The sequence below is a fragment of the Bufo gargarizans genome, chromosome 1 (genome assembly GCF_014858855.1).
Source record: "Bufo gargarizans isolate SCDJY-AF-19 chromosome 1, ASM1485885v1, whole genome shotgun sequence".
Classification (NCBI taxonomy): domain Eukaryota; kingdom Metazoa; phylum Chordata; class Amphibia; order Anura; family Bufonidae; genus Bufo; species Bufo gargarizans.
The window spans coordinates 26,495,577-26,783,934 of NC_058080.1; positions in this window are offsets into that span (position 1 = coordinate 26,495,577).

The window sequence follows — 288,358 nt, forward strand, 5'->3', positions numbered from 1 at the left end:
GCAAGTTGAGCAAGATAAGGAAAGTATCAACCTCTCTATTAGTTGAGTTGGTACCTGCAGTTTACCACTGTCCCACCGTGCCTGTTGTCTGGAGTTGCAGCTTACCTCCATCTTATGTAACTGTTTAATATGCAGCAACTTGCAGAATTCCCTCAAGACCTTGGACATAAAAGGGGTCCCCTGGTCAGTCAGGACCTCTTTAGGTAGCCCCACTCGGGAGAACACCTCCATTAGCTCTTTAGCTATAAGTTTTGCCGATGTATGTCGCGGTGGCACTGCCTCTGGGTACCGATTAGTGTAATCAAGGACAACCAAAATGTGTTGGTGTCCCCTAGTGGACTTTGGTACAGGACCTACCAGGTCCATTCATTCAAATGGTACCTCGATTATCGGGAGGGGGACCAAGGGACTGCAAAAAAAGGTGCTGGGGGCTAGTTGCCTGGCAGGTTGGGCAAGACTTACAGAACTCATCTACCTCTTTAAACACACTGGGCCAGTAAAACCGTTGTAGTATCCAGTCCTGTGTTTTCTGCATTCGCAGATGACCCCTGAGAACATGTTGGTGGGCAAACTCTAACACAAGTGCCTTGGGCACCACCAACTGTTCAACGGATTCACCTCGAATCTGATTTTCCCTGATACAACATATCTGTCACTACTAGAGCTTTGAGACGTTCCCACAGCTCTGTTTCCACACCCCTGTGATGATGTCACTACTAGAGCTTGGAGGAGTTCTCTTCCCTGTTTCTCCGCCTCTGTGATGAGGTCTTTACTTTCGGTTTCCTTCCTCCCAGCTGTCCCTCCTGTGTTTGATTTCGCTGCCTTTAAATCACCCCTCCTCCTTTGTAGAGGTGCGGATTATACTCTTAATTTTGAGCTGTATCTCTCGCTTGAGTGTCTTCACCTGTGTGACTTCTCTTCACTGGATCTGTGTTCTGCTGATGCAAGTACTTCGGATATCGTCTGCTGACTTTGGATATGTTTTTACTGCGGCTGCAACACCTCAGTTAAGTGTTCAGACATTGTGTGTTTCTGTGTCACTTGCTGACTGGATCCGAGGCGACCCCGGTTCCGTCCATATACTGAGCAGGGCACCGGTGGCCGTGCCCCTTCCACTATTGTATGGGTTTCAGCGGTCTTCAGCCTCAGGTACATGGGCATGTCTCGATCCACCATTTGGATCCGGACATGGGCATAGCAGCTTAGGGAGCGCTTTTAGGGTCTGGCAGGGGTCACCCTTTATCCTCCCTAGTTTGGGTCCGGTCAGTTGCTATTCTCTGTGTACGCTCTTGTTGCTCACTTACAGCCGTGACAATATCTTGATGGACCACAAAACGGGTGAACACCGACTCAGCCCCTGGTTGTTGTGGTTCACCATCTATTATTAGTACATTTTCCCAGGCTCGGGACATAGTTGGATCCCGGTGTCGCGCGGTACCAAAATTATCCCCAGAGACATTAAGGTCTGCCAGCTCAGGCCCCGGCGGCAAGTCCTCCATGTCTCCCACCATTACACTCAGCGTGGATGTCTCCTCCTCTTCCACCAAAGCGGTGGTCACCCCTACCGCTGGACCTTCGGACTCAGGTTTCCAGGGTTCTGGTCTCCCCCTGGGCAACTCTGCTAGGGTTACATCTGTCTCACACGTATCAGTCACTCTCGGAACAGGCCACAGTGCCGTCAAACCCTGCAAGTCTCTCTCTACTATAAGTTCATAGTGGAGGTGGGTTGCAACAGCCACCTTGTGGGTCCACCTGCGGAAACCGTAGACAGAGACACCATAGCAGTAGGGTAGTCTTTTAAGTCCCCATGGATACACATGACTCCGACCTTACGGCCGGTGTACTCAGTGGAGCGTACCAGGCACAGAGCCTCCGCTGGAGTGTCTCCCACCTCAACCTGGCACAGGTGGTTCAGGGTCTCCGGAGCACCTACTGCACACAGTTTCCTGGCATATAACGAATGACGAAAGCTATAGTTCGTGTCCATGGGTTCCTCCTGACGTGGACAGTCAGCTCGAACATGGCCTGGCTCCTGACACCGCCAGCAGATTTTTGGAACGAGGTCCACAGGGGTTACATCCCGGGCGGGTTTTGTGGGCACAGGTTGCTGGGTCCTGTGTGGAGAGTTACAGGATCTGACTGCCCCCTCCCAACATAACCCCCCTGTAAGTTCCGGGTAGCCTCATAGCGCTCCACCAGGTCGACCATCTCCAGCGCATTACCTGGGGAGACCTGGCCAATCAATTGCTGGAGAGGGGATGGCAGAGTCCTCCAGAACCTGTCTGCTAACAACTGATCCAACATAGCAGTGGGGCTCAACACGTCAGTTTGTAGCCACTTTTGCAACAGGTTAAGCAGGTCATAATTCTGGAGTCTCACGGGCTCCACCGGGTTGAATCCCAACTGATGCACACGCTGGGCCCGGACCAGAACATTCACACCCAGTCTTGCCAAAATCTCCCCCTTTACCTTTGGGTAGTCGGCCGGATAATCGTCTGGCAAGTCGGAAAACACCTGCTGGGACTCTAACGTCAGAAAAGGAGCAATGACCTCAGCCCACTGGTCTTGGGGCAGCTTTTCCTGGAGGCCACAATTTCATACATCGCCAGGTAGGTCTCGACGTCGTCTGCGGGGGTCAATTTAGGGATCGCTGCACGTACTGCTTTCCAGGAATTGTGTATGCTTGGGGTTGCTCCTGCTGTCTGCAAAGCCATTACATGTTGTAGCAGCAACTGGTTGGTCTCCTACTTCTGCTTATTAGCCTCATGTTACTGCAGGTTAGCCTCCACAAGGGCCTTCACAACAGCCTCCATTTCGTCACGTGACACCAATTTGAATCTAGCCGGTTTGATAAATGACATACAACCGTTAGGGCTGTTTCACACAAGCGGATGCCGTGCATGGCATACGCTCCGTGAAAGAGTGCCAAGACCCGATGCAGACTGCAGAGGCACGGAGCAGTAACATGACTGTTAATGCTCCGTGCCTCTCTGTGATCTCTTTACTACTAAATCACAGTTGTCACTGTGATTTCGTAGTAAAGAGATCACAGAGAGGCACGGAGCACTAACAGTCATGTTACTGCTCCGTGCCTCTGCAGTCTGCATCGGGTCTTGGCACTCTTTCACGGAGCGGATGCCACGCACGGCATCCGCTCGTGTGAAACAGCCCTTAGAGTTGAGAGGACCCCTGGATGTTTGGGTTTGACGCGTTCGGCCGAACTTCACAAAAAAGTTTGAGTTCGGGACCCGAACTTGACCCGAATCCGACCCTGAATCTGAACCCCATTGAAGTCAATGGGGACCCGAACTTTTGAGCACTAAAATGGCTGTAAAAATGTCATGGAAAGGGCTAGAGGGCTGCAAAAGGCAAAAAATGTGGTTAAGAGCATGGCAAGTGCTCTGCAAACAAATGTGGATAGGGAAATTACTTTAACCCCTTAAGGGCTCAGCCCTATTTCACCTTAAGGACTTGGCCATTTTTTGGAACTCTGACCAGTGTCACTTTAAGTGCTGATAACTTTAAAACGCTTTGACTAATCCAGGCCATTCTGATATTGCTTTTTTCATCACATATTGTACGTCATGACACTGGTAAAATGAAGTAAAAAAAACATTTTTATTTATAAAAATATACCAAATTTACCAAAAATGTGTAAAAAATTGCAAATTTCCAGGTTTCAATTTCTCTACTTTTATAATACATAGTAATACCCCCAAAAATAGTTATTACTTTACATTCCCCATATGTCTACTTCATGTTTGGATAATTTTGGGAATGATATTTTATTTTTTGGGGATGTTACAAGGCTTTGAAGTTTAGAAGCAAATCTTGAATTTTTAGGGACCAGTTCAGGTCTGAAGTCACTTTGCAAGGCTTACATAATAGAAACCACCCAAAAATTACCCCATTCTATAAACTACACCCCTCAAGGTATTCAAAACTGATTTTACAAACTTTTTTAACCTTTTAGGTGTTCCACAAGAATTAATGGAAAATAGAGATACAATTTCCAAATTTTACTTTTTTGGCAAATTTTCCATTTTAATATTTTTTTTTACCAGTTACAAAGCAAGGGTTAACAGCCAAACCAAACTCAATATTTATGGCCCTGATTCTGTAGTTTACAGAAACACCTCATATGTGGTCGTAAACTGCTGTACAAGCACACGGCAGGGCGCAGAAGTAAAGGAATGCCATACGGTTTTTGAAAGGCAGGATTTGCTCGACCGTTTTTTTTTTACACCATGTCCCATTTGAACCCCCCCCCTGATGCAACCCTAGAGTAGAAACTCCATAAAAGTGACCCAATCTAAGAAACTACACCCCTCAAGGTATTCAAAACAGATTTTACAAACGTCGTTAACCCTTTAGGTGTTTTACAAGAGTTATTGGCATATGGAAATGAAATTTCAGAATTTACATTTTTGGGCAAATTTTCCATTTTAATCCATTTTTCCCAGTAATAAACTGTGTGTATTACTCATACAGCTTCCAGGGCCTGTGAGATCCAGGGGGCTGGATCTCACAGGCTCTTCACAGGAAGGCAGCGCGATTCCTTCCTTAGACATTGCGCTGCCTTCCATGCCATCGGGTTCCCCCCACAGCCGCATGGGGACCCGATGGCACCGCCGACCACCGCCGCAACCACAGGTAAAAGCCGCAAACCTCAGGTCTGAATTGACCTGCGGTTTGTGGCGATCGCTGATACAGGGGGGTCACAAAGGCCCTTCCCTGGCGTTGTAACAGGATGCCCGCTGAATGATTTCAGCGGGCATCCTGTCACAATTAACTCCTGCTGCGCCGCAATCACGGTTTAAACCCATGACGTACTGGTACGTCATGGGTCCTTAAGGACTCGGGAAACATGCCGTATCAGTACGTCATGCGTCCCTAAGTGGTTAGATAACATAAAATACGTAAAAATAAAAAAAATAATAATCTTGATCTAGGAGGACGAGGTCCATATGGAGTAGGAGGTTGAGGAGGCGGTAGATGTGGCAGTGTAGGTGAGAGCGGCGGTGGAGGAGGAGGTGGTAGCCTACACTGCTTTTTGTTTTTAAACTAATTTAAATTTTTTTAAATTAGATTACACCCCAAAACATTGGGAAATATAACCTGTGATAACCCCTCCAGTCGTGCTAAACACACGTTCAGACAATGCACTGGCTGCAGGGTAGGCCAGCACCTCCAAGGCCATGTGCCCAATTCGGAGACCCAGAAGTTGCAGGGGCTGACCCCTGTCAGACAGTTCGTGTAGGCGTGTGCAAACTTACTGCCCCACCATGTCGCACATCCCCGTGATGTTCACAATCCAATTTGATATCTGCTCTTTCAACTTTGTTTCATGTTCTTTTATGCGCCTACCATGGTGATCACGGGTGGCGGGGAATCAGGGTCCCATGCCGGAGAGGGAGCGTGAGAAGGAAAGACCACATCCAAGGGAGGATGAATTATTTAAAATTTAAAATTATAGAGTGGAATTATGGGACAAATTATTAAAGCGTAAAAGTGGTGCAAAATTAAAAAAATGTCACCTGACAATGTAATTTACGATTTTTTTTAAATTTATGTTCCTGTCACTTATATAGAGGTGCCCCAGTGACATCCACCATCCATTTGTAAATCTTCTCTATCAACTTTTGATGTTCTTTTCTGAGCCTACCATGTTGATAACGGTTATCGGCGAATCAGGGTTCCACGCCGGAGAGGGAGCGTGAGAAAAAGAGACCAAATTTAGGGGAGAAATTTATTTTAAAAAATTGGGATCGAGCAGGAATATGGGAAAAGTTATTGAGGCGCAAATGTGTGACAAATTACAGAAGCCCAAATGTGGGCCAAAAGAGTAAAGCGGAAATATGGGAAAAGTTATTGAGGCACAAATGTGGGACAAATTACAGAAGCCCAGATATGGGCCAAATGAGAAAAGCAGAAATGTGGGACAAATTATTGAAGCGCAAATGTGGTACAACTTGTTAAAGTTTAAGCATTGAATCAAAGGAGGTGGCGCGCACAAATTAAAGAAGAATTTCAGAAATTTTATTCCCTGTCACCTACGCAGAGCAGGGGTTTATTCACGTCTAAAATTGTATGATGTCAACCCAAGAAGTAGTGAAATGAATTAACCTGTCTACTTGGTAGAGCAGGGGTCTATGACAGAAAACAATTGTTTATTGTCACCCGAAAATGTAAAAGAAAAATTATTGAAATTTATTAAGCTGTCAACTAGGAAGAGGAGGGGTATATTACACCCAAAAATTGGTGAATTTCACCCGAAAATGTAACTAAATTTTATTAAATTTTTTACCTGTATACTAGGTATAGCAGTGGTACATCACACACAAAAATTTGTGAATTTCACCAGAAAATTTAACTGACAAAGTAGTGAAATGACATCAAATAAAATACGTACAAATAAAAAAATAAAAATTAGATTTATGAGGTGGAGTTCCATATGGAGTAGGAGTTTGGGGAGGCGGTGGACCTCGCGGTGTAGGCCAAAGCGGAGGTGGAGGAGGACGAGGTAGCCAACACTGGTTTTTGGTTTTTCATTTTTTGTAATTATGGTACACTCCAAAAGAGTGTGAAATATCCAAAATACAAGAATGCAGTATAACAATGGCTGGTTAGTGCCGGTATACATGTCTATTCTGCACAAGGTACAGGCAAGTCCTGTGGGATACATACCTGGTTCATTTTAATGAACGTGAGCTTGTCCCCATTGGCTGTGGATAGTCGCCTGCGCTTGTCTGTGATGAACCCCCCCTGCCGTGCTAAACACACATTTTGATAATGCACTGGCCGCAGGGCAGGCCTGCACCTCCAAGGCGTAAAGGGCAAGCTCAGGCCATGTGCCCAATTTGGAGACCCAGAAGTTGAAGGGGGTAGACCCGTCATTCATTATGTGTAGGCGTGTGCACACATACTGCTCCACCATGTTGGTGAAATGCTGCCTCCTAAGACGTTCCTTATCAGCTGCTGGTGCTGGTTGTTGTGGCGTGCTGACAAAGCCTTTCCACATTTCGGTCATGCTATCCCTGCCTTCTGAGGGGCTGGCGGTGCCCCAGCTGCGTTAGCGACCTCTTCCTCCTCCTCTGCCTTCGCCTTCTGCTTCCACTGTGCCCCCGCTGTCAGGTGGGAATGCCACCAGCAGCGCGTCTACCAGCATGCGCTCGTAGTCGCTCATCTTACGATCACGCTCCAGTGACGGAATTAAGGACGGTACGGTGTCCTTGTAATGGGGATCCAGCAACGGTAGCCACCCAGTAATCAGCACAAGTTAGAATGTGGGCAACTCGGCGGTCGTTGCGGAGACACTGCAGCATGTAATCGCTCATGTGTGCCAGGCTGCCCTGAGGCAACAAAAAGCTGTCCTTTGTGGGAGGTGTATCGTCTGTGTCCTCTGTATCCCCCCAGCCACGCACCAGTGATGGCCATAAGCTGGTCTGGGTGCCACCCTGCTGTGAATATGGTTCCTCATCCTCCACCTCGTCATCCTCCAGAACTGTGCCCTGGCTGGACAATTGTGTACCTGGCGTTTGTGGGTGCAGGAACCCACCCTCGGAGCCACTTGTACCTGGCCGGAAACCCTACGAAATGATCCCTCTTCCTCCTCCTCCCCCTGTGCCAGCGCAACAAGGAACACAGGTCTCGCATGGAGGCCCAGTCATTGGTGGTGAAGTGGTGCTGTTCCGCCGAGCGACTCACCCGTGCGTGCTGCAGCTGAAACTCCACTATCAGCCTGCTGCTGCTCGCACAGTCTGGCCAGCATGTGCAAGGTGGAGTTCCACCTTTTGGTCACGTCGCATATGAGGCGGTGAGCGGGAAGGCCGAAGTTACGTTGAAGCGCTGACAGGCGAGCTGCAGCAGGGTGAGAACGCCGAAAGCACGTACAGACGGCCCGCACTTTATGCAGCAGCTCTGACATATTGGGGTAATTTTTAAGTAACCTCTGCACCACCAAATTCAGCACATGCACCAGGCAAGGAATGTGCGTCAAACTGGCTAGTCCCAGAGCTGCTATGAGATTTTGCCCATTATCGCACACCACCAGGCCGGGCTTGAGGCTGACTGGCACAAACCACTCATCGGTCTGTTGTTCAAGGCCCGTCCACAGTTCCTGCGCGGTGTGGGGGTTTGTCCCCCAAACAGATACGTTTTAAAACTGCCTGCTGTTATTTACCCCTGGCTGTGCTAAAGTTGGTGGTGAAGGTGTTACGCTGACCTGATGAGGAGCTGGTAGATGATGAGTAAGAAATGTAGGAGGAGGAAGAAACAGGAGGCAAACTGAAGTGCCCTGCAATCCTCAGTGGTGGAAGGACATGCGCCAAACTGCTATCCGCCTCAGGCTCAGCCGCCACTGCATTTACCCAGTGTGCTGTTATGGAGATATAATGGCCCTGACCGTGCTTACTGGTCCATGTATCCGAAGTGAGGTGCACCTTGCCACAGATGGCGATGTGCAGTGCACACCTGATTTTGTCCCCTACTTGGTTGTGCAGGGAAGGGATGGCTCACCTGGAAAAGTAGTGGCGGCTGGGCACGACGTACTGTGGGACAGCCACCAACATAAGGCCTTTCAAACTATCCGTCTCCACCAGACGGAATTACAGCATTTCAAAGACTAGTAATTTAGAAAAGCTGGCATTCAGGGCTAGGGATCGCGGGTGGGTAGGGTAGTACTTCCTCTTCCTCTCCATTGTTTGGGAGATGGAGAGCTGAACGCTTCCGTGGGACTTTGTGAAGATGCTTGGTGACCCAGTTAGTGGTGTTGCTGGAAAATCCTCTGTTTGTGGGGTGGCAGGTGGCACTGTCACTCCAGAGGTGGATGAAGAGGCCAAGACTGCAGCAGAAGAGGAAGCAGGAGGAGCCAGAGACCTTTCTTGCTTTTTGAGGCATCAAATTAGGACTTAAATGCCTGGTCATGCAGGTTGTGCTCGGGTTGAGAACGTTTATGCCTCACTTCAGACTCTGATTGCACAGCGTGCAAACCACTCTTGTCTTGTCGTCAGCACATTGTCTGAAGAACGGCCACGCCAGGGAACTCCTTGGAGCTGGCTTTGGTGTGCTTGGTCCCTTGCTGCAGTGGGCAGTTGCAGGCACTCTGCTCCCTCTTCTGGTGTGCCAGTGGTTCTGTGCGACCACCGTCTCTTCCTCCGAACTACATAGGTCACTCGCATGACCTTGATTCCATGTGGGGTCGAGGACCCAGTCTTCACCTCTGCCCTCCTTGTTAATCTGCACACTTTCAAAAGCCCCAGCAGTTGGCGCCTGTGTCTCGTCATTATCCGAGACGTGTTGAGATGGTCCTCCCATGTACTCATCTTGAAAGATAAGTGGTTGGGCATCGGTGCACTCAATCTCTTCCACTTCTGGGGAAGGGCTAGGTGGGTGGCCCTGGGAAACGCTGCTAACAGAGTCATCAAAAAGCAGAAGAGACTTCTGCATGACTTGGGGCTCAGACTGCTTGGCTTATTTGCAAGGGGGTGAGGTGAAAGACTGATGGACATTGGCTGCAGGTGGCAACTGTGGTCTTTCAGCATGAGACTGGGTGGGAGACAATGTGAGGAAACTGGATCCACTGTCAGGCCCGACCAAATACCGCTGCAGGTTCTGTCACCTACTCGCACCTGAGGAAGGGGTTTCACTTGTGCGTGTAGCTGGCACAGATTGACCACATCCTCTCCCTGCAACGGGAGCTTTACCATCAGCACCACGACCTGGGCCACGTTCCTTATTTGACGCTCTCCTCATATTTCTCGAATATAGGATCTTGCCCTAAATGGGAATTGAATTAATAGTAGAAAAGAACGACATTATGTACAAGGTGTATCTCACACGCCCTGAACCAGACTAGGCCTCAATTAAATTGGTTTGCACAAAATGGCTGTATTTCAAATACCTGAATAGAATCCCTGTATTTAAAGGGTGTATCTCACACGCCCTGACCAACACTAGGCCGTAATTAAAGATTTGTGCCCAAAATGGCTGTATTTCAAATAACTGAATATAACCCAAATATATAAAGGGTGTATCTCACAATGACATCTGCTGCAAAGGCTGCCAAATATATTTTTTTTGCCCAAACGGGTGTTTGTTTAATAACTGAATATGACAGTAGTATATAACCCTTAAATTTCAAACGTCTTGATGCTGCAAGGGCGCAACAATTGTGTATTCTGCCCAAAAAAGGCTGTTTTATTAATAAAACAATATAACCCCAGTATATAAAGGGTGTATATCACACGCCCTGACCCACACTAGGCCACTATTAAAGATTTGTGCCCAAAATGGCTGTATTTCAAATAGCTGAATAGAAAACCTGTATATAAAGGGTGTATCTCACATGACCTGACCCACACTAGGCCGCAATTAAAGATTTCTGCTCAAAATGGCTTTATTTCAAATAAGTGAATAGAACCACTCTATGTAAAGGCTGTATCTCACAATGACATGTGCAGCAAAGGCTACAAAATCAATATTTAAATTTTTTCCCCAAACAGGTGTTTGTTTAACCACTTCAACCCCCCTAGCTGAAACACCCTTAATGACCAGGCCACTTTTTACACTTCTGCACTACACTACTTTCACCGTTTATTGCTCGGTCATGCAACTTACCACCCAAATGAATTTTACCTCCTTTTCTTCTCACTAATAGAGCTTTCATTTGGTGGTATTTCATTGCTGCTGACATTTTTACTTTTTTTGTTATTAATCAAAATTTAACGATTTTTTTGCAAAAAAATGACATTTTTCACTTTCAGTTGTAAAATTTTAGAACAAAAACGACATCCATATATACATTTTTCTCTAAATTTATTGTTCTACATGTCTTTGATAAAAAAAAAATGTTTGGGTAAAAAAAAAAAAATAATGGTTTGGGTAAAAGTTATAGCGTTTACAAACTATGGTACAAAAATGTGAATTTCCGCTTTTTGAAGCAGCTATGACTTTCTGAGCACCTGTCATGTTTCCTGAGGTTCTACAATGGCCAGATAGTACAAACACCCCACAAATGACCCCATTTCGGAAAGTAGACACCCTAAGATATTCACTGATGGGCATAGTGAGTTCATAGAACTTTTTATTTTTTGTCACAAGTTAGCGGAAAATGATGATTTTTTTTTTCTTACAAAGTCTCATATTCCACTAACTTGTGACAAAAAATAAAAACTTCCATGAACTCACTATGCCCATCACAAAATACCTTGGGGTGTCTTCTTTCCAAAAAAGGGTCACTTGTGGGGTAGTTATACTGCCCTGGCATTTTAGGGGCCCAGATGCGTGAGAAGTAGTTTGAAATCAAAATCTGTAAAAAATGACCGGTGAAATCCAAAAGGTGCTCTTTGGAATGTGTGCCCCTTTGCCCACCTAGGCTGCAAAAAAGTGTCACACATGTGGTATCGCCGTACTCAGGAGAAGTTGGGGAATGTGTTTTGGGGTGTCATTTTACATATACCCATGCTGGGTGAGAGAAATATCTTGGCAAAAGACAACATTTCCCATTTTTTTATACAAAGTTGGCATTTGACCAAGATATTTATCTCACCCAGCATGGGTATATGTAAAATGACACCCCAAAACACATTCCCCAACTTCTCCTGAGTACGGCGATACCACATGTGTGACACTTTTTTGCAGCCAAGATGGGCAAAGGGGCCCACATTCCAAAAAGCACCTTTCGGATTTCACAGGCCATTTTTTACACATTTTGATTGCAAACTACTTCTCACGCATATGGGCCCCTAAAATGCCAGGGCAGTATAACTACCCCACAAGTGACCCCATTTTGGAAAGAAGACACCCCAAGGTATTCCGTGAGGGGCATGGCGAGTTCCTAGAATTTTTAATTTTTTGTCACAAGTTAGTGGAATATGAGACTTTGTAAGAAAAAAAAATCTAAAAAATATCATCAATTTCCGCTAACTTGTGACAAAATAAAAAATTCTAGGAACTCGCCATGCCCCTCACGGAATACCTTGGGGTGTCTTCTTTCCAAAATGGGGTCACTTGTGGGGTAGTTATACTGCCCTGGCATTCTAGGGGCCCTAATGTGTGGTAAGTAGTTTGAAATCAAAATGTGTAAAAAATGACCGGTGAAATCCTAAAGGTGCTCTTTGGAATGTGTGCCCCTTTGCCCACCTAGGCTGCAAAAAAGTGTCACACATCTGGTATCGCCGTGCTCAGGAGAAGTTGGGGAATGTGTTTTGGGGTGTCATTTTACATATACCCATGTTGGGTGAGAGAAATATCTTGGCAAAAGACAACTTTTTCCTTTTTTTTATACAAAGTTGGCATTTGACCAAGATATTTATCTCACCCAGCATGGGTATATGTAAGATGACACCCCAAAACACATTGCCCAACTTCTCCTGAGTACGGCGATACCAGATGTGTGACACTTTTTTTGCAGCCTAGATGCGCAAAGCGGCCCAAATTCCTTTTAGGAGGGCATTTTTAGACATTTGGATCACAGACTTCTTCTCACGCTTTCGGGCCCCTAAAATTTAAGGGCAGTATAAATACCCCACATGTGACCCCATTTTGGAAAGAAGACACCCCAAGGTATTCAATGAGGGGCATGGCGAGTTTATAGATTTTCTTAATTTTTTTGGCACAAATTAGTGAAAAATTTTTTTTTTTTTGTATTTTCTCACAAAGTCTCCCTTTTCGCTAACTTGGGACAAAAATTGCAATCTTTCATGGACTCAATATGCCCCTCACGGAATACCTTGGGGTGTCTTCTTTCCGAAATGGGGTCACATGTGGGGTATTTATACTGCCCTGGCATTTTAGGGGCCCTAAAGCGTGAGAAGAAGTCTGGAATATAAATGTCTAAAAAATTTTATGCATTTGGATTCCGTGAGGGGTATGGTGAGTTCATGTGAGATTTTATTTTTTGACACAAGTTAGTGGAATATGAGACTTTGTAAGAAAAATAAAATAAAAATAAAATATCTATTTCCGCTAACTTGTGCCAAAAAAAATGTCTAAATGGAGCCTTACAGGGGGTGATCAATGACAGGGGGGTGATCAGGGAGTCTATATGGGTGATCACCCCCCTGTCATTGATCACCCTCCTGTAAGGCTCCATTCAGACGTCCGTATGTGTTTTGCGGATCCGATCCATGTATCCGTGGATCCGTAAAAATCATACGGACGTCTGAATGGAGCCTTACAGGGGGGTGATCAATGACATGGGGGTAATCAATGACAGGGGGGTGATCAGGGAGTCTATATGGGGTGATCATGGGTGATCAGGGGTTCATAAGGGGTTAATAAGTGACAGGGGGGGTGTAGTGTAGTGTAGTGGTGTTTTGTGGTACTTTACTGAGCTACCTGTGTCCTCTGGTGGTCGATCCAAACAAAAGGGACCACCAGAGGACCAGGTAGCAGGTATATTAGACGCTGTTATCAAAACAGCGTCTAATATACCTGTTAGGGGTTCAAAAAATCGCATCTCCAGCCTGCCAGAGAACGATCGCCGCTGGCAGGCTGGAGATCCTGTCTCTTACCTTCCCTTTCTGTGAACGCGTGCGACTGTGTGCGCGCGTTCACAGGAAATCACGGCTCTCGCGAGATGACGCGTATGTGCGTCACTCTGCGCAGAGCTGCCGCCTCCGGACCGCGGATCTGCGTTAGGCGGTCCGGAGGCGGTTAATGACTGAATATGGCAGCAGTATATAACCCTAGAATTTCAAACATCTTGATGCTGCAAGGCCTGAAAAATTGTGTATTTTGCACAAAAAAAGATGTTTTATTAATAAAAGAATAAAACCCCTGTTTATAAAGGGTGTATCTCACACGCCCTGACCCACACTAGGCCGCAATTTAAGATTTGTGCCCAAAATGGCTGTATTTCAAATAGCTGAATATAACCGAAATATATAAACGGTGTGTCTCACAATGACATCTGCAGCAAAGGCTGCCAAATATATATTTTTTTTCCCCCAAACGGGTGCTTGTTTAATAACTGAATATGACAGCAGTATATAACCCTGGAATTTCAAACGTCTTGATGCTGCAAGGGGCGCAACAATTGTGTAGTTTACCTAAAAAATTGTGTTTTATTAATAAAATAATAAAACCCCTGTATATAAAGGGTGTGTTACGGTTACTCCCAGGCTAGCTGGAAGCTGGACCGCTTGGATAGTCTGGATCTCTGTTTAGGGAGAGAGAGAGGAGCCGCTTCGTCTCGATATCCAGAAGGATCCTGTAAATGTAGAACAATCCCACTAGCTATCTTACAGCTAGGATAATCTTTCCCCCACAAAACGAGGCGAGGCTGCGATTTGAAGGTCAAACTAGGTCTGAAGTGCTGGCACACCCAGCCTGGTTTTTATTACAGTTTGTTGCAGATACAACACATCCCCACAATGCATCATGGTTTCCTCCCCTCTGTCCCAGAGACGACCGAAGACAATCCAATTATCTCTCAGGACAAAGGGGAAATCGCCAATACACATGTGGAGACAACAAGACAGACATCACCATTTAAACACACAATGGTACAATAGAAACACACCCACACAAAATCCTCCCCTCTGCCGATGATGACCATTGAACACAATGACGAATATAATTATCAAAGGCAGAGAAATACAGTTTTATAAAACATATCACAGAAACCCCAAAACATGCAATAACCCTTAACAAGTATATCCTCAGAACCGGGGGATCTGGGTGAACCACATATCCGAAATTCACCCACATCCGTTCAGTAGTTTGGAAGATACAGTTTTATGCCAGTTACACCGAAAATATACAAGTTATACAGAAAATAGTTACTAATAAACGTGTCCCTTGTTTGGTAGTTTCAAACTACTGAATGATGTCTTTGGGCACCAAATACCGGCGAGATGGCACCGTGTAGAAAAGTCTGAACAGTGTCTGTGAGTTAAAATGGCCGCCATCCATTGTTCTCACCATGTGCTTCATCCATTCAGACTAACAGGGTGAATAACAGTTTTGTAACAGGGTGTATCTCACACGCCCTGACCCACACTAGGCCGCTATTAAAGATTTGTTCCCAAAATGGCTGCATTTCAAATAACTGAATAGAAAACCTGTATATAAAGGGTGTATATCACACTAGGCCGCTATTAAACAATTGTGCCCAAAATGGCTTTATTTCAAATAAGTGAATAGAACCACACTATATAAAGGCTGTATCTCACAATGACATTTGCAGCAATGGCTGCAAAATAAATGTTTTTTTTCCCCAAACTCGTGTTTGTTTAACCCCTTCCCGACCTATGACGTGTATACTCGTCATGGAGTACTGCTACTTAGTGCTCCATGACGAGTATAAACGTCATGGCATTAAACTGTCACTGTGTCTGCAGAAATGGTGACAGCGCTGAGTGCCGGCTGTTACACACAGCCAGGCACCCAGGGTCAATGCCGAGGGGGGTCCAGTGACCCCCCCGTATCGGCGATCGCTTCAAACCACAGGTCAATTCAGACCTGCGGTTTGCAGCGCTTTATGTAGTTTCTGATCCCTACGGTCCCTGACCGCAGGAATCAGAAACTTTAAAATTACCAAAATAAAGTTTTTTTACCCCCCCCTGGACCCCTGAATGATATTATGTGGGCGGGTGGTGCAGGGGGAGGGTTGCGGGCGGTGCGGGAGGCGGGCGGTGCGGCAGGCGGGATCGCGATCCCCCGCCCGCCTCCCCTTGAATAATCGTTGGCATCTAGTGGGTATACCAGGGTGCCAGCACATTGCTGGCACCCTGGTATAAATGGCTGACATCGTTGATGCGATGTCAGTCGTTTAACCCTTTCCATACAGCGGTCCATACGGACCGCTGTATGGAAAAGGTTAACAGCGCAGGGAGCTCCCTCCCTCTCCGATCGGGGGGCTGCTGTGCCTTTGCAGCCCCCCGATGGGAGAGGGAGAGAGCCCCCAGACAGCCCCCCGACACCCTAGTCCTCACCCTTCCCCGTCTGCGCAGTTGTGACAGACGGGGAAGGTTCCCATGGCAACAGGATGCCTTCTTAGGCATCCTGCTGTCCATGGTGCTGAACAGATCTATGCTGAAGGCATAGATCTGTTCAGACAAACTAAGTAAAATACAGTACAGTACTGTATAGTATATTGTACTGTACTGTATTATACAGACATCAGACCCACTGGATCTTCAAGAACCAAGTGGGTCTGGGTCAAAAAAATGTTAAAAAAAAAGTGAAAAAAGTAAAAGATAAAAAAAAAACATTTATCACAGAATAAAAATTAAAAAAATAAAATACACGACACATATTAGGTATCGCCGCGTCCGTAACGACCTGATCTATAAAACAATCATGGTACTTTCCCCGCACGGTGAACGCCATAAAAATAAAAAAATAAAAACTATGAGGAAATAGAAATTTTGCCCACCTTACTTCCCAAAAAAAGATAATAAAAGTGATCAAAAAAGTTGCATGTACGCCAAAATAGTGCCAATCAAACCGTCACCTCATCCTGCAAAAAATGAGCCCCTACATGAGACAATCGCCTAAAAACTGAAAAAACTATGGCTCTCAGACTATGGAGACACTAAAACATGATTTTTTTTGTTTCAAAAATGATATTATTGTGTAAAACCTAGATAAATTAAAAAAAGGTAGACATATTAGGTAATGCCACGTCCGTAAGAACCTGCTCTTTAAAAATACCACATGACCTAACCCCTCAGGTGAACACTGTAAAAAAAATTAAATAAAAACGGTGTCAAAAAAGCAATTTTTTTGTTACCTTACATCACAAAAAGTGTAATAGCAAGCGATCAAAAAGTCATATGCACCCCAAAATAGTACCAATCTAACAGTCATCTCATCCCGCAAAAATGATACCCAACCTGAGACAATCGCCTAAAAACTGAAAAAACTATGGCTCTCAGACTATGTAGACACTAAAACATGATTTTTTTTTGTTTCAAAAATATTATTGTGTAAAACCTAGATAAATTAAAAAAAGTAGACATATTAGGTATTGCCACATCCGTAGGAACCTGCTCTATAACAATAGCACATGATCGTACCTGTCAGATGAACGTTGCAAATAATAAAAAATAAAAACAGTGCCAAAACAGCTATTTTTTGGGGAAATTTTCAATTTTAATCCATTTTTTCCCGTAACAAAGCAAGGGTTAACAGCCAAATAAAACTCAATATTTATTGGCCTGATTCTGTAGTTTATATAAATTCCCCATATTTGGTCGTAAACTGCTGTATGGCCACACGGCAGGGCGCAGAAGGAAAGGAATGCCATATGGTTTTTGGAAGGCAGTTTTTGCTGGACTGGTATTTTTGACACCATGTCCCATTTGAAGCCCCCCTGATGCACCCCTAGAGTAGAAACTCCAAAAAGTGACCCCATTTTGGAAACTACACCCCTCAAGGTATTCAAAACTGATTTTACAAACTTTGTTAACCCTTTAAGTGTTCCACAAGAGTTAGTGGCAAATGGAGATGAAATTTCTGAATTTCAATTTTTTGTTACTTTGCCTCACAAAAAGTGTAATATAGAGCAACCAAAAATCATATATACCCTAAAATAGTACCAACAAAACTGCCACCTTATCCCATAGTTTCCAAAATGGGGTCACTCTTTTGGAGTTTCTAACCTAGGGGTGCATCAGGGGGGCTTCAAATGGGACATAGTGCCCAAAAAAACTGTCTAGCAAAATCTGCCTTCCAAAAACCGTATGGCATCCCTTTCCTTCTGCGCCCTGCCGTGTGCCCGTACAGCAGTTTGCGACCACATATGGGGTGTTTCTGTAAACTACAGAATCAGGGCCATAAATAATGAGTTTTGTTTGGCTGTTAACCTTTGCTTTGTAACTGGAAAAAAAAATTGTAAAATGAAAAATTTGCCCAAAAATTGAAATTCTGAAATTTAATCTCTATTTGCCAATAACTCTTGTGGAACACCTAAAGGGTTAACAACGTTTGTAAAATCAGTTTTGAATACCTTGAGGGGTGTAGTTTCTTAGATGGGGTCACTTTTATGGAGTTTCTACTCTAGGGGTGCATCAGGGGGCTTCAAAAGGGACAAGGTGTCTAAAAACCAGTCCAGCAAAATCTGCCTTCCAGAAACCATATGGCGCACCTTTTTTTTCTGCGCCCTGCCGTGTGCTCGTACAGCAGTTTACAACCACATATGGGGTGTTTCTGTAAACTACAGAATCAGGGCCATAAATAATGAGTTTTGTTTGGCTGTTAACCCTTGGTTTGTTACTTGAAAAAAAATATTAAAATGGAAAATCTGCCAAAAAAGTTAAATTTTGAAATTGTATCTCTATTTTTCATTAAATCTTGTGCAACACCTAAAGGGTTAACAAAGTTTGTAAAAATCAGTTTTAAATACCTTGAGGGGTGTAGTTTCTTAGATGGGGTCACTTTTATGGAGTTTCTACTCTAGGGGTGCATAAGGGGGCTTCAAATGGGACATGGTGTCAAAAAAACTGTCCAGCAAATTCTGGCTTCCAAAAACCATACGGCGCACCTTTCACTCTACGCCCCGCTGTGTGGCCGTACAGTAGTTTACGGCCACATATGGGGTGTTTCTGTAAACGGCAGAGTCAGGGCAATAAAGATACAGTCTTGTTTGGCTGTTAACCCTTGCTTTGTTAGTGGAAAAAATGGGTTAAAATGGAAAATTAGGCAAAAAAATGAAATTCTCAAATTTCATCCACATTTGCCAATAACTCTTGTGCAACACCTAAAGGGTTAACGAAGTTTGTAAAATCAGTTTTGAATAACTTGAGGGGTGTAGTTTATATAATGGGGTCATTTTTGGGTGGTTTCAATTATGTAAGCCTCACAAAGTGACTTCAGACCTGAACTGGTCCTTAAAAAATGGGTTTTGGAAATTTTACGAAAAATGCTTCTAAGCTTCTAAGCCTTGTAACGTCCCCAAAAAAGAAAATGTAATTCCCAAAATGATCCAAACATGAAGTAGACATATGGAGAATGTAAAGTCATCACAATTTTTGGGGGTATTACTATGTATTACAGGAGTAGAGAAACTGAAACTTTGAAATTTGCTAATTTTTCCAAATTTTGGGTAAATTTGGTATTTTTTTGTGCAAAAAAAATTATTTTTTTGACTTCATTTTACCAGTGTCATGAAGTACAATATGGGACGAAAAAACTATCTCAGAACGGCCTGGATAAGTAAAAGCGTTTTAAAGTTATTCACACATAAACTGACACTGGTCAGATTTGCAAAAAATAGCCTGGTCCTTAAGGTGAAAAATGGCTTGGTCCTGAAAGGGTTAATAACTAAATATGACAGCAGTATATAACCCTTGAATTTCACACGTGCTGATGCTGCAAGGCCCAAAAAATTGTGTATTTTGGCAAAAAAATGTGTTTTTTAAAACCCAGAGAATTATGGCTGTATTTCTAGCTTAAATTGCGAACTGACTAATCCAGATGTTGTATATAGATTTTTTTTACAAAGATTATTTGTGCTGTTTTTAATGCTGTTTTCAATGTCACAAAAGCTCAGATGCAGTGCTGGTGCACTGAGCTTGCATAAAATGGCCCTCACCGCCACCCACCTAACTGACTTATAAAAGTTATTTTTTTTCGGTCACTGGGCTCAGGGCAAGATAAAAAAACTTGTGCCCTGCGTCCACACAACACAATGTATGTAGATCACTGAGTTAAATTGGCGTTCTTATCACAGATTCTGTCCTATTTTCTCCCTGAAAGCACCAGCAGCATCCTCTCCCTACACTTGGAACAGCAGAGTGACACGCAGCGCTACGTGACTCCAGCTTATATAGAGCCTGGGTCACATGCTACACTGGCCAATCACAGCCATACCATTAGTAGGCATGGCTGTGATGGCTTCTAAGGTCACACAGTTAAATGTTTGATGATTGGCTGCTCTGCAGCCTTTCAAAAAGCGGCAAGAAAGCGCCGAACACCGAACCCGAACTTTTACTGAAATGTTCGGGTTCGGGTACGGGGTCCAAAAATCCTAAAGTTTGGTACGAACCCGAACTTTACAGTTCGGGTTCGCTCAACCCTAACAACCGTGTGCAAACAGAAAGTATTTCGGCGTTCACGCCAGCCTCCCTGCGCTTGCCCGCTCCAAGCCACCAATTGTAGGGATTTGCTCTTGTAGGCGGGGTAAGCCGATGCAATACAAAGGCAAAACCACGGTTGATAAACAAAAGTCAGTGTTTATTCACACACAAAAAAGGCTGGAAAAAACACAATTCTAGGCAGGGCCCTGGTGTTAATTCGCACTGCAGGAATCCTTGTGTTAATACACACAGCAAAAGTCCACAGAACTCAAAGAAACACGTCAACTGGCAGTCCACAGCAGGCTTTACGGCACCTGGCTGCCAGCTGGAAGCTCTCATGCAGCTCTCAGCCTTGTAGTATGGTAGAACTCCTCAGCTCCCAAAACACAGAGCTCCACTATCACCTGGAGGTTCATTCCACACCCAGCTGAGCTGCTGACTGGGGTTTTTTTTTTTTTTTTTTTTTTTGGTACAAATTTTTTATTGAAGTCCCAAAAAAGTAGACATTACACATAAAGGCCTAAGCCTCTCAATACCCGAATGAGACATTAGAAACTCAAAGTGGTCACAGTGGTAACAATGGAAACAATAGTAACAATAACGTCACTGGTCATTACTAAGCGGCGCATACCGTAACATATTCAGCTACATATATCATGTTAGATTGAAGTTCGAGACATATAAAGATAGGTTGGTATGGGTGCCAAGGTGGAAAGGTGCAATTAGTGATGATGAAAAGGGTCTCAGACAAAGTTGGAGGATCCTCGTTGGAAGAATCAGGAGCCCAGCCTATTGGATTTATAGGTCCTGATCTGAAGTATGGGTTTGGGGTTGGTCTTTGTATGATCTATACGTTTCCCAATTTTTCCACACCTTCTTAAAATTTTGGAAGTTTCTCAATTCCCAAGAAGAGATTTCTTCGAATCTGTGAATTTGGTCAACCTTCACTAACCATTGGCTAACCGATGGGGCTTCTGTAGAAAGCCACAACTTCGGGATTAGGAATCTCGCAGCAGCAAGTAGGTGTTTTAGTAGTACTCTGTTAGAAATCTTTTGATCAGGAGGAAGTAGGTTCAGGAGTGCAATTTCTGGAGAAGGAACCAGATCTGTTCCGCAAATGTGGTTGGTTAATTGAAATATTCTCTCCCACCAAGCGTAGAGAGTAGGACAAGACCACCAAATATGCAAAAAGGAGCCTCTATCTAATAGGCATCTCCAACATTTATCGCATCCAGAGCTTGAGTATCTAGAAACGATATCCGGCGTCTTGTACCATCTAGACATAATCTTGTAACTGTTCTCTTGAATACCAACGCATCTAGAAGATTTGTGGGGGGCTTGTAGAATGATGTCAATCTCCTTGATATTAAAAGTACGTTTTAGGTCCTTCTCCCATTGGCCTAAGTAGGACAGCTGACCATTTGATGTGTTAGATCTAAATCTGCAGTAAAATTTCGATATAAGTTTTTGGGGGTTTTGTGGATTATCTAACAAACTTTCAAACCATGTCAGTGGTCTCATCATATCCCCAAGAGAAATGTAGAGGGAGAGATACGTTTTAATGTAATATATTGGATTATTGAGCGTATGTAAAGGGGAGATTGCCAGCAGCGTTCTCAATGTATCTAGCGACGGAGGAGTATCCTCTTTGAACAACTCCCTGAGTCTAATATCCGAATTCCTTAAATGTGAAGGGAGGCTATCCTGTAGAGATTTAGTAGCAGTATGTAAAATGTCACCCACTCGGAGAAGTGGCGATGGGAAAGGAGTATGAAGAGTGGTAGATTGGAACCACTTCCAGGCATTGAAAGTAGCCCTGATCAGAGGAGTTATATCCGATGGGAAGGGGAGGGAGCTTTTGCGTCCTAGCATGAGTGCTCTGAAAGATGAGTGTACTAGTGTTTGTTCCATCCGTACCCACGATTTATGAGGAGGGTTTCTCAACCAATCCACTGCTCTAGCTAATAATACCGCTTTTCCGTATAATTCGGGATCCGGAAGGGCTATACCCCCCAAAGCCTTGGGTCTGTTTAGGGTCTTATATGATAATCGGGCTTTTTTCCCATTCCAAATAAAGGAACTGAATAGAGATCTAAGCGATACGTAGTACGAGGGAGGAATAGGGATAGGGAGAACTTGAAGCAAATATGTCAGCTTAGGTAGAACCAGGGACATAAGCAAGTTTTTTCTTCCAAACCATGAAAGGATTGGTAGGTCAAGATTTTTAAGGGAGGTAGAAATATGGTTCAGTAGGGGCAGGTAGTTTAAAGCGTACAATTGGGAAGGATCTTTGCTAATTTTAACACCCAGGTAAGTTAAATGGGGGGCTGACCAGTTGAAGGGGGAATTATGCTCCAGACGTTTAACTAAGGGGACCGAGAGGCCAGAATGTATTATCAGGGATTTACTGTGATTGACTTTAAAGTTGGAATATTTGCCAAATATGTCTAAGTGGTGATAGATTTTGGGTAGGGCTACTGACGGATTGCTTATCATCATCAGGAGGTCATCGGCAAAGGCTGCCGTCTTATGCTCCTGATCTCCAAGAAATATTCCCTTAATATCTCTGTCAGACCGGATGGATTGCAGAAGGGGTTCCATAGAAAGGACGAAAAGAAGAGGGGATAAGGGACAACCCTGTCTAGTACCATTGGAAATTAAAAACGGGGGGGAGATAACGTCGTTGACTGAGATAGAAGCGGAAGCTCTCGAATACATGGCATCTATAGCTGATAGAAATGAAGTTGGGAATTTTTGTAAAGTAAGGACCTCTCTCATAAAGGACCATTCTCAGCATCTGTGCTGAGAAGGACTAGGGGCAGTGATTTCTTCTTTGAATGATAGAGGATGTTAAGAACTCTTGCGGTATTGTCCTTACCTTCTCTCCCCCTAACAAAGCCAGTCTGGTCTCTATGGATCAAGGTAGGTAGGATAGACGCTAAGCGGTTCGCAAGCATTTTGGCTAGCAATTTAAGGTCGATATTAAGGAGAGAGATAGGCCTATAGCTGGGGCATAGTGAAGGGTCTTTGCCCTCCTTAGGGATTAAGACAATATGAGCCCTGGTCATGTCGCTGGAAAGAGGGGTGTTTGATAGGGTTTGATTATAAAGCGGAAGTAGGTGCTGGGTGAGGATGTCCTGAAATGTGGAATAATATGAAATAGGTAGGCCATCTGGGCCAGGGCTTTTCCCTTTGGGGGAGTTACGTATGACTTCAGAGAGTTCCGTTGCAGTAAACGGAGCAGACAGTCTAAGTCTATTCTCTACCGTTAGTGTTGGAAGATTTAACTTATCCAGATAAGACGAGAGGGGAGCTAGAGGCGTAGAATAGTCCAATGAGGGCGTAGGAGAGTCCAGATTATATAGTGCTTCGTAAAAGCTCCTAAATTGTGAAGCTATTAAGTTTGAATCAAAGATGTGTGAGCCCGATGCATTAGTAAGTTTGTGAACAAAGTTATTTGATTTCCTCATCCTGACCCTATTCATCACAAACTTTGATGCTTTGTTCCCGTGAGCAAAGATCTTATGCTGTGAATTAAGATAATATTTTGCCGAGAGGGTGTTAAGGATATCTTTAAGGGATCGTCTATACCCGTTTAATTCGTCTAAGTGGGATTTAAGCATTGAGAGTTTGTGTGTTTGTTCAAGTCTTGTAATATTCTCATGTAGTTCGTCAATTTGTTTGCTCCCCTTTTTTTTAAGGTATGTCCCTATACTGATGCATTGACCTCTGACAACTGCCTTGTGGGCGTCCCAAACGGTTTGGGAGGATATCTCCGGGGAAACATTGAGCCTAAAGTACTCTTCTAGGACTTTTTTAATTTTTGATCTGGACTCAGCATTACCTAACAGATACTCATTTAACCTCCAAGATTTGTGGGATTTGTTTGCCTTAGGTGAAGTAAGGGTCATGTAAATAGGGGAATGGTCGGATAGAAGGATATTACCTATGCTGGAATCTTTACAGTATTGTAAATGATTTTTGGATATGAAGAGGTAATCAAGACGCTGGTAAGAGTCGTGTACAGTCGAGTGAAAGGAATAATCCTTAGTGTCTGGGTGGAATGTACGCCATACGTCAATAAGCCGTGCACGCCACAACTTCGAGGTCAAAGAGCGCACAGCTGACTGGGAATGGACTGATTTACTTGATGATGAATCCAACAAGGGGTTCAATACCAGATTAAAATCTCCTCCCATCACCAAGGTGCCTTCTCTAAAGCTGTTCACCTTATCCAAAATGTTTTTCAACCAGGAAATTTGTTGCTTGTTAGGGGCGTACACATTAACAAATGTGTAGGTTTGATGAAGGATTTTCCCTTTCAGCATTATGAACCTGCCTTCCGGATCCAGATCTTGGCCTATAAACTGAAATTGCACTCCCTTCTGTAGTCCTATGCTAACTCCTTTAGAATTTGAGGTATTAGAGCCACTATGAAACCATTGGGAGAAGTATGAGTATGAAAGGTTAGGGAAATGACCTAGCTTCAGGTGTGTTTCCTGCAGGAAGACCACCTTGACTCCCTCTCTCCTCAGCATCCCAAATATCTGACCCCTTTTAGATGGTGAATTGAATCCCCTAACATTATAGGATACAATCTTAAGGTCATCCATCTGGAATACAAGGGGAGGTGGAGTCCGTACTGAAAGTGATATAATGGAAAGCTTTCACCTTTACATGAAAGAGAGTAGCACCTGGTGTTAAGGAAAAGTCCAACCTTTGATGTGCAGCCCATACCAACGGTATCATTTCGGAGTCTTCAGGTGACGTTGTAACAATAGTAACACGCAAACTGAAATAACAAAAGAAAAAGAAAAACAATAGACATAAGTCATAAGTCTGTATAGACATTACTTAGTGAGAGGGGAATTGTGGGAGTACCCCCGTAAAAGCATGGCTTCATCTTAGATATCTCGCTTTAACTACGGAGACGAGGAGCGAACCGAGGTGCGCCCCCCTCTCCGGCGTAACCAACCTCATAGAAAGGGGCTTCCTGAGACTGTGGGGTCGCGAATGGGAAAGATAAGTCATTTCAGCTCAGTGTGGAAGTCCTGGGTCGCCAGTTTTGGCAACTCTTTAGAGCTGGGTCCAAGTAATAGGGAGAGGTAATTGGTGGGGGGGGGGAGGAAGGAGGGGAAACAGGGGTGGGGGAGGTGGTAAACGAACTTTTAAAGTTGGCATACAATAAAAGCATATATATAGACATATAGGGAACAGTGTCCCAGAAGAATAAACTGGGTTAGTAGGTGACAAACATAACACACCCATGGTAATCCGAGAGAGATTGTAGGATAGCTCCTTGGAAAGGGGGGAGTAGCTTCCTCAGCCATTGGGCTATCACAATATATCTGGGGAAAGGAGCTTTTTATCCCCCTCCTACTACTCAGGATACTCAAAACTTCTTGCAAAGTCCAGTACCGTCTCATACCATATAGCAGGGGGGAGGAGGAAAGCTAGGGAAGGGGGAGAAGAAGAGAGGGAAGAATAAGGGAAGTAGAGAAAGAAAGGAAAGTAGAGGAAAAGAAAGGGAGGGGGGGAAGAAGGGGGGGGGGGAGAGGGGAGAAGAGGGGACAGGTTATGCCAAGAGAACAGTGGTTGAAGACACTGTAATTAGGTTAAATCAACAGTGAACTAGGGAGAAAGAGAGTTCAAACCCTTCTGCAATCTTTTCCCTGTAGAGTGGATCAGGCGTAGCAGTCCGATGGAGCTGCGGACTCCAAAAAGATCAAAATGATTCTGTAGAGAGTCGTCTAGGAGTAATTGAGGTAGCTTTCTTCCTCTGGCGTTGGGACTTAGGGGTCCTCCTGGGTTCAAAAAGCTGTGGCCTGGGAACCTCTGGTAGGGACGCAACATCTTGTATTAAGTCCCAGTTCTCTATCTCCATGTTAGGGATCTCCAGAAGCTGAAACATTTGATCCAGGTCAGCATGGGACCTGATTGTGATCCTGCTCCCGTTATACAGGAACGAAATGCCAAAGGGGAAAGTCCATCTGTATGCGATCTTCCTCTGGATAAGCCATTCTGTCAGAGGTTTAAGGGCCTTGCGTTTTTTCAGAGTGATCGGCGCTAAGTCTTGATACACATGGATGCGATAATCTCTGAATAAGATTTCGGCTTTCTTTCTGGCGCACTCCAGCATAGATTCCTTGTCTTGAAAATTCAAGAACCTGCATATTATGTCCCTAGGCGGTTCTGTTGGTTTCGGTTTCGGTTTTAGGGCTCTGTGAGCTCTTTCAATGACTGGACTGGGGTGATCAGGTCCCAATAGCTGCTCACATAATGCCTTCACTGCCTCTGGTATTTCTGAGGGGAGGATTGATTCAGGTAGACCTCGGAACCTTAAGTTGTTCCTTCTGCCTCGGTTCTCTTGATCTTCTAAAGCTGCATAGACATAATTAAGATGGGTTTGAACCGTCTGCAGGCTGTTGGAGGTTGCCGCCTGAAAATCTAGCACCGCATGGTGTGCCGTCTCCAGGTCTTCCACCCTTCCCCCAATATGTTGTAAATCGTGTCTCATGGAAGAGACTTCACTAACCAGAGGCTCCAGGGCTTTAGTGAGGACCGATTTCAGGTATTTCCTGGAGATGGGAAGGCTCTGACGTCCGCTTGCCTCTTCCGAATCGCTGTCCTTTCCCTCTGAGTTTAAGCACTCGTCCTCAGTAGCAGCCGCGGGCGCCATCTTGGTTTCTTTTGAGACGTGGAGTATCGCCGCTTTTTTAACAAATTTGTCCATGTCTCCTGAGGTGATGGACGACTTCTGGTGTGGCAGGGAGTCCCCCTGTCTCTGATTGCCGATTTTGACCATGATCAGGTCGGTATAGCTAACGTATGCTGCGATGAAGCACTGCAAGTCAGACGGAGCTCAGACACACACCACCATCTTCCTCCTGCTGACTGGGTTTTTAAACCCAGCCCAAAACCTGGCCTGGACATGGGGAACAGCAACCCACCCTGCTCTTTGACTGCTTCAAATAAGAACCGGCCCGGATCGGCTTTTCAGTCACACTAAGTAAAATCTGTGTCAGTGAGCACTAGCTGCGGCTGACGCACAAAATAACTGTTTCCTAACTCACCGAGGCCAGGAACCTCGGTGACACGTACCTTCCGTCAATGACGGACCCTTGCGCCTTCCTACATCTGCTATTAGAAAAACGCCCATTTTGGGCAAAAATCTTAAATTGCGGCCTAGTCTGCATCTGTACCTGTGATATACACCATTTAGGCTCCATTCACACGTCCGCGGTGTGTTGCGGACCCGCAAATTGAGATACAGAAGACCTATTGTGTCCCTTGCTGAGACTCACTTTAACATAATCTTCCATGGCCTCGCGTTCAGGTCTGGAAAGATTATAGATACATCCCTTGGGATATCTGGTCCCCTCTACCAACTCAATGGTTCAAGGAGGAGAACACATCCATATATTCCTTTAAGAGTAAAGGCAATGTATTGGAATCTGCTGAGACCCCCGTTTGCACTACAGACAGGCACAAGTCACATTCAAACCCCAATTTCACCAATCCCCCCTTGGTCCAGTCAATAATGCGGTTATGTAACTGGAGCCAAGGCCTTCCCAGTACCACCTCTACTGGTAAGTTTTCTAGAACCAACAAAGAACACATTTCAGAGTGACACCCCCCCACAGTCAAGGATATCTCCGGGGTAGAATACTTCACAGTACCACCCACCAGGGGGGTGGAATCGATAGCCATGATGTGGATGGGAGTGGTTAATGCAAATCTCATATCAATAAAGTTGGCATCAAAACCAGTCAATGAACGCATTACCAGAACATTTGTTAATACCCAAGGAAACAGTAATAGGTACTAATAACTTGTTCTTGACCACATTAGGAAAAACCTGGTTCTTAAGCTCCCCCGTCTTGGTAGATTTACCGGAATAAGGTTTCTTGAAGCATTGGTTTATCCAATGGTCTGACTCGCCACAATAGAAACAAGCCCCTTGTCGTCGACGCAGATCTCTACGAGTCATCCCGAGCTGCATGGGTTCTTCAGAAGAGAAATTGGCTCTGCTCACAGGACAGACCTCTGACTGGAGCACCTCCTGGGAAAAAAACAAACGTTCCTGCTTTCTCTCCCTAACACGTCTGTCAAGTCGAACAGCGAGTGTCATGGTCTCCTCTAATGTCTCAGGAAGCTGGTAGTTCACTAACAGGTCTTTGAGATTTTCAGACAACCCTGACCTGAACTCGCTTTTTAGGGCTAGTTCATTCCAGCCAGAAGGAACACACCATCTCCTGAACTGGGTACTATACTGTTCGGCAGGTTGGTCTCCCTGTACCAAAGCCTTAAGTGCGGTCTCAGCTACCATGGCCCTGTCAGGTTCATCATACAAGGTACCTAGGGCCTGGAAGAACCCCTCGACAGAGCTGAGACAACTATCATCAGCAGGCAAGGAAAAAGCCCAATCCTGGGGATCTCCCTGGAGACGGGAGATTACAATGCCCACGCGCTGGCTCTCAGGATGACAAGGGGCGTAATCTGAAATAAAGTTTACAATTCTCTTTAAAAAAATTAAACTCTCTACGGTCACCTGAGAACGGTTCAGGAAGCTTAATCTGAAGTTCCATATGATGACTAATGTAAGAAGGAACAAGGAGCCGTCATTGACGGAAGATACGTGTCACCGAGGTGAGGTAAGAACCAGATTTATTCCTGAAGTGTCAGTTCTGTAGTGCAGCCTGACACTTCAGCTGTCAGAATGACTGTAAAGCCAATCCAGGCCGGTTCTTATTGGGAGCAGCCAAAGAGCAGGGTGGGTGGCTGTTCCCCACGGTTCCAGGCCGGGTTTTGGCTGGGATATAAAAACCCAGCCAGCATGTTCAGCTGTGTGGATTATCCTCCATGACAGAGGAGCTGAGGAGTCTGTGGTTTGAAGCACTGAGGCATCTATTTGTGAGAGCCATAGGCTGGGGAAACAGGCCACTAAAGCCTGCTGCGGACTGTGGGTGAAAATCATCTGCTGACCAGGTGAAGTCTTTTTGCACTGTGAACTTTGTGTGGTGTGAACAGGCACCAAAACTGAACACTTACTTTTGGCTTGTTTTCTTGCTATGTGTGAATAAACACTGAACTTTGATTTACAACCTTGTTTTTGCCTCTGTACTGCGTCCACTTACCCTGCCTACCAGAGTGAATCCCCAACACTAGATACATGCGGACACCCGCCAAATTTAAATACTGGGTCGGTAAAGACACATAATGCTGAGATAAGCCTACACAAATCAAAACTCCACAAAAAATTGGACTACGGTTCCTACATATAGAAACAGAAAATTCTTTATTAAATATACATTAGACGGTAATTGTAACATATAAAATCAGCAGTAAGAAGGCATACTTCAGTGAGGAATAAAACCCTAGAGGGGACTGAGGGGTCGGCACACAGGAGTACCCAGGATACCAAGAAGGAGCCACACGGAGAGCCAACTAAGAACATATAAACCCTGGAAATAAAGGTCCAATGGAAAAGTTGGTAAGCTAAGTGTGGAAATCAAAAAGCAATAATAGATACCCCAAAGGTGCGCCTCGATCCCTCAGCCGCCTCCTCCCAACGTCGTTTCGCCAGTGAACTGGCTTTTTCCGGGGATAAGAAACTAATGAAAACACTCAGCTTTTGTAGCGTCCTCCCAGGTGCAAATTAACAATATAATCACTGCTAGGTGTGTCATGGAGACAAACTCTCCAATAAGGCATCACATAGTAGGTCAGATGGTCACAAAGAGGGCCGGTCCAACACAAAGGTGTGGAACTAAACGCGTGACCGATACGTCAATGCAGCATCACGCCGTCCACACCTACCAACATGTATAACAGAAAAACACATTCATACGGGATGCAAGGTATATACGAAATACCGGAGTAAAAATAATAAAAATGTTGATTAAAAAAATCCCCCTAAGAAAACATATACGGCCACCCCCGACGGGAGGGGGCCGATCGAGAGCAAAATTACCGATTAGGTCACATGACTGATGACACGCCGGACACGTGAGACACGTGACCAGAATGTCAACATTACGTTTAACAAATGACCTCTGGTAAATACAACAAAGCATACACCATAAGACTATGTGATATATGAATTTGGGCCCAAAAAAACTAGAATAAGAGAAGAAAAAGTGAAAAAGGGTGATAAGTGTGAATCGGTGATGAAGAGTGAAGGAAATACAGAAAGGTGAGTGAAGCCAAAAGGAAAAGACACAAAAATCAAAATCAAAAATATATTTGAATATATACAAGTGAATAATCATGAAAATCATCGTAAACATATGTAAATATATACAAGTAACTAAATCATGAAGCAAATCATCTGCAAATATGATACCATATAAATATATAAAAATGTAATAAGAGGTGACAATATATAAATAATGTGACCAATTTCATATAAACATCTGTATACATAAAATACGTGACAATTCATATAATAGTACAATATTAGCATAAAGATTAACCTCTTAAGGACCGGTACGTCATGTATGGTTCCGATCGGCGGGCGGTGATCGGAACCCGGTGCCTGCTCAAATCATTGAGCAGGCACCTAGGCTAAATGCGCCGGGGGGTCCTGTGACCCCCCATGTCGGCGATCGCAGAAAACCGCAGGTCAATTCAGACTGCGGTTTTCTGCGTTTCTGGGTTATTCGGGTCTCTGAAGACCCGATATCCCGGAACAGGATGGTGATGGTGGTGTGATTTCACCCCACCAATCACCATCCAGCGATCCTGAGAGGTGATGGTGACATCACTTCTCAGGATCGCCTCTGATTGGTCTGTGGGCGGGACGGCGCGAGATTCAATTCAAATATTTTTTTCTCATTTTTTGCCCTTTTTTTAGTTAGTGTTTTTTATTTTTTTTCTGTTAGTTTTAGGGTGAGTTTGTGAACACCCGTGCCCCCCACACCCGCACACCAAATAAAGATTTACACACACGCACATACACACGCAGACACACACTCCCCTATGGCCCGCCGGACGTTCTCGGCCGAGGAGGCATACGCCCAGCTTGCCTCCGACTCCGAGAGTCCCAGATGATGACCCCACATTCCTGTTGTCATCCGCGTCCTCCTCATCATCTAGCGATTATGATGAGCCCCCAAGGCAGCGGAGACGCCGCCAGGCAGAGCAAGGGGACCACCATGTTAGGGACCCTGTGGTCCAGCCTAGTATGAGCAGCTCAGGGGCTCGTACTGGTTTCCCGGCCCACCAGTTAAATCCACCGGAGCACCCTGCCGGTGAACTAGTCTGGTGTAGCCCAGAGCGATACGAGCCCGTGATTCCTGATTTTGTAGGCCAATCAGGAATCCAGATTTCCACAGTGGGCTACACTGAATATTACTTTTTTGGTCATTTTTTCAGTGACCCACTGGTAAATCTGATGGTGGAGCAGACAAACCTGTACGCCCAACAATTTGTTGCTCAACACCCGGGCTGCTTTTTGGCCAGGCCAATGGCTGGACGCCGGTCAGTGCAGCCAAAATGAGGACATTTTGGGGCCTTGTGCTGCATATGGGCCTGGTCAAGAAACCCAGTGTCAGGCTGTACTGGAGTGGGGACGTCCTATACCAGACCCCACTTTACAGTACGGCCATGACACACTCCCGGTTTGAGGCCATCCGGAAATGTCTGCATTATTCAGATAATGCAGCATGTCCCCCCCGAGGTGATCCTGCCCATGATCTGTATAAGATACGGCCGGTCATTGATCACTTTGTGGCCAAATTCATGGAGGCCTATGCCCCTAGAAGGGAGGTCGCGGTTGTTGAGTCTCTAATTGCGTTCAAGGGGAGACTCATTTTCCGCCAGTATGTGCCCTCCAAGCGGGCGAGGTATGGCGTGAAGCTATACAAAATTTGTGAGAGTACCTCACGGTACACTTACAAATTTCGTGTATACGAGGAGTGAGATTCCCGGATTCAACCCCCAGAATGACCCCCACTCTGGGTGTTACCAGAAAACTTGTGTGGGACCTTATGCACCCACTGCTGGATAAGGGTTACCACCTGTACATGGATAACTTTTATACCAGTATCCCCTTGTTCCAGTCTCTTGCCGCCAGATCCACGTCCGCTTGTGGGACCGTGCGGAAAAATCTACGCGGCCTTCCTGCCCTTCCCCTCCAGGTACCTATCCCCAGGGGTGAGACCCGTGCCCTTACCACTGGAAACCTGTTGCTGGTCAGGTATAAGGACAAGAGGGATATCCTTATGCTGTCCACAACTCATGGTAACGGCATCACCCCTGTCCCTCTGTGAGGTACCGCGGCAACGGTCCTCAAGCCCGATTGTATCGTCGACTACAATCGGTATATGGGAGGAGTTGATCTCTCTGATCAAGTCCTCAAGCCATATAATGCCATGCGCAAAACCCGGGCATGGTACAAAAAAGTTGCGGTCTACTTGGTACAGGTTGCCATGTACAACTCTTTTGTGCTGTCCCGGAGGCCTGGCAACACAGGGACATTCCTCCAGTTCTATGAGTCAGTCCTCAAGGCCCTGATCTTTTCGGACCGGGAAAGAGCAGGCCGGAGTACCTCGGGAACTGTAGGCGCTCGGATCGTCCCTGGCCAACACTTTCCAGGTGTGGTCCCCCATACTGGAAAGAAGGGACGAACCCAAAAAAGGGTGCAGAGTGTGTCACAGGAGGGGGATACGGAAGGACACCACAACTCAATGTGACACGTGCCCCGATCATCCGGGCCTCTGCATTATTGGTTGCTTCAGGGAGTATCACACTTCCATGGAGTACTAAATTTATATCCCAATTTAGTACTGACATCGGATAAAAAAACTAGTTCTCAGACTTGACACCCAAAAAAACTAAAATCATTTATTAAAAGTAGAAAAATTAATTATTGCCGCGTCCATAAGAATCTCCTCTATAAAAATATCACATGACCCAACCCCCCAGATTAAAACGGTAAAAAAAAAAAAAAGTGCAAAAAAAGATTTTTGGGGTCACCTTACATAACAAAAGGTTTAATAGCAAGCGATCAAAAAGTCATATAGCCCCCAAAATAGTGCCAATAAAACCGTCCTCTCATCCCGCAAAAAATGAGCCCCTACATAAGATAATCGTATTAAAAAAAAATATGACTCTTAGACTTTAGAGATACAAAAAAATTTTTTGGGATCATAAAGGATAATATAGTCAAAAAACTAAATAATTGTAAAGAAAAAGTAGACTTATTAGGTATCGCCACGTCCGTAAGAATCTCCTCTATAAAAATATCCCATGACCTCACCCCCCAGCTTAACACGGTAAAGAAAAAAAACGGTAAAGAAAAACACTATTTTTTGCACTTTTCCATTTCAATCCGTTTTTTCCGGAAACAAAACAAGGGTTAACAACCAAACAAAAGTTAATATTTATTACCCTAATACTGCAGTTTACAGAAATGCCACATTTGTGGTTGTAAACTGCTGTATCAGTAAAAAAGAGGCCGCAAAAGGAAAGGACCAACATGGTTTCTGGAAGGCTGATTTTGATGGCCTTTTTTATTGACACCATGTCCCTTTTGAAGCCCCCCGATGCCCCCCTGGAGTAAAAACTCCCTAAAAGTGACCCCATTTAAGAAACTGCACCCCTCAAGGTATTCAAAAATGTTTATACAAACTTTATTAACCCTTTAGGTGTTCCTCAACAGTTAATGGCAAATGGAGATGAAATTTCTGAATTTCAATTTTTGGTAACCTTGCCTCACAAAAATGTAATATAGAGCAACCAAAAATCATATGTACCCTAAAAATAGTCCCCAAAAAAATGCCACCTTATCCCGTAGTTTCCAAAATAGGGTCACTTTTAGGGAGTTTCTACTCCAGGGGTGCATCAGGGGGGTTGAAACAGGACACGGTGTAAATAAACCGGTCCATAAAAATCAGCCCTCCAAAAACCAAACGGCGCACCTTTCCCTCTACGCCCCGCTGTGTGGCCACTACTGTACGGCCACATATTGGGTGTTTCTGTAAACGACAGAGTCAGGGCAATAAAAATACACAGTCTTGTTTAGCTGTTATCCCTTGCTTTGTTAGTGGAAAAAAATGGGTTAAAATGGAAAATTAGGCAAAAAAATGATTTTTTTTAAATTTCATCCCCATTTGCCAATAACTCTTGTGCAACACTTAAAGGGTTAACGACGTATGTAAAATCAGTTTTGAATACCTTGAGGGTGTAGTTTCTTAGATGGGGTCACTTTTATGGAGTTTCTACTCTAGGGGTGCATCAGGGGGGCTTCAAATGTGACATGGTGTAAATAAACCAGTCCAGCAAAATCTGCCTTCCAAAAACCAAACCGCGCACCTTTCATTCTACGCCCCGCTGTGTGGCCGTACAGTAGTTTACGGCCACATATTGGGTGTTTCTGTAAACGGCAGTGTCAGGGCAATAAAGATACAGTCTTGTTTGGCTGTTAACCCTTGCTTTGTTAGTGGAAAAAAATGGGTTAAAATGGAAAATTAGACAAAAAAATGAAATTCTCAAATTTCATCCCCATTTGCCAATAACTCTTGTGCAACACCTAAAGTGTTAACAATGTATGTAAAATCAGTTTTGAGTACCTTGAGGGGTGTAGGTTCTTAGATGGGGTCATTTTTGGGTGGTTTATATTATGTAAGCCTCGCAAAGTGACTTCAGACCTGTAGTGGTCCCTAAAAATTGGGTTTTTGTAAATTTCTGAAAAATTTCAAGATTTGCTTCTAAACTTCTAAGCCTTGTAACATCCCCCAAAAAAAATATATATATCATTCCCAAAATGATTCAAACATGAAGTAGACATATGGGGAATGTAAAGTCATCACAATTTTTGGGGGTATTACTATGTATTACAGAAGTAGAGAAACTGAAACTTAGGTATTTTATTATGCAAAAAATAATAATTTTTTTTACTTCATTTTACCAGTGTCATGAAGTACAATATGTGATGAAAAAATCTCAGAATGGCCTGGATAAGTCAAAGCGTTTTAAAGTTATCAGCACTTAAAGTGACACTGGTCAGATTTGCAAAAAATAGCCTGGTCCTTAAGGTGAAATAAGGCTATGTCCCTAAGGGGTTAAAAAGGTAAACAAAGGTAATCTTCATTTAATCCCCTAGGTGCCATACAATCCAATTCATGAATCCATCTTACCTCCTTCTGTGCCAAAATTTTCTTCTAGTTGCCACCACGTGCTGTAACATAAACACGGTCAATACCTCTAACCTGGAAACTGGTACTGTCACAATCGTGAAATTGCTTGAAGTGCCTAGGGATAGGTTTGGTTACATCCGCCTCATCCATGGCTGCTTCTATGCCAAGAACATGTTCCTGTGTGCTTCTCTTTAACTCCCTTGAGGTCATGCCAATGTACACACGTTGGCATGGACAAGTTGACAAATAGATCACCCCCAAGGTGTTACACATGATATTGTGAGTAATCCTGTATTGTCTATTACTTTTTATAGGATTACAGAAATGTGAAGCCCTGTCGATGTTAGGACAGGCCACACATATCCCACACGGGAAACACCCCCACTTGGGGCCCTTAGAACAAAAACTTCTCTGCGGGTTATGGCCAGGATGGTAACTTTTGACCAAAAGGTCTTTCAAGTTTTTGGTCCGCCTGTAAGTATTAGAAGGACAGGAGGGAAGAATCTTAGTCAAAATAGGGTCTAAATGTAATACCTCCCAATATTTAGTCAAGGCATCTTTCATCAGGCACCACTGAGGATTGTATGATGTGATAAAACGTACCTTATCATCTAGGTTTTGATTTTGTCGTCTCTGGCGGTACACTAATAGTTGGTCTCTTTTCGCTATTTTGGCCTTATTGTTTCCTTGTAAGATCTTCGCTCTAGGATATCCACGACCTGAAAACCTATTCCAAAGATCCTGAGACTGTATCTCAAACGCTTTTTCCGTCGAGCAGATCCTTTTGGCTCTCAAAAATTGGCAGTATGGTATATTTTGAATGAGGTTCGATGGGTGACATGAATTTGCATGCAAGACTGAGTTTGTGGAGGTTTCTTTACGGAAAATATCAGTAGATATTTTTCCTGTCTCATCAACCAGGATTTAAACATCCAGAAAATCCAGACATGTTTTATTGATCCTGTAAGTCAATTCGATATTCTGATTATTTTGGTTCAAAGCCCCCACTAATTCGGTGAATCCAGACCGTGGGCCATGCCACACGATGAAAATGTCATCAATGTAGCGGGCACACATCTGGACCCCACCGATCATACCACATGCCTCGGTGAGGAAAACCACCCTCTACCACAGCACCAGGAACAGGTTGGTGAGGGAAGAGTGCAAGCCGCCTCCATCGCTGTCCCCTGGAGCTGCAGGTAGAAGGCATCCCCAAACAGAAAGAAATTGTGGGTGAGCACAAATTCCAGAAATTCTAGGATGAATTCACCCATTTCATCATCTATATCCGCCATTATCAAAAAGAATCGAGCTGCTTCCAAGCCGTCCCCATGACGAATACTTGTATAGAGCGATTCTACATCACAGGATGCTATCCACATGTCTGGTTCTAGATGTAAATCATTCAATCGGCTTAAAAGATCTGTGGTGTCCGTCACAAACGATGGTAGTTGTTCCACAAGTGGCTGGAATATAATGTCAATAAATTTGCACGCAGGTTCACATAAATTCCCCATCCCTGAAACTATCCGGCGTCCGAGACGGCAGGTAGCATTCTTGTGGACCTTAGGGAGCATATACAGACAGGCTACTTTCGGGTGCTCAGGAATAAGGATGTCAGCCTGTTTCTTTGTAATTATACCCCTTTCTTGAGCTCGTAGAACTAAAGTTGTTAGCTCCCTTTTATATTGATCACTGGGGTTATAAGTTAATTGCTTGTAGCATGTAGAATCTCTAAACTGCCTGTAAGCTTCCATTTCATACTGCTTTTTGGGCCAAACCACCATGTTTCCGCCTTTGTCCGCAGATTTAAACACTAAATCCTTTATATTTTGCAATTCCCGAACAGCCTTCCTCTGTATATACGTTAGATTGTGCTTATTTCCATAGTTGTCATTCACAATCTTATGAAATTCCTTTGTGACTAATTGCACAAAGGCATTGATGTTAGGATATAAATTTAAAGCAGGAAATCGTTTTGGTAATAGTGATTGCAGGAACTTACCACAACCTGCCACCACATTTGGTTCCTGTTTCTCCATTAATTCCTACAGAATTGCCACTGCTTCTTTTTCCTGTGTGGTTGTCATAGCCCCCTCCAAGACATCCTTATTGAAATACATCTTCCTAAAAACCAGTTTTCTGGTGAATAGATTTAAATCTTTTAATGCTTTAAAGCAATCAAAGTTATTAGAAGGGACAAATGAAAAAACATAACTCAGCACCTCTAATTGCGCCTTGGAGAATTCTCTCTCCGATAAATTAATTACCTTTAGATTAGAGTTCTCCCCTCGGTCCTCCATACTGCGTTTCGAATTGCTGTTTTTCTGGTGCATAAGTGGTTCCTTTCTTTTTGTCTTTCAGGAAGGATATCATGCAGGCAGTCCAAAAGATCGATTAGAATCACCACCTACGGATACTCAGGAGGATATGGAGCTGGATCTTGACCTTACGCCAACAGATGTGTTACGCCATTTGTATACACGGTTGTTCTCGAAGTCCAGTTTATCCCTCTGAAACGTCTTACTTTTGATGGTTTTAATCTATTTCTCCGATACATCATATAGATCCTGTATCTCCTCCCAGCGCTCAATTTATTTGTGGACAAAAGTGAGGTCAATTGTTCCATAGTGATTTTAATTGTTTCCTCTAGTTTGCATAGTGTCTTTTAATTCAATTCAAGGATTGACTAAATCAATGATCTAGTACATGTATTGCACATATCCTCCCATTTACTTATAAAATCCATGTATAATGAATAAATCATCTGACTGCGTTTGCCACAGTGCAGTCCGAGCCCAGAATTCCATCTCAAAAAAGTCTTGAGGAAAAAAGTCTCTGTAGAAACAAAGAACATACAACACCCACCAAATTTAAACACCGGGTCATGAAATACACATAATGCTGAGGTAAGCCAACAGAATCAAAACTCCACAAAAAATTGGACTACGGCTCCTCCATATAGAAACATAGAAAATGATTTATTAAATATACATTAGACGGTAATTGTAATCAGACGTAAGAAGGCATACTTCAGTGAGGAATAAAACTCTAGAGGGGGCTGAGGGGTCAGCACACAGGAGTACCCAGGATACCAAGAAGGAGCCACACAGAGAGCCAACTAAGAACATATAAACCCCAGACATAAAAAATCCAATGGAAAAGTTGGTAAGTAGAGTTGAGCGGACACCTGGATGTTCGGGTCCGACGAGTTCGGCAGAACTTGAAAAAAAAGTTCGGGTTCGGGACCCGAACTTGACCCCAAACCCCATTAAGTCAATAGGGACCCGAACTTTTGGGCACTAAAATGGCTCTAAAATAGTCCTGGAAAGAGCTAGAGGGCAGCAAAAGGAATCAAAATGTGCTTAAGAGCATGGCAACTGTTCTGCAAACAAATGTGGATAGGGAAATGACTAGGGATGAGCGAACTCGAACTGTATAGTTCGGGTTCGTACCGAATTTTGGGGTGTCCGTGACACGGACCCGAACCCGGACATTTTCGTAAAAGTCCGGGTTCGGGTTCGGTGTTCGTCGCTTTCTTGGCGCTTTTGTGACGCTTTCTTGGCGCTTTTTGAAAGGCTGCAAAGCAGCCAATCAACAAGCGTCATACTACTTGCCCCAAGAGGCCATCACAGCCATGCCTACTATTGGCATGGCTGTGATTGGCCAGAGCACCATGTGACCCAGCCTCTATTTAAGCTGGAGTCACATAGCGCCGCCCGTCACTCTGCTCTGATTAGCGTAGGGAGAGGTTGCGGCTGCGACAGTAGGGCGAGATTAGGCAGATTAACTCCTCCAAAGGACTTGATTAACTGATCGATCTGCAGCTGTGGATCATTGAGCTGCTGATCCTCAATTGCTCACTGTTTTTAGGCTGCACAGACCGTTTGTCAGTCTCATTTTTCTGGGGTGATCGGCGGCCATTTTGTGTCTTGTGGTGCGCCAGCACAAGCTGCGACCAAGTGCATTTAACCCTCAATGGTGTGGTTGTTTTTTGGCTAAAGCCTACATCAGGGTGAAGCTGTCACACCAAGTGCATTTAACCAGCAATAGTCTGTTCATTTTTTGGCCATATACAAAATCAGGGGCAAGCTGCGCCTGTCACCAAGTGCATTTAACCCTCAATGGTGTGGTTGTTTTTTGGCTAAAGCCTACATCAGGGTGAAGCTGTCACACCAAGTGCATTTAACCAGCAATAGTCTGTTTATTTTTTGGCCATATCCCAGTCTAATTCTGTCACTAAATCCATACCGGTCACCCAGCGCCTAAATACTAGGCCTCAAATTTATATCCAGCTAAATCTGTCCCTAGTGCTGTAGCTGGGCGAGTTATTTAGTGTCCGTTCAAGCACATTTCTTGTTCTGGGTTGAAATACAATTCCCAATTTAGCAATTTCATAATTTAGTGGTTCCTGCTATATCAGAGCTATTTGAAATCTATCCCAAAAAGGGTATATAATATTGAAGGTGCACATTGGGTCATTCAGAATAACTTCACACACACCCGCTACTGTGTATTTCCAAGTCTAATTCTGTCACTAAACCCATACCTGTCACCCAGCGCCTAAATACTAGGCCTCAAATTTAAATCCCTCTAAATCTCTCGTTACCGCTGTACTGTTGTTGCTGGGCAAGATATTTAGTGTCCGTCAAAGCACATTTTTTGTTCTGGGTTGAAGTACAATTCCCAATTTAGCAATTTCATAATTTAGTGGTTTCTGCTATATCAGAGCTATTTGAAATCTATCCCTAAAAGGGTATATAATATTGAAGGTGCACATTGGGTCATTCAGAATAACTTCACACACACGCTTCTGTGCATTTCCAAGTCTAATTCTGTCACTAAATCCATACCGGTGACCCAGCGCCTAAATACTAGGCCTCAAATTTAAATCCCTCTAAATCTCTCGTTACCCACCGCTGTACTGTTGTTGCTGGGCAAGATATTTAGTGTCCGTCAAAGCACATTTTTTGTTCTGGGTTGAAGTACAATTCCCAATTTAGCAATTTCATAATTTAGTGGTTTCTGCTATATCAGAGCTATTTGAAATCTATCCCTAAAAGGGTATATAATATTGAAGGTGCACATAGGGTCATTCAGAATAACTTCACACACACGCTTCTGTGCATTTCCAAGTCTAATTCTGTCACTAAACCCATACCTGTCACCCAGCGCCTAAATACTAGGCCTCAAATTCATATCCAGCTAAATCTGTCGTTAGTGCTGTAGCTGGGCGAGTTATTTAGTGTCGGTTCAAGCACATTTCTTGTTCTGGGTTGAAATACAATTCCCAATTTAGCAATTTCATAATTTAGTGGTTTCTGCTATATCAGAGCTATTTGAAATCTATCCCTAAAAGGGTATATAATATTCAAGGTGCACATAGGGTCATTCAGAATAACTTCACACACACCCGCTACTGTGCATTTCCAAGTCTAATTCTGTCACTAAATCCATACCGGTCACCCAGCGCCTAAATACTAGGCCTCAAACGCAGCCGCCTGTCTACAGCCAATGTGGACAAGCTGACGTTCATAAAAATGAACCAGGCATGGATCCCACAGGATCTGTCCGTCCCTTGTCCAGATTAGACATTAACTACCTCCCCTTAACCATATATTATTGGACTCCAGGGCACTTCCTCATTCAATCCTATTTTTATTTTCATTTTACCATTATATTGCGAGGCTACCCAAAGTTGAATGAACCTCTCCTCTGTCTGGGTGCCGGGGCCTAAATATATGCCAATGGACTGTTCCAATGTTGGGTGACGTGAAGCCTGATTCTCTGCTATGATATGAAGACTGATTCTCTGCTGACATGAAGCCAGATTGTCTGTTACGGGACCTCTCTCCTCTGCCTGGGTGCTGGGCCTAAATATATGCCAATGGACTGTTGCAGTGGTGGCTGACGTGAAGCCTCATTCTCTGCTATGACATGCAGACTGATTCTCTGCTGACATGAAGCCAGATTGTCTGTTACGGGACCTCTCTCCTCTGCCTGGGTGCTGGGCCTAAATATATGCCAATGGACTGTTGCAGTGGTGGCTGACGTGAAGCCTCATTCTCTGCTATGACATGCAGACTAATTCTCTGCTGACATGAAGACAGATTCTCTGTTACGGGACCTCTCTCCTCTGCCTGGGTGCCGGGGCCTAAATATCTGAGAATGGACTGTTCCAGTGGTGGGTGACGGGAAGCCAGATTCTCTGCTATGGAACCTCTCTCCAATTGATTTTGGTTAATTTTTATTTATTTAATTTTTATTTTAATTCATTTCCCTATCCACATTTGTTTGCAGGGGATTTACCTACATGTTGCTGCCTTTTGCAGCCCTCTAGCTCTTTCCTGGGCTGTTTTACAGCCTTTTTAGTGCCGAAAAGTTCGGGTCCCCATTGACTTCAATGGGGTTCGGGTTCGGGACGAAGTTCGGATCGGGTTCGGATCCCGAACCCGAACATTTCCGGGATGTTCGGCCGAACTTCTCGAACCCGAACATCCAGGTGTTCGCTCAACTCTAGAAATGACTTAAAATAACATAAAATATAGAAAAATTAAAAATAACAATCTGGATCTAGGAGTAGGAGGTTGAGGAGGCGGTGGATGGGTGGATGTGGCAGTGTAGGTTGACGTGGCGGTGTAGGTGGATGCGGCGGTGAAGGAGGAATAGGTAGCCAACACTGATTTGTGTTATTTTTAATTTTTAGATTGGGGTATCCCCCAAAATATTGGGACATATAACAAAATAAAACAAAGAATAAGTGCACTTGAGTACAAGAATGGATGGTTGAGACTGGTATAAATGCCTATTCTGCACAAGGTACGGACAAGTCCTGTGGGATCCATGACTGGTTCATTTTAATAAACGTAAGCTTGTCCACATTGGCTGTGGCCTGTGATAATGCTCTCTGCTGTGCTAAACACACGTTCACACTATACACTGGCTGCAGGGCAGGTGTCACGACCCTTGGTCATGGTCGTGACTCCTTGGGAGCCGCATGCTGTTGCCCGCGGTTTTGGAGTTCGTCAACCGCAGCTGGGGGCACTTAGTTGTGTGCCTCAGGTGCGGTTGCCGCGGACAACAAGTGTGCGTGCGGTTGCCCTTGGCAACGGGTTTTGTGTGAATGCCCGTTTGTATGTCTGTGTGCACTTTGTGTTGTTTGTTGTGCACGAGGTGATGTTTAATATGCACCTGGACTCCTCCCTTCACCCGCGGTTGTCTGCGGCAACGTCTGGCGATGTTTGCATGCTGTGGAAGTGTCTCGGCCTGTTGGCTGTTCTGGAGGACACGGTTGCCACGCATGCCGTTGCCGTCGGAGACAGGTGAGTGAGGTTCTGTGCTTTCCCCTTTATGTGAGTTTCCCTTCTGTGTTGCTGGAAAGGGTTAACTCCCTTCCCAGTGTGTGTGACTTCACTGGGTGTGTGCTGATCGTTGGGTGGGGCCTCTTGGCCTATAAAGCCTCAGTCCCTGGCTGGGCTCAGTAGGTTGCTCTCAGCCATGCTGGCTGGAGCAGCCTCCTGTCTCCTCCATCTGCCTGGTGGGGACCATCCTTCTGGTCATAAACCATTGTCAGTTAATACTACGTTTCACGGTGTTATCTAGGTGTGTGTGGGGTTATCTTGTTAGTGCAGCTTATGGTTTCCTGGTTTCCCTTGTATGTCTGGTGTGTGCTGTGTCCTTTATGTTGCTGTGGACATCAGCACTTGTTCATGGGTTCCAGGTTTGTGTGTCTGTGGCAGGTAAGTGCAGGACTAGTCTCACTTACCTGTCATTTCCATATGTCTGTTGATGTTCCCCCTGTGTTGCTTGGCCGTTGAGACCCCGGCTCCTCCGTGCCTAGGAGGAGTATGGCGTCTGACTCTGTCCCCTAGTACAGGGCCGACTTGAGGGCTCGTAGGGACTGTAAGGTTCCGGCGTATGAGTCCTCCTACCATCAAGGTTGGCTCATACTGATAGGAGACAGGGTCAGCGTTAGGGACGCAATAGGAGGTGACCTGCTCCCTAACTCTGTGGTCCCGGCCAAGGGGTAACCCTATCATCTCCTGGCACCGCACGGCTGGGGGTTTCCCCCACCGCCAGCCGTGACAGCAGGTCAGCACCTCCAAGCTGACAAAGCTTTTCCACATTTGGGCCATGCTAACCCTGCCTTCTCAGGTGCTGGCGGTGCCCTAGCTGCATTCGCGACCTCTTCCTTCTCCTCTGCCTTCACCTTGTGCTTCCACTGTGCCCCCGCTGTCAGGTGGGAATGCCATCATCAGCGTGTGCTTGTAGTCACCCAGGCACAGCAGGGGTTTGTATACGCCAAAAATTGTAAAATGTCATCCAGCAATAGAACAGAGGATTTTGAGAGATTTAGGCCCCTGTCACCCAGGCACAGCAAGGGTTCATTCATGGCAAAAGGGAGATCTTGTCACCCAGCAATAGAACAGAGGATTTTGAGAGATTTAGGCCCCTGTCACCCAGGCACAGCAGGGGTTCATTCACGGCAAAAGGGGGTTCATTTCACCCAGCAATAGAACAGAGGATTTTGAGAGATTTTTAGGCCCCTGTCACCCACGCACAGCAGGGGTTCATTCACGGCAAAAGTATAGTAGGTCAGAAGGTCACAAAGAGGGCCGGTCCAACACAAAGGTGTGGAACTAAGGGTGTGGCCAGCATGACGCACCGGTCACGTGGGACACACGTGACAGCTACGTCAATGCAGCATCACGCCGTCCACACCTACCAACATGCATAACAGAAAAACGCTGTCATTCGGGATGCAAGGTATTATATTCGAAATACCGAAGTCAAAAAAATAATAATAATGTTGATAAGAAAAACTCCCCTAAGAAAACATATATGGCCACACCTGACGGGAGGGGGGCGATCCACAGCAAATTTACCAATTAGGTCACGTGACTGATGACGCACCGGACACGTAAGACACGTTACCGGAACGTCAACATTACGTCACATGAATGACCTCCGGTAAATACAACAAAGCATACACCATAAGACTTTTTGGTCCCAAATTCATATATCATATAGTCTTATGGTGTATGCTTTGTTGTATTTGCCGGATTCGTGTGACGTAATGTTGACGTTCCGGTCACGTGTCTCACCTAATCGGTAATTTTGCTCTGAATCGGCCCCCTCCCGTCGGGGGTGGCCGTAAATGTTTTCTTAGGGGGATTTTTCTTATCAACATTATTATTATTTTTACTCCAGTATTTTGAATATGATACCTTGCATCCCGTATGACTGTGTTTTTCTGTTATGCATGTTGGTAGGTGTGGAAGGCGTGACACTGCATTGACGTATTGGTCACGTGTGTCCCACGTGACCGGTGCATCATGCTGGCCGCACGCTTAGTTCCACACCTTTGTGTTGGACCGGCCCTCTTTGTGACCATCTGACCTACTATGCGATGCCTTATTGGAGTCTCCATGACACACCTAGCAGTGATTTTTTTTGTTAATTTGCCCCTGGGAGGACGCTAAAGAAAGCGGAGTGTTTTTCATTTGTTTCTTATCCCCGGAAGAAGCCAGTTCACTGGCGAAACAACATTGGGAGGAGGCGGCTGAGGGATTGACGCGCACCTTTGGGGTATCTATTATTGCTTTTTGATTTCCACTTAACTTACCAACTTTTTCATTGGTCCTTTATGTCCGGAGTTTATATGTTTTTAGTTGCCTCTGTGTGGCTCCTTCTTGGTATCCTTGGTACTTGGTATCGACCCCTCAGCCCCCTCTAGGGTTTTATTCCTCACTGAAGTATGCCTTCTTACAGCTGATTTTATATGTTACAATTATTGTCTAATGTATATTTAATAAAGAATTTTCTGTTTCTTTATGGAGGAGCTGTAGTCCAATTTTTTGTAGATACATGTGGAGTGGAGGCACTCTGTCCGGACTCATGTAAATGGAGTTTCTCCCCTAATTCCTGAACCATCAGATTAGAAACATGCTCTGTCAGAGTAACCAAAGGATTCATGATAACAGTGGTAATGATGGCCTGTTATTCTGTTACACACACAGGGGGTGGGGTAGTGACCACTGAACTTCACCCTCACCCCTGTCCCTGCCTACTTGCCTCGCAAGTCCTAGCGACAAGGGACAACTGGTCGACAGACCCTTAGCTAGGATAGTGCAGGGAAGACAAACACAAAAACAGAAAGGTCAAACAAGCCGCATCAAAACAAAGAGAACAGAAAAGGTACCGGAGGAGCAAACAGAGAATCGTCAGGACAAGCCAAAGTCAAACGAGGAGAGCACGACAAGACCAGAGGATGAGATGGACGGGAAATCGCTAGCCAAGCAGGAACAAACAATCCAAGTGAGTGTCATGCAGGAAGGACCTCAATAACAGGCAATCTGTGGCCATCAGATTGCATGTTTAAATAGAGCGCTGGTGGAGTCATGTGACGTGACCAGCGTAACATGACTCCTGAGTTCTGATGCAGCCGAGCGCCGAGTGATCAGCTCGGCACTCAGCCCTATTGCGGTTGTCATGGGAACGGGAAATGCCGGGCGTGCTGATGACACAAGCGCGCCCCGGCTGTCACCACTTCCCAGAACACCGCATTGTGACAATCAGACTATAACCAAACATCACATAATATTGCAGTGATACATAAAGTCAATATCCATTTGAAAGTTATTAAAACATGATGTCGGACTAAATGACAATCCCCTTTCTAGAGTCTGTAATTGGACTGGGCTCAAGATCTTGGAAGATAAATTAATGACTAGGGAAGGAGTCACACTTGTGAGCGAGTCTGAATATTCTGCAAAACTCCGGTCGCGGCATGACCGCCGATGTTTGCGGCTCGCCCTCCGTTTCCTCCTGGAGGACGTCTGCCACCTCCCCTCCAAAAAAAAAAGGAAGCGGTTCTTGTGATCCTGTCGATTCACTGCCAGAGCTAGTTGAATAATGATTCTTCCTCGGTGGTCTCCTACTGTTGGATCCCAGACGTGATGTAAATTCCTGCCACTTATACACTCTGTTAAGCAGGTAATCCTTGTTGTCCCGCAAGAACTTGGATATTTTTTTCTCTTCAACTTCTTTTTTGTAGCTGGAGATATAGTTGTCAACCGTCTCCTTCAGCTTGACGAATTCATAAGAGTTTAGAGAGTCCTGTAATTGGAGTTCTGTTGGAGTTCTGCTAAAAGATTTGTATTGCTTGTATTGTAAAGATGTATTGAAGATGTAGAATGCTTCGCTATCTTCGTTGATGTAGAATACTTCACTATCTTCGTTGATGTAGAATAAAGAATACTTATATATCTTGATTCTTTTATTAAGACATAGAATATAGCGCTATATTCGTGTTAAATATAGATCTCCAAGATTAAAGAATAGGAAAGTTGCCTTATTATTAAGTTATAAGGCAATTAGAAGTTATAATTTATAACTTCTAATTCTAAGCTTAAAAATCGCAATATGCGAATGATTAAATCGCATATTAATCGCGATAAATACAATAATGACGAATATTCGATTTTGACGAATATAAGACGAATATTCAAGCGAATATTTGCAAAATATCGCAAAGTCGAATATGGCACCTCCCGCTCAACACTAGCCATTAAATTTATCTTCCATGATCTTGAGCCCAGTCCAATTAGGGACTTTAGAAAGGGGATTGTTATTTAGTCTGACAGCTTTTAAATGGATATTGACTTACAACAATTCTTTAGAAGATTAAAAGCCCATTTTCCCTGTCCAGAGATGATATAGAGAGAGATCAGTATATAGCCATGAACAAACTTAAACTGACTGATCTTGGACTCAGACTTAAAAGCAGATATATGCCTCCAAAAAATCAGTGGAAACATATGTGCACCTGGTTACCAGGGATGCACAAATTTTGATGGACTCCATCGAAAAAGGGGAAATTTACGTGACACATAATACCTCTGTACAGGAGAAACAGGCTATCTGGTCCATAATGGAGGATAAGAGCTGTATTATTAAGCCGGCAGATGAGGTGGATCGCTGGTTATTATGGAAAAATGGAACGATGTTAAAGAAGTGATGCGCCAATTGTCAGATAATGATACATATATGGTTTTGGACAATTATCCAGTGGTTAAAATTAAACACAAAATTGCTACGGTTGTCCAACATTATGCATAGTGATGGACGAACATCGGCCGCGACGGTTCGCAAACGCGATCCCGCAAACGCGATCAAATGTTCTCGAACCACAAGTTTGCGGCGGGCCTTTTTCACTTTAATGGCAGGCGAACCTGAAAAACCTTCAGGTTATATTTGCAGTCAGCAAACACTTACTAGAAGTACACAAATAGTCCCACAACATGGACAGTGACATACCAGAAGGGGATCGATGGCAAAAATTCCCACAAAAAATATGTATTTTAATCAGGAGCCATTTTTATGCATCTTAAAGGGAAACTCTCAAAAATGTGCCCTGCTGGAGCCTAGAATTTTTTTTATTTCCTATCGGTTTGATGTATACAAATGGGCAGCACTCCACGTTTTTGTATCCTGCAGAGTCCAGTAAAAAAATGCATACGTTAAAGGGATTTTTTCACCTCTTTTTACCCAATAGAGATACGGACATGCACGGCTAGATCGCTGCTAGCATGTCCGCAAAATATACCTGTCCCAAAGCTCTGTGTAGTTTTATTGAGTCCAAAATGTAAAATAGTAGCGGGCAGGCACTCTATTTATGGGTTCATGAAAAGGCAGTTTTTATTATTTTAAATACCAATATAATAGCAATAAATAACAATAAAAAATATAAGAATTAATAATCTCAATATAGCAGCAGATAAAAAATGGCAATTAATGAATAGCAGCAAGGTTGGCAAAGGATCTTGCTGAGAAGTCCATATATCAATTACCCTGTGTAAACCACTATTTAGTGGAGATCAGGTGTATAACAGTGTTTGCAACAATGTTCTTAGTAGTTACATTACACCATATTCATTCAATAGCTTCTTATCCTCCTTTTATATGTCTTCATATATCACTTGAACAATAGCAGTTAGTGAATGGCAGCAATATTCGCAATAATTATAAAAAAAATGTTATAGCAGGAAGTCTTTACACTTGATTTGGTCACAAGGTTGCAACAATGTTGTTAACAGCTGTGAAATTGACAGCATTTGATCATTATATATCTTCTTGTGCTCCTTTCATTAGGTTTCCTTTTTATCTAGAAAGTCTCTTATTGAATGCATTCAATACTTTAAATATTTCTTTTACTCACGGTTAGGCTGTTTCTCTAGTGCGGCGTCCCGCTCCTATTCTGACAAACAGACTGACCTTTGCAGCTTGTTCAGAAGTCGGCGTGCCACATGCTATGGCGGCGTCTCTCTTAGTCACTGATTCCGCCCCTTTAGTATTCAGGTCGCCTCTTGACTTCTTGATTTCAGCTGCTAGTGTTCCGCTTTTCCAGGTAACAGGTCAGTTATTCGTGAGTACTTTAAGTTCAAATCCTATTAGAGCGCTCCAGCGATGTGAATTCATTCAAAGTATGCTTTTTCAGTCAAACATGTTTCGGAGCTCAACTTGCTCCTTCGTCAGTGATCAAGCATACTTCACATCCTGTCTTCCTTTTATTCAGTGCCGGTCTATCAGAAAAGCAGGAATCTGATCCGGAATTGTCTCTTTGTATATTCCATTATATACCTTCCATTTCTCTATTATAGAGATATTTGAATCATGTCTTATTAGACACCGCTGCTTATGAATATTTTGAATATTATTTCAAAAGCATTTTTAATAAATAATTAAACGAAATGTATATATATAAAAAAATACATAAAATTTAGAGAGGCATATATAAATAATTAAAATACCGTATTATAAAATAAATGATATAGAGACATCTAAAAAGTATATTATATAAAGACATCTGAAGAATATGTAGTTTTTTGGGGGACCTCTCGTTAAGGGAAGACAGGGGTGCTGAATTCAAACAGAAACCACCGTCGTCCATCAACCAGGGGCACCCCATTTTACAGGAAGCCAAAAATCTCGAGCTCCGCATTCAAACCATTCGGTTTAATGGAATCAAACTCAAAGATTCTTCTTGATTCCTGTCGAGACATCCTGGATATATGATCACCTCCCCTCCTGTCGAGACATCCTGGATATATGATCACCTCCCCTCCAGTGTCTATCTATTTTTTCAAATGCTATAAACATTAGACCTGAGGGGTTCTGGCTGTGATATTGTTTAAAATGTCTCGACAGGACGTGTTTTTCATATCCTTTCTTTATGTTTCCAATGTGTTCGGCTATCCTGGTTTTCAGGAGTCTTTTAGTACGACCTATATACTGTTTCCCGCAAGGGCATTGGATCAAATACAATACATTATCAGAATTACATGTAAGGAGATCATTTATTTCAATTTTAAAATTATTTTGTATACATTGTACTTCTAGTGTTTTTCTTGAAAAAGTGGTTTGTTTGCAATTTGAGCATCTCCCACACCTATAAAACCCTTTTAAGTGGTTCCACTGTTGTAATATTCCTTTCTTTTTTGTTATGGTTTGTTTTGTCGTTGGCGCTATTTTGCATCCTAAATTTTGTGCTTTTGTGTACCCAAATTGTGGATTTTTGATAATAGTGTACCTATAATTTTGTCTTCCAGAATGTGATGCCAATAGCGTCTAATAATTTGTTCGACTTTTTTATATTCAGGGTTGAAGGGCAAGATAATTCTTGGCGTTTCATCTTTCAGGTTCCCACTCCCATTTTCTTTCTCATTTTCATCCCTAACTTTATTTTCATTTTCAATGTTACCCTTTTTGGGTTCAAAAAAAGTATTTCTATCTTTTTCTCTTATTTTGGAAAGTGATTTCTCTACTATATTTATTGGGTAATCTTTGTTCAAAAAACAAATTTTCATGTTCTCAGCTTCTTTCTCAAACTGTTCCACTTTTGTACAATTATGTTTCAATCTACCAAATTGTCCTGTTGGTATGTTCAGCAGCCATCTAGGGAGATGGCAGCTGCTGAATAAAATATAGCTATTTCTCCATGTCGGCTTCTGGAAAGTACTGCATATGTATCTTCCCTCTTCATTCTTAATTAATAAGTCCAGAAATTCAGTCTCTATATTATTCACATTACTGGTGAATTTTAGGTTAAACATATTTACATTAATATCTTCTAAAAATACTAAAAGTTCCTCTCTCCCGCCTTTCCATATAAAAATAACATCATCTATAAAACGTTGCCAGAGCACCAGGTCTGTCCCCAGTCTTGGACCAATATAATCATCCTCCCAATTTGCCATAAATAAATTCGCATAACTGGGGGCAAACCTGGTGCCCATGGCAGTCCCCCTTGTTTGGAGATAAAAATCTGATCCAAAATAAAAATAATTATGTGACAGAATAAAATTTACCCCCTCCTCCAGAAAGCTTATCTGTTCAGTATGAAATCCACTGTTTTTCTCTAATTGGTTTTTCATTGCTGCAACTCCCTGTTCGTGACTTATAATTGTATATAGGGAGTTCACATCTAGCGTCCCCATAATCCAATCTGGATTACATTCTAATTTTTCCAAGATTTCAATAATCTGGGTAGTATCTTTTATATATGAGGCGCTCTTTTTTACTGATGGCTGTAGCATTCTGTCTATATATTGTGATAAGTTTGAGGTCAAGGATCCGATTCCTGAAATTATAGGACGACCAGGGGGATTTTTTGGATCTTTATGGATTTTGGGGAGACAATAAAATACTGGCAATCTTCATTGCGTCTTAACAATAAAATCATGTTCCCGTTGTAATAAAATATTGCTCTCCAGTCCCTTTTTACAGTATTGCAAAAGTTCCTGATAAAATTGCTCTCCCGGATCTCCTTTTAATTTCGTATAAGTGTTCAGATCTGTCAATTGTCTTAGACATTCATTGTTGGATTTTTCTGCATCCATTATTACTATAGCTCCTCCTTTGTCAGCTGGTCGTATTATCAAATTTTCTTGTTTTTGGAGCTGTTTGATTGCCTGTCTTTCTTGGTTCGTTATATTATTTTTAGTGTTTCGTCCATTTTTTTATTTCCTTATATCAGAACTAACACATTGTCTAAAAGCTGCAATTTCCTAACCTATTTCTTGTCTAGGGAATTTTTTGAGGTTTCTTTTAATTCTGTATGTATATATTTATAATTTTTCTCCACCTGTGCTGAAATCAGGTTTTTAAAAAAATATTTTTTCAAACAAATTTTCCTTATAAATTTTTCTACCCCAATATAGGCCTCAAATTTACTAACCCTTGGTGTCGGTGCAAATTTCAACCCTTTATTTAACACCCTAATTTGTGCATCAGACAATTTTGTGTCACTCAAATTTACAATAGCATCCATTTCTTTTATGTCCTGTGATGGTGTTTTCTTTCGTCCTCTCCGTGTTTTCTTCTGTTTTTGTTTTGTGTCTTTTCTTTGTGATAATATGTTTCCCCATTGTCCCGTGTTGGTGTCATCCATTGTGTGTCCTGTGAGTATTGTGTTCTGTTCGGTTGATAGTTTTTGTAGTTCTGATATCTGTGACGTAAATTGTATTGATGTCTCAACGGTGGGGGTGAGTGGTGTCTCCTCATTGGCGGTGAATGTTGACGTCCTTGTGACTCTTGTGATCTGTGTCGTGTTCTTGTTCTGTGGTGAGGGGGGGTCCCATCTAGAGATGAGCGAACTCGAACTGTATAGTTCGGGTTCGTACCGAATTTTGGGGTGTCCGTGACACGGACCCGAACCCGGACATTTTCGTAAAAGTCTGGGTTCGGGTTCGGTGTTCGTCGCTTTCTTGGCGCTTTTGTGACGCTTTCTTGGCGCTTTTTGAAAGGCTGCAAAGCAGCCAATCAACAAGTGTCATACTACTTGCCCCAAGAGGCCGTCACAGCCATGCCTACTATTGGCATGGCTGTGATTGGCCAGAGCACCATGTGACCCAGCCTCTATTTAAGCTGGAGTCACATAGCGCCGCCCGTCACTCTGCTCTGATTAGCGTAGGGAGAGGTTGCGGCTGCGACAGTAGGGCGAGATTAGGCAGATTAACTCCTCCAAAGCACTTGATTAATCGATCGATCTGCAGCTGTGCATCATTGAGCTGCTGAAATTCAATTGCTCACTGTTTTAGGCTGCCCAGACCGTTTGTCAGTCACTTTTTTCTGGGATGATCGGCGGCCATTTTGTGTCTTGTGCGGTGCTGCGACCAAGTGCATCCAAGCTGCGACCAAGTGCATTTAACCCTCAATGGTGTGGTTGTTTTTTGGCTAAAGCCTACATCAGGGTGAAGCTGTCACACCAAGTGCATTTAACCAGCAATAGTCTGTTTATTTTTTGGCCATATACTACATCAGGGGCAAGCTGCGCTTGTAACCAAGTGCATTTAACCCTCAATGGTGTGGTTGTTTTTTGGCTAAAGCCTACATCAGGGTGAAGCTGTCACACCAAGTGCATTTAACCAGCAATAGTCTGTTCATTTTTTGGCCATATACTAAATCAGGGGCAAGCTGCGCCCGTCACCAAGTGCATTTAACCAGCAATAGTCTGTTCATTTTTTGGCCATATACTAAATCAGGGGCAAGCTGCGCCCGTCACCAAGTGCATTTAACCCTCAGTAGTGTGGTTGGTCAAGCTGTCACACCAAGTGCATTTAACCAGCAATAATCTGTTCATTTTTTGGCCATATACTACATCAGGGGCAAGCTGCGCCCGTCACCAAGTGCATTTAACCCTCAGTAGTGTGGTTGGTCAAGCTGTCACACCAAGTGCATTTAACCAGCAATAGTCTGTTCATTTTTTGGCCATATACTACATCAGGGGCAAGCTGCGCCCGTCACCAAGTGCATTTAACCCTCAGTAGTGTGGTGTGTCAAGCTGTCACACCAAGTGCATTTAACCAGCAATAGTGTGGTTATTTTTTGGCCATATCCCAGTCTAATTCTGTCAGTAAATCCATACCGGTCACCCAGCGCCTAAATACTAGGCCTCAAATTTATATCCCGCTAAATCTGTCGTTACCGCTGTCCTGTTGTGGATGGGCAAGTTATTTAGTGTCCGTCAAAGCACATTTTTTGTTCTGGGTTGAAATACAATTCCCAATTTAGCAATTTCATAATTTAGTGGTTTCTGCTATATCAGAGCTATTTGAAATCTATCCCTAAAAGGGTATATAATATTCAAGGTGCACATAGGGTCATTCAGAATAACTTCACACACACGCTACTGTGCATTTCCAAGTCTAATTCTGTTAGTAAATCCATACCGGTCACCCAGCGCCTAAATACTAGGCCTCAAATTTATATCCCGCTGAATTTGAATACAATACATTGGGCCAAATAATATTTTTGTTGTTGTGGTGAACCATAACAATGAGGAAAACATCTAGTAAGGGACGCGGACGTGGACATGGTCGTGGTGGTGTTAGTGGACCCTCTGGTGCTGGGAGAGGACGTGGCCGTTCTGCCACATCCACACGTCCTAGTGTACCAACTACCTCAGGTCCCAGTAGCCGCCAGAATTTACAGAGATATATGGTGGGGCCCAATGCCGTTCTAAGGATGGTAAGGCCTGAGCAGGTACAGGCATTAGTCAATTGGGTGGCCGACAGTGGATCCAGCACGTTCACATTATCTCCCACCCAGTCTTCTGCAGAAAGCGCACAGATGGCGCCTGAAAACCAACCCCATCAGTCTGTCACATCACCCCCATGCATATCAGGGAAACTGTCTGAGCCTCAAGTTATGCAGCAGTCTCTTATGCTGATTGAAGACTCTGCTGGCAGGGTTTCCAAGGGCATCCACCTAGCCCTTCCCCAGCGGTGGAAGACATAGACTGCACTGACGCACAACCACTTATGTTTCCTGATGATGAGGACATGGGAATACCACCTCAGCATGTCTCTGATGATGACGAAACACAGGTGCCAACTGCTGCGTCTTTCTGCAGTGTGCAGACTGAACAGGAGGTCAGGGATCAAGACTGGGTGGAAGACGATACAGGGGACGATGAGGTCCTAGACCCCACATGGAATAAAGGTCGTGCCACTGACTTTCACAGTTCGGAGGAAGAGGCAGTGGTGAGACCGAGCCAACAGCGTAGCAAAAGAGGGAGCAGTGGGCAAAAGCAGAACACCCGCCGCCAAGAGACTCCGCCTGCTACTGACCGCCGCCATCTGGGACCGAGCACCCCAAAGGCAGCTTCAAGGAGTTCCCTGGCATGGCACTTCTTCAAACAATGTGCTGACGACAAGACCCGAGTGGTTTGCACGCTGTGCCATCAGAGCCTGAAGCGAGGCATTAACGTTCTGAACCTGAGCACAATCCTGCATGACCAGGCACCTGCATGCAAAGCATGAACTGCAGTGGAGTAAACACCTTAAAACCAAGGAAGTCACTCAGGCTCCCCCTGCTACCTCTTCTGCTGCTGCCGCCTCGGCCTCTTCTGCTGCTGCCGCCTCGGCCTCTTCCTCCGCCTCTGGAGGAACGTTGGCACCTGCCGCCCAGCAAATAGGGGATGTACCACCAACACCACCACCACCTCCGTCACCAAGCGTCTCAACCATGTCACACGGCAGCGTTCAGCTCTCCATCTCACAAACATTTGAGAGAAAGCGTAAATTCCCACCTATCCACCCTCGATCCCTGGCACTGAATGCCAGCATTTCTAAACTACTGGCCTATGAAATGCTGTCATTTAGGCTGGTGGACACAGACAGCTTCAAACAGCTCATGTCGCTTGCTGTCCCACAGTATGTTGTTCCCAGCCGCCACTACTTCTCCAAGAGAGCCGTGCCTTCCCTGCACAACCAAGTATCCGATAAAATCAAGTGTGCACTGCGCAACGCCATCTGTGGCAAGGTCCACCTAACCACAGATATGTGGACCAGTAAGCACGGCCAGGGACGCTATATCTCCCTAACTGCACACTGGGTAAATGTAGTGGCAGCTGGGCCCCAGGCGGAGAGCTGTTTGGCGCACGTCCTTCCGCCGCCAAGGATCGCAGGGCAACATTCTTTGCCTCCTGTTGCCACCTCCTCCTTCTCGGCTTCCTCCTCCTCTTCTTCCACCTGCTCATCCAGTCAGCCACACACCTTCACCACCAACTTCAGCACAGCCCGGGGTAAACGTCAGCAGGCCATTCTGAAACTCATATGTTTGGGGGACAGGCCCCACACCGCACAGGAGTTGTGGCGGGGTATAGAACAACAGACAGACGAGTGGTTGCTGCCGGTGAGCCTCAAGCCCGGCCTGGTGGTGTGTGATAATGGGCGAAATCTCGTTGCAGCTCTGGGACTAGCCAATTTGACGCACATCCCTTGCTTGGCGCATGTGCTGAATTTGGTGGTGCAGAAGTTCATTCACAACTACCCCGACATGTCAGAGCTGCTGCATAAAGTGCGGGCCGTCTGTTCGCGCTTCCGGCGTTCACATCCTGCTGCTGCTCGCCTGTCTGCGCTACAGCGTAACTTCGGCCTTCCCGCTCACCGCCTCATATGTGACGTGCCCACCAGGTGGAACTCCACCTTGCACATGCTGGACAGACTGTGCGAGCAGCAGCAGGCCATAGTGTAGTTTCAGCTGCAGCACGAACGGGTCAGTCGCACTACAGAACAGCACCACTTCACCACCAATGACTGGGCCTCCATGCGAGACCTGTGTGCCCTGTTGCGCTGTTTCGAGTACTCCACCAACATGGCCAGTGGCGATGACGCCGTTATCAGCGTTACAATACCACTTCTATGTCTCCTTGAGAAAACACTTAGGGCGATGATGGAAGAGGAGGTGGCCCAGGAGGAGGAGGAGGAGGAAGAGGGGTCATTTTTAGCACTTTCAGGCCAGTCTCTTCGAAGTGACTCAGAGGGAGGTTTTTGGCAACAGCAGAGGCCAGGTACAAATGTGGCCAGCCAGGGCCCACTACTGGAGGATGAGGAGGACGAGGATGAGGAGGAGGTGGAGGAGGATGAGGATGAAGCATGGTCACAGCGGGGTGGCACCCAACGCAGCTCGGGTCCATCACTGGTGCGTAGCTGGGGGGAAAGGCAGGACGATGACGATACGCCTCCCACAGAGGACAGCTTGTCCTTACCCCTGGGCAGCCTGGCACACATGAGCGACTACATGCTGCAGTGCCTGCGCAACGACAGCAGAGTTGCCCACATTTTAACCTGTGCGGACTACTGGGTTGCCACCCTGCTGGATCCACGCTACAAAGACAATGTGCCCACCTTACTTCCTGCACTGGAGCGTGATAGGAAGATGCGCGAGTACAAGCGCACGTTGGTAGACGCGCTACTGAGAGCATTCCCAAATGCCAAGGCAGCTGTGTCACGGCCAGCTCCTCTGACGGCAGGGTTAGCATGGCAGAGATGTGGAAAACTTTTGTCAACACGCCACAGCTAACTGCACCACCACCTGATACGCAACGTGTTAGCAGGAGGCAACATTTCACTAACATGGTGGAACAGAACATGTGCACACCACTCCACGTACTGACTGATGGTTCGGCCCCATTCAACTTCTGGGTCTCTAAATTGTCCACGTGGCCAGAGCTAGCCTTTTATGCCTTGGAGGTGCTGGCCTGCCCGGCGGCCAGCGTTTTGTCTGAACGTGTATTCAGCACGGCAGGGGGCGTCATTACAGACAAACGCAGCCGCCTGTCTACAGCCAATGTGGACAAGCTGACGTTCATAAAAATGAACCAGGCATGGATCCCACAGGACCTGTCCGTCCCTTGTCCAGATTAGACATTAACTACCTCCCCTTAACCATATATTATTGGACTCCAGGGCACTTCCTCATTCAATCCTATTTTTATTTTCATTTTACCATTATATTGCGAGGCTACCCAAAGTTGAATGAACCTCTCCTCTGTCTGGGTGCCAGGGCCTAAATATATGCCAATGGACTGTTCCAATGTTGGGTGACGTGAAGCCTGATTCTCTGCTATGACATGCAGACTAATTCTCTGCTGACATGAAGCCAGATCCTCTGTTACGGGACCTCTCTCCTCTGCCTGGGTGCTGGGCCTAAATATCTGACAATGGACTGTTGCATTGGTGGCTGACGTGAAGCCTGATTCTCTGCTATGACATGCAGACTAATTCTCTGCTGACATGAAGCCAGATTGTCTGTTACGGGACCTCTCTCCTCTGCCTGAGTGCTGGGCCTAAATTTATGAAAATTGACTCTTACAGTGGTGGGTGACGTGAAGCCTGATTCTCTGCTATGACATGCAGACTAATTCTCTGCTGACATGAAGCCAGATTGTCTGTTACGGGACCTCTCTCCTCTGCCTGGGTGCTGGGCCTAAATTTATGACAATGGACTGTTGTTGTGGTGGCTGACGTGAAGCCTGATTCTCTGCTATGACATGCAGACTGATTCTCTGCTGACATGAAGCCAGATCCTCTGTTACGGGACCTCTCTCCTCTGCCTAGGTGCTGGGCCTAAAATTATGAAAATGGACTGTTGCAGTTGTGAGTGACGTGAAGCCTGATTCTCTGCTATGATATGAAGACTGATTCTCTGCTGACATGAAGCCAGATCCTCTGTTACGGAACCTCTCTCCTCTGCCTGGGTGCTGGGCCTAAATATCTGACAATGGACTGTTGCATTGGTGGCTGACGTGAAGCCTGATTCTTTGCTATGACATGCAGACTAATTCTCTGCTGACATGAAGCCAGATTGTCTGTTACGGGACCTCTCTCCTCTGCCTGGGTGCTGGGCCTAAATTTATGAAAATGGACTCTCTGAATCTCTGAATCTCGTCTGTAATTTCCTGGCCTCAGTGTGAAATGCCTTACCCTCGGAGCAATTTCTCCGGGTCCTCAAATACTGGCCCCTTGGTATACCGCGTTTAAGCGGTAGTGGGTGATGGCTCTCCCAATGCAACAACGAGTTGGTCGCGGTATCCTTTCTAAATAAGTTGGCAGTGAGTTTTTCTCCCTCCCTGGTTATCCGTACATCAAGGAAAGGGATAGAGTGATGGTCAAACTCAAATGTAAATCGCAGACCAACATCGTTGTTGTTAAGGGACCCCACAAACTCCTGGAGTTCCTCCGACCCACCCTTCCAAATCACGAAGATGTCGTCTATATATCTTGTCCAGAAGGTGATTTTCTCGGACCACCAAGTCTCACTGTCTGGAAACACGACAGTGTCCTCCCACCAGCCCAGGAAGAGATTGGCATAGGTGGGGGCACAAGGGCTCCCCATTGCCGTCCCCCTGAGCTGGTGGTAGAACCGTGAATTGAAAAGGAAAAAATTGTGGGTCAGAGTGAACTCCAGGAGCTTGAGCACAAAGATGTTATGCGCTCTGCAGTGGATGTCCCTAGTCTTCAGATAGTATCCAGTAGCAGAGATCCCTTTGGTGTGTGGGATAGAGCTATAAAGGGACTCGACATCTATACTTGCCAGTATGCAGTCCTTGTCCACATTGATCGCGTCGATCTTGCTGAGGAAGTCCATCGTGTCCCTCGTATATGAGGGTAAAGACACGACGAACTCCCTCAGCACGCGATCAACGTAGATCCCACAATTCTGGGTCAGGGAGTTAACCCCGGAGACAATGGGGCGTCCCTTGAGGGGTATGACCCCCTTATGGATTTTAGGTAATCCATAAAAGGTAGCAATGGTGGGGTGAGCCGGAAGGAGGAAGTCGTACTCAGCCGCCGAAATCAATCTGTCTACTAGAGCGTCAGTCAAGATGATCTTCAAGTCCTCGTAGAAAGGGGTCAGGGGGTTCGTATCCAACACCCTATAGCCTTCCCTATCTTTCAGGAGGTTCAAACACATAGTCTGATAAGCTACATGGTCAAGGATGACCAAATTGCCACCCTTATCAGATGGTTTGATGATTATAGATTTATCTTTCTCAAGGGCAGTCAAGGCTGACATCTCCATTCGAGACAGATTGAAGTGGCGGGGAGACATTCCCTCCAATCTCTCCAGCTCACTCGTCACCATTTGCATGAATATGTCCACACACTCGTATTTAATGGGTGGGGGCATCTTCGTACTTGTTGGTTTAAGATTGGTATATGGTCCCTGACCTGGGCACCGGCTACCTTCCTCTCCCAGTTCACAGAGAGTCTGCAACGAGGCAAGATCACATTCGCTCAAACCAAGTCTGGCACATGTTTGTCTATCATTGTCCCTAAAGAATTTGTGCCACTTAAGGTGTCTAGCAAAAAGACTCAGGTCCTTAATCCAAGTGAATAGACAGAAATTGGTGGTTGGAACAAAAGAAAGACCCTTGCTCAATACCCCAAGTTCAAGTGCACTTAGGGTCCGTGATGCTAGATTTACAACTTGTAAGCCCATCCTTCAGGTTCTGTCGGTTTTGTTCCCCCCCCCGAAGGTTGTAAGGGATCTGACTTTTCTCTAAAAAAGACGCCGAAGCGCATGCAGGGGAATGAGACGACGGAAAGTTGTTGGAGGCGGCACCAGCTACTTGAGATGATGAACCAGAGGGATAAGATGCTGGCCCAGTGGAGTAATTTACCCCTCCCGGACGACCCCTCCCGCTCGTTCCTCCCTTCTGCCATCGTCGTCTACCTCTTCTCCCAGTCTGTGTCGTGCCTCTACCCCTATAGTTCCCACCCGATAGTTCAGTGTCGGAGGAGTCCACCTCAGATGTGGACACCTCAGACACCAAAGGTGCGGAGCCAGTGGGTTGTTGTTGATAGGCCCTGTTCTCTCTAAATTCCGAGAGGTCACGCAGGAACTGTCTATGCTTTCTCTCTTTTATGACGGTTTGAAATCTTTCAACGGACACTTGGAGAGAAGCTTCCCGTCTAGAGAAATCTGGGTCGTCTTTATAGGTGAGGGCAATGTCGATTTGTTCCTGAAGGCTGGCAGATGTCTTTTCAAACATCAGTTTCTCCTCGTCGAGGAGGATTTGCATAAGGTTCAGTGAGCTGAGTGTCAGTTGTTCCTCCCACCTGGTTAGGAGGGATGGTGATGCGATACGTTCTGCCGGTTTAACCTGGAGACGAAGCCCTTTCGGGACTATCTTGTGTTCCAAGTAACTCTCGAAGCAGCGTATCTCCCACCAGGATTTAATGTTGTCTTTATACTTGTTATAAAGGTCCCAAAAGACCTGTTTACAGGAGGCTGATGTACTGAGTCCCGGAATCTCTCTGTCAGAGAAGATATCCTGCGCTTCTTTCAATAAAGCATCGGTAAATAGTGTGCCAGATAAAAAATTTGCCATCATGTATCTAAATATAAATGTCCAGCTTATTCAATATAAATCAATGAAAAAGGACCTGAAATTCACAGTGTAATGTCCAGCAGTATTGATCCCTTTAAAACATAACTTTTACTAATCAGATAATAAAAAAATACCACCGTGGTGGTTCACCAGTGCATAAGTGAAAAAGACATACAACAATAATAATAGATGCAGGAATATGTCTGGGAGCTAGTCGTCAATGCACTAAACTATATTAAGAGAGGGATGAGTGAACACAGGGCAGCAAAGGGGAGCAATGGGTATATCTATACTCTCCCTGAGCTCACCCTGGCTATAACCTCAGCCCAGGGACGTCCCCTAGTGGTGGAGACTCCCTGTCCTCGTTCCTGGGCTGACTGCCCTGCGTTTACCCTCCTCTTAAAAATAACAAAGGTTGCTCCCCAGAACATTGATGGGTATAGTCATGTGTCCCTGGTGAACAAATTCTAGCAGGGCCACTGGAATGGATAAAGACCGATAAAGACCAATACAATGAAAGGTGAGTTAGATGGATATCACCTTTAACCTATAGAGCCAAACCTGGGTGCAACAATCAGTGCGTTCCCAGGTTGGTTCCAAAATAAAGCCCCTACGCGTTTCCCCTATCACTAGGTTCATCAGGGGGCATGTATGGTCAAAGATACAACCATCACAGAAAATGGTATATGGTCAGAAATACAACCATCACAGAAAATAAGTCAAAGATACTTAAGATATGGTGAGGAGACAGGACCAGAGACGCAGATGATGTTTAAGCATAGGACCAAGGGACCCATTTGATCTGTCCCACCTATAAGAGATAGAAATGCTCTCAATATATGTTCTAAACACAATACAAAATATATGTGTATCCCCTATATCTCCTTCAAGTCAGCACTTACTCAATGTCCTGTGCAGTCAGGAGGAGAGAGAGCCCACATGATACGGGCTAATACTTCACTTAGGGATCTGTGAGCAAAGAGTCAAATATAGTATGAAACACACTACATGCTAAAGTAATGTGAATTTTCAATAGATGGTCCAAACTTACATTTGAGCTGCGTCCTGGTACCGTCCTGTTCCTCCTCTCATTCGCACTCACTTCCATTCCCCTAAATAGCCACCCACCAGCTGTATCTAATTCATGCTGATTAACATGTGTTCGGCTCATGCCGAGGATAAGGCATCATAGCCGGCGTCACTTCCGGCCTGAGAGTCATAGGTGCAGGTCGCGATTCGTCCCTCCTATGATTAAGGGTACATACCCGAGCACTCGGAGCCGGCCGGATCAAGTGGAACGCACTCGGACCCAACATCCGGTTGCGTGGAACGCATACTTGCGTCACTTCCGGTCCGTACGGCGCCTCACCCAGGTGGAACGCATGGGGCAGCCATATCCTGTTCTGTGGAACGCAGACTCGCTCCCCCCCGATCCATCGGGCGAATCGCTCACACTAGACACAGATCTCATCACAATAAAGGCAGGGCGACGCTCACTACATGAAACAAGCCAGTTTCTTCTGGCATAGTAATTTTTATTCTGGTGTTCTATTTAAGGAAAGGAGGGTGGAGTCTGGGAGCTATTGATGATGCAGTAATGTACTTTTCACTTAAGATGTATTACTGTCATAAATAAAACACCTAAGGCACATTGGATAAGCAATGTGCAACCTGGATACTTTTAAGTAGTATCCTACTTCTTTTATCATGGCTATTGGTAAAGAAATACCGAAGTGGCGCAATTATTTGACAGAGGGATAGAGGAAAACGTACGGCCCCATAAATAAACGTCCCTGGGCTGAGGTTATAGCCAGGGTGAGCTCAGGGAGAGTATAGATATACCCCATGCTCCCCTTTGCTGCCCTGTGTTCACTCATCCCTCTCTTAATATAGTTTAGTGCATTGACGACTAGCTCCCAGACATATTCCTGCATCTATTATTATTGTTGTATGTCTTTTTCACTTATGCACTGGTGAACCACCACGGTGGTATTTTTTTATTATCTGATTGATTCTCTGCTGACATGAAGCCAGATTGTCTGTTACGGGACCTCTCTCCTCTGCCTGGGTGCTGGGCCTAAATTTATGAAAATGGACTCTTACAGTGGTGGGTGACGTGAAGCCTGATTCTCTGCTATGACATGAAGACTGATTCTCTGCTGACATGAAGCCAGATTGTCTGTTACGGGACCTCTCTCCTCTGCCTGGGTGCTGGGCCTAAATATATGCCCATGGACTGTTGCAGTGGTGGCTGACGTGAAGCCTGATTCTCTGCTATGACATGCAGACTGATTCTCTGCTGACATGAAGCCAGATTGTCTGTTACGGGACCTCTCTCCTCTGCCTGGGTGCTGGGCCTAAATTTATGAAAATGGACTCTTACAGTGGTGGGTGACGTGAAGCCTGATTCTCTGCTATGACATGAAGACTGATTCTCTGCTGACATGAAGCCAGATTGTCTGTTACGGGACCTCTCTCCTCTGCCTGGGTGCTGGGCCTAAATTTATGAAAATGGACTCTTACAGTGGTGGGTGAAGTGAAGCCTGATTCTCTGCTATGACATGAAGACTGATTCTCTGCTGACATGAAGCCAGATTGTCTGTTACGGGACCTCTCTCCTCTGCCTGGGTGCTGGGCCTAAATTTATGAAAATGGACTCTTACAGTGGTGGGTGACGTGAAGCCTGATTCTCTGCTATGACATGAAGACTGATTCTCTGCTGACATGAAGCCAGATTGTCTGTTACGGGACCTCTCTCCTCTGCCTGGGTGCTGGGCCTAAATATATGCCAATGGACTGTTGCAGTGGTGGCTGACGTGAAGCCTCATTCTCTGCTATGACATGCAGACTAATTCTCTGCTGACATGAAGCCAGATTCTCTGTTAGGGGACCTCTCTCCTCTGCCTGGGTGCCGGGGCCTAAATATCTGAGAATGGACTGTTCCAGTGGTGGGTGACGGGAAGCCAGATTCTCTGCTATGGGACCTCTCTCCAATTGATTTTGGTTAATTTTTATTTATTTAATTTTTATTTTAATTCATTTCCCTATCCACATTTGTTTGCAGGGGATTTTGCTGCCTTTTGCATCCCTCTAGCCCTTTCCTGGGCTGTTTTACAGCCGTTTTAGTGCCGAAAAGTTCGGGTCCCCATTGACTTCAATGGGGTTCGGGTTCGGGACGAAGTTCGGATCGGGTTCGGATCCCGAACCCGAACATTTTCGGGAAGTTCGGCCGAACTTCTCGAACCCGAACATCCAGGTGTTCGCTCAACTCTAGTCCCATCTAAAAAATGTTGTTCATTAGACAGGGTTTCATATTTGTTTGTGACTGGTATAGTATACCTAGTCTGTTGTATTTTTGGGGGATTTTCTTGGGATCTTTCATTTTCTTCTCTTCTCTGAGTATTACCCCTATGTTCCAAATTTCCTTGTTCTTCTCTGACAGGTTCTATCCTAGTGTTATAATTATATTTCTTTAGTTTTTTCTATTTTATCAAGGCTTTTACAAAGCCTTTCTTGCCATTTATTGTATTCTTCATTTTTAGGGAATTTATCTATTTTTATTTTTATTTGATTTATTTTTTCATTTATATACTCCAATATTTGTCCTCTTCTTTTTACTATTAATTTTATTAAGGATATTGATTGTGTCAGTAGCAGGGTGTCCCATTCTTCATTAAATTCTGTACTACAAAGATCTTGGGCTGGAGTTTTTGTTAATAATAAACCTTTAGGGACTTTACCTATATGTATATATTGATTCAAGGTTTTTATCTCCCACCTTTGACGTAGTTGTTTATGTAGAAGGTACTCTACTTCCTTAAATGTCTCTGACATATTCTTCTCAATCGGTGATTCAGAGTTTAAATCAACAGATTGGTTAAATGTAAATTCCTCTATTTTTTGTCTTTTTGTCTCTACATGATCCCATATAGCCATATTCCCTGTGGGAGCTCTCCCTTAAGGGTGAAAAGGTCTGGGGGGTACTTCAGCCATGGCTAGCTGGAGCAGCCTCCTGTGTTATTACATCTGCCAGTGAGGGCCACCCTTGTGGTCATAAGTTCACATATGGTGTTTTGAAGATTGTTTGGTCTCCTTGTTATTGCAGCATATGGTTTCCTGGGTTCCCGTGTGATGTCTGGTGTGTGCTGTGTCCTTTGTGTTGTTGTGGACAGCAGCACTTGTACATGGGTTCCAGGTTGTGTGTCTGTGGCAGGTAGGTGTGGTACTAGTCTCACTTACCTGTCATTGCCATATGTCTGTTTATGTTCCCCTTTCTATGTAGCTTGGCCAGTGAGACTCCTGTTCCTCCGTGTCTAGGAGGAACAGGTCATCTTACCCTGCTCCTAGTCCAGGGCCACCCTGGGGGCTAGCAGGAATATCAGGTTCCGGAGTATGAGCCCTCCTACCATCAGGGTCGGCTCATACAGGCTAGGAGACAGGGTCAGAATTAGGGATTGTTAGGAGGTGACCTGCTCCTTGATTCCTGTCCTGGCCATGCTCTGACCATCCATCTTCTGATACCGCACGGCTGAGGGTTTTCCCTATCCTCAGCCGTGACACCTTCACAGTTCTGGAACAACATCCTATGGACAGATGAGACCAAGATCAACTTGTATCAGAGTGATGGGAAGAGAAGAGTATGGAGAAGGTAGGAACTGCTCATGATCCTAAGTATACCACCTCATCAGTGAAGCATGGTGGTGGTAGTGTCATGGCGTGGGCATGTATGGCTGACAATGGAACTGGTTCTCTTGTATTTATTGATGATGTGACTGCTGACAAAAGCAGCAGGATGAATTCTGAAGTGTTTCGGGCAATATTATCTGCTCATATTCAGCCAAATGCTTCAGAACTCATTGGACGGTGCTTCACAGTGCAGATGGACAATGACCCAAAGCATACTGCAAAAGCAACCAAAGAGTTTTTTAAGGGAAAGAAGTAAAATGTTATGCAATGGCCCAGTCAATCACCTGACCTGAATCCGATTGAGCATGCATTTCCCTTGCTGAAGACAAAACTGAAAGTAAAATGCCCCAAGAACAAGCAGGAACTGAAGACAGTTGCAGTAGAGGCCTGGCAGAGCATCACCAGGGATGAAACCCAGCATCTGGTGATGTCTATGCGTTCCAGACTTCACGCTGTAATTGACTGCAAAAGATTTGCAACCAAGTATTAAAAAGTGAAAGTTTAATTTATGATTACTATTATGTCCCATTAATTTTGGTCCCTTAACATGTAGGAGGCACATATGCAAACTGTTGTAATTCCTGCACCGTTCACCTGATTTGGATGTAAATACCCTCAAATTAAAGCTGACAGTCTACAGTTAAAGCACAACTAGTTCATTCCATTTCAAGTCCATTGTGGTGGTGTATAGAGCCAAAAAAATTTGAATTGTGTTGATGTCCAAATATTTATGGACCTTACTGTATATCACACCCCTGCCTCAATCAGTTTTTTGGGGGGGCAACTGGAAAATCACACCAGTAGAAATTATTTCTTCAGATAGTGTATTTCACTCTGTGTAGATGCAGTAACGCAGCCAAACCTCAGACAAATGCTGCACTACCTGAATGCACTTCATAGAAAGTATATAATTGGTATATAGCACCCTGCTTCAATCAGTTTTTTAGGGGTCAACTGGTAAATCACACCAGTAGAAATTATTTGTTCCAATAGTGTTTGGCACTCTGTGTGGCTGCAGTATCTCAGCAGAACCGCACACAACTGCTGCACAATACAAATGCACAATAATATACTTTCTATGTTAGAAAGTATATTAAAGGTATATCACACCCCTCAGTAAGTCACACCTATCGATAGCACACCTATACCAGTCTTTAAAAGGACTTTTGTGGCCCTATTAGCTAGCGTTTGGTGTCCCTAACAGTCTGGCCCTGCTCCACACAGCAACCTCTCCCTACACTGGCAAAAGACTGAATGTAAAATGGCGGCCATATCAGGTTTATTTATAAAGTAGGGGGTATGTCCATGTGCTGAAATGTCTCAATTGGCTGTCCTGTCCCACCTGATGGATGTGTCATGGGTCAAAGTTCTTCACAATGTAAAAGAATATGACGGGCGCGAATATCGCCATATGTTCGCCCGTTCGACAAACAGCGAACGAGCAAAGGCCGTGTCACCGATCCACAGACACAGGAAGTGAGAATAGGGGAGATGATGGAGAGATTTAGATCTAGAGGCTGTCCGTCTAAAGTTCTTGAGGAAGCAAAACACTCCATCTCTCAATTGAGATTCCAGGCTATTTTACAGCACCAAAATTCTGGTCCCCGATGACTTCTATGGGGTTCGGGTACCCGAACTAACTTTTGAACAAAACCCATCAACGGGTTTGCTCATCCGCAGTATTGACCACCTATATGCTGATTTAATTAAATTGAACAAGTCCTAATAAAATATATTATTCCAACAATGTGGAAACTGAATATACGGAAATGGAAACGCACACAGTTTTTACCCTAGTGTGTATTGGTGTACTGATCACCTATATGCTCTTTTAATTTAATTCAATAACGCCACAAAAAATAAATAAAAAAAATTGGAATTGGACTGTGTGTATGTGAGTGTAGAGATATTAAATTGATTTAACCATAATATTTGGCTTTCAATCGCTTATGTATATGGTTTTTCAAACTAAAACAAAAAAATATATATAAATTAAATACGAGAGATGACCTGATACAGAGTTCTTGCTAGTGTTCTAAATGCTATGCTAGATTAATGGTACATGTTGGAACAGTTTTCACTTATTCTAACCCCCCCCCCCCCCACACACACACACACACACATACACATACAAAAATACAAAAAGGGATCTGTGAAAATGAAAAAAATAAAGTATTTCCTTGCCGGTACTGTAGCTGCTTTTGAGTTTTACAACAGCTGCAGTTCTGCTAGCAGGCATTCCCTGCTTGTCCTTGTTCTACACACACAATTCTTCTTTTTCTTCCCTGACTCCCTAAGATCATTTTTCCCTGACCTAATTAGTGTTAATTGGTCTTCCAGCTCTTCGTTATGCTCAAATATACTTTTTCCAGCCTCTTATTGCTACTTGTCCCAACTTTTTTGGGATTTGTTGACACCGTGAAAATTTGAATCAACGTATATTATCTTACATTTACTCGGATTAAACGTTTGATCTGTCATCTACGTTCTATTACAAATAAAATATTGACATTTGCCATCTCCACATCATTGCATTCAGTTTCTATTCACAATTTGTTTAGTGTCCCAACATTTTTGGAATCCGGTTTGTAAGTTTTACACAGTGATTTCATTTTTAAAAAAAAAAAAAATGTTTTAGAGTTTCCATAGTCTGAGAGCCATAGTTTTTTTCAGTTTTTGGGCAATTATCTTGGGTAGGGTAGGATTTTTACGGGATGAGATGACGGTTTGATTAGCACTATTTTGGGGTGCATATGACTTTTTGTTCGCTTGCTATTACACTTTTTGTGATGTAAGGTGACAAAAAATTGTTTATTTAGCACAGTTTTTATTTTTATATTTTTTACAGTGTTCACTTGAGGGGTTAGGTCATGTGATATTTTCATAGAACTGGTCAATACGGATGTGGCGATAGCTAATATGTATACATTTTATTTATTTATGTAAGTTTTACACTAACATCTTTTTTTAAACTAAAAAAAATTATGCTTTAGTGTCTCCATATTCTGAGCCATATTATTATTTTTTTTTTTTCAAATTGGTACCATTTTGGTTGGAAAACGCCTGTTTTATCACTTGCTGTTGTACTTTTTGTGATGCAAGGTGACAAAAAAATTGTTTATTTAGCACAGTTTTTATTTTTTTATTTTTTACGGTGTTCATCTGAGGGGTTAGATCATGTGGTAGGTTTATAGAGGCGGTCGATATGGACGCGGCAATTCCTAATATGTCTATTCCCCTATTCAAAAAAATTATAATTAACTTTATTTGGGGAAAATGACATTTTTGTTTATTTTTACTTGAAACTTTAATTTTTGGGGGGCAAACTTTATTTTTTCAACTTTTTTTCACTCTATTTTTTGTCTAACTTTGGGACTTCAACTTTTGGGGGTCTAATCCTTTACAATGCATTCCAATACTTCTGTATTGGAATGCATTGGCTGTATGAGTAATACAGTGTGTATTACTCATACAGCTTCCGGCCTGTGAGATCCAGGGGGCTGGATCTCACAGGCTCGTCACAGGAAGGCAGCACGGATGCTTAAGGAAGGCATTGCGCCGCCTTCCATGCCATCGGGTCCCCCCTACAGCCACATGGGGACCCGATGGCGCCACCGCACCAGGTAAAAGCCGCAAACCGTAGGTCTGAATTGACCTGCGGTTTGCGACGATCGCCGACACGGGGGGGGGGGGGTCAAGGGACCCCCCCGCACATTTAGCCAAGGGGCCTGCTCAATGTTTGAGCAGGCACCGGGTTCCGATCACCGCCAGCCGCACGGCGGTGATCGGAAATACACAGTATGTACCGGTACGCCCTGTGTCCTTAAGTACCGGGACATCAGGGCGTACCGTTACGCCCTGTGTTTGGAACAGGTTAAAGGGGTTACCCCATAATTAATGTAAAAAATGAAAATCAGGCATCATACAGCTCATAATCTCTTTCTAAACAAAGCTAGCACCAGCCCTGTACCTCACATAGATCCAGAGATCTCCCCATTCATTGCTCTGCTAGATTTATATTAAGCTCAAGGGTGTGTCAAATCTGCTGCAGCTCAGGGGGCGTGTCCATGCTCTCCCCATCACAGCTCAGGAGGCAGTTGAAGGATGAAACTGACCATGTGCGGCCTTCTCAGTGAGCAGGACAAACAAAAACAAAAACAGCAGGTGTCGCTATACAGATACAATTTAGTGAATAACTCAGTGGCTATGCAAAAAATTTTATTACATGCAATTACGAAAATATTCACATCCAGGTGCTGGTTTGTAAACTGTAGAATATTTTTCGTGGGACAATCGTATAGATATATAAGATGCCAACTGTATGGATATATTATAGACAGAAATTGGCAATTGAGGGCCAGGACTGACCCTTAATAACACATATTCACTCATAGGTAAATTATTGCCCTATCCTGTATATGGTGTACTGTTCACCTTTATGCTGGTTTAATTCAATTGAACAACCCCCAAAATACAATAATTCCAACCGTGTGGTGATACAATAAACTAAAATGGATCATTGAGGACCAGTCTTGACCCTTAGTATCACATTATCACATTATCACTCACGAGCAAAATGTTGCCATACCCTGTGTATTGGTGTATGCTGATTTACTTAAATTCAATAGCCCCCTCCCCCCTGACAAAAACTTGGAACCTTGTGTGTGTGGAGATAATACACGGATTTAGCCCTAATAATTTGTTCTTAATCACAGATTTATACCGTTTTTCAAACTAAAGTAAAAAAATAAATAAATATGAGATTACTTGACACAGAGTTCTCACTTGCATTCAATATGCTATGTTAGATTGATGGCAGAACAGGTGTTGTACCACCCCCCCCCCACCACCACACCACACACACAAAAAGTATTTCTGTGGAAATAGCAAAAAAAATAAAAATAAATGAAAGGATATTGTTGCAGGTAACTGCTTTTCAGACTTGTAGCAGCTGCAGTTCTGCTTGAAGGTACAACCAGCCTTAGCTCCTCACTTCCCACTCCCTGCATGTCCCTATTCTACACACACATTTCATCTCATTTGTAATTCTAACCTTTCCCTTCACTGTCCCTGGCAGTAGAATACAAGCTTGATTGATCCCGACTGTCCCGGACTCCCTAACTTGTTTTTTTTTTCTGGAAGATACTGTAAGACCTACCCTCATCCACAACCCTGCACAGAATGAGGTTCTGCTCATTCTGCTAGGGTACCTCTTCCCTGCCTGCTGCAGCACTGATGGGCTCATCCAGGCTGTCGGTTGACCTGGAAGCCAATCGGTGCAAACCCCCCACACTTCCTTGTGAGAACCCTTCTTCTTCTGTAGTGTTTTTTTCTTGCTGATATGGGCATTAAAGGTTTGGGTTCATCTACCATCCCGAATATAGCAAATGTCAGATCTCACCCGGTTCTGTATGAACTGGTTCACTCATCTTTAGCTATTACATCAAGCAGCAAACAACCTGCTGGCTGTCATCCAGCCAACTCCAACTGGGCAAGGTGGTCAGCGACACCATGCTAAACCTGGGGGAAATAACACATGCTTCCTGCATTGTGCACGTGATTAACCTGCAATGCTTTTTTGTTTAAAAAGCAAACAATGTTTTTGGCAATGTGGCAGCAATGTCCAGGAGCCTGTTCTTGCATTTCATCCATTCTTGTTGCAAGGTGTGTTCTCCTGGACTTGCAGAGACAGAACATTTCAACGCTTAATCTGCAATGTTATAACACGCTGGATTTCAACATTCACATGCTAGAGAATCTGTACGAGCAATGGTTTGGTGCTTTACATTTTGTAAAGCACCAAACCACCTCTGCAAGGAGCAAGTGTTGTTTTGAGGTGACGCAGTGATAGTGCATCCAAGACGTCAGGTGCTAAATAGTGGTGAGCATGAATATTCAAATTACGAATATTTATCGCAAATATCACAACTTTGAGAATTTGAAAATATTTTGAATATAGTGCTATATATTCGTTTTTCAAATATTCGTCTTTTTTATTTAAAAAATTGGCAATGTAATGATCACGTAATATGCGAATATTTTGCGATCAATACAGGTGTGGGTCAAAAATGTTATATAGTGCTTAAGCAGGGAGGAATATCTAACGAATATTCGACAGAACATTTGTGAAATATTGCAAATTCGAATATGACCCCTGCCGCTCATCCCTAGTGCTAAAGCCATTCAAAAGAGGCTGCAGCTCCTCGCGGGTAATACCCTATTGCCACCACTACTTCTACGACGACTACTACTACTTCTACCCATAGACTCCAATCTACTGTCTTGTACTGTATGTTTCATGCTATGCTGCTTCTGTTACTATTATGGCCATGTGCCTCTAATATCCTACCCTTTCCACATCCACACTGCACTGCTAATAATTTGTGCCGTCTTGGTCTCAAAAAGCCAGTCTTTCTTCTTACAAGTAGCACTTATGATTGTTGTATGGGCAGGCAGCCTGACCTCATCAAAGCATCATTTTTGGACTTTTGGTCCCACAACAATCCAGTTTTTTATATCCCATAAACATCATCTCCCCAGAAAAGGGACAATTTTTGGGAGCTTTTGAATGTATAAAAATCATAACGCATGCCATGGTGCGGTGTGTTTTTAAACACTCTCTTTCAGAGGGGCGGGAACATGCGTGCGGACGCTTGCAGGTGACGTGCGCACCTGCCTTCTGGCCGCCAAGCTTTCAGCCCGATGTGAGATGAAGTAGACGCCGCTCTGCCGTCTCATCCGCCGCGCTGTCGCCTTGCTGACCTGCCGCTTGGCCACCCTTCCTCCCTGCATGTGAGACGCCGCCTAGTTGTCCTCTGAATCCTCTGGAGAGTGGAAGCACAGACAGGAAGATCAGAAGTGAGGGATGAAGACTGCCGCAACGGCATGGGAGCCTGTTCTTCCTCCCTATCCCCCCCTCTCAATGAAAACCGGAACCGAGGTGAGATGTGCATATCCCGATGCCTAACTGGAGCCCTGGCTTGAAAATAACCCAATACAACATAGAGGTGAGACAAGAGGGGCTAAGTTGGGGTGGTAGCTGAGGAGCATCGAGGCTACCATAAAACCGTCCCTAAGACAAATGATCTGACCCAAGAGAGAGAGTCAAAAGAGCCACCCCATAAATGCACATCCGACCATAAAGGGATACAAAAATATATATAAAGTTTATTTAGACACAACAACACACACGCATTAAAAAATTGTATACAATATGGAACAAAGTGCGGTATGCAATAAAATATATGTAACCGACACATACAGGTCCACTGAGTTATCACATATGAATGTATGCGTTATCAACCAGCATATAAAGCAATACAATAAATCACATATAGCAAATGTAAGGTAAGGTAAGACCACTAGAATTGAAAATGCAGACACACCGACATAGGGTCAAATATCAAGAGTCAAACCTACATAGCCAGCTGGTGCAGTGGACCTGGAAACATAACAAGCGCCCAACGCGTATCGCCGGAGCAATCCGGCTTCCTCAGGATTGGGTCAGATCATTTGTCATATGTAGTTATACCACCCTTTGCACTCCTTTTAGTATTTGGTGTGCCCCCTGTCTCTTTAAACTTATAAAACCGTCCCTAAAGCATATGTATGGGAACCGGGTGGTGCCCCCCCCCCGATAGCTGCCACCTAGAAAACAGGACCGGACAGTCGGTAGTGGGGAGGGGAGGGCTACTGCTTGCTGGTGGAAAGAGCGCATGGCAGTACAAACTCCTCAAGGTCTGTGAGAGGGAAGAATTAATCCTGATGTTGTGCCTGGTGGGAAGAGGGGGAAATGACAGGGGGTAAGCTGGAAAGCATGCTTTTGGAGGGTGCAGTCACCCAAGTTGCCCTCAGCTGCCCCCCTCTATCCTCCCCTGCCTAAATAGTGGACCAAGGCTTTGAAGTTGCAAGGCATGGCTGCCGGTGTATAAATAAAAGAACTGGCTTCTTTCTCTATGGCGCATAACCCCAAGGTTAAAACACAGTTAATATATTCAACAGAGTGGACTTTGTATGACATGCGGGGAATGTAGTAATCCAACTAGCGCTGTGTTTGAAAAAGGGGAAGGAAAAAGGAAAAAAAACAAAAAAAACAGCATAGATGTGATGTGACGCGCTATATGATTGGCGGACATACTACAAATTACCTAACGTAACTAATCATAACAACTGGATTGGAGCATAGCGATGCATATTAACATTAACTGACCGACTTAGGCTACTTTCACACTAGCGTTCGGAGCGGGTCCGTCTGATGTTTCATCAGACGGATCCGCTCCTATAATGCAGACGTTTGCATCCGTTCAGAACGGATCCGTCTGCATTATAACTTAGAAAACTTTCTAAGTGTGAAAGTAGCCTGAGCGGATCCGTTCAGACTTTACATTGAAAGTCAATGGGGGACGGATCCGCTTGAAGATTGAGCCATATGGTGTCATCTTCAAGCGGATCCGTCCCCATTGACTTCCATTATAAGTCGGAACGGATCCTCTCGCCTCCGCACGGCCAGGCAGACACCCGAACGCTGCTTGCAGCGTTCAGGTGTCCGCTCACTGAGCGGAGCGGAGGCTGAGCGCTGGCAGGCGGATGCATTCTCCACTGAGAATGCATTAGGGCCAGACGGCTGCGTTCAGGGCCGCTTGTGAGCCCCTTCAAACGGAGCTCACGAGCGGACACCTGAACGCAGGTGTGAAAGTAGCCTTAACCGCATTAATTATACCACCGTATTGAATGAATAGGCCGCTCACTATATAGGCAAAAAAAAGCTGCTGTGTCCTATTGCTTCTGGACTCTGGACCTTCTGATGATATTTTTCCCTGCAGGTCAAATAAGCTAACCATATCAATGGGCTAGCGATATTAGAATACCGCTATATGAATGGGAATCTGAATCTACTTGAGTTAAATATATTAACTATACTAACAGCGCGGTATGAACTAACTCATGGACTAACAGGCATAGAGCTGTGATGAAGAGGCCACTAACGGATGTGCTTGAATTTAGAATTTAGTCAACTGACTTAATATACCAACCTGAGACTTATTGATAACTGGCCTATTTGTTGAAGTGCATTGTATGTGTTGAACCGACTGTTAGTAGGTTCATTGTGTACATATAAATGTAGCCTCCTCCTCTCGCGTACACGGGTAGCACAATAGATGAAGAGAGAGTGGCCTGCTTTTAAAGACCAATACATCTTCTAAAACTTAACTGCATCAAAGGTGTGAAAGACGGGTAGAGTGAGGGGCATCTGTATGTGGGTAGGAGGACGCGAACACCAAAACTATGGAACTAATGTAAAAAGCTGAATACTTTTACTGTAAGCTAGGCCAGTGGGATACTAATTGGTGGGACACTAAGAGGAATTTAATGCCTGGCCGTCTCATGGTTGGATAGCTTTTGAGCCGAGCAGCTACGTTAGGATAAGATGGCCAGACAGGGAGCTGGGAAAAAGGGGCGGGGGCAACTGGAATTAAACACTTCAATTTCCCCAGGGCTTAAAAAAACAGAAAGGACTAAGCAACAACTCTTCACCAATATGAGAATTCAGAGTCGTCGTCGTCGTCCCCCCCCCCCCCAAGAAAAAAAAAAAGAGGACATATCCCATGATCTAGAGGTGGAGGGGGAATGCTTCGGGTTGATGGAAAACATCGACCTGAAGATCTTGAATGAGGATTCCCAGACTGGAGAGAGAGGTATTAATCAGACAAAGGAGGTGGCTGAATGTAATACTAATAAAGGGGAGCAAGCGCCTAGTCTGCAAGACATATTCCAAGAAATCAAGAATTGTAGTCTGGCAATAAAAGACCTCTCTCTGCAGACTGGGAATATTGAGGAGGTGGTTGAGCTTTTAAAGGGAGTCTGTCACCTCCATATGGCCATATACAGTGCTTACATGGCTCTGCAGAACACCTATACAGGATTGTAACGGAACCTTTGATCTTTTCCTCAGACTTGCACCAGCAGGAAAAACGAAGTTAAATTCATATGCAAATGAGCACTCGCAAGTGCCCAGGGGCGGTGTTCAGTGTGTAGGTGCCCAGGCTGCTCTGCCTTTCTTTCACTTTACTCCTTCCCAGTCTCTTCCTTTGCCCACCCTCCAAGTCCGGACCTATCGATGAGGCAAGAGACTTGGAGGGCGGCCAAAGGCAGAGACTGGGGAGGAGTAAAGTGAAAGAAAGGCAGAGCAGCCTGGGCACCTACACACTGAAGGCCGCCCCTGGGCACTTGTGAGTGCTAATTTGCATATGAATTAAATTTCGTTTTTCCTGCTGGTGCAAGTCTAAAGACAAAGGTATCATTACAATCCTGTATAGGTGTGCTACAGAGCCATGTAAGCACTGTTTATGGCCATATGGAGGTGACAGACTCCCTTTAAGAACTGACTTACAAAAATATAAAGATAGACTGACAGAGGCACAGAAAATAATATCGGATTCAGAGGATCTCTTACAAATTACAGCCAAGGAGAAAAACATCTTAAAGGCAGAGAATAAATTACTAGACTTAGAAAACAGGTCCAGAAGGGCTAACTTGAGATGTCTAGGGATCCCGGAGGGGGTAGAAGGACGAGACCTTCGCAATTATATACAAACTTGGCTGAGGGCACAACTGGGCCAAGATATCTCAGATCACAAAAATTATGTGGAAAGGGCTTATAGATTGCCAGCGAAACTACACCTTCCTGGAACAAGACCGAGATCAATAATTATTAATTTACTATCAGTAAGGAATAAGGAGGAGATTGCACGTAGGTCTAGGAAAAAAGGGAGTCTCGAGTGTGAGGGTGCAACAGTTATGCTATTTCCTGACTACGCTAGGGAGACTGTAAGAGAAAGGAGTCAGTTCATTGATATTAAAAAAAATTGTGCTTACATAACGTAAAGTATTCAATGATGTTTCCAGCTAAGCTACGGGTCGAATGGGAAGATAAAACTTGTTTTGTTGATACTGCAGAGGCGGCAGGTGAATGGATCAGAGGAAAAATAAAAAGCTGAGGCAAAAAATGGTCTGGGGATGGGCTGGGAGGGAGTAATGCTAAGTAAGAGATCCAGGACTAGATGCCATTCTGGGTCATTCGGCAAGGGTGGGATAGGGGTCAGGTTGTTATCTGACTGTGGTATTTTTTTATATTTTTTTTTCTCTCTTCTCTCTCTCTCTCTCTCTCTCTCCCCCCTTCCTCCCGGTTACCTTCTCCCTGCCCCCTCTCTTATCGGATTAGACAAATCGGATAAACGATAGTTAGTATTAACTAGCCGTTATGAGAATAGTCTCATGGAACATTAGGGGCTTGAGTAGGGGCGTAAAGAGAGTCGCTGTGTTTGATGCAATCCAGAGGGCATTACATGACATTTTTCGCCCCATAAGATGCACTTTTCCCCCAAAAAAAATCGGGGGGAAATGCCCCTGCGTCTTATTGGGCGAATGCTGACAATTTAACATCGCTGGATGCGATGTAGAGTGAGCGGGGGCCGCGGGAGGGACTGGGAGGAGGAGCTGGGGGCCGGAAATAGCGGCGGGGCGGTGCAATCAATGTACTATAGCCCCGCCCCGCCGCTCCGGTTAATAATATTAAATGTCTTATTCAATTAAAATATATTAGATATGCCCCCTTACTCCTATATTGCTAATCGTATCTTAAATCCTATTCCTAGGTGCTGTAATGCAGGCCGGGCGGGCGGCAGCGTAACTCCTTGATGTCACGTGCCTGCGCCGCCTACTTTATGAATGAAGCAGGTGGCGCAGGCAAGTGACGTCAGCGAGTGACGCGCCGGCCGCCCGGCCTGCATTACAGCACCTAGGAATAGGATTTAAGGTACGATTAGCAATATAGGAGTAAGGGGGCATATCTAATATATTTTAATTGAATAAGACATTTAATATTAGTATACTGGGGGCGGCAGAGGCGGGGGCGGCGGCGGCGGGTGGTTTGATCGAGCTGATCCGTGGATGGCACAGTTAAGGGGGGGGGTCTGTGGATGCCACTGTTATGGGCTGGGGGGCTGTGGATGGCACTGTTATGGGGTGGGGGGGTATGTGGATGGCACATATATAACAGTGCCACCCACAGATCCCCCCTGTAACAGTGCCACCCACAGATCCCCCCTGTAACAGTGCCATCCACAGACCCCCCCCCTGTAACAGTGCCATCCACAGATCCCCCCATAATAGTGTCCGTCATCCACAGATCCCCCCCATAACAGTGTCCGTCATCCACAGATCCCCCCCATAACAGTGTCCGTCATCCACAGATCCCCCCCCCATAACAGTGTCCGTCATGCACAGATCCCCCCCATAACAGTGTCCGTCATCCACAGATCCCCCCATAACAGTGTCCGTCATCCACAGATCCCCCCCATAACAGTGTCCGTCATCCACAGATCCCCCCCCATAACAGTGTCCGTCATCCACAGATCCCCCCATAACAGTGTCCGTCATCCACAGATCCCCCCATAACAGTGTCCGTCATCCACAGATCCCCCCATAACAGTGTCCTTCACAGATCCCCAGTAATAGTGCCACCCACAGACCACCATTAGTTCCAAACCCACCAAAAGCACACCTTTTGGTTAAAAATCATTTTTTTCCTATTTTCCTCCCCAAAAACCTAGGTGCGTCTTATGGGCCGGTGCGTCCTATAGGGCGAAAAATACGGTACCTGCCATAATTTGTTTACAAGAAACACATCCGACAGATGAGACAAAAGGCGGGGTAGATAGACCATGGATCCAGTACGCCTTCCATTCAGTTTACTCATCATATGCGAGAGGGGTGAGCATATTAATACATCGCAACATAGATATCAAGGTGATTAAAACTGTGATAGATACACAAGGTTGTTACGTTTTTATGGACTGTATACTGGAAGGAAAAGCATGGTTGATAGCAAATGTCTATATACCTCCACTCTTTAAAACAGATGTTTTGCTAAAAATACACGATCTTGCGATTTAACGTGGGGGATAAATCACTTTTGGTAATGGGAGACTTTAATAATGTAATGGATGGTATTATAGACAGATGTAGAATAGGTAACACACAGGGAAGGGGTACGGACACCAAGTTAAAAATGATCACAGAAGAGTTGGGAATCGATTGATATTTGGAGGATAATGCACCCAAAGTTAAAGACATTTTCATGTTTTTCAAAAACACACCGGAGCCTATCACGGATTGATTTGACTTTCACTAATAATAAAGGTACACTGGATATTGAACGAGTTAGGTATGGTCAAGGCGGGATTTTGGATCACAACCCCATAAATACAAATATAAAAAGGGAGGTGGGAAAAAAAAAAGGGGCATGAATATAAACGTAGGGTGGATAAATATAATGGGTATACATGATAAGGTTTTGGAAGAGATTAGGAAATATTTCGATATAAATGAGGGTTCAGCGGCAAATAATATGGTCTGGGAGGCTGCAAAGGCCTTCATTAGGGGGATTACCACAGAATACACAATATTACATAAGAAAAGCCTAAGGAAGAAACTACTAGCATTAGAACAGGAGGCGGAAAGGTATGAAAAAAATATGTTGAAAATCACATAGAAGTAAATTACAAAGAATGGATGGATAGAGTAACTAAAATGGAAGATGAAATGTTTCTGCAGGCTGAACAACAAAAGTAATATTATGTGAGGGATAACTACATCTACGCACATATACCGGGTAAAAAGTTAGCGGCCTTGGTTGCAGCACACACAAAAATAATAATTATATCCACTGTTTAGTAGATAAATTAGGACATTAAATCACTGAACAAATAAAATTATTTAAGGAATATTTTGGGGATATATATAGTAGTAAAATAAAGAAAAACGTGTCACAAATACAACTTTTTTGGGATAAAATGACTATCACTACTATAACTCCAGAAACAAAGGGGAAGTCTGGAAACCCCAATAGACCCAGAAGAATCGGATAAAATGCTATCAAAGATCACCAAAAAAAAAGACGCCAGGTATAGACGGTATCCCGTTTGAAGTGTATGCCCAATATAGAGAAATAATGATCCCGAAACTACTAAAGATGTGGACAGCATCGAGAGAGTCAGGTAAATTGCCCGACTCATTGAGGGAAGCCTTAATCAAACTCCTCTTAAAGCCCGGGAAAGATCCAATGCTACCAGATTCATATCGCCCTACCTCACTGATTAATACAGATAATAAAATATTGGCAAAGACTTGGGCAGCTAGGCTTGGGGGGAAGGGGTAATGCTAGGGCTTGTGCATGAGGACCAGGTGGGATTTATGTTGGGCAAAACCACAACTGAAAATATTATGAGGTATTTTGTGAATATCCAAATGGAGCCCACAAATAGCGGTGAGAGAATGATCCTAACTCTAGACGCCTCAAAAGCCTTCGATACCATAGAATGGCCCTTTTTAATGGCAACTCTGAAGAAAATGGGATTTGGTGAAATATTTATCTCCTGGGTTAAGCTACTATATACTGATATACCTTCGAGGGTGATTCTGAATGGAGAACACTCTGAAGGCATACCTATTCGCAGGAGGGTTAGACAGGGTTGCCCCCTCTCCCCCCTGCTATTTGCAATAGCTATGGAACCCTTGGCAGACTTGATTAGGCAAGATAAAGATATTGAAGGATTTAGGTATGGATCTCATGAAGAAAAAATGTATGTAGACGATATTATACTGTTTGTGGGCTCCCATGGATCGCTTACTAGGATCTTTAAGATTTTTGAAGAGTACAGCGAATATACAGGACTCAATTTAAATTGGTCTAAATCGTCATGCATCCCGATTGATCACTTGAATGGGTTAATACCGGGTCAACTGGAAATCAAGAGAATAGATGAACCCGTAAAATATCTAGGGATTCAAATAACGCCTAATCCTAAAGACTATGTCCAGTTAAATGTAATACCTAAAATACAAGAAATTAGGAAGAAAGTAGAAGTATGGACAAAACTATATGTTTCAATGGCAGGCCGAATTTCACTAGTGAAAATGTGTATTCTACCCTCCATGAATTATATATCTTATGGAAAGTGCCGGTAATAATTCCTAAAAAGGTTTTTAAAAAAATAACTTCCTTACTGGCGGACTTAATATGGCGTGGAAAAAAAATGCGAATAAGACCACAAATATTGCAGATTCGGGAGAAAGAGGGTGGATAATCGACCCCGGATATGGAACTATATTTCCTTTCTGGCCACATTAGAAATATGATAATATGGAGTAATTCACAAAGAAATAAGAACATGGTGACAGGTATTAATAAAAAACTGGATAAATGTAGTATTTTTCAAGTGGTGGAAGCCGACATTTTGTCACAGCAGCAAATTAGTAAAATACAGCTATTTGGGCTATGGACTAAAATCTATAAAGAAGCAAGAGAACTGTGGCCCCAGACTAGATTACACACAGACACCTTACTGTGGGATAACATACTTCTCACAGAATTGAAGTCAATTGAACAGAAAATTTGGTGGAAATACAGACTCTTCAGACTGGAACAGGTATGGAAGGAGGGAGACATAGTCACATACTCAGATCTTAAAAATGAAGGCGGGTTTGAGAATAGCGACTTGAGTCTCTTTTACTTACAACTGAAACAAGCTCTACGAGTGTAGTTAGGTAGGGGAACACAAATAGATGCGCCCCCCAGCCAACAGGAAAGAAATTGGTGTCCAAGATATTTGAAAGTCTGTTATACCAAAAATAAAAAATAAAGTGCAGTTAACTGCCCAATGTATAAATGGCAGGATGTTCTGGAGCCTCAATAGGAGGAATTCTGGGAGAAGGTGATAAGGGCCAAAAATGGTGTCTCACATAATTTCTCCCATAGGATTACTCAATTTAATATAATATATCGGCTATATTACTCCCCTAAAAAGCTGATGAAATATTATAAAACCAAGGAATTTAGCTGCAAAAAAAGTGGGCAATTAGGAGTGGACGACGTGCATATACTTTGGACATGCACTAAGATCAGAGAATTTTGGCAGAAGGTACACAAAAGAATACAAGAATATCATGGGTTTAGAGTTCCTTGGGAATTCGAAACTTGTATATTGGGGAGGATGGACGAGATAGATTTTGCTAAGTATAGAGAGATAGCATCCTAAACTTTTATTCCAAGCCAGGAGATGTATCATAGCACATTGGGGAGATAGCGCGGTCCAGACGGTCAGAGAGCGGGAGAATCAGGTTAGAGTCTCTCTTGCCAGAGAGAAATTTAATTTGGTATCTAGGGGGAAAAAAAGCAAGATTTGATGGGCTCTGGCAGAAATTGCTAAAAATGACTTGAGACAGGAGGTTGGGGGGGGGGGTGAGGGTGAGGAGGAGAGAGTGAATTAATTTATTTATTTTTTTAAATCTTTTTTGAACAAGCAGTGGGGCGGGGCGGGAATATTATATCTATGTATATTGTGGATATGCTGTTGCTCATTGTAAAGCAAATTAGACTGTCTATTGTATTAAATTTGTAAAAAACAATAAAGATTAAGTATAAAAAAATAAAAATAAAACACTCTCTTTGTTAACACTGCCAAACATGCATATCATGGGTTATTATTGCTGTCATTGTGTTTAAGAGTTTAGGGAAGGGGGGAGTAGTAATATATTTTCTTAAAAATTCGTAGGAGACTAAAGGGTGCTTTGGTTTGGGTACAATCATTTGGGTCTGAAGTGAACTTTTTCTACAATTTTGTGAATCGGACCCGAACCGAATCTCAAAAAGTTTGTTCACTTCTAATAGGCACCAGTATGTCTGGCATCAGCACCAAGAAATGTTGTGACCGGGAATTCTGTGAAGAATGGGGTGATTTCAAATTGACAATAATTTGAGTAGTACAGCTTTATACAACATTGGCTAACGCCATAGTAGCCACAGACTCCCTGATGCAGCATGACCGTGTGTGATTGCGAATTATGTGATAAAGATTTGGGTCTTGGGGCGATTCATTTGAGCACCCTATCTTTACATGTTAAAATTCTCAATAAAATAGTTGTCAGACTGCTGAAGTCAGAGTAAGTTACACCATGACACACTGACTCCTGTTCTGTCCTATGGCCTCATTCACATGATCGTATTTTCTCTCCTTGTCTGTGTTTTTTTTTTTTTTTTTTGTAAACCAGATGTGGAACCACTAACTTCAATGGGTCCGCAAAAAACAAAAACAAAATAAAAAAACGGAAGTTACTCCGTGTGCATTCTATTTCCATATGTCCGTTCCGCAAAAAAAAAAAACATGCCCTATTACTACAGACAAGCATAGGACTGTTCTATTAGGGGCCAGCTGTTCTGCATAATATGGAAAGCACACAGATGTCATCAGTATTTTTTGCAGATCCATGATTTGCAGACTGTAAAATACTTACGGCCGAGAGCATGAGGCCTAAAACCTATCTGACTAGCTATTGTCTTCTGTCTTTGAAAGAACCTCTCTGACCCTAAACCATTCGTATCCTGCGTTTTATGATCTCTTTCCTCTGTCTAAGGGCTCACTTCAATGGGTCTGCAATCTGGGAGATGCGGACCGGAGGCATGGATCAGAAGCCCACTGAAGCACTACGCAGTCCTTCCGTGGGTTTACTGTATGTGCCTCTGCACCGCAAAAAAGTAGTGCATGCACTACTTTTTTGCGCTGCGGATCGTAGGATGCAGATCGCAAACCCTGTTCAAATGAATGGGTCTGCGATCCGCATGCGGCTGCCCCACGGCCAGTGCCCATGCATTGCAGATCGCAATTTGTGGTCCACAGCATGGGCACGGAGCTCTTAAGTCTAGAAAAACATGACAGATCCTGTCTGGGATTTATAGACAGTAGTGCCTGTGCCCACTAACACCATAGCTATAGGCCCTCGTGATGTGCTGAGGCTGTCTGCAAGGCATTATGGGCAAGTCTGCTGGGATAGGATTGATTTGTGCTGGCTGAATGCCACTGTCTTTGGGTTAGCAGGAAACAAGTATTTTTTGGAAAATGCAATGACTTTATTTTAGAGCTGATTTGCTGACGCTAGAATCTCCATATCCTTCTACTTCTGAAGGCATCTTTATGGGCTGTCAATTTCGTCTCTATACCTGATAATATCTGGAAATGCAATGCAATAACTGTAAATGCTGTAATACTGTACTTACCTGTACCTACACAACAGTGACCAGTGTGAATTATTATTTTATTTCTACCTTTTTTTTTCATTTCTGAACCTTTACAAGGATTTCTGTCACAATAAGTTAACAGGGTTGTTCGGGTTCAGAGCTGAACCTGAACATAACCCCTTCTCCGCCCAGGAAGCCCATCTGAGTCGACCATTGGAGCATTTCATGCTCTCCCTAGCCCAGAGCTGAATTGAGCAGGGCAAAGGCTTTTTTAGCAGATCGGGTGACGTACTGGATCTCACTATGGTAATGCTTCTGCCTAGCAGTAAGCCCGGTAACATCACTGGCACAAATGGGCGAGCTTTAGCACTGCCCTAGTCTGTAGAACAGGCATCCTCAAACTGCAGCCCTCCGGCTGTTGTAAAACTACAACTCCCACAATGCCCTGCTGTAGGCTGATACCTGTAGGCTGTTCGGGCATGCTTGGAGTTGTAGTTTTGCAACAGCTGGAGGGCCCGAGTTGGAGGATGCCTGCTGTAGAACATGCTAAAGCAGCACTAGAACCCACTCATTAATGATGGTGACGTCACCTGGAACACCGCTAGGTGGAGGTCTCCGTCTAGCAGTTTAAAAATATAAACAAAACACCCCTTGACCTGAACAATGCAGTGCAAGGCAAGGGAGAGCATTGGAGCTCCGCTCAGAGGGGCTGCCTGGGTGAAGAAGGGGATATGTTCAGGTTCAGCTCTGAACTCAGACAACCAGTTTAATAATTATAATATATCCCTGTACAGTCTGAATACAATAAGAGGTGATCACCTCACTGATCCCTGTAATTTTCCTGCACATTTTCTGTGTGAATTCCAGCTCTGCAGAACTAACATTTGTACTTACCCTGAACACATCCGGTTGTAGTCACTGCTCCCTATCCATTGCCATTGTGTCACCCAGGAATGTACAGTGAAGATCCCTCCGATAATGATGTCTCCTTCCTGAAAATATTCATACTCAAAGGTGTAATCCTTCATTACAAGATCGCATTGAGCTGCAGGGTCCTGTATCTCAGAATCACAGAAGGTCACACACAAAACCAGCAATAGGAAGATTTCCTGAAAATATAAAATTATGGAAATTATCTTCTGCACTTTCATTGCTTCCATTGTATCTCTGGCACACTGGTGTCTGCACAGGCCTGCATCACTGGGAATTATTCAGCAGTAGATCAAGGGATGAGACAGGGAGAGGTTTATATCTTATCACCGGTCAGGTCTGCACCGAGAAATAAGTTCAATGTCCTCCTGTGTATTATCTAGAAAAAGACAGAAAATGGGAAAAAAAAGTCACAACCACCAGGGACCACTCAGAACTGCAACAAGTAGATGAGAGCTTCATTTATATTATCTCTTTACTGTAAAAAAAATGAAAACTTTTCATGTGCCATAGTGACAGATCAAAGGTATTGATCTATTGGGGTCCGAGAGCTGAGACCACCACCGGTGGCTAGAATGAGTGAAAGAAAGAAGCGATCACACATTGCCCTGTCTCTGTTTCAGGGCTGCCAAATGTCGAGAAATTCCTGGATAGTCCATACAAATTGGAAATTTTTCTAAAAATTAGATGTGTCCATGATTTTTTTAAGCTGATGGCACCTAGATCATTTTGCATCATATTACAGCTCACAGTGAATGCTGGTGATGAGCTCACTGTATTAGTGCTTTAAAGGTCCTGTCATCTCAAACATCAGTGGCATATCACTAGGATAGGCCACCAATGTCACATAGGTGCAGGTCTCAACTCTGGGACTGACTCCTATCTCCAGAACAGGCCCCAAAAAGTGAATGAGAGTACACTACGCATGGGTGCATTCTATCAATTCACTTCTATGGAACTTCTGAAAATACAGCAAGCACGCTCAGATATTTTCAAAATATCACTGAAGTAAATGGAGAGCACAACGCACATGCACGGCCACCTCTCCATTCCTCTTTATGGAACTGCCCCAAATAGTCGAGCCAATGCTCAGCATTTTTCAGAACTCCTAAATGGTTGCCATGCTCCCAAAGTCAGGGTAAGAGCAGTACAGTTGCCCTGCAAAAAATTTGCATAGGGAAATGACTTAAAATAACATAAAATACATAAAAAAAAAAAATAACAATCTTGAACCAGGAGGCAGAGCTCCAAGTGGAGTAGGAAGTTGAGGAGGCTGTGGACGTGACGGTGTAGGTGGAAGAGGCGGAGGAGGTAGAGGAAGAAGCCAACACTGTTTCTGTTTTGTTTTTTTCAATGTATCCATCAATTCTGTGTCAGACCTTTAGCCATTTTTTAGGGTGCGGCAGGTATACTTCTCTAATCTGCCAATCTAATTCATAATAATCTTTAGCCAGGTGGTGGATGTCCGAGTGGACGAGGAGGTGCATGTGGTGCTGCAGGCAGAAGAGGTATAGGATTATTTTTGTTTTGTTTACTGTAGGCCCCAAAACATTGGGAAATAGAAAGAGAATTCACAAAGTGCACTGGAGTATAACAATGGCTGGGTGCAGTCGGTATTCTTCTCTAGTCTAGCCAAGGGACTGACAAGTCCTGTGGGATCCATGCCTGGTTCATTTTAATAAATGTGAGATTGTCCATGTTGGCTGTGGACAGGCAGATTTGCTTGTTTGTGATCACCCCCCGCTGTGCTAAACACACGTTCGGACAATAAACTTTTCGCAGGGCAGGCCAGCACCTCCAAGGGCAAGCTCAGACCATGTGCTCAATTTGGAGACCCAGAAGTTGAATGGGGCAGTATGTGCAGACGTGTGCACAAGTACTGTTCCATCATGTTGCTAAAATGCTGCCTCCTGCTAAAACGGTTCTTTTCAGATGGTGGTGCTGGATGTTGTGGTGTGCTGACAAAGCTTTTCCACATTTTGGCTATGCTAATCCTCTCTTCTGAGGTGCTGGCGGTGACCCAGCTGCATTGGCAACTTTTTCCTTCTCCTCCTCTGCCTTTGTCTTGTGCTTTCACTGAGTTCCCGCTGGCAGGTGGGAATGCCATCAGCATTGTGTCTACCAACGCACATCTTCCGATTATGCTCCACTGACAGAAATAAGAACGGCGCGTTGTCCTTGTAGCGGGGATCCAGCAGTGTGGCCTCCCAGTAATCAGAACTGGTAAGAATGAGGGCAACTCAGAGGCGGAGACACTGCATAATGTAGTCGCTCATGTGTGCCACGCTGCCCAGAGGCAAACTGTCCTCAGTGGGAGGTGTATCGTCTGTGTCCTCTGTATCCCCCCAGCAATGCTCCAATGATGCCTGTGATCTGATTTGGGTGCTACCCTGCTGTGAACACAGATCCTCTTATTCCTCATCATAATCCTCCTCATCTTTCAAAACTGTGCCCTGACTGCACAGTTGTGTACCTGGCTTATGTTGGTGCGGGAACCAAACCTCTGAGCCACCTGTGAATGACTAGCCTGATAACCGTGGGAATAACCGTCCTCTTCCTCCTGTGCCACATCCTCATCCATCATCCCCCAAAGCATTTTTTTTAAGTAGACATAGAAGTGGGATAGTAACGCTGTCATCGATGCTGGCAATGTTGGTGGAATACTCAAAACAGTGCATTATGTCACACACGTCCTGCATGGAGTTTGTAGGGATTCGCTCTGGTAGGCAGGGTGAGCGGACGAGGCACAAAAACAGTTCAGCGAACCATCACTGACTTTCATCCTATTAAGAGCCCTCTCAATGGAGCTGCTAAAGTAGTAAAGTGGGGAACAAACCTCATGTAATACCCCCACCATTCCCATTATTTTATTTGCTTGGTGGTGAAATGCCGTGGCCAACTCTGTATTTTTTTTATCTTATTCTTCTGGAGTTTGATGACTCAGCGTCTAATGACATAACCTAAGTATCGTGCTGCCTCCAACCATATGGCACATTTTCTGAGTTAGCAGTTAGCCCAGTATGTTGGAGAGAGTGCAATACTGCTTGTACTTTTGGTAGGTGGCTCTCCCAGTTAGTACTATAATTGACAATATTGTCAAGGTATGCCGAGGCATACCTACAATGGGGACGAAGCACAATGTCCATTAATCGCTGGAACGTAGCTGAGGCACCATGCAGACCAAAGGGTAACAATTTATACTGATATAGCCCCTCAGGCATGATAAAGGTCTTCCAGGGAGGTCCGAGAACACAACCTTGTTCCGACTAACGAACTCCCTGGCATCCTGAGCCTGCTTAGAGGAAAGGCTCTCACCTATACATCCTGCGGCAGCAGCTTTGCCTGCAATAGACAGAGGTGCCTGAATCCCTCCCCACAGACTGTGGGTTGTACTCAGCACAGGACTCTCTATCCTTCCAAGGCTACAGTATGTTGACATGGTAGACCTGCTCTGGCTTCCGCCAAGCTGGCTGGTGTACCTTATAATTTACTTTGCCTACTTTCTCCAGTATCTTGTAGGACCCCTGACACCTAGTGAGGAACTTATTGTCCACAGTTGGTACAAGAACCAAGACCCGATCTCCTGGGTTAAAGTTCCAGACCTGAGCGTCTCTATTATAAACCCGACTGTGGGCTCACTGAGCTGTCTCCATATGCTCCCTAACAAGTGGCAGCACTGCCTCTATCCTATTTTGCATTTTGGTGACATATTCAATGACACTCTTATGCAACGTGGGTAGTTGTTCACATGCCTCCTTGGCCATGTCAAGCAGCCCCCGGGAATGTCTGCCACATAGCAGTTTGAAGGGTGAGAACTTGGTAGAGGCCTGGGGCACCTCTCGCACTGCAAACATTAGATAGGGCAGAAGGAGGTCCCAGGCACTCCCATCTTTGGACACCACTTTTTAGCATATTTTTAACATTTGATTAAATCTCTCCACCATACCATCCATTTGCGGATGGTAAATAGACGTCCGTAATTGTTTTATGCCCAGCAATTTACAAAGTTCCCTCATGTCCTTCGACATGAAGGGTATCCCCTGGTCTATCAGAATCTCTTTAGGTATTCCTACTCAGGAAAACATATCCATTAACTCCTTAGCTATGAGTTTGGCAGATGTATGATGCCATGGCACTACCTCCGGCTACCGAGTGGCATAGTCAAAAACAACTAAGATGTGTTGGTGACCCCTACCTCGATAAATGGGAGGGGGTACTAGGTGACTGTGTTGCTGGGGACTAGTTATATGGCAGGTTGGGCAAGACTTACAAAACTTTTCCACCTCTATAGGCACTGGCTTAGTAGAACTGCTGCAGTACACAGTCCTGGGTTTTCTGTGGCCCCAGGTGTCCACCTAAAAGATGTTAGTGGGCCAGATCTAGCACCAGCTTATGATATGCCAGTGGCATCAGCAACTGTTCAGCATTCTTACCCTGTAGTTGGGTGACCTGATTCAACAAATGACGGTGAACCACAAAGTGAGGAAAAACCGATTCGGCTTTGGGTTGTTGTGGTTCCACATCAACTACTAACACATTCTCCCAGGCTCAGTACAGAGTTTGATCCCTGTGTTGTGCCATGCTGAAATTATCACCTGAGACATTCAGGTCTACTAATTCAGGGCCCAGCAGCAAGTCCTTCACCTCAACTAACATCATATTCAGTGGGGTTGTCTCACCCTCATCCACCGGAGTGGCGGTCACCTTTACCACTGGCCTTTCTGCCTAAGGTTCCCAGGGTTCTAGCACCCCGTCTGAGCAAGGCTACTATGTTTTCCCTGTCTCTTGGGGATCGCAAGGTTTAACTGATGGCCACAGGGCAGGGAACAATGGGAAGCCTCTTCCAAGTATCAACTCATAGCACAGGCTCATGTCTACTGCCACCTCATGGATCCGCCTGCCGGCAACCATGTTTACAGACACCAGAGTGGTGGGGTAGTCTTTTAAATCTTCATGTATGCATAACACACAGACTTTCTGACTAGTATGCTCAGTGGGTCACCAGACTCCCCAAGTCCAGCAGAACCTCCGCGGGAGTGTCTCCTACTTCCACCTGACACAAATGCCTGTTAACAAGAGTCTCTGGGATGCCTGACACACAGACCCTTCTGGCAAACAGAGACTGTTGGTATCCAAAGTTTGTGTCCATGGGCTCATCAAGGTGCAGACAGTCGGCCTTTATATAGCCTGGCACATGACACGACCAGCAGATTATCGGGGCCAGATTCCCAAAGGGTATGTCCCAAGAGGTCTTCCTCAGCTCTAGCCACCGGGTCTGGGGCGGGGATTTTCTGGGTTTTATTGCTCCTCTCACTAGAGACCCTCCTAAATTCCTTGGTTACCCTTACCACTCTATCAGGTCCACCATCTCAAGGGCACTAGTAGGGGACACCTGGCTGACCCAATGCTGGAGGGAGTGTGGTAATGCCCTCCAGAAGTTAGCCACAATACAGTCCAGCATGGCAGTAGGACTCAGCACATTGGGCTATAGTCATTTTTGCAACAGGTGCACAGAGTCATAATATTTTGATATTGCTGGCTTGGCCAGCTTAAACTCTCATTGATGCACCTGCTATGCCCAGACGAACACATTCACCCCAGTCGATCTAAAATCTCACCCTTGATCTGGCTGTAGTCCGTCACTTGGCCGGCTGGTAAATCAAAGTAGATCTGTTGCCAGGAACGGATTGATGACCTCAGCCAATTGGTCTCGGGGTAGACCCTCCCTCTCAGCCACCTTTTTGAACACTGCTAGGTAGGTCTTGACATCATCCATTGGAACCATTTTGGGGATTACCATGCAAACTGCTTTCGGGGCATTGTAGACCCCTTGTGACCCTCCTGCCACCTGTAACACCATCAGATGTTGCAGCAGCAGCTGGTTAATTTCTTGCTATCGCTGATTAGCCTCCAAGAGGGTCCTGCAGCCCCATCTGGTCAAGTGGTACTGGTTGGAAACTTGCTGGCTTAATCCAGGACATAAAACAGCTCCCAGTAAAAATGTAAAACAAAAAACTTTCTGGTTTTGCATCAGTCTCGCTGCTCTTACCCGCATCCTTCACCAATTGTGGGGATTCACACTGGTAGGCAGGGTGAGCGGACACAATACAGAGGCACAAACCAGAACTTTTATTCGCACTTGGTGGGTTTAACAAAACAGAAACATCTTCACCTTAGTTTTAAGTCCTGGTGTTCAGTTCACACCTTGTTGCAGGTACTGCGTGCAGAGGTCAAATCCTGCTGTGTGTTCACACCTTGTAACAGATCTGCTTCAAGAGTTCAAGTTCCTGAATATTTAACACGTGAGAGTGAATCTAGATCGCACATCATAAACGCTATGCTTTTGATATGACAACTGTTTTCAGCATAATAAAACATGGCTTCTCAGCACAATTTATAATAAATATGACCCTATGCTATGCACTAAAAGGAGGCATGGGTATACAGTTTGATCAAAGAGCACAGGCCCACTTACCACAACAAGGTTGCCTCTTCAAAGTGGGGAACTACTCTAACTTTGGCGCTGCACTGTGCAGCGACCACTGGCACCCCTGCATTGCACCAGCAGGTGACGGGACCCAGTAGCCACACATCGCCCTCACTGTGCGGCAAAGCCACCTTGGCCCTGGGACCCATGACTCCACCAGCACAAAAGCAGCAATGGCCACTGCTCAGCACCGCATAATGGGAACAGGTGCAAAAAGCTCACCTGTTCACAGACTCTCAGGAACTCCGACTGAGAGGGAGTGATGGCCAGTTCGCATTGTTCTCCACCTGTGCCTGTGCCGCGAGCCGGTCTGAAATCAAATGCGGTGCCTTCATCGGGCTGTTCTCGGAACTGCCTGCTCCCGCTGACCGCATTTGTTTCAGACCGGCTTGCGGCACAGGCACAGGTAAGTAGAGATGTCGCAAACATAAAATTTTCCGTTCGCGGGCGGCGAACGCGAATTTCTGCAAATGTTTGCGAACGGGCGAACCGGGCAAACCGCCATTGACTTCAATAGGCAGGCGAATTTTAAAACCCACAGGGACTCTTTCTAGCCACAGTAGTGATGGAAAAGTTGTTTCAAGGGGACTAAACACCTAGACTGTGGCATGCCGGAGGGGGATCCATGGCAAAACTCCCATGGAAAATTACATAGTTGACGCAGAGTTGGATTTTAATCCATAAAGGGCATAAATCACCTAACAATCCAATTTTTTTTTGAACAACGTGGTTTAAAACATCCAGTGTGTGTATACGATCAGGTATGATGTTGTATCGATCAGGTAGTGTAAGGGTTACGCCCGCTTCACAGACATTAACAGACCAAACTCCCCTTTTAATGCACCGCAAACAGTCCATTTGCCCAACAGCAAACTTCCCATTTGCACAAGGTTGGATACCAAGCTAGCCATGTCCCGTTGATGTCATTGAAGGTTTCTTCCTCCACCCAGCCACGTACAACACCAAGGGTCCCCGAAAGGTGAATTGAATAGATTTTTCGAATGGGGAGATGGTTAAAAAATCGCTGGCTCCCTCCCCTTTGTTTGAATCCACGCCACGGTCACTGCGTCTGTGCCGTGCAATTTACTGTCACATCCGATATGAGTGGTATTTTCTGTAGTACTATTCTCATCAGTTTAATCCCTGTTACGTGACATCCCCAATCTGGGGTCCATTTATTAAATTGATTTTTCGAATGGGGAGATGATTAAAAAAACGCTGGCTCCCTCCCCTTTGTTTGAATCCACGCCACGGTCACTGCGTCTGCGCCGTGCAATTTACTGTGACACCTGATATGAGTGGTATTTTCTGTAGTACTATTCTCATCAGTTTAATCCCTGTTACGTCCCCTATCCGGGGACGTGTGTCGAATTGATTAATCATTGTCGAATTAACGACATCCTGAAATAATTTTCTTCTGAGCTCTGTACTTGCTTTGTATTGGAATTGATGGGGATTTTTTAAATTGTCTGCATTATTTCTAATAAAAAAATCATAATAAAGTCTCTTAGTTTATTTTATGTATTAAAAATCCATACAACTTAAAAAAAAGAAATAAAATTAATGTTTTTTCTATGAAAAATTATCCAGCCGATCGCTTTTAGTCTGATCATAATGAAGCAACGGCCTTATCTGAGGTGTGGCAACATTGCCAACACACTCATAGAGGTGATGATTGCTTCATTATGATATGCAAGCCCCTTCACCACAACAAGGTAATGATCACGAAGGGGAATTGACACATGTATGTGTCTTTCTTTTGTTTTGTTTTTGCAGCCACAGTGCAGCACTAGAGGCCAGAAAAATTAGGCATGTACACATGCCTGAAAAATTAGGTATTGTTGCAGCTGCTGATGTAGCAGCGGCTGGAAAAATGTATGTTTTCCAGGCAGAAAGGTGACTAAAACATTGCGGCTTGAACCCTAGTTGGTGGCGGAGAATTCACAAAAGTCATCCGGTATGCAGAAATTAAATACAGCAGCGTGGGGACCATTTTGAGCTAAGGCATGTCATCAGGCCTTTTGTTAGTCAAATGTATCCCCCACTGTCAGTCCCTTCGGGATCCATGCCTCATTCATCTTAATGAAGGTGAGGTAATCAACACTTTTTTGACCGAGGCGACTTCTTTTGTCAGTGACAATGCCTCCTGCTGCACTGAAGGTCCTTTCTGACAGGACACTTGAAGTGGGGCAGGCCAGAAGGTCTATCGCAAACTGAAATAGTTCAGGCCACAGGTCAAGCCTGCACACCCAGTAGTCAAGGGGTTTATCGCTCCTCAGAGTGTCGATATCTGCAGTTAAGGCGAGGTAGTCTGCTACCTGTCAGTCAAGTCAAGGCTGGATCCCGAAGGGCTGTGGCGATATGTAGGACTGAAAAAGCTCTGCATGTCCTCCATCAACAACACATCTGTAAAGCGTCCTGTCCTTGCCGCCGTGGTCGTGGTAGGAGGAGGATTACTTTCCCCTCTTCCCCTGTTAGATTCCTGTTGTGCTGTGACATCCCCCTTATAAGCTGTGTAAAGCATATTTTTTTTGTTTGGTTTTGAACTGCTGCATCCTTTCTGACTTCCAGTAATTTGGTAACATTTCCGCCACTTTCTGCTTATACCGGGGGTCTAGTAGCGTGGCCACCCAGTACAGGTCGTTCTCCTTCATCCTTTTTATACGAGGGTACCTCAACAGACATGACAGCATGAAAGACCCCATTTGCACAAGGTTGGATGCTGAGCTACTCATTTCCCGTTCCTCCTCCTCACTGATGTCATTGACGGTCTGTTCTTCCCCCCAGCCACGTCAACACCATGGGTCCCAGATAGGTGACAACGAGCACCCTGGGATGCCTGCTGTGGTTGGTCTTCCTCCTCCTCAAAGCCACATTCCTCCTCTGACTCCTCTTCCTCATACTCCTCTTCCAGCGTTGCCGCAGGTCCGGCAAGCGATGATGACAAGGCTGTTTCTGGTGGTGATGGTGACCACAACTCTTCGTCTTCCACTTCACGCTCATCTACAGCCTGATCTACAGCACTCTTCGCAGGGCACGCTCCAGGAAGAAAACAAATGGGATGAGGTTGCTGATGCTGCCTTTGGTGCGACTGACTAGGTTTGTCACCTCCTCAAAAATACGCATAAGCCTACAGGCATTGCGCATGAGCGTCCAGTAACGTGGCAAAAAAATTCCCAGCTCCGCAGAGGCTGTCCTAGCACCCCAGTCATACAAATACTCGTTGACGGCTTTTTCTTGTTGGAGCAGGCGGTCGAACATTAGGAGTGTTGAATTCCAACGTGTCGGGCTGTCGCAAATCAAGCGCCTCACTGGCATGTTGTTTCGGCGCTGAATGTCTGAAAAGTGTGCCATGGCCGTGTAGGAACGCCTCAAATGGCCACACACCTTCCTGGCCTGCTTGAGGACATCCTCTAAGCCTGGGTACTTAGACACAAAGCGTTGTACGATGAGATTCAACACATGTGCCATGCGCGGCACATGTGACAACTTGCCCAAATTCAATGCCGCCAACAAATTGCTTCCATTGTCACACACCACTTTGACAATCTCCAGTTGGTGCTAGGTCAGCCACTGATCCACCTGTGCGTTCAGGGCGGACAGGAGTGCTGGTCCGGTGTGGTTCTCTGCTTTCAGGCAAGTCAACCCCAAGACAGCGTGACACTATCGTATCCGAGATGTGGAATAGCCCCTAGGGAGCTGGGGGGATTCAGTTGATGTGCAGCCAGACGCCGCAGCAGAAGAGGACTCAGCCGAGGAGGTTATGGAAGAGGATGGAGTAGGAGGAGTGGAGGAGGTGGCAGTAGGCCTGCCTGCAAATCGTGGCGGTGTCACCAACTCCGCTGCAAAGCCACGCATTCCATGCTTGGCAGCCGTCAGCAGGTTGACCCAATGCACAGTGTAGGTGATATACCTGCCCTGACCGTGCTTTGCAGACCAGGTTTCAGTGGTCAGATGTACCCTTGCCCCAACACTGTATGCCAGAGATGCCATGACTTCCTTTTCAATCACTGAGTAGAGGTTTGGGATTGCCTTATTTGAAAAAAAAATTCGACCGGGTACCTTCCACTGTGGTGTCCCAATAGCGACAAATTTTTTGAAGGCCTCAGACTCCACCAGCTGGTATGGTTAAAGCTGGCAGGCTAAGAGTTCCGTCAAGCCAGCTGTCAGACGCCGGGCAAGGGGGTGACTCTGTGACATTGGCTTCTTACGCTCAAACATTTCCTTTACAGACACCTGACTGTGGGCAGATGAGATGGAACTGCTGAAGGTAAGAGGCGGAGTGGCGGGTGGTTGAGAGGGGGCAAGGAGGACAGCAGTGGTTGACGTGGCTGAAGATGCTGGACCAGGAGGAGGATGGTGGCTTTGAGCTTGTGTGCTGCTTCTACCTGTCATCATTAGTTGATCCCATAGACGTTTGTGATGTGCGATCATGTGCCTTCGCAAAGCAGTTGTACCTAGGTGGGTGTTGGATTTCCCATGACTCGGTTTCTTTTGGCACAGGTTGCAAATGGCATCGCTGTTGTCAGAGGCAGACACACAAAAAAAATGCCACACTGCTGAGCTTTGCAATGACAGCATTCTGGTGGTGGCAACAGCATGCGTTGATTGGCGTGCTGTTTGGCTGACTCTGGTTGCCGATACATGCTGTCTGACTGTGCCACTAGCTCCTTGCGACGATCTCCCCCTGCTTCCAACTCGTCTCCTCCTTCTCTCTGTCTCCCCTTCTGAACTTTCCCCCTCTTCTTCTTCTCTTGGAGCAGGCACCGACGTGGCATACACGGACACTTCGTCATCATCAACCACTTCACTTGTATCTGACACCTCAGCAAAGGAAGCAGCAGCGGGTACAACATCATCATCACACTGTACGTCCATGTGTGTAATGCTGCCTGACTGAGACATATCCCTGTTATCTACATCCCCTGGCAATAATGGTTGCGCATCACTAATTTCATCCAACTGATGTGTAAATAACTCCTCTGAGGGATCAAGTGAAGCGGCTGTGGTGGCTGTGGTGGTAGTGGTGGTGGTGGCGGCGGGCGGGAGAGTGGTGACCAAAGCTGAGCTGGAGGAGGATGGTGCATCAAGGTTCTTAGTGGAAGCTGTTGAAGATTAAATGTCCTGTGTAAGCCAGTCAACTATTTTCTCTGATTTTTTTGGGTTCAGGGTACGTGGCCTCTGAACACTGGGCATTATTCCAGGGCCAGTGGAAATCACAGCACCACAACCACGATGGCCCCTGCAGGGTGGCCTGCCTCTGCCTGTCATTTCTTTTTGATAAGTGGTTTATGCGTGCAAGGTACTGTGCCACCCTATATAAGTTGTGGGCAGTGGGCACAGTACAGTCTGTGTGGGCCTGACACACACGGGCTTGCAATTTGCAAAAGTGATAATATCACAGAAATATTTTTAATAGAATTTTTTTTTTATCTGCAAGGTATTTGAGTGAATGACACCCTGTAACGGTATGAGTGGAGGCCTAGCCACTCGCCAGTGGCCACAATACAGTCTGTGTGGGCCTGACACACACGGGCTTGCAATTTGCAAATGTGATTATATCACAGAATTTTTTTTTATTGCATTTTTTTTATTTGCAAGGTATTTGAGTGAATGACACCCTGTAACGGTATGAGTGCAGGCCTAGCCACTAGCCAGTATACAGTATGTGTGGGCCTGACACACACGGGTTTGCAAATGTGATTATATCACAGAAAACATTTAAATATATTTTTTTTATCTGCAAGGTATTTGAGTGAATGACACCCTGTAACGGTATGAGTGCAGGCCTAGCCACTAGCCAGTGGCCACAATACAGTCTGTGTGGGCCTGACACACACGGATTTGCAAATGTGAATATGTCACAGAAAAATATTAAATAGAATTTTTTTTTATCTGCAAGGTATTTTCTGTCTATGAATGGTGTGCACTGTGCACGTGCTGTCTGTGACTGAGCCTGCAGCCTCTCACACATGGGCAGCCAGGCAACTGCAATATATATATATATATATATATGAAAAAAAATAAAAGCAGACTGATGTACCAGCCCTGAAAAGGGCTTTTTGGGGTGCTGTCAGGACGCTGTCCTTACAGCAGATGAGTCTGTGGACACAGAACAATGCCCTAGCTAACGCTTTTCCTATTGAATCAGCAGCACTGTCCCTCCTCTCACTGTGAACGCAGCTTCCGAATTAATCTAAAATAGATGCTGTCCAGGAGGTGGGAGGGTCTGGAAGGGAGGGTCTGCTGCTGATTGGCTGGAATGTGTCTGCTGACTGTGAGGTACAGGGTCAAAGTTTACTCAATGATGATGTATAGGGGGCGGACCGAACATCGCATATGTTCGCCTGCAGCGGCGAACACGAACAAGCAATGTTCGCCGGGAACTATTCGCCGGCGAACTATTCGGGACATCACTACAGGTAGGGGCTTACCTGTGCCTTGCCGGACTTATGAGAAAAGATGGCAGCCCGCATGTGTTCGCAGGTGAACAATGCAAACTGGCCATCACTGCTGAGAGGTGGTAGGAATTTATAGACCCTTTGCAGACTCCTGCCGATTAAAAACACCTGGGCTGAATAGGGAGGAGTGCTGATCCAGAAGGAGGGGGAAACAGAGAAAAGAAAAAAGTATTTAACATGTGACAGTGAATCTAGATCGCACATCCTCAATGCTATGCTTTTCATATGTCAACTGTTTTTCAGCAAAATAAAACATGGCTTCTCAGCACAATTATTAATAAATATAACCCTATGCTATGCACTAAAATATCAGTTGTCATATAAAAAGCATAGCATTGAGGATGTGCGACCCAGATTCCCTCTCACATGTTATATAACAAGTCCTGAATATCTTCGACCTGTCCTCCCAGACAGGTCACAAGCATGCATCCAGGCACAAGCACATTAGCACAAACAGACCTACTGCACTCCAGCTGCCTTTTAAGACAGTTAGGTGTCCATAAAGCCCAAACTGGCATTTGAGATCAGGTCCGGTGCTTGACCTCACCTGGCTGTCAATCAGTCTCAGCAGAACATGCTAAGAGGTATCTCCCATATACCAACCAACCCCTCATTGTGACACAAGGCCCACTCGGTAGTGAAGTGGTGCTGTTCCGCAGACTCACCCATGCATGCTGCAGCTGAAACTCCACTATCACCTGCTGCTGCTCGCACAGTCTCTCATTGTAGATACCTCGCAATGAGGGGAGGATGATAGAAAAGTGAGGAAACTAAGATGTCTGTGTGTTAAACTCTGCAGAAATAAGACACAGCTGGAAGAAATTGTCATGGCGGTCTGATCTCCAAAAGGAGAAGATGAGGAAAGATAATATCTACATCACTGAGGGGCTCTGTAGGCCCACACCGCCACAGCCTGGCCCCAGGTCAAACTGCCTGTTCTGAATTCTAGGGCCTGTCATCACGACAATGCAGACAATTTTCACTGTGTGCATTGCTGGGGTGGGCAGGCCCAGAACTCATAACAGGCATAAGCCATAGTGTGCACAATGCCCTTGTCTTAACATCCTGAGTCTAGCCAGCATCAATATCTGTACTCACAGCATTATCACTGTATTATCTGCGATGTTACATAGGATTGCAGGTTGGTAAAAAGGGGATGTGTCCACTGGTTGGGGGGCACAATACTTGGCTTTCCCCGGGAGCTGGAAACCCCTGCTATGCCACTGATGTCGAGTTCTCTTAGGGGTAACTATTCCCCTTGCCACGCTCAACAGAGACTGAAGTTCATGGATATGGATCTGCTTCTGCTGCCAACCCCCAGTCATGGCAGTGGAGCGTAAGTGCAAATGTTCCCCCCCGGTCAGACCGTCCTGAGTATGGGCGATGGCGCTCATAGGCAGCAACTAACTGACTACAAGGCATGTCTCTATAGTAGTCCATTTTTGCATCCCTCTCAAAAGGTCAGAAAAGTGCACCCATTATTGACAGGTAGCAAGGGTCAACAATGTGGAAAGCCAGTAGTCATCCCTCTGCTGAATCCTGACCATGCGGCTATCACTACACAAACATTTTAGCATGCATCTGCATCCATTTGTGCAAGGGACTTGAAGGGACTCCCTGCCTCGATCTCCACTACACACTACCACGGTCTGTCGGGCTGATCTACATTGTCTTCGTTGTCGCCCTCCAGATCATCCTGGCCCTCTCCTGTCATTAAGGCAGATAAACCACCTAGTTTTGTAAAAAAAAAATCCTGGGCGTTTATGTCCTCATCCTCCTCCTCTGCCAGTTTATCCACCTCTGGGCTCAGGCTGCAGTGAAATGTAGGTCCCATGTCTTCTGTCTTCTCCAATCAGATTTGTCAGCATGCCCTCCAGGATGTGAAGGAGTGGAATGACATCATTCATCCTGTAGTTCTGCTAACTGAAAAGTAAATTGACCTCCTCAAGCCACTGGCTAACGTGGAAGTTACACCAGGCAGTAGACCTGTTCATTTGCTGCATTAAGAAATTGTTGACCTCCTACCTCTGCTCGTACAAATAGTTTAACATATGGAGCATAGAGTTCAAACGGGTGGAAACATCACATATCGGGTGATGTTGGGAAAGTGCATTTTCCCTTTGCAGCTCAAGGAGGGCATGTTTCGCACGGTAAGGGTGGTTGAAGTGCATGCACAATAACCATGGCTCCCATCTAAATTTTTCGAGGAGATAGCCAATGTTTGATTTCTTTATTGATGATGCAGAGCAGTTCCTCCCCAGTGTGGCTCCATTCACCAAAGCCGAACAAGTGCAGAACTGCGTGACAATCTCTAGATTTGCATAGGTGATATGCTGGAGAAATACTGTGAACTATGCCTAGAGGGGAGGGTGAGGACAAGGAGGAGGATGAGGAGGCAGAGGAGTACATTGGCACATAAATTCCAGCATTACAATGCAGAGGCAGCAATGCCATCACCTGACCAAGTTACTGGTGTGCCTGGTCCATAATCACATTTACCCAGTGGGCTGTGAATGGCATTTATTGTTCTTGACTATAGTTAGAACTCCTTACATCAGCACTAGCAGGAACTCTTTCAGACATCAAGAAGCCCAAGGACTAGCCCACCATTTGCTCAACGTACGTATGCAGGGCTGGTACAGATTTTTGGGAAAAGTAATGTCGGCTTGGGACTCTCCACCGTGGCTGAGTACAAGCCATCAGTTCTCTAAAATGTGCTGAGTCAACTACATGGAAAGGGAGGAACTGTAGTACCAGCAACTTGGTCAGGTGCACATTCAGCTTCTGTACACACATACTGTTTCCTTTTTGCAATCACCTTAGCAGGGCCAGCTTTACCGCAGGGCAAAAGGGGCAGCTGCCCCGGGCCCAGTTGCTCCTGGGGGGCCCAGCAACACTCGGTGACCAACAAGACTTTTTAGCCTTTTAGCTGCCAAATATAGCGGCGGGGCATGGGAGCTGTGCACTGTGCACAGGGCCGGCCTTTGGGGTGTGCGGGCGGGCTGTGCTTACTACTATATTTTGTTGCCGCCGCCACCCGCCAGCCATCTAAAACAGGGCCGTCTTTACCGCAGGGCAAAAGGGGCAGCTGCCCCGGGCCCAGTTGCTCCTGGGGGGCCCAGCAACACTCGGTGACCAACAAGACTTTTTAGCCTTTTAGCTGCCAAATATAGCGGCGGGGCATGGGAGCTGTGCACTGTGCACAGGGCCGGCCTTTGGGGTGTGCGGGCGGGCTGTGCTTACTACTATATTTTGTTGCCGCCGCCACCCGCCAGCCATCTAAAACAGGGCCGTCTTTACCGCAGGGCAAAAGGGGCAGCTGCCCCGGGCCCAGTTGCTCCTGGGGGGCCCAGCAACACTCGGTGACCAACAAGACTTTTTAGCCTTTTAGCTGCCAAATATAGCGGCGGGGCCTTTGGGGTGTGCGGACGGGCTGTGCTTACTACTATTTTTTGTTGCCGCCACCACCCGCCAGCCATCTAACAGCACGGATACAAGATAATGAACAGCCGGCAATGTGCAACAGTGGCGTGGTGCATGCGTCCTGAGATAACGATCTCACACGAATGATAAGAAAGAACCGGCACTCACTGTAGTCTTCAAAGAAAAATGGTGCCTGCAATTGAAGAAAGAATCCCAGCCGCAACAATCGCCATAATAATTGTAATAACAATTTGTTACTAGATATATCTATATGATGATAGCAATATTTAAAGGATGATGCAGATTGTAGTGATGCCGCTGGGATGTCTTCAAGTTTTCTGCAAAAAGACAAAGAAAAAGGTAAAAAAAAATTTTTGCCATTTTATACAGATGATACCTATATAAAATAATAAATGGAGAGAGCAATAATAACAAGTATACAATATATTTTGTTTTTTGAACCTGGAGATTTACAAGAAACTATGAAGATCGTACTCTCGGTTCAAGCCTTTGGGCTCCAATGTTTGTAAAGTGTGAATCCAATAGGATTCACGCTTCTTCAACATCTTAACCCTATTCCCACCTCTGCGAGGTTGCGGCACATGTTCGATTATCTGAAAGCGCAATTGCGATATGTTATGATTAAGTCGATCAAAGTGGTGCGGGATAGGTAAAAGCAAGTACTTTGTGCGTATTGTCGATTTATGTTTGGAGAAGCGATCCTTCATCCGCATAGAAGTCTCGCCTATATATAGTAAACCACACGGACACTTCAATAAGTATACAACGAAATTGCTGTTGCATGTGAAAAATCCCTTGATGAGGAATTGCTTGCCTGTATGCGGATGTGAAAAATGTTCACCTTTGATTACACTTGAGCAGTGTATACATCCCAGACAAGGGAAGGTGCCCTTTTTTGGTGTGGATAAGGTGCTTTGTCGTGTCTCTGTATGAGAACTACCTATGTCAGCCCGCACCACCATGTCGCGTAAATTCTTGTTGCGCTTATAACAGATAAACGGACGATTTTGGAATTCCTCAACAGAAGGATATGGTTGAAAGAGCAACCAGTGTCATTGAAAAGCCCCTCTGTGTCCACGACTATAATTCGCTCATGGGAGGGGTGGACTTCAATGACCAGATGTTGGCTCCCTATTTACTTTCCCGCAGAACCAGACGCTGGTATAAGAAGGTGTCTGTATATTTGATTCAATTGGCTGTATATAATAGTTTTGTTCTCTACAGTAAGGCTGGGAGAACAGGATCCTTCCTCAAATTTCAGGAAGAGATCATCGAGAACCTCCTGTATCCAGGAGGTTCCGTGGCCCCAACCACTAGTGTAGTTAGCCGTCTACACGAGCGACATTTCCCCAGTGTCGTTGCTGGTACCTCAAACCAACCGTCACCCCGAATAAAATGTCGTGTCTGTAGCAGGAGTGGAATAAGGCGTGACACCCGCTATTTCTGTCCTGACTGCCCTGACCATCCTGCCCTATGCTTAGGGGAGTGTTTCCGGAAGTACCACACACAGGTACACTTAGCATAGGGATCACATCTCACAGGACAGGCACACAGGGCTATTAGGGCCCATTCACACAGAGCTGCTGCAAACCTCTCCTTTCACCTGGGACAAAGTGCATAATGTACTCTGCCACATCTCTGGGCGATTTGCGCTTTGCACATTGTCCCATGGGGAAGGAGAGGTTTGTCCTATAAAGGTGAAAAAAAAAAAAAATCACCGGTAAGCAAAAAAGTTAATGTTCTGTTTCCAAAGTTTATAAAAGTTAATGTTCTGTTCAAATGTTATTATAAAGTTCATGTTAATAAATTTATTGCGTTGCGGCCTGTTTTTTTTTTTTTTTTTTACCTTCTAGGTGGAACAACCGATCGACCAGCTGCAGCACTGATGTGCATTCTGACAGAAGCATTGCATTGCTGTCAGATTACACAAAAGTCGGTGTATGCAGTGCTGCAAGATGAGATTTCTCCTCTGCAGTAAAAAAGCTATGTTTGCCGATGCTTATGAGCTGAGGGGGCGGTGGTGTTCATATGCTTTGGCAAACACTTTGTATATAAAAAAAAAGGCAATGATTTATTCATCCAATCGATTGATGTGAATGGAGAAATCGGGTTTGCCAGGGCATACGAGCTAAGTGGGTATGGATGTTGGGCGGAGCTCCTATGTTCTGGCAGACGCCTTTCCCCTCCTTTTTTTTTTGGCAGAGATTTTTTCATCCACATTGATTGATGCAAATGAAGAAATCTGTGCCGTTCAGTTTTTCTTTCAGCCCAGAGGCTGAACGGAAAAAAAAAAAATCTAATTACCTGTATGCTCAATATAAGGAGAATAGCAGAAACTCCTAATGCTGGCCATACATGTAATGATTGCGGAGACCCTCAAATGCCAGGGCAGTACAAACACCCCACAAATGACCCCATTTTGGAAAGAAGACACCCTTAGGTCTTTGCTGATGGGCATAGTGAGTTCATAGAAGTTATTATTTTTTGTCACAAGTTAGCGGAAAATGCTGTCTCATATTCCACTAACTTGTGACAAAAAATAAAAACTTCCATGAACTCACTATGCCCATTATGAAATACCTTGGGTGTCTTCTTTCAAAAATGGGGTCACATGTAGGGTAATTATACTGCCCTGGCATTTTAGGGGCCCTAAAGCGTGAGAAGAAGTCTGGAATCCAAATGTTTAAAAATGCCCTCCGAAAATGAATTTGTGCCCCTTTGCGCCCCTAGGCTGCAAAAAAGAGTCACACATGTGGTATCTCCGTACTCAGGAGAAGTTGGGCAATGTGTTTTGGGGTCATTTTACATATACCCATGCTGGGTGAGAGAAATAACTGTCAAATGACAACTTTGTATAAAAAAAATGGAAAAGTTGACTTTTAGAGAGATATTTCTCTCACCCAGCATGGGTATATGTAAAAAGACACCCCAAAACACATTCCCAAACTTCTCCTGAGTATGGCAATACCACATGTGTGACACTTTTTTGCAGCCTAGGTGGGCAAAGGGGCACAAATTCTAAAGAGCACTTTTAGGATTTCACAGGACATTTTTTACACATTTGAATTTCAAACTACTTCTCAATCATTAGGGCCCCTAAAATGCCAAGGCAGTATAACTACCCCACAAGTGACCCCATTTTGGAAAGAAGACACCCCAAGGTATTTTATGATGGGCATAGTGAGTTCATGGAAGTTTTCATTTTTTGTCACAAGTTAGTGGAATATGAGACTTTGTAAGAAAAAAATAATATATATCATTTTCCACTAACTTGTGACAAAAAATAAAAAGTTCTATGAACTCACTATGCCCATCAGTGAATACCTTAGGGTGTCTACTTTCCGAAATGGGGTCATTTGTGGGGTTTTTCTACTGTCTGGGCATTGTAGAACCTCAGAAAACATGACAGGTGCTCAGAAAGTCAGAGCTGCTTCAAAATGTGGAAATTTACATTTTTGTACCATAGTTTGTAAACGTAATACATTTTTTTTTATCAAAGACATGTAGAACAATAAATTTAGAGAAAAATTTATATAGAAATGTATTTTTTTGTGAAAAATTTGACAACTGAAAGTGAAAAATTTAATTTTTTTGCAAAAAAAATCGGTAAATTTCGATTAATAACAAAAAAAGTAAAAATGTCAGCACAATGAAATACCACCAAATGAAAGCTCTATTAGTGAGAAAAAAAGGAGGTAAAATTCATTTGGGTGGTAAGTTGTATGACCGAGCAATAAACTGTGAAAGTAGTGTAGTGCAGAATTGTAAAAAGTGGTCTGGTCATTAAGGGTGTTTAAGCTAGGGGAGCTGAGGTGGATAAGGACCAGGGGCAGACATACCGCCTGTGCAGCCGGTTCAGCTGCACAGGGGCCTAGCATGGGAGGGGGACCTCCACAGGACGCACAGACAGCTGATTCTAATGGTGAAGCAGAGAGCTCCCAGCTTCAACATTCATAACTCCATCCAGCATGTAGAAGGGGCTCCCATGGCAATCTGCAGCTCACTGTCTTGAGTCTGAGGACGTGCTGTGTCGTCCACAGCTCTGAGCAGCAGGGCCTGGGCAGCCCGTCCTGAGCTATATCTGTGATCGCCCTGCCTCCTGTGGCAGGCCTGTGCTGAGCCACTTCAAGTTCACGGTGTTGGTAGCTCTGCCCCTTCTAGTGATGATGGTAGCTCCTCCCCGTCTAGTGATGATAGTAGCTCCGCCCCTGTCTAGTGAAGGCGGTAGCTCCGCCCCGTCTAGTGATGGCAGTAGCTCCGCCCCCGTCTAGTGATGGTGGTAGCGCCCATCGGTAGCTTCGCCCACATCTGGTCCTCTCCTAGCTGTTCAGCACCTCAGAGTTGGTGCTTAATGTGTGAGGCCTGCAGCAAACCAGCAACTCAGGAGAAAGTGAGTGAGGACTGGAGGTGGCCCCTGTGCCCACTGTCCCTGCCAGACGCTGAACTTGACACTTGGTATGCTATTTCTTTTACTCCACCCATCACCCCTGGCCTTCCTGTGACTGGCCCACACTCATGTATATTGCGGTCCGTGGATCGGCAAGCTATGTATGTGGTCCATGTGTAATCCGCATATTTTTGCAGACCCATTGACTTAAATGGGTCTGCAGTCCGCATTTTGTAGAGAAGTATAGGACGCGTCACATTTTCTGTTTTGTGCAGAACGGACATACGGATATGGAAAGCATATAGAAGTAGTTTGCTTTCTGCATCCGTATGTCTGTTCCCCAAAGGACAGAAAATGTGACATGTCCTATACTGGTCCCCAACATGCAGGCTAGTTAATGGTTCTGCAAAAAAAAAGGTAGATGGCACATGGACGTCATCCGTAATTTGCAGATCACAAAATGCATATGGTTCGTGTTGTGTAAATTGGTTAAAAGTGTTGCTCAGACACTCAGGGGGTCATTTATTAAGACCAGCATTTTAGACCCCGATCTCAATAACCCCTATATCTGGCGGTGCTTCTGCCGAAGTTATGGAGAGGCGCCGGCCTCTCCATAACCCTTGGTGGATCCTCCGCCAGTTCTACATGTTCCAGTTCTAGATGTAGATAATTTTCTACCCCTAAACCAGGCGTAGAAAATGGTGAATGAGACGGTCGGCCCCTCCCCTTCCCCGTCTACTTATTTAGACATGGCGAGAGCGGGGCAAAGTTGCAGATTGCGGCGACTGCACCGGAAATATAGGCGTATTTTGGGATAATAAATGACCCCCTCAGGTTCTTCTGATCAGACACGGAGAAAGAGCAAACACATTTCCGACACCCAACACTTATCAAATCAGAAGGGTCCATGTACGATACCTGCTGAGCGTGGCATGGTTGCTTTGTCTGGTGTCGGCAAATGGCATGCAGCGGTGTCCTCCACGTGTCATGTCAGATTAAATCCTCTTTCAATAGTGAATTTTCCTACTGGTTGCAATGTGTGCAGCAAATGCATATGCAGCACGCCAGACCTGCAGGGTATAGCAATAGTGAGGTCACGGTTATGGGCAATCGAGGGTTACTCACTTTTTAAAGGGGAACCCTGGGCAGTCATGCGACAGTGAAGGAGAAGCAGACACTAGGTCCTCTGGGGCACACTCTGGATGTAGGGACCAGGCCTGATGGTGTGTGAGGTGCCCTGGATGTTGCAGGTCTTTTGAGTGCCTTAGGTAAGGTCCCTTTAAGAATCGTGACGCCAGTGCCTGTAACGGTGGCACACCGGTTTGCAGGAGGATTAATAGCGTACACAGTTGGTAAACCAAACGTTGCTTTACTTTAGGAAACAGTCCAACTTTATACAAGTAATTGCAGCAGTAAATAATGCAGTCCTTTACAGTACAAATGCACAGCAGGTTTCAATCTTGCAAGATACTTGAAGGGTATACAGTTAATGCTTTGCAGTACAATGCTGCTCTATCCCCACAGCTATTCTAGCTGGCTGGATCCCAAGGCCCGGATGCCTAATTGCTGGCTTGAATCCTTGGTATGTAAAATCCTTCCTCCAGTATTGGCACTTGCTTTAGGTTACAGTACCTCTGCTTCTTAGCTGGATTCTCTGCTGGATTGGAAAGGTGGCTGCAGGTTTCTCCCAGGAGGTACTCTCCTACTACTGGGGTGTCTCAACTGAGCTAAGCTTAGCCTCAGGAGCTTCAGGCTGACTAGGTGTCACTTCTAGTCCCCTGGAATACACTTCCTCTCCCCTGTCTGGGCCTTCATATATATATATATATATATATATATATATATAGCAGAAAAGGAGATTTGGCGGCACCAGTCTGTTGGCTCAGGTGCTATGTCCAAAGGAATGAGCTTTTCACCTTCTAATATATGCAGAGAATCGGACAGCACTCCAAGACTTGAAAAAAGTAAATCTTTATTCACCCATGTGAAAAATAATTGCAACGTTTCAGCTCACAACTGAGCCTTTCTCAAGCAATGTTTGAGAAAGGTTGAGAAAGGCTCGATTGTGAGCTGAAACGTTGCAATTATTTTTCACATGGGTGAATAAAGATTTACTTTTTTCAAGTCTTGGAGTGCTGTCCGATTCTCTGCATATATATATATATATATATATATATATATATATATACAGGGAGTGCAGAATTAGTAGGCAAATTAGTATTTTGACCACATCATCCTCTTTATGCATGTTGTCTTACTCCAAGCTGTATAGGCTCAAAAGCCTACTACCAATTAAGCATATTAGGTGATGTGCATCTCTGTAATGAGAAGGGGTGTGGCCTAATGACATCAACACCCTATATCAGGTGTGCATAATTATTAGGCAACTTCCTTTCCTTTGGCAAAATGGGTCAAAAGAAGGACTTGACAGGCTCAGAAAAGTCAAAAATAGTGAGATATCTTGCAGAGGGATGCAGCACTCTTAAAATTGCAAAGCTTCTGAAGCGTGATCATCGAACAATCAAGCGTTTCATTCAAAATAGTCAACAGGGTCGCAAGAAGCGTGTGGAAAAACCAAGGCGCAAAATAACTGCCCATGAACTGAGAAAAGTCAAGCGTGCAGCTGCCAAGATGCCACTTGCCACCAGTTTGGCCATATTTCAGAGCTGCAACATCACTGGAGTGCCCAAAAGCACAAGGTGTGCAATACTCAGAGACATGGCCAAGGTAAGAAAGGCTGAAAGACGACCACCACTGAACAAGACACACAAGCTGAAACGTCAAGACTGGGCCAAGAAATATCTCAAGACTGATTTTTCTAAGGTTTTATGGACTGATGAAATGAGAGTGAGTCTTGATGGGCCAGATGGCTGGATTGGTAAAGGGCAGAGAGCTCCAGTCCGACTCAGACGCCAGCAAGGTGGAGGTGGAGTACTGGTTTGGGCTGGTATCATCAAAGATGAGCTTGTGGGGCCTTTTCGGGTTGAGGATGGAGTCAAGCTCAACTCCCAGTCCTACTGCCAGTTTCTGGAAGACACCTTCTTCAAGCAGTGGTACAGGAAGAAGTCTGCATCCTTCAAGAAAAACATGATTTTCATGCAGGACAATGCTCCATCACACGCGTCCAAGTACTCCACAGCGTGGCTGGCAAGAAAGGGTATAAAAGAAGAAAATCTAATGACATGGCCTCCTTGTTCACCTGATCTGAACCCCATTGAGAACCTGTGGTCCATCATCAAATGTGAGATTTACAAGGAGGGAAAACAGTACACCTCTCTGAACAGTGTCTAGGAGGCTGTGGTTGCTGCTGCACGCAATGTTGATGGTGAACAGATCAAAACACTGACAGAATCCATGGATGGCAGGCTTTTGAGTGTCCTTGCAAAGAAAGGTGGCTATATTGGTCACTGATTTGTTTTTGTTTTGTTTTTGAATGTCAGAAATGGGCACATATCTGGCATAGCTACTGTGAAGGGGCACATATCTGGATATAGCTACTGTGAGGGCACATATCTGGGCATAGCTACTGTGAAGGGGCACATATCTTGTACTTTTTTAGAATTAGTGACTTTTAAAAATACCAATATTAGTGATCATGTGGGTATAGGTATGCATATACCAACAGAGTGTGCTACAATTTCATCGAGCCTGATTGTATACAGGCGAAACGCGTCGTGGTGTGTGTAATAAGATGTGTATATTTTAAAACGTGCGTATTGTACTGATGAGTGGAATGGTGATCTCCGCAGTATCTGGACCCCCTTTCACTCTTATACTGTTTGTGTAACATCTTTATTTTTGATTTTCGGAAAGGGCAGGTGGTGACCCCATCTATTTTGAACCACCTTCCATTCCTGATTCATCGTCATTACTGTTATTGTTTATCTTATATCTTTCCCTGGCTAGGGTCAACCTAGGGATTCGATTAGTCTTAGGTTCGGGGACAGGGAACCCCCACCATCAGGGGGTCACCCTGGGCTGAGCAGTTTTTGAGGGCCTTTTAGGGTAAGCATTGTGTCTGCCCTGCCCTTTCCTCAGACCCTGTCTCATTATTATATTTTTTTATTTTTCTATGTGTTTTTTTTTTTACTTAATCCTCGAACTGTCTAAGGCCTCTTTCACACTTGCGTTGTCCGGATCCGGCGTGTACTCCACTTGCCGGATTTACACGCCGGATCCGGAATAACGCAAGTGTACTGAAAGCATTTGAAGACGGATCCGTCTTCAAAATGCTTTCAGTGTTACTATGGCACCCAGGACGCTATTAAAGTCCTGGTTGCCATAGTAGGAGCAAGGAGCGGGGGAGCGGCATACTTACAGTCCGTGCGGCTCCCGGGGCGCTCCAGAATGACGTCAGAGCGCCCCATGCGCATGGATCATGTGATCCATGCGATCACGTGATCCATGCGCTTGGGGCGCCCTGACGTCACTCTGAAGCGCCCCGGGAGCCGCACGGACGGTAAGTATGCTGCTTCCCGCTCCCCACTACACTTTACCATGGCTGCCAGGACTTTAGCGTCCTGGCAGCCATGGTAACCATTGAGAAAAAGCTAAACGTCGCATCCGGCAATGCGCCGAAACGACGTTTAGCTTAAGGCCGGATCCGGATGAATGCCTTTCAATGGGCATTCATTCCGGATCCGGCCTTGCGGCAAGTGTTTCGGATTTTTGGCCGGAGCAAAAAGCGCAGCATGCTGTGCTATTTGCTGCGGCCAAAAAACGTTCCGTACCGGAACGGAAGACATCCTGATGCATCCTGAAGGACGGACTGTCCATTCAGAATGCATTAGGATAATCCTGATCAGTATTCTTCCGGCATAGAGCCCCGACGACGGAACTCTATGCCGGAAGACAAGAACGCAAGTGTGAAAGGGCCCTAAGCCTACTGACTTATTGTATCACTAGTAAATGTACTGTGTAGGGGTTACTACTCCCCGGTCATAAGAAATATTTATATATAAATTATTTTGAAATTGTAGCACACTCTGTTGGTATATACATACCTATACCCACATGATCACTAATAAAGGTATTTTTAAAAGTCACTAATTCTAAAAAAGTAAATTATATAAACCCCATGTGATAATAAAATCTAACAAAAATCTAATTACTAGGCAACTGGCACATATCTTGTCATAACTACTGTGAGGGGCACATATCTGGATATAAGTACTGAGGGGCACATATCTGGGCGTAGCTACTGTGAAGGGGCACATATCTTGTATATTTGTGAATGTTGAGATGTTATATTGGTTTCACTGGTAAAAATAAATAATTGAAATGGGTATATATTTGTTTTTTGTTAAGTTGCCTGATAATTATGCACAGTAATAGTCACCTGCACACACAGATATCCCCCTAAAATAGCTAAAACTAAAAACAAACTAAAAACTACTTCCAAAAATATTCAGCTTTGATATTAATGAGTTTTTTGGGTTCATTGAGAACATGGTTGTTGTTCAATAATAAAATTAATCCTCAAAAATACAACTTGCCTAATAATTCTGCAGTCCCTGTATATATATATATATATATATATATATATATATATATATGTATATATATAGATAGGGCTCTCTAGCTCCCTCTAACGTCTGGGAGGCTAAACTGCACCCTGACAGGCCTGACACCGAGATAATACAGGGAAATGCACATTACACATCACATTAAATGCAATAAACACATTAACCCTTGTGCAGTGCCCACCTTTACCTAGTGGGACACTACACATATCATCCAGACTGAATCCTGACCCATTCATTTCAATGGGTCTGTGTGAGGGGGCACATATCAGGGCATAGTACTGTGAGGGGCACATATCTGGCATAACTACTGTGACAGGGCACAATGTGGATATTATTACTGTGTGCTGGCACAAAGGGGCTATAATTACTGTGTGAGGGCATTAAGGGGGCATTAATATGGACCACAGGATCTGAACGGTCTCCACCATCTTTGATGCCCTTTATCACCCCTTCCTCCCCCTGAAGGATCGGGAGGAGCTGACAATCTGGTGTGCCTTCTGCTGTCACACATCACTATGTATTAATATTTGCCTATGGCCTATGTTTATTTCTGTATGTCTGTGTGGTTGTGGGGGGCTAGGGGAAGGGGGGGGGCAGGCCCTCTGCTTTCTGTTTCCACCCCTGGGGGGCACATATCTAGATATACTGTGAAGGGGGCACATATCTGGTCATATCTACTGTGAAGGGCCACATATCTGGGCATAACTACTGTGAGGGGGCACATATCTGGATATAAGTACTGAGGGGCACATATCTGGGCATAGCTACTGTGAAGGGGCATATATCTTGTCATAACTACTGTGAGGGGCACATATCTGGATATAAGTACTGAGAGGCACATATCTGAGCATAGCTACTGTGAAGGGGCATATATCTTGTCATAACTACTGTGAGGGGCACATATCTGGATATAGATACTGTGAGGGGCACATATCTGGCATAGCTACTGTGAGGGGCACATATCTGGATATAGCTACTGTGAGGGGCACATATCTGGATATAGCTACTGTGAGGGGACATATCTGGGCATAGCTACTGTGAAGGGGCACATATCTTGTCATAACAACTGTGAGGGGCACATATCTGGATATAAGTACTGAGGGGCACATATCTGGGCATAGCTACTGTGAGGGGCACATATCTGGATATAAGTACTGAGGGGCACATATCTGGGCATAGCTACTGTGGAGGGGCATATATCTTGTCATAACTACTGTGAGGGGCACATATCTGGATATAAGTACTGAGGGGCACATATCTGGGCATAGCTACTGTGAAGGGGCATATATCTTGTCATAACTACTGTGAGGGGGCACATATCTGGATATTACTGAGGGGCACATATCTGGGCATAGCTACTGTGAAGGGGCACATATCTGGGCATAAGTGCTGTGAAGGGGGCATAGTGTGGGCGTTACTACTATGTGCTGGCCTTGGGAGGAGTTAAAGGGCGTGGCCTAGTATGAAAAAAATATATAAACATATTGACCCATATTATCAAGATTTTTTTTATTTTGCACTTATATATTTATATCCGTATGGGTGTTTTCTTTTTTGGGGGGTTGGAGGGGGGGCCCAGGTACATACTTTGCACAGGGGTCCTCTGCTGTCTGTGTCCACCCCTGATAAGGACACAGGGCGTACCTGTACGCCCGGTGTATTTCCAATCACCGCCGCGCAGCGGCACCTCGGCTAAATGCCCGGGGAGGTCCCGTGACCCCCCCATGTCGGCGATCAATTCAGACCCGCTGTTTGCGGCTTTTACCTATTGCGGCGGCGAGCGGTGCCATCGGGTCCCAATGGGGCTGTGGGGGGGACCCGATGGCATGGAAGGCAGCGCAATGCCTTCCTGAGGCATCTGCGCTGCCTTCCGGTGAAGAGCCTGTGAGATCCAACTCCCTGGATCTCATAGGTCCCGGAAGCTATATGAGTAATACACAGTTTTACTCATACAGAAGTATTGGAATGCATTGCAAAGGATTAGATCCCCAAAAGTTCAAGTCCCAGAGTGGGACAAAAAAATTAAGTGAAAAAAAGTTGAAAAAATTAAGTCCCCCCCCAAAAAAAATTAAGTTTCAAGTAAAAATAAACAAAAATTTATTTTTACCCAAAATAAAGTTAAAAATAATTGGTAAGAAATAGGGGAAAAAAAAGTATACATATTAGGTATCGCTGTGTTCGTATTGACCGGCTCTATAAACATATCACATGACCTAACCCCTCATATGAATACCGTAATAAATAAAAAATAAAAACTGTACTAAATAAACCATTTTTTGTCACCTTACATCACAAAAAGTGTAATAGCGAGCGATTAAAAAGGCATTTGCCCACCAAAATAGTATCAATCTAACCGTCACCTCATCCCGCAAAAAATGAGCCTCTACCTGAGACAATCGCCCAAAAAATAAAAAAAACTATGGCTCAGAATATGGAGACACTAAAACATCATTTTTTTTGTTTCAAAAATGATATTATTGTGTAAAACTTACATAAATAAAAAAAGTATACATATTAGGTATTGCCGCGTCTGTATCGAATGGCTTTATAAAAATATCACATGACCTAACCCCTCAGATGAACATCGTAAAAAATTTAAAATAAAAACTATGCTAAATAAACTATTTATTGTCACCTTACATCACAAAAAGTGTAATAGCAAGCAATCAAAAAGTCACATGCACCCCAAAATAGTGCCAATAAAACCGTCATCTCATCCCGCAAAAATCATACCCTACCCAAGATAATCGCCCAAAAACTGAAAAAAAATATGTCTCTCAGACTATGGAAACAATAAAACATAATTTTTTTAAATCATTGTGTAAGGCCTCCTGCACACGACCGTTGTGTGCACCCGTGGCCGTTGGCCCGTGTAACGTTTTTTTCTGCGGTCCCATTGACTTTCAATGGGTCCGTTGAAAACTCGGCTACTGCGGGGGGCGGAGCTAGCCGCGAGCCGGGATGGAAGCTTGATCTCAGAGCTCCACACAGACGCTGCTGCAGCTTCGGTTTAACGGGTGACAGAAGATGGTGAAAACTAACAAAGAAAGGAGCGATACAGTACAGGGCACTCAAAAATCGTGCCAGACGCAATCTGAAATGGATCGCTTTCTCAAAAAATGAAGTTTCTCGCCAGCCCACAGATCCAAGATGGCGCCGGAGGGAGCCAGAGCCGCCGCGCCACCAGAGGACTCCGATGGGGAAAGTTCCTGCGCCATGTCAGAAGGTACAGAGCCTGCAGATCTACCCCTGTCCAGAGCCTTCTTTAAGAAGACGCTTTATAAGGCGCTACAGCCCCTGCACAGAGACATCTCTGATATCAAGACGGACGTTAAGCAGATTGGGGGACGTGTTGTATCCCTAGAGGAGACGCAGGCGGCCATAATTCAGCACGGAGAAGCTGTCAAAAAGGCCATGCAGGGCCATAATGCGTTACTTACCTCAACGATCCTGCACCTGGAAGACCAGGAAAATAGAAGTAGGCGGAAAAATATCCGCATAAGAGGAGTACCGGAGGATGTCCCTCCTGGAGAAATTACAGCAGCGGTCACCGCCATATTTGCCTCACTTGTTGGGGAAGACAGGGCTGCGCAGATAATAATCGAGAGGGCCCACAGAGCCCTAAGGCCTAAGCCACAGGAGAACGGCCCACCCGATATTATATGCGGATTACTAAATTTTCTGGACACTGCCTCCTTATTGAAAGCTGCAAGAGAAGCCAAGAATATTTCGTACAATGGAGCGCGCATCCAATTTTTTCAGGACTTAGCATCTAGTACCTTGGCTAAACGCAGAGCGCTGAAGCCAGTTACAGAAGCTCTTAGAGCCCACAAGTTGCCAGTGAGATGGCTATTTCCATTTGGCCTCGCGACCTTTAAAGAGGGCCGACAGATCATCATCAGAACACCGCAAGACTTAACCGATGCTTGGGATAAGCTAGGTATAGCTCCTGTGGAAGTCCAACCATGGATGCCAGTTCCAGAAGATCTGAGCTTGCCTGACCTGCCAGAGATTCCTACATGGCAGGTGGTAAAAAAGCCGAAATCACCAAAGACCAGGAAGACAACATGAAATTTCATAGGAACTGTTTATCTTCATTTTTGCTCCTTTCTTTATAGCAGTTCTTTGTAGGAGCACTCTAACACCATCATAGAACGTGTTTGTAAGTTTGATGTGGTTAGATGATACGTATTATCATCACCAGAGGGCATGAGTTTATGTTGTATTACTGATAGGTTGTTACCTCTACACAGCAGAGAAATACTTAGTGCCTCCTCTGAGTGAAAGATTATAGTGCAGTTATTAAGGCCTTTTCACCACCTTGGGATAATATAATGTCGTGCTTTGTTGCTTAGACAACGTTATAGGTTTTTCACCCGTTACACAATAAGGTGTTAATCATTTTGTTTATGATAGGGCAGTTAGTCTTGATGTCAAAGGCTTTCCTACCTCCCAGGCAGAGTTGGGGTGTTGCGCCGGGCCTGGCCTGCCCTTCCTACCCATTTGGTGGGGGTGGCGGGTTGGGGCCGGGTGGAACGCCGTCAACTCCTTTACTGCTTATATCAAAGTCAGCTGACAATTGTCTGTTCACAATTATGATTCACTGTACAATGTGTTTTTCCCCAGTTCTTTACCTGTTTAAGGCTCTCGATAGCTCAATGCTCACGCTTCCGATAAGGTATGGCTAACTTAAATATATTGTCACACAATGTGAACGGAATTAACATCCCTCAAAAAAGACGTCAGATATTTAACCTGCTCTTAAACAAAAAAGCTGACATTGTCCTTTGGCAAGAAACCCACTTTCGTCATGATCATATTCCCACACTGCCCACGACAAAGTACTCGCAGTGGTTCCATGCAACACACTCATCTGCTTCTAGAGGGGTATCCATTGCCATAAGTTCTTCTATTCCATTTAAACTGGTTAAATCCTTTATTGATCCAGGGGGGCGCATGCTTATTATTCAAGGTACCATCTTTAATTTTAAAATTACAATAGCCAACATGTACTCTCCTAATGCAGGTCAAATTCCCTGGTTGACTAAGGCCCTTAAGAAACTTAAGGAATTTTCAGAAGGTATGTTAGTAGTGGGGGGGACTTTAATGTTTCACTGGACATCAGTACTCCGAAATCTCACAACATCACTAAGAAACAAATGGGGAAACTAATGATGTCATTAGCAGAACTATGTCTGTTGGACGTTTGGAGGACCATTCATCCATCAGAAAAAGATTTCACATATTTTTCCCATGTTCATAATTCATACAGTAGGATAGATTATTTTTTCTTACCTGATACATATTTAACGTGTGTGAAAAATGTGGAAATAGGGAATATAGTGATTTCAGACCATGCACCCGTAGCAATGTCGCTTTCTCTCCAATGTCTCCCACATAGAGCTTGGTCATGGAGGTTGAACACCACACTTTTAGAGTCAAAATCTCATGTGGACACTTTGGCAGATAAATTAGACAACTACTTTAAAACTAATGCCACTCCGGAGATCTCTCCCCCAATGTTATGGGAGGCTCATAAGGCGTATATAAGGGGGGAATTGATAGGACTAGGTTCATATATTAAGAAGAAATCTACAAAGGAATTGATGTCCTTACTTTCCCAGATTCAAACACAGGAGAAATTACATAAACTAACACACTCTGAATCACATAAAGAGGCCTTGGTTACACTAATACGTAAAGTCAAAGATCTTCTTAATATTAAGAGTGCCAAATCACTGATGAATCTGAAAAGTAGAATATATGAACATGGAGACAAGGGAAATAAGATGATGTCTTACTTAATCAAAAAAAGAAGGGAAAAGACCTTTGTCTCATCAATAAAGTCTAGTCCAACACTAAGAACGACCTCGACCCCTCTCATAGCTAAAGCCTTTCAGACATTTTACTCTAAACTTTACGACCTGCCAACACCAGAGATACCTTCAGGGGCGGGTGACAAAACAAGGGCCTCTCTGATTGAGGAATTTCTTGCCTCGATTAGGGCACCCTCGTTATCAGAAGAGGAAAATGAAAGCCTCCTCAGACCCTTCTCCACAATGGAAGTAGAGAAAGTCCTCAATTCTATCCCCATAGGGAAGAGCCCTGGTCCTGACGGGCTCCCTATCATTTACTTTAAAAAATTTAAAAGATTTTGCTCCCTCATTTTACGGATCTTTGCAACTCGTTGTTGGGAGGGATGTCTCTGGCTCCCCAGGCCTTGAGGGCGCATATCACCATCCTACATAAAGAAGGGAAGGACCCGGAGGACTGTGGGAGCTACAGACCTATATCCCTTCTCAACTGCGACTTGAAATGGTGGTCCAAGTTGTTAGCGTCTAGAATTTCCCCCATGCTAAGTAGACTCGTAGATCCTGAACAAGTAGGGTTTGTACCTGGGAGGGAGGGAAAACACAATATCTGGAGAGTGATTCACTTGATCCATAACGCCCATGTTAAGAAAACACCTTTGCTGCTGCTGGGAACTGATGCGGAGAAGGCATTCGACAGGGTTAGCTGGGATTTCATGAGAGCCTCTTTATTGAAATTTGGTTTTCCGCCTACATTTATCTCAGCTATTTTTTCATTATATTCCTGTCCTATGGCACAGGTTTTGGTTAATGGTGCCCTGTCGGATGCCTTCCCCATCAGGAATGGTACTAGGCAAGGTTGCCCCCTCTCGCCCACCCTTTTTATTTTATGTTTGGAGATGTTTCTCCTTAAGATCCGACAGTCTGACAAAATTCAGGGTGTTTCTCTGGGTCAATACCAGCATAGAACTGCAGCCTTTGCAGATGACCTGTTAATTGTCATTTCCAACCCTGAAGAGGCCCTTCCCACAGTCATGTCCTTATTTGACCAATATAGTTTAGTCTCTAATTTTAAAATTAACTTTTCCAAATCGGAAGCCCTACAAGTTAATATCCCAAACAATATTCTGGATACTCTTCAACGCACATCTTTGTTCAAATGGCCAACAACAGCAATCAAATTTCTGGGGGTTAATATCCCGACAGATTTGGGTCTGCTATTCAAATTAAATTATACCCCGCTACTTACAAAAGCCAAATCCTTCATCTCTTCATTAAAGGTGCCATACATGTCTTGGTTTGGTAGGAAGAACTTGCTGGCCACGTTTGTCCTACCCCAATTTTTGTATGTGTTCCAAGCCCTTCCGTTACATATACCTACCTCCTTTCTAACACATATTAGAAGAACATTTACTTCATTTTTGTGGAATTCGAGACGGCCTAGATTGGCTTAGGCTACTTTCACACTAGCGTTCGGGCGGATCCGTTCTGAACGGATCCGCTCATAATAATGCAGACGGAGGCTCCGTTCAGAACGGATCCGTCTGCATTATATTAGCAAAAAAAAGCTAAGTGTGAAAATAGCCTGGGACGGATCCGTCCAGACTTTCAATGTAAAGTCAATGGGGGACGGATCCGCTTGAAGATTGAGCCACATTGTGGCATCTTCAAACGGATCCGTCCCCATTGACTTACATTGAAAGTCTGGACGGATCCGCACGGATCCGCACGCCTCCGAACGGCCAGGCGGACACCCGAACGCTGCAAGCAGCGTTCAGCTGTCCGCCTGTCCGTGCGGAGGCGAGCGGAGGCTGAACGCCGCCAGACTGATGCAGTCTGAGCGGATCCGCCTCCATTCAGACTGCATCAGGGCTGGACGGCTGCGTTCGGGTCCGCTCGTGAGCTCCTTCAAACGGAGCTCACGAACGGAAACCCGAACGCTAGTGTGAAAGTAGCCTTACTCGCTTCTCTCACAGAAGAAGCACAAAGGTGGCATATTGTTACCAGATATGTCTCTTTATAATAAAGCCATCCAATTAGCTAGATGGGCACTTTTAGCGAATGAAAAACTACAAACTCCCTTTCTAGACATTGAGAGGACTCTTTTAGGTACCCATAAACAAGCCCTAATGTGGCTTCCAGAGACCCCTCTTTCTCTCTGTCGAGAAATGTGCACGCTGACAAAGAGTATGCTGATATGTTATCGTAATTCTAAGATGGCTTTGGTAAGGGGAAAGTTGATCTCCAAAATAGCTCCACTGGATGTCCTTCATTATCTGGTAGATAAAATGGGAGGAGATGACAAGAGCTGGTGGCATTCATGGGGAGATGTGAGGATAGGAGAAGTTATAGACAACAATCGCTTTTTGTCATTGGAAGAAGCATATCACAAATTGGACAGAGGGCCTCCGGCCCTAATACATAGCTGGGATTTCAAAAATATATGCAAAAAATATATGAAAGGATCGGGTCACACATTTTTGGAGCCCACATGGCTCGAAAATTTCACGGCTCTACCCACTATCTTAAAAAAGTCACTTTCGGTAACATATAATAACCTTTTATCTGATCTTAGCACTCCCAAACCATATTATTTGCACCAATGGGAGAGAGACCTGGGCAAGATCCTCTCAGATGCGGATTCCAATTATATATTATCCCATGCACAAGGTTTTTCATCGTGTGTTCGTTATCAAGAGAACTCATATAAAACCATTACCAGGTGGTACAGAACCCCTGAATATCTACACTCTATAGGCCTCTCACCCACAGATCAGTGTTGGAGATGTCAATCCGGGGTATGATCTATGATACATATTTGGTGGTCATGTCCCAGAGTCAAACAATTTTGGAAGGACGTCGAGCAGAGCATAAATTCTATATGTGCAACAGATATAACGTTAACCCCTGAGCTGGTGCTTTTGTGGATCCCTATCCCCAACTTTAAGCCATCAAAAGCGGATTTAATTACGCATATGATTGCCACAGCTAAGTTACTTATCCCAACGAAGTGGAGAGACTCCTCCCCGCCAGATTTGAAGATGTGGTTCAACAAAATGCATCAACTACATAGAATGGAGGAGATAGTAGGATGGATTAAGGGTAATAGGTCTAGATATTTAAAGACTTGGCTTCCCTGGAAACAGTCTCAGGAAGCTAGGGATGCGGAAGCTCTTGACGGGCTGGGGGTGATATCCTCGTAGGAATATCTGTATCATGAGTGATTTTAAGTTCTCATTGTGTGGATTTTGTCGAGCTCTTTCATGAGCCAGCCTAACTCATTATATAGTGGCAATATAGTGAGTGTTTAGCAACTCCATACGTTATCTGTGACTTAACAGATAACAGAGTATTAGCTAATTGTAAACAGAGAGCCTTTCTGTTCGTTTACCTTTATATTATTTTGTTCCCTATTTTCGACTTTATGTTTTTTCCTTATTCCCCTACCTTTCTTCCCGTAATTGTTACTCATGCGCATTGAAAATGTACCTGAACATGGATATATTCTGTAGTGCATACTGTATTACAATGTGGAAATGTACTTTTATGTTCTTAAAAATCTGAAATAATAAAAAGAGATTTACAAAAAAAAAAGAAAACTCGGCTACTGCACCGTTTTGTCACCCGCGTCCGTGACCCGTGTTTCTTGCCCGTCAAAAAATATAACCTGTCCTATTTTTTTCACGGCTAACGGGTCGTGGCCCCATTCAAGTGAATGGGGCCGTGAAAAACGCGGTTGCACACCCGTTTGTCATCCGCGTCCGCGCCCGTTTTATTTCTTCTTATGGCATGGGCAAATTGTCTGGCCAAACTTGTGGCAATAAATTGAAAAAAAAAAAGACAGGAAGTTTTAGGTGACAGGATATGCAAATTTCTAGACATCTGTGGTAAACAGCTTGTGTGAGGAGAAGCAGCCATTGCAGGAGGTTTATTAATATCATCCACCATGCCTCGCTGGGATGTCGAAAAACTCATTTCACTCGTCCAGGAGAGGCCCGAGCTGTGGGATACCCGGCAAAATGCCTATAGCGACAGAATTAAAAAGGATGCTTCGGGGGAGAAAGTGGCACGGAGCATGCAGCGAAGTAAATGGGCCAAGGCTGATAGCCGAGGCCGGGCCGAATTAGGTAAGTGTTATCAATGTAGTTGTGCTGTCCTTGCCCTCTGTGTGGCCCTAAGATATAGTTTGAATTTCCCAGAGGTGACAATAGTGTTTTCAGGGTGGTCCAGCCTCCTTTTGCCTAAAGGCTTGTACATGGTTTATTAATGAGGCGTCTATTTTTCCCCTTTCTTAATTTTTTACCTCACAATTGTCTTCTATGTCATTTTTAAACAGTGAAACAAACGAAAACCCGCTGGGCGAGTTGCCGGGACCAGTTCCGGAGGGAGCTGACCAGCAAAGGCCGGAGTGGGGAGGGATCATCAAGCAAACGTGCCTATATATATACGGCCCAGTTACAGTTTCTGCGGCCAGTAATGGAATTGAGGCCGTAAGTATTTTTTACGTTATTTTCAAAATGTTATATTTTCACACTTACGTTTTTTTAAGGCAAGCTAAAGTGTTCCAGAAATTAATGGATACAGTTGTGTTGTTCTATTGAAGACCTATACTTTCTGTAGGGCAGCCATGTCATAACTGACTACATCCAGCTCTTTAACAACTGAAACTCCCAGCATGATAGAATAGCTGAAAGCTACTCGGTCCTGCTTGGAGTTGTAGTTGGGCATCAGCTGGAGGGCAACAGTTTGTCCATGCCTGGTGTTGGTTGCCTACATCAGTTTAGTGGTGGAGTCAAACCAGGGCCCACCGCTTATGAGATGAATGATGAGACGACACGTGAAGTGTGCAGATGGCGGCTCCCTTCTCAGTTTTGTTTGTGTTGAAGCAATTTTTGGTCCCTCCTGGAACATAGATGATTCCACTTGGAACCAGAAAAGCAAATAGAGATGACACTTGCGCACTGCACGCATTATTTCCTCATACAGTAGATCATCGTGTATGTCGGCTCCTAGTCACACACCAGTGGTTAAAAAAGCATTCCAAAACCCTCCCGTTTTAATGGGAGCCCAGACTAGGGTTTTTTTGCAAAATATTTTAGGGCGACATGAGATTTGTCCCATAGCGACATATTATCAAAATTTTGATTGTTTGGGAAATGGGTACCCTTTACGTACTGGCATAGTAATTTATATTGCTGAAATGGTTTTGCACCAAACCCCACATGGTTTCCTTACATTGCTCCTATGAAATGTCAATAACCACATTCTAGGCTAAAGTGTAAAGCTGAGGTTGCAACTACGCTTGAGCAGCAGGATTACAACTAGTACTCTCACCATGGTCAAGTGTGGCCTGGTACATGTTGTTTCTCTGTAAATAAGGTTCTACTAGGTTCAAATTGCAATTTGTATCTTGACATGTTGGTAGCGGGGCACATACAGATGAGTTGGCCTCAATTGCAGCACTGGTTTTGGTCCTTGAATGTGGACTCCTCTTCAGAGGCTGGACAGCTCCAAGCAGCAAACAATGTTTGCCCATTTCCGAAACAATAGGCCTTTACAAGACTTATCCCATCAATAGATCCAAATGCAATTCCAAACGGATTTCCACATTTCACATTGAAGCAGTTATTCGCTGTGTAAATTCTAATCTCTGATGTATGCTGCCACTCCGTATATATATTGTATTTGCACGGTTGCTTTGCACATAATGAAATCTATGTGCTTTTGTAATGTGGAAATCAAATGATCTAATGTGTTTTGATTTTTTGTTTTATTTTAATACAGTACTGTGGACAGTCTGGATCCCTCACAAGATTCAGACACGTCGGCCAGTGAACCCCTTGCAGGATTTTCTCCCCAGGCAACTCCTTCGCCAACGCCAGCTGAGGACCCGGAGGACTCCACGCTGGCCGAGGCCCCCCTACCACCTTGCAGTCCACCACGGATTGTCCAGCCCCAGCCCAGACGGCGCCGCCAACTCCCTCCCTCTACCTCTGGGCCAGAGAGTCGGGAGGCTATTGATGCCCGCCTCATAGAATTTCTGGCCCAGAGGAGGAGTGAAGGAGTGGAGGAGAAAACATTACGGGGCTTAGGACAGCTATTGAGGCATGTCACTCCTTTAGAGCATCATGAGTGCCTTGCGTCCTTAGCGGTCGTAATATAAATGTTTAGTCTACCTAACCATGGGGACATTCTGGGCAAGCTAAATGCCATGAAAGTGGACATTGAGAATGCCGGACAGCAGCAAAGTGCCGGACCATTTGAAGTTGCGCCACAAACATCACAAGGTCCAGCATACCACCAACAACCCCACTATGGACTCCCCCAGGGCCCAATGCATCAAGTGGGTCAGCCCCTTTACCCGGGCAGTTTCACATCTGGGGGACCTCAACAGGCCAATGTCAGGCCACGGTCCACGTTTACTCCTGGATCATTTACTCAGGACCTTCTGAATTTATAAGCATGTTTAATCTTTTTGTTACAAGCACTTTATATGTTTTTTCTTAAAATGTTGGGCCCATTGGCTTCCAGTTTATTATGTTTAGCTCAATCTTCTACATAAATGTTGTTTGGGCCAAAAAGTAGTCGACTGTTTTTTTTTTGGCACGCTACAGAAAACATTTCCTTTTACCAATTTCTATTGAAAAAAGAAACACCACACACTTTTCCTCACTAAGCAACACTTTATTTGGGTGAGCAACATTTTTATTTGGGGATATGGTCATGATGAGGTATTAGAATTTTTTTTGGACTAGAATAAAAAAAAAAAAAAAAAAAAAAAAAGATGTTAAAGTCTATTTAGATTTAGACCAAAACATCAATTCTATCACGTTAGATGCATATTTAAATGTGTGAGGTCCAAAAAATCTCAGCCCGCAAGCCCACGTCAAGGGTCCTCATTATCTTGCGAGTCCCTACACTCAACTACAACACTAAATTTCAGGAATCTATCTAGAAGAAAATAAATAAATAAAGAGCCCAGAAGATTTCAAAAACTGCCACGAATAGCATCCCTCTGCCACGGCACGGACCCCTCTGGACTTGAAAAGTAGTCTGCATAGAGTTCCCGAACTGCAATGCCTGCAGTCCCAGGTCGTCTATGCAGGGTCCTTTCCAAATCCAAATCTGAAGACGTAGGAAGATCTTCCATGTCAACAGAAGAGGAAGCCTCGTGAATCCTGGTGAAGTTGTGGAGAACAACACAAGCTTGAATCACCAGGGTAGCATTCTCCGGAGCCATCTGTATGGATGACAAAAACACCCTCCACTTGCTAAAGAGTATTCCGAAAGCGCACTCCACATACCGACGGGCACGAGTCAACCGGTAGTTGAAGATACGCCTCCTGACATCCAAACCACGCTTTGGAAAGGGCCGCATAACATGTGGAGTCAATGCAAACCCTTCATCCGCCACGATGACAAATGGCGCCGGCGGACCTGCATATCCGGGCAGTCTTCTGGACTCGGGCAGGGCAAGCTGGTTGGCACGAAGCCGCTCACCCATTCTAGAAGCACTAAAGATGCGAGCATCTGCAGTGCTTCCATAGGCCCCGATATCTACCATTATAAACCGGTAGTTACTGTCAGCAACAGCCATCAGCACTACCGAGAAAAACTGTTTATAATTGAAGAAACGGCTCCCTGAGTGTGGCGGCTTCTTCACACGGATGTGCTTGCCATCCATTGCCCCGATGCAGTTAGGAAACTGCGCGGAATCTTGGAAACCCTCTGCGATCCGAACCCAATCCTCCACCTTGGGCTGCGGCATTACCGTCTCTCGGAGTTGCTGCCACATGACATGGCAAGTGTGTCGTACAATACTCGAGATTGTCGAGGTTCCTAACAGAAACTCAAAATGCAGTGATGCAAATGAGTTCCCAGTTGCAAGGAATCTGTGGAGAAAAAAAAAAAAACAGTAAACTGCGAATATAAGTGAAAACAGATACAAGATTCAAGCATAATGTTGTATACACACCATGATTGTAAACACCCTATGTCTAGTGGTGGGGAAACTATGGGACGGGTGCCAGAGGCGGTACTCAAGGCCCACTGTGTGGGCACCCACACCCATTGTAAAGACTATATGGTTTACAAATATACCCCCTTGATTTTACAAAGCATTCATCAGAACAGGGCTTACTACCGGCAGCACTGATTGGAAGCCTGAAATTAAAGAAAAATGCAAAACTGCGCGGAAATTAACCTATATTTTTGAACATTATTCCTGCAAATTTGCTGATTAGAAAAATTTAAAACAAAGCGACAGATCTGGCTATAACATTGCCAACTCAGTCTGAAAATGCCTCGCCATCACTGCCCTATGTCCTTGGTTGATTAAACCGAAAATAAAAAGGAGTATCTGAGCGAAACACTAAGGCCTCGTTCACACTTCAGTGTTTGGTCAGTGATTTCTATCAGTGATTTGTGAGCCAAAACCAGAAGAGAAGCCTCAACAGACATAACGTATAAGGGAAAGATCTGCTCCTGTTCTGTGTTTAGAGCCGGACCTGGTTTTGGGTCACGAATCACTGATGGAAATCACTGACCGAACACTGACGTGTGAATGAGGCATAACAGCTATTGGTCTGTGGCCAGTACTACCAGAACTAAGTAACATAAACTGTGTTTTGCCCCTTTCTAATTGCAGAGAGTGTAGTGGCGGGTCCAAATATTGGGAACATTAGGCATGATGAAAAGGTTAGCTGGACATCTCAGGGGTTCACAGCAGCACAATCCTACGAAATAAGGGAACAGATCGGTATATAGACTTTGCTCCGGGTGGGGCACGCAGATAGAGATCCTGACTGAGGGACCTAATTCTTTAAGTTGAAAAAGCCAAACAAAAAAATGCCCGTAATTCAAGATAAAGTTGATAATAATCACTCAGACAGGCAGGTCACAGCTTGCTGTAACATGGCTGACTGACTGAATCAAACGACATTTAAAACAAACTACTGGCGAGTGCAGAGGATTCATGGATTGTCTGGAGGCCGATAGCTAAACACACGTTTGAAACGTGCACAAACGCTAACCAACGGCAAAAATATTGGCATGTTAGGTGCCAGGGATTAACGGGATAACAAAACAGCCACAAACAAATGAAAGGAAAAAAAAAAAAAAGGAGAAAGAAACATAGGTTTGGCAAACATTAGCACATGTCTAACAGCAGCCATTTTGGAGCACATGGTCCTCCAGACACAAGCAGTGCACATTACTGTTGAAACTTTACAAGTACTATACTGCTTACCTCAACGTGACGATGAGCCTTTCCTCCGGAGTAATGCTGCGCCTCATATTGGTGTCCATAAAGGTAAGGACAGTACGTAGAGACGACAGCAAGCGATCAAATGTACCCACTGACATCCGACAGAAGGAATAGAACTTCGCAGGATGCAGGCGCAGATCTTCATAGAGGGTATGGAAGTGTCCTTTCCGGGACCGTTGGGAAACTATCGGATGGACCCAAAATCGTCGCCTTCTACTCGGTTCCTCAGTCAACAAAGGAGGGCGCGGACCACATTGCCGAGCAACGAGCCAATCCACTACGAACTCTTCCTCTGTATCAGACATGGTGAAACAGCAAAGAGAAGCAGCCAAAATAACCTCTGTACTCTGGAAAGACTACAGAAAATGGCCACAAATGCATACTCAGGTGCCCTTGATTTATACCAGTATCCTGGGTGGAGTTATTAAAAATCCTTTTTTTTCAAAATGCAAAGTTTTCAGACGGTCCGCAAAAAAAACGGCCACACGGACACACGGAAGCACAACGGAAGAAAAAACGGGCACAGATCACGGAACAACGGAACCACTTTTTGCGGCCCGTTAAAAAATACTGTCGTGTGCAGGAGGCCTTAGGTATTGCCGCGTCCGTGGCAACCTGGTCTATAAAAATACCACATGATCTAACCTGTCAGATGAATGTTGTAAATAACAAAAAATTAAAACGATGCCAAAACAGCTATTTCTTGTTATCTTGCCTCACAAAAAGTGTAATATAAAGCAACCAAAAATCATATGTACCCTAAACTAGTACCAAAAAAACTTCCACCCTATCCCATAATTTCTAAAATGGGGTCACTTTTTTGAGTTTCTACTCTAGGGATGCATCAGGGGGGCTTCAAATGGTGTAAAAAAAAACAGTCCAGCAAAATCTACCTTCCAAAAACCGTATGGCATTCCTTTCCTTCTGCGCCCTGCCTTGTGCATGTAAAGCAGTTTACAACCACATATGGGGTGTTTCTGTAAACTAGTAAACTACAGAATCAGGGCCATAAATATTGAGTTTTGTTTGGCTGTTAATCCTTGCTTTGTTACTGGAAAAAAATGGATTAAAATTGAAAATTTGCCCAAAAATTGAAATTCTGAAATTTCGTCTCCATTTGCCAATAACTCTTATGGAACACCTAAAGGGTTAACAACGTTTGTAAAATCAGTTTTGAATACCTTGAGGGGTGTAGTTTCTTAGATGGGGTCACTTTCATAGAGTTTCTACTCTAGGTGTGCATCAGGGGGGCTTCAAATGGGACATGGTGTAAAAAAAAACAGTCCAGCAAAATCTGCCTTCCAAAAACATTATGGCATTACTTTCCTTCTGCGCCCTGCCGTGTGCCCGTTCAGTAGTTTACGACCACATATGAGGTGTTTCTGTAAACTACAGAATCTGGCAATAAATATTGAGTTTTGTTTGGCTGTTAACCCTTGCTTTTTTACTGGAAAAAAATTATTAAAATGGAAAATTTGCCCAAAAAATAAATTTTGAAGTTTTATTTCCGTTTGCCAATAACTCTTGTGGAACACCTAAAGGGTTAACGACGTTTGTAAAATCAGTTTTGAATACCTTGAGAGGTGTAGTTTCTTAGATGGGTATATTTATGGAGTTTCTACTCTAGGGTTGCATCAGGGGGGCTTCAAATGGGACATGGTGTGAAAAAAAACAGTCCAGCAAAATCTGCCTTCCAAAAACCGTATGGCATTCCTTTCCTTCTGCCCCCTGCCGTGTGCCCGTACAGTAGTTTACAACCACATATGGGGTGTTTATGTAAACTACAGAATCAGGGCAATAAATATTGAGTTTAGTTTGGCTGTCAACCCTTGCTTTGTAACTGAAAAAAAAATATTAAAATGGAAAATCTGCCAAAAAAGTGAAATTTTGAAATTGTATCTCTATTTTCCATTAATTCTTGTGGAACACCTAAAGGGTTAACAAAGTTTGTAAAATCAGTTTTGAATACCTTGAGGGGTGTAGTCTCTAGAATAGGGTCATTTTTGGGTGGTTTCTATTATGTAAACCTTGCAAAGTGACTTCAGACCTGAACTGGTCCCTAAAAGGTAGGTATTAGGTAGGTAGGTATTACTATGTATTATAGAAGTAGAGAAATTGAAACTTGGAAATTTGTAATTTTTTAAAAAATTTGGGTAAATTTGGTATTTTTTTTATAAATAAATTTTTTTTTTTTTTTTACTTCATTTTACCAGTGTCATGAAGTACAATATGTGACAAAAAACAATCTCAGAATGGCCTGGATAAGTCAAAGCATTTTAAAGTTAACACCACTCTTTTCAATTTTCTTTTTATTAGTTTTTATATAATATATGAAAAAATCCAATAAATGTACATTGTATACATAATGAGGAAGAAGTTCAGTGATTCATTAGACACCATAACAATGTACAGCATAAAGACAGGTAGTACAACAACTCAGTTTGCGTGTTTTAAGTCTGATAGAGTAACCATAAAACAAAGTGAGTGACGGAAGGAGATGTAAGTGAGTTGGTCCAAGGTCGGAGACAACCATATTCCGTCATGTAGGAGAGGGCGGGAAAACGTCAGGGAGAGGAGGCAAGAGGGGGGGGGGGGAAAGAAGTGGGAGGACCTCAGTTATATGATGGTGTTTATAATCACCCTAGGTGTAATTTAAGTTGAGTCAGTTAAAAGTTGTATGGCAGGAGTGGAGGAGCGGTATTTAATCCAACCGTCCCAAATTTTAGTAAACCTATCGCGTGTCCTCAGTTCCCAAGCCGAAAGTTCCTCCATGTAAAAGATATGGTTAGCCTTATGTAGCCACTGTGAGAGGGTGGGAGAGCTTGGTTGATTCCAATGTTGAGGAATCAGTAATTTAGCTGCAGCAATGAGGTGTTGGAAGAGTATTCTTTTCTCTACTGGAACGCTATCTAAACGGATATTAAGGAAAATAGAGGCCAGAGATGGATCATGCGTTAAGGTACATATCTCTTTGATTAAACTGAGTACCTGGGCCCAGAATGGGTTGATTACCGGGCAGTCCCACCACATGTGGATATATGTGCCTCTTGAGCATTTACATTTCCAGCATATGTCAGAGTTTAGACAGGTCATCTGCCTTAGTCTAACGGGTGTACGATACCACCTAGTGACTATTTTGTATGAGTTTTCTTGTAGCCGGATACATCTGGAGATACCGTGAGATTTGAGATATATTTGTTTGATTTCTGCATTGGACCATGTGGTGTCCAGATCTTTTTCCCATTCCCCCAGAAAACCTCTAATGCTTGGATATTTAATTTGTTGTAAGGTATTATAAATCTGCGACAGCAAATGTTTAGGAGGAGCGGAGGAGGCCGCAAATTTTTCAAATTGCGTCATTTCCCTGGGACTTGTGGCTTGGGCGAGATATGGCTTTATTAACGAGTGAACATGGGCCTTATGTAGCGCGTGCATTGAAACGTGACTCAGAGGATCTTCTATTTGTTCTTGATCAAGAAAGGAGTGTATTGTAATGGAACTAACATCATTAAACTTTAGACCTGTGTCCTTGTATTTCCCCTGGTGTAGTTCTGCAATGTCTGTTATCATCATTAAGGGGGACAATATGGGACTTAGGGAGTCCGAATATTGGTACCATAACGACAGGGTGGACTGTGTAATAACGTTTGGTGTAAGTTGGGAGATAGGTTTGTCTTTTTTCCTCCATAGTAATGCCCTGAGAGGAGATATTGCTAGTAGGTTTTCCAATGGGAGCCATATTTTATTTTCATCTGACCTTAACCAATGTACTATCCTGGAAATATGGGTAGCTTCGTAATATAATCTCCAGTCAGGGATCGACATGCCTCCTCTTGATTTGTGCTGGGTTAGCAGATTCCAATTTAATCTAGGTTTTTTGCCGTCCCAGAGGTAGTTACTAACAATCCTGCGTATATTATTGAAAAAGGATACTGGGAGTGGTATCGGGAGAGTTTGGAACAGGTATGTCAGTTTAGGGAGTAGTATTGCTTTTATTAGGTTTGTACGACCCATCCAGGACAAAAAGGGTAAAGACCACGAAGATAATATTTGTCTAAAGGTGTTTGGAATCTGAGCGTAGTTGAGTGAGTATAAATCGCTCCAGTTTGAACTTATTTTTATACCTAGATAAGTGATGTATGATTTTGGCCAGTGGAAGGGGTGTTGGGAGCGCAGAGATTCAATCTCCTCCTTACTAATATTAAAACCCAGTGCTTCTGACTTGGAGGCGTTTATTTTGAAGTTTGATATCATGCCATATTCCTTCAGGATTCCCTGCAGCGCAGGCAAGGCGTAGAATGGGTTCGACAATGTGAGCAAAATATCATCCGCATACGCAGCTGTTGTATGTACGTATCTGCCATCATTGAATCCCTTTATGTCAGGATGGAGTCTGATAGAAGCTAATAATGGTTCGAGCGAGAGGACAAAGAGGATTGGTGATAGTGGACACCCTTGCCTTGTTCCATTATAAATATAAAAAGGTGCCGATAGGTTTTGGTTGATACGTAATCTCGCTGAAGGGGCTTCGTACATCAGGAATATGGCATCCACAAACTCTTGTGGTAGTCCAAAGTGTAGGAGAACCTGTTTCATGTAGGTCCAGTCCACCCTGTCGAAAGCCTTCTCCGCATCTGTCCCTAGCAGGACCAGGGGAGTTTTCTTCTGGCTAGCTATTTGCATAATGGAGAGAATTCTCAGGGTATTATCCTTCCCCTCCCTTCCGGACACAAACCCTACCTGCTCTGGAGAAATCAAAGACGGTATTAAGGGTTTGAGTCTATTGGCCAGCAAGCTTGCGTATAATTTCAGGTCTGTGTTTAACAAAGAGATTGGCCTATAGCTTCCACACTGAGTGGCATCCTTCCCCTCTTTATGTATTAATGTGATATATGCCTCCAGGGCCTGTTTTGGAATGCTGGATCCTGAGAGGTAAGCATTGAATGTGTCCGTCAGGTGAGGGAGAAGGACATCCGAAAAAGAATTGTAATAGGAGCAGGGAAGGCCGTCTGGGCCTGGTGCTTTCTGTTTAGGACACTTTCGCAGGATGGACCGGACCTCTGTCTGTGAGAAGGGTTTCATCAGATTTGTAAGTACGCTAGGGTCTAGTTTGGGGAGGGAAGCACGGGTTAGAAATTGAGATATTGCTGCAATAGTATCCTGTGCGTTCATCTGTCTCTCTGGGGTGCGCAATTGGTATAATGAGGAGTAGAAGTTAATAAACTCTTTTTCAATCTTTCCTGGGTCATTAGTGATGATTCCCCTACTGTCCTTAATTTCCCTTATAAAAGTGTGGGACTTTCTTCTTTTGATAAGGGACATCATTAATTTAGAAGCCCTATCTCCATGGGCATAGAAAGAATGTTTGACGGAGTTTGGCTGAGTTTTTGTTCAATAAATCTCTAAGCTGTAGTCGAGATTCTGTAAGCTTCTGTAGGATTGGCGCTATGAGTGATTGTTTATGAAGTTTTTCCAGGTGTGAAATTTCTGACTGCAAGGATCTAATTTTTTGTTCTCTTTGTTTTTTACAATATGTGCCAATGGAGATGAATTCGCCTCTGATGGTTGCCTTGTGTGCTTCCCACACTACCGGCGTGGAGACCTCTGAATTGTCATTCAACTCAAAGTACATTTTGAGACGTTCTGAGATTCTATTATGGACCTCAGTGGTGGTAAGGAGAGTTTCATTAAGTCTCCAAGGCGGCCGTGTACATGGGCGGTCTGATAATATTATGTGAATTTCTAACGGGGAGTGATCCGAGTGTATTCCTGAACCTATTGCAGATGATTGTGCCTTGGTGAGGGAAGACTGCTGAAGAAAAAAGTAATCGATTCTGTGGTAAGAGTTGTGTGGTGCCGAGTACAGAGTATAGTCTTTCACCGAGGGGTGGAGAAAGCGCCACACGTCGGTCAAGGATAATATCTGCAATGATTTCTTGATATGTCTTAATGCTTTGTAAGAAAGGGTGGACCGTCCGGAGGATGTGTCAAGAAGTGGATCAAGGGCTACGTTGAGATCCCCACCTACTACTAGAACTCCTTTTGACAAGCTATGTATCAATGTCGTGGTGTCTCTTATCCATTGGGGTTGTTGTGTGTTGGGGGCATATAGATTCGCCAAAGTGACCTGCTTACCATTTAGTAGCCCAATGAGTACAAGTAGTCTGCCTTCTTCGTCTTTGTATGAGCTCTCGAGTTCAAATGTGATGTGTTTGGAGAAGGCAATGGCTACCCCTCTAGAGTTCTTTGTAGGGGTGTGTGAGTGGTACCAGTGGTTATAAAAATGTTTCTGGAATGAGGGGGTCTTTTCCGTGAGGAAATTGGTTTCTTGTAAAAATAGAATATCGGCTCGTGATTTTTTTAGAGCTTGGAGCAGTTGGCTGCGCTTAATCGGAGAGTTTAGGCCTCTAACATTATAAGTGGTTAAGTGTACCGTGGTCATGGGAAGTGTTGAAAGTGTGGTGTTCGAGTGTCGGAGTTACACCTGGGTGTTGTAGGGTAGTGGAGTGGGAGGTCCAAGGGTTGTGACTCAAAAGGAGGCAGGAGAAGGGTGGAGGTCAAACAGGAGGTATTTGTCTGTAACAACCATAAATGTAGCATCCCTAAAGGGATAAACATATGCAAATGCAGTAAAGAACAAAACATATCTAGCATATGCAACAACATTGATAAGCTACAGCCATGAGGGCGTTATCACTTTTAACATTGCTTTGATTGCAGAGAGGGGACTTAAATCAGGGAACTATGTCAAGTCGGGAAGGGGTGTCCGATACTAGTATCTAGGTATGAGAAGCAGTGGTGAGGGATGGGGGAGAGGCCCACCACCAGCTCCCAGTGGGTGTGGGGGAATCAAGCGAACAAAATTATGCTTTTATCAAGTATATGTTGTCACGACCCACTTCCCCATCCCGCACCAATAACAGGGCCATAGAGGCAAAGGTGAAACCAGTAAATGAGGTGCTTGCAACAAATCGTAACTACGATCAAATTAAACTACTGAGTGGGAACCCCCCGAGGGGGGTAGCATAAGCTAGCATCACCTAGGAAAAATCAGTTCTCAGGTGGGGTCGATGTCTAGACGTCTTGGAGTCAGCTTCCCCTGTCGTTTCCGGCTGCGACTCTTCCTCTCTGCACCAACAGATTCCCATGGTGTGGGTGGAGGGACCGTTGGTAGGCTGGTGAGGTCCAATATTGGAGACCAATCTGGGATGTCCACATCTGTGATCTGAATTGATGATAGGATTTCTGCCAGTTCGGAGTGATCCCTCAAGATGTATCTTTTTCCTTCAGCTGAAAAGGAGAGGCCGAACGGGAATAGCCATCTATAAGGGATATTCCTGTGTCGTAGGACTTCTGTGAGAGGACGGAGCATATTCCTTTTGGATAAGGTGACCCTGGCTAGGTCTTGATATATCGACACTTCAGACCCTTCTAATTTGACCATGGGTTTGGCTCGAGCGAATTTTAAGATGTCATCTCTCACTCTGGAGTTGAAGAGGCGGCAAACTACATCTCTCGGTGGGTCTGACCCTTGTGGTTTGGCTCTTAGCGCCCTGTGCGCTCTTTCAATAGAGATTTCTAGTAGATAGTTGTCACCCAGTATAGCTGAGAATATTTGTTTAACTGTATCCGGTAGGGCCTCTGTAGAGATGGATTCCGGGATTCCTTTGAGTCTCAGGTTATTGCGTCTGGCCCTATTCTCCTGGTCTTCCATCCAGTTGACGATTTTGTTCATGTGTGTCTGGCACGATGAAAAGTTTGCGGAAGTCGCTTCTGTGTATGAGATTATTTGAGCTTGCGTAGATTCCAATTGCTCAACTCTTCCGCCCATGGATTTCATTTCTTGTTTAATATCCTGCAGCTCCTTTACTACTGGTTCGAGTGCTTTTGAAAGGGCCTGCCCCAGAAATGCTCTTGAAATGGGTAAGCTAGTGTCTTCTTCTTGGTCACTTTCCATCTCTGAGGGACTGTTGGGTGTAGTGTTTTTGTTTAAAGAACCCGATTGCGTGGATCTTTGTGTATGTGGGCTCTTCACAGGTGGTGCAGGGAGACGTTTCTGCATGTAGGAGTCCAAAGAGCCTGAAAGACACTTATTGGAGTCGGGCCTGGGTTTGCCTGGGCCGATTTTAACCATCACTATTTAGCTAGTTAACTGAGCCAATCAATCCCACTGGAGTGAGAGCATTAACGAATAGCAAAACAGTGCGAGTAGTATGGTGAGTCCCCTTTAACCTCTTTTCCTATGGCCCTCAATGGCCGTGGCTGTTATTTATATGTAGAATTGCATTGTGGTGCCTCTATTAATCTTCTAAGTAGAGGCTAGAAAAAATTGGGCCAAAGACCCTAAAGTCTGTTAGATCTCAGTTGAGGGGTGGTAGATATGTCTCTGAAAATTCTGTGTCAGAAGCGTAAATGATGAGGCACTCCTGTTTGCCAATCAGCTCCAATGACTGAAGCACAGAGTGGCTGTTTTACTGATAGGAATATTCTATGCGAATTTTTATGCGAATTTTTAAATCGATCCGAATTTCCTAGACATCCGAATTTTCTTTTCAGCAAATAATCGCAATGCTCAGTCCTATGATAAGATTATTTCTATGCGATCCGATTTTTATGAACATCCGATTTTATCTGCGGCGAATATTCGCAATAGCCTGGGGCTAGGTCTGTGAAGTAGCAGATGACTCACCCAGCTCAGAGGTTCCTGTTGTCGGATGCGATCCTCCGTTTCAGTCCGCTCTCTGCGGGCCTCTCTGAGTTGCCGTGACTGCCAGCATCTGGGGAGACGGACCCTGAATTCGGGTTGATGATGCGATTGCCGTGCACGCCGGGGATTACAGCTCTCTGTCAGCGGTGCCCGTACGTCAGGGTGGGCTGGTAGCTGGATCGCTACTCTGGCACTTCTGTAAGTTGTATCGTCCGGCTCTTTGGGTGATCACTGGACGCTTGTCGGGGTCCGCAGCTGTGCGTGGAAGGCGGCTGCGTCTCCTACTTTAGGCCGCGGTCTGGGTGCCGCGCCAGGCCGCAGTCTTATCTTCCTCCTGGAAAGCTGGATTTTCCGGGGATATGGCTGATGATGCAGGCGGAGGGCTCACCAGTTCCTCCAGTCTCGATTTTCTTTACTTTGGAGGTCTTAAACCCCGGGTAGCCGGCTGGCAAGTCCGCGGCACCTCTGCTCTAGTAGGCCGCAGCTCTGTGGACTCTTTAGATTCTTGTTACAAGTCCAATAAAGTAGTTATTCTGCTCTGTCAAAGCTTGTCTGTTGATTGATATCGTTTTTAAATGCTTTTGGAGTCCTTTGAAGGCTGGGTGAGCTCTGATTTATTTAATAGAGTAGGAGCTGTGGATCTGTGCGTCTTCTTTCATCAACGGTCAGCTCCGTCCCCCAAGTTAACACCACTTAAACTGACACTGCTCAGATTTTCAAAAAATGGCCTGGTCCTCATTGTGATGTGCACTGTGTAAAAAAAAAAAAAAAAAAAAGGAATATTTGTCATTAGGAATATACAGCACTACATTCAATTAATATAGTGCTATATATTCGTAATGATGAAAAATCCTTTTTTTTTTTTTACACAAGCGGTCCCTGATCCCTCCCTTCTTTTAGCTTTTAGCTTGTGGGCGAATATGTAGAATATACTATATTCATTATAGTATATTCTACATATTCGCCCACAAGCTAAAAGAAGGGAGGGATCAGTGTACAGCCCTATATTACTATATATTTGTTTTTTAGAATATTTGTAATATTTAGTGATGATTGAGCACTGTATTCGAGTGTTCGGGCCGAACACATTGCTATATTTGTGTGCTTGGCTGAGCACCTGCGTATAATGGAAGTCATTGGGATACAACCAGGCACCTCCTGCTCTGAAGAGGGGAACAGCATGGGGATGATGTCTGGATGCATCTTAGACTCCCAGGTCGCTGCTGGGAGCGATATTGTCCGAGTAGTACGCCACTTTTACAGACTGACAATAATACGCACCAAACCAAAGATAAAATCGATTGTAGAGTAAATATTGTTAGGAAACATTCTTTCCTGTATATTTACTTGTATATAAAGTGCAAGTTCAGCCAAAAATGTTGTTGATTTTTGTAACTGGGGCCATTATTAAGAGGGACGGCCGGTGGCATCCGTATTGTACCGCTATAGGTGAAATTCTGGGACTGGTGCAAGACGAACCACAGTCAAAGCATTTGTTGCTACGAATGTTTTGTTGGAGGTTCAAAGACGATCCCACAGGCGATCCGGCAGCGCTATTCCCATTACCCGCTAAAGCATTTTCTGGGAAAACAAACTCTTTGGGTTCCGGGGGGTGTATAGTTGCAAATCTGAAACTTAAACTAATTGATGGAAGGGCACCACCAGGAGTGGAGCCTGCGGCTTAATTTGACTATGCACGGGAAACCTCACCTGGCCCGGACACTGAAAGGATAGACAGATTGATACCTTTTTCTCGATTCTGTGGGTGGTGGTGCATGGCCGTTGTGAGCGTGTGGATCGAGACGATTTGTGTGGTTTATTCCGATAACCAACGATACTCCTCAGTGCTAAGTAGTTTACGTGACCCTCAGCGGTGAGGATTGTGTTGACCAGACTCTTGGATAGTGAGACTGGACTTGTAGGTGAGGGCCTGCTGGTGAGCTAATTCTCTAAAAGATTGTATTTTTTATATCAGCACACTTTACACAGCAGATGTGGCGTGGATAATTTAACTGTCCGCCGCGGACACTGTCTACGGAAAAAGTATGATTGATGGCCTGCTGGTGACTCTCAAAAACATTAGGGGTGAGGGTCTGTTGCTGAGCTGACCATCTAAAACATTATGGGTGAGGGCATGCTGGTGAGCTGACTCTCTAAAAGATTTTTGCAGAGGGCCTGCGGATTAGTTGAACCTGTAAAAAATTATATGAGAGGGCCTGCTGGTGAGCTGAAGTGCTAAAGCATTATATGCGAGGACCTGCTACTGAGCTGACCCTATAAAACATTAAGGGCGAGCGCCTGCTGCTGAACTGACCCTCTAAAACATTAGGGGGTGAGGGCCTGCTGCTGAGCTGACCCTCTAAAACATTAGGGGGTGAGGGCCTGCTGCTGAGCTGACCCTCTAAAACATTAGGGGCGAGGGCCTGCTGCGGAGCTTACCCTCTAAAACATTAGGGGCGAGGGCCTGCTGCTGAACTGACACTCTAAAACATTAGTGGTGAGGACCTGCTGCTGAGCTGACCCTCTAAAACATTAGGGGCGAGGGCCTGCTGCTAAAGTTAATGGTAGGCCCCTATCTTTGGCCCAGTTCGTCTCCAATATCCGCACCCTGGCGGCAGGACTGGGGTATAACCCCAGCACGATATCCGGACACTCTTTTCGCATAGGGCCCGCGTCCGCAGCGTCCAGTCATCAGGTTCCAGCACACATCATCCGCAGGATGGGTCGATGGCGGTTATCCTGCTACGGAAGGTATATTCCCAACCCGCGAGTTGAGATCTCCAGAGCCTTTCGTTCACTGGCTTTATAGGCATCACGATGTTCCAATAAATACTTGTACCCTACACCCAGTCAGTTCTCTTTTTGCCCACTTCTCTAGGCCTTACCTCGTCACTGGCGCCGGGCACACTCCAGCCAGTCAGGTCAGGGCAGCACATAGGCATGCCTATTCTGTTCCTCGGTTAGCTCCTACCACAAATATTTAAGGCTACTTGCAGCCTGTAATTGTGGGCGGAGCGCCCTCCTGCATTTAAACCCCCGGCTACAAGCAGGAGGGCGCCCGTTCGTTGCCCCTCCCTCCCATCCCCTTTCTCAGTCATTTCCTCCTGGGTGGCCCACTTCTCTAGGCCTTACCTCGTCACTGGCGCCGGGCACACTCCAGCCAGTCAGGTCAGGGCAGCACATAGGCATGCCTATTCTGTTCCTCGGTTAGCTCCTACCACAAATACCAATATAGCGAATAAAAAAAAAAAATGAATATATAGCAATATAGGGAATATAGTGCTATATTAGTTTTTAAAAATAGTCGTATTTTTTTTTTCCATCTGAACATGAACACATGATTCCTCCCTGCTTCTTGCTGGTGGGTACAGTTGAGCGAACACCTGGATGTTCGGGTTCGACGGGTTCGGCTGAACTTCGGAAAAAAGTTCGAGTTGTTGACCCAAACTTGACCCCGAACCCCATTGAAGTCAATAGGGACCTGAACTTTTAAGCACTAAAATGGCTGTAAATATGTTATGGAAAGGGCTAGAGGTCTGCAAATAGCCTCAAAATGTGGTTAAGAGCATGGCAAGTGGATAGGGAAATGACTTTAAATAACATAAAATACGTAAAAAAAAAAATAATAATAATCTTGATCTAGGAGGACCAGGTCCATATGGAGTAGGAGGTTAAGGAGGCGGTGGATGTGGCGGTGTAGGTGGAAGCGGTGGTGAAGGAGGAGGTAGCCTACACTGGTTTATGGTTTTAAATTTTATTTTTAAAATTAGGGTACACCCTAAAACATTGGGAAATATAACCTGAGATAACCCCCTCCAGTCATGCTAAACACACGTTCAAACAATACTCTGGCTGCAGGTCAGGCCAGCACCTCGAAGGGGTAAAGGGCAAGCTCAGGCCATGTGCCCAATTTGGAGACCCAGAAGTAGCAGGGGCTGACCCCTGTCAGTCAGTTCGTGTAGGCGTGTGCACACTTACTCCCCCACCATGTCGCACGTCCACGTGATGTTCACGATCCAATTTGATATCTGCTCTATCAACTTTCGATGTTATTCTATGCGCCTACCATGGTGATCACGGGTGGCGGGGAATCAGGGTTCCAAACCGGAGAAGAAGCGTGAGAAAAAGAGACCAAATTTAAGGGAGTATCCATTTTTCAAAGTTAAGTTAAAATATGGGAGAAATTAGTAAAGCATAAAAGTGTGACAACTTTTCAAAATTTAAAGGGACACTGACAGGGCCAATAAGCATATTGAGGTCTATATATGTCACTACAGGTCTTATAATGGGTATTACAATCATATAAGTATCCCCCCTGTCCACATTATACATACAGTAAACTTTAAGTTTTATAACCTGCTCCAACGGTCTGCAATCTGCCCAAGGGGCGGCGTTTCACTTCTCTTGTGCCCAGCCAGCCTCCCCAACTGCCGATTTGAAGCGCCGCCCAGCTCATGAATATTCAGTTTGCTGGGCGGCTTCTGCGGTCCCCGCTCTGAAGCGCTTCGCTTAACAGTGCCCGGCGCATGCGCCCGGATCTTGTGAAGTCCGGTACAGTAAGCGCCGCCCAGCTCATCAATATTCACTTCGCTGGGCGGCGCTTACTGTCCCCGACTTCACAAGATCCGGCGCATGCGCAGGGCACTGTTCAGCGCAGCGCTTCAGAGCGGGGACCGCAGAAGCCGCCCAGCAAACTGAATATTCATGAGCTGGGCGGCGCTTCAAATCGGCAGTTGGGGAGGCTGGCTGGGCGCAAGAGAAGTGAAACGCCGCCCCTTGGGCAGATTGCAGACCGTTGGAGCAGGTTATAAAACTTAAAGTTTACTGTATGTATAATGTGGACAGGGGGATACTTATATGATTGTAATACCCATTAAAAGACCTGTAGTGCCATATATATACCTCAATATGCTTATTGGCCCTGTCAGTGTCCCTTTAAGCATTAAATGAAAGGATGTGGTGCGCATTAATTACTGAATAATATATTACATTTTATTCCCTGTCACCTATGCATAGCAGGTGTTTATTCACGTCTAAAATTGTATAATGTCAACCCAAGTATTGTATTATTGAAATTTATTAAGCTGTCAACTAGGTAGAGGAGGGTATATTACACCAAAAAATTTGTGAATTTCACCCAAAAATGTAACTGACAATTATTTTATTTTTTTCGGTCTACTAGGTATAGGAGTGGTACATCACACCCAAAAATTGGTGAATTTCACCAGAATATATAACTGACACATATATATTTTTTTAACCTGTCTACTAGGTAAAGCAGTGGTACTATACACCCAAAATTTTGTTTATTTCGCCAGAAAATGTAACTGACATTTTTTTTTTCTTTACCGTTCCACTAGGTATAGCAGTGGTACTATACACACCAGAATTGGTGAAATTCACCCGAAAAAGAAAACAGCAAAGTAGTGAAATGATATAAAATAAAACGTACACGTACAAAAAAAAAAAAATGGATTTATGAGGTGGAGTTCCATATGGAGTAGGAGTTTGAGGAGGCGGTGGACGTAGCGGAGTAGGTGGAAGCGGCGGTGGAGGAGGACGAGATAGCCAACACAGGTTTTTGTTTTTAATTTAATTTAGTAAAATTAGGGTACACTCCAAAAGAGTGTGAAACATCCAAAATACAAACATGAGCAATTGCGCTGCAGTATAACAATGGCTGGTTAAGGCCGGCATACATGTCTATTCTGCACAAGGTACGGACAAGTCTTGAGAGATCCATGCCTGGTTCATTTTAATGTACGTGAGCTTGTCCACATTAGCTGTGGACAGGCGGCTGCACTCGTCTGTGATGACGCCCCCTGCCATGCTAAACACACATTCATAAAATACACTGTCTGCAGGGCAGGCCGGCACCTCCAAGGCGTAAAGGGCAAGCTCAGGCCATGTGCACAATTTGGAGACTTAGCAGTTGAAGGGAGCAGACCCGTCATTCAGTACGTGTAGGCGTGTGCACACATACTGCTCCACCATGTTGGTGAAATGCTGCCTCCTGCTAAGACGTTCCATATCAGCTGGTGGTGCTGGTTGTTGTGGCATGCTGACAAAGATTTTCCACATTTCAGCCATGCTAACCCTGCCTTCTGAGGTGTTGGCGGTGCCCCAGCTGCGTTGGCGACCCCCAGCTGCGTTGGCGACCTCTTCCTCGTCCTCTGCCTTCGCCTTGTGCTTCCACTGTGCGCCCGGTGTCAGGTGCACATCTTGAAAAATCAGTGGTTGGGCATCGGTTCACTCAATCTCTTCCATTTCTGGGGCAGGGCTATGTAGATGGCTCGGGAAACCCTGCTAACAGATTCATCAAAAAGCAGAAGAGACTGCTGCATGACTTGGGGCTCAGACTGCTTGGCTGATTTGCAAGGGGGTGAGGTGAAAGACTGATGGACATCGGCTGCAGGTGCCAACTGTGGTCTTTCAGCAGGAGACTGGGTGGGAGACAATGTGAAGGAACTGGATCCACTGTCAGCAACACAATCTAGGCCCGAACAAATACCGCTGCAGGTTTTGTCGCCTACTCGCACCTGAGGAAGGGGTTTCACGACCTGGGCCACGTCCCTTATTTGAAGCTATCCTCGTATTTTTCTAATTTAGGATCTTTCCCTAAATGGGTGTTAAATTAATAGTAGAATAGAACGACAGCATGTAGAGGGTGTATCTCACACGGCCTGAACCAGACTAGGCCTGAACTAAATATTTATTTGCCCAAAATGGCTGTATTTCAAGTGGCTGTATTTCAAGTGGCTGTATTTTTCAAATCCCTGATTCAAACCCCTGTATTTAGAGGGGGTATCTCACACGGCCTGAACCAGTGTAGGCCTGAAGAAAATATTGGTGAACCAAATGTTGGTAATTTAAATCTCTGAATGTAACCCAAATGTATTAAGGATGTATCTCACAATGACATCTGCATAAAAGGCTGCCAACTACATTTTATTTTTAACAACTGAATTTGACAGCAGTATATAAGCCTGTAATTTCACACGTGCTGATGCTGCAAGGCCTGAAAATAGTGTTTTTTGTCAAAAAAAGTGTGTTTTTCAAACCCCAGAAAATAATGGGTGTATTTCTAGCCAAAATTGCACACTGACTAATACAGATGTTGTAGTTTGCCCCCCAAAAATTGTGATTTGCAATGTCCCAATAGCTCAGATTCAGTGCTGGTGCACTGAGCTTGCATAAAATGGCCGCTGCTGCCGCCACCCACCTAACTAACAGAATTATAAAAGTTTTTTGTTTTTTCTTCAATGGCCTCAAGGCAGGGTAAAACGATTGTGCCCTGCACCCACACAACTATTTGTCTGTAGATCGCTGAGTTAGATTCTCTCCTATTCTCTCCTGAAATCACAAGTCTAGCAGCATCCTCTCCTACACTTGTAACAGCAGAGGGACGTGCAGCGCTACATGACTCCAGCTTATATAGAGGCTGGGTCACATGCTGCTCTGGCCAATCACAGCCATGCCATTAGTAGGCATGGCTGTGATGGCTTCTTAGGTCAGACAGGTAACTGGTTGTTGATTGACTTTTACAGAAATGTTCGGGTCCGGGGTTCAAAAATCCTAAAGTTCGGTACCCTACTGGTGGGCCAATGAGTCATTAGCCCACAGGCAAGAAGCAGGGAGGAATCATGTTCAGATTGAAAAAAAAGACAAATATTCATCATTATGACTATACAGCACTATATTCTAAATATTCGCAAATACTCAAAGTGCCTATATTTGAGATTATAATTAGCAATTCAAATATTCACGCTCAACACTTATTTCCACCTTTTCACCTCGCTACTATCTCCTTTGGGCTAAAATAATGTCATTCTATGTATTTATTTCCAGGTCCTGTACAATGTGCATTCATAAACTTGTTATGTAACTGTTCACGTGTAATATGCCTGGTTCACCAGCAGGTGTCAGCATAAATGGCAGAGCTATCTTACATAGAATGGAGCTTTCTATTCCATTCTAACACCCCAACCCCCTCCCCCATGGTGTAGTGGGTGTGCCCCACTTGCTGCAGGGAGGGTGGAGTTAGTTAGGAGTCAGTTTCGAGTAGAGGAAGGGAGCAGGAGCATGTCTAGGCCAGCTGGAGCACCTTCATCTCTGCTGGACATGGAGGCCACAGTCGTAAGCCTCAGAAACCAGGAGTAAAGTGTTCCCTGAACAAAGCTAGAGACAGACCAGATTACAAAGTTAAGTACAGCCTAAAGAAGAAGCTGAGTTCTATAGCCAGCCTGTCAGCACAGCAGAGATAGAGCAACAGACGTAGCAGAGAGGAGTTGCCTGCTACAGTTAATGCCAAAGCCTGCTGGGAACCAAGACAAAGCCTGTAAATCGTTTGGAGGAACGTTTATTGAAAATAAAGCTGTTATGAACTTCATCACAAGGTCTGGACTTATATCTTCAATCCCTCAATTATTCCCCCTATTTTTCTGCTTTCGGAGGGTTCCAGCGTATCCATGTAGGAGCACCGTGACACGGGCACAAAACAATAAGGGACATTATAGGCTACCCTACACCACCCTGGCATTCCTACATCTGGGTACCAACTACCATATCACTAAAAGGGGCCCTGTGCCCTTGTTGCTTCACTGCAACTGGCGTCACAACAAACATGTACTTTAAGGGACCCCAAGTAGTGCACCCAACGACTGCAGATCAACACCATATTGCTAAAGTACAGGCATAATTTAAGAAATAAACCTTTCATCTCCTTTTTACAGTTCCCGGTGATCCCTGGTGGATGTGACTTTTTTCAATTTTCAGTCTTTTTCTAGATAATACACAGGAGGACATTGTGCTTATTTCTCGGTTCAGACCTGACCGGTGATAAGATATAAACCTCTCCCTGTCACATCCCTTGATCTACTGCTGAATAATTCCCAGTGATGCAGGCCTGTGCAGACACCAGTGTGCAAGAGATACAATAGAAGCAATGAAAGTGCAGAAGATAATTTCCATCATTTTATGTTATCGTTTTCTGGAAATCTTCCTATTTCTGGTTTTGTGTGTGACCTTCTGTGATTCTGAGATACAGGACCCTGCAGCTCAATGTCATCTTGTAATGAAGGATTACACCTTTGAGTATGAATATTCTCAGGAAGGAGACATCATTATCGGAGGGATCTTCACTGTACATTCTTGGGTGACACAATGGCGCTGGAATAGGAGCAACGACTACAACCGGATGTGTTCAGGGTAAGTACAAATGTTAGTTCTGCAGAGCTGGAATTCACACAGAAAGTTACAGGGATCAGTGAGGCAATAAACTCTTATTGTTTTCAGTCTATACAGGGATCTATTTATTAACTATGATTAGTGATGAGCGAACCGGTGGATGTTTGGGTTCGACAAGTTCGGCCAAACTTTGTTTCAAAGTTTGGTTTGGGACCCTAACTTGACCCGAACTTGATCCCAAACACCGGCCTCCATAGAAGTCAATTAGGACCCAAACTTTAGGGCTGAAAAATGGCTTTAAAAGAGTCATAGAAAGGGCTAGAGGGCTTCAAAAGGATCCAAAAAAGGGGTAAGAGAAACAGTAGTGTTGAGCGAGCATGCTCTGCCCAACAGCTGTTCGGCTCGAGCATCGCTATGCTCAGCACATGGCGGTACTCGGGTCTCCTCCTATGCAGCCAATAAACGTGCAGGTAAGTACTGCCATCACTGTAATGCCGTAGCCTTGTTGGTTACTGGCATTACAGTGATTGGCTGGCCGAGATACACGTGATAGAGGTGCCATATAGCACCCGATGGAGCATATTTGGCTCATTATTAGTCAGGGAGAGCTGCACTTAGGAAGGGACAGATAGTGTAGGGAGTGTGATCGCAATCTATTTAGTTGAAAAAAGTTTCAAAGACCCAAAAGTACTATTAAGGACTATTGTGTGTGGTGGCAGCAATATAATCTAGCCATCAATTCCCCCCCCCCCCATACTTTCTATAGAAGGTGTCTGCAGTGACTTGTGACATCTGTGCAATACCTTCTGTGTGTAAGGGGCAGAGATAGAAAAAAAATATAAGTGAAAACTAGTATATTTTTTCTAAACTTTTACATACTTTTCCTATAGAAGGGTGTCTGCAATGACTTCTGATATCTGTGCAATACTTTCTGTGTGTCAGGGCCAGAGATAGAAAAAAATATAAGTGAAAACTAGTATATTTTTTCCATACTTTTTCATACTTTTTCCATGTACTGTGCTTGCTGTGAACTGTGACATCCGTGTCACATCTTGTGTGTCAGGGCAATAGATAGAAAAAATATAAGTGAAATCTAGTATATTTTATCCATACTTTTCCATACTTTTCCTATAGAAGGGTGTCTGCAGTGACTTCTGACATCTGTGCAATACCTTGTGTGTGTCAGGGCCAGAGATAGAAATAGAGATAGAAAAAATATAAGTGAATCTAGTATATTTTTTACATACTTTTACGTACTTTTCCTATAGAATGGTGTCTGCAATGATTTGTGACATCTGTGCAATACCTTCTGTGTCTCAAGGCCAGAGATAGAAAACATATGAGTGAAATATAGTATATTTTTTCCATACTTTTCTTATAGAAGTTTGTCTGCAGTGACTTCTGACATCTGTGCAATACCTTGTGTGTGTCAGGGCCAGAGATGAAAAAATATAAGTGAAATATAGTATATATTTTCCATATTTTTACGTACTTTTCCTATAGAAGGGTGTCTGCAGTGACTTCTGACATCTGTGCAATACCTTGTGTGTGTCAGGACCAGAGATAGAAAAAAAATATAATTGAATCTAGTATATTTTTTCCATACTTTTACGTACTTTTCCTATAGAGGGTGTCTGCAGTGACTTGTGACATCTGTGCAATACCTTCTGTGTGTCAGGGCCAGAGATAGAAAAAATATAAGTGAAATCTAGTATATTTTTTACATACTTTTTCCATATACTGTGCTTGTTGTGAACTGTGACATCCGTGCCACATCTTGTGTGTCAAGCGTGCATATAACATTAAAAATGAAGAAGTCGAGCATTAAGGTGCAGGGTAGTTGCCGTGATGCTGATGGTTCACGCAGAGACCGTGGCCCTGGGCTTGTTGAAACTGTGCCTGCTGCCAAAGCACAAGAAAAAGAATCATCCACGATACCTAGATTCATGTCCCAGTTTGCAGGGTGTCGCAGGACAACACTCTTGAAGTCAGACCAGTGCGACCAGGTGGTCGGTTGTATTGCAGCAGATAATGCTTCCAGTCGGTTAAGCACCACCCTGTCTTCCACCAAGTCCAGTCTCAGTAGCCAAGAGTCTGGTCAACAGAATCCTATCCTTCCTCCCACCATGGAGAGTCTGGCCAAACAAGTGATCCCACACTCTAATATTCAGAGGTGCTCTTTTCATCGCTATTACTTGATTTGGCCCTTTCGCCAAGCATGCTTGGGTCAACAAATCAGGAGGATGATCAAAGTGAGGAAGTGGAAGAGGTCTTGGTGGGCGATGAGGTCACTGACCCAACCTGGGAAGTTGGAAAGCCGAGTGAAGACAGCAGTACAGAGGGGGAGCGATCTGCAGCACCGCAATAGGCTGGAAGAGGCAGTGGGGTGGCAAAAGGAAGAAGGCGGGCCACACCAAACAGGCCCGCAACTGTTCCACAGAGCACCCCATTGCGTAAATCTCCCTTTTGTTTCACAGTATGACACTTTTTTAAGGATAGTGCGGACGACAAAAGAATAGTAGTTTGCAACCTGTGCCACAACAAACTGAGCCAGGGTGTGAACACTAGCAACCTCACCACCACCAGCATGATCCGCCACATGGCATCCAAGCACCGTAATAATTGGGACGAATGCCTAGGTCCATAATCTGTGTCTGCGGGCACACCACTGCTTCCTCTTCTCCTATGGTACATGCTGGTAAATGCTTGTGGACATTTAGGCTTGTGGACACTGAGGCCTTCCACAGCCTGAATTCGGCAGCCGTCCCTCGTTACGCAGTCCCCAGCAGCCACTATTTTTCATAGTGTGCCCCACCCCGCCTTACACCAGAATGTGTCCTGTAATATCAACTTTGCCCTGACAAAAGCAGTTACTGGGAAAGTCCACTTAACCACTGACACATGGACAAGTGCATTCAGGCAGGGACACTATATTTCCCTGATGGCAGACTAGGTGAACGTTTTGGAGGCCGGGAGAGAATTGTACCCTGGGATGGCACAGGTGCTACCGACACCGAGGATTGTGGGCCCTACGTCGATCAGGGTTTCCGCCAGCACATACATTAGTGGCTCCAACCCCCACTTGTCCTCCTCCTCCACTTCCACCTCTGAATTATCCTCTTGCAGCACTAGTCAGACATTAGCCGGTAGCTGGAAGCATTGTAGCACTGCAGTGGGAAAGCGTCAACAGGCTGTGCTGAATCTGATATTCTTAGGGGACGAGCTGTGGCTCTCACCACTTAACCTCCAACCAGGCAAGCATTGTTTGATAATGGCCGTAACTTGGTGGCGGCTTTGAGCTCGGCAAGCTCACACACATCCCATGCCTATCCCACATCTTAAACTTAGTGGTTCAGCAGTTTCTCAAAACCTACCCCAATTTGCCTGAGCTACTGATGAAGGTGTGCAGCGTGTGTGCACATTTCCGCAAGTCATAGACAGCTTCAGCCAGTCTGTCAACAATGCAGCAGCGCTTGAAATTGTCAGCTCACCGGCTGTTGTGCGACGTGAGCACCCGCTGGAACTCCACGTTCCACATGTTGGCCAGGCTTTGTGGGCAGCAGAGGGCAGTAGTAGAATACCAGCTTCTACATGGTCGTCGCATTTCCAGTTAGCTTCCGCTAATCAGAAGCGAGGAGTGGGAATGGATGTCTGACCTCTGTGAGGTTTTAAGAAACTTTGAGGAATCGACACAGATGGTGAGTGGCGATAACACTATTATCAGCATAACCATCCCACTTCTGTGTCTACTCAAACGCTCGCTGCTCACAATTGAGGCCGACGCTTTGCATGTGGAAGAGGTGGAAATTGGTAAAGAAGACATTACACAGGGTGATAGCCAGACCATCCTCCGTCAGTCTTCTCAGTGCGAATTTGACGATGAAAAGGAGAAGGAGGAGGAGCAGGAGATGGTTGCCTCCGTTACAGAAAGTAGTACCCATGGAAGTTTAATTCCATCTGTTCAGCGTGGATGGGCAGAAGAGGAGGAAGTTGATGAGGAGATGGACAGTCATCCTCCTGATGACGACAGCAAAGTCTTGCCTGTTGGTACTCTGGCACACATGGCTGACTTCATGTTAGGCTGCCTTTCACGCGACCTGCTCGTTATACGCATTTTAGACAACACCGATTACTGGGTGTTCACCCTTCTCGACCCCCGCTACAAGGAGAACTTCTCATCTCTCATTCCTCAGGTGGAGAGGACGAGCAAAATGGTGCAATACCAGAAGGTCCTTGTTGAAAAATTGCTCCAAAAATTTCCATCTGACAATGTTGGCGGCAGAGTCCGTACTTCCTTGGGCAACCGAGGAGGGGAGACAAGGGAAAAACACAGCAGTTCCAACAGAGGCAAAGCAACACTCTGCAAGGCCTGGGACAGTTTCATGACACCCCGTCAGCACCCTCACCCTGATGCACGGCCTAGTGTCACAAGGAAGGAAAAGTTTTGGAAGATGGTGAAGAAATGCGTAGCAGGCTGTGTCAGCATCCTCAGTGATCTGTCAGTGCCTTACAACTACTGGGTGTCCAAGCTGGACATGTGATACGAACTTTCGCTCTACGTCTTGGAGGTGCTGGCCTGCACTGCCGCCAGCGTTTTGTCTGAGCAGGTAACTGAAAATGCTGACAGGTTGACTCTTATAGAAATGAACAAGGCCTGGCTTGCCCCTGACTTCTCGACTCCACCAGAGGAAATTGGATGAACATAAAAGCACTTTAAATGTGTTATTTATAATGTAATGAATATTCTGTATTCCCACGCACCCCTTCCACCACATAAAATGGTATATGGTTGAATCTTCCTTTTCTCCTCCTCCTCCTCTTCCATCATATCAACATTCTTATTCGTCACATATAATGCCCTCGTGTATATATGCCCTCGCATATCATTTTTTACAGGGTCAGCTCACCCGCAGGCCTTCTCATATAATTTTTTACAGGGTCAGTTCACCCACAGGCCCTCTCATTTAATTTTTTACAGGTTCAGCTTACCCACAGGCCCTCAGCGAAAATCTTTTAGAGGGTCAGCTCACCAGCATGCCCTTACCCATAATGTTTTAGATGGTTAGCTCAGCAGCAGACCTTCCTCCCTAATGTTTTTGAGGGTCAGCTCACCTGCCAGCCCTCAGCGGAAATCTTTTCGAAGGTCAGCTCATCAGCAGGCCCTCACTTGAAATCTTTTAGAGGGTCAGCTCACCTGCAGGCCCTCGTATATCTACCTTTGCAGGCAGTAGACGCTGCGAACAATGTCATTACCTGTGGTACCTCTCCTGTATAATGTTTCCTCATCCTAAATACCTATGACATTTCCTGTAATTTTTTTGTACTAATTCCAATGACAGGACCTCTTAAAAATCCTTTATTATAATTTATCTTCACTACCTCCCTGAGTTGGAAGTAATTGGCGCACCCCCACCTGCCTTACTTGGAAGTGGTAGCCATAGCGGTTACTTAGGCTCCCTCTCCGGAAGCAAATCCTGATTAACCTTTACCCGTGGTCCCCATGGTAGGAGCATAAAAGAACATTGAAAGTTGATAGGGCAGACATCCAAATGGATCGTCGACATCACGGGGACGTGCGATCACCCAGAAGTTATCTAGTCAACAAAGCAGCAGCAGGCCTTTGCACATGAGCGTTAGCTCACCAGCAGGCCCTCACCTACAATCTTTTACAGGGTCAGCTCACCAGCAGGCCGTCACGTACAAGTCTAGTTTCAATATCCAAGAGTCTGGTCAAAAAAATCCTCACCAACGGGGGTTATGCAACTACTTATCACGGAGGAGTATAGTTGGTTATCGGAATGAACCACACAATTCGTCTTGATCCACCCGCTCACAACGGCCATTCACCACCACTCACAGAATCGAGAAAGAGGTAGCAATCTGTCAATCCTTTCCGTGTCCGGGCCGGGTGAGGTTTCCCGTGCGTAGTCAAATTAAGCCGCAGGCTCCACTCCTGGATGGTGCCCTTCCGCCAATTAGTTTAAGTTTCAGCTTTGCAACCATACTCCCCCCGAAACCCAAAGAGTTTGTTTTACCAGAAAATGCTCAGCGGGTGTAAAGGGGGAATATTAATCACCAATATTATGCGAATATCGGTAATTAATATTCCTAAATAGGAGGAGCCGTCTAGTGATGACTCCGCCTATTTATGCCTTTATATAATAAATACACAATATCTTCGCTATGCCTTACACGGATCACTATACTAGCTGCGTGCGCCTTACTCACTACCGCTAACAAGTATACACTACACAAAGGGTACAAGTAACACAGTATTTATTAACACCTGAAGCTACGCACACAATACAGTAACAATACACAGCACTACACATATACTATACTCAAACTACGCTACAAGTTCCCAATTCCACCCATAAACTAACTATACAATACACACATACAAGTATAACAACCCACCCCACCTGACTACTTCTATCCCTGGGTATACGACGAGAATCTACGGTGGCCTTACTGGGGTAAAGCAGACCACATTCACTAAGGGTTAACAATAGGAATCAGGGGCACAGGATTTACAGGGTAAACCAGGAGGATGGGGGGTTCACCAGGGGGATGTCTAGAAGGGGTGTTCCAGCAAGGGGCTGGAGTAAGGGGTAAAACAGGGATACTGGGTGGTAGGATCAGGGAAGGGGATCAAGGGTATCAGGACAGGGACTAGCAGGGGTAGTGGGAATCAAGGGTATAATAGTATTACAAGGGGTTAACGTTGGTGGGATAGCGGTGGGTAGATGCAAGGGGTTAATGATACTTATGATATGCTCGTTCATCTAGGGGTGGTCGGCTCCTTCACATCCAGGGGCAGCACGGCTCTTCTCCCTAGTGCTGGGACCGCCGGCTATTTAAGTCCGGCGGCCCGCACTGCCGCACCGCCCACAAGGTGGCGCGCACGCGCCACCGTTGGAGACACGAGGGCCGGCGCAGTGAGATGACGTCACTCGCGCCGGCCCGAGCGTCTCCAGAACGAGCGCATCGGGGCCAACAGGCGGGAGAAGCCTTAGATCTCCCACCTGTGGCGCTCTGCATTCCGGCCAGCGAGATGCTAATTTCGCTGCCGGAATGCGCATAATAGAAGGAGGGGAGGTTTCTCCACTTCTCCTATCATGTGTAATTATCTCCAGCCGTGCTGGGGATAATTACAACAAAGGGCTCAGATTCTATTGAACCTGAGTCCTTTGTAGTCATCAGGATGACCGGACATTTCGGTCATCCTGATGTAAATAACCAGATTGCATCTGTGTGAATGCTCGGGGCACATTCACACCGATGCATCTGGTTTCAGGTGTGGAGAGGGGAGGGGAGACATACATTCTTAAGGGGGATTATGTGGACGTGGGGCCATATATGTATATAGATATATACACACACCATATATATATATATATACATATATATTAATATATACATGCACAACATACTAAGGGGGCACATATTTCCCCCAGGGACCACAATGAGCCCCTGGGGGTCACCATGGGCAGATGTGAGCAGATGCTGGGCACATCTGCACACATCTTCCCCTGACGTGGTGGTACAAGTATGCATGTATACCGTACATGCCCGCACGTGTTTGCGGGCATGCATGGACATACACGCATACGTCTCAACCCTTCCTCAACAATCCCCCTCTTGTCGGAAATACGACAATAACTAGGGAAAAAGGGTTGAGACCCGTTTGCCCCTCCTCAACCCCATCCTTGGTGACAGTTCAGGAAGGGCTGTAGTATCCGAATTCTTAGGTACCTAGACATCACCCCTCTCGCCTCCGACCTGCCGTTCACCGTAACCTACTCCTCCATCCACCGGACACCCCATCTTCTTCTTTAGAACTTTCTTGACATCTTTTGCCTTGTTTCGGTGTCAGTCTCTCCTACTGACGTCTTTCTTGACTTTAACTGGCTTGACTCTTGCGTGTTTTGACTGGTCTTCCTTACAGATAACCATCTTCCGGTGTTAGTCACCCCTGCTGTTGGGATAGACACACACACACATTCTCTTGGCATGCTGCCGTTCTTCAGGTCTGGCCCGCCCCCACGGAATCTGGAGCGGGTTCACCTTCACCGACCTAGTCTCTTACTGTGACAACTTTCAAGTACGACTTTGGTCCAATATCTTTAGTTCCATCTGGGTGGGTGCAGTTCTCTCAGGGACAGATTAGTAGGTCTTTACAAGGCAGGCCAGAGCTTTAAGCGGTGATGTCACAGTACCCAAATTCTAACTGTGGAGAACACCTCCACCACACTACACATCCAGCCCTTCCCTTTAAGAGCTTCACCGTTCCAGGGTTCAAGGTGGCAAAGGTCAAACAACGGACGTCTGTCCCTAGCATGTCCTGATCTTATCCCCATTCACACAAAACACTTTACACAGTTCCCCTTTCTCTCCCACCCCCCTAAACCCAAAAGACATTTATATAAAACACTATGAGGCCTCAGGATAATTTTCCACCCTGAACCTCTCCCCACACAATTGTCCTCCTATTCCTAGGACCCTTCTTGGCTTCAGGAATTGGTGAATTAAGTCCTGAGCCTCCGGCGATTGTGTTCGTGAAGTGCTGTCTGGTTTAGTTGGTCCGTTAGTCTCTTGACCCTCCGGTACATCCACCACAGTCCTATGTACATGAATCCGACCAGAACCAGAAGCACGATCACTGGGTGTATCAGTAAGTTGAAAAACTAGGTCGCCTTAGGACTGTATCCAAAAAGACTCTCCCACCACGAGATCTTTGAGTCTTTGTCTAATGCAGAGGCAACCGCAATAATTTTCGTCCGGTCATGGGTAAGTTGGATGGTGGCCTGTTCCTCTGCTTCCCGAAGATGTTGTAAGATTTCTTCCTCTTGGCTAAAGTCCAAAAGGAGCCGTTTAAGTTCTGTGCCGAAGCCAAGGGGGATCTTCTGAAGTCTCACGGGAACATCGGGGCGAATGTCGAGTCTTCTCTCCGGGGTAATTGGGGTTCTTCCTTGCTGCTCTGCGACATCCAGACCTAGAACGGGGCTAAGGGTACAGTACGTTCCGGGGAGGAGTATTCCTCGTTCGGTACAATTAAATCCATAAATTGTATACGACCCATTGCTCCCTTGGTACCAACACCAATATCCCTGTCCCAAGTATTTTAAAGAGGATGAGGGTATGGAGTTGACCTTCATCTCGCAGGTCCCCTCGGTGTTCCAACACTGGTGTCGAAGTACCCGATCCCAATCACCCTGACATAGGATGGCATCCTCTCTCAACCAACATCCCTCTATGTCAAACAAAAAGGGATGGCCTTCTTCATAAGTTAGAACGCTCGAGGGGAGCTGGGGATGAAGTATCGTTCGGTTGTTAATCATTGTACCTAGATTGATGACACTGTATCCCTGTCTGAGGTGACCGGACACAGGTGCCAAGGACGAAGCAGTACAGGTTAAATTTTGACATCCATGCCATTGAACCACCCACCAGTTAGTATGGTTGATGGCAAAAGGAGAGATTAGTGGGCTTATTCGCTGGCGGAGGTTGAATGGGAAGTGGCTGTTGTGTAACGCTGAGACAATATGTTTAAGGTTGTCCGAGAGTTCGCTTTGGACCTGCGTACATGCTAGAGCAAGCTGAGCCCGATCCTGCTCCTCCAAGAGACCCACAACTAACCTCCTAAACTTCTCACGTATAGCAGAAGATAGAGAGGTAGTGGCATCAATGTGCGAATGCTGTAAACCCTCCAAGACGTGGTTTACATCAAGCTGGGTCTTGAATCCTTCCCCGGCATGTCGCGCAACCTCTCCAAGCTTACTTCTCAGGACTTCCATATCCATAGTGTTCAGCGCGCCTACTCCCAAAGCACCTCCGCCAAGTCCCATAGCCACCAGATCTCTCCTCCCCCTGTTCTTCCTACGTCGGGAGTCGTCTTTTCTTACCTCTTGCCCCGCCTCTACCCAACCTCTTACCATGTCAATTTGGTTCCTAACAAACTCCTCACACCTGTGATCCCAATGGTCCACTCGAAAGTCATCTACGGAGATTCTCCAGGTAAACAGAATGAATTTGGCATCCGTGATGATCTTCCAGGGGGATGACAGTTGAGGAGCTACAGGATCTGCCAATTGATGGATATGGGCGGTGCAAGAGTTTGAATGTGGTTTTACCGGTTGGAGACCTTCTGTATCGTAGGGGACCCTCACTATTGTTGCACAGATCTGTCCCCTTCCTTTGAACGGGTACCACTGATCGTTTTCTCCAGCCTGCAGCACTAGCTTCCCTACAGGTTTGGTTTGAGACAGATAGGCCCACTGAGTAAAGGTCCAGCACCCTTCGTCTACTGCCTCACAAAAAGGCCACTTGAACGAACCATCTATATTGATGTCAAAGTTAATGTCTCTGCCCCTGGGGTCTTTCCAATCGGAAGACACATACCTACCTCGGTATTCTTCATTCATAGGGGTACCATCCATCCATACATCCACCGTGGGGGTATCTACCCCGTTGCACACCAAGTCCCATCTCCAGGGATTGGTGTCCAACATCACCATCTGGGTTTCTTGTTCCCAGTGGGCATAGGTGGCAAAATAGTATCCTGTCACCTCAGGAACACAGTTGTCTCTCATGATCGTAATCATGAAAGACCGTATGGATGGAGATCCCTTTAACTGAACATACCTAGGGTCCTTGGCATCAGTCCGTACTTTTAAAACTGTGGCTCGATATAAACCTTCCAGTTTTACTGGACCACTCTGGTCATTCCAGATGGCCTGACCAGAGTCACTGCAGTTTAATTTTAACATCATTATATTGGTTCGTAAATGATCAGTGGACACATGTCCCTGGACATAACTGGATTCCCTGGTGATAATCATCTGGGAATCCCTCAACATGCAATACGCCTTCAGGGTGCCTTTTACTGGAATGGGTCTATCAAAATATGTCCTAACCCTTAACCTGTCCCGGCTATCCTTCCCCAAGAAGGTAGCCTTCAGGATGTGCCAACCGCTGTATTCTGCCCCAGTGACATCTTCAGGACTCAGGATACCCTCTTTGGTGCACAACACTGTGGTAGTGTTGGCTCCCACCTGCTGATATGGGTGCAAGTGTGGGTCCCTAGACACCCATCTTAAGGATTTGATAGGTGTAGGGTCTGAGTCCCGAAAATGTGCAAATTCCTTGAGACAGAGGGCGTGTAAGTCATGTTGAATGGCAGACACATTCTCCACCGGGGTATAATGCTGAATTACACCGTTGGCAAAACCCTCTCTCTGGAAACCATACAGATACCACTGACCTGATGTAAAGGTAAAGTTCCCGTATGGTTTCCGGATTTTGCCCTCCAAACATTCCACCATTAAAAGGCCGGGTCCACTGAGTGATATGTTGGCCATATCAATGTTAGTCCCCAGGCCCTCCCCTGAAGAGGCCGATCCTGCCGTCAACATGCTTACCACCAGTGTCACAAGCTGGAGACGTATCCCGTTCAGAGGACGCCTAGCTCTTCCCTGGCCAAGTGGTCTCATGGCGTGTCTCCCTCTTGTGTTCTGTAATAGATGGAGTGTGATAAGTGGAGTGGATTCGCCATCGACTCACCAAGCCTTATTACCCCCCCCTTCACCCAACTCAGGCATTATTGAGTTGGGGAAGCCCGGGTGGCTTTGGCTTGGTCGATGTGGATCCACAAGAGTTCCTGCCGTCTACGGGATTTCTTTTTGTTGGTGATTGGCCTTTGTACCCTCAGCATGGTGTCTCCCATTACTTCAAGGACCTTGTATGGTCCTTCCCAGTTTGCGTCCCATGGGCCAGCCCGACGGAAGACTTTCACCATCACCATTCCTCCTACAGCGGGCATTGGCGTTTCCCCCTGTAGGTACGGTTTGTGTAACCGTATTGCTGCGTGAGGCAGTAGCTCCTTCAGGTTCTGTTGAACCTGTTGAAGAAACATGTCTCTGGCGATGGCGTCCTTCATGGGCTCCGATACTTGGGGTTCGTTGGGTAGACATAGGGGCATTTTGCGTCCTGTCATCAGTTCGTACGGGGAGATACCGGTACTGGAGGCTTCGGTAGCTCGAATACCCATAAGCACGGCTGGAAGATAGGTTACCCAAGAGGAACCCTTCTCCAGCAGCGCTTTGGAAAGCCGGGTTTTGATGGTCCGGTTCATCCGCTCCACGATGCCCGCAGACTGAGGGTGGTAAGGCACATGAAACCTTTGTTTTATGTCTAAGAGACCACAAAGCGCTTTCATTACCTTACCCGTGAAATGGGTCCCTCTGTCTGATTCTATCACCCTGGGTATGCCCCATCGTGACAGAACTTGTTCCCAGAGGACGCGGGCGGTGGTGGTAGCCGTATCATTGACCGTGGGGATGGCTTCTACCCATTTTGAGAAGACATCCACTATTACCAGTGCGTAACGGTAGTTACGACTTCCGGTCGGTAAGGGTCCAATAAAATCAATTTGTATTGCGGACCATGGACCATCAGCAGGTGGAACTCGCTGTAACACCGGTTTCAGGGCGGAAGCCCTTGGGTTTACTTGAGCACACACCAGGCACTGTTGAGTAACCTCCTCTACTGAATTGGACATCCCTGGCCAGTACAATTTGTCCCTCAGGAGAGGCAAAAGTTTATTCCGGCCGAGGTGTCCAAATAGTTGGTGGTTCAATCGCGTCAGTTCTGTTTGCAGATGCTGCGGGACCACCGGAAGAGGGAGTTGCTGAGTACCGGTATCGTAACACAAGATCCCTTGTTGTACCGACCATGGATGTTGTGGTGCTTTGATATGTGTCATTAGAAAAGGATCCTTGGTTTGTTCCTCTTCAAATGACACCGGGTCATCACTCAGATGGATACGTGTTGCAATCCGGTGAGTTGGTAGTGGCCCCATGCCTGGATCTCGGAGGGTACCAGACACTGCCGCTAGTTTAGCCAGTTCGTCTGCCTTATTGTTGCCCATTATCAAAGGTTCATCGCCTTTTTGATGCGCCGGGATTTTGATAATGGCTGCTTCCGTCATGTGTGCCATGCCCCACTCCCACAGTTCTTTCAGGACCGACACATGAGCCAGAGGTTTGTTTTGACTGTCCACAAATCCTCTTCTCTTCCATATGTCAAGATGCAGGGTGAGGGAGCGAACTACATATGAGCTGTCGCTATATATAGTTTGTTTCCCTGGAGGTTGAAGCAGCAGAGCTTCTTTCACCGCCTCTAGCTCTGCCCGCTGTGCTGACATGTGACCCGGTAACCTGACAAGACTCTGGGTACCAGTGGTCTCATCCAGCACCGCAAACCCTGTGACATATTCCCCCTCCATATAGAATCGAGAGCCATCAACAAAGATGATTCTGTCATCTGGACGCCTGTCGGTTCTGAACATCTGTGGAGAGTCGTCCTGTTCTGGTTGACCACAGTCATGTTCGGTTCCAGTTAGATTTAGTAACTGAGACAGAACATACTTGGCCTTGGGGTCCACCTGCAGATTCCGGCCACTGAGATCCATGATCCATCTCCCGAATCTCTGTTGGGAGACTCCAGGTAGAGTATCACGGAGCAAGAGGGCTAAAGGAGAATGTGGAGTCTGCAAGGTGAGGGGTCGGAAGCCTACAATATGCTCGGTGGTCTTGACGGCATAGTGTATGGCTGCCAGTTGTTTGGCACATTCATCGAACCCTCGTTCGACGGGTGAAAGCAGCCTGGAGAAATATCCCAGCGGTCTGGTCTCGTATCCTGCTTTCTGAAGCAGGACCGCTGTGATAGACTCCATCCCTGCATGTGCCTGTATGGCCATTTCCCCATCTGGAAGTGGGGTGGCCAACACAGGTGCCGAGGAGAGATCCTTTTTCAAAGTTGAAAAGGCTTCTTCCTGCGCATCAGACCAACCTTTGATCGAGGGTTCTTCCCCGCGAAGGAGTTCATAGAGAGGTTTTGCTTTGGCAGCGAAATCCTCTATGAATTCCCTCATGAAGTTGGCCACTCCCAGGAATTTTCTCAAATCCTGAAGAGCGCCGGGTCTGGGTAACTTCACCATGGCTTCCACGCGGGCTGTCATGATACCTTTGGTTCCAAATGAAATTTGGACTCCAAGGAAGGTTACCTCTGCTTGGGCCAAATTTGCCTTATGTGGACTCAGCTTGAGTCCTGACTTTGCCAGGAGTCCCAGCAGCTCTCTCAACAGAACCAAATGTTCCTCCATGGTTTCTGTATGCAAGAGCAGGTCATCCACGTATTGTAGAAGGCATTCTGGCCGTGAGAACACACTCAGTACGGCCGCCAATGCTTGATGGAAATACGTGGGGCTGCTATGAAACCCCTGGGGCAGTACAGCAGACATGTACTGTTTGTCCCCCACCGTAAAGGCAACTTTGTACCGGCATGACTCAGTGAGTTCGATGGAGAAGAACCCGTTGGCCACATCCAGGGTCGAGAATACGCGGCTTTTGCCGCTTATTCTGGCCATGATGTCGGGAGTCTGGGCCACCACTGGCGCTGACGTTGGGGTGTATTTATTGAGGATCCGGAGGTCTATGGTGAGCCTCCATGCACTGGTGTCCTTTTTCTTGACTGGCCAGAGGGCATTATTGCATTTTGAGTTGCCCTCAATAACTACACCCCTGGTCTTCAATTCCTGGATGGTGTCCATAATTGAATGGGTGGCCTCTGGTGGAAATCGGTATTGGCGTTGTGGTGGAGGGTCCGGACCCTGAATGTCCACCTGAACACCAATCAGTCTGCCACAATCGTTTTTTCCCTGGGCCCACAGTTCGGGATGTTCATACACAATAAGCTCCAGGTCTATATTGTGTGAGACCTCCGGCCATTTGTGTTTGAGCATGTCAGTAGACTCTTCTACTGTCTGCAAAGGTGGTCCCAGGCAATGCCGTCGAATGACAAACACTTTAGCTCGCCTGGGACCTTTCCAGACTATGCAATTTGCCAGATCCAGGATCCACCCATTTTGTGTCATTACATCGGTTCCGATAATGTTGTCAGAACCGGGGTAATACCACATGGGTATCCTGAGGGTGGTGCACCCGGTAATCTGGACGATTACATCTTCAATTCTGTGGGCCGTTACCCCCCCTTGTTGGTGATCAAATCCGATCACCACACATTGGGGGCTGTTAGGGTGCAAATCGTGCTTGACATTAGTGATGGAAATTTCCGCACCTGTGTCGAGCATGATTTTAGTTTCCCGTTCTTTTATTTTGGCTTTTATGTGGGGTCTCCCTGAAGAATCCAATATGATGGGACATACTGGTGCCAATTCTTGAGGGACCCCTAACCTTCAATCGATGTCCACCAGATTCCCAGTAGGTACCTGTGCGGTACATACTGCCACTTGTGTCCTTTCACCCTGAGTATTTGGTGTGGAATCCTTTGATTCCACACCCCCTTGGACATTCACGGCAGCCACGCGTTTTGGTGATTGGCCTGGTGAATGTCCCAGATTTTTATCAACACGTTCTCCCACTGACTTGGCAATATTAGGTTTCATTCTAAAACCATTGTTATTGCCAGTCTTTTCTGGGTTGGACCAGTTATTTTGTGGACAATTCCTTTGAATGTGCCCGTAACGTAAACACAGAAAACACCGAATGTTTCCTGGTTTTTCCCATGGCGGGCCGTGGGGCGAATGGTTGATGCAGACCTTGTGCGCTGTATCCGTTCATCTTGTGATCTAACGTATACAGGCGCACGTTCCCTCACTTTAACGGACTTCTTATTGTACAGTATATCCTGTCTACACTGTTCAATAGTCATAGCCGCATCCGTGAGGGATGGCTCCCTAGCTGCACTCAGCCGGATTGCAGTATCCAGGTATGGGAACTTTTCCACAAACATGCGCACCATGCCTTGTGGAATCCCAATACCCTGATCCTTAGTAACCCTCCTGTACATCGCTTCAAACCTACTACATAATGACAAAGGTTCATCATGGATGGTAGGTTTGAATTTTGACAGGACCTCTGGAGTGACATCCCAATGACCCGTGGCCAGTCTCGTGAGTATGGAGAGGCGTTCCTCCTTATCATGAAACTGGCCATTCGTGGGTTGTGTCCTCCCCGTTACCTCATACCTTTGGTTAAGGTGTGTCGGTAACCACAATTTTAACAACTCCATACGATATTCTGGAGCCACTGAATATTTATTACAGTGACCCTCAAAAATATCGCATGAAGTGAACGGATCTACATTGGGATCGTATTTTGGGATCTCTTTGCAAATCCGTAACAGGAAGTTTATCCTTTCCATCCTGGAATGGTTAAGATAAACTCCTTCCTGTTTCTCCGGACGTGTTGGAGGATTGGAAGAGGAGTTTGGCCATCTACTTTCCTCTTCCCAACTGTTGTCCTGTTCGTGGGCACGGCCGCTACTACTAGTCTCCCCGGGCGTCGAGGTGAATCGTAGCGACCGGTCCACCATTGCGGATGTGTTATCCGCTGAAGACTTTGGCGCTGTTGCCGCCGTCTCCCCCTGTGCCGTTCCCGAAACGCAAACCTGTTTCGTGGGTACCATGCTGTTAGTACCAGGCCTAGACCAATTGGAGATTGCCCTCTGCAAATGCTCAATACTTTGCGCCTTTGCAGCCAGGTCCTCCCTCATTTGAACAATTAGGGCATCCGTAGATGCCGTACTGTTCCTGTACTGATTATTCTCAGTGTACAGCCGGAGCAGCTCTCTGTCCATGTCAGAGTAGAGACCCTCCTCATCCGAGAGTCTGGACTCTAGCACGCAGATCTCTCTGCCCCGTTCGACTGTACACTGGGTTTCTTCTTGTAACCGAGCCTCTAGTGTGTATATTCTTCTAGCGTTGTCAACACAACAATTGCAGTGGAAGTTTGCCTTATCAGCAACCTCCCCTGCCTTTCCTGTGCTGGCGAGTGTGTTAGTGTGTTCTGCCTTCCAAATGGTATCCTCAAAGGTGTGAACCAATTTGGCTAACATTTGGAAGCGTTTGTTTGTTTTATTGAAGATACTCCTATTGATACAAATCCGGTCATGAGCGTAAGCTTGGTCCAGTAAGGCGGACCATAGCAGCTCAGCGGATTTGTATGTAGTGGGTATAATGGGATTAAAAGTGCTGTGTTTACTTAAGTGTTGCAGTGTGGAGAAGTCCATACTCACTTTTTGATGAGCGTCCATCTTCTCCTTGGGGCCGTACCTATTTGTCCTCAGTAGCTGTTTGGAAGAAGTCCTTTTTCTCTCAGAACGCTTCTTCCCGACCAGCTGGACTTATATGCTGCTCCAATGAAGATGGATCTTCTCCAGTAACGTATCCTCTTCTGTCTCACAATCACTCGAGCGATGTAGTGATCGTGTAAAGTAAATAGCAAAATATTAATTCACAGAACAATTATAGATTCTCTGCTAAAGATTTTTGATCTGCGCCTGGTGTTGTGAGGAAGAGTCGCGTTATCTGTCCGAATTATCAGGTCCTAGACGCTCAGACTGCTGACCACGTCTCTCCTAGACGCTCAGACTGCTGACCATGTCTCTCTTGCCTGATAATTCACAGAATAACTGACCTCTAGCCCCAAAACCAAACACAGATTCAAAAATCTAAGCAGTGGGCCTGACTCGCCAATGTAAGGGGGGAATATTAATCACCAATATTATGCGAATATCGGTAATTAATATTCCTAAATAGGAGGAGCCGTCTAGTGATGACTCCGCCTATTTATGCCTTTATATAATAAATACACAATATCTTCGCTATGCCTTACACGGATCACTATACTAGCTGCGTGCGCCTTACTCACTACCGCTAACAAGTATACACTACACAAAGGGTACAAGTAACACAGTATTTATTAACACCTGAAGCTACGCACACAATACAGTAACAATACACAGCACTACACATATACTATACTCAAACTACGCTACAAGTTCCCAATTCCACCCATAAACTAACTATACAATACACACATACAAGTATAACAACCCACCCCACCTGACTACTTCTATCCCTGGGTATACGACGAGAATCTACGGTGGCCTTACTGGGGTAAAGCAGACCACATTCACTAAGGGTTAACAATAGGAATCAGGGGCACAGGATTTACAGGGTAAACCAGGAGGATGGGGGGTTCACCAGGGGGATGTCTAGAAGGGGTGTTCCAGCAGGGGGCTGGAGTAAGGGGTAAAACAGGGATACTGGGTGGTAGGATCAGGGAAGGGGATCAAGGGTATCAGGACAGGGACTAGCAGTCGTAGTGGGAATCAAGGGTATAATAGTATTACAAGGGGTTAACGTTGGTGGGATAGCGGTGGGTAGATGCAAGGGGTTAATGATACTTATGATATGCTCGTTCGTCTAGGTGTGGTCGGCTCCTTCACATCCAGGGGCGGCACGGCTCTTCTCCCTAGTGCTGGGACCGCCGGCTATTTAAGTCCGGCGGCCCGCACTGCCGCACCGCCCACAAGGTGGCGCGCGCGCGCCACCGTTGGAGACACGAGGGCCGGCGCAGTGAGATGACGTCACTCGCGCCGGCCCGAGCGTCTCCAGAACGAGCGCATCGGGGCCGCGCGCGCGCCAACAGGCGGGAGAAGCCTTAGATCTCCCACCTGTGGCGCTCTGCATTCCGGCCAGCGAGATGCTAATTTCGCTGCCGGAATGCGCATAATAGAAGGAGGGGAGGTTTCTCCACTTCTCCTATCATGTGTAATTATCTCCAGCCGTGCTGGGGATAATTACAACAAAGGGCTCAGATTCTATTGAACCTGAGTCCTTTGTAGTCATCAGGATGACCGGACATTTCGGTCATCCTGATGTAAATAACCAGATTGCATCTGTGTGAATGCTCGGGGCACATTCACACCGATGCATCTGGTTTTAAGGTGTGGAGAGGGGAGGGGAGACATACATTCTTAAGGGGGATTATGTGGACGTGGGGCCATATATGTATATAGATATATACACACACCATATATATATATATATACATATATATTAATATATACATGCACAACATACTAAGGGGGCACATATTTCCCCCAGGGACCACAATGAGCCCCTGGGGGTCACCATGGGCAGATGTGAGCAGATGCTGGGCACATCTGCACACATCTTCCCCTGACGTGGTGGTACAAGTATGCATGTATACCATACATGCCCGCACGTGTTTGCGGGCATGCATGGACATACACGCATACGTCTCAACCCTTCCTCAACAGCGGGTAATGGGAATAACGCCGCCAAATTGCATGTAGGATTGTCTTCGAACCTCCGACTTTCTTTGTTGATTAATGAAAACATTCGTTGCAACAAATGCTTTGGCTGTGGTTCGTCTTGCGCTGGTCCAAGAATTTCACCTATAGCGGTACAATACGAATGCCACCAGCCATCCCTCTTAATCGAGTCCCCAGTTCTGAAAATCAACATATTTTTTGGCTCAACTTGCACTTTATATACAAGTAAATATACAGGAAATCATGTTTCCTAACAATTTTTACTCTACATTCGATTTTATCTTTGGTTTTGTGTGTATTATTGTCAGTCTCTAAAAGTGGCTTACTACTCGGACAGCATCGCTACCAGCAGAGACATGGAAGTCCAAGATGCATCCAGACATCCTCCCCATGCTGTTCCAGAACCATTTCCGTGTTTTTTTTACATGAATTTCTGAACTTTTCATATGAACCAGGCACCCTCCCCTCTTCAGAGCAGGGGGTGCCTGGTTTAATGCTCGGGTCCTCCCATTGACTTCCATTATACTCGGGTAGATGTGTTCGGCCAGAGCACCTGAGCACTAAGGCGCTCGATCATCACTAAGCAGCACAATTGGCTACAAACAAATGTGGATAGGGAAATTACTTAATCTAACATATAATACATTAAAAATAATAATAATAATCTTGAACCAGGAGACGGAAGTGGAGTAGGAAGTTGGAGAGTCTGTGGCGGTGTAGGTGGAAGAGGCGGAGGAGGAAGCCAACACTGTTTATGATTTTTTTTTATTCTTATTTGTCTGTTAATTCTGTGTCACTACTCTGCCAATATAACACATAATAATCTTGAGCCAGGAGGTAGAGGTCTGACGTTTTTTGGTTTGTGGAAGCCCCAAAACATTGGGAAATGGCAAAGAGAACGTACAAACTGCACTGGAGTATAACAATGGCAGGGTACGACCTGTATAATTCATTACTCAGCCAATATAAGACATAATAATCTTGAGCCAAGAGGCGGAGGTCTGAGCGGAGGAGGAGGCATATGTGATGGTGTAGGCGAAAGAGGCGGAGGAGGCAGATGAGGTAGTCAACATTTTTCTATTTTAATTGAGTTTTTTTATTACTTTTTAGTTTTTTGTTTTGTGGAGGCCACTTGGGAAATGGCAAAGAGAATGCACAAACTGCACTGGAGTATGGCTGGGTGTGGGCGGTATACCTCTCTACTCTGCCCACAATTAACAGACTGATTACCAATTGAATTTCCATGTCAGGGATGCAGATGAAGTGTATCTCCCTGCCAAAAAAGGCTTTATGCCACCGTGTCATAATATCTGATTAACTCTCTTATAAAAGTAAGGCCTCTTTCACACGGGCGAGAATTCCGCGTCGGTGCAATGCGTGAGGTGAACTCATTGCACCTGCACTGAATCCATACCCATTCATTTCTATGGTGCTGTGCACATGAGCGGTGATTTTCACGCATCACTTGTGCGTTGCATGAAAATCGCAGCATGCTCTATTTTGTGCGTTTTTCATGCAACGCAGGCCCTATAGAAGTGAATGGGGCTGCGTGAAAATCGCAAGCATCCGCAAGCAAGGGCGGATGCGGTGCGATTTTCACGCACGGTTGCTAGGAGACGATCGGGATGCGGACCCGATCATTATTATTTTCCCTTATAACATGGTTATAAGGGAAAGTAATTGCCTTCTTAACACAGAATGCTTAGTAAAATAGGGCTGGAGGGGTTAAAAAAATTATAATAATAATTTAACTCACCTTAATCCACTTGTTCGCGCAGCCGGCATCTCTTCTTTCTTCTTCTTTTAGGAAAAGGACCTGTGGTGACGTCACTGCGCTCATCATATGGTCCGTCACATGATCCATGATGGATCATGTGATAGACCATGTGATGAGTGCAGTGATGTCATGAAAGGTCCTTTACCCAGGTCCTGAAGAAAGAAGAAAGAAGAGAAGCCGGGCTGCGCGAACAAATGGATTAAGGTGAGTTACATTTTTTATTTTTTATTTTTAACCCCTCCAGCCCTATTGTACTAAGCATTCTGTATTAAGAATGCTATTATTTTCCCTTATAACCATGTTATAAGGGAAAATAATTACATCTACACAACACCTAACCCAAATCCGAACTTCAGTGAAGAAGTTCGGGTCTGGGTACCACATTCAGTTTTTTATCACGCTCGTGCAAAACGCATTGCACCCGCAAGATAAAAACTGAACGACGGAACGCAATCGCAGTCAAAACTGACTGAAATGGTGTACCTACTCGAGCAGGTTTGCCGCAATGCACCCTGAGCCAAAACGTGACGTCTGTGTGAAAGAGGCCTAAGACAGATGACAATGTTGTGTTCTGAACCTCCAAAATGGCTTTATGTTACTGACACAATTAACAGACTGATTGACTCCTCTGCAAAGGAGTAGTATTGCACTGACCAAAAATGCCTACATGTCACCCACAGACTAAAGAGCCCAATTAAGTATTGTATTTCTGTGTCACTGGTGCAAAGGTGTTGTAGGGCACCCACTTAAATGCCTATAGTTCACCAACAGAGTTATTAAAAACAATAAAAGCATGAGTATGAAAGTTTTGTTGCCTCTTCTTTGGATAAAAAAGGCACTTAGTAGAAGGGGCAGTAAAGGCAGAGATGATGGAACTGAAAAACCTCTCTGGAGCTAAAAAAAAACAAAAAAAAAAAAAATGCTGTAAAGTCGTTGCAGTGGACGGGTTTTTGCAGCTACGTTGAGTGCCCTGGTCACCATTGAGGTGTCACCACCAGGGGCGAATTGGCCATATACCCTACAGGGAAATTTGCAGGTGGGCCAATCACCAGGGGGCCGCCTTGGCCGTTCTCATGGTCAGCCACGTGAAATTTTTGGGGATGTATTTTGTGCTGCTGGCAGCAGTAATTTGTGGTGGACTGTGGTATGTGGCTGTGTTGGGGTGGTATAATGTGCCACAATATTGTATTGCTGGTCCTGCCTTCCATAAATTTGGACCCGACTGCAAAACTTTAAGTTCCCATTCCACCCCTGGTCACCATGTGTTGCTACTCTCCGGAAGGGATGGTAAGGCGTGGTGCACCTAAATGGGAAATAAGTTCAGAGAGTAAGGCCTCTTTCACACGGGCGTAATGTTTTTTGCCCGGATAAGAGGCGGGTGCGTTGCGGGAAAATGCGCAATTTTCCCGCGCAAGTGCAAAACATTGTCATGCGTTTTGCACTCGCGTGAGAAAAATCGCGCATGTTTGGTACCCAAACCCGAACTTCTTCACAGAAGTTCGGGCTTGGGATTGATGTTCTGAAGATTGTATTATTTTCCCTTATAACATGGTTATAAGGGAAAATAATAGCATTCTGACTACAGAATACATAGTATAATAGTGCTGGAAGGGTTAAAAAAATAAAAAAGTTAACTCACCTTATCCTCTTGTTCGCGTAGTTCGTTCCCGGTCTGTTCTTTGCTAGCTGTGGGCTTGGGCTGAATGACCTGTGGTGATGTCAGATCACATGCTCCATCACCATGGTCCATCACCATGGTCCATCACCATGGTGATGGAGCATGTGATCTGACGTCATCAAAGGTCCTTTAGCCCAAGCCCACAGCTAGCAAAGAACAGACCGGGAACGAACTAAGCGAACAAGAGGATAAGGTGAGTTAACTTTTTTATTTTTTTAACCCTTCCAGCACTATTATACTATGCATTCTGTAGTCAGAATGCTATTATTTTCCCTTATAACCATGTTATAAGGGAAAATAATACAGTGAATAGACTGTCACCTAGAACCCATGCGTGAATATCGCACCGCATCCGCACTTGGGGCCTGCGTTCTATGGGGCCTGCGTTGCGTGGATTATCGCACCGCAACACACAAAGAGGAGCATGCTGCGATTTTCACGCAACGCATAAGTGATGCGTAAAAATCACCGCTCATGTGAACAGCCCCATAGAAATGAATGGGTCAGGATTCAGTGCGGGTGCAATGCGTTCAACTCACGCATCGCACCCACGCGGAATACTCGCTTGTGTGAAAGGGGCCTTAGGCCCCTTTCACACGAGCGAGTTTTCAGCACGGGTGCAATGCGTGATGTGAACGCACAGCACCCGCACTGAATCCTGACCCATTCATTTCTATGGGGCTGTGTAGATGAGCGTTGTTTTTCAAGCATCAGTTCTGCGTCGCGTGAAAATCGTGGCATGTTCTATATTCTGCGTTTTTCACGCAGCCCTGGCTCCATGGAAGTTAATGGGACTGCGTGAAAAACGCATTGCATCCGCAAGCAAGTGCGGGTGCGATGCGTTTTTCACTGATGGTTGCTACGAGATGTTGTTTGTAAACCTTCAGGTTTTTATCACGCGCGTGAAAAACGCATCAAAATGCATTGCACCCGCGCGGAAAAAACTGAACAACTGAACGCAATCGCAGACAAAACTGACTGAACTTGCTTGCAAAATAGTGCGAGTTTCACTGAACGCACCCTGAACGCATCCGGAGCCAATCCGCAACACCCGTGTGAAAGAGGCCTAAGGCTGAGTTCACACGGGCGTGACGGATTAGGTCCGGATGCGTTCAGTGAAACTCGCACTATTTTGCAAGCAAGTTCAGTCAGTTTTGTCTGCGATTGCGTTCAGTTGTTCAGTTTTTTCCGCGCGGGTGCAATGCATTTTGATGCGTTTTTTGTCAGATCACATGCTCCATCACCATGGTCCATCACCATGGTCCATCACCATGGTGATGGAGCATGTGATCTGACGTCATCAAAGGTCCTTTAGCCCAAGCCCACAGCTAGCAAAGAACAGACCGGGAACGAACTAAGCGAACAAGAGGATAAGGTGAGTTAACTTTTTTATTTTTTTAACCCTTCCAGCACTATTATACTATGCATTCTGTAGTCAGAATGCTATTATTTTCCCTTATAACCATGTTATAAGGGAAAATAATACAGTGAATAGACTGTCACCTAGAACCCATGCGTGAATATCGCACCGCATCCGCACTTGGGGCCTGCGTTCTATGGGGCCTGCGTTGCGTGGATTATCGCACCGCAACACACAAAGAGGAGCATGCTGCGATTTTCACGCAACGCATAAGTGATGCGTAAAAATCACCGCTCATGTGAACAGCCCCATAGAAATGAATGGGTCAGGATTCAGTGCGGGTGCAATGCGTTCAACTCACGCATCGCACCCACGCGGAATACTCGCTTGTGTGAAAGGGGCCTTAGGCCCCTTTCACACGAGCGAGTTTTCAGCACGGGTGCAATGCGTGATGTGAACGCACAGCACCCGCACTGAATCCTGACCCATTCATTTCTATGGGGCTGTGTAGATGAGCGTTGTTTTTCAAGCATCAGTTCTGCGTCGCGTGAAAATCGTGGCATGTTCTATATTCTGCGTTTTTCACGCAGCCCTGGCTCCATGGAAGTTAATGGGACTGCGTGAAAAACGCATTGCATCCGCAAGCAAGTGCGGGTGCGATGCGTTTTTCACTGATGGTTGCTACGAGATGTTGTTTGTAAACCTTCAGGTTTTTATCACGCGCGTGAAAAACGCATCAAAATGCATTGCACCCGCGCGGAAAAAACTGAACAACTGAACGCAATCGCAGACAAAACTGACTGAACTTGCTTGCAAAATAGTGCGAGTTTCACTGAACGCACCCTGAACGCATCCGGAGCCAATCCGCAACACCCGTGTGAAAGAGGCCTAAGGCTGAGTTCACACGGGCGTGACGGATTAGGTCCGGATGCGTTCAGTGAAACTCGCACTATTTTGCAAGCAAGTTCAGTCAGTTTTGTCTGCGATTGCGTTCAGTTGTTCAGTTTTTTCCGCGCGGGTGCAATGCATTTTGATGCGTTTTTCACGCGCGTGATAAAAACCTAAGGCCCCTTTCACACGGGCGAGTTTTCCGTGCGGGTGCGATGCGTGCGGTGAACGTATTGCACCCGCACTGAATCCTGACCCATTCATTTCTATGGGGCTGTGCACATGAGCAGTGATTTTCACACATCACTTGTGCGTTGAGTGAAAATCGCAGCATGCTCTATATTGTCCGATTTTCACGCGACGCAGGCCCCATAGAAGTGAATGGGGTGTGTGAAAATCGGATGGCATCCGCAAGCAAGTACGGATGCGGTGCGATTTTCACGCACGGTTGCTAGGAGACGATCGGGATGGAGACCCGATCATTATTATTTTCCCTTATAACATGGTTATAAGGGAAAATAATAGCATTCTGAATACAGAATGCATAGTAAAACAGCGCTAGAGGGGTTAAAAAAATATTAAATTTTTTTTAACTCACTTTAGTCCACTTGATCGCGAAGCCGGCATCTCCTTGTGTCTCCTCTGCTGAACAGGACCTGGGGTGAGCTGCTGCATTAAATACCGGTTAAGGACCTTTGATGACGTCACTCCGGTCATCACATGGTACGTCACATGATCTTTTACCATGGTGATTGACCATGGTAAAAGACCATGTGATGACCGGAGTGACGTCATCGAAGGTCCTTAACCGATATTTAATGGAGCAGCTCACCCCAGGTCCTGTTCATCAGCAGAGGAGACACAAGGAGATGCCGGCTTCGCGATCAAGTGGACTAAAGTGAGTTAAAAAAAAATTAATATTTTTTTAACCCCTCTAGCGCTGTTTTACTATGTATTCTGTATTCAGAATGCTATTATTTTCCCTTATAACCATGTTATAAGGGAAAATAATACAATCTTCAGAACATCAATCCCAAGCCCGAACTTCTGTGAAGAAGTTCGGGTTTGGGTACCAAACATGCGCGATTTTTCTCACGTGAATGCAACGCATGACAATGTTTTGCACTCGCGCGGAAAAATCGCGCATTTTCCCGCAACGCACCCGGCTCTTATCCGAGCAAAAAAACTGACGCCCGTGTGAAAGAGGCCTAAAGGTTTACAAACAACATCTCTTAGCAACCATCAGTGAAAAATGCATCGCACCCGCACTTGCTTGCGGATGCAATGCGTTTTTCACGCAGCCCCATTCACTTCTATGGGGCCAGGGCTGCGTGAAAAACGCAGAATATAGGACATGCTGCGATTTTCACGCAACGCAGAACTGATGCGTGAAAAACAACGCTCATGTACACAGACCCATAGAAATGAATGGGTCAGGATTCAGTGTGGGTGCTATGCGTTCACATCACGAATTGCACCCACGCGGAAATCTCGCCCCCGTGTGAACTCAGCCTAAGGCCCCTTTCACACGGGCGAGTTTTCCGTGCAGGTGCGATGCGTGCGGTGAACGTATTGCACCAGCACTAAATCCTGACTTATTCATTTCTATGGGGCTGTGCACATGAGCGTTGATTTTCACGCATCACTTGTGCGTTGAGTGAAAATCGCAGCATGCTCTATATTGTGCGAATTTCACGCGACGCATGCCCCATAGAAGTGAATGGGTGCGTGAAAATCGCATAGCATCCGCAAGCAAGTGCGGATGCGATGCGATTTTCACGCATGGTTGCTAGGTGACAGTCTATTCACTGTATTATTTTCCCTTATAACATGGTTATAAGGGAAGATAATAGCATTCTGAATACTGAATGCACAGTATAATAGGGCTGGAGGGGTTAAAAAAAATAAAAAAAAAGTTAACTCACCTTCTCCTCTTGATCGCGTAGTTCCCGGTCTCTTTACTTCTTGAATGAGCTGTGGGCTAAAGGACCTGTGGTGACGTCAGATCACATGCTCCATCACCACGGTGATGGACCATGTGATTGGAGCATGTGATCTGACATCACCACAGGTCATTTAGCCCACAGCTCATTCAAGAAGTAAAGAGACTGGGAACTACGCGATCAAGAGGAGAAGGTGAGTTAACTTTTTTTCTTTTTTTTTAACCCTTCCAGCACTATTATACTCTGCATTCTGTATTCAGAATGCTATTATTTTCCCTTATAACCATGTTATAAGGGAAAATAATACAATCTTCAGAACATCAATCCCAAGCCCGAACTTCTGTGAAGAAGTTCGGGTTTGGGTACCAAACATGCGCAATTTTTCTCACGCGAGTGCAAAACGCATGACAATGTTTTGCACTCGCGCAGAAAAATTGTGCATTTTCCCACAACGCACACGCGTTGAAAGTGGCCTTATGGTCTGCAGTAAATCAGTGTGCTTCTTTACTGGAGGAATTCAGGTGCATAACAATTCAGAAGAGACATAGGGCTGGCTTCTCTAGTCTCCTTCCTGGCAGAAGAAGAGTTTGATGCTGAGGGAAGGCCTGATCTCGCTGTCCCTCTCTCTTTCAGAAGGCTGGTACTCTGGCCAAAGGCTGGTGATCCAGGGTCTGAGGCAGAGAAGCCCCATCTCAGCATCTTCTTCTTGTCACTCAAGTAGTCTGCTAGAGTCTCCTCTTCTAAGCACTGTTCCCTAACTGCAGAACACTAGGGGCTCCGACTGCTTTCCTTGTATACAGTTTCTGGCTAACCTAGAACCTTCTAGTGGGAGGGGTGGAGTGGAGAAACTGAGCAAAAATACAATGTTACAACTCCTGTGTCTCATAGACTTGCATTAGAACTTTAATGATACTCAGTGGCAATGACACAGCAGTTTTTCTAAAGACAGGTTTCCAGACATAACAACATAGCTAAACCAGACATTGAAAAGGTCAGTCTGTCTGCTTTTGGTGGTAAGCAAGTCTGCCTTTTCCCCTCCAAAACATGCTCTTCTTTAAACCTAGTAGCTGTGGAAAATGACTAGCTTCTCATTATTAGTTAGAAAGTCCAAAAAGTAACCCTGTCCACAGTGCTGTCCACAGTGCAAATGAACATGATATATACAGTCCTGATCAAAAGTTTAAGACCACTTGAAAAATGGCAATAAATCCTATTTAGCATGGCTGGATCTTAACAAGGTTCCAAGTAGAGCTTCACCATGCAACAAGAAGAAATGGGAGTGAGACAAAACATTTTTTGAGCATTCAATTTAATGAAAACAACTAATAAACTGAAACAGGCTGTTTTTCAGCTGATCAAAAGTTTAGGACTACACCTCCCAAAAAAAACTAAACCCCCCCAAAAGAGAAATCCAACTTCCAAATATGAACTCAGTAATGAGTAGCTCCGCCGTTATTGTTTATCACTTCAAAAATTAGTTTCGGCATGCTTGATGCAAGCGTTTCCATGAGGTGAGTGGGAACATTTCTCAAAGTGGTGAAGACGGCCGCATGAAGGCCATCTACTGTCTGGAACTGTTGTCCATTTTTGTAAACTTCCCTCGCCATCCATCCCCAAAGGTTCTCAATTGGATTTAGATCAGGGGAACATGCAGGATGGGCCAAAAGAGTGATGTTATTTTCCTGGAAGAAGTCCCTTGCCCTGTGGGCATTGTGTACTGTAGGGTTGTCCTGTGAAAAACTCCATCATTACCACACTGACAAGGGCCCTCAGTCATGAGGAATGCTCTCTGCAACATCTGGACATAGCCAGCGGCCGTTTGATGCCCCTGCACTTCCTGAAGCTCCATTTTTCCACTGAAGGAAAAAGCACCCCAGACCATTATGGCGCCCCCTCCACTGTGGCGCGTAGAAAACATCTCAGGTGGGATCTGCTTGTCATGCCAGTAACGTTGGAAACCATTAGGACCATCAATGTTACATTTTTTCTCATCAGAGAATAAAACTTTCTTCCACCTTTGAATGTCCCATGTTTGGTGCTCTCTTGCAAAATCCAAACTAGCAGTTTTGTGGCGTTCAAGGAGACGAGGTCTTTGAAGACGTTTTTTGTTTTTGAAGCCCTTCAGTCTCAGATGCCGTCTGATGGTTATGGGGCTGCAGTCAGCACCAGTAAGGGCCTTAATTTGGGTCGAGGATCATCCAGTGTCTTGATGACAGCCAATTGGATCCTCTGGCTCAGTGCTGATTAAATATTTTTGGGTCTTCCACTTGACATTTGTGTTCCATAACCCTCAGGATCATTTAAGAATTTAAGAAATTCCAAATGACTGTCTTACTGCGTCCCACCTCAGCAGCGATGGCGCGCTGTGAGAGACCCTGCTCATGCAGTTCAACAACCCGACCACGTTCAAAAAGGGAGAGTTTTTTTTTGCCTTTGCCATCACAACGTGTGACTACCTGACAGAAAATGACAATGAATCCACATCTTTGCACAACTTTGGCCGTTTAAAGGCATGTGGTCCTAAACTTTTGATCAGCTGAAAAACAGCCTGTTTCAGTTTATTTGTTGTTTTCATTAAATTGAATGCTCAAAAAATGTTTTGTCTCACTCCCATTTCTTCTTGTTGCATGTTGAAGCTCTACTTGGAACCTTGTTAAGATCCCGCCATGCTAAATATGATTTTTTGCAATTTTTCAAGTGGTCTTAAACTTTTGATCAGGACTGTATCACCACATACACATAAACTGCAGTTACACCATATTGAGCAGTATAAGTCAATGAAAGTTAACCCTAAATTAAGCATTTGATGACTTTGCATAGGGGAAGTAATGACAAATGTCTAGGCTTCAAAGTAACCCTGCTTCAGGCCACTAAACATGGCCACTAGTGGTCTCGCTTCCACCTAAGCTGCCCATTCTCATGCAAGATCCATCCCTGATAACATAGGCTTAGGCTTCGTTCACATCACCATTCAGCTTTTCCGTTCTCCTGCTCCGTTTAGGAGCAGGAGAACGGATAGGATGGATTCGGCAGAGAACTGAGCCCAACAGAACCTAAGGACCCCATAGACTATAATGGGGGTCTGTCGCGGATGATCCGCGAGAATATTGAACAATATTCACAATATTAACAATATTAATATCCCTTAGTGATCAATTGGTCTATTAAAGAGTACTTATTTCCATAGGGCCACTGAAGCTGCAGGGCCCCAGAGCTTACAATCTGATTGCTGAGAGCGTCTCCATCTGTATTGACTGAACTTATGGATTCGGTGTGTACAGTACACAGAGAACAAAAGGAGTCCTTTTGTTCAAGTCATTCAATAGAGGCCAGCATATGGTTCAGGCTACCTGCAAAGTGTCTGTAACAGCTAAGCTGGAAATGGACACTTCTGGACCGAATGCTAACTAATTACGGTGCCCTCGTCAATTAGCTGTTCAGACTTTGGCTATTCATCTGAGTCCCCTGGTTAATAGGAGGTTAATAGGAAGGTTACGTGGTTAGGGCTCCCTTTTGTCAGACCCACGTAGAAGTGTGAAGTCAATTTACTGAGAAGGAAGCTGTCCTGATAAACTGCAGACAGCCAGGCACCGAAGTATGAGATATGATTTTACCCTTTTTAAGAGAGACCATGCTTCTTACGGACATGAAACTCATCTTGTCACTCAGAATTTACTGGACATTTCCATATTACACACATGGCTCTAGGAGAAGCCAAGGTAAAGTTATGGCGTTTCCCCATCATAGAACAGGTTCTAATATTCATATTTGATATCCCTGAACTCTATATTTTGTGGGGAATGTGAATCTGTGCTCGTTACTTGTGTACAGCGGAGACATCCTGAGATAGGGCCCATACCATATTTCAGAACTGACATTCACCTCAGGAATATAGCCGGCCCCAGCAGGCTGACTCTCAATTCCCTGCCTTGATCCTGGGACCCTTATAACAAAGACCTAGAATCTGCTAAGGGAGTTCTCCACTTTTAACAACACCTGAAGAGGGCCTCAGCCAGAGAACCCGTGGGCTGTAGGCATATTTTGATTATTACATTCTGGACAAAGGTTTCTTGGACTTTATCCCTGCAAAGGACGATTTCACCAACGGACATCTTTTCTGCAGAAAATAAGTATTTTCTTTCTTTGCCCCCTTTTTGTTTATTGGACTATACTTTCCTTAATCATTGCACATATTGAGAAGTTGTATTGTATATATATAATAAATGACCTCCAAGTCATTTCTCTAGCCATATGCCTGCTTTTAAACACTGCAAAAACTTACCCTAGCCTCTCCGAAGAGAAAGCTACTCTGTTCTGTTATCCAGATAGTGGGTTCCTTGCTCCCATAAATTGCAAGGTGGTGGCAGCTAAACTACCCTGTGTGGTTCCGGTCCGGTCGCTCACACGCTTACTTGTGGTCAATCTGCGGTCCAATCCCCGCGCTTTCAGCCTATCAACTGTACAGTTAGACTGTCGGTGTGCTGAAAGTGGCTGGGAGGCCTGTTTGCGGATTGACCACTAGGGGCGCTGTGACGGTTTTGTGACGTATTGTGGCTGCGGCGGTCGCAGTTTGTCACAGGGTCCATTAGGTTTCCGCTCAGAAGAAGATTTTTTTTTTTTTTTTGTATATTCTTTATTTATGAAGAATTTTTCATATATAGACAAAAGAACATGGCATACTTTCAAGGCGGGATTATTTAAGGCATAAGATTAAATCTCAAGCTACCTGGGTGGACAATCCCCACACAAGTAGGCCCGGAGGGACAGCTAATCAGAGGCGTGAGACATTGCAATCAATGTAAACATGCAATCAGAGCTGAGCTTCATGTCAGTTTAGAGAATAGTGCACGATAACCAAAATTCTGGTCGTTAGGACGATGTTACATAAGTGCACGCCTGCCTAGTTCCTGGAATTGAATATGTCCGTCAACACATTAACAAATAACAAGAACAAGGAACAAATAGCCGGATGGATCCAAAAGGGTATTTGATTATCTGGTAGCGAAATTGTAATGTAGACACCAAAGTGAATGAGGTGTGTATGTAGCCTAATACAAGTCTAGGGTAACATTGAGAAAATCCTATACGATCTAGTAAATGGGTTTAGTCTTATGATATGTGAGAGAGGGAGGGAGAAGTACTAGCTAGGTGAGGTATAAGAATGACCGGACAGGAGACTACCTGGGTAGTAAAAGTTAGATAAACTCTACAAGCTGGGTATAATGAACTTAAGTACTCAGGTATTCATTGTGGAAGTTCAACCAGGGTTGCCATATTTTTAGAAATGCATATCTATTGCCCTTTTCCCAACTCACCATTTCCTCCATGAGGCACATCTGGTGGGTTTTCTCCACCCAATCCTTCAAGGAGGGAGGTTCCAAGCTTCTCCACCTGGAGGGGATAATATATTTAGCCGCAGCTATCATGTGTGTGGCTAGACTGTTATAGGAGGATCGAAATCCACCCTGGGGTAGCCATAACAGAACAAGAGCTGGGGTTAGTGAAATCTTGGAACCGCATACTCTACTAATAATTTGTCCTATTTCAGACCAAAAGTCTGAGATTTTTCTACAAGACCACCAAATGTGGGATATGGAACCTCCTTCCTTTTGGCATCTCCAGCACTTGTCTGAAGGGGAGAGGTGCGCTCTATGGAGGAAATCAGGAGTCTTGTACCACCTCGATAAAATTTTGAAGGAGTTCTCTTGAATGCGAACACATCTCGAAAAACCATGTGAGTTTACCAAAATCACCCTAGCATCTTCATCTGAGAGGGAAATCTGGAGTTCTCTTTCCCATGCCCTTAAATAAAAAGGCCTCCCTAATGAAGAATCTAGGATCAGTTGAGAGTATATCTTTGAAAGAGTTTTAGGGGGGAAAGTTGGTAACAGAGTGTAGTTTTCAAGCCAAGTGGGGTCGTTAAGCGACTGTTCACACAATTTCTTGTATTTTTTGCAGCATAATTCGAGATCTAATTCTACTAGTCTAGACCATAAATTCTTGGGCACTAGGGTCTGGGCCTTGGTTAGAAATTCCGGGAGAGCTTTGGTCCTAGTCAGATCAGAGATCTTGAGTTCATCTAAATGTAACCAAGCTCTATGGAAATCCCCCATACCCTTATTGAGGAAGAACGGAAGGGCGGAAAGGGGAGCTATAGGTGAAAGTTTATTAGTAGACATTGATAGGGCCTCGGTTTTACCACATACCTTGAGCATACAACGAGTTAGGGCACTAAGGAAGGTTTTGTCTTTTTTAGCCGGAGCATGAACCCAAAGTTGGTGCAAGGCCATGTCTCCCAAAAGAGCTTTCTCAAGGTCAACATGTAGGGCTTTGTTATGTGGCCTAGCCAACTCGTGTTTTCTAATGAGGAGAGAGTAGGCCAACCGAGGTTTTTTGTTGGACCATAGGAACTTACTAAATAAGGCCCGGAATTCAGAGATGAATTTATTTGACAGCGGTATAGGTAGACACCTCAAGGTATAAAGAATCTGTGGTAGGGCATATGTGGACAACAGATTTTTCTTACCCAACCATGAAAGGAAGGGGAGTTTAATGGATGCCAGGTAGGATTTAATTTTGCTAAATAAAGGGACGTAGTTGAGTCTAAACAAATGGGAGGGGTTTGCTGGAATCATGATCCCCAGATGTGTAATAGCCTCTTTTGGCCATTGGAAGGGGGTACTTGTTTTGATCTCTGAGATGTGTTTTTGCGGGGCTGTAATGTTTAGTATTTCAGATTTATCGTAGTTGACCTTAAAATTGGAAATTTCTCCAAAGTTTGAGAATATCTTAATCACCTCAGGGATTGCAACCTTAGGATTTGTTATAAAGAGAAGCAGGTCATCCGCAAAGGCCCCTAATGAGTGAGTTCTACCTCCCACCTGCAACCCTTTTTTGGACTCTGAAGTCCTTAATTTGCATAGTAGCAGTTCCAAGGACAAGATAAATAATGCTGGAGAGAGAGGGCAGTCCTGCCTCGTCCCATTGGAGATTTGAAAAGGGGGGGAAAGAGAGCCATTGACAAGGACTCTTGCTGAGGGGTGTGAGTATAACGAGAAAATGGCTGATATAAACGAGGGCGGAAAATCAAAGTGACGTAGCGCCTTTTCAATGAAAGCCCAATTGACCCTGTCAAATGCTTTTTCAGCATCCGTTCCTAAAAGTGTCAATGGGATTTTGTGATATTTTGCGTAATATATGGCATGTAGGACTCTACTCACGTTATGTTTGCCTTCACGGCCTTTAACAAAACCTACTTGCTCCTCGCCTATGAGCTTAGGTAGTAGCTTAGCTATTCTGTGACTTAAAAGCTTGGCCCATATTTTAACGTCAACGTTGAGAAGAGATATTGGTCTATAGCTGCTGCACTTGGCGGGGTCCTTTCCCTCTTTGAGAATAACTGTTATGTGAGCGATTAATGATTGTGGCGGAAGGGACTTTCCATTTAGGAGGGAATTGCAAAAGTTTACTAGTTGTGGGGCAAGGGTACTTTTGAATTTTTTTATAATAAACCATGGGTAGCCCGTCAGGTCCTGGGCATTTCCCGGAAGGGATACTCGCTAGGATATCTAATATTTCTTTTACTGTTACTGGGGAAAGCAACATATCTTTCTCTTCAGTTCTAGGGTCGGGACATTTATTGTTTCTAGGAAAGTGTCAATTTTCGACAACATATGGATAGGGTCGTCGGACTTTAGGTTGTAGAGGTCTGAATAAAATCTAGCAAGGAGTGTTAGCTGAAGACCATTGTCAGATTTAATATTAGCAATGAAGGCTTTCTCTCTTTGACCCTTGACCATTTGTGTAAGCAGTTTAGATCCTCTATCGCCGTGGACATAAAGCTTGTATTTAGCTGATCTAAGAGCTTTAGCTGATTTAATGTTTAACAAGTCCTCCAGTTGGCATCTTAGCTTAATAATGTCATTATAATGGGTTTCTGAGGGGTCACTTTTGTTGATACCTTCTAGGGCGGAAATTTGTGCTAAAATTGAATCTATCTTGAGTGCTCTTTGCTTACGCACCCAGGATCCCAGGGAAATAAGTTCACCTCTAATATACGCCTTGTGGTCTTCCCATATCATGGCCATATGTATGGAGGGAGTATTGTTAAGTTCAAAAAAGGTCTTAAGTTTCTCTTCCAGCTTATGCCTATCTTTTTCATTTTCTAACAGGGTTTGGTTTAGTCTCCAAGACCAATCTTTAGGGGCAGCCCTTTCAACTGTATCACCAGAGAGACAGGGGCATGGTCTGAAACAGTGATCCGTCCAATGGTGGAGGACACAATCTTATCCAGTACATGGTTAGAAATAAAAAGATAGTCCAACCGCTGGTAGGATCTGTGGACCGCTGAGAAGAACGTATAGTCCCTGTCTCTAGGGTGAGACAGCCTCCAGGTGTCCGTAATTTGGTGTGCAGCTAATGCTTTGCGAAGCGTACGGAGTTGTGCATTGGAATATTTAGGTACCTTAGAGGTAGAGTCCAAAGGATGGTCAAGGACCAGATTCAGATCTCCCCCCAGGATCAACAACCTTTCTCTAAAGTCACGTAGCAAGCTTAATATCTTAATTAGCCAAGGTATTTGGCTAGAGTTAGGGGCATATACATTAGCTAGGGTCACCTTACTACCGTACAAAGTGCCTTTCAGGAACAAGTATCTACTCTCAGGATCAATATATTGTGCGTGAAGTTGAAAGGGGGTGTTAGCTCTGAATCCAATGGAATCTCCTCTAGAGGCTGAAGAATGGGTGCTGTGGAACCATTTTGTGTAGTGTTTAGTGAAAAGGAGCGGGATATGGTTGTTCCTGAAGTGCGTCTCCTGAAGGAACAGTAGGTCCGCCCTCTCTCTCCTTAGCATGTAGAAGACCTGACTTCTCTTTTGAGGGACATTAAGCCCATTTACATTCAGTGACGTTACCTTTAAAGGATCCATGAGTTATGGGCGGTTGCTAGGCAAAGGGAAAAAGTTGCATCCTAGTAAGGAATATACATGTGGACACAGGACCCATCCGAACAAACTATGGTGTAGAAAAAACAAGTTGAGCATGTTAATGCTCATAAGAAAGTAACTTAAGTAAGAGCCTCCTACAAGGGAGGATACAAAGAAAAAAGGACAGGGTGACAAGAACAGGACAAGACGGCAGGAGGGGGGGGGGGAGGAAGGAAGAAGAGAATAAGGTAAAATGAGAGTGTAGTAGAGAGGGAGGAGGAAAAACTGTGAAGTACAGAAAGCCTGTACGAGCTCCCACAGCACAGCTTAAAGAGATAGACCAGGAGGAGGGAGGGAGTAGATAAAAGGAAAAAAGAGACATGCTTATATCTCAGGAAATCGCTCCCCCCCTCCTCCCCTCCTCCCAGCATCATACACACTGTGGGTTCCCACCTAAATGACAATAGAGGCATCCCATTACCCTCATGGGACTCACCTCAAGGGCTGAAAAGTGGGTAATAAGAGGGTCAGTTATTAAAATCAATACAACCAGATATACATCGGCCCATGTCTTGACTTCTATACTGAGGCAGAATAATAGGAGGCTGCACCTCGCCACTGCCACCTTGTTCGGGACAAAAGCCCCCACGATTGATTTTGAGCCAAATGGGTTAACCATGTGGTGACAGTGGCAAGGTTAACAGGCTAAGACAGGATATACAATCAGGGCCCTCATTATAAACTAAGCTTGAAAAATGAACAATTTAACAGGCATTGCGGTACCGGTGTGATACCGGATTTGTTCCGCAAATGGGTAGAAAATCAATCCGAACAGAATTGCAGACAGGCTCAAGTGTCCTGAAGTTCTGCCTGATGCTTCTTCGCCTGGGGTGACTTGAACTTCTTAGCGACTCGCCAATCTTCGATAGCAGGTAAGGTAGGCATCTTCATTTCACCGGACATCGGCAGCCACGAGGGAATGTCCAGGGGTTCCACTTGTAGGGCTTCCCACATTTTGCTGAGGTCATCAGGGTGACGAATGGTGATTTGCTTCCCATTAACGGTGGCGAATAGGCCGAATGGAAAAAGCCAGCGCAAGGGGTGACGTCTCTCCCTCAGGATATCGGTGAGTGGCTTAAGTTGTCTCCTCTTAGCTAGGGTACTTGCAGCTAGGTCTTGGAATAGCTGGATTTTACAGTCCTCAAGCGAAATGTCCCCTTTGTGCCGAGCGGCAGTCAAAATGGCGGCCGTGTCTACATAACTAAGTAAACCGCAAATAATGTCTCGTGGTGGGGCTTTTGGCGGCGGTTTGGGCCTGAGGGCCCTGTGGGCTCTCTCTATAACTATCATCTTTGCCCGATCTTGCCCAAGAAGTGCAGAAAATATTTGACTAACCGTATCAAGTATGTCATCCCTCTGCACACTTTCAGGGACTCCTCTTATTCGGATGTTCTTCCTTCGGCTCCTGTTTTCCTGGTCTTCCAGGTGCAGGAAGGCTGTGTTCAATTGCTCACGGATCTCTTCTACTTTAGACTGCATCGCACGGCTGTGCTTAGTCAGGGTCAATTGAGAATCCTCTAGAGCCGCCACTCTATGTCCCGTTTGCTTAATCTCTGATTTAATGGCAGAGAGTTCTTTCATGACGGGCTCAAATGCGAGGGCCAGGGACTCCTTGAGAAAGGCTCTGGAGATAGGAATCGAGCCTAGTTCGCTGTGTGTCTCCGACACGACAAGGGAATCTTCATCATCAGAGTCCTCTGTGTAAGTCATAGCGGCGGCAGCTTCCTGCGCCATCTTGGATCTTGCGGCCGGCGAGGACAGCTTCTTTTTTTAAGTATTTGTCTAGATCCGATTGCCCTCTGGCATGTCTAGGAGTCGTCTGGGACTCCTTAACTTTGTCTTTGTTAAGTTTCCCCATAGTAAGTTAGGGTGGGAACCCGTAAAATAGCTAATTGCTGGTGCTGCTGTGAGGAGCTCACGGGTCAAGCAGCCATTTTCCTGACGCGGCTAGCTCCGCCCCCTCAGAAGAAGATTTTTGAAGTGGAGACAAAAGTCCTGCATGCACAACTTTTGTCTCCGCTCCAAAATTATCTTCTGAGCGGAAACCTAATATACCCCATTATAGTCTATTGGGTACTTAAATAGAACAGGAGAACGGAAAGGCTGAACAGTGATGTGAACAAAGCCTTAGAAGATGGCTGAAAGGAAGTGGGGGCATGTCAGAGCTAGGTGACCTCCAGAGCCTGATAAAATAACTGCTTCTACAGATGTAGTAGAGTTAGTACACATGCTTAACTAGATGAGGTAAGAGTTTTAATGTGAACTCTGCTATATCTGTACACAGCTTTGGAGCCTCTTGTGTGTCTGTAAGTGTGATATATCCTCCGGAGCTAAAAACAACCATAATGTGAAGTAAGGGAAAGGATGTCACAGCAGTACAGTGTTGTCAGACTTTCACAGAAAGATTACAGCCCCTGCTTCTGAGTGAAATACATCTAGCTATGCAGCTTAAACAGGGAGTAATATGGCTGAAAAAACATTAGGAAAACCTAAACATAACTGTACATAACTTCACAGTTATGATTGTACAAAAAAGCACAGCCATTATAGAAACATTTTTATTTTTTTAAGTCATGTACACTTTATTTATTTATGTATATATTTTAATGCTGTGCTACTCTGTAAGACATTGAGAATAATGCTATTTTTTTCCCTAAACATTATCATCCTGTACTCATCTTGGAATATACTGAGTCTGGATAAAAAGGCAAGGAAGGAAACATGTCTATATAAACTCACACTAAATCTTTACATTTTTGATACAGGATTCATCCAAGAGAATATGGACATCTGTTGGCTTTTATTTTTGCTATTGAGGCAACTAACAAGCGTTCAGATATTCTGCCCAATGTGACTCTGGGATATCATATATATGACTCTTGTGGATATGTGAATAAAGTTATAAAAGATGTTCTGCAGATACTGTCCGGACACACGGTGACAGCTCCAAACTACTCATGTATGGAGAAGGATGCATTGGTCGGTTTTATTGGAGATTTACGTTCTGAGACGACTCTCCCCATGGCCCGGCTGTTAAGTGTATATGGCTATACACAGGTAAGTGCAAGTGAATGCAAACCAAACAGGACTTCTCAGTAGGTTTAATCCTGCCTTTAAATAGTAGACACTTGGGACTGATGCATGTTATAGACAATAACATCTATCGCATACATTTAACCCCTCAGATGTCATGATCAAATGTGACCACAGCATCTGGGAGCGCAAAAACCCAGAAGCGCGTACTTCAATGTGTTCACCAGCTCCCCTAGCAAGGATCGGGGGAGCTAGATGGTGTGTGCAGCAGCTTTGGTTCTCCTGAATGATCTGAGGCTGCCGCACATATAGTAAGTTCCTATGGAGAGCCTGCCTGTGGCAGGGCTGCATAGGAACATAATGTTATTTTCATAGACTGCCATGCTAGTGCACTGGAGTGTATGACAGATGACTGCATGTTATAGTACCTTATGGGAATTATAAAAAAAAGTGTAAAATATATATATATAAAAAATAGAAAAAATCATCCTTCTTTTCCTAAAATAAAAATACATAAACAATAAAAAAAATATAACATTGGGTGGGCATCACCGCATGTTATCGCCCATACGATTAAAATTAAAATAAATATTTATTCCATCTGGCAAATGGTGAAACAGAATAAAATGTCAAAATGATTCACGCTTCACCTACCATAAAAAATGTACTAAAAAGTGATCAAAAAGTCATACACACCCCAAAATTGTATCAATGAAAAGTCAGTATCTCAGAACATTAGAATATTGTGAAAAAAATCAATATTGTAGTCTCATGGTCTCACACTCTAATCAGCTAATGAACACAAAACACCTGCAAAGGTTTCCTAAGCCTTTAATTGGTCCTTCAGTCTGGTTCTGTAAGCTACACAATCGTGGAGAAGACTCCTAATTGACAATTATCCAAAAGACAGTCATTAAAGGGGTTCCGCACTTTCATTTAACTGATGATCTATCCTCTGAATAGATCATCAGCTTCTGATCGGCGGGGGTCCGACACCTGGGACCCCCGCCGATCAGCTGTTTGAGAAGGCAGCGGCGCTCCAGCAGTGCCGCGGCCTTCTCACTGTTTACCGCCGGGCCGCCCGCCCACTGACGTCACGACTTGTATCAACTAGAGTGGGCGCGGCTAAGCTCTGTTCACTTGAATGGAGCTTAGCCGTGCCCACTCTAGTTGATACTAGTCGTGACGTCAGTGGGCGGGCCGCCCGGCGGTAAACAGTGAGAAGGCCGCGGCACTGCTGGAGCGTCGCTGCCTTCTCAAACAGCTGATCGGCGGGGGTCCCAGGTGTCGGACCCCCGCCAATCAGAAGCTGATCGTCAGTTAAATGAAAGTGCAGAACCCCTTTAATATTCTCCAAAAGAAGCCACAAAAGGTCATTGCTAAAGAAGCTTGGTGTTCACAAAATGCTGTATCCAAGCATATTAATAGAAAGCTGAGTGGAAGGAAAATGTGGTAGAAAAAGGTGCACAAGCAACAAGGATAAACACAGCCCTGAAAGGATTGTCAATAAAAGGTTATTCAAGAATTTGGAGGAGATTTGCAAGGAGTGGACTGTAGCTGGAGTCAGTGGATCAAGAACCACCACACACAAATGTCTAGGACATGGACTATAACAGTTCCATTCTTTGCTACAAGCCACTCATGACACAGAGGCGACATCAGAAGTAGTGTTGAGTAGTGTTGATCGAGCATGCTCGGCCGAACACCGAGCATGCTTGGCACATGGTGGTATTTGGCTGAATACTGCATGTGCTCGAGCTCAAAGCTTGAGTCTCCTCCCCGCACATTTGTTGGCTGCTACACAGCCAATAAAAGTGCAGGTAAGTACTGACCTTCAATGTAATGCAATAGCCATGTTGGCTGCTGGCATTACAGTGATTGGCTGGCCGGAACGCGTCATCAGGTGCTATATAGCACCCGATGACACGTAGTCGTTTCTGTGTTATTCAGAGAGAGCTGTGCTAAAGAAGGGAAAGATAGTGTAGGGAGTGAAATTATATATTTTTTTCAGTTGAAACATTTTCAGAGACTTAAAAGTCCTGCGCTAAATTGCTAAAACTTTACAGACCCAATAGTCCTTTTATGGACTATTGTGTGTGGCAGAAACATCTATTTTTAGTGCATCCTGTGCTAAATAGCGTGCAATAGTTAGGCCTCTGCAGACAGCGACATTATGTGCGCTACATCTCCTGTGTAACGTGTGCGCATCCCAAAAATATCAGTGACATCCAGTGTAGTTTTTCCGTAGACGGTGTCTGCTGCAGACAGTGACATTAGCTGCGCTACTTCTCCTGTGTAAAGTGTGCGCCTCCCAAAAATATCAGTGACATACAGTGTACTTTTTCCGTAGACAGTGTCCACTGCGGACAGTGACATTAGCTGCGCTACATCTCCTGTGTAAAGTTTGTGCATCCCAAAAATATCAGTGACATCCAGTGTACTATTTCCATAGACGGTATCCGCTGCGGACAGTGACATTAGCTGCGCTACATCTCCTGTGTAACGTGTGCACATTTCAAAAATATTAGTGACATCCAGTGTACTTTTTCCGTAGACGGTGTCTGCTGCAGACAGTGACATTAGCTGCGCTACTTCTCCTGTGTAAAGTGTGCGCATCCCAAAAATATCAGTGACATACAGTGTACTTTTTCCGTAGACAGTGTCCACTGCGGACAGTGACATTAGCTGCGCTACATCTTCTGTGTAAAGTGTGTGCATCCCAAAAATATCAGTGATATCCAGTGTACTATTTCCATAGACGGTATCCGCTGCGGACAGTGACATTAGCTGTGCTACATCTCCTGTGTAACGTTTCCACATCCCAAATACCTGTGACATTCCCTGTAATTTATATTAGCCGCTGCTGACATCAGCGACATTATCTGCGGTATATCTCCTGTGTGACATTTCCACATCCGAAAATCCTTTTGTTTATTTTTGCGCATCCACTTACAAATCCTACGCTATTGTACGTGTGACATACTTTCAAGCATATATAACATTTAATATAAAGAAGGCGAGCAGTAAGGGACAGGTCAGTGGCCGTGATGCTGATGGTTCATGCAGAGGCCGTGGCCCTGGGGTGTTAAAACTGTGCCTGCTGCTAGAGCACAAGAAAAACAATTATCCACGATACCTAGCTTCATGTCCCAGTTTGCAGAGCGGCGCAGGACAATGCTCGCGAAGTCAGACCAGTGCGACCAGTTGGTTGGTTGGATTGCAGCTGATAATGCTTCCAGTCGAATAAGCACCACCCTGTCTTCCACCAAATCCAGTCTCAGTAGCCAAGAGTCTGGTCAACAGAATCCTCACCCTGATAATCCTTCCTCCCACCATGGAGCGTCTTGCCAAACAAGTGATCCCACGCTCGGATATTCCGAGGAGCTCTTTTCAGTACCATTCCTTCATTTGGGCCTCTTGACAAGCCCGCTTGAAGAGGAACATGAGATCTTGTGCCTGTATACCAAACACTTGAGCATCCACAGTCACAAGAAGATGACAGTGGGGAACGGCAATTAGTGTTTCACAAAGTGGATGATTATGATGAGACACAGTTGCCAATACGATAACAGCAATTAGTGTCTCAAGAGGTTGATGATGAGACACAGTTGTCAATAACTGAGGTTGTTGTTAGGTCAACAAGTCAGGAGGATGACCAGAGTAAGGGAGTGGAAGAGGAGGTGGTGAACAATGAAGTCATTGACCCAACCTGGGAAGGTGGAAAGCTGAGCAACAGGCTGGAAGAGGCAGTGGGGTGGCAAAGGAAGAAGGCGGGCCACACCAAACAGGCCGCAACTGTTTCCCAGAGCACACCCTTGCAGAAATCTCCCTTGCCAAGGCGTAGGTGTTCCGCAGTCTGGCGCTTTTTTGAGGAAAGTGTGGACGACAAAAGAATTGGAATTTGCAACCTGTGCCATACAAAAATGAGCAGGGGCGTGAACACTAGCAACCTCACCACAGCCAGCATGATCCACCACATGGCATCAAAGCACCGTAATAGGTGGGCCGAATGCCTGGGTCCACAATCTGTGTTTGCGGGTCACACCACTGCCCCCTTTGTTATGTGCTGTCCAATCCCCTGTTGAAGGCACAGGCCCGGATGCCTCCCGTCCTGCACCTGGACCTTCACAAGCACTATTAGCGACCACATCCACTTCCGTGTCCCAGCGCAGCGTACAATTGTCCTTACCCCAGGCATTTGAATGCAAGCGCAAATACCCAGCCACCCACCCACAGGCAATAGCACTAAATGCGCAACTTTCCAAATTACTGGCCCTGGAAATGTTGCCATTTAGGCTTGTGGACACTGAGGTCTTCCGCAGTCTGATGTCAGCGGCCTTCCCTCATTACACAGTCCCCAGTCGTCACTATGTTTCACGGTGTGCCGTGCCTGCCTTACACCAGCATGTGTCCTGTAACATCACCCGTGCCCTGACCAACGCAGATACTGGGAAGGTCCACTTAACCACTGACACATGGACAGTGAAAAATAGTGGCAGAAGGAAGCGAGTCGTATTCTGGGATGGCACAGGTGCTACTGACGCCAAGGATTGCGGACCCTACTTCGATTAGGGTTTCCGTCAGCACCTACGTTAGTGGCTCCAACCCCCACTTCTCTTCCTCCTCCTCCTCCACTTCCACCTCAGAATTATCCTCTTGCAGCACCAGTCAGCCATCAGTCAGTAGCTGGAAGCAGTGTAGAACTGCAGTGGGGAAGCGTCAACAGGCCGTGCTTAAGCTGATCTGCTTTGGGGACAAACAGCACACCGCCGGTGAGCTATGGCAGGGATTAAAAGACCATACTGAGCTGTGGCGCTCGCCACTCAACCTACAACCAGGCATGGTTGTGTCTGATAATGGCCGTAACTTGGTGGTGACTTTGGAACTCGGCAAGCTCACACACATACCATGCCTAGCCCACGTCTTCAACTTAGTGGTTCAGCAGTTTCTCAAAACCTTCCCAAATTTGCCTGAGCTACTGGTGAAGGTGCGCCGAGTGTTTGCCCATTTCCGCAAGTCATCAACAGATTCCGCCAGTCTGTCAATGCTACAGCAGCGCTTACAATTGCCAGATCACCGATAGTTGTGTGACGTGAGCACGGGCTGGAACTCAACGTTCCATATGTTGGCCAGGCTTTGTGAGCATCAGAGGGCAGTAGTGGAATACCAGCTGCAACATGGTTGTCGCCTTTCCAGTCAGCTTCCGCTCTACACAAGCGAGGAGTGGGCATGGATGTCTGAGCTCTGTGAGGTTTTAAGAAACTTTGAGGAATCAACACAGATGGTGAGCGGCGATAACACTATTACCATCCCACTTCTTTGTCTACTCAAACGCTCGCAGCTCACAATTAAGGTGGACGCTTTGCATGTGGAAGAGGTGGAAATGGGGGAAGACATTACACAGGGTGATAGACCACCCTCAGTTTGAATTCTCAGCGCAAATAGGATGATGATGAGAAGGCGTCCTTAATGATCCCTCTGTGCCTTACAACTACTGGGTGTCCAAGGTGGACACGTGGCATGAACTGGCGCTCTACGCATTGGAGGTGTTGGCCTGCCCTGCCACCAGCGTTTTGTCAGAGCGGGTATTTAGTGCTGCTGGGGGCATAATAACTGATAAGCGCATCTGCCTGTCAACTGAAAATGCTGACAGGTTGTCTTATAAAAATGAATAAGGCCTGGATTGCCCTGTCTTCTCTACTCCACCAGAGGAAAGTGGCTGAACATAAAGGCACTTTAAATGTGTTTTTTTTATAATGTACTGAATACACTGTATTCCCATGCACCCCTTCCACCACAAAAAAAGGGTATATGGTTCGATCTTCCTTTTCTCGTCTTCCTTCTCCTCTTTCATCATATCAACATGCTTATTAGTTTTCCCTCGCTCCTAATGTTTTAGAGGGTCAGCTCACCAGTAGGCTCTCACCTACAATCTTTTAGAGGGTGAGCTCACCTGCAGGCCCTCACCTACAATCTTTTAGATGGCCAGCTCAGCAGCAGGCACTCGTACGTAATGTTTTAGAGGGTCACCAGCAGGCCCTTGCTCCTAATGTTTTTGAGGGTCACCAGCAGGCCTTTATGTGTAATAATGGGTGTATTGGAGTTCTGATTCCTTGTAATTTTTTGCAGCCCTTTCACTTAATGCATAGGCTTTATGAGTGTAGGAGTCCCACTACCTGAACAATTGTACCACAATGTGAATGAGGCCCTCCTTTATGTGATATACAGGTTGTATCGGAGTGCCTCTTCCTTGTAAATTTTGGCAGCACTTGCACTTTATATACAAGTAAATATACAGGAAAAAAAATTCTTATGAATTTTTCCTCTAAAATCGATTTTATCTTTGTTTTTGTGCGTTTTATTGTCAGTCTATAAAAATGGCGCATTACTCGGACAACATCGTTCCCAGCAGCGATCTGCAAGTCCAAGATGCATCCGGACATCCTCCCCATGCTGTTCCCGAACCATTTTGGTTGTGTTTCCATCAATTTCTGACCTTTTCCTATGAACCAGACACCCTCGCCTCTCTTCAGAGCAGGGGGTACCTGGTTTAATGCTCGGGTTCTCCCATTGACTCCCATTGACTACCCGAGCATCCCGAGGTGTTCGACCCGAGCACCATAGAAACATAGAATGTGTCGGCAGATAAGAACCATTTGGCCCATCTAGTCTGCCCAATATATCTGAATACTATGGATAGACCCTGGCCCTATCTTATATGAAGGATGGCCTTATGCCTATCCCATGCATGCTTAAACTTCTCCACTGTATTTGCAGCTACCACTTCTGCAGGAAGGCTATTCCATGCATCCACTACTCTCTCAGTAAAGTAATACTTCCTGATATTACTTTTGATCCTTTGCCCCTCTAATTTAAAACTATGTCCTCTTGTAGCAGTTTTTCTTCTTTTAAATATTCTCTCCTCTTTTACCTTGTTGATTCCCTTTATGTATTTAGCAGTCTCTATCATATCCCCTCTGTCTCGTCTTTCTTCCAAGCTATACATGTTAAGCTCCTTTAACCTTTCCTGGTAAGTTTTATCCTGCAATCCATGTACTAGTTTAGTAGCTCTTCTCTGAACTCTCTCTAGAGTATCTATATCCTTCTGGAGATATGGCCTCCAGTACTGCGCACAATACTCCAAGTGAGGTCTCACCAGTGTTCTGTACAGCGGCATAAGCACTTCACTCTTTCTACTGCTTATACCTCTCCCTATACACCCAAGCATTCTGCTGGCATTTCCTGCTGCTCTATTACATTGTCTTCCCACCTTTAAGTCTTCTGAAATAATTACTCCTAAATCCCTTTCCTCAGATACTGAGGTCAGGACTGTGTCAAATATTCTATATTCTGCCCTTGGGTTTTTACACCCCAGGTGCATTATCTTGCACTTATCAACATTAAATTTCAGTTGCCAGAGTTCTGACCATTCTTCTAGTTTTCCTAAACCACCAGAACACCCAAGCACTTAAGTGCTCGATTAACACTAGTGTTGAGTGAACCTGAACTGTACAGTTCGGGTCCATACCGAACTATGCGAGTTCAGGTACCCGGACCCGAACCCAAACTTTGTCGGAAAAGTTTTGGTTCGAGTTCGGTGTTTGGGCATTTAATAAAGCTTTTGAAAGGCTGCAGGGCAGCCAATCAACAAGCTTTTAAGCTGTGGGCACTTTAATGCCATCACAGCCATGCTTAGTAATGGCATGGCTGTATTTGGCCGGTGCATCATGTGACCCAGCCTCTATACAAGCTGGATCACGTGCAGCACCGCCCATCAGCTCTTAGTCACTGGCGGATCCAGGGGGGAAACGGGGCAATTGTCCCCCCTTGAGCTGGCGACGCGGCTCTACTCACAAGTGGGGGGCGGCAGCGGCAGGGCACAGGGAGATAAGCGCTTCCATTGTGGAAGCGCTCATCTCCATAGTCATACAGATGGCTGTGCTGCGAGTGAAAACGGGCGGGGGAGGGACAGGTATGTCCCTTCCCCTTCTTCTGATAGGCTGCAGGCACTAGGCCGGCAGCCTATCAAAGGCTGGCGCAGGCAGCGAGTTGATGTCATCGCGCCGCCTGAGCCGTACAGCGCAGGACACAGGCCGGAAGAGGCCTGCATTGCATCGCTGACATGGAGGTAAGTATAAGTGTTTTTATGTTTTTTTATATGTACAATACTTTTAATGGCACATTGGGGGGGTTCTTGTTACTGGCACATGATGGGGGGGCTCTTATTACTGGCACATGATTGGGGGGCATCTATGGGGGCACATTTTACTGGCACATGATTGGGGGCACTTATTGCTGGCACATTATTGGGGGCACTTATTACTTGCATATTATTGGGGGCACTTATTACTTGCATATTATTGGGGGCACTTCTTACTGGCACATTATTGGTGGACACTATAGGGGCATCTACTGAGGCAACAAAGAAGGGGTATTTTATATAAGGGGCTCTGTACAGTAGCATTTTATACTGGGACACATTATGGTCGATACTATGGGGAAGGAGGGAGAGGACTACTATGGGGTCATCTACAGGGGGGCACTAAGAAGGGGTATTTTATACTTGCAAATTATGGGGGACACTGAGAGCATCTACTGGGGCACTATATAGGGGGCATTTTATACTGGTACATTATGTGGTGCACTAGGAGGAAGAGGTAGATGAGCACTATGGGGCATTTACCAGGGCACTATATAGGGGTATTTTGTACTGACACATTATGGGGGCACTATGGGGAGATTAGCTCAACTGGGGCAATACAAGGGGGTATTTTTTGCACTGTCACGTTATAAGGAGAATTATTTCTACTGGGGGGGCATTATCGTGGGCTTTATTACTCCCCCATAGTATGACCCCCTAGTAGCAGCACCAGCCTCTCCCTGCTCTGCTATTCCTCTGCCCCTTCTCCAAATCCTTATTATGAAATCTTTATCATTAGGATAAAACACAACATCAGCTCCACCGAGCCCCCGGCCAAAGTGTGGAAGTGGCGTCCAAGATCCCCAAGGGCCAAGCCAAGTAATTGTAAGTTTTCATTGTAAGATTTCATTTCGTTTGAAATATGTTTGTTATACACATATAGCACACACTGTGCCACACAATATACAGTATACCTCTACACTGTGTAGTCTGTTCTATAAGCACCCTTGTTTTGTGGCGGCGAACAGAAAATAATCTGGAAGTGCCCCTCCCGAGACCAGGCTCTGGATCCGCCACTGCTCTGAGTAGTGCAGGGACAGGAAGCAGGCAGCTGAAGCGAGGGAGAGTGTTAGGAATATGGCTATTTGTTTTGTGTGTGACCTATAATGATTTTTTTTAGGTGCAATGCACCATCTTTGTACCCCTGGCACAAAAATATAATAGTTAATCCGTCTGTTAGTTCGATGGGTAACATATACCCATTTTTGGTGTGAGTCACACCTGCACTGCATATGTGACAAGGAAATTAAAATAGTTAATCCGTCTGTTAATTGGGTGGGTGACATATACCCCTTTTTCGTGTGAAATACGTGTGCACTTTATGCGTGACAGGGAAATTAATATAGTTAATCTGACTGTTAGTTCGGCCGGTGACATATACCCATTTTTGGGGTGAGGTACACCTGCACTGCATACGTGGCAGGGAAATTAATATAGTTAATCCGTCTGTTAGTTCGGTGGGTAAAATATTCCCATTTTTGGTGGGGGGTACACCTGAACTGAATATGTGACAGAGAAATTAATATAGGTAATTTGCCTGTTAGTTCGGTGGGTGACATATACCCATTTTTGGTGTGAAATACGTGTGCACTTTATGCGTGACAAGGAAATTTATATAGTTAATCTGTCTGTTATAAGAATGAGGAGAGCATCAAATAAGAAATGTGGCCCTGGTTGTGATGCTGTTGGTGCTTGTGGAGCTTCTGTTGCAGGGAGAGGACATTATCGATCTGTACCAGCTACACGCCCAAATGAAACACCTTCCTCAGGTACACGTAGGCAATGGGACATTCAGCGTCTTTTTTTAGGCCCGAATACCGGTGTACAAATGGTGAGGTCAGAACAAGTAGTGACGTGTGCAGTTCGGATGGAAGAGGTGTTGGTAACACAGCGCAAGCCGCACAGCAAAAGAGGGAGCAGGTTGCAAAAACAGAGTGGCACACCAAAGCCAGCTCCAAGGAGTTCCCTGGCGTGGAAGTTCTTCAGACAATGTGTTGACAACAAGAAGCGAGTGGTTTGCATACTGTGCAATCAGAGCCTGAAGCGAGGCATAAATGTTCTAAACTTGAGCAGCATCTGCATTACCAGGAATCTAAGTACAAAGCATGAGCTGCAGTTGAGTAGACACCTGAAAAACCACAAAACATCTGAGGCTTCTCTTGCTCCCTCTTCTGCTGTGGTCGCAGCCTTTTCCTCCCCCTCTGGAGCAACAGGGCCACTGGAACCCCTCCCTAACTGCACACTGGGTAAATGCAGTGGCGGCAGGGCCTGAGGGGGATAGCAGTTTGGCGCATGTCCTACCGCCACCAATGATTGTAGGACATTTCTTGTTGCCTCTGCAACGAGCGCCTCCCCCTAGGGCCCTCTATGTAATGTGACCCAGGTGTAGGAATGCCGAGTGGTATAGTGCAGCCTATAATGTCCCTTATTGTGTGTCACGGTGCTCCTACCTAGATACAGCTGGACCCCAGGCTTTGGCTCTGAAGCAATAAATAGGGGGAATAATCGAAGGGATTTGAAAGAAAGATTGAGTCCAGACCTTGTATGCAGTCGAATAGCAGCTTTACTTGAATAAATGTTCATCAGAAACAGTCTTTAAACTTTGTCTTGGTCCAAGCAGGTTCTAGCATTAAAACTGGAAGGCAAACTTAACTCTGCGATATCTGTTTCTCTCTCGCTCTGAGGTACTGACAGGCTAACTGTATGACCTTGCTTCCTCCGTATACTGCACTTTCTTTCTGTGGCCTGTCTCTCAATTAGGCCAGAGAACTCTCCTCCTGGCTCCTGAGGCTCTAAGCTTTGGCCTCCATGGCCAGCAGAGCTGAGGTTGCTCTGGCTGGCTTAATTGGGCACATCCAGAAGAGACATGCAATCACACCTGTCCCCTAGCTAGATTGGCTCTAACAGGTCCCCACCCTTTCTGCAGGAAGTAGGACTAGCCCACTTCTCCACAGGGGGGTTAAAATGGAATGGAAGGTTCAATTCTATTTAAGTACAGCTTCACCATGTTTGCTGCCCTGCCACCTGCTGGTGAACCAGGCACATTACATATGAACAGTTACAAAACATTAGAAATGCACAGTGTATAGGACTGGGAAAAAAATGCATAAGATGACATGAGGTTAGACCAATAGATATAGTAGCAAGGTCTAGTAGTGGTAACACCACTCTGGGGTGTTACAAGTCATGTTGCCTCCTCCTCCGCTTCCTTCTCTACTGCCTCCTCATCCAGTCAGCGTAACACCTTCACCACCAACTTCAGCACAGCCAGGGGGAAACGACAGCAGGCTGTTTTGAAACTCATGTGTTTGGGGGGAAAAACCCCACACCACGCAGGAGCTGTGGAAGGCCATGGAACAACAGACCAATGAGTGGTTGGTGCAGCTGAGCCTCAAGCCTGGCCTGGTGGAGTGCGATAATGGGAAAAATCTCGTAGCAGCTCTGGAGCTAGCCAGTTTGACACACATACCTTGCCTGGCGCATGTGCTGAATTTGGTGGTGCAGAGGTTCCTGAAAAATTACCCCGATATGCAGGGTCGGGCCGACACAGAGGCTGGGGAGGCTCCAGCCTCAGGGCGCAGGCCAGCTCCCCAGCCTCTGGGCGGCAGGCAGGCCACTGACCACGTCGCTGATGCTGCCGTGCCTGCCGGGATGCCGGACGCGCTGGAGGACGGAGGGAGTAGTGAGCACTTGGCACTGACTTACGTGCTCCCTCCCCGCTCAGCCTCCTGTCTCGGCCGCTCCGCTGGTCTCTGCTCAGTTGCTTGCCTGACTGGCTGCGTACAGCGTGCACTTTGACCTGACGTGCTGTGCGCAGTCAGGTCACATGTGTGCCCTCTGGAGACCAGGAGCAGCGCGGGCAGCAGCAGGCAGCAGCACAGCACTGTGTCACGACCCAGCCCAGGCTCCAGCAGGGATAGAGCGTGAGAGTCTGCCCTGAAGTGAAGTAAGATAGTTTTTAAGTAAAGATAATATTCTTTTCCGTCTGATCTGAGGTCTGGGGTTCTGGATGGGGTAAAATTACAAGGAACGCCCGGGAGGGGGGGGGGGGTGGATGATGATTAATAACAAACATACATATCTAAATGGCGGGGGGGGGGGCTTGACTTGAGTCATCTACTGATCAGTGATCATCAAAGCATTAGAGCTGCAGGAATAAATAACATCTAAATGTCTGGTGGGGTAGAGGGGGGGGGGGGGGTCAAGGGCTAATGGGGGGAGGGGGGTTAGATGATCTAACCCAGCCCCTCTTCCCCCATTAGCCCTTGTCCTACCACCCCATCTATCCGTACCGCTGCAAAACTTGCTAGTTTTTATTCTGTCTTGTTGACAGGATTATGTTTATTTATATTAAGATTATGTGGTCTTATATGACTTGTTTTTGCACTTTATTTCTATCTTTAAATAGATCTAAAGAGATTGTGCATTTGTTTACAGCTATAGTTAATTGGTACATTAAACTGTGCATATTTATGTGTGATTACAAAAGTAAGTATTTAGTAAAGACTCCACAAGTTGGGGGGGGCGCACCGGGGCAGCTTAGCCTCTGTTGGTGGTGGACCTTGTCCCAGCCCTGCCGATTTGTCACAGTTGCTGCAGAAAGTGTGGGCTGTATGTGCGCACTTTCGGCGTTCTCACCCTGCTGCTGCTTGCCTGTCTGCGCTGCAGCATAACTTCGGCCTTCCCGATCACCTCCTCATATACGACGTAAGCACAGGGTGGAACTCCACCTTGCACATGCTGGAGAGACTGTGCGAGCAGCAGCAGGCGATAGTGGAGTTCCAGCTGCAGCACGCACAGGGTCAGTCGCATCTGCAGAACAGCACCACTTCACCACCAATGACTGGGCCTCCATGTGAGATGTCTGTGCCGTGTTAAGCTGTTTTAAATATACCAAATGACCAGTATGACCAGTGCCGATGACGCAATCCTCAGCGTTAGTATCCCACTTCTATGTCTCCTTGAAAAAACACTTTGGGCGATGATGGAAGAGGATGTGGCACGGGAGGAAGAGGGATCATTTCCATGGCTATCAGGCCAGTCATTCACAAGTGGCTCGGAGGGTGTGTTCCTGCACCAACAGAGGCCAGGTACACAACAGTCCAGCCAGGGCACAGTTATGGAAGAGGAGGAGGATGATGATGATGAAGAGGAACCATGTTCACAGCAGGGTGGCACTTAAAGCAGCTCATTGGCATCACTGGAGTGTGGCTTTGGGGATACTGTCATGGTCTTACCTCCTTGCTGTTCCCTTCGTTTGACATGTGCTGGCGGCCATCTTGGTTTCTGGGTTTTCTTGTAGCCTCCCACCCTGCGGCTCCTCCTTCCCACTGGGAGGAGCTGGATGCCTAGCTCATATATATGAGGTCTGTGGCTTCAGTTCCTTGCTTGGTCCTCCTGTGTTCACATGCTTCCAAGACTGCTGCTGCTTCTGGTTCCTGATCCTGGCCTCGTCTGACTACCCCGTTGGTTCCTGATTCCGGCTTCGTCTGACTACCCCGTTGGTTCCTGATTCCGGCTTCGTCTGACTACCCCGTTGGTTCCTGTTCCTGGCTTCGTCTGACTACCCTTCTGGTTCCTGACCTCTGTCTCCGCAAGACCCTGCTTCGGTTTAGCCATCCGTTCGGACTTTGCTACGGCTTGCTCTTCAATAAAACCTTCTTATTTTCCACTTATCTCTTGTTGTACGTCTGGTTCATGGTTCCATGACATTAGGACCAAGCCATGAATTCTGACGGTACAGGGCCACCCTCGCTACCTACGCTGGTTGCCAGACTTGATCAGCAGGATCACCTGTTGGGTCGGTTCGCTGTGGCGTTGCAAACCCTGCTTGAACGCACGGCTCATTTAGCTTCCGTTGCCGATGGGTCGGTTGTCGCTCCTGGGCCCGCTCCTACTGCCGCTCCGGTTGTTGCGCCAGAGTCTACCCTGACACCTGTTGCTGCGCCTGTGGTGTTTCAGGGTATGACCGGTTCTGCCCCCCTTCCACAGCGCTTTGGGGGAGAGCCAACTCAGTGCCGAGGTTTCCTTAACCAGGTGGGCATTTACTTCGAGTTGCTGCCACATGCCTTTCCTACTGAGAGATCAAGGGTGGGCTTCTTGATCTCGCTGCTCTCGGACAAGGCCTTGGCCTGGGCCAGCCCTTTATGGGAGAACAACAATCCGGTGGTTGCCGAGTTTTCCGGTTTTGTTGCTTCTCTTCGGAAGGTATTCGATGTGCCGGCTCGTGCTGCCTCTGCTGCGAAGCTCCTTATGTCCATCAGACAGGGTTCACGATCCGTAGCTGAATACGCCATTGAGTTTCGTACCCTGGCAGCAGAGGTGGGCTGGAATAATGAGGCTCTGGTCGCTGCTTTCTCTCATGGTCTCTCGGATGCCTTGAAGGATGAGGTTGCAGCTAAGGACCTACCAGTGGAGCTCGAGTCTCTTATTTCTTTCCTGATTTTGATTGACACCAGACTCAGGGAGAGACCTTCCTTTAAGGAGAGCCTGCGGAGGTCTCCTAACAGATTGGCGCCTACGTTTGCTGTCCCACCCGTGCCTCCCTCTCCTCCCACGCCTCCTGGGGATGACTTGTCTGGGGGTGAACCCATGCAGCGGGGGTTTGCTCGCCTGTCTGAGGGGGAGAGGGTACTCCGGAGACGCGAGGGCCGATGCATGTACTGTGGTCTCGGTGGGCATTTTCGGTTGGCATGTCCGAACCGTCCGGGAGAACGCTCGCACCTGAGGTCCTGTCGGGGGCAGATCTTGGGTGGAGTCTCCTCGTCCCCGGTTTCCCGTGTTGACAAACCACTGATCACGGTTGTCCTCTCCTGGGTCGGGGGCTCGGTGACGACCCAGGCGTTGGTGGACTCTGGTGCTGGTGGTTTGTTCATTGATAGAGTGTTCGTTGCCGCCAATTCCATTCCTCTGCAGCCTCGAGGTTCCCCACTGGCTCTTGAGGCGATAGACGGCAGACCCCTTCTGCCGCCACACGTGACTCATGAGACCCTTCCAGTGGGGATGGCCATTGGTGCCGTTCACAGAGAGTCGGTCTGTCTCCAGGTTATTTCGTCTCCACACTACTCGGTGGTCTTGGGGTACCCCTGGCTCCAGAAGCATAATCCGACTTTCGATTGGAGATCGGTCGAGATCCTCTCGTGGTCACCGCAGTGTGGGGCTAGTTGCATCCATGGGCCTGTCAAGTTGCTGTGTACTTCCTCGGACTCTCTGTTGCCTCCTGAATACGAAGAGTACCGGGATGTATTCGATAAGGTGCGCGCGGTTGCCCTACCTCCGCACCGCCCATACGATTGTGCCATAGAGTTACAATCCGGTGCCGTTCCTCCTCGTGGCAAAGTCTATCCACTGTCGGTAGCGGAGAATGAGGCCATGGAGGAGTACGTGAGGGAGGCGCTTTCACGCGGACACATTCGCAAATCCTCGTCCCCGGCAGGGGCTGGATTTTTCTTTGTGAAAAAGAAGGGCGGCGAGTTGAGGCCTTGCATCGATTACAGGGGTCTCAATCGCATCACGATCAAGAACGCTTACCCGATACCCTTGATTTCTGAGCTGTTCGATCGCCTCAAAGGGGCCACGGTCTTTACCAAACTCGACCTGAGGGCGGCATATAACCTGGTAAGGATCAAGGCGGGCGATGAGTGGAAGACCGCGTTTAACACCAGGACCGGTCATTATGAATCCTTGGTTATGCCCTTTGGGTTGTGCAATGCGCCCGCAGTCTTCCAGGAATTCATCAACGATGTTTTCCGTGACCTGTTGCAGCAGTGTGTGGTGGTCTATTTGGATGACATCTTGGTATATTCTGCATCCATGGAGGCCCACATTCTGGATGTCAGACGAGTGTTGCAACGCTTACGAGAGAACAAGCTGTTCGGTAAGCTTGAGAAATGCGAATTTCACCGATCCCAGGTAACCTTCTTAGGTTACATCATTTCCGCTGAGGGGTTCTCCATGGATCCTGAGAAGGTTTCGGCTGTCTTACAGTGGCCCCAGCCCAGTGGGCTTCGTGCCCTGCAGCGCTTTTTGGGCTTCGCCAATTATTATCGGAAGTTCATCAGGGACTTTTCCATGCTAGCCAAGCCTCTCACGGATCTGACCAGGAAGGGCAGTAATCCTCAGGTCTGGCCGCTCGAGGCCATCCGAGCTTTTGAGGCTCTAAAGTCCGCCTTTGTGTCGGCTCCGATTCTGTCGCATCCCAACCCTGGGTTGCCTTTTGTCCTCGAGGTGGACGCGTCTGAGACGGGAGTAGGCGCCCTCCTGTCTCAGCGTAGAACACCAGAGGGTCCTCTGCTTCCTTGTGGGTTTTACTCCTGGAAACTGTCTTCCGCGGAGTGCAACTATCAGATTGGTGACAGGGAGTTATTGGCCATCGTGCAGGCCCTTAAAGAATGGAGGCACTTGCTCGAGGGCTCGGTGGTTCCGGTTCTCATCCTGACGGACCACAAGAATCTGACCTACCTCTCTGAGGCCAAGAGATTGACACCACGTCAGGCCAGATGGGCTCTGTTCTTGTCACGTTTTAATTACGTGGTCTCCTACCTACCCGGCTCCAAGAACATCAGAGCGGATGCCTTATCACGGCAGTACTCCGAGCTGTCCGGGGAGGAGTCGATTCCGACTACGGTCATACCCCCGAATCAGATCCTGGCCGCTATTCGCACCAGCCTGACTTCTCCTCTGGGTGAGCAGATTTTGGCGGCTCAATCTGGTGCTCCCTCTGGGAGACCCAACGGCAGATGTTTTGTGCCTGAGGAGTTGCGCACTCGGTTGTTGCGAACCTACCATAACTCCAAGGCCGCGGGGCACCCTGGAAAGAATCAGCTGTCCTGGGCGGTTTCACGTCTGTTCTGGTGGCCTTCTCTACGTTCCGACATCGCCGCATATGTAGCGGCATGCTCCGTTTGTGCCCAGAGTAAGTCCCCTCGGCACCTTCCGTTGGGCCTTTTGCAACCCATAGCCACCGGGGAGCGTCCATGGTCACACCTGGGGATGGATTTCATTGTGGACCTCCCTGCATCCCGAGGCCATACGGTCATTCTCATGATTGTGGATCGGTTTTCCAAAATGTGCCACTGTGTTCCTCTCAAGAAGTTACCCTCTGCACAAGAGTTGGCCTCGATTTTTGCCAGGGAGGTCTTCCGGTTGCACGGTTTGCCCAAGGAGATTGTGTCGGATCGGGGGAGTCAGTTTGTGTCCAGGTTCTGGCGCGCCTTTTGCTCCCAGTTGGGGATTCATCTCTCTTTCTCCTCGGCCTACCACCCTCAGTCCAATGGGGCCGCAGAACGATCCAATCAGGCCTTGGAGCAATTCCTTCGTTGCTATGTCTCCGATCACCAAGACAATTGGGTTGACCTCCTGCCTTGGGCTGAGTTTGCCAGGAACACGGCGGTGAACTCTTCCTCTGGGACGTCTCCCTTCATGGCCAATTATGGGTTCCAACCTGCCGTGTTACCGGAGGTATTCTCTCCCCAGGATATTCCGGCTGTGGAGGATCACCTTTCCGTCCTACGTGCTTCTTGGGTACAGATCCAGAGGTCCCTTGAGGTCTCTGCGCAGCGCCAGAAACTCCAGGCTGATCGCAGACGAGCGCCCGCTCCTTCCTACCAGGTCGGAGACCGCGTATGGTTGTCCACCCGCAACCTCAACCTTCGAGTGCCCACTCCCAAGCTGGCGCCTCGCTTTGTTGGTCCCTTCCGAGTGCTTCGCAGGGTAAACCCGGTAGCCTATGCCCTTGCGCTTCCTCCTGGCATGCGGATCTCCAACGTGTTTCATGTCTCCCTGTTGAAGCCACTGGTGTGTAATCGTTTCACTTCCTCGATTCCTCGGCCTCGTCCGGTCCAAGTGGGCAATCGTGAGGAGTATGAGGTGAGCAATATCCTGGACTCACGCCTGGTCCGCGGCCGGGTGCAGTTTTTGGTCCATTGGCGTGGTTATGGTCCAGAGGAGCGTTCCTGGGTTCCCTCCGCAGATGTCCATGCTCCTGTCTTGCTCCGAGCCTTCCACGCACGCTTCCCTCAGAAACCGTTCCTTACTCCGCGGAGGAGGGGCCCTTGAGGGGGAGGTACTGTCATGGTCTTACCTCCTTGCTGTTCCCTTCGTTTGACATGTGCTGGCGGCCATCTTGGTTTCTGGGTTTTCTTGTAGCCTCCCACCCTGCGGCTCCTCCTTCCCACTGGGAGGAGCTGGATGCCTAGCTCATATATATGAGGTCTGTGGCTTCAGTTCCTTGCTTGGTCCTCCTGTGTTCACATGCTTCCAAGACTGCTGCTGCTTCTGGTTCCTGATCCTGGCCTCGTCTGACTACCCCGTTGGTTCCTGATTCCGGCTTCGTCTGACTACCCCGTTGGTTCCTGATTCCGGCTTCGTCTGACTACCCCGTTGGTTCCTGTTCCTGGCTTCGTCTGACTACCCTTCTGGTTCCTGACCTCTGTCTCCGCAAGACCCTGCTTCGGTTTAGCCATCCGTTCGGACTTTGCTACGGCTTGCTCTTCAATAAAACCTTCTTATTTTCCACTTATCTCTTGTTGTACGTCTGGTTCATGGTTCCATGACAGATACAGAGGACACAGATGATACACCTCCCTCAGAGGACAGTTTGTTGTTGCCTCTGGGCAGCCTGGCACACATAAGCGACTACATGCTGCAGTGCCTTCACAACGACCACCACGTTGCCCACATTCTAACCAGTGCTGATTACTGGATAGCCACTCTGCTGGATCCCTGCTGCAAAGACAATGTGATGTCCTTAATTCAGTCTCTGGAGCGTGATGGGAAGATAAGCAATTACAAGCGCATGCTGGTAGAAACGCTGCTGATGGCATTCACACCTGACAGCGAGGGCTCAGTGGAAGCTCAAGGTGAATTCAGAGGAGGAGGAAGAAATCGTCAACGTAGCTGGGGCACCACCAGCACCTCAGAGGCGAGGGTTGGCCTGGGCGACATGTGAAAAAGCTTTGTCAGCATGCCACAACAACCAGCACCACCAGCTGATATGGAACTTCTTAGCAGGAGGCAGCATTTCATCAAGATGGTGGAGCAGTAACTGACTGATGGGTCTGCTCCATTCAACTTTTGGGTCTCCAAATTGGGCACATGGCCTGAGCTTGGCCTTTATGCTTTGGAGGTGCTGGCCTGCCCTGCAGCAAGTGCATTGTCTGAGCGTGTGTTTAACACGGCAGGGGGCGTCATCACAGACAAGCGCAGTCGCCTGTCCACAGCCAACGTGGACAAGCTCACGTTCATTAAAATGAATCACTTATTCATTCCACAAGACTTGTCCGTACCTTGTGCTGAGTAGACAATTATACTGGCTGCACCCAGCACTTTCTCTTTGCATTCTCTTTTTTTATTTCCCAATGTTTTGGGGTCTTCCCAAACTTATAAAAGATAAAAATAAAAAAAAATGAAGGAAAAAAATAAAAATAAAAAAACAACAAAAACAGTGTTGGGTACCTCCACCTTCTACACCGTCGCTTCCACCTACACCGTCACGTTCACTGCCTCCTCAACCTCCTACTCCACTTTGACCTCTGCCTCCTAGTTCAAGATTATGGTTTTTCATTTGTTTTGATTCTTTGTTATTTTTTTTTGTCAAATCTTTATTTTATTTTGACATTAGTTAGCAAATGTTAAGACATTAATGAGTGAAAAAACAGAGAACAATAAACTGCTCCATAATCATTACTGGTCACATAATAATCATTTTTTAGTGTTACATGCAAGGGTATGCATAAGTAGAAAAATTGTAGAAATAGGCACATGAAAGCAAAAAATTCACACTTGACTTAGTACATGGCTCAATAATATGCATCATATAATACAAATTCTACCTGTTGTAAAATAAATAACCATGGATCCTATAATTGACTAAATGAATTGAGTATACCCAGGGTGTATAGTATACCAACAGTAATACCCACTGCAGAAGGATGCATATGAATCATTCCCTCCCTTTTTCATCAGATATGGATTTATACCACTCCAACCATTTACTCCAGGTCATTAAGAATTTGTGATGAGTTAATAATTCCCAGCTAGTTAATTCTTCTAGTTGGTATATCTCCTGGATAGAGTTGAGCAAACACCTGGATAGTTCGGGTTCGAGAAGTTCAGCCGAACTTCCCGGAAATGTTCGGGTTCGGGATCCGAACCCGATCCGAACTTCGTCCCGAACCCGAACCCCATTGAAGTCAATGGGGACCCGAACTTTTCGGTACTAAAAAGGCTGTAAAACAGCCCAGGAAAGGGCTAGAGGGCTGCAAAAGGCAGCAACATGTAGGTAAATCCCCTGCAAACAAATGTGGATAGGGAAATGAATTAAAATAAAAATTAAATAAATAAAAATTAACCAAAATCAATTGGAGAGAGGTCCCATAGCAGAGAATCTGGCTTCCCGTCACCCACCACTGTAACAGTCCATTCTCAGATATTTAGGCCCCGGCACCCAGGCAGAGGAGAGAGGTCCCGTAACAGAGAATCTGTCTTCATGTCAGCAGAGAATCAGTCTGCATGTCATAGCAGAGAATCAGGCTTCACGTCAGCCACCACTGCAACAGTCCATTTTCATAAATTTAGGCCCAGCACCCAGGCAGAGGAGAGAGGTCCCGTAACAGACAATCTGGCTTCATGTCAGCAGAGAATCAGTCTGCATGTCATAGCAGAGAATGAGGCTTCACGTCAGCCACCACTGCAACAGTCCATTTTCATAAATTTAGGCCCAGCACCCAGGCAGAGGAGAGAGGTCCCGTAACAGACAATCTGGCTTCATGTCAGCAGAGAATCAGTCTGCATGTCATAGCAGAGAATCAGGCTTCACGTCAGCCACCACTGCAACAGTCCATTGTCAGATATTTAGGCCCAGCACCCAGGCAGAGGAGAGAGGTCCCGTAACAGAGAATCTGGCTTCATGTCAGCAGAGAATCAGTCTGTATGTCATAGCAGAGAATCAGGCTTCAAGTCAGCCACCACTGCAACAGTCCATTGTCATATATTTAGGCCCCGGCACCCAGACAGAGGAGAGAGGTCCCGTAACAGAGAATCTGGCTTCATGTCAGCAGAGAATCAGTCTGTATGTCATAGCAGAGAATCAGGCTTCACGTCAGCCACCACTGCAACAGTCCATTGTCATATATTTAGGCCCAGCACCCAGGCAGAGGAGAGAGGTCCCGTAACAGAGAATCTGGCTTCATGTCAGCAGAGAATCAGTCTTCATATCATAGCAGAGAATCAGGCTTCACGTCACCCAACATTGGAACAGTCCATTGGCATATATTTAGGCCCCGGCACCCAGACAGAGGAGAGGTTCATTCAACTTTGGGTAGCCTCGCAATATAATGGTAAAATGAAAATAAAAATAGGATTGAATGAGGAAGTGCCCTGGAGTACAATAATATATGGTTAAGGGGAGGTAGTTAATGTCTAATCTGCACAAGGGATGGACAGGTCCTGTGGGATCCATGCCTGGTTCATTTTTATGAACGTCAGCTTGTCCACATTGGTTGTAGACAGGCGGCTGCGTTTGTCTCTAATGACACCCCCTGCCGTGCTGAATACACGTTCAGACAAAACGCTGGCCGCCGGGCAGGCCAGCACCTCCAAGGCATAAAAGGCTAGCTCTGGCCACGTGGACAATTTAGAGACCCAGAAGTTGAATGGGGCCAAACCATCAGTCAGTACGTGGAGGGGTGTGCACACGTACTGTTCCACCATGTTAGTGAAATGTTGCCTCCTGCTAACACGTTGCGTATCAGGTGGTGGTGCAGTTAGCTGTGGCGTGTTGACAAAAATTTTCCACATCTCTGCCATGCTAACCCTGCCCTCAGAGGAGCTGGCCGTGACACAGCTGCCTTGGCGACCTCTTGCTCCTCCTCTGCCTTCGCCTTGGGCTTCTACTTGTTCCCCTGTGACATTTGGGAATGCTCTCAGTAGCGCGTCTACCAATGTGCGCTTGTACTCGCGCATCTTCCTATCACGCTCCAGTGCAGGAAGTAAGGTGGGCACATTGTCTTTGTACCGTGGATCCAGCAGGGTGGCAACCCAGTAGTCCGCACACGTTAAAATGTGGGCAACTCTGCTGTCGTTGCGCAGGCACTGCAGCATGTAGTCGCTCATGTGTGCCAGGCTGCCCAGGGGTAAGGACAAGCTGTCCTCTGTGGGAGGCGTATCGTCATCGTCCTGCCTTTCCTCCCAGCCACGCACCAGTGATGGGCCCGAGCTGCGTTGGGTTCCACCCCGCTGTGACCATGCTTCATCCTCATCCTCCTCCACCTCCTCCTCGTCCTCCTCGTCCTCCAGTAGTGGGACCTGGCTGGCCACATTTGTACCTGGCCTCTGCTGTTGCAAAAAACCTCCCTCTGAGTCACTTCGAAGAGACTGGCCTGAAAGTGCTAAAAATGACACCTCTTCCTCCTCCTCCTCCTCCTGGGCCACCTCCTCTTCCATCATCGCCCTAAGTGTTTTCTCAAGGAGACATAGAAGTGGTATTGTAACGCTGATAACGGCGTCATCGCCACTGGCCATGTTGGTGGAGTACTCGAAACAGCGCAACAGGGCACACAGGTCTCGCATGGAGGCCCAGTCATTGGTGGTGAAGTGGTGCTGTTCCGTAGTGCGACTGACCCGTGCGTGCTGCAGCTGAAACTCCACTATGGCCTGCTGCTGCTCGCACAGTCTGTCCAGCATGTGCAAGGTGGAGTTCCACCTGGTGGGCACGTTGCATATGAGGCGGTGAGCGGGAAGGCCGAAGTTACGCTGTAGCGCAGACAGGCGAGCAGCGGCAGGATGTGAACGCCGGAAGCACGAACAGACGGCCCGCACTTTATGCAGCAGCTCTGACATGTCGGGGTAGTTGTGAATGAACTTCTGCACCACCAAATTCAGCACATGCGCCAAGCAAGGGATGTGCATCAAACTGGCTAGTCCCAGAGCTGCAACGAGATTTCGCCCATTATCACACACCACCAGGCCGGGCTTGAGGCTCACCGGCAGCAACCACTCGTTGGTCTGTTGTTCTATACCACGCCACAACTCCTGTGCGGTGTGGGGCCTGTCCCCCAAACATATGAGTTTCAGAATGGCCTGCTGACGTTTACCCCGGGCTGTGCTGAAGTTCGTGGTGAAGGTGTGTGGCTGACTGGATGAGCAGGTGGAAGAAGAGGAGGAGGAAGCCGAGAAGGAGGAGGTGGCAACAGGAGGCAAAGAATGTTGCCCTGCGATCCTTGGCGGCGGAAGGACGTGCGCCAAACAGCTCTCTGCCTGGGGCCCAGCTGCCACTATATTTACCCAGTGTGCAGTTAGGGAGATATAGCGTCCCTGGCCGTGCTTACTGGTCCACGTATCTGTGGTTCGGTGGACCTTGCCACAGATGGCGTTGCACAGTGCACACTTGATTTTATCGGATACTTGGTTGTGCAGGGAAGGCACGGCTCTCTTGGAGAAGTAGTGCCGGCTAGGAACAACATACTGTGGGACAGCAAGCGACATGAGCTGTTTGAAGCTGTCTGTGTCCACCAGCCTAAATGACAGCATTTCATAGGCCAGTAGTTTAGAAATGCTGGCATTCAGGGCCAGGGATCGAGGGTGGCTAGGTGGGAATTTACGCTTTCTCTCAAATGTTTGTGAGATGGAGAGCTGAACGCTGCCGTGTGACATGGTTGAGATGCTTGGTGAAGGAGGTGGTGGTGGTGTTGGTGGTACATCCCCTGTTTGCTGGGCGGCAGGTTCCAACGTTCCTCCAGAGGCGGAGGAAGAGGCCGAGGCGGCAGCAGCAGAAGAGGCCGAGGCGGCAGCAGCAGAAGAGGCCGAGGCTGCAGCAGCAGAAGAGGCCGAGGCGGCAGCAGCAGAAGAGGTAGCAGGGGGAGCCTGAGTGACTTCCTTGTTTTTAAGGTGTTTACTCCACTGCAGTTCATGCTTTGCATGCAGGTGCCTGGTCATGCAGGTTGTGCTAAGGTTCAGAACGTTAATGCCTCACTTCAGGCTCTGATGGCACAGCGTGCAAACCACTCGGGTCTTGTCGTCAGCACATTGTTTGGAGAAGTGCCATGCCAGGGAACTCCTTGAAGCTGCCTTTGGGGTGCTCGGTCCCAGATGGCGGCGGTCAGTAGCAGGCGGAGTCTCTTGGCGGCGGGTGTTCTGCTTTTGCCCACTGCTCCCTCTTTTGCTACGCTGTTGGCTCGGTCTCACCACTGCCTCTTCCTCCGAACTGTGAAAGTCAGTGGCACGACCTTCATTCCATGTGGGGTCTAGGACCTCATCGTCCCCTGCATCGTCTTCCACCCAGTCTTGATCCCTGACCTCCTGTTCAGTCTGCACACTGCAGAAAGACGCAGCAGTTGGCACCTGTGTTTCGTCATTATCAGAGACATGCTGAGGTGGTATTCCCATGTCCTCATCATCAGGAAACATAAGTGGTTGTGCGTCAGTGCATTCTATGTCTTCCACCGCTGGGGAAGGGCTAGGTGGATGCCCTTGGGAAACCCTGCCAGCGGAGTCTTCAAACAGCATAAGAGACTGCTGCATAACTTGAGGCTCAAACAGTTTCCCTGGTATGCATGGGGGTGATGTGACAGACTGTTGGGCTTGGTTTTCAGGCGCCATCTGTGCGCTTTCTGCAGAAGACTGGGTGGGAGATAATGTGAACGTGCTGGATCCACTGTCGGCCACCCAATTGAATAATGCCTGTACCTGCTCAGGCCTTACCATCCTTAGAACAGCATTGGGCCCCACCATATATCGCTGTAAATTATGGCGGCTACTGGGACCTGAGGTAGTTGATACACTATGACGTGTGGCTGTGGCAGAACGGCCACGTCCTCTCCCAGCACCAGAGGGTCCACTAACACCACCACGACCAGGTCCGCATCCGCGTCCTTTACTAGATGTTTTCCTCATTGTTATCGTTCACCACAACAACAAAAATATTATTTGACCCAATGTATTGAATTCAAATTCAGGCCTTTTTTTAAAGACAACTAACACTATCTGGCTATCTATTTAGGTACCGTATTACACTACTACAGGCACAGCAGTAACCACAGATTTAGCTGACTATAAATTTGAGGACTATTATTTAGGCGCTGGGTGACAGGTGTAGGTTTACTGACAGAATTAGACTTGGAAATGCACAGTAGCGTGTGTGTGAAGTTATTCAGAATGACCCTATGTGCACCTTGAATCTGATATACCCTTTTAGGGATACATTTAATGTAGGCCTGATACAGCAGAAACCACTAAATTAGGAAATTGCTAAATTGGGAATTGTATTTCAACCCAGAACAAAAACTGTGCTTTGACGGACACTAAATAACTTGACCAGCCACACCAGTAACGACAGATTTAGCTGGATATAAACTTGAGGCCTAGTATTTAGGCGCTGGGTGACAGGTATACGTTTACTGACAGAATTAGACTGGGATATGGCCAAAAAATAACCACACTATTGATGGTTAAATGCACTTGGTGACAGGCGCAGCTTGCCCCTGATGTAGTATATGGCCAAAAAATAAACAGACTATTGCTGGTTAAATGCACTTGGTGTAACAGCTTCACCCTGATGTAGGATTTAGCCAAAAAACAACCACACCATTAAGGGTTAAATGCATTTGGTGGCAGCTTGTGTTGGCGCACCACAAGACACAAAATGGCCGCCCATAACCCCAGAAAAAAGTGACTGAAAAACGCTCTGGGCAGCCTAAAAACAGTGAGCAATTCAATAGCATCAGTTCAATCATCCACAGCTGCAGATCGATCACTGGATGGAGTCTTTTGGAGGAGTTAATCTGCCTAATCTCGCCCTAACGTCGCAGCTGCAACCTCTCCCTACGCTAATCAGAGCAGAGTGACGGGCGGCGCTATGTGACTCCAGCTTAAATAGAGGCTGGGTCACATGGTGCTCTGGCCAATCACAGCCATGCCAATAGTAGGCATGGCTGTGACAGCCTCTTGGGGCAAGTAGTATGACGCTTGTTGATTGGCTGCTTTGCAGCCTTTCAGAAAGCGCCAAGAAAGCGACGAACACCGAACCCGAACCCGGACTTTTACGAAAATGTTCGGGTCCGTGTCACGGACACCCCAAAATTCGGTACGAACCCGAACTATACAGTTCGGGTTCGCTCATCCCTAATCCTGATGCATCCTGAACGGATTTCACTCCATTCAGAATGCATTAGGATAAAACTGATCAGGATTCTTCCGGCATAGAGCCCCGACGACGGAACTCTATGCCGGAAGAAAAGAACGCAGGTGTGAAAGAGCCCTTATACAAATGGCAATATTAATTTGTAGCAGCACCTAGGTATTGGTAGCAGCAGTTATCCCAATAGCAGCACCTAGGTATTTTTGTAGCAGCAATTGATTACAGTATCAAAGATAGTTATATAGCAGCAACTAAAGACAGCTTGTTACAATATTAGTTGTTGTGGCAATTAATAGAGAGTCTCTATGGTTATTTGATAAATGGTTTTAGCGATAGTTCATCCTTAAAGCGTGCATTGTGTGCAATAGGACTATCTCAGCATGTCATGGCACCGATATTAGAAGTAATGTCTCCTTTGCTGAACGGTGCAGTTGATAAATAAATATGAAGAAGGCCAGCACTATGTCACGAGGGTGTCAAGAGCCACGTCTGACTCTGTTATACCCGGGGTCAGGAAGTCGCAGAGGGTGGCTGCGCACTCTATGTCTAAAGATCACGCTGTTTCTTAATGATAGTTTTCTGTGTTTGCCTTACTATCCTTTTTGTCTCACTCAGGGATCCGTAGCTTCTCCTCCTTTCTTGTTCGTCACTCCCAATCTCCTTATATTCTCCTCTCTCACTTCTCTGGTTGCCAGATATAGAGCTTCCTGCCTGGACTTCTATACTGACCCACTGGAGCTGTGAATCCTGGTTGTTGTTGCAGAGTGCTACCCTCCGGATCCCTGTTGGGCTTTTTGTTGTCTTCTGTTGTCGCCCACCTGAGATTATATGTTGTCTGTATTGTCTGTCCTCCCCTTGGTGTTTTCCTTTAGAGTTAGTGGTGCGGACTAGTGTTCCCACCGCCCTATTCACTATCTAGGGCTCATCTTAGGGAAAGCCAGGGTTTTAGGCATGCGATCGGCGTACGGGTGAGGAACCCATCTAGGGACGTCAGGGCAGTCAGGTGCCAGCCTCAAGGTGAGATGGGGTCACCACCTTTCCCTCTCCCTTGGACAGAGCCTTCCCTTTTCCCTCCCTTTGTGTCACGTATGTGATAGGCACGCCGGTCGTGATACACTAAGGGACGGGGAAGTGGGCGTTATGCTGATGGTTCAGGCAGAGGTCGTGGCACTGGGCGCAATGAAACTGTGCCTGCTGCCAGTGCAGCAAAAAAAGAAGTTATAAAACCATACCTAGCTTCATGTCCAACTTAGCTAGGTGGCGCATGACAACACTGTCGAAGTCAGAACACTGCGAACAGTTGGTCGGTTGGCTTGTTGATGATAATGCTTCCAGTCGGCTAAGCACCACCCTCTCTTCCACCAAGTCCAGTCTCTGTTGTAGCCAAGAGTCTGGTCAGCCAACTCCTCGCTCAGATCATCTTTCCTCCCACCATGGAGAGGACTGCCAAATGAGTGATCCCACACTCTGATATTCCCAGGAGCTCTTTTTAGCTCCACTATTAGACCTGAGATATTGTGCCCTGATTCCCAACCTCTTGAGCCTTCACAGTCTCAAGAAGATGGCGGTGGTGAACGTCAATCATCAGCTCACGAGGTGGATGACGATGAGACACAGTTGTCAATTAAGAAGGAAAGACCGGCACTCGCTATTCAGTCACATATTAAGGCGTATAGTGACGCGTTTCAGCACAACACGTGCTTTCTTCAGACTATATAATAAACTCCTATCACATCTCTTTTATACACAGAGAGGGGGAGGAGTAACAAAAACAAAAGGGAAATGACATCATACTATATGGCTCCACCCACCTCAGGGCTGACACAGGTGAAATAATGAAAGGTGCAATAAACCAAAAGAATCGATGTGAATACATTGATAAAACAATGGAACAGTTGATAACAATTCAGAAATCAAGTCCGCTAAAAGAGACAAAAAAATGTATATTGTTATAGCCTAAATTCTTATAATAAGAACAATATAATCAAGAACTAAGTGAAATTCCAGTTTCACTTAGTTCTTGATTATATTGTAGTAGTCGATTGCCCCTGACTACTCCACTCCACCAGAGGAAAGCGGAGCTAAAGAGGAACAAACGCGCAATTGAAATGTATGCTTTACAATGTACTCAATCCACAAGATTCAGATGCCCCCATTTCACCTCCAAAAAAGGGTATGTTTGAATCTTGTATACTCATCCTCCTCCTCCTGTTCCATACAGTATATATGCCCTCAGTACAATGTTTTATATGGTCTGCCCATCTGTAGGCCCTCACTACAATATTTCATATGGTCTGGTCAGCTGTAGGCACTCACCTCCAATGTTTCATACGTCTGCTCAGCTGTAGGTCCTCAGTACAATGCTTTATGGGGTTCGCTCACCTGTAGGCCCCCACCTTCAATGTTTCATACGGTCTGCTCTGCTGTAGACCCTCACCTCCAATGATTCATACGTCTGCTCAGCTGTAGGCCCTCAATACAATGTTATATGGGGTTTGCACACCTGTAGGCCCTCACCTCCAATGTTTTTATACTGTCTGTTCAGCTGTAGGCCCTCACCTCCAATGTTTCATACGTCTGCTCAGCTGTAGGCCCTCAATACAATGTTTTATGGGGTTTGTTCAGCTGTAGGCCCTCACCTCCAATGTTGCATACGTCTGCTCAGCTGTAGGCCCTCAATACAATGTTTATTATGGGGTTTGCTCAGCTGTAGGCGCTCACCTCCAATGTTTCATATGTCTGCTCAGCTCTAGGCCCTCAATACAATGTTTTATAGGGTTTGCTAACCTTCAGGCCCTCACCTCTAATGTTTCATATGTCAGCTCAGCTGTAGGCCCTCACTACAATGTTTTATTGGGTTTGCTCACGTGTAGGCCTTCACCTCCAATGATTTATACGGTCTGCTCAGCTGTAGGCCCTCACCTCCAATGTTTCATACGTCTGCTCAGCTGTAGGCCCTCAATACAATGTTTTATGGGGTTCGCACACCTGTAGGCCCTCACCTCCAATGTTTTTATACTGTCTGTTCAGCTGTAGGCCCTCACCTCCAATGTTTCATACGTCTGCTCAGCTGTAGGCCCTCAATACAATGTTTTATGGGGTTTGCTCAGCTGTAGGCCCTCACCTCCAATGTTGCATACGTCTGCTCAGCTGTAGGCCCTCAATACAATGTTTATTATAGGGTTTGCTCAGATGTAGGCCCTCACCTCCCATGTTTCATACGTCTGCTCAGCTGTAGGCCCTCAATACAATGTTTTATGGGGTTTGCTAACCTTCAGGCCCTCACCTCCAATGTTTCATACGGTCTGCTCAGCTGTAGGCCCTCACCTCCAATGTTTCATAAGTCTGCTCAGCTGTAGGCCCTCAATACAATGTTTTATGGGGTTTGCTCAGCTGTAGGCCCTCACCTCCAATGTTTCATACGTCTGCTCAGCTGTAGGCCCTCACCTCCAATGTTTTATGAGTCTGCTCAGCTGTAGACCCTCAATACAATGTTTTATTGGGTTCACTCACCTGTTGGCCCTCACCTCCAATGTTTCATATAGTCTGCTCAGCTGTAGGCCTTCATCTCCAATGTTGCATATGTCTGCTCAGCTGTAGGCCCTCAATACAATGTTTTATGGGGTTTGATCAGCTGTAGGCCCTCACCTCCAATGTTTCATACGTCTGCTCAGCTGTAGGCCCTCACTACAGTGTTTTATGGGGTTTGCTCACCTGTAGGCCCTCACCTCCAATGTTTCATACGGTCTGCTCAGCTGTAGGCCCTCAATACAATGTTTGATATGTCTGCTCAGCTGTAGGCCCACACTACAATGTTTTATGGGGTTTGCTCACCTGTAGGCCCTCATCTCCAATGTTTCATACGGTCTGCTCAGCTGTAGGTCCTAACCTCCAATGTTACATACGTCTGCTCAGCTGTAGGCCCTTAATACAATGTTTTATCGGGTTTGCTCACATGTAGGCCCTCACCTCCAATGTTTCAATTGTCTGCTCAGCTGTAGGCCCTCACTGCAATGTTTCATACGTCTGCTCAGTTGTAAACCCTCACCTCTGATGTTTCATATGGTCTGTTCAGCTGTAGGCCCTCACCTCCAACGTTTCATACAGTCTGCTCAGCTGTAGGCCCTCACTACAATGTTTTATGGCGTTGGCTCACCTTCAGGCACTCACCTCCAATGTTTCATACGGTCTGCTCAACTGTAAGCCCTCACCTCCAATGTTTCATATGGTCTGCTCAACTGCAGGCCCTCACCTACAATTCTTTGCTGGGTCAGCTGACATGATATATTATTTTCTATGTTTCAGACTTGGAAGGAAACATAATTTGGTTTCCTTCAGTGTTTAATCTTTCAGGCATGTGTTTTTTTTACAGGATTCTGGTTTTTATATAGTGGCACAGGGGTAAAAATGTCAATAAAAAAATAAATAAAATAATATGTCAGGCTTAACTACATTTTCTTTTCTCTCTTTTGCAGATGCCTTTTCATGAGATATTAGACCCTTTCACATTTGGGGCCTGGAAGAATTTAAATTGTATTCCTTTTTTTCATTCTATGTGCCACTTTCCCTAGATCTTCCTTTGGGGTATACAATAGAATTCCAAGAAAGTCAGATAGCAGCTTGTCATTGTGGTACAGTTCCATAATGTAAAGAGGCAACAAATGCTGACCAACATTCCTTGCGCTAATTCTGCTATGTGACGTTCTTTGGAACCCAAAGGAACATTATGATGAGAAATTGGTCATTTTTTCTTGGTAGCCTGTGCTGAAAGGGTGAATTAATTTCTTAGGTGTTTAGATCAGCAGGCCCTTGCTCCTAATTTTTTATATGGTCTGGTCAGTTGTAGTCACTCACCTCCAATGTTTCATATGGTCTGGTCAGCTGTAGGCACTCACCTCCAATGTTTCATACGTCTGCTCAGCTGTCGGCCTTCATCTACAATGATTCATACGTCTGCTCGGCTGTCGGCCTTCACCTATAATGTTTCATAAGTCTGCTCAGCTGTAGGCCCTCAATACAATGTTTTATGGGGTTCACTCACCTGTAGGCCCTCACCTCCAATGTTTCATATGGTCTGCTCAGCTGTAGGCCCTCACCTCCAATGTTTCATACGTCTACTCAGCTGTAGGCCCTCACCTCCAATGTTTCATACGTCTGTTCAGCTGTAGGCCCTAATTACAATGTTTTATGGGGTTTGCTCAGCTGTAGGCCCTAATTACAATGTTTTATGGGGTTTGCTCAGCTGTAGGCCCTCACCTCCAATTTTTCATACGTCTGCTCAGCTGTAGGCCCTCAATACAATGTTTTATTAGGTCTGCTCAGCTGTAGGCCCTCACTACAATGTTTTATGGGGTTTGCTCACCTGTAGGCCCTCACCTCCAATGTTTCATACGGTCTGCTCAGCTGTAGGCCCTCACCTCCAATGTTTCATATGTCTGATCAGCTGTAGGCCCTCACTACAATGTTTTATGGAGTTCGTTCACCTTTAGGCCCTCACCTCAAATATTTCATACGTCTGCTCAGCTGTAGGCCCTCAATACAATGTTTTATTGGGTTTTGTATTTGTATTTAAGGCAGCTTCACTCATCATGAAGTGCCCCAGCGCGGTTGTTGTAACTCTTGACTCCCGCTAAGGCGTACCACTGTGTTTGTTTATTGGATTTCCTGGATTCTGACCTCCGCTTTATTTGACTACGCATCTGCCTGCCGTCTGTTTATTGGATCACCTGGATTATAGACCTCTGCACTGCCTGACTACGCGTCTGTCCATCTCCTCCTGTAAGTCTGCCTGGATCCGGATCCCTGCACTGCCTGACAATGAGACCGCTTATATCTGCACTGCCTGACTATGCATCTGCCCATCTCCTCCTGTAAGTCTGCCTGGATCCAGACCCTGCACTGCTTATGAGACTGCTTATATCTGCACACTATATTGCTCTGAACTTTGTGTTGCCTGTATCTGTCAAGTGACTTTCGAATACTGTCTGCCAGTAAAGACCATCTGTTCCTTTATTCTGCCTTTGTTGGACTCTGTTCACACTACTGCAGGTAGCTGCATTCAAGGTAACCGGTGCAGACACCAGGGTCCTGACTCTGAGAGTCAGCAGTCAGCAATATTGGACTAATTCCCAGTTCTCTATCAGCTGACAAAGAGTATCCACATCCTCTGGTCATAACACAATGTTTCATACGGTCTGCTCAGCTGTAGGTGCTCAACTCCAATGTTTCATACGTCTGCTCAGCTGTAGGCCCTCAATACAATGTTTTATGGGGTTTGCTCAGCTGTAGGCCCTCACCTCCAATGTTTCATACGTCTGCTCAGCTGTAGGCCCTCAATACAATGTTTTATGGGGTTTGCTCAGCTGTAGGCCCTCACCTCCAATGTTTCATACGTCTGCTCAGCTGTAGGCCCTCACCTCCAATGTTTCATACGTCTGCTCAGCTGTAGGCCCTCAATACAATGTTTTATGGGGTTCACTGACCTGTAGGCCTTCACCTCCAATGTTTCATACATCTGCTCAGCTGTCGGACTACACCTACAATGTTTCATACGTCTGCTCAGCTGTCGGCCTTCACCTATAATGTTTCGTACGTCTGCTCAGCTGTAGGCCCTCAATACAATGTTTTATGGGGTTCACTCACCTGTAGGCCCTCACCTCCAATGTTTCATATGGTCTGCTCCGCTGTAGGCCCTCACCTCCAATGTTTCATACGTCTGCTCAGCTGTAGGCCCTAATTACAATGTTTTATTGGGTTTGCTCAGCTGTAGGCCCTCACCTCCAATTTTTCATATGTCTGCTCAGCTGTAGGCCCTCAATACAATGTTTTATTGGGTTTGCTCACATTCAGGCCCTCGCCTTCAATGTTTCATACGTCTGCTCAGCTGAGGGCCCTCAATACAATGTTTTATGTGGTTCGCTCACCTGTAGGCCCTCACCTCCAATGTTTCATACGGTCTGCTCAGCTGTAGGCCCACACCTCCAATGTTTCATACGTCTGCTCAGCTGTAGGCCCTCACCTCCAATGTTTCATACGTCTGCTCAGCTGTAGGCCCTCAATACAATGTTTTATGGGGTTTTCTTAGCTGTAGGCCCTCACCTCCAATGTTTCATACGTCTGCTCAGCTGTAGGCCCTCAATACAATGTTTTATGGGGTTTGCTTAGCTGTAGGCCCTCACCTCCAATGTTTCATACGTCTGCTCAGCTGTAGGCCCTCAATACAATGTTTTATGGGGTTTGCTCAGCTGTAGGCCCTCACCTACAATGTTTCATAAGTCTGCTCAACTGTAGGCCCTCAATACAATGTTTTATTGGGTTTGCTCACCTTCAGGCCCTCACCTTCAATGTTTCATACATCTGATCAGCTGTAGGCCCTCACTACAATGTTTTATGGGGTTTGCTCACCTGTAGGCCCTCACCTCCAATGTCTCATACGGTCTGCTCAGCTGTAGGCCCTCACCTCCAATGTTTCACATGTCTGCTCAGCTGTAGGCCCTCACTACAATGTTTTATGGGGTTTGTTCACCTGTAGGCCCTCACCTCCAATGTTTCATATATCTGCTTAGCTGCAGGCGCTTACTACAATGTTTTATGGGGTTTGCTCACCTGTAGGTCCTCATCTCCAATGTTTCATACAGTCTGCTCACCTGTAGGCCCTCACCTCCAGTGTTTCATACGTCTGCTTAGCTGTAGGCCCTCAATACAATGTTTTATGGGGTTCACTCACTTGTAGGCCCTCACCTTCAATGTGTCAGTATGGGATCTGCGTCTCCACTGCAGAGTGGCAGATCGCTGTCTGCACATTGCAGCACTATGGGTCCCAGTACTGACTTACCTTGTAGGAGACGCAGGTGCCTGCCAGCATACCGCCGCATCCTTCTTCTCTGCCAGGTGTCTTCTGATGCGCTATAGCACGCGCGCGCGCTCCTCTCCCTTTCTTATAGGAGTAGGCAGCTGGTTCCTAATTACCATCCCCACCCGGAGGCAGGACTATTTGTATTTAAGGCAGCTTCACTCATCATGAAGTGCCCAAGCGTGGTTGTTGTACCTCTTGACTCCCGCTGAAGCGTCCCACTGTGTTTGTTTATTGGATTTCCTGGATTCTGACCTCCGCTTCATTTGACTACGCATCTGCCTGCCGTCTGTTTATTGGATCACCTGGATTATAGACCTCTGCACCGCCTGACTACGCGTCTGCCCATCTCCTCCTGTAAGTCTGCCTGGATAAAGACCCTGCACTGCCTATGAGACTGCTTATATCTGCACGCTATATTGCTCTGAACTTTGTGTTGCCTGTATCTGTCAAGTGACTTTTGAATACTGTCTGCCAGTAAAGACCATCTGTTCCTTTATTCTGCCTTTGTTGGACTCTGTTCACACTACTGCAGGTAGCTTCATTCAAGGTAACAGGTGCAGACACCAGGGTCCTGACTCTGAGAGTCAGCAATATTGGACTAATTCCCAGTCCTCTATCAGCTCACAAAGAGGATCCACATCCTCTGGTCATAACACAATGTTTCATACGGTCTGCTCAGCTGTAGGTCCTCACCCCCAATGTTTCATACGTCTGCTCAGCTGTAGGCCCTTAATACAATGTTTTATGGGGTTTGCTCAGCTGTAGGCCCTCACCTAAAATGTTTCATACGTCTGCTCAGCTGTAGGCCCTCACCTCCAATGTTTCATACGTCTGCTCAGCTGTAGATCCTCACCTCCAATGTTTCATACGTCTGCTCAGCTGTAGGCCCTCACCTCCAACGTTTCATACGGTCTGCTCAGCTGTAGGCCCTCACCTCCAATGTTTCATACGTCTGCTCAGCTGTAGGTCCTCACCTCCAACGTTTCATGTCTGCTCACCTGTAGTCCCTCACCTCCAATGTTTCAAGCGATCTGCTTAGCTGTAGGCCACCAATACAATGTTTTATGGGGTTTGCTCAGCTGTAGTCCCTCACCTCCAATGTTTCATACGTTTGCTCAGCTGTAGGCCCTAAATACAATGTTTTATGGGGTTTGCTCAGCTGTAGGCCCTCACCTCCAATGTTTCATACGTCTGCTCAGCTGTAGGTCCTCACCTCCAACGTTTCATGTCTGCTCAGCTGTAGGCCCTCAATACAATGTTTTATGAGGTTTGCTCACCTGTAGTCCCTCACCTCCAATGTTTCATACGATCTGCTTAGCTGTAGGCCACCAATACAATGTTTTATGGGGTTCGCTCACCTGTAGGCCCTCACCTCCAATGTTTCATACGGTCTGCTCAGCTGTAGGCCCTCACCTCCAATATTTCATATGTCTGCTCAACTGTAGGCCCTCAATTCAATGTTTTATGGGGTTCGCTCACCTGTAGGGCCTCACCTCCAATGTTTCATATGTCTGGTCAGCTGTAGGCCACCAATACAATGTTTTATGGGGTTTGCTCAGCTGTAGTCCCTCAACTCCAATGTTTCATACGTCTGCTCAGCTGTAGGCCCTCAATACAATGTTTTATGGGGTTTGCTCAGCTGTTTGCCCTCACCTACAATGTTTTATATGTCTGCTCAACTGTAGGCCCTCACTACAATGTTTTATGGGGTTGGCTCACCTGTAGGCCCTCACCTCCAATATTTCATACGGTCTGCTATCCTGTAGGCCCTAACCTCCAATGTTTCATACGTCTGCTTAGCTGTAGGCCCTCACTACAATGTTTATGGGGTTGGTTCAATTGTAGGCCCTCACCTCCAATGTTTCATACGGTCTGCTCTCCTGTAGGCCCTCACCTCCAATGTTTCATACATCTGCTTAGCTGTAGGCCCTCACTACTATGTTTTATGGGGGTTGGCTCATCTGTAGGCCCTCATCTCCAATGTTTCATACGGTCTGCTCAGCTGTAGGGCCTCACCTCCAATGTTTCATACGTCTGCTCAGCTGTAGGCCCTCACCTCCAATGTTTCATATGTCTGCTTAGCTGTAGGCCACCAATACAATGTTTTATGGGGTCTGCTCAGCTGTAGTCCCTCAGCTCCAATGTTTTATACGTCTGCTCAGCTGTAGGCCCTCAATACAATGTTTTATGGGGTTTGCTCATCTGTAGGCCCTCACCTACAATGTTTCATACGTCTGCTCAGCTGTTGGCCCTCAATACAATGTTTTATTGGGTTTGCTCACCTTCAGGCCCTCACCTCCAATGGTTTATACATCTGCTTAGCTGTAGGCCCTCATTACAATGTTTTATGGGATTTGCTTACCTGTAGGCCCTCACCTCCAATGTTTCATACGGTCTGCTCTCCTGTAGGCTCTAACCTCCAATGTTTCATATGTCTGCTCAACTTTAGGCCCTCACTACAATGTTTTATGGGGTTTGCTCACCTGTAGGCCCTCACCTCCAATGTTTCATACGGTCTGCTCAGCTGTAGGTCCTCACCTCCAATGTTTCATACGTCTGCTCAGCTGAAGGCCCTAACCTCAAATGTTTCATACGTCTGCTCAGCTATAGGCCCTCAATACAATGTTTTATGGGGTTTGCTCAGCTGTAGGCCCTCACCTCCAATTTTTCATACGGTCTGCTCTCCTGAAGGCCCTAACCTCCAATATTTCATACGTCTGCTCAGCTGTAGGCCCTCAATACAATGTTTTATGTGGTTCGCTCTCCTGTAGGCCCTCACCTCCAATGTTTCATATGGTCTGCTCAACTGTAGACCCTCACCTCCAATGTTTCATATGTCTGCTCAGCTGTAGGCCCTAACTACAATGTTTTATGGGGTTCGCTCACCTGTAGGCCCTCACCTCCAATGTGTCAGTATGGGATATGCATCTCCACTGCAGTGTGGCAGATCGCTGTCTGCACATCGCAGCACTATGGGTCCTAGTACTGGCTTACCTAGTAGGAGACGCAGGTGCCCGCCAGCATACCGCCGCATCCGTCCTCTCTGACAGGTGTTATCTGATGCGCTATAGCACGCGCGCGCACCTCTCCCTTTCTTATAGGAGTAGGCAGCTGGTTCCTGATTACCATCGCCACCCGGAGGCGGGACTATTTGTATTTAACTATTTGACTCCCGCTGAAGCGCCCCACTGTGTCTGTTTATTGGATTTCCTGGATTCTGACCTCCGCTTCATTTGACTACGCATCTGCCTGTCGTCTGTTTATTGGATCACCTGGATTTTAGACCTCTGCACTGCCTGACTACGCGTCTTCCCATCTCCTCCTCTAAGTCTGCCTGCATCCAGACCCTGCACTGCCTGACAATGAGACCGCTTATATCTGCACTGCCTGACTACGCATCTGCCCATCTCCTCCTGTAAGTCTGCCTGGATCCAGACCCTGCACTGCCTATGAGACTGCTTATATCTGTACGCTATATTGCTCTGAACTTTGTGTTGCCTGTATCTATCAAGTGACTTTTGAATACTGTCTGCCAGTAAAGACCATCTGTTCCTTTATTTTGCCTTTGTTGGACTCTGTTCACACTACTGCAGGTAGCTGCATTCAAGGTAACTGTCACGGTGGGTGTGCACTCCGAATAACAGATAACGCACCAACCAGGCTCCGGACGAGAGACAGGGAAGGGTCACCTCCTAGCTAATCCCTGACCTCTTTCCCTGCACCGCTCAGCCCACATACAGACCTTGAAGGTAGGTGTGATGTGTCCTCCAGCCTGGGCTGACAAAACCCTGAATTCCCTGAGATGGTGAAGTGGGGAAATAAGAGCAGCCTGCTCGCACAGAAACTGGATGGGAAAGATGACACAAAACAACCAAACTAGAAATGACACTTATCTTCCAGAGCAGGAACAGACAGCCAACCTTCCCTCCTAGCTTCCCAGACCACAATGATTAGTATAATCCGCTCAGATCACTTAGCTGGAGTGCCATTTTAACTAATGACTCCACCCAGTGCACCTGATGAGAGGCGGATCCAGCACGGCACCAAAACAAACACTAACTTTGTGCTGCTATCCTGGCCGTCCTCCGCACATCGTCAGAGTGGGGCATGACAGTAACAGGTGCAGACACCAGGGTCCTCACTCTGAGAGTCAGCAGTCAGCAATATTGGACTAATTCCCAGTCCTCTATCAGCTGACACAGAGGATCCACATGTTTCATACGGTCTGCTCAGCTGTAGGTCCTCACCTCCAATGTTTCATACGTCTGCTCAGCTGTAGGCCCTCAACTCCAATGTTTCATACGTCTGCTCAGCTGTAGGCCCCTAATACAATGTTTTATGGGGTTTGCCCACATTTAGGCCCTCACCTAAAATGTTTAATGCATCTGCTCAGCTGTAGGCCCTTAATACAATGTTTTATTGGGTTTGCTCACATGTAAGCCCTCACCTTCAATGTTTCATACAGTCTGCTCACCTGTAGGCCCTCACCTCCAATGTTTTATACATCTTCTCAGCTGTAGGCCTTTACCTCCAATGTTTCATACGTCTGCTCTGCTGTAGGCCCTCAATACAATGTTTTATGGGGTTTGCTCAGCTGTAGGCCCTCACCTCCAATGTTTCATATGTCTGCTCAGATGTAGTCCCTCACTACAATGTTTTATGTGGTTTGCTCACATGTAGGCCCTTACCTCCAATGTTTCATACGGTCTGCTCACCTGTAGGCCCTCACCTCTAATGTTTCATACGTATGTTCAGCTGTAGGCCCTCACCTGCAATGTTTCATATGGTCTGCTCAGCTGTAGGCCCTTAATACAATGTTTTATGGGGTTGGCTCACCTTCAGGCACTCACCTCCAATGTTTCATACGGTCTGCTCAGAGGTAGGCTCTCACCTCCAATGTTTCATATGGTCTGCTCACCTGCAGGCCCTCACCTACAATTTTTTGTTGGGTCAGCTGACATGGTATATTATTTTCTATGTTTCAGACTTGGAAGGAAATATCATTTTGTTTCCTTCAGTGTTGAATCTTTCACGCATGTGTTTTCTTTTTTTTACAGGATTCTGGTTTTTATATAGTGGCACAGTGGTAAAAATGGCAATAAAAAAAAAATGTCAGGCTTAACATTTTCTATTCTCTCTTTTGCAGTTGCCTTTTCAGGAGATATTAGACCCTTTCACATTTGGGGCCTGGAGGAATTACAATTGTATTCCTTTTTTTCATTCGATGTGCCACTTTCCCTAGATCTTCTTTTGGGGTATACAATAGAATTCCAAGATAGTCATGTAGCAGCTTGTCATTGTGGTACAGTTCCATAATGTAAAGAGGCCACAAATGCTGACCGCCATTCCCTGTGCTACCTCTGCTATGTGACGCTCTCTAGAAACCAAAGGAACATTAAAATTTTTAATTGGTCATTTTTTCTTGGTAGCCTGTACTGACCACAATTCCTTGCGCTAACTCTGCTATGTGATGTTCTCTGGAACCCGAAGGAACATTACAATTATAAATTGGTCATTCTTTCTTGGTAGCCTGTGCTTACCGCCATTCCCTGAGCTAAATCTGCTATTTGACGTTCTCTGGAACCCAAAATAACATTACGATTAGAAATTGGTGATTCTTTCTTGGTAGCAGATTTAGCGCAGGGAATGGCCGTAAGCACAGGCTATGTGACATTGTTTGGAACCCAAAAGAACATTACAATTAGAAATTGGTCATTCTTTCTTGGTAGCCTGTGCTGACCGGGTCAATTAACTTCTTAGGTGTTTAGATCAGCAGGACGTTGCTCTTAATTTTTCATATGGTATGGTCAGCTGTAGGCACTCACCTCCAATGTTTCATATGGTCTGGTCAGCTGTAGGCCCTCACCTCTAATGTTTGATACGTCTGCTCAGCTATAGGCCCTCACTACAATGTTTTATGAGGTTGACTCACCTTCAGTCCCTAACCTCCAATGTTTTATATGGTCTGCTCACCTGCAGGCCCTCACCTACAATTTTTTTGGGGTTTCAGACTTGGAAGGAAACATAATTGGTTTCCTTCAGTGGTGAATCTTTCATGCATGTGTTTTTTTTACAGGATTCAAGTTTTTATATAGTGGCACAGGGGTAAAAATGTCAATGTTGTTGTTGTTTTTTTAAATATGTCAGGCTTGACTCCATTTTCTCCACCCTCCTTTTCAAATGTCTTTTCAGGAGATTTTAGACCCTTTCACATTTTGGGCCTGGAGGAATTACAATTGTATTCCTTTTTTCCTTGTATGTGCCACTTTCCCTAGACCTTCCTTTGGGGTATACAATAGAATTCCAAGATAGTCAGATAGCAGCTTGTAATTGTGGTACAGTTCCATAATGTAAAGAGGTAACAAATGCTGACCGCCATTCCCTGCGCTAACTCTGCTATGTTACGCTCTCTGGAACCCAAAGGGACATTAATCCCTTATAGGGATGAGCGAACTCGAACTGTATAGTTCGGGTTCGTACCGAATTTTGGGGTGTCCGTGACACGGACCCGAACCCGGACATTTTCGTAAAAGTCCGGGTTCGGGTTCGGTGTTCGTCGCTTTCTTGGCGCTTTTGTGACGCTTTCTTGGCGCTTTTTGAAAGGCTGCAAAGCAGCCAATCAACAAGCGTCATACTACTTGCCCCAAGAGGCCATCACAGCCATGCCTACTATTGGCATGGCTGTGATTGGCCAGAGCACCATGTGACCCAGCCTCTATTTAAGCTGGAGTCACATAGCGCCGCCCGTCACTCTGCTCTGATTAGCGTAGGGAGAGGTTGCGGCTGCGACAGTAGGGCGAGATTAGGCAGATTAACTCCTCCAAAGGACTTGATTAACTGATCGATCTGCAGCTGTGGATCATTGAGCTGCTGATCCTCAATTGCTCACTGTTTTTAGGCTGCACAGACCGTTTGTCAGTCACATTTTTCTGGGGTGATCGGCGGCCATTTTGTGTCTTGTGGTGCGCCAGCACAAGCTGCGACCAAGTGCATTTAACCCTCAATGGTGTGGTTGTTTTTTGGCTAAAGCCTACATCAGGGTGAAGCTGTCACACCAAGTGCATTTAACCAGCAATAGTCTGTTCATTTTTTGGCCATATACAAAATCAGGGGCAAGCTGCGCCTGTCACCAAGTGCATTTAACCCTCAATGGTGTGGTTGTTTTTTGGCTAAAGCCTACATCAGGGTGAAGCTGTCACACCAAGTGCATTTAACCAGCAATAGTCTGTTCATTTTTTGGCCATATACAAAATCAGGGGCAAGCTGCGCCTGTCACCAAGTGCATTTAACCCTCAATGGTGTGGTTGTTTTTTGGCTAAAGCCTACATCAGGGTGAAGCTGTCACACCAAGTGCATTTAACCAGCAATAGTCTGTTCATTTTTTGGCCATATACAAAATCAGGGGCAAGCTGCGCCTGTCACCAAGTGCATTTAACCCTCAATGGTGTGGTTGTTTTTTGGCTAAAGCCTACATCAGGGTGAAGCTGTCACACCAAGTGCATTTAACCAGCAATAGTCTGTTTATTTTTTGGCCATATCCCAGTCTAATTCTGTCACTAAATCCATACCGGTCACCCAGCGCCTAAATACTAGGCCTCAAATTTATATCCAGCTAAATCTGTCCCTAGTGCTGTAGCTGGGCGAGTTATTTAGTGTCCGTTCAAGCACATTTCTTGTTCTGGGTTGAAATACAATTCCCAATTTAGCAATTTCATAATTTAGTGGTTCCTGCTATATCAGAGCTATTTGAAATCTATCCCAAAAAGGGTATATAATATTGAAGGTGCACATTGGGTCATTCAGAATAACTTCACACACACCCGCTACTGTGTATTTCCAAGTCTAATTCTGTCACTAAACCCATACCTGTCACCCAGCGCCTAAATACTAGGCCTCAAATTTAAATCCCTCTAAATCTCTCGTTACCGCTGTACTGTTGTTGCTGGGCAAGATATTTAGTGTCCGTCAAAGCACATTTTTTGTTCTGGGTTGAAGTACAATTCCCAATTTAGCAATTTCATAATTTAGTGGTTTCTGCTATATCAGAGCTATTTGAAATCTATCCCTAAAAGGGTATATAATATTGAAGGTGCACATTGGGTCATTCAGAATAACTTCACACACACGCTTCTGTGCATTTCCAAGTCTAATTCTGTCACTAAATCCATACCGGTGACCCAGCGCCTAAATACTAGGCCTCAAATTTAAATCCCTCTAAATCTCTCGTTACCCACCGCTGTACTGTTGTTGCTGGGCAAGATATTTAGTGTCCGTCAAAGCACATTTTTTGTTCTGGGTTGAAGTACAATTCCCAATTTAGCAATTTCATAATTTAGTGGTTTCTGCTATATCAGAGCTATTTGAAATCTATCCCTAAAAGGGTATATAATATTGAAGGTGCACATAGGGTCATTCAGAATAACTTCACACACACCCGCTACTGTGTATTTCCAAGTCTAATTCTGTCACTAAACCCATACCTGTCACCCAGCGCCTAAATACTAGGCCTCAAATTTAAATCCCTCTAAATCTCTCGTTACCCACCGCTGTACTGTTGTTGCTGGGCAAGATATTTAGTGTCCGTCAAAGCACATTTTTTGTTCTGGGTTGAAGTACAATTCCCAATTTAGCAATTTCATAATTTAGTGGTTTCTGCTATATCAGAGCTATTTGAAATCTATCCCTAAAAGGGTATATAATATTGAAGGTGCACATAGGGTCATTCAGAATAACTTCACACACACGCTTCTGTGCATTTCCAAGTCTAATTCTGTCACTAAATCCATACCGGTGACCCAGCGCCTAAATACTAGGCCTCAAATTTAAATCCCTCTAAATCTCTCGTTACCCACCGCTGTACTGTTGTTGCTGGGCAAGATATTTAGTGTCCGTCAAAGCACATTTTTTGTTCTGGGTTGAAGTACAATTCCCAATTTAGCAATTTCATAATTTAGTGGTTTCTGCTATATCAGAGCTATTTGAAATCTATCCCAAAAAGGGTATATAATATTGAAGGTGCACATAGGGTCATTCAGAATAACTTCACACACACGCTTCTGTGCATTTCCAAGTCTAATTCTGTCACTAAATCCATACCGGTGACCCAGCGCCTAAATACTAGGCCTCAAATTTATATCCCGCTAAATCTCTCGTTACCGCTGTACTGTTGTTGCTGGGCAAGATATTTAGTGTCCGTCAAAGCACATTTTTTGTTCTGGGTTGAAGTACAATTCCCAATTTAGCAATTTCATAATTTAGTGGTTCCTGCTATATCAGAGCTATTTGAAATCTATCCCAAAAAGGGTATATAATATTGAAGGTGCACATTGGGTCATTCAGAATAACTTCACACACACCCGCTACTGTGTATTTCCAAGTCTAATTCTGTCACTAAACCCATACCTGTCACCCAGCGCCTAAATACTAGGCCTCAAATTTAAATCCCTCTAAATCTCTCGTTACCGCTGTCCTGTTGTAGCTGGGAAAGTTATTTAGTGCCCGTCAAAGCACATTTTTTGTTCTGGGTTGAAGTACAATTCCCAATTTAGCAATTTCATAATTTAGTGGTTCCTGCTATATCAGAGCTATTTGAAATCTATCCCAAAAAGGGTATATAATATTCAAGGTGCACATTGGGTCATTCAGAATAACTTCACACACACGCTTCTGTGCATTTCCAAGTCTAATTCTGTCACTAAATCCATACCGGTCACCCAGCGCCTAAATACTAGGCCTCAAATTTATATCCCGCTGAATTTGAATACAATACATTGGGCCAAATAATATATTTGTTGTTGTGGTGAACCATAACAATGAGAAAAACATCTAGTAAGGGACGCGGACGTGGACATGGTCGTGGTGGTGTTAGTGGACCCTCTGGTGCTGGGAGAGGACGTGGCCGTTCTGCCACATCCACACGTCCTAGTGTACCAACTACCTCAGGTCCCAGTAGCCGCCAGAATTTACAGCGATATATGGTGGGGCCCAATGCCGTTCTAAGGATGGTAAGGCCTGAGCAGGTACAGGCATTAGTCAATTGGGTGGCCGACAGTGGATCCAGCACGTTCACATTATCTCCCACCCAGTCTTCTGCAGAAAGCGCACAGATGGCGCCTGAAAACCAACCCCATCAGTCTGTCACATCACCCCCATGCATACCAGGGAAACTGTCTCAGCTTCAAGTTATGCAGCAGTCTCTTATGCTGTTTGAAGACTCCGCTGGCAGGGTTTCCCAAGGGCATCCACCTAGCCCTTCCCCAGCGGTGAAAGACATAGAATGCACTGACGCACAACCACTTATGTTTCCTGATGATGAGGACATGGGAATACCACCTCAGCATGTCTCTGATGATGACGAAACACAGGTGCCAACTGCTGCGTCTTTCTGCAGTGTGCAGACTGAACAGGAGGTCAGGGATCAAGACTGGGTGGAAGACGATGCAGGGGACGATGAGGTCCTAGACCCCACATGGAATGAAGGTCGTGCCACTGACTTTCACAGTTCGGAGGAAGAGGCAGTGGTGAGACCGAGCCAACAGCGTAGCAAAAGAGGGAGCAGTGGGCAAAAGCAGAACACCCGCCGCCAAGAGACTCCGCCTGCTACTGACCGCCGCCATCTGGGACCGAGCACCCCAAAGGCAGCTTCAAGGAGTTCCCTGGCATGGCACTTCTTCAAACAATGTGCTGACGACAAGACCCGAGTGGTTTGCACGCTGTGCCATCAGAGCCTGAAGCGAGGCATTAACGTTCTGAACCTGAGCACAACCTGCATGACCAGGCACCTGCATGCAAAGCATGAACTGCAGTGGAGTAAACACCTTAAAACCAAGGAAGTCACTCAGGCTCCCCCTGCTACCTCTTCTGCTGCTGCCGCCTCGGCCTATTCTGCTGCTGCCGCCTCGGCCTCTTCCTCCGCCTCTGGAGGAACGTTGGCACCTGCCGCCCAGCAAACAGGGGATGTACCACCAACACCACCACCACCACCTCCGTCACCAAGCGTCTCAACCATGTCACACGCCAGCGTTCAGCTCTCCATCTCACAAACATTTGATAGAAAGCGTAAATTCCCACCTAGCCACCCTCGATCCCTGGCCCTGAATGCCAGCATTTCTAAACTACTGGCCTATGAAATGCTGTCATTTAGGCTGGTGGACACAGACAGCTTCAAACAGCTCATGTCGCTTGCTGTCCCACAGTATGTTGTTCCCAGCCGGCACTACTTCTCCAAGAGAGCCGTGCCTTCCCTGCACAACCAAGTATCCGATAAAATCAAGTGTGCACTGCGCAACGCCATCTGTGGCAAGGTCCACCTAACCACAGATACGTGGACCAGTAAGCACGGCCAGGGACGCTATATCTCCCTAACTGCACACTGGGTAAATGTAGTGGCAGCTGGGCCCCAGGCGGAGAGCTGTTTGGCGCACGTCCTTCCGCCGCCAAGGATCGCAGGGCAACATTCTTTGCCTCCTGTTGCCACCTCCTCCTTCTCGGCTTCCTCCTCCTCTTCTTCCACCTGCTCATCCAGTCAGCCACACACCTTCACCACCAACTTCAGCACAGCCCGGGGTAAACGTCAGCAGGCCATTCTGAAACTCATATGTTTGGGGGACAGGCCCCACACCGCACAGGAGTTGTGGCGGGGTATTGAACAACAGACCGACGAGTGGTTGCTGCCGGTGAGCCTCAAGCCCGGCCTGGTGGTGTGTGATAATGGGCGAAATCTCGTTGCAGCTCTGGGACTAGCCAATTTGACGCACATCCCTTGCTTGGCGCATGTGCTGAATTTGGTGGTGCAGAAGTTCATTCACAACTACCCCGACATGTCAGAGCTGCTGCATAAAGTGCGGGCCGTCTGTTCGCGCTTCCGGCGTTCACATCCTGCCGCTGCTCGCCTGTCTGCGCTACAGCGTAACTTCGGCCTTCCCGCTCACCGCCTCATATGCGACGTGCCCACCAGGTGGAACTCCACCTTGCACATGCTGGACAGACTGTGCGAGCAGCAGCAGGCCATAGTGGAGTTTCAGCTGCAGCACGCACGGGTCAGTCGCACTACAGAACAGCACCACTTCACCACCAATGACTGGGCCTCCATGCGAGACCTGTGTGCCCTGTTGCGCTGTTTCGAGTACTCCACCAACATGGCCAGTGGCGATGACACCGTTATCAGCGTTACAATACCACTTCTATGTCTCCTTGAGAAAACACTTAGGGCGATGATGGAACAGGAGGTGGCCCAGGAGGAGGAGGAGGAGGATGAGGAAGAGGGGTCATTTTTAGCACTTTCAGGCCAGTCTCTTCGAAGTGACTCAGAGGGAGGTTTTTTGCAACAGCAGAGGCCAGGTACAAATGTGGCCAGCCAGGGCCCACTACTGGAGGACGAGGAGGACGAGGATGAGGAGGAGGTGGAGGAGGATGAGGATGAAGCATGGTCACAGCGGGGTGGCACCCAACGCAGCTCGGGTCCATCACTGGTGCGTGGCTGGGGGGAAAGGCAGGACGATGACGATACGCCTCCCACAGAGGACAGCTTGTCCTTACCCCTGGGCAGCCTGGCACACATGAGCGACTACATGCTGCAGTGCCTGCGCAACGACAGCAGAGTTGCCCACATTTTAACCTGTGCGGACTACTGGGTTGCCACCCTGCTGGATCCACGCTACAAAGACAATGTGCCCACCTTACTTCCTGCACTGGAGCGTGATAGGAAGATGCGCGAGTACAAGCGCACGTTGGTAGACGCGCTACTGAGAGCATTCCCAAATGTCACAGGGGAACAAGTGGAAGCCCAAGGCCAAGGCAGAGGAGGAGCAAGAGGTCGCCAAGGCAGCTGTGTCACGGCCAGCTCCTCTGAGGGCAGGGTTAGCATGGCAGAGATGTGGAAAACTTTTGTCAACACGCCACAGCTAACTGCACCACCACCTGATACGCAACGTGTTAGCAGGAGGCAACATTTCACTAACATGGTGGAACAGTACGTGTGCACACCCCTCCACGTACTGACTGATGGTTCGGCCCCATTCAACTTCTGGGTCTCTAAATTGTCCACGTGGCCAGAGCTAGCCTTTTATGCCTTGGAGGTGCTGGCCTGCCCGGCAGCCAGCGTTTTGTCTGAACGTGTATTCAGCACGGCAGGGGGCGTCATTACAGACAAACGCAGCCGCCTGTCTACAGCCAATGTGGACAAGCTGACGTTCATAAAAATGAACCAGGCATGGATCCCACAGGACCTGTCCGTCCCTTGTCCAGATTAGACATTAACTACCTCCCCATAACCATATATTATTGGACTCCAGGGCACTTCCTCATTCAATCCTATTTTTATTTTCATTTTACCATTATATTGCGATGCTACCCAAAGTTGAATGAACCTCTCCTCTGCCTGTGTGCTAGGCCTAAATATATGCCAATGGACTGTTGCAGTGGTGGCTGACATGAAGCCTGATTCTCTGCTATGACATGCAGACTAATTCTCTGCTGACATGAAGCCAGATTGTCTGTTACGGGACCTCTCTCCTCTGCCTGGGTGCTGGGCCTAAATTTATGACAATGGACTGTTGCAGTGGTGGCTGACGTGAAGCCTGATTCTCTGCTATGACATGCAGACTGATTCTCTGCTGACATGAAGCCAGATCCTCTGTTACGGGACCTCTCTCCTCTGCCTGGGTGCTGGGCCTAAATTTATGACAATGGACTCTTACAGTGGTGGGTGACGTGAAGCCTGATTCTCTGCTATGATATGAAGACTGATTCTCTGCTGACATGAAGCCAGATTGTCTGTTACGGGATCCTTTCTCCTCTGCCTGGGTTCTGGGCCTAAATTTATGAAAATTGACTCTTACAGTGGTGGGTGACGTGAAGCCTGATTCTCTGCTATGATATGAAGACTGATTCTCTGCTGACATGAAGCCAGATTGTCTGTTACGGGACCTTTCTCCTCTGCCTGGGTTCTGGGCCTAAATTTATGAAAATTGACTCTTACAGTGGTGGGTGACGTGAAGCCTGATTCTCTGCTATGATATGAAGACTGATTCTCTGCTGACATGAAGCCAGATTGTCTGTTACGGGACCTTTCTCCTCTGCCTGGGTTCTGGGCCTAAATTTATGAAAATTGACTCTTACAGTGGTGGGTGACGTGAAGCCTGATTCTCTGCTATGATATGAAGACTGATTCTCTGCTGACATGAAGCCAGATTCTCTGTTACGGGACCTCTCTCCTCTGCCTGGGTGCTGGGCCTAAATTTATGACAATGGACTGTTGCAGTGGTGGCTGACGTGAAGCCTGATTCTCTGCTATGACATGCAGACTGATTCTCTGCTGACATGAAGCCAGATTCTCTGTTACGGGACCTCTCTCCTCTGCCTGTGTGTGTGCTGGGCCTAAATATATGCCAATGGACTGTTGCAGTGGTGGCTGACGTGAAGCCTCATTCTCTGCTATGACATGCAGACTAATTCTCTGCTGACATGAAGACAGATTCTCTGTTACGGGACCTCTCTCCTCTGCCTGGGTGCCGGGGCCTAAATATCTGAGAATGGACTGTTCCAGTGGTGGGTGACGGGAAGCCAGATTCTCTGCTATGGAACCTCTCTCCAATTGATTTTGGTTAATTTTTATTTATTTAATTTTTATTTTAATTCATTTCCCTATCCACATTTGTTTGCAGGGGATTTACCTACATGTTGCTGCCTTTTGCAGCCCTCTAGCTCTTTCCTGGGCTGTTTTACAGCCTTTTTAGTGCCGAAAAGTTCGGGTCCCCATTGACTTCAATGGGGTTCGGGTTCGGGACGAAGTTCGGATCGGGTTCGGATCCCGAACCCGAACATTTCCGGGATGTTCGGCCGAACTTCTCGAACCCGAACATCCAGGTGTTCGCTCAACTCTAATCCCTTAGTGACCAAGCCTGTTTGGGCCTTAATGACCAAGCCAAATTTTGGAAATCTGACGTGCCATTTTAGCTTAGAATAACTTAACTGTAACGGTTTTGCACATCAAAGTAATTCTGACATTGTTTTCTCGTCACATATTGTACTTTACTTAGGTGGTAAAATTCTACTGATAAAATATGCATATCTTTATTGAAAAGGTGAAAATTTATAATTTTTTAAATAAAATTGGCACATTTTCCTATTTTCAACTGCAATATTTCACATACATACATAAGTACTATTCAATATTTTTTATCAGAAATATATTTCCACATCTTTACTTTATGTTGGCTGGACTTTTAACTTTTTAATTTATTTAGATGGGGGGGCGCCCTAATAACTTTATTTAACACATCTGCAGGCCATATTGCCCCGATCGGGGTGCTGGGGGACCCAATCTGGGCATAATTTGAACTTCTCTCTCCTCTCCTGAGGAGAGAGACCTTACTGAGAGCAGCGGCGGCGGCCGGCTTTCAGTCTGTGCATGTGCCGGGCTGCCGCCGCCATCTTTCTTGAGGGTAAGGATCAGGACCCAGCTTAGAGTCAGAAGCGCTGCGTGACCTGATCACTGCACCGGAGACTTTCTCCCTCCTCTCTTACATGAGAGGAGGGAGAAAGTTTAGTGCGACGCTGCCAGCATTTTCTGTGATCGCCGTGATAAAGTGTATCACGGCGATCACGTGATCAGAGACTGCTTGTCACGGTCTCTGATCACTGCCCCGAGCCCTCAGCTAGCTGCGGGCATGGAGCTACAGCGCTTAATTTTATCGCTAACTTGGGCTGAAGTGCCGCCGTAAAAAGGCGGCTCTCCAGCCCAAGGCGCCTCAGTGACCTCCGTAAAAACACGTATGGGTGGTCACTAAGGGGTTAAAATTAGAAATTGGTCATTCTTTCTTGGTAGCCTGTACTGACCGCCATTCCCTGTGCTAACTCTCATATGTGACCTTCTCTGGAACCCAAAGGAACTTTAAAATAAGAAATTGGTCATTCTTTCTTAGTAGTCTGTGCTGACCGCCATTCACTGCGCTAACTCTGCTATGTGACGTTCTCTGGAACCCAAAGGAACATTAAAATTAGAAATTTGTCATTCATTCTTGGTAACCTCTGCTGACCGACATTTCCTGCGCTAACTCTGCTATGTGACGTTCTCTGGAACCCAAAGGAACATTACGATTAGAAATTGGTAATTCTTTCTTGGTAGCCTTTGCTGACCAGGTCAATTAACTTCTTAGGTGTTTAGATCAGCAGGTCCTTGCTAATGTTTTTGAGGGTCACCAGCAGGCCATCAATGATAATTTTTAAAGGGTGTGTATGAGGCCCACCTTTATGTGTAATAAACGGTGCATTGTAATGCCAGTTGCTTGTAATTTTTGGCAGTCCTTTCACATGGTGCATAGGCATTATGAGTGTAAGAGTCCTACTACCTGAACAACTGTAGCACCATGTGAATGAGGCACTCCTTTATTTGATATACAAGCTGTATCTCTTCTTCCTTGAAATTTTTTGCAGCACTACAAATGAATCTACAGTCATGGCCAAAAGTTTGAGAATTACACAAATATTAGTTTTCACAAAGTTTGCTGCTAAACTGCTTTTAGATCTTTGCTTCAGTTGTTTCTGTGATGTAGTGAAATATAATTACACGCACTTCATACGTTTCAAAGGCTTTTATCGACAATTACATGACATTTATGCAAAGAGTCAGTATTTGCAATGGTGGCCCTTCTTTTTCAGGACCTCTGCAATTCGACTGGGCATGCAACTTCTGGGCCAATTCCTGACTGATAGCAACCCATTCTTTCATAATCACTTCTTGGAGTTTGTCAGAATTAGTGGGTTTTTGTTTGTCCACCTGCCTCTTGAGGATTGACCACAAGTTCTCAATGGGATTAAGATCTGAGAAGTTTCCAGGCCATGGACCCAAAATGTCAACGTTTTGGTCCCCGAGCCACTTAGTTATCACTTTTGCCTTATGGCACGGTGCTCCATCGTGCTGGAAAATGCATTGTTCTTCACCAAACTGTTGTTGGATTGTTGGAAGAAGTTGCTGTTGGAGGGTGTTTTAGTACCATTCTTTATTCATGGCTGTGTTTTTGGCCAAAATTGTGAGTGAGCCTACTCCCTTGGATGAGAAGCAACCCCACACATGAATGGTCTCAGGATGCTTTACTGTTGGCATGACTCAGGACTGATGGTAGCGCTCACCTTTTCTTCTCCGGACAAGCATTTTTGATGATGCCCCAAACAATCGGAAAGAGGCTTCATCTGAGAATATGACTTTGCCCCAGTCCTCAGCAGTCCATTCACCATATTTTTTGCAGAAGATCAATCTGTCCCTGATGTTTTTTTGGGAGAGAAGTGGCTTCTTTGCTGCCCTTCTTGACACCAGGCCATCTTCCAAAAGTCTTCGCCTCACTGTGCGTGCAGATGCGCTCACACCTGCCTGCTGCCATTCCTGAGCAAGCTCTGCACTTGTGGCACTCCGATCCCGCAGCTGAATCCTTTTTAGGAGACGATCCTGGCGCTTGCTGGACTTTCTTGGACGTCCTGAAGCCTTCTTAACAAGAATTGAACCTCTTTCCTTGAAGTTCTTGATGATCCTATAAATTGTTGATTAAGGTGCAATCTTAGTAGCCACAATATCCTTGCCTGTGAAGCCATTATTATGCAACGCAATGATGGCTGCATGCGTTTCTTTGCAGGTCACCATGGTTAGCAATGGAAGAACAATGATTTCAAGCATCACCCTCCTTTTAACAGGTCAAGTCTGCCATTTTAACCCAATCAGCCTGACATAATGATCTCCAGCCTTGTGCTCGTCAACATTCTCACCTGAGTTAACAAGACGATTACTGAAATGATCTCAGCAGGTCCTTTAATGACAGCAATGAAATGCAGTGGAAAGAAGGACTATGCAATTCATCCGATCACTCTTTATAACATTCTGGAGTATATGCAAATTGCTATAATAAAAACTTAAGCAGCAACTTTTCCAATTTCCAATATTTATGTAATTCTCAAAACTTTTGGCCACGACTGTACAAGAAAGAATGTTTCCTAACAATGTTTCCTCTAAAAAGCATTTTTTTTTGTGGGGGTGGGGTTTTGGGCGTTTTTTTTTTTCAGTCTGTAAAAGTGGCGTACAACTCGGAAAACATGGTTCCCAGCAGCAACATTGGTGTCCAAGATGCATCCAGACATGGTTTCCCTGCTGTTCCTGATCGATTTCATAGGTGTTTCCATCACTTTCAGATCTTTTCCTATGAACCAGGCACCCTCTTCTCATCCGAGCAGGGGATGCCTTGTCGCCTCTCCTGTATAATGTTTCCTCATCTAAAATACCGCAGTGACATTCGCTGTAATTTTGTATTACTTATTTCAATAACAGGGCATCTTAAGAGTACTGTATTGTTATTTATCGTCACTACCTCCCCGAGTTGGGAGAGGGTAATTGTTGCGCACCTGCTGCCTTCCTTGGATGTTTCTGCTTTAATAACTTGACCACCAAATCAGATTTCAGCCATTGACCTCCCTTGGATGTGGTATCCCATTCTCAAGCTCCCTCTCCGGCAACGAACTCTGAAGGTAGGCGCAGAAAAGAACATCTAAAGCTGATAGGGCAGACATCCAAATTGATCGTCACCATCATGGTAATGTGCAGTCGCCTAGAGGTTATCTAGAGTCACCAATGCGGCAGCAGGCCCTCGCTCCTAAGATTTTAGATGGTCAGATCAGCAGGCCTTTGCTCCAAATGTTTTTGAGGGTCACCAGCAGGCCATCAATCATAATTTTTCAAGGATGTGTATGATACCCTCCTTTATGTGTAACAAAGGGTGTTTTGGAGTGCCAGATCCTTGTAATTTTTGGCAGCCCTTTCACTTAGTGCATAGGCTTTATGAGTGTAGGAGTCCCACTACCTGAACAATTGTACCACTATGTGAATGAGGCCCTTCTTTATGTGATATACAGGCTGTTTCGGAATGCCTCTTGCGAATATAGCAATGTGTTCAGGCCGAACACCTGAACACCCGAATTCTTTGGTGCTCGATCATCACTAATGAGGACAGGACCTACCGAAGGGGTCCAAATAATTTAGCACAGCACTCAGGAGAAACAGAAGGGGTTTACCAAAGCTTATGAGAGACCGCAGTTAAACTGAAGTCCCCTGCTGCTGTAGGGTGAGTATTAGGGGAGACCGAGAAGGAGACTATGTGGGGAGAATGCCCTGATGAGGACCTAATCGCTGTTCCATCATACAGATGGAATCGGACTGTATTCCAGTTACCAGGATGATTGACATGGGTTACCAAGTAGCGACCCTAAGTAGAGACTGTTATGAACTGTACTTCCGGCAACATGTGAAATATGATCCTCATACATTTGTACAAGTGATCGCAGCTAACCAGTTACCAGTCCCGGTGGTGGGAATGGCCTGGATGAATGACCGGTTATGTGGTCAAGATCTAGGCAAGAAAGACATTGTGGTGGTACGGGAGTCACATGAAGTAAAGGCCCCTGTCATTTTGGGGCCGAATGTGTTAAAATAATTGAATCAGATTCTTTTTGAATAGAAAAGTCACGGTTATTGGAAAGAAACCACCACCCATGGGCCTACTCAAAAAGTGTTCCAGCAGCTGATCCGGACATGTGGCTTACAGAAAAGTTTGGATGCACAGTGTCCTCTGGCTCGAATTTCGGTCCCTTTGCATACAAAAGGTACATTGTGGGTAAGTAACTGGCTCAGTGATAGAAAACAGAGGGTGGTTATTAACGGTACACACTCAGATTGGGTCACTGTCACTAGTGGGGTACCTCAGGGGTCAATATTGGGCCCTATTCTCTTTAATATATTTATTAATGATCTTGTAGAAGGCTTGCATAGTAAAGTATAAATTTTCCCAGATGACACTAAACTGTGTAAAGTAATTTACACTGATGAGGACAGTATACTGTATATATATATATATATATACTACAGAGGACAGTATACTACTACAGAGGGATCTGGATAGATTGGAGGCTGGGCAGATAAGTGGCAGATGAGGTTTAACACTGATAAATGTAAAGTTATGCACATGGGAAGGAAAAATGCAAGTCACCCGTACATACTAAATGGTAAAACACTCGGTAACACTGACATGGAAAAGGATCTAGGAATTTTAATAAACAGCAAACTAAGCTGCAAAAAACAGTGTCAGGCAGCTGCTGCCAAGGCCAATAAGATAATGGGTTGCATCAAAAGGGGCATAGATTCCCGTGATAAGAACATAGTCCTACCACTTTACAAATCGCTAGTCAGACCACACATGGAGTACTGTGTACAGTTCTGGGCTCCTGTAAACAAGGCAGACATAGCAGGGCTGGAGAAGGTCCAGAGGAGGGCAACTAAAGTAATAACTGGAATGGGGCAACTACAGTACCCTGAAAGATTATTAAAATTAGGGCTATTCACTTTAGAAAAAAAGACGACTGAGGGGAGATCTAATTAATATGTATAAATATATCAGGGGTCAGTACAGAGATCTATCCCATCAGCTATTTATCCCCAGGACTGTGACTGTGACAAGGGGACATCCTCTGCATCTGGAGGAAAGAAGGTTTGTACACAAACATAGAAAAGGATTCTTTACGGTAAGAGCAGTGAGACTATGGAACTCTCTGCCTGAGGAGGTGGTGATGGTGAGTACAATAAAGGAATTCAAGAGGGGCCTGGATGTATTTCTGGAGCGTAATAATATTACAGGATATAGCTACTAGAGAGGGGTCGTCGATCCAGGGAATTATTCTGATTGCCTGATTGGAGTCAGGAAGGAATTTTTTATTCCCCTAAAGTGGGGAAAATTGGCTTCTACCTCACAGGTGTTTTTTTTTTGCCTTCCTCTGGATCAACTTGCAGGATAACAGGCCGAACTGGATGGACAAATGTCTTTTTTCGGCCTTATGTACTATGTTACTATGTTACATTGCCACCCAGTCGGGAGATGATAGTGTCCATGCCTGTAGGCATCTGTCGGAAACTAGAAGGCATAGCTGTCTTGGTAGAACCACTGCAGGCAGCCGAAGGGGGTGTTGATCCGCTAGTAGCCCATTCCTTGGCAGTAGTTCACAATGTGAGAGTACGACTCCGATGTGTAAACACCCAGGACCAGAGTGTAGACCGGACTACAGGAAGGCTACTGGCTAACATCTATGTGACTCCAGAGGTAGTAAGGAAAGTAACTTTGATGCAGCTGAAGATGGCTGAAAGGGATGAGTGGACCGTAACTGTGTCCATGGGAGAAGATAAGGGCCCCACCTCTGAATGGAATGGCCATGCAATTTGAGAACAGATAAAGATGGAGACTTGTTTGTGTTCTTTGGAACAGGTCCAGAAGGTAGATGAACTGTTGTGGGAGAACCGAACAAACTTTGCACGTTATGCTGAAGTTTTCGGATGTACGACAGGGATCTAACATGAGATTCCCACAGGAGCAACCCATCCAATTAGAGAGCTCTACCGACAAATTCCTCCACAGTTGTATCAAGAAATGAAAGAACTGTTGACTAAGATGCTGCAGGGTGGGATCATCTGAGAAAGCTAAAGTCCCTGGGCAGCTCCGGTGGTGTTAGTAAGAAAAAAAGATGGGTCCATCCAGTTTTGCGTAGACTACGGAAGTTAAACGCCTAAACCATACGAGATTACTACCCCTTACCCCGGATTGAGGAGTCTCAGCGCTAGGGAGAGCCCGGTGCTTCTTCTCACTGGATCTGGCTAGTGGGTATTTGCAGGTGCCGATGACCAAGAAAGTCAAGAAGAAGACGACATTCATCTTGCCCATGGGGCTATACGAATTTACCGGATGCTCGTCGGGTTCACAAATGCCCCTGAAACGGTTCAGTGATTAATGAAGAAATGTCTCGGTGACTTCAACTTTCAGTTCACTCTCATCTACTTGGACGACATAGTGTATTCTGTGCCCTTTGAAGACCATGTCCACCAGTTGGGGTAAGTATTTCAACGATTGCAGGAACACAGGCTCAAAATAAAAGCCAGTAAATGTTGGTTGTTCCAATCTGAAATTGATTACTTGGGTCATTGCATATCAGGAGAAGGGGTGAGACTGTTGAGGGACAAGATAGCGGCTGTTCAAGATTGTCCAACACCGACTACCCTGCGAGAAGAGAGGGCATTCCTTGGAGTAGCAAGTTACTATCAACGGTTTATTAAGGATTTTGCCAGGGTAGCAGCACCACTTAATGCTTTCCTACGAGGCACATCCGGTGGTCCAAAGAACCGGTCTGTGAAATGGGGACCTGAACAGGAAAAAGCCTTCCGGGCATTGAAGGATGCTCTGACAATGGCCCCAATCTTGGCGTATGCTGATTACCACTTGCTATTGAAGCTATATACAGAAGCAAGCCTGTATGGTCTCGGAGTGGGGCTCCAACCCAGTTTCAGGATGGCCAGGAGCGTATCATAGTGTACGCCAGCCGATCATTGCGAGATTCTGAAAGAAATCCCGAGAATTATAGTTAATTTTAGTTGGAGCTGTTGGCACTGGCATGGGCCATGACCGAGAAATTCTCTGAGTATTTGACCGGGGATGAAGTTTTAGCACTGACTGACAACTTACTAGCTCACATGGAAAATGCCAAGCTCAGGGCTTTAGAGCAGAGTTGGACAGCCCAAATGTCTAAGTTCAATTATCACATTAAGTATTGGTCCAAGATAGAGAACCATAATGCCAACGGACTTTCTAGGGCAACTGCCCAGACCCCCACTGGAGACGTGGATCAGTTAGAACATGTGGAGGTGCCTGACTTCCGCAGATTTATACAGGCCTTGGCCGCCGCTTTCCTTTCTTTGGTCCCTCCCGACAGGAATGGCCACAGATACAGCAGGCCGATGAGGAGTTGGAACAAATGATCAAGTGTGTTGAGGAAGGCAAGAAGCCCTGCAGAGAGGAAAGAGAACGACTGACATGTGAGATATTATCAGTCCTGAGTCAGTGGGAGAAGTTGGTGATGAAAAATGGAGTGCTATGCCGAAAGGTCTATCTACCTTCTGAAATCAACATTGAATACTAAATTGTGGTGCATAGTGTATTGGCTTGCTCATTGGTGGTTGAGGCTCATAATACGAATGGACATTTTGGTCATGAGAAGACCTTTTGTTGGTTACAGCGACTGATTTACTGCCCTGGTCATCAAATGGTCGAAGAAGTATGCCACAGATGTTGAACTTGTGAGATCCATAGGGCAATAGAACAGAGAGCTCCCCTGCAAACCATAGTGACTCAGGAACCTTTGGAAATCGTCATGATAGACTACCTAATGGTGGGCCCATTCAACAGCGGGCACCAGTATTGCCTTTTAATGGTGGACCACTTCACCAAATTTGCGGTGGTGACTACCACCAAAGACCAGACAGCTGAGTCAGCGGCTCGGGCTCTGTGCCAAGATTTCATTTAAGTGTATGGGTGTCCCCAACGCATCCACTCTGACCAGGGCGCCTGCTTTGAGGGACATATAATGAAAGAAGTTCAACGTATCTACGGTATAAAGAACTCGCACATGACTCCATACCATCTTCACGGAAACGGGGCCTGTGAAAGATTCAGCAGAACTCTGCTACAGATGGTGCAGATTCTGGAGGAAGACAAAAGGTTACAGTGGCCTCAGTTCTTGTCTGAGATGCTGTGGGCCTATAACAATCAGGTCAATTCTACAACGGGGTATCCTCCTCATGTTCTCCTCTTTGGGCGGTCTGGGCGATGTATAGGAGAATTACAGTTGAATGATGTGGATGGGTTCCCTCCGTGGGATCCAAACTCCTGAGTGTGGGCGCACCAACAGAGACTTGAGACAATCCATCGATTGGTGCAGCAGCGTCTGCAAGAAGATTCTCATCCAAATAAAACCCTGGTGCAAGAAGCACCATTGCAGCTAGGCAACCTGGTGCTGGTGCATGTCAAGAAGCCCCAAGGGAAATTGGAAAGCAAATGGGAGGCTGTGCCGTATCATGTAGTTGGCTGTAAATATGCAAATGGTCCAGTGTATGATGTCCAGAATGAAGAAGCTGATTGTGTTCGAGTACTTCACCAAAATATGTTGCGCCTGTTTCATTCTGAAGAAACAAGTCATGACTGAACTGCCAATGTCAACGAACTCCCACAGTCAGAGACTGGTGGTGTGGAATGGGCCTATGATGATGAGGATGATTGTTGGCCGATCCCTGCTCCTGAGGATGTTCCACCTGTGACTACTGTGCCTCCAGTCTGTACCCCCTCTGGTGCGGAGTATGCTGGTCCTTCTAAGCCCATGGCTGCAGCACCCCAGAGTATACCAGTGTTCCTCAGACGTACCACTAGGCCAAATGCTGGCACTCCCCCTATTCAGTATGCGCAGGATGAGTTTGTTTGGCCTACCATACAACGGTACACTACCACTCTGTGCATAAAAGTACAACCCTCTGGATATTCAGCCATTGGCAGGGACTGCCAATCTTAAAGTGGTGTGAAATATGTAAGACACAGCCCAATGATGTTCCAAGTTTAATTAGTCTGTTTAAACTGTGTTAAAGTTGTATGTATGTGTTCCTGTGTTTGTGATTCTGGTCCTTTAAGACAGCAGCCATTGTAATATGATGCTGGAGTGGCTTGCCCCCAATGATGTCAGCCTGCCTGTGTAACCCTCTTTTCCTTACACCATCTGCAACACTTCCAGCTTTCGCACTCACTCGGTCACCAGCTCCTCCAGGCATTAACTCTATGTGGACTCTAAGGGACGACACTCAGGTCTTCTATGGTTTAAAGCTTTATTGAGGTGGAGTGCACTTGGCTGGGGCCTCCTTCACAGCAAATGTCTCCTTCACAGCAACATACCTGTAATACAACAGGGAAACACTGCCACTATCTGGTATACAGCCAGGTCACCAGCCCACCTCCTTCACAGCAAATGTCTGCACTGAGGAGACTAAACCAAGTAGCAGAATACATAGGGGACTTCCTGGATGAGTCCACTGTAAAGACTCTGTCTGTTAAAACTTTCCTCAGTTATCTAATAGCACATTTGAAGAGGTTTATTTAGCATGTCCTGACTCTCTGTTAACAGCTTATGAATATATGGAACTACATTTGACAAGTGCTCATTGCTGCGGCTCCTGTGTATGGGTAGGACCCTATTGCAAACCTGCAGACTGGATATTTGGTGAAACTTCATGTGCTCCATATCGACTGTACTACATTTTACCCCTCCTGAATTTCACCAAATATATAACACTAAACAGTACAATATAACGCGATAGAAAACTCCAATGAGAACAAAATTGTATACTTCAGTTTGGACATTCTAAGGTATGTGAGCATATGTCTATACAGGATAACTGTTTCTTGGACTCTCTCTTGAAGGACCACTTAAGGACTACTTGGAGGGTTTGCACTCCCCTCACATAGTAAGTATTACAAAGTGCCTATCTACACAATGCCTAATGCAAGAAATATTACAGAATCCCATTTGTTAAGATATACAACCTTGTGCTCCTCAACTCAGCACCTACATATCACAAAACACGCTGTGTTTTGTTTTTCTGTGATATCTACCTTAAATGTCTACATTTATCTATTTAGTTATAAGGAACTACAGTACTACTACTTCTAGTAACTCTCCTTCTTCTAGGCACCTAGATATCCTAGTATTCACGGAGAAGATCAGTCTGTTTACTGGCCTAACAGTTCTCCCAACTCTTGTTTGAGTTCCCCTGTTTGAATCAGACTGGCTTAGATTGGTCTGCTTCTTCTCATATGATGGTTTAGAATTCCAAGTTTGCGCAGTTTGACCCTCGGACAAAGATAATGTCTTGAATAAGTCACCTTTATGTAAGTCTTGCTCATCATGGCAAGGATCAAAGTCTGATGGACCATCTCTTAGAATGTCCTCTGGTAGGGATTTTCCAGTGTCTTTGGCATCTTGCAAAAGCTCTTCATTATAACCAAATAATACTGCACTACATTCTTCAGTTCCTGATATCTGGTCAAGAATTCTCTCTGTATTTCCATTGTGATTATTACTGAAGAAATCTATTTGTTCTTCATCAATCTGTTCTTCTACCTCATAATCCGATAAAGCGGAAGCCACCTCAGACAATTCTTCTTCTCCCAAATCAATGGGTAAAAAGTTAACTGGTAAGATCGGGTTGCGATGAACTACCCGGACTTCTCCAGTCTTTAAGTTATGTATCCGGAAGATATGCATCTTTGGGTTGGTGTTAACAACTCTGTAAACAGTTGACTCCCAAATATCAGCAAGTTTACGTTTTCCTCTTTCTTTCTTATTCACAAGAAGAACGTGGTCTCCAATACTGATCGGTAAACCCTTGATCCTTTGGTTATATCCTCTCCAGTCTGGTCTGACGGAGTGTGAGAGAAAAGCAGGAAGAGACGAGACAGGGAGCAGCAGACATCTTGGCAAGAGAAAAGGCAGGTGCCTGTGCTGTATTGAGAGTGTGTGGAGATATCAGAGGACTTTCCTGTGCAGACAAGCTGTATGTATTTCAGTCCAGAGGCGGACGGAGTATGAAGAGACAGTACGTTTAGTGGAACCGCGCTGAAAGGACTGTGCTCAGTGGCTAATCAGTGAAACTGACATTGTGACTGTGTATATTGCTACCAAAGTTAGAGACTCGCAGTGCTGTTGAGTATCGGACAGTAACTGCAAAACCCCGGCTTACATCACACCTCAGTGTATGGATTCTGCAGGACGGTCAGTGTGCTGATATCTGCTGTTGGATTCCACTGCATCCATTTGGTTTCCCTGCCTGCTGAGGAGGATTTCATTGCTTCGGATATTGTCATAACTGTGAGGAGAGGACACTTCGCTATCAAAGAAAGGAACAACAATGGGCCCCACTGTGCGCATCTACGGACTGTAAGGGTACCTTCACACTTCTGTCACCAAAACTGCCTGCCGGATCCAGCAATCTGTATGCAAACGGATACCATTTGTAGACGGATCTGGATCCATCTCACAAATGCATTGTGTCATCCAGAAAAACGGATCCGGTATTTCTATATTTTTTTTTACATTTTTAAAGGTCTGCGCATGCGCAGATCGGAAGACTGGATCAGTCAATGCGGCAATTTTAATGCCTGATCCGACACTAATACATTCCAATGGCATTCCGGCAAGTGTTAAGGAATTTCGTCCGGAGAGAAAAATGCATGCTACAGTTTTTTCTCTGTCCAAAGACCGTAAAAGGACTGAACTGAAGACATCCTGATGCATACTGAATGGATTGCTTTCCATTTAGAATGCACGAGAATAAAACTGATCATTTTTTTCCGGTATTGAGCCCCTAGGACGGAACTCAATACCGGAAAACTTTGACGCAAGTGTGAAAGTACCCTAAGTGGTCCACCTGGACCACTGGGATAAAGGGGGTGCACACCCAACTGTGAAGTTAGGGATAGTTTTGGGAATATTGTTGATTCAGTGTCCGTACTGCAGATGTGGTCGTAGTAAAAGTGGAGACTACTGCAGAATCTGCCTAGAATTGTTCATGCTATACTGTGTATTTTGCTTCTCCTTCTCCCTGTTCTTTTACCTTTAACTTGCCTTTATTAACCTGTAGTAAATGCATTGTTCTTGAACTTGACCATGCATGTGTTCTTTTCTGGTTGCGGAGCCCAAGATACCTGCTTTGCCCTCGGTTCACAAATTCCCCTACTGAACCCGGTTATACATAAATGCTGTGGAATGATTCCTCCCTATCCTTTCCTTAAACCTTGAATAATCTTTCCCTGAACTTGTAAATCATTTGTTTAGCACAATTAAGTTTTTTCCTAGCACTCTCCCTAGCGCATGCTGAAATCTCTCCCTACACTAAGTACCTTGGAAAATTGCAGAATCCAAGATGGCTGAGGCTATTTATAGGGCTGTGACATCACAGGGTTGGCTGGCTGCTGATTGGCTGCGTGCATGGCTTTATGGGTGATCCCGCCTTCCCAGAGTTCCTTGCTCCATTTCCTCACACGTGCAGCAGCCACAAAGCGAGAGGAAATTTGGATTCGGTGCGAATCTAATAATTCCTGAAATTCGGATCGAATTCCACTTCGTCAGCTTCGATTCGCTCATCTCTATCTGTGAACACCATATTGACTTCCCACCAGCCCAGGAACAAATTAGCATAGGTAGGCGCACAGGCACTAGCCATAGCGGTGCCCCTGAGCTGGTGGAAAAACTTGGAGCTAAACAAGAAACAGTTATGTTTCAGGACAAACTCACGAAGTTTTATCATGAAATCATTGTGTGTAATGCAATGGGTGCCCAGTGTCTTTAAACAAATGTTGTACAGCTTATAAACCTTTGTCATGAGGGATATTACTATACAAAGCCTCTACATCAAGGAGGCTAGGAGGACATTATATTCCATCATCAGGCCATCTACTTTTTTTTACAGATCTGTAGTGTCTCTGATGTATGAAGGAAGGGCCGTGACAAAACTTCCCAGTACTTTATCAATATAGACACCCACATTCTGTGAGATGGAATCAATCCCAGCTACTATCAGGTGCCCTTTCAAGGGATTAATGCCCTTGTGAATCTTGGATAGCCTATAGAATGTGGGTATCTTAGGTATCGTGGTGAACTTTGCACGTTCGCGATTTGTCGAACATGCAAACATTTGGCATGTCCACCGGCGCCATATTCTTTTGCATTGCACCAAACTTTGATCCATGACACATCCATCAGGTGGGACAGGACAGCCATTTGAGACATTTCAGCACATGTCCACACCCCCACCCTATAACAGAACCCGATCTGCCAGCCATTTTACATTCTGTGTTTTGCCAGTGTAGGGAGAGGTTGCTGTGTGGAGCAGGGACAGGCTGTTAGGGACACCAAACACTAGCTGATAGGGCCACAAAAGTCCTTTTAAGCACTAGTATAGGTGTGCTATCGATATGTGTGATACACAGAGGGGTGCGATATACTTATAATTTACTTTTATAATGAGTCAAAAAAACATAGATCTATATAGTGATCACCTGGAAGTCAGGGGCCTAGGGGTTAGGGGCTTACTAGGGCCTTTTTTACTATAGGGCAAGGGTCTGGGTCGCTCTTATCAGGGTGGGTGGTCTGTGGTTAGGCTATCAGGGCCAGAATAGCACCCCCTGTAGGGCAATATCAGGGACAGTTCTTTGCCCACCCTGTCCTTCAATACCAATATCATCATCTAGCCCAGGAATATATGGTTTTTGCTTTCCCTCCTGGATTCATCGATGTGCACTGGAACCCCCCGGATTGTGGTAGGACATGGTTTCTGATTTGGTGCCGCCGAGCACCTGATTTAGTGCCGTTGAGCACTTTTTATTGCCTACCACATCTATGCTTTTTTGCTTAACTTTAATAATTTAATATATTTTAATTTTGAGGGATATCTTTTCCATTCACACGTCCGCAAAATGGGTCCGCATCCGTTCCACAATTTTGCGGAACGGGTGCACACCCATTCATTTTCAATTTGGCCGGAATGTTCTGTCCGCATTCGCATTTGCGGATCCGCACTTCCGCATCCGTGCTTCCGTTTCTGCAACAAAATAGAACACGTCCTATTCTTGTCCGCAATTGCAGAAAAGATTAGGCATTTTCTATTATAGTGCAGGCTAATTGCAGAATGCACATTGCCGGTGTCTGTGTGTGAATGGACCCTTATAGTAACATTATTAAAGGTTACGTTTTATCTTCATGTATATTCTAATGGATTGCCTTCCTCGTACAATGTTATAATTAGGGATGAGCGAACTCGAACTGTATAGTTTGGGTTCGTACCGAATTTTGGGGTGTCCGTGACACGGACCCGAACCCGGACATTTTCGTAAAAGTCCGGGTTCGGGTTCGGTGTTCGTCGCTTTCTTGGCGCTTTTTGAAAGGCTGCAAAGCAGCCAATCAACAAGCGTCATACTACTTGCCCCAAGAGGCCGTCACAGCCATGCCTACTATTGGCATGGCTGTGATTGGCCAGAGCACCATGTGACCCAGCCTCTATTTAAGCTGGAGTCACATAGCGCCGCCCGTCACTCTGCTCTGATCAGCATAGGGAGAGGTTGCGGCTGCGACAGTAGGGCGAGATTAGGCAGATTAACTCCTCCAAAGGGCTTGATTAATTGATCGATCTGCAGCTGTGGATCATTGAGCTGCTGCTATTGAATTGCTCACTGTTTTTAGGCTGCCCAGACCGTTTGTCAGTCACTTTTTTCTGGGCCATTTTGTGTCTTGTGGTGCGCCAGCACAAGCTGCGACCAGGTGCATTTAACCCTCAATGGTGTGGTTGTTTTTTGGCTAAAGCCTACATCAGGGTGAAGCTGTCACACCAAGTGCATTTAACCAGCAATAGTCTGTTTATTTTTTGGCCATATACTACATCAGGGGCAAGCTGCGCCCGTCACCAAGTGCATTTAACCCTCAGTAGTGTGGTTGGTCAAGCTGTCACACCAAGTGCATTTAACCAGCAATAGTGTGGTTATTTTTTGGCCATATCCCAGTCTAATTCTGTCAGTAAATCCATACCGGTCACCCAGCGCCTAAATACTAGGCCTCAAATTTATATCCCGCTAAATCTGTCGTTACCGCTGTACTGTTCTGGCTGGGCAAGTTATTTAGTGTCCGTCAAAGCACATTTTTTGTTCTGGGTTGAAATACAATTCCCAATTTAGCAATTTCCTAATTTAGTGGTTTCTGCTGTATCAGAGCTATTTTAAATCTATCCCTAAAAGGGTATATAATATTCAAGGTGCACATAGGGTCATTCAGAATAACTTCACACACACGCTACTGTGCATTTCCAAGTCTAATTCTGTCAGTAAATAGATACCGGTCACCCAGCGCCTAAATACTAGGCCTCAAATTTATATTCAGCTGAATTTAAATACAATACATTGGGCCAAATAATATTTTTGTTGTTGTGGTGAACGATAACAATGAGGAAAACATCTAGTAAGGGACGCGGACGTGGACATGGTCGTGGTGGTGTTAGTGGACCCTCTGGTGCTGGGAGAGGACGTGGCCGTTCTGCCACATCCACACGTCCTAGTGTACCAACTACCTCAGGTCCCAGTAGCCGCCATCATTTACAGCGATATATGGTGGGGCCAAATGCCGTTCTAAGGATGGTAAGGCCTGAGCAGGTACAGGCATTAGTCAATTGGGTGGCCGACAGTGGATCCAGCACGTTCACATTATCTCCCACCCAGTCTTCTGCAGAAAGCGCACAGATGGCGCCTGAAAACCAACCCCATCAGTCTGTCACATCAAACCCATGCATACCAGGGAAACTGTCTGAGCCTCAAGTTATGCAGCAGTCTCTTATGCTGTTTGAAGACTCCGCTGGCAGGGTTTCCCAAGGGCATCCACCTAGCCCTTCCCCAGCGGTGAAAGACATAGAATGCACTGACGCACAACCACTTATGTTTCCTGATGATGAGGACATGGGAATACCACCTCAGCACGTCTCTGATGATGACGAAACACAGGTGCCAACTGCTGCGTCTTTCTGCAGTGTGCAGACTGAACAGGAGGTCAGGGATCAAGACTGGGTGGAAGACGATGCAGGGGACGATGAGGTCCTAGACCCCACATGGAATGAAGGTCGTGCCACTGACTTTCACAGTTCGGAGGAAGAGGCAGTGGTGAGACCGAGCCAACAGCGTAGCAAAAGAGGGAGCAGTGGGCAAAAGTAGAACACCCGCCGCCAAGAGACTCCGCCTGCTACTGACCGCCGCCATCTGGAACCGAGCACCCCAAAGGCAGCTTCAAGGAGTTCCCTGGCATGGCACTTCTTCAAACAATGTGCTGACGACAAAACCCGCGTGGTTTGCACGCTGTGCCATCAGAGCCTGAAGCGAGGCATTAACGTTCTGAACCTTAGCACAACCTGCATGACCAGGCACCTGCATGCAAAGCATGAACTGCAGTGGAGTAAACACCTTAAAAACAAGGAAGTCGCTCAGGCTCCCCCTGCTACCTCCTCTGCTGCTGCCGCTTCGGCCTCTTCTGCTGCTGCCGCCTCGGCCTCTTCTGCTGCTGCCGCCTCGGCCTCTTCCTCCGCCTCTGGAGGAACGTTGGCACCTGCCGCCCAGCAGACAGGGGATGTACCACCAACACCACCACCACCTCCGTCACTAAGCGTCTCAACCATGTCACACGGCAGCGTTCATCTCTCCATCTCACAAACATTTGAGAGAAAGCGTAAATTCCCACCTAGCCACCCTCGATCCCTGGCCCTGAATGCCAGAATTTCTAAACTACTGGCCTATGAAATGCTGTCATTTAGGCTGGTGGACACAGACAGCTTCAAACAGCTCATGTCGCTTGCTGTCCCACAGTATGTTGTTCACAGCCGGCACTACTTCTCCAAGAGAGCCGTGCCTTCCCTGCACAACAGTGTATCCGATAAAATCAAGTGTGCACTGCGCAATGCCATCTGTGGCAAGGTCCACCTAACCACAGATACGTGGACCAGTAAGCACGGCCAGGGACGCTATATCTCCCTAACTGCACACTGGGTAAATGTAGTGGCAGCTGGGCCCCAGGCGGAGAGCTGTTTGGCGCACGTTCTTCCGCCGCCAAGGATCGCAGGGCAACATTCTTTGCCTCCTGTTTCCACCTCCTCCTTCTCGGCTTCCTCCTCCTCTTCTTCCACCTGCTCATCCAGTCAGCCACACACCTTCACCACCAACTTCAGCACAGCCCGGGGTAAACGTCAGCAGGCCATTCTGAAACACATATGTTTGGGGGACAGGCCCCACACCGCACAGGAGTTGTGGCGGGGTATAGAACAACAGACCGACGAGTGGTTGCTGCCGGTGAGCCTCAAGCCCGGCCTGGTGGTGTGTGATAATGGGCGAAATCTCGTTGCAGCTCTGGGACTAGCCAGTTTGACGCACATCCCTTGCTTGGCGCATGTGCTGAATTTGGTGGTGCAGAAGTTCATTCACAACTACCCCGACATGTCAGAGCTGCTGCATAAAGTGCGGGCCGTCTGTTCGCGCTTCCGGCGTTCACATCCTGCTGCTGCTCGCCTGTCTGCGCTACAGCGTAACTTCGGCCTTCCCGCTCACCGCCTCATATGCGATGTGCCCACCAGGTGGAACTCCACCTTGCACATGCTGGACAGACTGTGGGAGCAGCAGCAGGCCATAGTGGAGTTTCAGCTGCAGCACGCACGGGTCAGTCGCACTGCGGAACAGCACCACTTCACCACCAATGACTAGGCCTCCATGCGAGACCTGTGTGCTCTGTTGCGCTGTTTCGAGTACTCCACCAACATGGCCAGTGGCGATGACGCCGTTATCAGTGTTACAATACCACTTCTATGTCTCCTTGAGAAAACACTTAGGGCGATGATGGAAGAGGAGGTGGCCCAGGAGGAGGAGGAGGAGGAGGAGGAAGAGTGGTCATTTTTAGCACTTTCAGGCCAGTCTCTTCGAAGTGACTCGGAGGGAGGTTTTTGGCAACAGCAGAGGCCAGGTACAAATGTGGCCAGCCAGGGCCCACTACTGGAGGACGAGGAGGACGAGGATGAGGAGGAGGTGGAGGAGGATGAGGATGAAGCATGGTCACAGCGGGGTGGCACCCAACGCAGCTCGGGTCCATCACTGGTGCGTGGCTGGGGGGAAAGGCAGGACGATGACGATACTCCTCCCACAGAGGACAGCTTGTCCTTACCCCTGGGCAGCCTGGCACACATGAGCGACTACATGCTGCAGTGCCTGCGCAACGACAGCAGAGTTGCCCACATTTTAACGTGTGCGGACTACTGGGTTGCCACCCTGCTGGATCCACGCTACAAAGACAATGTGCCCACCTTACTTCCTGCACTGGAGCGTGATAGGAAGATGCGCGAGTACAAGCGCACGTTGGTAGACGCGCTACTGAGAGAATTCCCAAATGTCACAGGGGAACAAGTGGAAGCCCAAGGCCAAGGCAGAGGAGGAGCAAGAGGTCGCCAAGGCAGCTGTGTCACGGCCAGCTCCTCTGAGGGCAGGGTTAGCATGGCAGAGATGTGGAAAAGTTTTGTCAACACGCCACAGCTAACTGCACCACCACCTGATATGCAACGTGTTAGCAGGAGGCAACATTTCACTAACATGGTGGAACAGTACGTGTGCACACCCCTCCACGTACTGACTGATGATTCGGCCCCATTCAACTACTGGGTCTCTAAATTGTCCACGTGGCCAGAGCTAGCCTTTTATGCCTTGGAGGTGCGGGCCTGCCCGGCGGCCAGCGTTTTGTCTGAACGTGTATTCAGCTCGGCAGGGGGTGTCATTACAGACAAACGCAGCCGCCTGTCTACAGCCAATGTGGACAAGCTGACGTTCATAAAAATGAACCAGGCATGGATCCCACAGGCCCTGTCCGTCCCTTGTCCAGATTAGACATTAACTACCTCCCCTTAACCATATATTATTGTACTCCAGGGCACTTCCTCATTCAATCCTATTTTTATTTTCATTTTACCATTATATTGCGAGGCTATCCAAATTTGAATGAACCTCTCCTCTGTCTGGGTGCCGGGGCCTAAATATATGCCAATGGACTGTTCCAATGTTGGGTGACGTGAAGCCTGATTCTCTGCTATGATATGAAGACTGATTCTCTGCTGACATGAAGCCAGATTGTCTGTTACGGGACCTCTCTCCTCTGCCTGGGTGCTGGGCCTAAATTTATGAAAATGGACTCTTACAGTGGTGGGTGACGTGAAGCCTGATTCTCTGCTATGATATGAAGACTGATTCTCTGCTGACATGAAGCCAGATTGTCTGTTACGGGACCTCTCTCCTCTGCCTGGGTGCTTGGCCTAAATTTATGACAATGGACTGTTGCAGTGGTGGCTGACGTAAAGCCTGATTCTCTGCTATGACATGCAGACTGATTCTCTGCTGACATGAAGCCAGATTGTCTGTTACGGGACCTCTCTCCTCTGCCTGGGTGCTGGGCCTAAATTTATGACAATGGACTGTTGCAGTGGTGGCTGACGTGAAGCCTGATTCTCTGCTATGACATGCAGACTGATTCTCTGCTGACATGAAGACAGATTCTCTGTTACGGGACCTCTCTCCTCTGCCTGGGTGCTGGGCCTAAATATATGACAATGGACTGTTCCAGTGGTGGGTGACGTGAAGCCAGATTCTCTGCTATGGGACCTCTTTCCAATTGATTTTGGTTAATTTTTATTTATTTAATTTTTATTTTAATTAATTTTCCTATCCACATTTGTTTGCAGGGGATTTACCTACATGTTGCTGCCTTTTGCAGCCCTCTAGCCCTTTCCTGGGCTGTTTTACAGCCTTTTTAGTACCGAAAAGTTCGGGTCCCCATTGACTTCAATGGGGTTCGGGACGAAGTTCGGATCGGGTTCGGATCCCGAACCCGAACATTTCCGGGAAGTTCTCGAACCCGAACATCCAGGTGTTCGCTCAACTCTAGTTATAATATACTTTCTATATCACACCATTTTTTTGGACAGCACTCTGTGGTGATGATGATAATGTGTAGTAATTTATTTCATATTATTTCAGCCGGGCACAGTGGTACACAAGTTGCCCTTCATCAGGCTGACAGAAAAATAGTAATAAACATATTGGTAAGATGTGCATTAATATACCACTTTTACATGATTCATAAATAGCAATACAATATGGACATGATTTGTACATAAAAACAAAGCCATATATAATCTGTATACATAGACATGATTTAGTAGTACAACACATAATGATATGTTACATAGTATATACAGTACATGCTCCCATGCTTCATTGGCATATGAGCAATGCATAAACATGGGAATGGAGTGAATAATGACATCCAAACAACCGCCAATGTAAATAGTAAGTAAAGACATGATAGTCGGATCAAATGTATGATGGAGACCATGAGGGATTTGATCCGAGTGCCATGCCAACTGACTACGGACAGGCTGAAAGTGAATGGTCACCTAAACAGGTGGCAGAGACAACTGTGGAAAAGAGTATTGAAAAGTAACATAGTATTGAAAGACGACAGTGAAAAGCTTAACAGTTGGAGAGATGAGCAAACACTGTGCATAATGCCCTATAGTAAATTAATCTGGTTGAGCCACTTACCACTAATAGGACCACATAACTTTGGAGAATGCCAGCAAGGAAATTAATAAGACAAAGGAGGAAATTACAGTTCTGGAACAAAATTTGTTCCAGTAAGTATCCACAGAAGAAGCAACATCAATTCGAAGCAACCTTACTCAAAAGAATAACCATACTAGATGTAATTTAGAAGAACGTAAAAAATCTAAGTTCCAAAGAGATATCCAGGATTATACCACAAACCAGGCCTATCGTACGGTTCCCTGGAACTATGCTACCTCAGGTACTGCCACTGTACAAACCTCGGGCTCATCAAGTGCCAGTGACGCTGATTTTTTAGACAGAGGTACAGTCAGAAACAGAGGCAAAGGCCGCCAAGGAGGGCGGGGAAGAAGCACAGGAAGAGGAGGACAGATTTACCGTTTGCAATCACGGGAACCGATCTGGACCAGATCAACATACAGGAATTAAGCAAGTACCCTATATATTCCGAGGACCTAACTATCAATTTGTCAAATAAATCCCTCACGACGGATGAAATTTCTGCCTTGAACCTAGGATTATGCTTCGTCCCGACTTATTTCACCAATCCTTACTTATTGGATAAAGAAATGTCACGATTTATTTGCTCTATTAAATTACGGGCATATCTAGATATTGAGAAAGCCTCCTGAATGAATGACTAACATCCTACAGTCTTACCATTCCAAGAACGGACCAAGGGATGCAGACTACCAAGCAAGTACCAGATGTACCATGGTTAGCACTCCTGCTGTTAACAAAAATTTCTTAACTCATTTCATTATCTTGAGACAAAAGCCATTTAAAAGCAATTGAAGGTGTTTGCTTAGATTAGATAGCCAAACTCAGAAATCTCTGAAAAAAGGAGTGCTAACCATGTTATAGCGGTATATGCCACCAAAGAAAAACGATATGTGGAGAAATACATCTCGAAAGTCCAATATGATTTGAACAGTCTTGAGAAAAAGATGTCTCCTAACAAGGTGAGAAACTATTTGTCTGAGGGACAACAATGTGCCTTAAAAGAATCTATCTGCTGACAGAAGCATATTGATAAAGCTGGCCGATAAAGGCTCGCAGGTTGTAATAATGGGCCGTACTAATTACAAAAATGAAATTATGGGACAACTTAGGGATCATGGGACTCATCTACCGCTAAATCATCATCCTACCAGGGAGTTCCTCACCGAACTATCCGAGAGTGTAGGAAATGCCCACAGAAATTGAATTCTTACCACAAAGATGGTGGAATATTTGACTTTACAGACTTTACATTGAAAGTCAATGGGGACGGATCCGTTTGAAATGGCACCATATTGTGTCAACATCAAACGGATCCGTCCCCATTGACTTGCATTGTAATTCAGGACGGATCCGTTTGGCTCCGCACGGCCAGGCGGACACCAAAACGACTTTTTTTTCATGTCCGTGGATCCTCCAAAAATCAAGGAAGACCCACAGACGAAAAAACGGTCACGGATCACGGACCTACGGACCCCGTTTTTGCGGACCGTGAAAATAAACTGACGTGTGCATGAGGCCTTACCGATATGTTTATTACTATTTTTCTGTAAGCCTGATGATGGGCTTATGCATTATCATCATCACGGAGTGCTGTCTAAAAATGTGTGTGATATTTACAGTTCTTGAGTAGAGTTGAGCGGACACCTGGATGTTCAAGTTCGACAGGTTCAGCCGAACTTGACCCCGAACCCCATTGAAGTCAATGGGGACCCAAACTTTTGAGCACTAAATGGCATCAAAATGTGGTTAGGAGCATGGCAGGTGCTCTGCAAACAAATGTGGATAGGGAATTTAAATAACATAAAATATGTAAAAAAATTATAATCTTAATCTAGGAGGATGAGGTCCATATGAAGTAGGAAGTTGAGGAGGCGGTGGATGTGGCGGTGTAGGTGGAAGCAGCGGTGGAGGAGGAGGTAGCCTACACTGCTTTTTGGTTTTAAATTTTATTTTTAAAATTAAGGTACACCCCAAAACATTGGGAAAAATAACCTGTGATGATCCCCTCCGGTCGTGCTAAACACATGTTCAGACAATACACTGGCTGCAGGGCAGGCCAGCACCTCCAAGGGGTAAAGGGCATGCTCAGGCCATGTGCCCAATTTGGAGACCCAGAAGTTGCATGGGCTGACCCCTGTCAGTCAGTTTGTGTAGACGTGTGCACACTTACTGCCCCACCATGTCGCACATCCCTGTGATGTTCACGATCCAATTTTATATCTGCTCTAACAACTTTCGATGCGCCTACCGTATGCATTTTGTAATTAGTACGGTCTTTTCTGCGCCTACCATGGTGATCAGGGGTGGCGGTGAATCAGGGTTCCACCCTGGAGAGGGAGCGTGAGAAAGAGAGACCACATCCAAGGTAGGATTCATTTTTTCAAATTTAAAATTATAGAGTTGAAATATGGTAAAAGTGTGACAACTTTTCAACGTTTAAGCATTAAATGAAAGGATGTGGCGTGCATTAATTACTGAATAATTTATTAAATTTTATTCCCTGTCACCTATGCAGAGCAGGGGTTTATTCACTTCTAAAATTGTATAATGTCAACCCAAGAATGTAACAGAAATTTTTTTGAACTTTATTAAGCTGTCAACTAGGTAGAGGAGGGGTATATTACACCCCAAAATTAATGAATTTCACCCAAAAATATAAATGACAATTTATTTTTTTATTTTTTACCCGGCCTACTAGGTATAGCAGTGGTACAATACACCCAAAAATTTGTTAATTTCGCCAGAAAATGTAAATGACAATTTTTTTTTTTTTTGTTTAACCTGTCTACTAGGTATAGCAGTGGTACTATACACCCAAAAATTTGTGAATTTCACCCGAAAATGTTATCGACAATTTTTTTTGTTTTGTTTATCCTGTCTACTAGGTATAGCAGTGGTACTATAGTACCACTGCTTTACCTAGTAGACAGGATAACCAAAAAAAAAATTGTCATTTACATTTTCGGGTGAAATTCACAAATTTTTGGGTGTATAGTACCCCAAAATTTGTGAATTTCACCCGAAAATGTAAATGACAATTTAATTTTTTTTTTTTTACCGGCCTACTAGGTATAGCAGTTGTTCTGCTTTGCGTTATTGACTGTTGTATAACACTAGTCAGAAAACTCAACAATAATTCAGAAGTCCAGAAACGTGAGACATCAGATCTGTATGTATTCTCTTTTCTGACTAACTTTGTAAAACTACAACATAAGCATAAACAAAACATATGTGTCAGTACATAAAACATAATACATCAGCCTCACTCCATCAGTGAGAGTACTCACAGACAATCCCATCATAAGTCCAGGAATAGATCAAGAGCTCCTCTGCATGCAGCCTGCTAGATCCAGGACCAGTCATGAAATGGAGGAAATACAGTTCCAGATTAAAGGTTACTGCCTCTGACTCAGAGAAAAATACACTTCCTGTAAAGTTCTGGCAAAGTAGTAACTAACTTTGACCACTAGATGGCAGCAATGTCAAAGATAAAATTTCAGTATAATCTTTTCAGCACATTAAGTACATTTACTATGCACAATATGGGCAGAACAGCAGTGGTACTATACACCCAACAATTGGTGAATTTCACCCAAAAATGTTTATGACAAAGTAGTGAAATGAAATAAAATATAAATTTGATTTATGAGGTAGAGTTATATATGGAGTAGGAATTTGAGGAGGCGGTGGACATAGCATTGTAGGTGGAAGCGGCGGTGGAGGAGGACGAGGTAGCCAACACAAGTTTTTGGTTTTCATTTTATTTTAGAAAAATTAGGGTGCACTCTAAAAGAGTGTGAAATATCCAAAATACAAGAATGAGCAATTGTGCTGCAGTATAACAATGGCTGGTTAGTGCAGGTATACATGTCTATTCTGCTCCAAGGCTCAGGCCATGTGCACAATTTGGAGACCCAGAAGTTTCCACATTTCGGCCATGCTAACCCTGCCTTCTGATGTACTGGCGGTGCCCCAGCTGCGTTGGCGACCTCTTCTTCACCCTGTGCTTCCACTGTGCCACCGCTGTCAGGTGGGAATGCCACCAGCAGCTCGTCTACCAGCATGCGCTTGTACTCGCGCATCTTACGATCACGCTCCAGTGAGGGAATAAAAGAAGGTATTTTACCCTTGTAACGGGGATCCAGAAGCGTGGCCACCCAGTAATCAGCACAAGTTAGAATGTGGGCAACTTGGCGGTCGTTGCGGAAACACTGCAGCATGTAATCGCTCATGTGTGCCAGGCTGCCCAGAGGCAACGAAAATCTGTCCTCTGTGGAAGGTGTATCGTCTGTGTCCTCTGTATCCCCCCATCCACGCACCATTGATGGCCATGAGCTGGTCTGGGTGCCACCCTGCTGTGAAAATGGTTCCTCCTCCTCCATCTCCTCCTCCTCATCCTCCACCTCGTCATCCTCCAGAACTGTGCACTGGCTGGACAATTGTGTACCTTGGGTTTGTGGGTGCAGGAACCCACCCTCGGATCCACTTGGGAATGACTGGCCGGAAACCCTACGAAATGATCCCTCTTCCTCCTCCTGTGCCACATCCTCTTCCATCATCGCCAGAAGCATTTTTTCAAGGAGGCATAGAAGTGGTATAGTAACGCTAAGAAACGGCGTTATCGAAACTGGCCATGTTGGTGGAGTACTCGAAAAAGCGCAACAAGGAACATAGGTCTCACATGGAGGCCCAGTCATTGGTGGTGAAGTGGTGATGTACCGCAGAGCGACTCACCTGTGCGTGCTGAAGCTGAAACTCCACTATCGCCTGCTGCTGCTTGCATAGTCTGGCCAGCATGTGCAAGGTGGAGTTCCACCTTGTGGGCATGTCGCATATGAGGTGATGAGCGGGAAGGCCAAAAGTTACGCTGCAGCGCTGACAGGCGAGCAGCAGGAGGGTGAGAACGCCGAAAGCGCGCATAGACGGCCCGCACTTTATGCAGCAGCTCTGACATATCTGGGTCATTTTTATGGAATCTCTGCACCACCAAATTCAGCACATGCGCCAGGCAAGGGATGTGCGTCATTATCGCACAGCACCAGGCTGGGCTTGAGGCTGACTGGCACAAACCACTCATCGGTCTGTTGTTCAAGGCCTGTCCACAGCTCCTGCAATGTGTGAGGTTTTTTCCCCAAACAGATAAGTTTTAAAACTGCCTGCTGTCATTTACCCCTGGCTGTGCTGAAGTTGGTGGTGAAGGTGTTACGCTGACCGGATGAGAAGCTGATAGAGGTTGAGAAAGCAGAGTAGGAGAAGGATGCAATAGGAGGCAAAATGATGCGCCCTGCAATCCTCGGTGGTGGAAGGACATGCGCCAAACTGCTATCCGCCTCAGGCCCAGCCGCCACTGCATTTACCTAGTGTGCTGGTATGGAGATATAACGTCCCTGACCGTGCTTACTGGTCCACGTAGCTGTAGTCAGGTGCACCTTGCCACAGATGGCATTGCGCAGTGCACACCTGATTTTGACCCCTATTTGGTTGTGCAAGGAAGGGATGGCTAGACTTGAAAAGTAGTGGCGGCTGGGCACGACGTACTGTGGGACATCCACTGCCATAAGGCCTTTAAAACTATCCGTCTCCACCAGACAAAATGACAGCATTTGAAAGGCCAGTAATTTATAATTGCTGGCATTTAGGGCTAGGGATCGCAAGTGGGTAGGGGGGTACTTCCTCTTCCTCTCCAGCGTTTGGGAGATGGAGAGCTGAACGCTTCCGTGCGACATTGTGGAGATGCTTGGTGACCCAGGTGTTGGTGTTGCTGGCAGATCCTCTGTTTGCGGGGTGGCAGGTGGCACTGTCACTCCAGAGGTGGATGAAGAGGCCATGACTGCAGCAGAAGACGAAGCAGGAGGAGCCATAGACCTTTCTTGGTTTTTGAGGTGTCTACTCCACTGCAGCTCGTGCTTTGCACTTAAATGCCTGGTCATGCAGGTTGTGCTCAGGTTGAGAATGTTTATGCTTCGCTTCAGGCTCTGATTGCACAGCGTGCAAACCACTCGTGTCTTGTCGTCAGCACATTGTCTGAAGAACTGCCACTCTACCCTGAAGAACTCCTTGGAGCTGGCTTTAGTGTGCATGCTCCCTTGCTGCGGTGGACAGTAGTAGGAGTACTGTCTAGAGGATGGCCGCTCTGCTTTTGCACCCTGCCCACTCTTCTGCTGTGCTGGTGTCATGGAACCATGAACCAGACGTACAACAAGAGATAAGTGGAAAATAAGAAGGTTTTATTGAAGAGCAAGCCGTAAGCAAAGTCCGAACGGATGGCTAAACCGAAGCAGGGTCTTGCGGAGACAGAGGTCAGGAACCAGAAGGGTAGTCAGACGAAGCCAGGAACAGGAACCAACGGGGTAGTCAGACGAAGCCGGAATCAGGAACCAACGGGGTAGTCAGACGAAGCCGGAATCAGGAACCAACGGGGTAGTCAGACGAGGCCAGGATCAGGAACCAGAAGCAGCAGCAGTCTTGGAAGCATGTGAACACAGGAGGACCAAGCAAGGAACTGAAGCCACAGACCTCCTATATATATGAGCTGGGCATCCAGCTCCTCCCAGTGGGAAGGAGGAGCCGCAGGGTGGGAGGCTACAAGAAAACCCAGAAACCAAGATGGCCGCCAGCACATGTCAAACGAAGGGAACAGCAAGGAGGTAAGACCATGACAGTACCTCCCCCTCAAGGGCCCCTCCTCCGCGGAGTAAGGAACGGTTTCTGAGGGAAGCGTGCGTGGAAGGCTCGGAGCAAAGCAGGAGCATGGACATCTGCGGAGGGAACCCAGGAACGCTCCTCTGGACCATAACCACGCCAATGGACCAAAAACTGCACCCGGCCGCGGACCAGGCGTGAGTCCAGGATATTGCTCACCTCATACTCCTCACGATTGCCCACTTGGACCGGACGAGGCCGAGGAATCGAGGAAGTGAAACGATTACACACCAGTGGCTTCAACAGGGAGACATGAAACACGTTGGAGATCCGCATGCCAGGAGGAAGCGCAAGGGCATAGGCTACCGGGTTTACCCTGCGAAGCACTCGGAAGGGACCAACAAAGCGAGGCGCCAGCTTGGGAGTGGGCACTCGAAGGTTGAGGTTGCGGGTGGACAACCATACGCGGTCTCCGACCTGGTAGGAAGGAGCGGGCGCTCGTCTGCGATCAGCCTGGAGTTTCTGGCGCTGCGCAGAGACCTCAAGGGACCTCTGGATCTGTACCCAAGAAGCACGTAGGACGGAAAGGTGATCCTCCACAGCCGGAATATCCTGGGGAGAGAATACCTCCGGTAACACGGCAGGTTGGAACCCATAATTGGCCATGAAGGGAGACGTCCCAGAGGAAGAGTTCACCGCCGTGTTCCTGGCAAACTCAGCCCAAGGCAGGAGGTCAACCCAATTGTCTTGGTGATCGGAGACATAGCAACGAAGGAATTGCTCCAAGGCCTGATTGGATCGTTCTGCGGCCCCATTGGACTGAGGGTGGTAGGCCGAGGAGAAAGAGAGATGAATCCCCAACTGGGAGCAAAAGGCGCGCCAGAACCTGGACACAAACTGACTCCCCCGATCCGACACAATCTCCTTGGGCAAACCGTGCAACCGGAAGACCTCCCTGGCAAAAATCGAGGCCAACTCTTGTGCAGAGGGTAACTTCTTGAGAGGAACACAGTGGCACATTTTGGAAAACCGATCCACAATCATGAGAATGACCGTATGGCCTCGGGATGCAGGGAGGTCCACAATGAAATCCATCCCCAGGTGTGACCATGGACGCTCCCCGGTGGCTATGGGTTGCAAAAGGCCCAACGGAAGGTGCCGAGGGGACTTACTCTGGGCACAAACGGAGCATGCCGCTACATATGCGGCGATGTCGGAACGTAGAGAAGGCCACCAGAACAGACGTGAAACCGCCCAGGACAGCTGATTCTTTCCAGGGTGCCCCGCGGCCTTGGAGTTATGGTAGGTTCGCAACAACCGAGTGCGCAACTCCTCAGGCACAAAACATCTGCCGTTGGGTCTCCCAGAGGGAGCACCAGATTGAGCCGCCAAAATCTGCTAACCCAGAGGAGAAGTCAGGCTGGTGCGAATAGCGGCCAGGATCTGATTCGGGGGTATGACCGTAGTCGGAATCGACTCCTCCCCGGACAGCTCGGAGTACTGCCGTGATAAGGCATCCGCTCTGATGTTCTTGGAGCCGGGTAGGTAGGAGACCACGTAATTAAAACGTGACAAGAACAGAGCCCATCTGGCCTGACGTGGTGTCAATCTCTTGGCCTCAGAGAGGTAGGTCAGATTCTTGTGGTCCGTCAGGATGAGAACCGGAACCACCGAGCCCTCGAGCAAGTGCCTCCATTCTTTAAGGGCCTGCACGATGGCCAATAACTCCCTGTCACCAATCTGATAGTTGCACTCCGCGGAAGACAGTTTCCGGGAGTAAAACCCACAAGGAAGCAGAGGACCCTCTGGTGTTCTACGCTGAGACAGGAGGGCGCCTACTCCCGTCTCAGACGCGTCCACCTCGAGGACAAAAGGCAACCCAGGGTTGGGATGCGACAGAATCGGAGCCGACACAAAGGCGGACTTTAGAGCCTCAAAAGCTCGGATGGCCTCGAGCGGCCAGACCTGAGGATTACTGCCCTTCCTGGTCAGATCCGTGAGAGGCTTGGCTAGCATGGAAAAGTCCCTGATGAACTTCCGATAATAATTGGCGAAGCCCAAAAAGCGCTGCAGGGCACGAAGCCCACTGGGCTGGGGCCACTGTAAGACAGCCGAAACCTTCTCAGGATCCATGGAGAACCCCTCAGCGGAAATGATGTAACCTAAGAAGGTTACCTGGGATCGGTGAAATTCGCATTTCTCAAGCTTACCGAACAGCTTGTTCTCTCGTAAGCGTTGCAACACTCGTCTGACATCCAGAATGTGGGCCTCCATGGATGCAGAATATACCAAGATGTCATCCAAATAGACCACCACACACTGCTGCAACAGGTCACGGAAAACATCGTTGATGAATTCCTGGAAGACTGCGGGCGCATTGCACAACCCAAAGGGCATAACCAAGGATTCATAATGACCGGTCCTGGTGTTAAACGCGGTCTTCCACTCATCGCCCGCCTTGATCCTTACCAGGTTATATGCCGCCCTCAGGTCGAGTTTGGTAAAGACCGTGGCCCCTTTGAGGCGATCGAACAGCTCGGAAATCAAGGGTATCGGGTAAGCGTTCTTGATCGTGATGCTGATTGAGACCCCTGTAATCGATGCAAGGCCTCAACTCGCCGCCCTTCTTTTTCACAAAGAAAAATCCAGCCCCTGCCGGGGACGAGGATTTGCGAATGTGTCCGCGTGAAAGCGCCTCCCTCACGTACTCCTCCATGGCCTCATTCTCCGCTACCGACAGTGGATAGACTTTGCCACGAGGAGGAACGGCACCGGATTGTAACTCTATGGCACAATCGTATGGGCGGTGCGGAGGTAGGGCAACCGCGCGCACCTTATCGAATACATCCCGGTACTCTTCGTATTCAGGAGGCAACAGAGAGTCCGAGGAAGTACACAGCAACTTGACAGGCCCATGGATGCAACTAGCCCCACACTGCGGTGACCACGAGAGGATCTCGACCGATCTCCAATCGAAAGTCGGATTATGCTTCTGGAGCCAGGGGTACCCCAAGACCACCGAGTAGTGTGGAGACGAAATAACCTGGAGACAGACCGACTCTCTGTGAACGGCACCAATGGCTATCCCCACTGGAAGGGTCTCATGAGTCACGTGTGGCGGCAGAAGGGGTCTGCCGTCTATCGCCTCAAGAGCCAGTGGGGAACCTCGAGGCTGCAGAGGAATGGAATTGGCGGCAACGAACACTCTATCAATGAACAAACCACCAGCACCAGAGTCCACCAACGCCTGGGTCGTCACCGAGCCCCCGACCCAGGAGAGGACAACCGTGATCAGTGGTTTGTCAACACGGGAAACCGGGGACGAGGAGACTCCACCCAAGATCTGCCCCCGACAGGACCTCAGGTGCGAGCGTTCTCCCGGACGGTTCGGACATGCCAACCGAAAATGCCCACCGAGACCACAGTACATGCATCGGCCCTCGCGTCTCCGGAGTACCCTCTCCCCCTCAGACAGGCGAGCAAACCCCCGCTGCATGGGTTCACCCCCAGACAAGTCATCCCCAGGAGGCGTGGGAGGAGAGGGAGGCACGGGTGGGACAGCAAACGTAGGCGCCAATCTGTTAGGAGACCTCCGCAGGCTCTCCTTAAAGGAAGGTCTCTCCCTGAGTCTGGTGTCAATCAAAATCAGGAAAGAAATAAGAGACTCGAGCTCCACTGGTAGGTCCTTAGCTGCAACCTCATCCTTCAAGGCATCCGAGAGACCATGAGAGAAAGCAGCGACCAGAGCCTCATTATTCCAGCCCACCTCTGCTGCCAGGGTACGAAACTCAATGGCGTATTCAGCTACGGATCGTGAACCCTGTCTGATGGACATAAGGAGCTTCGCAGCAGAGGCAGCACGAGCCGGCACATCGAATACCTTCCGAAGAGAAGCAACAAAACCGGAAAACTCGGCAACCACCGGATTGTTGTTCTCCCATAAAGGGCTGGCCCAGGCCAAGGCCTTGTCCGAGAGCAGCGAGATCAAGAAGCCCACCCTTGATCTCTCAGTAGGAAAGGCATGTGGCAGCAACTCGAAGTAAATGCCCACCTGGTTAAGGAAACCTCGGCACTGAGTTGGCTCTCCCCCAAAGCGCTGTGGAAGGGGGGCAGAACCGGTCATACCCTGAAACACCACAGGCGCAGCAACAGGTGTCAGGGTAGACTCTGGCGCAACAACCGGAGCGGCAGTAGGAGCGGGCCCAGGAGCGACAACCGACCCATCGGCAACGGAAGCTAAATGAGCCGTGCGTTCAAGCAGGGTTTGCAACGCCACAGCGAACCGACCCAACAGGTGATCCTGCTGATCAAGTCTGGCAACCAGCGTAGGTAGCGAGGGTGGCCCTGTACCGTCAGAATTCATGGCTTGGTCCTAATGTCATGGAACCATGAACCAGACGTACAACAAGAGATAAGTGGAAAATAAGAAGGTTTTATTGAAGAGCAAGCCGTAAGCAAAGTCCGAACGGATGGCTAAACCGAAGCAGGGTCTTGCGGAGACAGAGGTCAGGAACCAGAAGGGTAGTCAGACGAAGCCAGGAACAGGAACCAACGGGGTAGTCAGACGAAGCCGGAATCAGGAACCAACGGGGTAGTCAGACGAAGCCGGAATCAGGAACCAACGGGGTAGTCAGACGAGGCCAGGATCAGGAACCAGAAGCAGCAGCAGTCTTGGAAGCATGTGAACACAGGAGGACCAAGCAAGGAACTGAAGCCACAGACCTCCTATATATATGAGCTGGGCATCCAGCTCCTCCCAGTGGGAAGGAGGAGCCGCAGGGTGGGAGGCTACAAGAAAACCCAGAAACCAAGATGGCCGCCAGCACATGTCAAACGAAGGGAACAGCAAGGAGGTAAGACCATGACAGCTGGTGGCTCAGTGCGACCACCACCTCTTCCTCCGAAGTACATAGGTCACTCGCATGACTTTGATTCCACGTGGGGTCGAGGACCTCATTGTCCTCCACATCCTCTTCAACCCAGTCTTCACCCCTGCCTTCCTTGTCGGTCTGAACACTTTCGAAAGCCCCAGCAGTTGGCACCTGTGTTTCGTCATCATCCGAGACGTGCTGCATTGGTACTCCCATGTACTTATCTTGAAAGATAAGTGGTTGGGCATTGGTGCACTCAATCTCTTCCACTTTTGGGGCAGGGCTAGGTGTATGGGCCTGGGAAACCCTTACAGAAATGTGCACAAGGTCTAGCTTGGAGCCTTGACCAAAATAATCCCAAAATTTAAATTGCAAATGGACTGACCCCTCATTGGGGACCAAAGGGAATAAAACTTAACATTTAATGGTAACTAAATTAGAATAAGTGGCACAAAAAAGGATACAAAAATAGGCAAGCCCGGATGGGCCAAAAGACAAGAGCACGAAGACAAACCAGTGTTCTCACCCGGATAGTTGATGGATAGATGGATAGGTCTATGTAGACGAAGCCCGGTTAGAGATGCATCAGGGGAGATGTCCAGTTCTTGGGAGATGGTGATCACTGGAAAACGTGCGTTAAAGATGATAGTACTGGAGATTGCTTGATAGTAGGCAAGGTCGGGAAAAGAGTCCCTAGTGTGTCCCTGGAAGGAGGGAAGGGGCTAGTAGACCCTGCCTACCTATACGGAGTGCTTGCTCCGCAAGGAGCGACCCCGTCCGGATACCTAACCCTAGTGCGGGCCGGTGTCCCTAGTATGCCCTATAGATGTCCCGACGTGTCACGTTTCAGTTGAAAAAACTCATCAGGGGACGTGAAAAAATACAGCGTAACAGGCAGTGTGGCGCCTGTAAAATTAGCAATACTGATAGCCAGATGGGCTAAAGGAACGGGCTACAAGCTATGAGCTGAGTCATTATGGCCAAATTGGCTAAAAGACAAAAAAGAGAATGGACCAGTGGGACCTATTCGAACTCAGGGTACGGTGGCCAGGCCAGTGGGGCCTGACAACAACTTATCTTCACAGAAGGACCACAAGTGCTGGCATGCCAGTGGGCTGTCTTAGCACATTTGGAGCGCTATAGAGCACAATATGGTCATTGTGAGGCCCAAGTCATGGGGTATATAGTCAGGGGCATTTCTTCCACTTTTAGGGCAGGGCTAGGTGTATGGCCCTGGGAAACCCTGCTAACAGAGTCATCAAAAAGCAGAAGAGACTGCTGCATGACTTGGGGCTCAGACTGCTTGGCTGATTTGCAAGGGGGTGAGGTGAAAGACTGATGGACATCGGCTGCAGGTGCCAACTGTGGTCTTCCAGCAGGAGACTGGGTGGGAGACAATGTGAAGGAACTGGATCCACTGTCAGCAACCCAATCTACTATCGCCTGTACTTGTTCAAGCCTCACTATTTGTAGAGCCGCATTAGGCCCGACCAAATACCGCTGTCGCCTACTCACACCTAAAGAAGGGGTTTCACTTGTGCGTGTAGCTGGCACAGATCGACCACGTCCTCTCCCTGCAACAGGAGCTCCAGCAGCAGCACCACGACCTGGGCCACATCCCTTATTTGACGCTCTCCTCATATTTCTCGAATTTAGGATCTTGCCCTAAATGGGTGTTTAATTAATAGTAGAATAGAACGACAGCATGTAAAGGGTGTATCTCACATGGCCTGAACCAGACTAGGCCTCAATTAAAGATTTCTTTGCCAAACAAGGCTGAATTTCAAATGGCTGTTTTTCAAATGCCCGAATCAAACCCCTGTATATAGGGGCTGTATCTCACAGAGCCTGAACCAATGTAGGCCTGAATTAATTTTTTCTTTGCCCAAAAAGGCTGTATTTCGAATGCCTGAATCAAACCCCTGTAAGTAGAGGGTGTATCTCACACGGCCTGAACCAGTGTAGGCCTGAATTCAATATTGGTGCACCAAATGGCAGAATTTCAAATCTCTGAATCTAACCCAAATGTATTAAGTGTGTATCTTACAATGACATCTGCATCAAAGGCTGCCAACTAGGGATGAGCGAACACGAACTGTATAGTTCGGGTTCGTACCGAATTTTGGGGTGTCCGTGACACGGACCCGAACCCGGACATTTTCGTAAAAGTCCGGGTTCGGGTTCGGTGTTCGTCGCTTTCTTGGCGCGTTTGTGACGCTTTCTTGGCGCTTTTTGAAAGGCTGCAAAGCAGCCAATCAACAAGCGTCATACTACTTGCCCCAAGAGGCCGTCACAGCCATGCCTACTATTGGCATGGCTGTGATTGGCCAGAGCACCATGTGACCCAGCCTCTATTTAAGCTGGAGTCACGTAGCGCCGCCCGTCACTCTGCTCTGATTAGCGTAGGGAGAGGTTGCGGCTGCGACAGTAGGGCGAGATTAGGCAAATTAACTTCTCCAAAGGACTTGATTAATCGATCGATCTGCAGCTGTGCATCAATTGCTGAACTGCTGAAATTCAATTGCTCACTGTTTTTAGGCTGCCCAGACCGTTTGTCAGTCACTTTTTTCTGGGGTGATCGGCGGCCATTTTGTGTCTTGTGCGGTGCTGCGACCAAGTGCATCCAAGCTGCGACCAAGTGCATTTAACCCTCAATGGTGTGGTTGTTTTTTGGCTAAAGCCTACATCAGGGTGAAGCTGTCACACCAAGTGCATTTAACCAGCAATAGTCTGTTCATTTTTTGGTCATATACTACATCAGGGGCAAGCTGCGCCCGTCACCAAGTGCATTTAACCCTCAGTAGTGTGGTTGGTCAAGCTGTCACACCAAGTGCATTTAACCAGCAATAATGTGGTCATATCCCAGTCTAATTCTGTCACTAAATCCATACCGGTCACCCAGCGCCTAAATACTAGGCCTCAAATTTATATCCCGCTAAATCTGTCGTTACCACTGTCCTGTTGTGGATGGGCAAGTTATTTAGTGTCCGTCAAAGCACATTTTTTGTTCTGGGTTGAAATACAATTCCCAATTTAGCAATTTCATAATTTAGTGGTTTCTGCTATATCAGAGCTATTTGAAATCTATCCCTAAAAGGGTATATAATATTCAAGGTGCACATAGGGTCATTCAGAATAACTTCACACACACGCTACTGTGCATTTCCAAGTCTAATTCTGTCACTAAATCCATACCAGTCACCCATGGACTAAGCCTGCTACATTGTTTATGGACAGAAGCAAATGGACTAAGCCTGCTACATTGTTTATGGACAGAAGCACATGGACTAAGCCTGCTACATTGTTTATGGACTTATGTGCTGCAGTCTGGTGTGAACTAACACCAGACTCAAGGTGACTGTTTTTCTTGAAATTATTATTTTGTCACTTTACGTCTGTGTGAATAAAACAGTGCACTAGTTAAGTTAAAGACGTTGTCATTGCCTCTGTACTGCGTCCGCAAGCCTGTCTACCAGAGCAAATCCCCACATTTGGTGTCGGATGCGGGCAAACGCAGTGAGGCAGGCCTGAAGGCCGAAAAGTTTTTGTTTATCCGGGCACAAGTGCATGTCCTACATTAAGCCGGCAAGGTTACGACCCGTATCCCCTGACAAAATGGAGGCGGTCGTGAAGGCCCTCGTGGAGGCTAACTTGCAGCAGCGGGAGGCTAACAAGCAGCAACAAGAAACGAACCAGCTGCTATTGCAACATGTGATGGCGTTGCAGGCGTCAGGAGCGTCCCAAAATGTCCACGATGCCCGGAAAGCTGTCCGCGCGGCGATTCCGAAGATGACCCCCTCGGATGACGTCGAGACCTATCTGGCGGTCTTCGAAAAAGTGGCCGTGAGGGAAAAGTTACCCCGAGACCAGTGGGCTGAGGTCGTTGCTCCGTTCCTAGCGTCCGGTCCCCAGCAAGTATTGTTTGATCTCCCCGATGATCAGGCGGCCGACTACCCGACAGTAAAAGGTGAGATCCTGGCGAGACTCGGGGTGAATGTATTGGTCCGGGCCCAGAGGGTGCATCGGTGGGAATTTAACCCGGCTGAACCCGCTAGACCACAATATTATGATCTGCTGCACCGTTTGCAAAAATGGCTGCAGCCGGACATGTTGACTCCCACTGCTATGTTGGATCGGCTGTTGGCGGATGTGTTTTGGAGGGCTTTGCCGTACCCTCTCCAGCACTGGATCGGCCAGGTGTCTCCGAATAATGCCCTGGAGATGGTCGACCTGGTGGAGCGCTATGAGGCCACCAGAAATCTACAGGGGGGTTCTTTTGGGAAGGGGCCAGTCAAACCCCGGAAAACTCCACCCCAGACCCGGCGGCCGGTGCCAGCTAGACCCGCCCGGGATGTACCCCCTGCCGACCCCAACCCGGTGGTCTGCTGGCGTTGTCAGGAGCCTGGACACATAAGGGCTGACTGTCCCCATCGGGGGGAACCCATGGACACCAACTATGGCTTCCGCCACTCGTTATATGCCAGGATGTTGTGTGCCACAGGAACTTCAGAGACTATGGACAAAAGCCACCTGTGCCAGGTGGAAGTGGGGGGCACTCTGGCGGTGGCTCTGCTGGATTCAGGGAGCCTGGTGTCCCTGGTAAGAGCTGCCCTGGTGCGGCCGGCTGAGTATACTGGCCGAAGAGTCGGTGTTGTTTGCATACATGGGGACTTAAAGGAGTATCCCACCGCCCTGGTCTCTCTGTCAATGGTGGCCGGCAGGTGGATGCATGAGGTGGCCGTCGCCACAAAGCTAACGTATGACTTGATCATTGGGAGAGACTTCCCCGGGATCATTGGGAGAGACTTCCACTCTGGCCGGATACGAAAGTTACCCGGGAGACAGATGTACCCCTAGCAGAGTGGCCTGACTCAGGGGGGAGGCCAGAACCTTGGGAACCGGAGTCAGAAGGACCAGCTGTAGGGGTGACCGCCACTTCGGTGGAAGAGGGGGAGACAACCCCGTTAAGTGTGATGGTGGGAGACGTAGAGGATTTGCCGCCGGGTCCTGAGCTGGCAGATCTCAATGTCTCTAGGGATAATTTCGGTACAGCACAACACCAGGATCCGACTCTATCTCGAGCCTGGGAAAATGTGGTAGTAGTTGAGGGTGAGCCGCAACAACCGGGGGCCAAATCTATGTTCCCCCGTTTTGTGGTTCAACAGGAGATGCTGTACCGGGTAAATAAACTACGGGGTGAACATATTGAACAGCTGGTGGTGCCCCAGGCATATCACAAGCTCGTGTTGAAATTAGCCCACCAACATGTTCTTGGGGGACACCTGGGCCAGCAGAAAACGCAGGACCGGATTTTACAGCGGTTTTACTGGCCCAGTGTGTTCAGAGAGGTAGAAGAGTTTTGCAAGTCTTGCCCAACCTGCCAGATAACCAGCCCCCAGCCACATTTCCGTAGTCCTCTGGTCCCTCTCCCGATTATTGAGGTTCCCTTCGAGCGGATCGCTATGGATCTTATAGGCCCAGTACCGAAGTCAGCTAGAGGGCACCAGCACATCCTGGTCATCCTCGACTACGCCACGCGGTACCCGGAGGCGGTGCCATTGCGTCATACGTCAGCCAAACTCATAGCTAATGAGTTAATGGAAATGTTTTCTAGAGTGGGTCTGCCTAAGGAGGTTCTAACTGACCAAGGGACCCCATTTATGTCCAAGGTCATGAGGGAACTCTGTAAGTTGTTCCAAATAAAACAGTTACAGACATCCGTGTATCATCCGCAAACGGATGGCCTGGTAGAGAGGTTTAACCAGACGTTAAAAAATATGCTGAAAAGAGTGGTGTCTAAGGATGGGAGGGACTGGGACCTTCTTCTGCCCTATCTCATGTTCGCAGTGCGAGAAGTGCCCCAGGCCTCTACTGGGTTCTCGCCCTTCGAACTACTATACGGCAGACACCCTCGTGGTTTATTAGACGTCGCCAAAGAGGCGTGGGAACAACAAACCACACCGCACAAAAGTGTAGTTGAGTATGTCACCCAGATGCAGGGACGGATGGAAACAGTGTTACCTCTGGTTAGGGAGCATATGGAGGCAGCGCAGCGAGCCCAGAGTAGGGTCTATAATCGGCAGGCTCGGGTCCGAAACTTTAACCCGGGTGATCGGGTGTTGGTTCTGGTACCAACGGTAGATAGTAAGTTCCTAGCTAGGTGGCAGGGGCCCTACGAGGTACTAGAAAAAATTGGACCAGTAGATTACAAAGTACACCAGCCAGGGAGGCGAAAGCCGGAGCAGGTGTACCATGTGAATCTGCTCAAGCCGTGGAAGGAAAGGGAAACCTGTACGGAAGACAGCCCACGACCAGGGTTCCTAGGGGAAGCGGTTTTGGCCCCTCAGTCTGAAGCAGGGGAAGCGGCTGTCACAGTGAAAATTGCTGACAGCCTCTCCTCTAAACAGGCTCAGGAAGCCAGGGAGTTCATTAGTCGGAATACGGATGTGTTCTCAGACCTCCCTGGACGCACGTCCGTAATCCGGCATGACATTGTCACTGAGCCTCAGGCGAAAGTCCGGTTAAAACCTTACCGGGTACCCGAGGCTAGGCGACAAGCCATCACGGAGGAAGTGCAGCTAATGCTCCAGCTGGGTGTCATCGAGGAGTCAAAAAGTGAGTGGGCCAGTCCGATAGTATTAATACCCAAGCCAGACGGGACATTGCGGTTTTGTAATGACTTCCGCAAACTTAATGAGGTGTCCAAGTTTGACGCGTATCCCATGCCCCGAGTGGATGAGCTTATTGAAAAGTTGGGCCAAGCCCGGTATTTTTCTGTGTTGGACCTCACCAAAGGGTACTGGCAGGTACCCTTGACTGAGACTGCCAAAGAAAAAACGGCTTTCGTCACGCCAGAGGGGCTGTATCAGTACAAGGTATTACCCTTTGGTCTACATGGCGCTCCCGCCACGTTTCAAAGGTTAATGGATATTGTACTCCGTCCACATCGTCGATACGCGTCAGCGTACCTGGACGATATCGTTGTCCATAGCACCGACTGGGAAAGTCACTTGCCTAAAGTCCAGGCTGTAGTGGACTCCCTTAGGAAGGCTGGCTTAACTGCTAACCCAAAAAAGTGCTCAATAGGGTTAGAAGAGACCAAGTACCTGGGGTATGTCATTGGGCGCGGAGTGATCAAACCTCAAAATTGAGGCAATTAGGAATTGGCCCCGACCTGTCTCTACTCGGCAAGTAAAGTCGTTCCTGGGTATGGTGGGGTACTATATGAGGTTTGTCCCCAATTTTGCTACAGTCGCCGCACCATTGACAGGCCTTTTGAAGGGACGCAAGTCAGTGACGGTCCGCTTTGAAGTCGGCTCTGTGTGGGTCCCCGGTTTTGGTGACGCCCGACTTCAAAAGGGAGTTTATAGTGCAGACCGATGCCTCAGAGGTAGGTCTCGGTGCTGTACTATCTCAAGATATTGATGGGGAGGAGCATCCCGTTGTTTTCCTCAGCCGGAAGCACACCCCAGCCGAGACTAGGTACAGTATAGTGGAGAGAGAGTGCCTGGCCATCAAGTGGGCACTCGAGTCTCTCCGCTACTACCTTTTGGGGAGAAAGTTCCGTCTGGTGACCGACCACTCCCCCCTGAAATGGATGAGCCAGGCCAAAGAGAGGAATGCTCGGGTCACCAGGTGGTTCTTATCTTTGCAAAATTTTAAGTTTTCCGTGGAACACAGGGCAGGCAGATTACAGGGAAACGCGGATGCCCTATCCCGCGTACACTGTCTGGCAAGTGTTCACCCCCTCAGGGTTGAACAAAGGGGGGAGGTATGTAAGAAGGAACAAGGAGCCGTCTTTGACGGAAGATACGTGTCACCGAGGTTCCTGGCCTCGGTGAGGTAAGAACCGGGTTTTTTCCTGAAGTGTCAGGTCTGTAGTGCAATCTGACACTTCAACTGTTAGAATGGCTGTAAAGCCAATCCGGGCCGGTTCTTATTGGGAGGAGCCAAAGAGCAGGGTGGGTGGCTGTTCCCCACGGTTCCAGGCCGGGTTTTGGCTGGAATATAAAAACCCAGCCAGCATGTTCAGGTGGTGTGGATTATCCTCCATCTGCTAGTGGAGTGCTGGCAGTCTGGGTGTTGGAGCGTGAGGGTTTGGGCATGGACTAAGCCTGCTACATTGTTTATGGACAGAAGCACATGGACTAAGCCTGCTACATTGTTTATGGACAGAAGCACATGGACTAAGCCTGCTACATTGTTTATGGACTTATGTGCTGCAGTCTGGTGTGAACTAACACCAGACTCAAGGTTTTTCTTGAAATTATTATTTTGTCACTTTACATCTGTGTGAATAAAACAGTGCACTAGTTAAGTTAAAGACGTTGTCATTGCCTCTGTACTGCGTCCGCAAGCCTGTCTACCAGAGCAAATCCCCACAGGTCCTAGACCCCACATGGAATGAAGGTCGTGCCACTGACTTTCACAGTTCGGAGGAAGAGGCAGTGGTGAGACCGAGCCAACAGCGTAGCAAAAGAGGGAGCAGTGGGCAAAAGCAGAACACCCGCCGCCAAGAGACTCCGCCTGCTACTGACCGCCGCCATCTGGGACCGAGCACCCAAAAGGCAGCTTCAAGGAGTTCCCTGGCATGGCACTTCTTCAAACAATGTGCTGACGACAAGACCCGAGTGGTTTGCACGCTGTGCCATCAGAGCCTGAAGCGAGGCATTAACGTTCTGAACCTGAGCACAACCTGCATGACCAGGCACCTGCATGCAAAGCATTAACTGCAGTGGAGTAAACACCTTAAAACCAAGGAAGTCACTCAGGCTCCCCCTGCTACCTCTTCTGCTGCTGCCGCCTCGGCCTCTTCCTCTGCCTCTGGAGGAACGTTGGCACCTGCCGCCCAGCAAACAGGGGATGTACCACCAACACCACCACCACCTCCGTCACCAAGCGTCTCAACCATGTCACACGGCAGCGTTCAGCTCTCCATCTCACAAACATTTGAGAGAAAGCGTAAATTCCCACCTAGCCACTCTCGATCCCTGGCCCTGAATGCCAGCATTTCTAAACTACTGGCCTATGAAATGCTGTCATTTAGGCTGGTGGACACAGACAGCTTCAAACAGCTCATGTCGCTTGCTGTCCCACAGTATGTTGTTCCCAGCCGGCACTACTTCTCCAAGAGAGCCGTGCCTTCCCTGCACAACCAAGTATCCGATAAAATCAAGTGTGCACTGCGCAACGCCATCTGTAGCAAGGTCCACCTAACCACAGATACGTGGACCAGTAAGCACGGCCAGGGACGCTATATCTCCCTAACTGCACACTGGGTAAATGTAGTGGCAGCTGGGCCCCAGGCGGAGAGCTGTTTAGCGCACGTCCTTCCGTCGCCAAGGATCGCAGGGCAACATTCTTTGCCTCCTGTTGCCACCTCCTCCTTCTCGGCTTCCTCCTCCTCTTCTTCCACCTGCTCATCCAGTCAGCCACACACCTTCACCACCAACTTCAGCACAGCCCGGGGTAAACGTCAGCAGGCCATTCTGAAACTCATATGTTTGGGGGACAGGCCCCACACCGCACAGGAGTTGTGGCGTGGTATAGAACAACAGACCGACGAGTGGTTGCTGCCGGTGAGCCTCAAGCCCGGCCTGGTGGTGTGTGATAATGGGCGAAATCTCGTTGCAGCTCTGGGACTAGCCAATTTGACACACATCTCTTGCTTGGCGCATGTGCTGAATTTGGTGGTGCAGAAGTTCATTCACAACTACCCCGACATGTCAGAGCTGCTGCATAAAGTGCGGGCCGTCTGTTCGCGCTTCCGGCGTTCACATCCTGCTGCTGCTCGCCTGTCTGCGCTACAGCGTAACTTCGGCCTTCCCGCTCACCGCCTCATATGCGACGTGCCCACCAGGTGGAACTCCACCTTGCACATGCTGGACAGACTGTGCGAGCAGCAGCAGGCCATAGTGGAGTTTCAGCTGCAGCACGCACGGGTCAGTCGCACTACAGAACAGCACCACTTCACCACCAATGACTGGGCCTCCATGCGAGACCTGTGTGCCCTGTTGCGCTGTTTCGAGTACTCCACCAACATGGCCAGTGGCGATGACGCCGTTATCAGCGTTACAATACCACTTCTATGTCTCCTTGAGAAAACACTTAGGGCGATGATGGAAGAGGAGGTGGCCCAGGAGGAGGAGGAGGAGGAGGAGGAGGAAGAGGGGTCATTTTTAGCACTTTCAGGCCAGTCTCTTCGAAGTGACTCAGAGGGAGGTTTTTGGCAACAGCAGAGGCCAGGTACAAATGTGGCCAGCCAGGGCCCACTACTGGAGGACGAGGAGGACGAGGATGAGGAGGAGGTGGAGGAGGATAAGGATGAAGCATGGTCACAGCGGGGTGGCACCCAACGCAGCTCGGGTCCATCACTGGTGCGTGGCTGGGGGGAAAGGCAGGACGATGACGATACGCCTCCCACAGAGGACAGCTTGTCCTTACCCCTGGGCAGCCTGGCACACATGAGCGACTACATGCTGCAGTGCCTGCGCAACGACAGCAGAGTTGCCCACATTTTAACCTGTGCGGACTACTGGGTTGCCACCCTGCTGGATCCACGCTACAAAGACAATGTGCCCACCTTACTTCCTGCACTGGAGCGTGATAGGAAGATGCGCGAGTACAAGCGCACGTTGGTAGACGCGCTACTGAGAGCATTCCCAAATGTCACAGGGGAACAAGTGGAAGCCCAAGGCCAAGGCAGAGGAGGAGCAAGAGGTCGCCAAGGCAGCTGTGTCATGGCCAGCTCCTCTGAGGGCAGGGTTAGCATGGCAGAGATGTGGAAAACTTTTGTCAACACGCCACAGCTAACTGCACTACCACCTGATACGCAACGTGTTAGCAGGAGGCAACATTTCACTAACATAGTGGAACAGTACGTACTGACTGATGGTTCGGCCCCATTCAACTTCTGGGTCTCTAAATTGTCCACGTGGCCAGAGCTAGCCTTTTATGCCTTGGAGGTGCTGGCCTGCCCGGCGGCCAGCGTTTTGTCTGAACGTGTATTCAGCACGGCAGGGGGCGTCATTACAGACAAACGCAGCCGCCTGTCTACAGCCAATGTGGACAAGCTGACGTTCATAAAAATGAACCAGGCATGGATCCCACAGGACCTGTCCGTCCCTTGTCCAGATTAGACATTAACTACCTCCCCTTAACCATATATTATTGGACTCCAGGGCACTTCCTCATTCAATACTATTTTTATTTTTATTTTACCATTATATTGCGAGGCTACCCAAAGTTAAATGAACCTCTCCTCTGTCTGGGTGCCGGGGCCTAAATATATGCCAATGGACTGTTCCAATGTTGGGTGACGTGAAGCCTGATTCTCTGCTATGACATGCAGACTAATTCTCTGCTGACATGAAGCCAGATCCTCTGTTACGGGACCTCTCTCCTCTGCCTGGGTGCTGGGCCTAAATATCTGACAATGAACTGTTGCAGTGGTGGCTGACGTGAAGCCTGATTTTCTGCTATGACATGCAGAATGATTCTCTGCTGACATGAAGCCAGATCCTCTGTTACGGGACCTCTCTCCTCTGCCTGGGTGCTGGGCCTAAATATATGCCAATGGACTGTTGCAGTGGTGGCTGACGTGAAGCCTGATTGTCTGTTACGGGACCTCTCTCCTCTGCCTGGGTGCTGGGCCTAAATTTATGACAATGGACTGTTGCAGTGGTGGCTGACATGAAGCCTGATTCTCTGCTATGACATGCAGACTGATTCTCTGCTGACATGAAGCCAGATTCTCTGTTACGGGACCTCTCTCCTCTGCCTGGGTGCCGGGGCCTAAATATATGCCAATGGACTGTTGCACTGGTGGCTGACGTGAAGCCTGATTGTCTGTTACGGGTCCTCTCTCCTCTGCCTGGGTGCTGGGCCTAAATTTATGAAAATGGACTCTTACAGTGGTGGATGACGTGAAGCCTGATTCTCTGCTATGATATGAAGACTGATTCTCTACTGACATGAAGCCAGATTGTCTGTTACGGGACCTCTCTCCTCTGCCTGGGTGCTGGGCCTAAATATATGCCAATGGACTGTTGCAGTGGTGGCTGATGTGAAGCCTCATTCTCTGCTATGACATGCAGACTAATTCTCTGCTGACATGAAGCCAGATTGTCTGTTACTGGACCTCTCTCCTCTGCCTGGGTGCTGGGCCTAAATTTATGACAATGGACTGTTGCAGTGGTGGCTGACGTGAAGCCTGATTCTCTGCTATGACATGCAGACTGATTCTCTGCTGACATGAAGCCAGATTCTCTGTTACGGGACCTCTCTCCTCTGCCTGGGTGCCGGGGCCTAAAAATATGCCAATGGACTGTTGCACTGGTGGCTGACGTGAAGCCTGATATTCTGTTACGGGACCTCTCTCCTCTGCCTGGGTGCTGGGCCTAAATATCTGACAATGGACTGTTGCATTGGTGGCTGACGTGAAGCCTGATTCTCTGCTATGATATGAAGACTGATTCTCTGCTGACATGAAGCCAGATTGTCTGTTACGGGACCTCTCTCCTCTGCCTGGGTGCTGGGCCTAAATATCTGACAATGGACTGTTGCATTGGTGGCTGACGTGAAGCCTGATTCTCTGCTATGACATGCAGACTGATTCTCTGCTGACATGAAGCCAGATTGTCTGTTACGGGACCTCTCTCCTCTGCCTGGGTGCTGGGCCTAAATTTATGAAAATGGACTCTTACAGTGGTGGGTGACGTGAAGCCTGATTCTCTGCTATGACATGAAGACTGATTCTCTGCTGACATGAAGCCAGATTCTCTGTTACGGGACCTCTCTCCTCTGCCTGGGTGCTGGGCCTAAATAAATGCCAATGGACTGTTGCACTGGTGGCTGACGTGAAGCCTGATTGTCTGTTACGGGACCTCTCTCCTCTGCCTGGGTGCTGGGCCTAAATATCTGACAATGGACTGTTGCATTGGTGGCTGACGTGAAGCCTGATTCTCTGCTATGATATGAAGACTGATTCTCTGCTGACATGAAGCCAGATTGTCTGTTACGGGACCTCTCTCCTCTGCCTGGGTTCTGGGCCTAAATATCTGACAATGGACTGTTGCATTGGTGGCTGACGTGAAGCCTGATTCTCTGCTATGACATGCAGACTGATTCTCTGCTGACATGAAGCCAGATTGTCTGTTACGGGACCTCTCTCCTTTGCCTGGGTGCTGGGCCTAAATTTATGAAAATGGACTTTTACAGTGGTGGGTGACGTGAAGCCTGATTCTCTGCTATGACATGAAGACTGATTCTCTGCTGACATGAAGCCAGATTGTCTGTTACGGGACCTCTCTCCTCTGCCTGGGTGCTGGGCCTAAATTTATGAAAATGGACTCTTACAGTGGTGGGTGACGTGAAGCCTGATTCTCTTCTATGACATGAAGACTGATTCTCTGCTGACATGAAGCCAGATTGTCTGTTACAGGACCTCTCTCCTCTACCTGGGTGCTGGGCCTAAATTTATGACAATGGACTGTTGCAGTGGTGGGTGACGTGAAGCCTGATTCTCTGCTATGATATGAAGACTGATTCTCTGCTGACATGAAGCCAGATCCTCTGTTACGGGACCTCTCTCCTCTGCCTGAGTGCTGGGCCTAAATTTATGAAAATGGACTGTTGCAGTGGTGGGTGACGTGAAGCCTGATTCTCTGCTATGACTTGAAGACTGATTCTCTGCTGACATGAAGCCAGATTGTCTGTTACGGGACCTCTCTCCTCTTCCTGGGTGCTGGGCCTAAATTTATGAAAATGGACTCTTACAGTGGTGGGTGACGTGAAGCCTGATTCTCTGCTATGACATGAAGACTGATTCTCTGCTGACATGAAGCCAGATTCTCTGTTACGGGACCTCTCTCCTCTGCCTGGGTGCTGGGCCTAAATATAGGCCAATGGACTGTTGCACTGGTGGCTGACGTGAAGCCTGATTGTCTGTTACGGGACCTCTCTCCTCTGCCTGGGTGCTGGGCCTAAATATCTGACAATGGACTGTTGCATTGGTGGCTGATGTGAAGCCTGAATCTCTGCTATGATATGAAGACTGATTCTCTGCTGACATGAAGCCAGATTGTCTGTTATGGGACCTCTCTCCTCTGCCTGGGTGCTGGGCCTAAATATCTGACAATGGACTGTTGCATTGGTGGCTGACGTGAAGCCTGATTCTCTGCTATGACATGCAGAATGATTCTCTGCTGACATGAAGCCAGATTGTCTGTTACGGGACCTCTCTCCTCTGCCTGGGTGCTGGGCCTAAATTTATGAAAATGGACTCTTACAGTGGTGGGTGACGTGAAGCCTGATTCTCTGCTATGACATGAAGACTGATTCTCTGCTGACATGAAGCCAGATTGTCTGTTACGGGACCTCTCTCCTCTGCCTGGGTGCTGGGCCTAAATTTATGAAAATGGACTCTTACAGTGGTGGGTGACGTGAAGCCTGATTCTCTGCTATGACATGAAGACTGATTCTCTGCTGACATGAAGCCAGATTGTCTGTTACGGGACCTCTCTCCTCTGCCTGGGTGCTGGGCCTAAATTTATGACAATGGACTGTTGCAGTGGTGGGTGACGTGAAGCCTGATTCTCTGCTATGATATGAAGACTGATTCTCTGCTGACATGAAGCCAGATCCTCTGTTACGGGACCTCTCTCCTCTGCCTGGGTGCTGGGCCTAAATTTATGAAAATGGACTGTTGCAGTGGTGGGTGACGTGAAGCCTGATTCTCTGCTATGACATGAAGACTGTTTCTCTGCTGACATGAAGCCAGATTGTCTGTTACGGGACCTCTCTCCTCTTCCTGGGTGCTGGGCCTAAATTTATGAAAATGGACTCTTACAGTGGTGGGTGACGTGAAGCCTGATTCTCTGCTATGACATGAAGACTGATTCTCTGCTGACATGAAGCCAGATTGTCTGTTACGGGACCTCTCTCCTCTGCCTGGGTGCTGGGCCTAAATATCTGACAATGGACTGTTGCATTGGTGGCTGACGTGAAGCCTGATTCTCTGCTATGACATGCAGAATGATTCTCTGCTGACATGAAGCCAGATTGTCTGTTACGGGACCTCTCTCCTCTGCCTGGGTGCTGGGCCTAAATTTATGAAAATGGACTCTTACAGTGGTTGGTGACGTGAAGCCTGATTCTCTGCTATGACATGAAGACTGATTCTCTGCTGACATGAAGCCAGATTGTCTGTTACGGGACCTCTCTCCTCTGCCTGGGTGCTGGGCCTAAATTTATGAAAATGGACTCTTACAGTGGTGGGTGACGTGAAGCCTGATTCTCTGCTATGACATGAAGACTGATTCTCTGCTGACATGAAGCCAATTTGTCTGTTACGGGACCTCTCTCCTCTGCCTGGGTGCTGGGCCTAAATTTATGACAATGGACTGTTGCAGTGGTGGGTGACGTGAAGCCTGATTCTCTGCTATGACATGAAGACTGATTCTCTGCTGACATGAAGCCAGATTGTCTGTTACGGGACCTCTCTCCTCTGCCTGGGTGCTGGGCCTAAATTTATGACAATGGACTGTTGCAGTGGTGGGTGACGTGAAGCCTGATTCTCTGCTATGACATGAAGACTGATTCTCTGCTGACATGAAGCCAGATTGTCTGTTACGGGACCTCTCTCCTCTTCCTGGGTGCTGGGCCTAAATTTATGAAAATGGACTCTTACAGTGGTGGGTGACATGAAGCCTTATTCTCTGCTATGACATGAAGACTGATTCTCTGCTGACATGAAGCCAGATTGTCTGTTACGGGACCTCTCTCCTCTGCCTGGATGCTGGGCCTAAATTTATGACAATGGACTGTTGCAGTGGTGGGTGACGTGAAGCCTGATTCTCTGCTATGACATGCAGACTGATTCTCTGCTGACATGAAGCCAGATTGTCTGTTACGGGACCTCTCTCCTTTGCCTGGGTGCTGGGCCTAAATTTATGAAAATTGACTCTTACAGTGGTGGGTGACGTGAAGCCTGATTCTCTGCTATGACATGAAGACTGATTCTCTGCTGACATGAAGCCAGATTGTCTGTTACGGGACCTCTGTCCTCTGCCTGGGTGCTGGGCCTAAATTTATGAAAATTGACTCTTACAGTGGTGGGTGACGTGAAGCCTGATTCTCTGCTATGACATGAAGACTGATTCTCTGCTGACATGAAGCCAGATTGTCTGTTACGGGACCTCTCTCCTCTGCCTGGGTGCTGGGCCTAAATTTATGACAATGGACTGTTGCAGTGGTGGGTGACGTGAAGCCTGATTCTCTGCTATGATATGAAGACTGATTCTCTGCTGACATGAAGCCAGATTGTCTGTTACGGGACCTCTGTCCTCTGCCTGGGTGCTGGGCCTAAATTTATGAAAATGGACTCTTACAGTGGTGGGTGACGTGAAGCCTGATTCTCTGCTATGACATGAAGACTGATTCTCTGCTGACATGAAGACTGATTCTCTGTTACGGGACCTCTCTCCTCTGCCTGGGTGCTGGGCCTAAATATATGCCAATGGACTGTTGCACTGGTGGCTGACGTGAAGCCTGATTGTCTGTTACGGGACCTCTCTCCTCTGCCTGGGTGCTGGGCCTAAATATCTGACAATGGACTGTTGCATTGGTGGCTGACGTGAAGCCTGAATCTCTGCTATGATATGAAGACTGATTCTCTGCTGACATGAAGCCAGATTGTCTGTTACGGGACCTCTCTCCTCTGCCTGGGTGCTGGGCCTAAATATCTGACAATGGACTGTTGCATTGGTGGCTGACGTGAAGCCTGATTCTCTGCTATGACATGCAGACTGATTCTCTGCTGACATGAAGCCAGATTGTCTGTTACGGGACCTCTCTCCTCTGCCTGGGTGCTGGGCCTAAATTTATGAAAATGGACTCTTACAGTGGTTGGTGACGTGAAGCCTGATTCTCTGCTATGACATGAAGACTGATTCTCTGCTGACATGAAGCCAGATTGTCTGTTACGGGACCTCTCTCCTCTGCCTGGATGCTGGGCCTAAATTTATGACAATGGACTGTTGCAGTGGTGGGTGACGTGAAGCCTGATTCTCTGCTATGACATGAAGACTGATTCTCTGCTGACATGAAGCCAGATTGTCTGTTACGGGACCTCTCTCCTCTGCCTGGGTGCTGGGCCTAAATTTATGAAAATGGACTCTTACAGTGGTGGGTGACGTGAAGCCTGATTCTCTGCAATGACATGAAGACTGTTTCTCTGCTGACATGAAGCCAGATTGTCTGTTACGGGACCTCTCTCCTCTGCCTGGGTGCCGGGGCCTCAATATCTGAGAATGGACTGTTCCAGTGGTGGGTGACGGGAAGCCAGATTCTCTGCTATGGGACCTCTCTCCAATTGATTTTGGTTAATTTTTATTTATTTAATTTTTATTTTAATTCATTTCCCTATCCACATTTGTTTGCATTGGATTTATCTACATGTTGCTGCCTTTTGCAGCCCTCTAGCCCTTTCCTGGGCTGTTTTACAGCCGTTTTAGTGCCAAAAAGTTCGGGTCCCCATTGACTTCAATGGGGTTCGGGTTCGGGACGAAGTTCGGATCGGGTTCGGATCCCGAACCCGAACATTTTCGGGAAGTTCGGCCGAACTTCTCGAACCCGAACATTCAGGTGTTCGCTCAACTCTACTGCCAACTAAACATTTTTTGCCTAAACGAGTGTTTGTTTAACAACTGAATTTGACAGCAGTATATAAGCCTGCAATTTCACACGTGCTGATGCTGCAAGGCCTGAAAATAGTGTTTTTTGTCAAAATTGTGTGCTTTTAAAACCCCAGAAAATGATGGATGTATTTCTAGCTTAAATTGCACACTGACTTATCCAGATGCTGTAGATTGCCCAAAAAGTGTTGTTTTTGGTAGCAGAATATGAAAGCTGTATATATTATACTTGAATTGAACACTTGCAGATCAGAAAAATACTGTTTTTTGGCAAAAAAGTGTGTTTTTAAAACCCCAGAAAATGATGGGTGTATTTCTAGCTTAAATTGCACACTGACTAATCCAGATGTTGTAGATTGTAAATCACAATTTTTTTGGCAATGTCCCAAAAGCACAGATGCAGTGCTGGTGCACTGAGCTTGCATAAAATGGCCGCCCCCGCCACCCACCTAACTAACAGATTAATAAAAGTTATATTTTTGTGGGGTCAATGAGCTCAGGGCAGGGTAAAACGATTGTGCCCTGCACCCAGACAACTATTTCTCTGTAGATCGCTGAGTTAGATTCTCTCCTATTCTCTCCTGAAATCACCAGCAGCATCCTCTCCCTACACTAGTAACAGCAGAATGACGTGCGGCGCTACGTGACTACGGCTTATATAAAGGCTGGGTCACATGCTGCACTGGCCAATCACAGCCATGCCATTGGTAGGCCTGGCTGTGATGGCTTCTAAGGTCAGACAGTTAACCACTTGTTGATTGGCTGCTTTGCAGCCTTTCAAAAAGCGCCAAGAAAGCGCCAAACCCCAAACCCGAACTTTTACTGAAAGGTTCAGGTCCGGGGTCCAAAAATCCTAAAGTTCGGTAAGAACCCGAACTTTACAGTTTGGGTTCGCTTAACCCTATTCTTGAGGTGGAGCTATAGATTATAATCTGGACATGCACCCAATTTTGCCAGTCTCAGAAAGAGTGCTGTGGTCTATTAGTTTTGATAATATACTTTCTATGTTAGACAGTATATTATAGTGCATTTGTATTGTGCGGCAGTTGTGTGCGGTTCTGCTGCGATACTGCAGGTATATAGAGGGACAAGCGTTATTGGAACAAATAATTTCTACTGGTGTGATATACCAGTGGCACCCCAAAAAAAACTGATTGAAGCGGGGTATTATATACCAATATACTTTCTTTATAGTGCATTTAGGTACTGTATAGTGCATTTATTATTTATTTATATTGCAGATATTTCACATTGAAAAAAATAAATGGAGATCGCAAATTTGAATAATACATCTGGTATGTCACTGTCCATGTTGTGGGACTATTTGTGCACTTCTAGTAATTATTTCTTAGCTGCAAATATGAGCTGAAGGTTTTTCAGGTTCGCCTGCCATTAAAATGAATGGGACCCGCCGCAAACTTGTGGTTCGCGAACATTTGATCGCGTTCGCGCGATTGCGTTCATGAACTGTCCCGGCAGATGTTCGTCCATCCCTACACGTCGATAGAACATAGTAAGGGCATGAATGCCACTTTTCCTCTACTACGACCGAGTCATTATTCTGAAAACCAACAAGAATTGTTTTGTATGAAAATTATTTTCTGTTTGGAGATGATTTTAACTTGCAGAAACAGGGATTGGTGATGGGCTCAAATGTGGCCCCGCCCTACGCAAATGCATATATGTAATGTTTTGAACAACAATTTATATACTTTCATGAACTATTTAAAAAATCTGTACGCACATGGAAAAAATTTATTGATGACATTTTTTGCGTTGGGGCGGGGCCACTCGAGTCCCTTCTCCTTTTCTTTGAGCACTTAAATGGTATCTGGGAAGAGCTGAAATTTACATTGACATACAATCAGGATTCTGTTTCTTTTCTAGATACGATGGTAATAGAAAATAAAGATGGATATCTTGATACAGATCTTTTCAGGAAGAAAACAGATAAAAATAGTATTTTGCACTATCAAAGTGCTCATCCACCAGCTATGAAGAGAGCAATACCCAAATCCCAATTTATGAGGGTAAAAAAGATAGTGACAGACCCCTTGACTCAATAAGACAGAATGGATGAAATGGCATCCAGATTTTTGGAAAGAGACTATCCTCTAGAATTACTGACAGAAGCAAGGGATTCCATAATTGTACAACAAAGCATTCATACACAAATATCATCCTTTTAACCAGGGCTTTTTTTCTCAGAGAAAAGGTGGTAGAACTCACCCCCCCTCCCCTCACCACGCCCCTACCACCCCTAGGACCGCCCCCTAAAACCGCCCCTTTAGAGAAAAGGGATGCAAGTAAAATTTGGGGGGGGTCACACGCTGCAGGGCGGCATTGCACACCTGAAGTGACTGAACTCATGCCCGCGCAGCCCACAAGTAGCGGAACAATTACAAGAGGGGTGGGGAACAGCCAAATTAAAAAATATTTTGAACCAAAAGGTGTGCTTTTGGTGGGTTTTGAACTAATGGTGGTCTGTGGATGGCACTGTTATGGGGGCTCTGTGGATGGCACTGTTACTGGGGCTCTGTGGATGGCACTGTTGTGGGGATCTGTGGATGACACTGTTGTGGGGGGGGGGGATCTGTGGGTGACACATATATAGCACCTTATGCTATATATGTGTCATCCACAGATTCCCCCCATAACAGTGTCCCTGTGAGGTAATGATCCCCAATACAGGGTCTGGGGGCCGGCATCTGGTGTTGTAATGGCAGCGGGGCCCGGTGCAGTCACTGTATTCTATTACACCGGGCCCCGCTCACTGTAATATTGGGGCATTAATGTAGGCAATAGGCATTTTAAACAAGAGAAATCCTCTGCGATCCTCTCCGTACTCACAAACTCCCGTAGCAGGCCGGGCGGCAGCGCAACTCACTGACATCACGCGCCTGCTCCTCCCACTTTATGAATGAAGCAGGCGGAGCAGGCGCGTGACGTCACTGAGTTACGCTGCCGCCCGGCCTGCCTGCTACTGAGTTTTTGAGTACGGAGAGGATCGCAGAGGATTTCTCTTGTTCACATATCAACCGAAGACCGGAACATTTCTGTGTCAGCACTGCATGCAGTGCTCTAATGCAGGCATGCTCAACCTTCGGCCTTCCAGCTGTTGCAAAACTAAAACTCCCAGCATGCCCGAACAGCCTACAGCTATCAGCCTACAGCAGGGCATTGTGGGAGTTGCAGTTTTACAACAGCTGGAGGGCCACAGGTTGAGCATGCCTGCATTAATGTAGTAAAGGGCCCTTACTTTCACCATTCACACACAGGGAAACCCTTTAAGATCAGGGGTTATTATACTTGTGATACCTCCAATGTGATATATTTGGTTAAGTGCCCTTGTGACTAGGGATGAGCGAACTCGAACTGTATAGTTCGGGTTCGTACCGAATTTTGGGGTGTCCGTGACACGGACCCGAACCCGGACATTTTCGTAAAAGTCCGGGTTCGGGTTCGGTGTTCGTCGCTTTCTTGGCGCTTTTGTGACGCTTTCTTGGCGCTTTTTGAAAGGCTGCAAAGCAGCCAATCAACAAGCGTCATACTACTTGCCCCAAGAGGCCATCACAGCCATGCCTACTATTGGCATGGCTGTGATTGGCCAGAGCACCATGTGACCCAGCCTCTATTTAAGCTGGAGTCACATAGCGCCGCCCGTCACTCTGCTCTGATTAGCGTAGGGAGAGGTTGCGGCTGCGACAGTAGGGCGAGATTAGGCAGATTAACTCCTCCAAAGGACTTGATTAACTGATCGATCTGCAGCTGTGGATCATTGAGCTGCTGATCCTCAATTGCTCACTGTTTTTAGGCTGCACAGACCGTTTGTCAGTCTCATTTTTCTGGGGTGATCGGCGGCCATTTTGTGTCTTGTGGTGCGCCAGCACAAGCTGCGACCAAGTGCATTTAACCCTCAATGGTGTGGTTGTTTTTTGGCTAAAGCCTACATCAGGGTGAAGCTGTCACACCAAGTGCATTTAACCAGCAATAGTCTGTTTATTTTTTGGCCATATCCCAGTCTAATTCTGTCACTAAATCCATACCGGTCACCCAGCGCCTAAATACTAGGCCTCAAATTTATATCCAGCTAAATCTGTCCCTAGTGCTGTAGCTGGGCGAGTTATTTAGTGTCCGTTCAAGCACATTTCTTGTTCTGGGTTGAAATACAATTCCCAATTTAGCAATTTCATAATTTAGTGGTTCCTGCTATATCAGAGCTATTTGAAATCTATCCCAAAAAGGGTATATAATATTCAAGGTGCACATTGGGTCATTCAGAATAACTTCACACACACGCTTCTGTGCATTTCCAAGTCTAATTCTGTCACTAAATCCATACCGGTCACCCAGCGCCTAAATACTAGGCCTCAAATTTATATCCCGCTGAATTTGAATACAATACATTGGGCCAAATAATATATTTGTTGTTGTGGTGAACCATAACAATGAGAAAAACATCTAGTAAGGGACGCGGACGTGGACATGGTCGTGGTGGTGTTAGTGGACCCTCTGGTGCTGGGAGAGGACGTGGCCGTTCTGCCACATCCACACGTCCTAGTGTACCAACTACCTCAGGTCCCAGTAGCCGCCAGAATTTACAGCGATATATGGTGGGGCCCAATGCCGTTCTAAGGATGGTAAGGCCTGAGCAGGTACAGGCATTAGTCAATTGGGTGGCCGACAGTGGATCCAGCACGTTCACATTATCTCCCACCCAGTCTTCTGCAGAAAGCGCACAGATGGCGCCTGAAAACCAACCCCATCAGTCTGTCACATCACCCCCATGCATACCAGGGAAACTGTCTCAGCCTCAAGTTATGCAGCAGTCTCTTATGCTGTTTGAAGACTCCGCTGGCAGGGTTTCCCAAGGGCATCCACCTAGCCCTTCCCCAGCGGTGAAAGACATAGAATGCACTGACGCACAACCACTTATGTTTCCTGATGATGAGGACATGGGAATACCACCTCAGCATGTCTCTGATGATGACGAAACACAGGTGCCAACTGCTGCGTCTTTCTGCAGTGTGCAGACTGAACAGGAGGTCAGGGATCAAGACTGGGTGGAAGACGATGCAGGGGACGATGAGGTCCTAGACCCCACATGGAATGAAGGTCGTGCCACTGACTTTCACAGTTCGGAGGAAGAGGCAGTGGTGAGACCGAGCCAACAGCGTAGCAAAAGAGGGAGCAGTGGGCAAAAGCAGAACACCCGCCGCCAAGAGACTCCGCCTGCTACTGACCGCCGCCATCTGGGACCGAGCACCCCAAAGGCAGCTTCAAGGAGTTCCCTGGCATGGCACTTCTTCAAACAATGTGCTGACGACAAGACCCGAGTGGTTTGCACGCTGTGCCATCAGAGCCTGAAGCGAGGCATTAACGTTCTGAACCTGAGCACAACCTGCATGACCAGGCACCTGCATGCAAAGCATGAACTGCAGTGGAGTAAACACCTTAAAACCAAGGAAGTCACTCAGGCTCCCCCTGCTACCTCTTCTGCTGCTGCCGCCTCGGCCTATTCTGCTGCTGCCGCCTCGGCCTCTTCCTCCGCCTCTGGAGGAACGTTGGCACCTGCCGCCCAGCAAACAGGGGATGTACCACCAACACCACCACCACCACCTCCGTCACCAAGCGTCTCAACCATGTCACACGCCAGCGTTCAGCTCTCCATCTCACAAACATTTGATAGAAAGCGTAAATTCCCACCTAGCCACCCTCGATCCCTGGCCCTGAATGCCAGCATTTCTAAACTACTGGCCTATGAAATGCTGTCATTTAGGCTGGTGGACACAGACAGCTTCAAACAGCTCATGTCGCTTGCTGTCCCACAGTATGTTGTTCCCAGCCGGCACTACTTCTCCAAGAGAGCCGTGCCTTCCCTGCACAACCAAGTATCCGATAAAATCAAGTGTGCACTGCGCAACGCCATCTGTAGCAAGGTCCACCTAACCACAGATACGTGGACCAGTAAGCACGGCCAGGGACGCTATATCTCCCTAACTGCACACTGGGTAAATGTAGTGGCAGCTGGGCCCCAGGCGGAGAGCTGTTTGGCGCACGTCCTGCCGCCGCCAAGGATCGCAGGGCAACATTCTTTGCCTCCTGTTGCCACCTCCTCCTTCTCGGCTTCCTCCTCCTCTTCTTCCACCTGCTCATCCAGTCAGCCACACACCTTCACCACCAACTTCAGCACAGCCCGGGGTAAACGTCAGCAGGCCATTCTGAAACTCATATGTTTGGGGGACAGGCCCCACACCGCACAGGAGTTGTGGCGGGGTATTGAACAACAGACCGACGAGTGGTTGCTGCCGGTGAGCCTCAAGCCCGGCCTGGTGGTGTGTGATAATGGGCGAAATCTCGTTGCAGCTCTGGGACTAGCCAATTTGACGCACATCCCTTGCTTGGCGCATGTGCTGAATTTGGTGGTGCAGAAGTTCATTCACAACTACCCCGACATGTCAGAGCTGCTGCATAAAGTGCGGGCCGTCTGTTCGCGCTTCCGGCGTTCACATCCTGCCGCTGCTCGCCTGTCTGCGCTACAGCGTAACTTCGGCCTTCCCGCTCACCGCCTCATATGCGACGTGCCCACCAGGTGGAACTCCACCTTGCACATGCTGGACAGACTGTGCGAGCAGCAGCAGGCCATAGTGGAGTTTCAGCTGCAGCACGCACGGGTCAGTCGCACTACAGAACAGCACCACTTCACCACCAATGACTGGGCCTCCATGCGAGACCTGTGTGCCCTGTTGCGCTGTT